General features: G+C 42.0%; 4 protein-coding genes across 7 annotated transcripts in view; all 4 read left to right on the top strand.

Moving 5' to 3' along the window:
- Positions 1-2314, top strand: part of PKD1L1 (polycystin 1 like 1, transient receptor potential channel interacting) — a 315437-nt gene extending 313123 nt beyond the window's left edge. Inside the window, exon 64 of the mRNA XM_072153131.1 lies at positions 1405-2314. Coding sequence (XP_072009232.1) covers positions 1405-2074 — 670 coding nt within the window. The 3' untranslated portion in view covers positions 2075-2314. The remainder of the gene's footprint in view (positions 1-1404) is intronic.
- A 68636-nt stretch (positions 2315-70950) lies between these two features.
- Positions 70951-271220, top strand: TNS3 (tensin 3). 3 transcript variants are annotated; one of them, XM_072153124.1, is made up of 32 exons: positions 70951-71188; positions 150090-150201; positions 156294-156331; positions 160086-160124; positions 171403-171444; positions 173502-173551; positions 175938-176109; positions 176376-176426; positions 177042-177164; positions 179470-179534; positions 183061-183144; positions 183665-183777; positions 185072-185132; positions 192358-192433; positions 195369-195498; positions 201865-201930; positions 204830-204934; positions 224900-226084; positions 227492-227652; positions 229545-229668; positions 229759-229821; positions 238847-238988; positions 239768-240369; positions 250708-250794; positions 252133-252264; positions 252516-252611; positions 256365-256442; positions 259006-259083; positions 264049-264217; positions 266549-266617; positions 266714-266740; positions 268565-271220. In XM_072153124.1, the coding sequence occupies exons 1-32, from the start codon at positions 71096-71098 to the stop codon at positions 268704-268706; spliced, it is 4575 nt and encodes a 1524-aa protein (XP_072009225.1). In that variant the 5' UTR covers positions 70951-71095; the 3' UTR covers positions 268707-271220. The 3 variants fall into 3 exon arrangements, with proteins under 3 accessions (XP_072009225.1, XP_072009226.1, XP_072009227.1); XM_072153125.1 differs by lacking the exon at positions 70951-71188 and adding an exon at positions 109991-110295; XM_072153126.1 differs by lacking the exon at positions 70951-71188 and adding an exon at positions 122634-122839.
- Positions 196940-198455, top strand: LOC140133234 (uncharacterized). Its single transcript, XM_072153130.1, has 2 exons — positions 196940-197059; positions 197145-198455. Exons 1-2 carry the CDS (start codon positions 197012-197014, stop codon positions 198453-198455), a joined length of 1359 nt encoding a protein of 452 aa, XP_072009231.1. The 5' UTR covers positions 196940-197011.
- LOC140133233 (uncharacterized) lies at positions 198495-201713 on the top strand. Of its 2 annotated transcripts, XM_072153129.1 has the most exons (3): positions 198495-200608; positions 200895-200990; positions 201069-201263. In XM_072153129.1, the coding sequence occupies exons 1-3, from the start codon at positions 198495-198497 to the stop codon at positions 201118-201120; spliced, it is 2262 nt and encodes a 753-aa protein (XP_072009230.1). In that variant the 3' UTR covers positions 201121-201263. The 2 variants fall into 2 exon arrangements, with proteins under 2 accessions (XP_072009230.1, XP_072009229.1); XM_072153128.1 differs by having other exon boundaries at positions 198495-200990; positions 201069-201713.
- Positions 271221-288358: the final 17138 nt, after the last annotated feature.

The following is a 288358-nucleotide window of genomic DNA, read 5'->3' as shown; positions in this document are numbered from 1 at the left end:
AATTCTTCACACTGTACTTTAAAAGCGTATGAATATACGGATGGAGTAAACCGTAGAACTGCTACTTTGCTAAAACTGTATTCAACTGTATAATTTTTTTTCAAAGACTGGTACTGCTATTTTGAAATAAATGGATACAGTAAATACAGACTCAGTAATCTAGGAATATACTGATTTAACAAACATAGACACCTATACAAACATTGGGGTGGGATGAAAACAGAATACATCGCCCCCCACAAAGTGTTCAAAACCATATGAAAAATGTCAAAAGACCCAATAATAATAAATATCAAAGAATAGGGGTAAAAATGAGCATAGCAAAACCAAAAAACATTAAAATTTTAAAATATATTTATAAGACAAGACATTTAAAAAGGGGGGTGTACATAACCTTTTTTCAGATGCAGTTTTCAAAGCCATTGCTATTTTTTTTTTAAAAAAAGGCAGTAAATAAGGAGTCTCCAGTTGAGGGATATACTGTTGCAGCTACAATGTTGCTATTTCTCTAATTGAAGATGATGATGACGATGAGGTAAGTTTATGTCACTCACAGACTCCTTCACACTGCCTTGAAAAGTGGAAATCTGAAATGATTCCAGCTCTATTCTTTACCTTACTGTCCAGGTGCAGCATATCCCTAGCTCTCTCCTCACTGTAATGGTGTCTGGACATGTGTGCCTGTTCTTATACAGCATGGTCACATGTCCCACTTGGCCAATTGTAGCCATTTAATTACAGGGAATAGCTCTGGCTGTTATAGGGCTGAAAGCTGGATGATTGGTAATGGGGAAAACATGCAAAGCTGGTTGATTGACTGCTTAGCAGCCAAAGTCAAACGTCTGGCAGATGTTCAACTTCAGGATCATTGGTGCCAAACTAAAATTTGGTTTTGCTAAACACTATTTCGCACCAAAATATTGCATCCAGCCGTGGAATACATTTAAACAATTGTTCACTTTATTTTTGGAGTGCTGACTCTTTTGTAGACTTAGATACTAACAGTTTGGACCAGGAACTAACGATATGGCTTGCCACCCTCCCTTAATTGGGTTTATGCTGTTCTGCTCTGGATTTTTTATGTATAGTTAGAAAAGACTCGGTAGAAACTATGAGTTACTGTACAGGCAGTCCCTGGGTTATGTACAAGATTCTGTAGATTTGTTCTTAAGTTGAATTTGTATCTAAGTCGGAACTATATATTTTATAATTGTAACCCCAGCCAGAATTTTTTTTTGGTCTCTGTGACACTTGGATTTTAAAAATGTTGGGTTGTCATAAGTCTATGCTACATTTTTATGTTGATAGGTTAACTTTAAGAGGCCTTGCATCTTCTGGCAAGACATCAAATCTGCAACATTGGAGTATGATAAATTTGCTAATATCATTATATTTGTTTCTTAGTTCTTGTTTTGATGGAAGAAACCTAGACTGTCTGGCACGGCACAAAGATTTGGAGACTGCTTTTTCAAATGTCCACTATATTCTAGAGGATGTTCTCTCTGTGCCAGACTATTCTGAAGATACCATGGATCACAATAAACAATACATTAAGACTAAAAATGAGCATGTTGGAAATTGCAAAGACTACTTAGATGTTTCTCAATTTGAGTTTGCTTCCAAGTATCTTCCAAATGATGAGAGTGCTATTTTGCAACCTGTTTGTTGCATGAATGTTGTTGACCTTGAATGCAATAAAACAGGCAGTAAGAGGACCCGCTGTATTTCAGCCAATGCACAGAATAAAACCCCCAGACCTCTAAGGCGTTTATATACCACAGAGATTGAACATATGCAAAGCAGCACGACCACTTTGTGGAAGACAAGTAGTGCACATGGAACCAAAGAGAACCTCCAGAGAGATGGCCACCCTCAGCAGCCAGAGTGCGATATTTTCCAAACAAGTGTTTGTGAGGGCATTAACGTAAAGGGACATGCACAGAATCATGTAGAAACTGTTTCACCTACAACTCAGCAACAACTGATTAAAAATGCAGTTATACAAATGAATAATACTGCTCCACACAAAACAAATTCCAGTATAATTCATTGTTCTGTTAAACAGTGTTGGTAACATGAGATATCAACATGAATTTTGTCTTGTGTATTTTGCTTGAGCGCTATTTTAAATGAATCCTACTTTATATAGCTGTCAAAATAAGATAACATTTTAACTTTTTAATCCATCTTTAATGTTATTAATTTCATCTAGTGTTATCCTGTATCCTTTTTTGTTTGTTTGTTTTAAATAAAATAATTGGACGTGTATACTTTGTATACTAAACAGCATAGAACATTCTAAGGGTCAAAGTATCACGGCTGGGCTGCATGGCTCCCTTTCTCCACCATGTGGCTGTATGCTTGTATGTACAACGGCCCGTGGGAGCATACATTTATGGGAAAGAGGCCTAAGACTAATATAAGTACAAACCTCTCCATTCTTTTTAGGTGAGAAAACTTGCTTAATTGGCCTGGGATTAAATAATTATTTCTCTCAATGTATAGTAAAGTTGACTCATACCTTATTCGTTTTATCAACCCCAATCATCATCTGTTTCCAGCAACAGCCTAATGCCAGCAGCGTGAGGCGGGTCTATACTGTTAACTTGTTCACTTTGCTGTCATTACTGCAGACACTGATCATGCAGTTTCTCAGGTAAATAGAAAAGTAACATAGAGAGGGTGGTGATGCATGGAGATCCTGTATATCCTATATACTACTTATCAGGTAATCACTAGCAATGTATTGCCAGCAATCTCAAAGTGTACACATGTTCATTACAACATCATTCACGTAAAGTGCAAATAAATTTGTGAACCACACTGATAACAGTAGAAAGGAAAGTTGGTTACAACAAACAATGTAGAGGTTACAAGGACTGATAAAACAAGAGAGGGCCCTGCTCACAAGAGCTTACAGTCTATGAGGATGAAGGGGGCGACACAAGAGGTAAAATATTGTATAATGGTCCAGCCTTTCTTTATAAGGGAACAGTAAAAAATAATTTAATAAATAAAAATTCTGCTGCAATAACCAGCCATCAGCCGCCATCTTATTTACAAGATGAATTTACATATAGAAGTAAATTCTAAACCTGAAGTTTCCCTGGGAATAAGACAAGAAGGTCTCCTGGTTGACCGAAGACCCCATATATACTTTTGGGTAACATGGTATTCCTAGTACAAATGAATAATGGAAAGCTTAGCATCATTCTCCATTGATGAAAGGGAACCATGGCTGTGTGGAAGGCTGTGTCCACTAAGTTTTATAACAACTAAAAAGAATATCCTGTATATCAGATGTTTCAACCCCAAGCAGTCCACTGGGGAGTCGTAGTCAATACAAAGAAAGGTTCTGATATTTGAGAACATTTGAAGACTCTTGATAATCAGAATTGTTTTGATCAATTGGAGCAAAAATCATGGAACCAAACCTGAAAGCTTTGGTTCCAATGAGGGATCAAAATAATTTAATTATCAGTCCATTATTATTATTATTATTGTGCACACTAGGAAACGGCCTAGTAAATTCCTCTGCCCCTGGAGTAGCCTGGCTGTAAGTCCAAGATCTCAACATCTTCTCAGTGCATACCTGTTCTGTCTCTAAAGGTGAACTCAGAAAAGTTTCTGAGCTTCTGTCCATTGAATAGTTCCAAACCTGAGAAAGAATTCAAAGTGTAACTATTTATATTCCGAGACTATAAAATGGTGTTCTCTTGGAGTTCCAGCAGAAGTTAGTCAAAATTGTCCACCTAATTGACCTTGATGATATTTAGTTCCCTTGTATAACCACCAATTTACAGAATTCCTGTTCAGTTGTTAGGAGATTACATTCTCTTTAAAGTATTTTATCCACTTAGACAACAGCATAAACTGAAATGGAGACCTATGCTCTTTGGCCAAACAATACCTTTCCAGCTGACACATCAAATTTACGATACACCTGATCCTGTAATCTCTATATGGCTGACAGCAGAATACTGGTCTATGTGGTACAAAGTCTCTCCTCTAAGATCAGTTATCCCCATATTTGAGTGTAGATTATATACAGCACACTGCTGATCTGTGTGGTTATATCTCTTTACTCTAATTTGAAAAAAAAGATGGGGGGGGGCGGGACCTGCCTCCTGTCACCTCATCACAAGCAAGTGCTGCTGACCAATGAAACCATATCTATCTATGTATATCCTATCTATCTCCTAATCCAGTGGTGGCGAACCTATGGCACGGGTGCCAGAAGTGGCACTCAGAGCCATTTCTGTGGGCACTCAGGCCATCACCCCAGGGCAGAGTTCACCAAATAGGATCAAATCCACCATATCTTCTTGTAGTCCCAGGCAACTTAAGAAATGCTGTTCTCAGCGCTATTTTACAGCGACACTTGTCTGGCTGATGGGAACTGCAGGAAAAGAGAGAACTGTGAAAAAGTGAGAAAGTGAGAACGTTTTCCTGCTGGACCAACCATTCTTCCTCTATAGAGAGGAAAGGCTAATACAATTGAAATATGCTGAAGAACAGGTAGCAATAAGTTTCTAATTAAAATGCCATGTTGGCACTTCACGGTAAATCATGGAATATGGCTGTATCTTGGGCACTCTGTCTCAAAAAGGTTCACTATCACTGTCCTAATCTATACACCAAACACTAATCTATCTATACCTTCAGCACAGCACATGAGGGGATAGCTTGAAGACTTGGAGAGTCTCTCCTATCCTTCCATTTCCTGCTGTGGAGTGGGGATTTTGAACTCTCTGCATCGTGTGGCTGTGTGAATTATTTGTTTATATACAAGTGTAGGGAAAGCTGAGGGAGAGATAAGTGTAGTTGTTTTGTCGCTACATTAGTTTGAGCTCCTGGCAGCACTTGACTAAGTGCTGGAACACTGAGCTGTGAGGTAAACAACTGTGAGCAGGGAGATGGGGGGGTGTCTCTATCTCCATAGTCAACCCCTCAGTGAAGACGGAATGTGCCTAGCAATAGCTATCTGAGGAGTCACTAACAGGGGAAAGTATGCAGAATACAAGAGGAAAGAGCAAGATTTGGGTATTTAATCCAATTGCAAAAGGGCTTAAAATTACCTGTCCTACAACATATCAAAAGTTTTTTTGAAATGATGGTCACAATTATAGCACATTTCTACACTTGGCATAGAATTGTATGATGGTGCAGCCTCCGGTCGGACATATAAGGCGGCCGGATAAATAACGCTCACGGAGTCTGACTGAACAGCAGCTTCGTGCATCATGATTAGTGTGTCTGTGATGCTGTAGGGCTGGCAGACAGTCTGCTTGTATCATATTCTCTATGATTCACGGACATAATGGGGCACATTTACTAAGGGTCCACGGACCGCGATTCTGTCGGGTTTTCCCGAATATTTCAGTTTTTGCGCCGAATTGCACCGGGTTTTTGGCGCACGGAATAGAATTGCACACGACAAAAAACTAAATGTGTCGCAAGATCACGCACTCACGTGCACCAGGAAGAAGAAGGTGAACTCCGGTGGAGCTCGGAGCGGAAGCGACACCTGCAAGAAAATTGGGCGCACGACCTTGGTGAATTGCGCCGGACCCGAATCCTCGTCGGACAACGCACAGTGGGATCGCGACAGGACCAGGTAAGTAAATGTGCCCCAATGTTCCTGTCACTGTACTCAGTCCGTGGAATCTGAACTTGGTCCATTTACATGAGCCGAGCACAGTGATTTGCAGACAGCTTGAAGACTTATAAACCTGTGAAAATACTCCTGAACTTATTTTCACATCCTCACAGGCACATCTAGTACATATAACAAACTCAAATGGTGGCCTTACTCCTACTGCCAACCCACTGCTTCTGTACAAAAGTGGCCCCTTTAGCCATGTTAGTGAGGCTGCCTTTAATCCATATAGTGACTGTGTTCCCAAGGTAAGTATTAAAGAAGGCACTTACTGGCCCCAAGTTCACTTAATTCCACTGGTGGAATGAATGTCCTGTCTCCCTCTGACAGCTACTCTACTTATTGAGCATAGCTTAAAGGAAACCTACCACTATGGAGTTACCTATTGAGGTAGATCAAGTGCCTCTATTGGACATGAGGATAGTCCTTTTAAGGGCTAATCCTCACGTTCCCACAATCTTTTTATAACTTTTATTTGCATAATATGCTAATTTTCTAAAAGGATACTGGGGCGCGGAGTAGCTGGAGCTGAGGCTACACGGCACGGCTACTCCATGCCCCAGTAGCCGTTTTTTTTTTTTTTTTTCCTCCTTCCAGATATCTTTTGCGCGGTCACTGCTCCAAAGCTGGAGCTACTGTGCATGCCGTGCATACGTCTGTAACAACCCGTACAATAATATAAAATTGTCACTGAACCCTTACGTTGAACCCCGTAAAAAAACGCAAAAGAACTTCACAAAGATTGACATTTTTACATCTGACCTCATAAAAACAGCATAAAAAGTGATCAAAAACAACATTTGTCTTCACTCTTCTTTTGTTTAACACTCTCAGCAGCACTTCTACCTTTAGCCCCCTAGTATATAATGTGATCTGGCTCTCCTGACTTCTCAAGCCTCACTCTCTCCTTAGCTGTCATCTGCTATTTACTGTGGCAGGGAGTAGCATATGGGAGTGAAGGAGAGAGTGAGGAGAGCCAGGTGACGTCATATACTAAGCGTGCAGTGCCGTAGGAGGCAGAAAGGGCAGTAGTACTGTTAGTGGCATAACACCAGTTTTTAAATAAAAGGGCCTACTAATCAATGTACTACCAATGTAACGGTATGGTTACAAAGCAATGGTGAAACTTTGTAGAAGTCAAAGCAAGTGGTAGATTTTCTTTAAGTCAACACTGCTGACCATACAAAGTTTCAAAAGGTGTTCGATAGCAGCCCTAGACATACCTGTACAAACTTTTGTGTGTTGTTAGAAACTATACGAGTTTTGATACAGGTACATAACTTTTACATCAGTCTTAAAGGGGTATTCCCACAATGACAAGTTTCTTATATGTACACAGGATAACAAAATAACACATTCTCTAATTCACAGTCCAACCTGCCAGGAGATCAGGGAAAGGGGGCGGCAGGCACATATCTGTGGGATGTAGCAGAGCTCACGGTGTAAATGTGTAAATGTCTGTCAGCCTCTGTGCAATAGGCATCATGCATCTCATCTCTGATCTCTCTGATCTCTTTTTCTATTTGTAAGTGTGTTAGTACAATGTCAGAAGCCAGATGAAAGTCTATATACACCTGTACCCTTCCTGATAATCTAAACACATTGTCACCCCACAGAACTAGATGGGTCATAATGTATCTGCTTAGAGCCCTGTCCACACCCTGGGATTTTGCACTGAGCAGCTTAGAGAGTGATAGGAGCTAAAACAGCAATAAAACTGACCAAAATTGTAAAGTAAGGGGTTAAAATTTTTTTGTTAACATCACTAGAGGATTGAGATGTGAGAATTTTTCTTTCTTGGGAAAACCCCCTTTAAATTCAAATACATACTTGACATTGGACAGATCTTGCTAAATCACTTTTTCTGCACAAGGGGAGGGATCAAAATGGTTCATATAGAGGAATGTTAAAGAATCCTCAGTCATCTATATGCCCTATTGTAGCCCCATCCCTTAAAAGGGCAGTACACAAAACTGATATGTACAAAGTTGAATGCATTTGTATTCGGTGCCTGGCAGGCTCTGACATCAGCACACAACAGGTGTTCTGATTGAATAAGAAGGAGGAGAGAACTTCAACACCCCATCTTGGCAAAGGGGGTGGTCCCTGAGGAGAGTGCATGAAGTTGATGATGCCATGGAGTTCGGAGCACAGTATTGTAAGTTTCTGCCCTATATCTTAATATCACTTAATTGTCAAGGGGTGGCCGAGTGAAGATGATCGCTGCGGGCGCTACTCTCACCTCCCATCCTGGGGTACCCTCCCAACCCCCGTCGTGACCAGTGATATGTGTATCTTTTAAGATGCACATCGCTGGTTGCTGTGCACAGCCAGCATCCTCTAGGAACCAGGTGTGCAACTGCAGCTGACGTCAGGCACCACCTGGGTCATAGTGGGAGACTACGCCAACGCTGCAAGATAGACCATGCGATTCCAGGGAGTGCAGATAGGCGAGTGTTATTTTATTATTTTTTGGGGCATGGCTATTTATAACAAGGGGGTAGGCTGACTGTACAGGGGGGCAGGCAGGCAGGCTATATACTATATGGGGCTGGCTAGCTATACACTCCAGGGGGCATTATGGCTGTAAACTACAGGGGGCAGGGGATGGACCAGGCCAACACAGACATAGGAGACAGCAGTGGCCTAATAGTAAGTGAGGTCTGTGCCACCACGTTCCTGGACTAGGACACCTGGGATACTCAGTGCAAAATAAAAGGTTTGGTCCAGTGTGCCTAGGACCGGGACAGATAAGATTTGCCAGCTTAAGTCTTTGGAATGCTTCAATTGCCTCCTATGGGCAAATGGGGGAGAGGCAATGCAGTCAGAAAGGGGCAGCATCAGGCTGGAGGCAGCAGACCTTATCCCAGGCCTGCAGTAGCTGGCCAGTCCTAGAAACATATGAAGAGGCTTAGGGCCTCGGGGCAGGGGCATATTCTGGACTTTCTTTCCTCTGTCAGGTGTTTGCCTGTGACTGAGAAGCAGTGGCCTAGGAAGACCACCTTCTCCTGGCAGCACTGGGGTTTGTCTCCGGAAACTTTGCAACCCTTCTGGAACAGAAAACACATAAGATCAATAGTCGCATCCTGGCAAACCTGTAAAATGGAGGCACAAAAACAGTAGGTCATCCATATACTGTAAAAGGAGAATATCCAGTAAGGGGCTAGTCTGCCAGTCTACTCCCTGTAGGGCCGTGGAGTATGGAGTACTGGCTGGGGAAGTTTTAACACCCCCCCCCTCCCTTGTGGGAATCTGCACCAGGTGTCCTGGAATACTAAACTGGTAATGGAAAATAGATACTGGCAATCTTCATGTAGGGGCACAGAGAGTAAGACATTTTCCAAATCATATATAATTAAGAATGTGTCACTCTCGGGTATGGCTGCCAGGGAGTTGTGTGGGTTAGGAACCACTGGGCTTCAGTACATTCATTGACAGCTCGGAGGTCATGGACCATCCTACATGTATCCGGTTGTTCTTTCTGGGTCTTTTTCTTGACTGGGAACAGGTTAAATCATCACTGGGCTAGCAGGGGAGGAGTCTCACATCAGTTCTACAACAAAGGGAACTAACTGTCTTGGGGAGGTTGTGCTTGCTGACGTCCTCGTCTGTTACCACCCCTCCAGTCCTGTTTCCTAGAATGTGGCCACTCACTTCAGTCATGTCTACCCTCCCTGCAGTTGAAACACGCCCCCTTGAGCTGGGCTCTCACAGGACCGGAACTTTTCTCAGTCTCACTTTGGCAGTGGTCTGTGAAAATGGTCTCTGTTCCCTCTGGCTTTCTGTCTTGTTGGTCCCACTGTACAGTAGTCTGGCAGATATGTCTCTAGTACGTTAACAAAACATCTGGTAAGTGCACTAGATGCACACTACACTGTCAGGTCATACTCCATGTGTCCAAAAGTTGTAAACTGTTCCTGTGGAACTCTTCCATTAACTGTTTACTGCTTTATCTCTTCTAGACATATGGGATTCTCCCTTAACTATCTTTAGCCCAGCCTTCTGTGCTATCTAAAAAGAAGTCAGGTACACTTAAATGAAGTGTTGGTGTTTAGTCAAAAAGGAAACAAAAGTCATAGGCTCTGTCATAGAGTTGGGGGCCTGTTCTTGCTTATGCTGTTCGAGGAGTTTACAGGGGAACCTTACGTAGCATACAAGGCACACTGCATTCTTGCATCACAAGCAGAATCCTTTAAGTCTGTCAGCTAAAATATGAAACGCAGCATTACGCCTCCACCTTTTGTAAACATTTACAAAGTTACCAGCCTGTGAGCTACAAGATAACAAAACACAGATTTAACCCCCCCACTCAATATTCTTTATTTACCCTTTAAACTCCAAAAAGCAGGTACCAGAGACATTGCAACACTTTTGTATAGTAAAATTTCTATAATCGTCAGGATCAAATAAGTTTTAACTGGACCGTAATAAAACAAACAACCTCCCACTCCAGGAATTCTCTTAGCAGAAATCTGGAATCAGTGAACATATTCACCTTTGCTGGATTTTATTCTAGACATCTATCAAGATTCTCCAAGGGTGCTCAGCTGCTAAACTACAACAAAAGCCAGTTGTTTTCTACGACTATTATCGTCAACCAGCCTTTATGGCAGCCAACGGAGAATTCATTTCAGAGAAAATAAACTGTTCTGAGATGGCCGCCGCTGAAGATTGGTAGGGTATGTCATCTTCTCTAACCACCAGGTACAGGGGTGGAACTTTGCACTTTTCCATCTGTCCTACATAACTCAACAACCAAACTTCTGTCTGTGCATCTTTCCCTTCATGTGAGAAACAATCCGAGTCCCTTGTCCGCAATGCACTTGCCGGAGTAAAATGCACACCTGGCCAGGGCAGGTCTCTGCAAATCTCTGAGACTCACTTCTGTGGGCAACCCTTAATGACAAAACTGTATCACTGACACTATGACGATCACAACAGAATACCTCCCACTCTAGCATTGCAGACATCTAAGGGTTACTCCTTCCCGTCTCACAGCTTCAGCTAACATCACAGACTCATTGTCCATCACCTTACAAGTGATTTTTTGCCACAATTATAGTGAGACTACTGTTATATATGGACATTTAAAGGAAAAGTACATAATATCACAGAAGGAAATAAACTTACCCAGTACTTCCAGCCAGTGAAACAGAAGTGACAGTCAAGGCAGACAAAAAAGTAGACTTACTTCGAGTGCTCTTTGTCAATTCAGGTCACTGGCCATCTGGACTGCTGTGCAGGTCACCTCGATGGTCAAATGTCCATTTTAATATGCCCACCCTGGGACGCCAATGTAAGAGATTTTTATCTAGGACTTAAAACAGTCCTTATCATTTGTAAGGTGACTTTCAAATTCAAATGAACCCTTTATAGCCAAAAATGGCTCCCCAGTACCGGGTCGAGAGGACACACTAAGACACACCAGTCTCTTAGAAAATGCAGAATCTCCCCATTTATTAGTTCGCAGCCGCATATATAAAACATAAAATCATCAGCATAGGGCCGTGTATAGGAGATAAGGTGCTTAAATGCTATAGGTTTAGTTTAAATGCACTACAACCTCCCCTCTAAGACATTCTACCAAAAGGTTGATGAATTGTGCACTGTTTTCTCCGAGGCCTTGTTCTCAGATAAACAGAATGTTTATATTACCCCAGCTACAAAATGTAGAGAGAATGGCTCCAAAAGCTTCATGCTAACCAAAACAAGATAAGGGGAAGAAAACAGGCTGAAGGACAACCATCTCTCACAATTGTCAAGGAGAAGCTGGCAAACAAGCAAACAAGTTACATAAAATGGCTGAATCATGACATGAAAGGACATTTTACAATATAGCTGACAGTGGTCAACAGCACCACCGGCTAAAACTAAAATGGTGTCCATTTGGTTCACTAGGTGCAAAATGGCGTCTTGTAGAGGAATATATCTTTAACACTAGAATATGGGACATCAATTAACCGGTTCCCGACCGCCCGCCGTGTATTCACGGCGGCGGTCGCGTTCCGATGCATGGAGAGGGCTCGCGGGCCGAGCCCTCTCCATAGCCGGTAAGTCTCTGCTGCATATTGCAGCAAAGGCTTACCGGTAACACCCGCGATCGGTTCTGGCACCGATCGCGGGTGTTTTCTTGCTGATCACCACCGGCAAAGTTGCCATCTTTTCGTCGCCATGGTAGCTTCGGGTCTCATGAAGACCCGAAGCTACTTCCGGTTAACCCATTCATTACAATGTGCTATCAGCACATTGTAATGTATGAGGAGTAAAATACCCATATACTGCCATACTGTAGTATGGCAGTATATGGTAGGATCGATCAGACAACCTAGGGTTAAAGTACCCTAGGGAGTCTGAAAAATAGTAAAAATAAAAAAAAAATTATAATAAAAAAAACTAAAAATTCAAATCACCCCCCTTTCCCTAGAACTGATATAAATATAAATAAACAGTAAAAATCATAAACACATTAGGTATCGCCGCGTCCGAAAATGCCTGATCTATCAAAATATAATAACGGTTTTTCACATCGTTTAACCCCGTCACGGAAAATCGCGTCCAAAGTCAAAACTGGCACTATTTTGCCATTTAAAAATTAAAAATTCTAGAAAAAGTGATCAAAAGGTCGTACAGTCCTAAATATAATATCATTGAAAACCTCATCAAAAGTCTCAAAAGATGACACCACCCTCAACTCCATACAACGAAGTATGAAAAAGTTATAAGTACAAGAAGACGGCAAAATAAAAAAAAAATTTTGTACATGAGGTTTTAATTTTTGTAAATGTATGAAAACATTATAAAACCTATACAAATTTGGTATCCCTGTAATCATATTGACCCAAATAAAAAATTAGATGCATCATTTGTGGCGTGAAGTGAAAGCCGTAATATCCAAGCCCACAAGAATACGGCACAAATGTGTTTTTTCACCATTTTCACTGCATTTGGAATTTTTTTCCCACTTCCCAGTACATGGCATGGAATATTCAATGTGATCACTAAGAAGTGCAATTTGTTACGCAAAAAACAAGCCATAACATAGCTTTTTACGTGTAAAAATAAAAAAGTTATAGATTTTTGAAGGTAGGGAGTGAAAAATAGAAATGAAAAAACCGGAAAGGGCCCGGTCCTTAACCGGTTTATCTAGGAGTGGAGATCTCAGCATGACACTTTTCTAACTCTGTGACCAGGGCCGATTCTAGCCTTTTTGTTGCCTGAGGCAAAAAAAATGGAAAATGTCCTTCAAACACAGAAATTAGTGACATCTAGTATCTAGTACCTTACAGGTGATGATCTGCTTCATAAGGAAGAGGACTTTGATTTCTCCCGGCCATGGTTTATCTTTGCTGAATTCACAGTCAAATGTCTTCAGCTCCATGCAGCACAACTCCACATGGCGCCCCTAAACAAAACCCACAGTCTCTTACAGTATAATTGATCATGTTCCTAAATATACACTCACCGGCCACTTTATTAGGTACACCTGTCCAACTGCTTGTTAACACTTAATTTCTAATCAGCCAATCACATGGCGGCAACTCAGTGCATTTAGGCATGTAGACATGGTCAAGACAATCTCCTGCAGTTCAAACCGAGCATCAGTATGGGGAAGAAAGGTGATTTGAGTGCCTTTGAACGTGGCATGGTTGTTGGTGCCAGAAGGGCTGGTCTGAGTATTTCAGAAACTGCTGATCTACTGGGATTTTCACGCACAACCATCTCTAGGGTTTACAGAGAATGGTCCGAAAAAGAAAAAACATCCAGTGAGTGGCAGTTCTGTGGGCGGAAATGCCTTGTTGATGCCAGAGGTCAGAGGAGAATGGGCAGACTGGTTCGAGCTGATGACTCAAATCGCCACCCGTTACAACCAAGGTAGGCAGAAAAGCATCTCTGAACGCACAGTACATCGAACTTTGAGGCAGATGGGCTACAGCAGCAGAAGACCACACCGGGTGCCACTCCTTTCAGCTAAGAACAGGAAACTGAGGCTACAATTTGCACAAGCTCATCGAAATTGGACAGTAGAAGATTGGAAAAACGTTGCCTGGTCTGATAAGTCTCGATTTCTGCTGCGAAATTCGGATGGTATGGTCAGAATTTGGCGTCAACAACAAGAAAGCATGGATCCATCCTGCCTTGTATCAACGGTTCAGGCTGGTGGTGGTGGTGGTGTCATGGTGTGGGGAATATTTTCTTGGCACTCTTTAGGCCCCTTGGTACCAATTGAGCATTGTTGCAATGCCACAGCCTACCTGAGTATTGTTGCTGACCATGTTCATCCCTTTATGACCACAATGTACCCAACATCTGATGGCTACTTTCAGCAGGATAATGCGCCATGTCATAAAGCTGGAATCATCTCAGACTGGTTTCTTGAACATGACAATGAGGGCACTGTACTCAAATGGCCTCCACAGTCACCAGATCCCAATCCAATAGAGCATCTTTGGGATGTGGTTGAATAGGAGATTCGCATCATTGATATGCAGCCGACAAATCTGCGGCAACTGTGTGATGCCATCATGTCAATAGGGACCAAAATCTCTGAGGAATGCTTCCAGCACCTTGTTGAATCTATGCCATGAAGAATTGAGGCAGTTCTGAAGGCAAAAGGGGGTCCAACCCGTTACTAGCATGGTGTACCTAATAAAGTGGCCGGTGAGTGTATATTATCTTCAAAACAACATGACTAAACAGATTATTCCCCATACAAAACATTCTTTATATAGTTCCCAGAATAATTGATAGTATATACAGGATCCTTAATTTATCATATGTACCATACCCCCTGAACTACAGCACCCTGCTAATTTATATACATACCTGGTTTTTATTTATATACAGTTCCCCTAATTCATTTATAACAGCCCCCATATATACTCCCAAATTTGATTATATACAGATCTCAAAATAAGGCTACCAAGTTTATTAAAAATCCAGCCCATATAAACAGATCCCCCAAAGACAGTATATAGAGCCACACCGTTTAACATATATGCAGCTTCCCCAGTATTACACAGCTTCCCCAGTAGTATCATATACAGCCATAACTCCCAAAAAAATATAATAAACCTGGTACTTACCTCCAGCCCCAGTGCTACCCCACAGCTCCCCATTCTCTTCTCCCGCCGGTGTCGGCAGCTGAATTTTATGTAGTGACACAGCCCGATGTGTGTCCTGTAGAGCGTTGCACACAAGTATACTGCGCTGCAACACTCTGCCTGTCAATTGATTTTTCAGGTAGTACGGATTTGCCACAGTGGTGGTACAAGATCATAAACCAAGCCCTTGTGAAGTAAATGTGCATCTCCCTGGAGAGTTACATAATAGGCCTATGTCACTATGATCTCTATTTAGTATCACCTGTATTCAAGATTCAAACTTAACACTTGCAACATATGATTTCCATTGGTTCACTATGCTTAAAGGAAACCTACCATAAGGAATCAACTATGAGAAGTACATCTGATGGTAGATTTCTTTTGCTTGCCTTTGCCCTAATTTTTAATTCAATAATCCTGGAACCTAACCTAACTTGTTAAAAACTTTATTTTAGTAATTTGTAAATTAACTGCAACAATATGTAAATTAACTGCAACAGTTAAAGGAAACCTACCATCTACCTATTAAGGTAGAGCCGGTGACAAGTTAATCTAATGTAGAGTAGTATAGCCCATTTTAGGGCTAATTCTTTTGTGGCCCATAACTTTTATAAATTTTAATTCCCCCAATATTCAAATATTCTAAATAGGCTACTGGGGTGTGGAGTAGCCGGAGCTGAGGCTACACGGCTACAAGCTTCTTGCCTTCCACCTACCCTGACATCTTCAGCGCGCATCTCCTGGTAGCTGCGCGCACACGTCTGCAAAGCTTGCGGAACACAAGAGGCTACTGGGGTGTGGAATAGCCGCGCCATCTAGCATCAGCTCCGGCTACTCCATGCTCCAGTAGCCTCTTTGAATATTGGGAGAATTAATTTTATAAAAGTTATGGGCCACAAAAGAATTATCCCTAAAAAGGGCTATACTACTCTACATTAGAGGAACCTGCCGCCGGATCTAGCCTAATAGGTAGGTCTGTGGTGGTAGGTTTCCTTTAAGGCTGTTAACACACAAGCAAGTTTGATGTGTCACAACAAACTAGCTGGCTGGAACATCTAGAATGAACGCTGAGGAACCAGAACCGAACCGTGATGAATTTATTTCGGGACAGACATTCTAGCCAGCATACGCTGCTAGTTTGATGTTAAATGGATGTGTCAATCTTTTTCAATCATAGAATAACATCTTAAATCCATTAAGGACCAGGCCATTTTCATTTTTTGCGTTCCCATTTTTCAATCCCTGTCTTTGTAAATGGAAAATTTAAAAAGTTATGGATTTTTAAAGCAGAACTTCTTTTATTTGTAATAAATAGTTCTTCCTAAAAACAGCAATTCATATTCCTTACCAGTTACTGGAAAGGTGGAAAAAATTCCTAATGCAATGAAATTGTAGAAAAAACAGATTTGCACCATATTCTTGTGGACACAGTTCAAAAACTGAAAGTGTTCTGCAATACTGGAGGGTGTGAGGGTACACATCCTTAACACATTATGGCATTGTACGTTCTAATGCGTTAAGGGGTTGAACATCAGTAAGTAAATACTTTTTTTGTGTTGATTTTAATAAATAATGATATTTGTATTCAGACTGTTAAAAAAATGCCCAAATTGTTTTTTTTTTAATGATTTTGGTTTCAAAATGCAGCACATGCTCAGTGTGGTGTATTTTTGGCATTTGAGCTTAAAATTTATACATTTTCAATGTTACAAAATATAATTGTCACAAAAAGAACACTTGTAAAAATACATTAAAAACATTTTAATTTCAGAACATATATATTTGCCTGATTCATTTTCCTTGTCTTCTTAAGTTCCTCTCTGTACTTATTGTGATGATCAGAGAAATGAACGCCAGACTGTATTGCAATTCCCTATGCAGGATTTTCTTCTTAAAAGGGTCATTGCAAGTGACACATTACCTAACACTGCCTTTATTTGGTCTGAAGTTTATTTTGCTACTGACTTATAGTTTTGGAAGCAAGACAATGCAAACCTCAAGTTGTCTTTGGAATGTTAAAAAAGTTTAGCTCCAAGAAATGTTGAGCTGTAAAGTAAATAAAAGCTTCTAAGAGTTTGGCAAATCAATCAGCTCTCAGCTGTCATTATATGTTCTGTATAGATTACCCGTTGTTTATACTGTTTCGGGTACAAAGGTTTCTCAGAGCCAACATGAAATGTTTTATAAATGCAACTTTAGCAGGTTCCCTCACATCCGCACATGGATATCTGTCCAAGGCCACCATGAGGGCTTCATTGCCGTGAGGGCTCCATTTTACTTAGCGCTATCCTACAGAGAATCAATCATCTCTGTGCTATTAAGACACAGTGACAATTGAATAATAGAACAACACAGCAAAACTTTATTGATGTCATTGCTCTGCCTACATCTTTACACAGAGGTGGGGCAGAGGACCTCTCCAAAGAGGCAAGTGATCAGTGTGATATGGGATCTATGTAGAAAAGTAATTTTAATTTTATTACTGGACCTATTTTTTATATACATAGTTAAAGAGCAGGAGGGTTCTAGCAGGTGGCCAAAGTCATAGCAAAAATTGTTATAAAAACACACTTTACTTAGAAGATTTCTAAAAACGTTATGGTGAGATGGAAAACCAGAAACTGACGCGTTTCAAATCTACACAATTCTTAATTGTAGCCCAACTTGGTCTTATGGCTAAAAAATTTACATATATCACTCATACCCGTTGCTTCATGTGATAACTAAATTTAATTATGTCTTTTACATACCATTAATGTGAAAAAGAGCAAACATGTTACATAACAAGATAGATGCAACAGCCAAGTATCAATATATGTACATAAAAAGGACATCTACCATCAGTTTAGGTACGGTAGCAACGGTATTATAACTCTATATCCGGCAATCACATAAATATAGAGTTATAAAAGTTATGCAGATTATGTGCCTGGGCGCTCAGGGTACATCAACCGCGTGCCTCAGGGAGCCTAGTATTTTAATTTATGCACTTATAGCGCTAGCGGCCCAGCAAGGTTCCGCCCCCCCTCTTCCCCGGGCACATTTGTAGGTAACGGGTGCGACCACTAGCGCTACTGGGTGTGCATACATTCAAATACTAGGCGTACTGAGGCACGCGGGTGACTTTTATAATGAATTCCACGATCGTGGGATAAAGAGTTATAATGAAAGAAGTCCTGAGGAACAATGTCCAGGCCCTGTTCCTCATTGGGCACCTGATCCATTCAATAGGGATGACCTGACATTAATCTAGTGTTCAGGTAATGGATTACTCTCTGCCATTTGACTTACAAACAAATAATGTTGGAAAACTCAACCTGAGAGAAACGGGTCTATCACAGTCTGTATCCAACATTTTCTCACTTCAGAGGAAGAAAGTGGTGAACATATTTGAGGAGATTGGCAGGAAGATTTACTATGATCCTTAGATGCTGTTCATGATCTACTCTTCAGTCTTATCTTTACACTATCTCTTGGATGAAAAGCTCCATTACTCCTTTGGTCACCCATCCAACCTCCTGAGTCTTTTTTAGAGGCGGACATGGTCTGAAACAAACCTTCCAGAAATGGAAGACAATGATACCAGGGAAAACATAAAACCTTGCAATCAACAAACCAAGACTGAAAAAAAATCAGAAAAGAAAGATTTACTGGTAAATATCTCATCTAAAATATTAATTGTTAAACAAATGTCTTTATTAAATAGAGCCCTGCCTTTTGCCCAGTAGCATCAATGAATTTAAGTTAGAAATGGATCTGTTGAATTTCTTAAGATCTCTAAAATTAAATGTTTTGGTTTTCTAATCAGAATGTATATGAGGCGGAATCTATTATACAACAGTATACTCAATTGAAGGTGAGGAACTTTGGACTCATTAATAGAAGTGTCTTTATACTCTACTACCATTCAGCAATATAAACTTTCCATGTCATCCCCAAAGATGGCCATGTGGAAGATGACTTCTTTCCCCCTGTAGGGACAGGAAACTGAGAGGGGTAAAAACCCTCCCCTTACCCTCCTTCACCAGTGTATTTCCTGTCCATACAGGGAAGTCTGTGGGAGGCCTCCTCCTCTCCCTCAGGAGGGAGGAGGGGGGTGGGGGGAGGTGTAGTGTTGTGTTGTACCTTGCCATGGTAACTGGGGTCTTGGCCGTCGGACATCCTCCCTGTTGACCCCATCTGGTACATCTGCCCATGGGAGTTTGGAAATCTCTGTGCTCCTCTGATTTCTGTGGCAGTGCCATTGCTGCAAATGAGGGGGACGGGCTTCAGGTGCGGCATCCTATCTCAGGATGGTTGCCGCCATCGTGGAGGTAGAAGGGAGCTGTGGAACCAGATGTGATGTCAGAAGGAACCGGAAGGGAGGTCAGATGCTGGCAATTTAAAAAATTGGGGTCCGTTCGTAGCACTGCTCTGAGGTCTCCAGGACTATTGTTTACCATGGCTGTGATGGGTGACTGCTCTATGCTAACGGTCGTGAGTAACCAGGGGGTCGCTATGTAGGGGCCTTGGTGGTCTCTATCCATCTTATAAACAGTTTTGCCTATGTATATGATAGTTTGGGCTGATCATGATTTCTCTCGAAATGGATGCCCCTCATAAACCCAAAAAAGATAAAAGGAGAAAGAGACCCCTAAAATGTGCCATCCAAAAGATGTATAAAGTGTCAAAAGAAAATGGAAGAATGATATAAAAAATCACTATGTAAAGATTGTATTGCTAAAGTTATGAAGGAAGAATCTCATTATTGGAGGATCCAATCCTGATGGTTTCTCAAGGGCCGCCCATTAAAAGAAGAGAGAATTTAATGTCTCCCTCTTCTGGTTCCAAGTCGGATATAGGAGCGTATATGCGATATATGCTTTGCTATAGACTTTTATTGATATTAAACTGGCCTATGATCCACCCAGATATGAGGGTTTTTTCTCCTCAGGTGAACTTGATGATCTTATTGCTTCAGTTTGCTTACCTATGGGTATTGAATCATTCAGCCCAAGTCTGCATAGGAATCTCAAAAATGAAAAGGGGAAGCTTTTCCCAATTAACAAGACTTTACAGGAGATTATTCTCCCCTCTTTCTGTAGTAATCCATGTGCATCTAGAGAGGGAACCTGGCATTCCTTAGTCGTCAGAAGAGCAGTCCTCTAATACATAGATGCTACGGCCGCTTGGAGGATTGATGACAATTTATTTATAACCTTTAAGGGAAAAATACAGGGAAATCTGCTTCATACAGCTATAAAAGACTGTTATACTGTCACAAATCTCCCAGTGCCATTGAATATTAGGACATACTCTATTAGGGCAACAACTGTCTCCTAGGTGGAAAGAGGGGGTGCTCCAAGAGATCAGATCTGCAGTGCAGCCACCTCACCTTTGTAAAGCATTATTGTCTGGATCTACAGGGCCTCTTTATCCTTCAGTTGCAAAGTTTGGCAGGCGGCAGTACCCACCCTAAAGTAATATTTGGTATTTATCCTGTGGGACTTGAATTAGTACCTACCAGTAATTCCATTTCCTTAAGTCATGAGGGACAACATGAAAGACTTGAATGAGTCCACCGTGGCTGCCCTGTATATTCCCTCCCTTGTTTATTCTTTTTCTTCCACCATATTTTAACTATTTGGGAGTGCTGCATTTTTTAAAATTTTTAATACTGCACTTATTTTTATTTTTACAAAAAGTAAGGATTGTGCCCTCTTTTGACTCTTGTTGACTGTGCTGCTCTTCTTTCACTTTTAGGCCCCTTCCATAGGCGCGTGCTTTTGACGAGCAGTACTTGCATTGCACTCTGACCAATTGTAATCAATGGGCTTTTTCAGTGCGTTTAAATCTCAGCATGCTCTACTTTTGCAAGTCACACATGTGAAAAACGCACCATACAAGTCTATTGAGACGCATCAAAAACGCATCGCACTCTGAGACACCTGCAAGTGCAATGCATTTTTCACGCTTCAATTGCCATAGAAAAGATATAGATCACTCCCGAGACACTGAACAAACTCTGACTGAAAACTGATTGAACTCTGATGCAAAATGTCAGTTTTTCACTGACCAAACCCTGATTGCACCCTGATCAGACTCTGACGTGATCTGCAACGCAAGTGTGGTAGGGGCCTTAGTAACTAGATAAATGTGACCTGGAAAATATTCCTGATCTGGTTATACATTCTAATCAGCAACAAAAAGCATTAAGCAACTGCTATTAAGCAAATTGGCTGAAAATGGTGGCCATGTTTTGCTCTTGCTTACATAAATGTATGAAAAAGAAGTGTTTTGTGTTGAGTTTTTAATTGTTGCCCTACACTATCAAATAATCCCACTGTAACGTCCGTGCACTATCCGCAGTTGGCAGAATAGGTGGCGTTGATTTGTGTGTGAACTGTTGCTTGGATTTACTGAGCTAGACCCTGCTCCTTGCATTTCAGCCCTGCCCAGCAAGGGTTACTAGCCTGATTGACAGTTCCTCCATTGTGCTGCTGGAGGCGTGTCTGGGAAATGCATATATACCTGCCTACTCCCATCATACCTTGCTGGCCAAACTGCTATCTTGCTGTGTCATTCTCTTGCTCTGGATTCTGATTTCTTGCCTGTGTCTCAAATTCTCTATTTGGATTGTGATTTGGTTATTGTTATTCCCCGCTGTTGCCAACTCAGATTGTGTACCTCGCCTTATTGTGTTTGTTTGTCTGTATTGTTACAGACACGTGTTATTGTTATGTCCTTGTTTGTGTACTGCCATTACACCTACACTTGACTTTAAAGCTAAACTTGACAATATCATGCATAGTGTTCAGGCCATCCAATTGTTTTCAGGATCGGTGGACACCTGCATGTATGTGGACTATTAAACAATGTGTAGAAACCCTACCCTTGTATATTAAAGACACTATAAACATGCTTGATGTCTTAACAACCTATTGCTTTTTTTTTGGTAACTTACATTTTTATGAATTTTTTTGTAAGAATGCATTGAACAAAGCTGTAGTATCAAGAACATAGAAAGGTACAAGAAATGTTTGCTTGCCCCGCAAGGCAGATACATATTCATTTTTATGAGTACATAGGCTGGAGGTGATGTCACCTACTGAAACTTCTGCTGTAGCAGGTGTATGGCTGTGATCATCGCATATAAAGTATGTGGCAAGAAAGGCTATCATGAAGCATAACATGGAGTAGGAGAAGCAATACTGAATTAACCCCTTAAGGACGCAGGGTTTTTCGGCTCATTTCTCGCTCTCCAACTTCAAAAATCCATAACTTTTTCATTTTTACGTGTACAGACCTGTGTGAGGGCTTATTTTGTGCGTAATAAATTTTACTTTCCCGTAATGTTATTTATTTTAACATGCCGTGTACTGCGAAGCTGAAAAAAAATTCCAAATGTGGAAAAATTGAAAAAAAAACGCACATGCGTCACGTTCTTGTGGGCTCAGTTTTTACGACTTTCACTCTTCGCTCCAAATAACACGCCTACTTTATTCTTTGGTTCGGTGCGATCGCGGTGATACCAAATTTATATAGGTTTTATTGTGTTTTAATACATTTTCAAAAATTAAACGAATGTGTACAAAAAAGAAAAAAAAATTTTTGCCATCTTCTGACGCTAATAACTTTTTCATACTTTGGCGCACGGAGATGTGTGAGGGGTCATTTTTTGCGAAATGAGGCGAAATTTTCATTGCTACAATTTTGAGGTCTGTGCGACATTTTGATCATTTTTTATTTTATTTTTTATGTTATGTAAAAAGGTGTAAAAGTCGCATTTCGGACATTTGGGCGCCATTTCCGGCGACTTTGCCAGCGGCGTTGAAAGGGTTAATAGCTGCGATCGGTGCAAGCACCGACCACGGTTATTAGCGGTGGGGGTTTGCTGCAATATGCCCGTGAGCCCTCTTCATACATCCCTTATACCTCTGCGCCGTAGAGCTACGGCGTCGAGCGTTAAGGGGTTAAAATACAATACCTATGAATACAAACAAGGTCACTGATAGAAATGTATTTAAACACAGGTATTGCCCTGTGTCATTATCTTTATTTTAGTTTTAGGACATTTTACACACAATGGACAGAACAAAAAATACTGTATATACTCGTGTATAAGCCGAGTTTTTCAGCACAAAAAATTTGCTGAAAAACCTCACCTCGGCTTATACACGAGTCAATTTTAAAAAAAATAATACTCACCCTCCGGCACCCGGTCCTCAGTGGCGGCTTCCGCTTCTCTCTGCTTTCTTCACTAGCTGGCAGTCGTGTCCATAGTGCGCGCCCGCCAGCAGCTCGCACGGACGCGACTGCCGGCTAGTGAAGAAAGAAAAGAGAAGCCGCCGAGGACCGGGAGCCGCCGCCGAGGACCGAGAGCCATGCTGAGTATCAAAGGTGAGTATTAAGTTTTTTTTTTTTTTATTAGCTTGGCATACTAGGGGCACGCTGTATACCACTTGGGGTACGCTGTTTACCACTTGGGGCACACTGTTTACCACTTGGGGCAGGCTGTACACCACTTGGGGCAGGCTGTATATCACTTGGGATAGGGCACGCTGTATACCACTTGGGGCAGGGCACGCTGTATACCACTTGGGGCAGGCTGTATACTACTTGGGGCAGGGCAGGCTGTATACCACTAGGGGCATGCTGTATACCACTAGGGGCAGGCTGTATACTACTTGGGGCAGGCTGTATACTACTTGGGAAGCCGAAAGAGGCCCCATATGCAGTCTCAACCGCCCTCCAAAATCCAAAACTAACAAACACCAAAAACAAAAGGGCTTGGAAAAATACTAATTTATACTTTATTCAAATAACACATATAGTACATACATGCAACTTTCAAAAGGGATTCCTGAAAGTCAAATTATGAGGGGAACAAGAAATTTCCATATGGAAATGGGACAGACACAGAGTACCTATAACCCCCCCCCACCCTTACACATGCCTCAAAATCTAGAATTGTGCCAAAAAGACATATCAAATATACATTGTGTCCAAATGTAGGACTTTTTAAGGGAAAGTAGACCTATGTGCAGATAAACAGTACAGTCAACCAGAGGTACCATCCGGTACTAATAAAGGTCAAAAATGCAGGCCACACTTACCCAAAGGCATTATACAAGAGGCACAGAGGCAGTCAGAGGGAAGGCCAGCAGGAATGCCCCGACGCGCGTTTCACACTAAGGCTTCGTCAGGAGTCATATTTTGACTTTCAGGAATCCCTTATGAAAGTTGCATATACACTCACCGGCCACATTATTAGGTACACCATGCTAGTAATGGGTTGGACCCCCTTTTGCCTTCAGAACTGCCTCAATTCTTCGTGGCATAGATTCAACAAGGTGCTGGAAGCATTCCTCAGAGATTTTGGTCCATATTGACATGATGGCATCACACAGTTGCCGCAGATTTGTCGGCTGCACATCCATGATGCGAATCTCCCGTTCCACCACAACCCAAAGATGCTCTATTGGATTGAGATCTGGTGACTGTGGAGGCCATTTGAGTACAGTGAACTCATTGTCATGTTCAAGAAACCAGTCTGAGATGATTCCAGCTTTATGACATGGCGCATTATCCTGCTGAAAGTAGCCATCAGATGTTGGGTACATTGTGGTCATAAAGGGATGGACATGGTCAGCAACAATACTCAGGTAGGCTGTGGCGTTGCAACGATGCTCAATTGGTACCAAGGGGCCCAAAGAGTGCCAAGAAAATATTCCCCACACCATGACACCACCACCACCAGCCTGAACCGTTGATACAAGGCAGGATGGATCCATGCTTTCATGTTGTTGACGCCAAATTCTGACCCTACCATCCGAATGTCGCAGCAGAAATCGAGACTTATCAGACCAGGCAACGTTTTTCCAATCTTCTACTGTCCAATTTCGATGAGCTTGTGCAAATTGTAGCCTCAGTTTCCTGTTCTTAGCAGAAAGGAGTGGCACCTGGTGTGGTCTTCTGCTGCTGTAGCCCATCTGCCTCAAAGTTCGACGTACTGTGCATTCAGAGATGCTCTTCTGCCTACCTTGGTTGTAACGGGTGGCGATTTGAGTCACTGTTGCCTTTCTATCAGCTCGAACCAGTCTGCCCATTCTCCTCTGACCTCTGGCATCAACACTGCATTTCTGCCCACAGAACTGCCACTCACTGGATGTTTTTTCTTTTTCGGACCATTCTCTGTAAACCCTAGAGATGGTTGTGCGTGAAAATCCCAGCAGATCAGACCAGCCCTTCTGGCACCAACAACCATGCCACGTTCAAAGGCACTCAAATCACCTTTCTTCCCCACACTGATGCTCGGTTTGAACTGCAGGAGATTGTCTTGACCATGTCTACATGCCTAAATGCACTGAGTTGCCGCCATGTGATTGGCTGATTAGAAAATAAGTGTTAACGAGCAGTTGGACAGGTGTACCTAATAAAGTGGCCGGTGAGTGTGTGTACTATATATGTTATTTGAATAAAGTATAAATTAGTATTTTTCCAAGCCCTTTTGTTTTTGGTGTTTGTATACTACTTGGGGCAGGCTGTATACCACTTGGGGCAGGGCAGGCTGTATACTACTTGGGGCTGGCTGGCTGTATACTACAGGGGGCTGGCTGGCTGTATACTACAGGGGGCTGGCTGTATACTACAGGGGGCTGGCTGGCTGTATACTACACCCTCTTATACTCGAGTCAATAGGTTTTCCCAGTTTTTGGTGGTAAAATTAGGGGTCTTGGCTTATACTCGGGTCGGCTTATATTCGAGTATATACGGTAACAAATAACCCAAAAAAAAGAGTCAAAAAAGAGAAAACAATTCCCCTGCCCAAAAAAAGAAGACCCCCAAACTTTTTTTTCAGTACATATTAAACTGTCTCAGGTCTCAGATCTGTGTGCCTCTGTGTGCCCCTCCATGCCAGCTACAGCCGCACCTACCTCGCCGGGCTCCAGCGGTGTCTCTCGCGGCTTGCAGTGCACTTCCCTGCCTCCTAGGATGGGCACACCGGCTCTGTAAAATTTAAAGGGCCAGTGCGTTGTCAGATTGTAGAATGAAGAAGTACCCTTAATGACTGCTGTAAAAAGCCGATAGGGACGTTCTTCAAGGGGTTAAGCAACTTTTTATGTTACAATAAAGTAGTTTTATCAAATTGGTTCAAAACCGGCAGAAACCTATAAATATTGAATATTTGTCTGCAAATATCTCCCAGGGCAACTTAGCAATACACCATGGCTATGTTCCCACTTCCATTGGGATTACCATTTTTCTATTCCAAAAAGAATCCTAGATATTTATAGTCAAGTTGTTCCAGTTCTTTAGATTGTCTGGTTCGTTGATTCACAAATGCCCTTCCACTAAATCATAATAAAAATAAATTATTTACCAGACTTTCAAGACTATGCCTGAATTACTAGATTAAAGTCATATCAGCAGAGAATGGGGCGATTTATTTCCAGCACTCTTCTTCTTGTACACTTCCTTAACCCCTTAAGGACGCAGCCATTTTACAGCTTAAGGCTCAGCCCGATTTTTTGGATTCTGACTTGCTTCGCTTTATATGGTTATAACTTTTGAACACTGTTACTTATCAAAACGATTCTGAGATTGTTTTTTCCCCACATGTTGTACTTCATTTTAGTGGTAAATGTTGGCTGATAAGTTTTGCGTTTATTTACAAAAAAAAGAAAATATGATAAATTTTTTGAAAAATTTGCCATTTTCGAAATTCTAAATCATTGCGTTTTCAGGCAGATAGATTTACCACCTAAATAAGTTGCTGAATAACATTTCCCATTTGTCTACTTTACATTTTCATAATTTCTGAAATGTCTGGATAATTTATTTTGATGTCACGCGGCTTACAAATAGAATATCGCTTTTCCGGATTTTCAGAATTGACTATTTTGGGGATAAATACAGTTTTGAATGAAATTTTACATATTTAGCATCAAACCCCCCTATATAATCTACCCATTTTCAAATCTGCACCCCTCAATCTATCAGAAACAGCTTTTACGAAGATTGTTAACCCCTTGAGATCTTCATAGTAATTGAATCAAAATGGAGGTGAAATTTAGAATGGTCATATTGTTCCCTTATACGTTCATTTAGCACTAAAATTTACACATTTCCAAAATATAAAAAGAGAAAACCCACCATACAATTTGTTCTGCAATTTCTCCTGAGTACAAAGACCCCCCACATGTGGCTGTGACTTGTTTTATGGGCGCACAGCGAGACGCAGAAGGGAAGGAGAGCCCTGCAGCTGCCAGGATTTTAGTTTCCTCATTGGCCCCTTTTGAAGGCTATAAAATTTTCGCTTTTTCGTTATTGGGGCCATGTGACGGCATTTTTTTTGCGGGATGAGATGCTTTTTCCATTGTTACCATTTTGGGGTTGGTATCACCTATTGTTGAAAATTTAGGAACTTTTTTTGAGGGCAGGAGTAGAAAAGCATCAATTCTGTACTGGATTTTTGACTTTTTTTTTTTTGGTGTTCACCGTATAGACTAATAATCATGTTAGCTTTATTCTATGGGTTGATACGATTACGGGGATACCAGACATGAATATATTTTCTTACGTTTTACTAAATTTGTCAAACAAAACCCTAATGTGGGGAAAAATCTATAATTTTTGTATTGCTGTCTTCCAAGTGGCATAATTTTGTTACGTTTTTGGCTACGGAGCTGGTTGATAGCTTGTTTTTTGCGGGACATGTTGTACTTTGCACCAGTATCATGTCTAAGTACATATGGTTTTTTGGTCGCATTTTATAGCATTTTTTGTGGGATTGAAAAGGTAAAAATCATAATTTTTGGAGGGTTTATAACAGTTTTTTTTTACGGCGTTTATCGTGGGGGTTCAATAATGATTTACTTTTATTCTACGGGTTGTTACGGACGCGGTGATACTATATATGTGGGGTTTGTGTTATGATTTAGACTTTTTTTTTGAGTTATATGTCTCTTTATATGTTTTGGGGGTTTGGGGCATTTTTAGTGATTTATGGCTTTATTTTTTTATTGAATAACTTTTTTTTTTACTTTTTTACTTTTATACCATGGTACATGAACAAGAAATCCTCTGATTGCTTGTTCATGATAATATTCTGCAATACTCATGTATTGCAGAGTATTATCAGTGTCAGCCTATGCACTTGCATAGGCTGGCACTTTGCCAGTAAGATGACGTCACAGACGCCATCTTACTGGCAATTCTTGCTAGTAACTCTGGGGTCCAGATCGGACCCCAGAGTTACTATAGCAACGATCGGCGCCCCCCGAAAACGGTTCGGGGGGGCCGATCGTGGGGGAAAGACACCCCAGATGCTTGTTAGATGCCGCGGTCGCGCTGACCGCGGCATCTAAAGGGTTAAGCACCCGCGATCGGAGACAACTCCGATCGCGGGTGTTACACTGGGGTGCCGGCTATTAGTTACAGCCGGCACCCCGTGTTTCCCGATGCCGGTTCGGCTCTGATCCAGAGCCGAGCCGGCATAGGCGCCGTGGCGGATATATCCGCCACTGAGCGCTAAGTCACTGCGCTCCGTGGCGGATATATCCGCCGCGGAGCGTGAAGGGGTTAAATGGCTCAGTCTACACATAAACTCAATAAATATAGGTCAGCATTGTACATGTTCCATTCTCAGTGTGAGTTGCTTCTGTCACACAAATGTGTTTATTAGTAGAGATGAGCGAGTATACTCGTCCGAGCTTGATGCTCGTTCGAGTATTAAGGTACTCGAAACGGCTCGTTGCTCGGACGAGTATTTCCCCTGCTCGAGATCGAGCATTTAATTAAACAAACACAGTGAAGAACAATGAAGAATAGAATAAAAACAGTGAACACAGTGAACACAGAATCATTTAAGTGAAAAACACAGTGAAGCACAGAGACACCGGGGCAGCAGCATGGAGACGCCGGGGCAGCAGCATGGAGAGACACCGACGCAGCAGCATGGAGAGACATCTGGGCAGCAGAAGACATTCTTTTTCAATTAAATAACACATTTTATTCCCGAACCATGGTCCCTTTGAAAAGTTCGTCACGCTCATCTCTATTTATTAGTTATTACTTCATATTGTTTATGCTGATCAAAAAACAAATGTATTCTAATTTATGTTCAGTACAAAAATCTAGCGATGCAAAAGTGTTTTTCAATCATGGAATGTGTTTGGCTGCTTCCAATCCAAAGCCTCCGCAATAAGATAATATCTGCTTTTATGAATGAACATTTCATTAATACCAAGGCCTCTTACAATTGTTTACTTTGTCTCTTTATATAGGCTTTACAAAATGCACTGTCAAGTGGAAGTGATAAAAGGGGATGTTTTCTTTGGGAGAAGGTATACAAAGTAAACACAACAGCAACATCATTCAAATTCCACAAATGGGGTGACAGGACAGGAGTGGAGTCAAATAATTTAATGAAAAGTTAAACGCTAAAGCCAGTTCATGTATCGCGATTAACTATTTGACCCCTTGTGTCAGCAGTTGCATGTATTATCAAAATTCTGTTTAGTGTTTATATTCTCTTAATGAATGAATGATAACCTGTTTATTCATTATACATGAGCTCATGACTACATCTATATTTTGTAATTTTTTTTCCTTAATCACACAAATGAGGCAAAAACTGTGATGAGATGCAAATGGAAATGATTTTATCCACTTATAATTACTTCCGCTACTTTTCATATGTTTGGGGTGAATTTACAAATAGTGTCTAGAACTCAGATAGACTAGACAATATTTAATTGCGCAAATCTATGTCTATAGGTCATCAGTATTCACATTTATTGATATTATTTATATCAGGAAAAAAGTTCTTTTTGCAGCCATGGAAATGAACCATTTTGGGATAAGGGCAATGCTTTTTAATCATAGTTTTCATTTATTTTGGGTGGGTTACTTTACATGGCAGGTTCTCTTTAAGTCTTTAGATGCCGTGGTCAAAGCAACCTCAGCTAAAAGAGTTACCATGCAGATTTACCATGCAGTACCCTGCATCATGATTATGCATCTGCATAGGCAGACTATACCAATACACTGCATACATATTGTGGTGTAAAAAACTATAAATTTTGTTCATTTTGCTGCATTAAAGAAAAACAACATTCACAAAGATCATAGCAACTTCAAAACAGAACTACTAAAAAGTAAATCTTAACAGCTCCATAGATAATATAATCAGGGCCGGATTATAGGCGGGGCTCCCGGGGCTCGAGCCCCAGGGGGCCCCTCACCATCTCCCACCAGATCGCACCTCCCGCGCCACCTGTGTGAGATGCCCGCTGCTCCCAGACTCAGGTGACTGCGTCCCCGCTCATCTCCCTGCACCACAGAGATGCCCCCGTCACAGGTGACACCGCCTCCACCTCCGAGGCCGCCCCCTCGGCACAGGTGATACCGCCTCCCCGCCCTCCCTGGCACAGGTTACCGCCTCCCGGCCCGCCCAACCCCAGCCATGCATGGCCGAGCAACCAACCCCCGGCGGCCAGCCTGAAAAAACCAGCTCGATCCCGCCGCCCCCCAGGCACCCGCTCGAAAAATCATCCGCCGCAAACCCCCCCCCCCTCCCCAGCCGAACAAGCGAGCCCCGTCACAGGTGACCGCCATGCATGGCCCTTGACATCAACTCCCCTGCCCAAACAAGCAACCCCACTTGACCCCCTGCTCGAGCAAGCAAACGCCCCCCCCCCCTCCCCGGCCGAACAAGCGACCCCCCCCCTTCCGCTCCCCACTTGAAAAAGCAGCCGCTGCCCCCCCTCCCCGTCCGAACAAGCGACACCCTCCCCTTCCGTCGCCCGCTTGAACAAGCACCGCCGACCCCCTCCCGGCCGAACAACCAAAAGACCCTCCACCCGCCTGAACACCAGCCTGAAGCCACGGCCGGTCACCCTAAAAGGTAAGTATATATGTATGTATTTATCTGTGTGTATACATGTATATACAGTGTATATATGTATATACTGTGTATATGTGTATAAAGAGGGTATATGTGTATATATGTATGTACAGCGTATATATGCATCTACTGTATATATGTATATACTGTGTATATACTGTTTATTTATGTGTACATACTCTTTATGTGTATATACTGTGTATATATGTATATACTGTGCATATACTGTGTATATATGTATGTACAGCGTATAAATGCATCTACTGTGTATAAATGTATATACTGTGTATATATGTATATACTGTGTATATATGCATCTACTGTGTATATGTGTATATACTGTGTATTGATGTAAATACTGTGTATATGGGTATATATGCATCTACTGTGTATAGATGCATAAGATGCATATACTGTATTTATACACGCATATATTTACATATGCATATATGTGTGTACATTTAAATTATATATTATGCTGGGTATATGGTATGTATGTTTATGCTCTATATAATGAATGTGTGTGTGTGTATTTCCCGTATGTGTGTGTATATGCTGTATATACTGAATGTGTGTGTATTTGCTGTATGTGTGTATATACTTTATGAGTTTGTATATTGTTATATGCGTGTAGAACTTTATCTGTGTGTATATAAGTATATAAAGGTGTGTATATATCAATGTGGGGGATGTATATCTGGCCCCAGTATGTAGCGGTGTTACTGGGGGTGAGGCGGCTGTGTGTAGCGGTGTTACTGGGGTTGAGGCGGCTGTATGTAGCTGTGTTACTGGGGTGAGGTGGCTGTATGTAGCTGTGTTACTGGAAGTGAGGCGGCTGTATGTAGCTGTGTTACCGGGGATGAGGTGGCTGCATGTAGCTGTGTTACTGGAAGTGAGGCGGCTGTATGTAGCGGTGTTACTGGGGATGAGGTGGCTGTATGTAGCTGTGTTACTGGGGATGAGCCGGCTGTATGTAGCTGTGTTACTGGGGGCGAGGCGGCTGTATGTAGCTGTGTTACTGGGGGCGAGGCGGCTGTATGTAGCTGTGTTACTGGGGATGAGGCGGCTGTATGTAGCTGTGTTACTGGGGGTGAGGCGGCTGTATGTAGCGGTGTTACTGGGGGTGAGGCGGCTGTATGAAGCTGTATTACTGGGGATGAGGCGGCTGTATGTAGCTGTATTACTGGGGATGAGGCGGCTGTATGTAGCGGTGTTACTGGGGGCGAGGCGGCTGTGTGTAGCGGTGTTACTGGGGGCGAGGCGGCTGTATGTAGTGGTGTTACTGGGGGCGAGGCGGCTGTATGTAGCGGTGTTACTGGGGGCGAGGCGGCTGTTATGTAGCGGTGTTACTGGGGGCGAGGCGGCTGTATGTAGCTGTGTTACTGGGGATGAGGCGGCTGTATGTAGCTGTGTTACTGGGGGCGAGGCGGCTGCATGTAGCGGTGTTACTGAGGGCGAGGCGGCTGTATGTAGCTGTGTTACTGGGGATGAGGCGGCTGTACGAAGCGGTGTTACTGGGGGCGAGGCGGCTGTAAGTAGCTCTGTTACTAGGGGGTGAGGCGGCTGTATGTAGCTGTGTTACTGGGGGCAAGGCGGCTGTATGTAGCTGTGTTACTGGGTGTGAGGCAGCTGTATGTAGTTGTGTTACTGGGGGCGAGGCGGCTGTATGTAGCTGTGTTACTGGGGATGAAGCGGCTGTATGCAGCTGTGTTACTGGGGGAGAGGCGGCTGTATGTAGCTGTGATACTGGGGGCGAGGCGGCTGTATGTAGCTGTGTTACTGGGGATGAGGCGGCTGTATGTGGCTGTGTTACTGGGGATGAGGCAGCTGTATGTAGCTGTGTTACTGGGGTGAGGCGGCTGTGTATAGCTGTGCTACTGGGGATGAGGCGGCTGTATGTAGCTGTTTTACTGGGGATGATGCAGCTGTATGTAGCTGTGTTACTGGGTGTGAGGTGGCTGTATGTAGCGGTGTTACTGAGGGCGAGGCAGCTGTATGTAGCTGTGTTACTGTGGATGAGGCGGCTGTATGTAGCTGTTTTACTGGGGATGATGCGGCTGTATGTAGCTGTGTTACTGGGTGTGAGGTGGCTGTATGTAGCTGTGTTACTGGGGGCGAGGCAGCTGTATGAAGCTGTGTTATTGGGGGTGAGGCGGCTGTGTGTAGCTGTGTTACTGGGGGTGAGGCGGCTGTGTGTAGCTGTGTTACTGGGGATGAGGTGACTATATGTAGCTGTGTTACTGGGGGCGAGGCGGCTGTATGTAATGGTGATACAGGGGATGAGGCGGCTGTGTGTAGCTGTGTTACTGGGGGCGAGGCGGTTGTATATAGCGGTGTTACTGGGGGTGAGGCGGCTGTATGTAGCTGTGTTACTGGCGATGAGGCGGCTGTATGTAGCTGTGTTACTGGGGGGGAGGCGGTTCTATATAGCGGTGTTACTGGAGATGAGGCGGCTGTATGTAGCAGTGTTACTGCTGGGATAGTGGAAAGGAAGCAGGAGGACGTGTATGTACGCAACACTCAGTGGGGGCCTCAACCAGATTTTGCGCCCAGGGACCCCTACCAGCCTTAATCCGGCCCTGAATATAATGCAAACTTAAAATGTTTTTCAGAAAAATCTATGCTCTATCCTACCTTTTGTACCTTGCTGAGTACCCAACAACAGGCTATGCCCACTTGGTTCTCGTAATGTATCCCATGTAGTAAGCTTGTTTCTGGTGGTGGATTTATGTTGTAAGCTTGTTTCTGGTGCTGGATTTATGTAGTAATTGTCAGGATTCAGAGTCTGTGGACACTCTGGACCACCGCGGTAGATGGTACTAGCCGACACCCACCTGGGATCGGAGTCTAAGTGGCACCTAGTCTTCACCAGGGTATCACCAGGTCGTTCCACAGGTGCGACTAGCCCACCGTGGCAGCCAAGGTAGCAATGCAGGAGACGGTCCAAACCCGCGGCGACAGCAGGAGAACAGCGCTGGAAGGAACACTAGGACTCGCGGCAGGAACACAGGAGCTGGCACACAAAACAGGAACGCAGGAACGGACTGCCACAAAGAACAGGAGACACAGGAACGCTGGAGACACAGGAACGCTGGAGGCACAGGAACGCTGGAGGCACAGGAACGCTGGAGACACAGGAACGCTGGAGACACAGGAACGCTGGAGACACAGGAACGCTGGAGGCAGGGACGCAGGAGACACAGATATTAAATGCAGACCTGGAAGTGGCCAGCACCAATCACAGAGCCCGCGCCCTAGGGAGTGGGGAGGCACATGGGGCCTAGTCCGTAAGGGTGCAGGAGCGAGGACAGGTAAGTCCGGGACAAGAGCAGGGCCAGCGGGGGCAGCGCAACGGAGAGGGGAACAGGTGTGCCCGCGATCCATGTCGCGGATCGTGGGGGCACCCGTGACAGTAAGCTTGTTTCTGGTGCTGGATTTATGTAGAAAGCTTGTTCCTAGTGCTGTATTTATGTAATAAGTTTGGGTTCCGAGATTGTAGTGAACTTGTTTTTGGTACTTTCCCCATCTAATACATTTAGATATTTTATCATTTTTGTGTAACAAGAGTAACTGGAGTAATTTGCACCTGAAATGCCTTGTGCCACATTTATTGCAAGTTTTAGTAGTTTTTAGGTAGTTTTTCAACTTGTCCAAAATTCAGTAACTAGGGAGTGTGACCAGACTGAAAATAGCCAGTGCGCCAGAAAATTCAATACTGTGGTGCAATAAACTAGACCAACTAATAGGAGGTGCAAAGTCCAGTTTTATACAGCACGACATTAATAATCCAGCATCAAACACAGGGATTAATCTGGTGCAGCAGAACTGTCTAGTTCTACTCTCCATTGGTCTAAAAATTGACACATTAATATTTCCCCCACTGCCTTTATATTACTCAGTCAGGGGCAGATTTACTAGTGTCATGGTTATGTAAATGCAGCCCATTGCTAAAGTCTTTGAAATATTTATTGTATTAAAATGCTTCAAAGAACTCCTTACAAATTTCTTGAAGGGGATAGTTTTCAAAATGTGTACATTTGTACCGTGTTAGCCATGGAGAGCAGAAGAAAAGTGAAGAAATCAGCCGATACGGACACTGTTGATACATAATAAGGTAGACCACATTAGAAGACCTGCAGAAAAAGGTCCGCTTGTTGTTATGTACCTGCTGTGATTGAGGTACAGGTACATGGTCACCTCTCTGAATATGTTGGCACATTTTACACCTGTTTTACAGGCAGGATGAGGTGCCATTTTCTGATTGGGATCTCAGGGCACTCCGGACAACAAGTTGTTTCAGGTTTGTTGGTTGCCGGAAGGACAGGAGAGGAGGGACTAGGAATATTTCTTTTAGTCTTGTATCTTTACGCAGACAGTGATTTCATTTTAGGAAGCAGATAAGGCAGTGTTATCTCTAAATTAAACATGTACAGTATCTAATAAATGTAATAAATAGAGATGAGCGAACATACTCGTCCGAGCTTGATGCTCGATCGAGCATTAGCGTACTCGTAACTGCTCGTTGCTCGGACGAGTATTTCGCCCGCTCGAGAAAATGGCAGCTCCCGCCGTTTTGCTTTTTGGCGGCCAGAAACAGAGCCAATCACAAGCCAGGAGACTCTGCACTCCACCCAGCATGACGTGGTACCCTTACACGTCGATAGCAGTGGTTGGCTGGCCAGATCAGGTGACCCTGGGATAGACTAGCCGCTGCCCGCGCTGCTCGGATCATTCTCTGTCTGGATGCCGCTAGGGAGAGAGCTGCTGCTGGTCAGGGAAAGCGTTAGGGTGTTCTATTAGCTTACTGTTAGGCAGGAGTGATTCTACAACAGCCCTTCTTAGGGCTACAATAACGTTATCCTTTTTTTTTTTATTTGCTTGTGGCTGGGCTTGCTGGCACTAGTAGTGCAGCTAGTACCATATTGTGAGGAATTAGCAGGGGGACTTGCTACCGTTGTGTTTAGCTCTTAGTGACACACATATCCACCTCAAACACCAAAGTGGGAAAATTTATTAGGGGTTTGATTAGAATTAGGCAGAGTCTGCCAGTTTCTTTTTATTTTACGTTTATTTTTTTAATAACTCAGTGTCATCTCATCTTGCATAGTAGTGTGCTTTAATACTTGGCTAGAAAATAGCCATAGGAGAATCCAAACGGCTTACTTACGCCTACAGTAGCGTTATATATATTTGATTTCTGGTTGATCTGCTGGTGGCTGTAGTTGTTGCAGTGCATCTACTAGCAAATTGTGAGCAATTTGGAGTGAGACTTGCGACCACTGTGTTTTGCGCTTAGTGACGCACATATCCATCGCAAAGACCGAAGTGGGAAAATTTATTAGGGCCCGGGGTTGGATTTCAATTAGGCACAGTCTGCCATTTCCTTTTTTATTTTACGTTTATTTTTTTCATAATTCAGCGTCATCTCATCTGGCATAGTAGTGTGCTTTAATACTTGGCTAGAAAATAGCCATAGGAGAATCCAAACGGCTTACTTACGCCTACAGTAGCGTTATATATATTTGATTTCTGGTTGATCTGCTGGTGGCTGTAGTTGTTGCAGTGCATCTACTAGCAAATTGTGAGCAATTTGGAGTGAGACTTGCGACCACTGTGTTTTGCGCTTAGTGACGCACATATCCATCGCAAAGACCGAAGTGGGAAAATTTATTAGGGCCCGGGGTTGGATTTCAATTAGGCACAGTCTGCCATTTCCTTTTTTATTTAACGTTTATTTTTTTCATAACTCAGCGTCATCTCATCTGGCATAGTAGTGTGCTTTAATACTTGGCTAGAAAATAGCCATAGGAGAATCCAAACGGCTTACTTAAGCCTACAGTAGCGTTATATATATTTGATTTCTGGTTGATCTGCTGGTGGCTGTAGTTGTTGCAGTGCATCTACTAGCAAATTGTGAGCAATTTGGAGTGAGATTTGCGACCACTGTGTTTTGCGCTTAGTGACGCACATATCCATCGCAAAGACCGAAGTGGGAAAATTTATTAGGGCCCGGGGTTGGATTTCAATTAGGCACAGTCTGCCATTTCCTTTTTTATTTTACGTTTATTTTTTTCATAACTCAGCGTCATCTCATCTGGCATAGTAGTGTGCTTTAATACTTGGCTAGAAAATAGCCATAGGAGAATCCAAACGGCTTACTTACGCCTACAGTAGCGTTATATATATTTGATTTCTGGTTGATCTGCTGGTGGCTGTAGTTGTTGCAGTGCATCTACTAGCAAATTGTGAGCAATTTGGAGTGAGACTTGCGACCACTGTGTTTTGCGCTTAGTGACGCACATATCCATCGCAAAGACCGAAGTGGGAAAATTTATTAGGGCCCGGGGTTGGATTTCAATTAGGCACAGTCTGCCATTTCCTTTTTTATTTTACGTTTATTTTTTTCATAACTCAGCGTCATCTCATCTGGCATAGTAGTGTGCTTTAATACTTGGCTAGAAAATAGCCATAGGAGAATCCAAACGGCTTACTTACGCCTACAGTAGCGTTATATATATTTGATTTCTGGTTGATCTGCTGGTGGCTGTAGTTGTTGCAGTGCATCTACTAGCAAATTGTGAGCCATTTGGAGTGAGACTTGCGACCACTGTGTTTTGCGCTTAGTGACGCACATATCCATCGCAAAGACCGAAGTGGGAAAATTTATTAGGGCCCGGGGTTGGATTTCAATTAGGCACAGTCTGCCATTTCCTTTTTTATTTTACGTTTATTTTTTTCATAACTCAGCGTCATCTCATCTGGCATAGTAGTGTGCTTTAATACTTGGCTAGAAAATAGCCATAGGAGAATCCAAACGGCTTACTTACGCCTACAGTAGCGTTATATATATTTGATTTCTGGTTGATCTGCTGGTGGCTGTAGTTGTTGCAGTGCATCTACTAGCAAATTGTGAGCAATTTGGAGTGAGACTTGCGACCACTGTGTTTTGCGCTTAGTGACGCACATATCCATCGCAAAGACCGAAGTGGGAAAATTTATTAGGGCCCGGGGTTGGATTTCAATTAGGCACAGTCTGCCATTTCCTTTTTTATTTTACGTTTATTTTTTTCATAACTCAGCGTCATCTCATCTGGCATAGTAGTGTGCTTTAATACTTGGCTAGAAAATAGCCATAGGAGAATCCAAACGGCTTACTTACGCCTACAGTAGCGTTATATATATTTGATTTCTGGTTGATCTGCTGGTGGCTGTAGTTGTTGCAGTGCATCTACTAGCAAATTGTGAGCAATTTGGAGTGAGACTTGCGACCACTGTGTTTTGCGCTTAGTGACGCACATATCCATCGCAAAGACCGAAGTGGGAAAATTTATTAGGGCCCGGGGTTGGATTTCAATTAGGCACAGTCTGCCATTTCCTTTTTTATTTTACGTTTATTTTTTTCATAACTCAGCGTCATCTCATCTGGCATAGCAGTGTGCTTTCATACTTGGCTAGAAAATAGCCATAGCAATAGGATAGCATCGTTTGGTTTTAAAAACTAAAAAACACACAAAAAAAAAAAAAACACAAAAAAAGGTAAAAAAAAAATTAAAGTTATAACTCTCATTTTCAAAATGTTTAACCCGAGGGCTAGGGGTAGAGGACGAGGGCGGGGACGTGGGCGTCCAACTACTGCAGGGGTCAGAGGCCGTGGTCCTGGGCGGGGTGAGACACCACTTGCTGATGAGGGAGCAGGGGAACGCCGCAGAGCTACACTCCCTAGGTTCATGTCTGAAGTTACTGGGACTCGTGGTAGAGCACTGTTGAGGCCAGAACAGTGCGAACAGGTGATGTCGTGGATTGCCGACAATGCTTCGAGCAATTTGTCCACCAGTCAGTCTTCCACGCAGTCCACCCATGTCACCGAAATCGGCACTCCTCCAGCTCCTGCACCTCAGCCTCCTCCCCCCCAGTCTGCCCCCTCCCAGCAAAATTTGCCATTTGAACCGGCATACTCTGAGGAACTGTTTTCTGGACCCTTCCCACAGTCACAAACCACTTGTCCGGTTGCTGATGAGCAATTTTCCGATGCCCAGGTTTTCCACCAGTCGCAGTCTGTGGGTGATGATGACCTTGTTGACGTACTGGAAGAAGTGTGCAAAGAGGTGTCCGACGATAAGGAGAAACGGTTGTCAGACAGTGGGGAAGTTGCTGTCAGGGCAGGAAGTCCGAGGGGGGAGCAGACTGAGGGATCGGAGGATGATGAGGTGACAGACCCAAGCTGGGTTGAGAGGCCGGGTGAACACAGTGCTTCTGAGACGGAGGAGAGTCCTCGACCAGAACAGGTTGGAAGAGGCAGTGGTGGGGCCAGACGGAGAGGCAGGGCCAGAGCTGGTGCATCAGCGCCAAATGTGTCAACTAGTGAAGCTCCCGTGGCGAGGGCTCCTGCGGCGAGGGCTAGATTTTCAGAAGTCTGGAGGTTCTTTAAGGAAACACCGGATGACCGACGGACTGTGATGTGCCACATTTGCCAAACCAGGATCAGCAGGGGTTCCACCACTAATAGCTTAACTACCACCAGTATGCGCAGGCATATGAATGCTAAACACCCCACTCAGTGGCAACAAGCGCGTTCACCTCCGGCCGTGCACACCACTGCTCCTTCCCCTGTGTCAGCTGATGGTCAGCCCCCTGCCCAGGACCCTGCCACAAAAACCCCATCGTCGCCTCCACGATCCTCCACAGCATCCACCAGCGTTCAGCTCTCCATACCCCAGACGCTGGAGTGGAAACGCAAATATAGTGCAACCCACCCGCACGCCCAAGCCCTTAATGTGCACATCTCCAGATTGCTAAGCCTGGAGATGCTGCTCTATGGGCTAGTAGAGACCGAGGCCTTTCGCAGCCTCATGGCGGCGGCCGCCCCTCGGTATTCGGTCCCCAGCCGCCACTACTTTTCCCGATGTGCCGTCCCAGCCCTGCACCAGCACGTGTCAGACAACATAATCCGTGCCCTGACCAACGCCGTTTCTGACAAGGTCCACCTGACCACGGACACGTGGACGAGTGCTGCCGGGCAGGGCCACTATATATCGCTGACGGCACATTGGGTTAACTTGGCGGAGGCTGGGACCGAGTCTGACCCTGCGGCTGGTCATATACTGCCGACGCCGAGGATTGCGGGGCCTACCTCGGTCCAGGTGTTTCAGGCCTACTATGCCTCCTCCTCCTCCCACCCCTCCTCCACCTCCTCCTCCGAACGACCATCCGTGGGCATGGTGCAATCAGTTGGTAGCTCTAGGCACAGCAGCAGTGCCGTCGCTAAGCGACAGCAGGCGGTGCTGAAACTGCTGAGCCTAGGCGATAAAAGGCACACCGCCCAAGAACTATTACAGGGCATCACGGCGCAGACTGATCTGTGGCTGGCACCGCTGAACCTGAAGCCAGGCATGGTTGTGTGTGACAACGGCCGTAACCTGGTGGCGGCTCTGCAACTCGGCAGACTGACACATGTGCCATGCCTGGCCCATGTGTTAAATCTGATAGTTCAGCGTTTCCTCAAGACATACCCCAATCTGTCTGATTTGCTCACGAAGGTGCGCCGCATCTGTGCGCATTTCAGGAAGTCCAGCACAGATGCTGCCACTCTCAGGGCAGCGCCGCCTCCAACTGCCCGCTCACCGACTGTTGTGCGACATGCCCACGAGGTGGAATTCAACACTGACCATGTTATCCAGAGTTTACCAGCAGCGCCGAGCGATTGTAGACTGCCAGATGTCAACTTCCACCAGAACTGGTAGTCAGGTCAGTCAGCTTCCTCAAGTCTACAATGAGGAGTGGACGTGATGGTCCAGATGGTCAACACAGATGGTCAGTGGCGATGCCGCCATCATCAGCTTCACCATCCCGCTGCTTGGCCTGTTGAAAAACTCTCTGGTCAGCATGAAGTCGGAAGCTTTGCGCTCCTCACAAGAGACGGGGGAAGAAGATTACCTTGTTGATAGCCAAAGCACGCTTAGGTCTGTTTCTCAGCGCATATCGGAGGAGGTGGAGGAGGATGAGGAGGAAGAGGAGGAGAATGTTGGCGAGACACAAGAGGGGACCATTGTTGAGTCCTTCACTGTTGAGCGTGTATGGGCAGAAGAAGAGGAGTTGGAGGAGTTGGAGGAGGAGGAAATGGACAGTCAGGCCAGTGAGGGGAGTGAATTCTTACGCGTTGGTACTCTGGCGCATATGGCAGATTTCATGCTAGGCTGCCTATCCCGTGACCCTCGCGTTCAAAGAATTGATTCCAGCACCGATTACTGGGTGTTCACTCTCCTGGACCCACGGTACAAGCAAAATCTTTCCACTCTCATCCCTGGAGAGGAAAGGAGTGTGAGAATGCATGAATACCAGCAGGCCCTGGTGCACAAGCTGAAACAGTATTTCCCTTCTGACAGCGCTAGCGGCAGAGTGCGTAGTTCTGCGGGACAAGTAGCGAGGGAGAGTAGGCGAGCAGGCAGCTTATCCAGCACTGGCAAGGGTACGCTTTACAAGGCTTTTGCCAGCTTTATGTCACCCCAGCAAGACACTGTCACCTGTCCCCAGTCTCGGCAGAGTAGGGCTGATCTTTACAGAAAGATGGTGAGGGAGTACGTAGCTGACCATACCATCGTCCTAAATGATCACACAGCTCCCTACAACTACTGGGTTTCAAAGCTGGACATGTGGCACGAACTGGCGCTGTACGCCTTGGAGGTTCTTGCCTGCCCTGCCGCTAGCGTCTTGTCCGAGCGGGTTTTCAGTGCAGCTGGTGGCATCATCACCGATAAGCGTACACGCCTGTCGACTGACAGCGCTGACAGGCTGACGCTTATCAAGATGAATAAAGCCTGGATTTCTCCTAATTTCCAATCTCCACCAGGTGAAGGAAGCTCAACCTGAATAATTTATCCACTCCTCCTCCTCATTTTCCTCCTTCTCCTCCTCTTTGTACAGTAAAGCAGAGGAAACTGGCTATTTTTTTACAGGGCCCACTGGCTCTAGCTATAGTACTTTATGCATTTAATTTTTATGGAGGGCCACCGACCCGGTCATCTGTTTTAAACAATTTTTGGGAGTGCCACATACAGGCACTCAATCTATTCAATTTTTCTGGAGGGCCACCTACCTGCTCCTCTGGTTTGAAAACTTTTTTGGACTGCCACATACAGGCACTCAATCTATTCCATTTTTATGGAGGGCCACCTACCTGCTCCTCTGGTTTGAAATCTTTTTTGGACTGCCACATACAGGCACTCAATCTATTCCATTTTTATGGAGGGCCACCTACCTGCTCCTCTGGTTTGAAAACTTTTTTGGACTGCCACATACAGGCACTCAATCTATTCCATTTTTCTGGAGGGCCACCTACCTGCTCCTCTGGTTTGAAAATTTTTTTGGACTGCCACATACAGGCACTATCCAAATTGAATTGTCTCCATAGCAGCCTCCACACGTTGTCTCCATTGCTACCTCCAAAAGTCGTCCATATAGCTGCCTCCATACATCGTCCCTTTATCAAACGAGGTGTGTCAGGCCGAAATTTGGGTTGTTTTCATGGATTCCACATCAAAGTTGTTAACTTTGTCGCCACCCTGCTGTGTTATCCACAAAATACACTGGCAAACTTTTACCATTTACGGATATTATTTCAGCGCTTCTTGCGCATCTGTTTACATTCCCCTCACCCGCCATATCCTAAACTTATAAGAACGCTACTACACTTGATCTTATACAAAAGGTTCTTAGAAGTGCTGTTTGGGGAGTAGCCTAGAGACAGGGGCTTGGATTGGCGAAAGCTCGCCTGGCAGCGGAGCGCCAGCTCCATGCCAAGAACCAACTAACATAGTTTTAACTGCAGCACCTTTAATCTACTACTAGTTCACTGCCTCCATACATGGCCGCCTTATCAAACGTGCTGTGTCAGGCAGAATTTTGGGTTGTTTTCATGGCTTCCACAACAAACTTGTTAACTTTGTCGCCACCCTGCTGTGTAATCCTCAAAATATACTGGCAAACTTTTACCATTTACGGATATTATTTCAGCGCTTCTTGCGCATCTGTTTACATTCCCCTCACCCGCCATATTCCAAACTTATAAGAACGCTACTACACTTAACTTGGTGCAGGCTGGGACCGAGTCTGACCCTGGGGCTGGTCATATACTGCCGACGCAGAGGATTGCGGGGCCTACCTCGGTCCAGGTGTTTCAGGCCTGCTATGCCTCCTCCTCCTCCCACCCCTCCTCCACCTCCTCCTCCGAATTACCATCCGTGGGCATGGCGCCATCAGTCGGTAGCTCTAGGCACAGCAGCAGTGCCGTCGCTAAGCGACAGCAGGCGGTGCTCAAACTGCTGAGCCTAGGTGATAAAAGGCACACCGCCCAAGAGCTATTACAGGGCATTCCGCATCAAACTTGTTAACTTTGTCGCCACCGTGCTGTGTAAGCCACAAAATATACTGGAAAACTTTTTTCATTTACCGATATTATTTCAGCGCTTCTTGCGCAGATGTTTACATTCCCCTCACCCGCCATATCCCAAACTTATAAGAACGCTACTACACTTGATCTTATACAAAAGGTTCTTAGAAGTGCTGTTTGGGGAGTAGCCTAAAGACAGGGGCTTGGATTGGCAAAAGCTCGCCTGGCAGCGGAGCGCCAGCTCCATGCCAAGATCCAACTAACATAGTTTTAACTGCAGCACCTTTAATCTACTACTAGTTCACTGCCTCCATACATGGTCCCCTTATCAAACGAGCTGTGTCAGGCAGAATTTTGGATTGTTTTCATGGCTTCCATGTTAACTTTGTCGCCACCCTGCTGTGTAATCCACAAAATATACTGGCAAACTTTTATCATGTACCGATATTATTTGAGCGCTTCTTGCTCACCTCCTTTGGTTCCTCTCTGCCACCCATTGGTTTGAAGCCTGAGTCCATTTAGGGTATGTCGCCATGCCACTCTCTAGCCTGCCGCTGCTGCCGCTGCCTCTGCATGCCGTCCCCTATAGTGTCAGGGTCAATTATTGGATGTTTTAGATGCTATCTAGCTTCATTCTGTCACTCTGTCATGTCCATGCTGTTGCCCATAATTTTGGCATAATGGTGCGATTAAGCAGCCTCAGAGGCATCCATGCATGCTGCCCCTGCTGTTTCCTGTCCATTTCCGTGGTGTTTCCATCCTTTTCTGAGGTTCCCAGGTGTTTGGCCAAGCTTCCCTGTGCAGAGCCTTGGTCCCCTTGAAAAATGCTCGAGTCTCCCATTGACTTCAATGGGGCTCGTTACTCGAAACGAGCACTCGAGCATCGGGAAAAGTTCGTCTCGAATAACGAGTACCCGAGCATTTTAGTGCTCGCTCATCTCTAGTAATAAATAAAAATATATGTGATACTATTAATAGTGTTAAAATTAGTGTCCAAATATGGGAATTTGTAATTAGACTTTGACAATTGCATATAAATCTTGATTAACCTTTTTGTGACATTGGTCTACCCCTTACCTGATTATCTGTGGGGTTAAAATATTAGCTAAATCTCAAGAGTTAGCAATCAGGGAATTTTTAGGCACTGAGGGAGGTGGGGGTGGGGGTGGGGGGCAGTGAAATGAAGAATACAGAAATCTCTTTCTCCTCCTCTCCCAGCGCTTGGTTCTTGATTTGTAAACTGAGGCTACAATTATGTTATGCTGGGTATGGTATAATAATTAGGGGGGAAGTGGTTTTGTGTCGGTGTATGTGATTTTGGTATAAAAACACCAGTGATGACGCCAAACACCATGCCCCGGAAGAAGCCTGAATAGGCGAAACCTGGGTCGGGCGAGGTGTTTTAGGCGTCTTATGCTTTTACTACATGCGCGCTTTTAAATTGGAATATGTGAGTATATACAATAAATACTATTTCCTTTTTGAACCTGGCAATCTGCACTATCCTTTCGCATACCTCCTGATGTAGGATTGGGAACACACCGTGGACACGGTAACGAGACGAGGATAGTGTTTCAACCCACTAAAGGAGGACGATTGGCGATGCAAGGAGTCGGGGATATCTTTTATTTCCAGTCCATGAAGAGGTGGTGAGAGGCTCTAGCCATTTGACAAACAGTATAAGGAGTAGAGCACTAATTTTATATCTTTGACTCTATGGTATAATAATTACCTCTGTTTTCCTGCTGGTGAATAACTAATGAAAAAATTTACAATCACTGAGGACAATTACCCTACACCCCTGGACTTGAATCACTGACAGACTTGAATCACTGACATTATAGATAAAACACTACACGTGCTGAGTGCAGTATCACAATCTCGGTGGTTAGTCAGTGACTATAGTAGTGATCAGACACAGGCAGAAGTGGGATCAAATTCAGCTCCAAGCAGAACATCCACAATGTTCAACTAAAATTACCTATTTCACTTACAGTGTTGTGTTAACTGGATAACGAAGTCCCAAACTGGGCTCCTAAATGTCTCCATTCTAATGAATTATGCTATAAAAATGATCTCCTTAATTATTCTTATTTATATTCAGTGTCCTTCAAACTATTTAATTATTTCATATAAAATGTCCCTGTACTTATATATAGTTCCCTTTTGTAATCTCCAGACCCCTCTGTCCTTCTCAAGTCACCATTGTCCTCCTTCAAAGTGCTCTGAGCTCTCCCACACCCAGGGCCAGATTAAAGGAGGGGCCCCCACCAGTTTCCGCAACGCACATAGGGGTCTAGGCTGCGTTAGTAAGACACAGATGGCGGCTACATTCTACAGGAGGCTGGTGGATGTATACTACAGGGGGCTGGTGGCTGTATACTACAGGGGTCTGGCAGGCTATATACTGCAGGGGTCTGGCAGGCTATATACTACAGGGGTCTGGCAGGCTACATACTACAGGGGGCTGGCAGGCTATATACTACAGGGGGCTGGCAGGCTATATACCTCCAAAAACATTGTTGAAGGGGCTCCCCTAGTTTGCGCCCAGGGGCCCCCACCACCCTTAATCCGGCCCTGCCCACACCCCCTGCCCACCACCAGACTCCTCCAGTCTAGTTTGCAAAAAATTTCTAAAATGAATAGGGTAAGGCCATGCTCAGGTCCCTCTGTCCTCCTCTTCCAGACATCTCTATTCTCCTCCTCCAGACCCCTGTGCCCTACTCCAGGCTCCTCTGTTCTCCTTCAAACCCTTTTGTCATCCTTTTGGCCCAAAGCCTCTCTGTCCTCCTCCAGACCCCTCTGTCCATTGTTCACATCTCCAGATCCCTTTGTCCTACTCCAAGTTCCTCCAGTCTCAAAGATTACCATTACTAACACTATGCATGGATTAAAATCGCATAGGGCTTTCTAGGTCCCCCTGCTCATGCCAGCACATGTACAGGTCCGTTTGGATGATCCAGAGGAGGCGTGGGAGAAAGTCATGCAATCAGATTAGACCAAAATAGAATTTTTTAGTATCAACTCCACTTTCTGGATATAGAGGGGGAAGAAGGATTACTACAACCCTAAGAACAAATGTGAAGCATGGGGCTGGAAACCATACTTTGGGGGTGATTTTCTGCAAAGAGGACAGGACGACTGCACACTATTGAAAGGAGAATGTAAGGGATCATGTATTGCAAGATTTTGGACAAAAACCTCCATCCTAGTAAGAGCATTGAATATGGGCCATGGTTGGGTCTTTCAGTATGACAATGACTCAAACCACACAGCCAGGGCAACTTAGGACCAGCTCCATATGAAGCATTTGTGAAGTATACCTAGCCAGTCTCCAGAAATTTTCTCAAACACTTCTGGAAAACAAGATTTAACACATGGTGGCAAAACTCTTGTTGGCAAACATAGCAGTCGGATGTTTTTGTAGTTGATGATGAGGTTTGTGCACATGTTAGGAGGATTTTTCGTTCACTCCTCTGCAGATAACCTCCAGATCATAAAGATTTTGATGCTGTTGCTTGACAACTCCCTCCATTAGTTTTCTGTGGAATTAAGGCCTAGAGACTGGCTAAGCCACTCCACAACCTCCTTTTTGAGCCACTAATTTGTTGCCTTGGCTGTTTGTTTTGGGTCATAGTCATGCTGGAAGTCCCAGCCACAATATATTTTTAATGTCCTGGCGGAGGGAAGGAGTTATCACTCTGGATTGTAACCCATTATGGCAAAATGTATTGCCAATGGTTTTTGTGGTGACTGTGGTCCCTGCTGCCTTGAAATCATTAACAAGTTGCCCCTGTGTAGGTTTGGGATATCTCCCCTTCCTGATGATCAAGGATACCCCACGAGGTGAAAGTTTGCATGGTGACACAGATCGTGGTGCTTGACAGTCATTGTGCATTTCTTCCATTTTCTTACTATTGCATGTACAGTTATCTATTTTGTGGCCCATTCCAGCCTTGTGCAGGTCTATGGTCTTTTCCATGACATCCTTAGAAAGCTCTTTTGTCTTGCCCATGTTATATGGTGAACCCATATCCGATGCGCGCATATTATTATGGGTGGCAACATACTTGCGAGTGGAGCTGGCATGATACAGAGCTGACATCAGCTTCATGTCTCAGTGTGTGATCTCGGTATGAACTTGACCAGCCAACCTGTAAAAAAAAAAAAAAGAAAAAAAGGTTTAAACCGATAAATAAAGGTTTTAATCCCCTAAACACCACCAATTCCCAAACACATGCAATAAAGGACAAAAAAACATCCCCACGTATTTGGTATTTCCGCCTCCATAACAATCTGTAAATTAATCAATGTAAATCAATCTGTAAATAAATCACAAACATTGTTGGATCCACTACATTTGGGGTATTGGCATAATTGGGAGATTTGGGGTATCAAACTTTGTAGAGAGTTTTGGTATTTTATACAATGTGAATGTGCAAATGTAAAAATGTAAGTTCCATTTTGATTTAACCCCTGTAAAACAAGGGTTAACAAGCTTCATAAAAGTTTTTTACATACGTTGAGGTGTGTAATTTCTACACTCACCGGCCACTTTATTAGGTACACCATGCTAGTAACGGGTTGGACCCCCTTTTGCCTTCAGAACTGCCTCAATTCTTCGTGGCATAGATTCAACAAGGTGCTGGAAGCATTCCTCAGAGATTTTGGTCCATATTGACATGATGGCATCACACAGTTGCCGCAGATTTGTCGGCTGCACATCCATGATGCGAATCTCCCGTTCCACCACATCCCAAAGATGCTCTATTGGATTGAGATCTGGTGACTGTGGAGCCCATTTGAGTACAGTGAACTCATTGTCATGTTCAAGAAACCAGTCTGAGATGATTCCAGCTTTATGACATGGCGCATTATCCTGCTGAAAGTAGCCATCAGATGTTGGGTACATTGTGGTCATAAAGGGATGGACATGGTCAGCAACAATACTCAGGTAGGCTGTGGCGTTGCAACGATGCTCAATTAGTACCAAGGGGCCCAAAGAGTGCCAAGAAAATATTCCCCACACCATGACACCACCACCACCAGCCTGAACCGTCGATACAAGGCAGGATGGATCCATGCTTTCATGTTGTTGACGCCAAATTCTGACCCTACCATCCGAATGTCGCAGCAGAAATCGAGACTCATCAGACCAGGCAACGTTTTTCCAATCTTCTACTGTCCAATTTCGATGAGCTTGTGCAAATTGTAGCCTCAGTTTCCTGTTCTTAGCTGAAAGGAGTGGCACCCGGTGTGGTCTTCTGCTGCTGTAGCCCATCTGCCTCAAAGTTGGACGTACTGTGCGTTCAGAGATGCTCTTCTGCCTACCTTGGTTGTAACGGGTGGCGATTTGAGTCACTGTTGCCGAACCAGTCTGCCCATTCTCCTCTGGCATCAACAAGGCATTTCTGCCCACAGAACTGCCGCTCACTGGATGTTTTTTCTTTTTCGGACCATTCTCTGTAAACCCTAGAGATGGTTGTGCGTGAAAATCCCAGTAGATCAGCAGTTTCTGAAATACTCAGACCAGCCCTTCTGGCACCAACAACCATGCCACGTTCAAAGGCACTCAAATCCCCTTTCTTCCCCATACTGATGCTCGGTTTCAACTGCAGGAGATTGTCTTGACCATGTCTACATGCCTAAATGCACTGAGTTGCCGCCATGTGATTGGCTGATTAGTAATTAAGTGTTAACGAGCAGTTGGACAGGTGTACCTAATAAAGTGGCCGGTGAGTGTATAATGGATTAATTTATGGGGTTGGACTATTATTTAGACCTCTAAAAGTTACTTAACCCCTTTGCGCACCAGGATTTACTATAACATCCTGGTGCTGCGGGGGATGTATGGAGAGAGCTTTCCCTATACACAGCGGTGTTAGCTGTGTAATACAACTGAAACCCGACTGTTACAGCCGTGGACGGTGCTGGCACCAATCGAGGCAGTTGACCTCCTCAGGTGCTTTGGGTCCCATTCAGGTCCTTAGGCTCCTCTCCAAGTCCTTAGGCTTCTCTCCGGCTCTTTTTTGGGTTGTTCCGCTGCACTTACAATGACATTGGCAATTGGCTGACATCATTGTGTGTGCCCGCCGAGTGCGAAAACCCAAAGAGAAGCCAAAAAAGACCGAAGGATCTGAAGCAAGAAGAGGACCTATGGGGGTGTTGGAAAGGTGAGTACTAGAGGGATTAGCAGGCTATATACTGGTAAGTGCTCCGGGGAGGTCCGGGGCGGTCCAGGAACCGCCGATCGCAGGTGTTACACACGGGTGTTGGCTGCGATATGCAACTGACACCCGTTGTGGACTATGTCTGCTCCAAACGTGAGTCGGCACCTACCTTGCGCCATTAAAGTACGGCACCCGCCCATAAGTCACTTCCCCCCGTGCTGTACTATATCGGCGAACGTCAGGAAGGGGTTAAGGAAAGAATTATAAATGATATTTTAAGCATTCTTATTTCAGGCTACGTCACAGAGGCACCTCAAGGAGCCTAGTATTTTAATGTATTTTAATATAAATTTTGTTAACTTTTTAAAGCGAACCTATTACCAGGAATGTAATTTTAGCTATGCTGTGCTATACTGATTTTGAAATTGCCTTTGTCACCATTCTGAATCATTTCAGTAGTTTATATACGTTTAATTTACATTACCTGGCTCCCTGACTGCAGCGCGTGGCGAGTTCTGTGGGAGGGGAAGCAGCAGCCTGTGGGCCTGTGTCTCCTTATGCAGTCTTCCTCTAATGCACACCACCCCTTTCCTCTGCCTGTTCAATTCATATGACAGGAAGTGGGGAGGGGTCAGGTAGTTTTATGCGTGTGGAGGAGAGGAAACTGACACAGGCACACACAGACTGCAGCCCCCTCCCCCAGGACTCACCACACACTGCTGGCATGGAGCCAGCTAGTGTAAAATAAACTATTATAAACTACTGAAATGATTCAGAATGCTAACAAAGCTTTTTTTTTTTTTTTTTTTTTTTTAATCAGCATAGCATAGGCTATTGGAACCTGTCACCAGCTAAAAATTACATTCCTGGTGACACTTTAACTTTTTAAGTGTTTAACAGGGGTTAAAACAAAATGGATGCGCAACTTAGAAATTGCAATTTATGTGCCTAAAAGTATGTATTTCCCAACAAAATTACAAATTCACAATGGATTAAATGACAAAACGCACTGAAAAATTTGTTACCCAATTAGTCCTGAATATGCCAATACCCAATACATGGTGGTAAACTGCTGTATTGCAGAGCAAATTTGCATTGTCATAGTGTACAGGCTTTAAAATTCTTATATTACTATTACTTTTTGGGGGTGAAGAGATGCACGTTTGAGATACATCATATTGGGGCGTCTATAGCCTATTAAAGAAATGTTATTAACTGTTATTAACTGTTTGAAGAAAAGAAAAACATCAATTTTTCTTTTGGATTTTTAGTATTTTATTATTCCCAGTATCAGTATAAAAATAATATACCATATATACTCGAGTATAAGCTGAGGGGGGAAATGCATTGGTCACAGCCTCCCAGTATAAAGCCAGACATCCCCCTGTAGTATTTAGCCAGCAGGTCCCCTGTAGTATATAGCCAGCAGGCTCCCTGTAGTATATAGCCAGCTGGCCCTCTGTAGTATATAACCAGCAGGCTTCCTGTAGTATAAAGCCAACCACCCCCTTGTAGTATATAGCCAGCTGTTCCCTTTTCTTATATAGCCAGCCATTCCTCTTTCATATATAGCCAGCCAGCCCCCTTTCGTATATAGCCATCCAGCTCCCTTATAAGATTAATTCCTTTATTCATATAGTGCACACAGATTATGCAGCACTGCACAGAGCTTGCCAAATCTGTCCTCAAAGGGGCTCACAATCTAATCAACCTACCAGTATGTTTTGGAGTGTGGGAGGAAACCGGAGGACCCAGAGGAAACCCATGCAAACGCAGAGAGAACATACAAACAGCCTCCCAGTATATAGGCAGACATCCCCCTGTAGTATATAGCCAGCAAGTCCCCTGTAGTAAATAGCCAGCAGGCTCCCTGTAGTATGTAGTTTGCTGTTTTGCCAATTTATTGTGAGACTTGTTCTTACATTAAAAGGTACAAGGAATCTCAGCACTCACATGAAGCCACCAGGTTTGGTTTAAATAAACTTCTTTCTCTTTATTCACATCTGTGGAACAACATGCAGTTACAGCGTAAAAGATCAACGCGTTTCAACACTTGTGTGTCTTAGTCATGATCAGTTTCCAAATTACTGTTCACTAAGCATTAAATCACCTGGAGTTATGGCGTCATCCAAGGACCGCCCATTATGGGGTGGATACTCCCCAATAGATCTCCAGCGTCATGACAACAGGTGAGTCAAATGACCTTAACCCTTAGTGAGCTAAACTTTGCGTAAACTTTACATTAAACTTTACATAAACAAAATACTTAAGTTAAAAATAGGAATTCTAAAAACATTTGTACAATGAAATAATCAACTTATGCATGTAGTATTCATGTAAGATTCCATAGACATTGCTATATGAAATTCAACATGTAATACATGGAACACGAAAATACTGTAAACCTAGACATCAGAATGTTAACACTTGAGTAAATATACATCAGAGAATTTATTACAAATTGTTGAACATGAGAAGCAGTATGAATCATTCAATATGTCCAATATCTGATTACATGATATTCTTTTTATGTTCACCAGGATTTTAATAATAATATCATTAGAGATGAGCGAGCACTAAAATGCTCGGGTACTCGTTATTCGAGATGAACTTTTCCCGATGCTCGAGTGCTCGTCTCGAATAACGAGCCCCATTGAAGTCAATTGGAGACTCGAGCATTTTTCAAGGGGACCAAGGCTCTGCACAGGGAAGCTTGGCCAAACACCTGGGAACCTCAGAAAAGGATGGAAACACCACGGAAATGGACAGGAAACAGCAGGGGCAGCATGCATGGATGCCTCTGAGGGTGCTTAATCGCACCATTATGCCAAAATTATGGGCAACAGCATGGCATGACAGAGTGACAGAATGAAGCTAGATAGCATCTAAAACATCCAATAATTGACCCTGACACTATAGGGGACGGCATGCAGAGGCAGCGGCAGCAGCGGCAGGCTAGAGAGTGGCATGGCGACATACCCTAAATGGACTCAGGCTTCAAACCAATGGGTGGCAGAGAGGAACCAAAGGAGGTGAGCAAGAAGCGCTCAAATAATATCGGTACATGATAAAAGTTTGCCAGTATATTTTGTGGATTACACAGCAGGGTGGCGACAAAGTTAACATGGAAGCCATGAAAACAACCCAAAATTCTGCCTGACACAGCTCGTTTGATAAGGGGACCATGTATGGAGGCAGTGAACTAGTAGTAGATTAAAGGTGCTGCAGTTAAAACTATGTTAGTTGGATCTTGGCATGGAGCTGGCGCTCCGCTGCCAGGCGAGCTTTCGCCAATCCAAGCCCCTGTCTCCAGGCTACTCCCCAAACAGCACTTCTAAGAACCTTTTGTATAAGATCAAGTGTAGTAGCGTTCTTATAAGTTTGGGATATGGCGGGTGAGGGGAATGTAAACAGATGCGCAAGAAGCGCTGAAATAATATTGGTAAATGATAAAAGTTTGCCAGTATATTTTGTGGATTACACAGCAGGGTGGCGACAAAGTTAACAAGTTTGATGTAGAATGCCCTGTAATAGCTCTTGGGCGGTGTGCCTTTTATCGCCTAGGCTCAGCAGTTTGAGCACCGCCTGCTGTCGCTTAGCGACGGCACTGCTGCCGTGCCTAGAGCTACCGACTGATGGCGCCATGGCCACGGATGGTAATTCGGAGGAGGAGGAGGTGGAGGAGGGGTGGGAGGAGGAGGAGGTATACTAGGCCTTTGAGACCTGGAACGAGGTAGGCCCCGCAATCCTCTGCGTCGGCAGTATATGACCAGCCCCAGGGTCAGACTCGGTCCCAGCCTGCACCAAGTTAAGTGTAGTAGCGTTCTTATAAGTTTGGGATATGGCGGGTGAGTGGAATGTAAACAGATGCGCAAGAAGCACATGATGCGCATGGAGCTGGCGCTCCGCTGCCAGGCGAGCTTTCGCCAATCCAAGCCCCTGTCTCTAGGCTACTCCCCAAACAGCACTTCTAAGAACCTTTTGTATAAGATCAAGTGTAGTAGCGTTCTTATAAGTTTAGGATATGGCGGGTGAGGGGAATGTAAACAGATGCGCAAGAAGCGCTGAAATAATATTGGTAAATGATAAAAGTTTGCCAGTATATTTTGTGGATAACACAGCAGGGTGGCGACAAAGTTAACAACTTTAATGTGGAATCCATGAAAACAACCCACATTTCTGCCTGACACACCTCGTTTGATAAAGGGACGATGTATGGAGGCAGCTATATGGACGACTTTTGGAGGTAGCAATGGAGACAACGTGTGGAGGCTGCTATGGAGACAATTTAATTTGGATAGTGCCTGTATGTGGCAGTCCAAAAAAGTTTTCAAACCAGAGGAGCAGGTAGGTGGCCCTCCAGAAAAATGAAATAGATTGAGTACCTGTATGTGGCAGTCCAAAAAAGTTTTCAAACCAGAGGAGCAGGTAGGTGGCCCTCCAGAAAAATGAAATAGATTGAGTGCCTGTATGTGGCAGTCCAAAAAAGTTTTCAAACCAGAGGAGAAGGTAGGTGGCCCTCCAGAAAAATGAAATAGATTGAGTGCCTGTATGTGGCAGTCCAAAAAAGTTTTCAAACCAGAGGAGCAGGTAGGTGGCCCTCCAGAAAAATGAAATAGATTGAGTGCCTGTATGTGGCAGTCCAAAAAAGTTTTCAAACCAGAGGAGCAGGTAGGTGGCCCTCCAGAAAAATGAAATAGATTGAGTGCCTGTATGTGGCAGTCCAAAAAAGTTTTCAAACCAGAGGAGCAGGTAGGTGGCCCTCCAGAAAAATGAAATAGATTGAGTGCCTGTGTGTGGCAGTCCAAAAAAGATTTCAAACCAGAGGAGCAGGTAGGTGGCCCTCCAGAAAAATGAAATAGATTGAGTGCCTGTATGTGGCAGTCCAAAAAAGTTTTCAAACCAGAGGAGCAGGTAGGTGGCCCTCCAGAAAAATGAAATAGATTGAGTGCCTGTATGTGGCAGTCCAAAAAAGTTTTCAAACCAGAGGAGCAGGTAGGTGGCCCTCCAGAAAAATTGAATAGATTGAGTGCCTGTATGTGGCACTCCCAAAAATTGTTTAAAACAGAGGAAAGGGTAGGTGGCCCTCCAGAAAAATTAAATGCATAAAGTACTATAGCTAGAGCCAGTGGGCCCTGTCAAAAAATAGCCAGTTTCCTCTGCTTTAGTGTACAAAGAGGAGGAGAAGGAGGAAAATGAGGAGGAGGAGGAGTGCATAAATTATTCAGGTTGAGCTTCCTTCACCTGGTGGAGATTGGAAATTAGGAGAAATCCAGGCTTTATTCATCTTAATAAGCGTCAGCCTGTCAGCGCTGTCAGTCGACAGGCGTGTACGCTTATCGGTGATGATGCCACCAGCTGCACTGAAAACCCGCTCGGACAACACGCTAGCGGCAGGGCAGGCAAGAACCTCCAAGGCGTACAGCGCCAGTTCGTGCCACATGTCCAGCTTTTAAACCCAGTAGTTGTAGGGAGCTGTGTGATCATTTAGGACGATGGTATGGTCAGCTACGTACTCCCTCACCATCTTTCTGTAAAGATCAGCCCTACTCTGCCGAGCCTGGGGACAGGTGACAGTGTCTTGCTGGGGTGACATAAAGCTGGCAAAAGCCTTGTAAAGCGTACCCTTGCCAGTGCTGGACAAGCTGCCTGCTCGCCTACTCTCCCTCGCTACTTGTCCCGCAGAACTACGCACTCTGCCGCTAGCGCTGTCAGAAGGGAAATAGTGTTTCAGCTTGTGCACCAGGGCCTGCTGGTATTCATGCATTCTCACACTCCTTTCCTCTCCAGGGATGAGAGTGGAAAGATTTTGCTTGTACCGTGGGTCCAGGAGAGTGAATACCCAGTAATCGGTGCTGGAATAAATACTTTGAACGCGAGGGTCACGGGATAGGCAGCCTAGCATGAAATCTGCCATATGCGCCAGAGTACCAACGCGTAAGAATTCACTCCCCTCACTGGCCTGACTGTCCATTTCCTCCTCCTCCAACTCCTCCAACTCCTCTTCTTCTGCCCATACACGCTGAACAGTGAAGGACTCAACAATGGTCCCCTCTTGTGTCTTGCCAACATTCTCCTCCTCATCCTCCTCCACCTCCACCTCCTCCGATATGCGCTGAGAAACAGACCTAAGGGTGCTTTGGCTATCAACAAGGGAATCTTCTTCCCCCGTCTCTTGTGACGAGCGCAAAGCTTCCGACTTCATGCTGATCAGAGAGTTTTTCAACAGGCCAAGCAGCGGGATGGTGAGGCTGATGATGGCGGCATCGCCACTGACCATCTGTGTTGACTCCTCGAAGTTACTCAGCACCTGACAGATATCAGACATCCACGTCCACTCCTCATTGTAGACTTGAGGAAGCTGACTGACCTGACTACCAGTTCTGGTGGAAGTTGACATCTGGCAGTCTACAATCGCTCTGCACTGCTGGTAAACTCTGGATAACATGGTTAATGTTGAATTCCACCTCGTGGGCACGTCGCACAACAGTCGGTGAGCGGGCAGTTGGAGGCGGCGCTGCGCTGCCCAGAGAGTGGCAGCATCTGTGCTGGACTTCCTGAAATGCGCACAGATGCGGCGCACCTTCGTGAGCAAATCAGACAGATTGGGGTATGTCTTGAGGAAACGCTGAACTATCAGATTTAACACATGGGCCAGGCATGGCACATGTGTCAGTCTGCCGAGTTGCAGAACCGCCACCAGGTTACGGCCGTTGTCACACACAACCATGCCTGGCTTCAGGTTCAGCGGTGCCAGCCACAGATCAGTCTGCGCCGTGATGCCCTGTAATAGCTCTTGGGCGGTGTGCCTTTTATCGCCTAGGCTCAGCAGTTTGAGCACCGCCTGCTGTCGCTTAGCGACGGCACTGCTGCTGTGCCTAGAGCTACCGACTGATGGCGGCATGCCCACGGATGGTAGTTCGGAGGAGGAGGTGGAGGAGGGGTGGGAGGAGGTGGAGGCATAGTAGGCCTGAAAGACCTGGACTGAGGTAGGCCCCGCAATCCTCGGCAGTATATGACCAGCCGCAGGGTCAGACTCGGTCCCAGCCTCCACCAAGTTAACCCAATGTGCCGTCAGCGATATATAGTGGCCCTGCCCGGCAGCACTCGTCCACGTGTCCGTGGTCAGGTGGACCTTGTCAGAAACGTCGTTGGTCAGGGCACGGATGATGTTGTCTGACACGTGATTGTGCAGGGCTGGGACGGCACATCGGGAAAAGTAGTGGCGGCTGGGGACAGAATACCGAGGGGCGGCCGCCGCCATGAGGTTGCGAAAGGCCTCGGTCTCTACTAGCCTATAGTGCAGCATCTCCAGGCTAAGCAATCTGGAGATGTGGACATTAAGGGCTTGGGCGTGCGGGTGGGTTGCACTATATTTCCGTTTCCGCTCCAGCGTCTGGGGTATGGAGAGCTGAACGCTGGTGGATGCTGTGGAGGATCGTGGAGGCGACGATGGGGTTTTTGTGCCAGGGTCCTGGGCAGGGGGCTGACTATCAGCTGAAACAGGGGAAGGAGCAGTGGTGTGCACGGCCGGAGGTGAACGGGCTTGGTGCCACTGAGTGGGGTGTTTAGCATTCATATGCCTGCGCATACTGGTGGTAGTTAAGCTAGTAGTGGTGGAACCCCTGCTGATCCTGGTTTGGCAAAGGTTGCACACCACAGTCCGTCGGTCATCCGGTGTTTCCTTAAAGAACCTCCAGACTTCTGAAAATCTAGCCCTCGCCGCGGGAGCCCTCGCCACGGGAGCTTCACTACGTGACACATTTGGCGCTGATGCACCTGCTCTGGCCCTGCCTCTCTGTCTGGCCCCACCACTGCCTCTTCCAACCTGTTCTGGTCGAGGACTCTCCTCCGTCTCAGAAGCACTGTGTTCACCCGGCCTCTCAACCCAGCTTGGGTCTGTCACCTCATCATCCTCCGATCCCTCAGTCTGCTCCCCCCTCGGACTTCCTGCCCTGACAACAACTTCACCACTGTCTGACAACCGTGTCTCCTCATCGTCGGACACCTCTTTACACACTTCTTCCACTACGTCAAGAAGGTCATCATCACCCACAGACACTGGTGGAAAACCTGGGCATCGGAAAATTGCTCAGCAGCAACCGGACAAGTGGTTTATGACTGTGGGAAGGGTCCAGAAAACAGTTCCTCAGAGTATTCCAGTTCAAATGCCAAATTTTCCTGGGAGGGGGCAGACTGGGGGGGAGGAGGCTGAGGTGCAGGAGCTGGAGGAGTGCCGATTTCGGTGACATGGGTGGACTGCGTGGAAGACTGACTGGTGGACAAATTGCTCGAAGCATTGTCGGCAATCCACAACATCACCTGTTCACACTGTTCTGGCCTCAACAGTGCTCTACCACGAGTCCCAGTAACTTCAGACATGAACCTAGGGAGTGTAGCTCTGCGGCGTTCCCCTGCTCCCTCATCAGCAGGTGGTGTCTCACCCCGCCCAGGACCACGGCCTCTGACCCCTGCAGTAGTTGGACGCCCATGTCCCCGCCCTCGTCCTCTACCCCTAGCCCTCGGGTTAAACATTTTGAAAATGAAAGTTTATAACTTTAATTTTTTTTTAACTTTTTTTTGTGTTTTTTTGTGTTTTTTAGGTTTTTTTTGTGTTTTTTAGTTTTTAAAACCAAACAATGCAAGTCTCACTCCAAATTCCTGACAATTGGCTAGTATATGCACTGCAGCAAGGACAGCCACCAGCAGATCAACCAGAAATAAAATATATATAACGCTATTGTAGGCGTAAGTAAGCCGTTTGGATTCTCCTTTGGCTATTTTCTAGCCAAGTATGAAAGCACACTGATGAGATGACGCTGAGTTATGAAAAAATAAACGTAAAATAAAAAGAAACTGCCAGACTGTGCCTAATTGAAATCCAACCCCTAATAAATTTTCCCACTTCGGTCTTTGCGATGGATATGTGCGTCACTAGGCGCTAAACACAGCGGTCGCAAGTCTCACTACAAATTCCTGACAATTGGCTAGTAGATGCACTGCAGCAAGGACAGCCACCAGCAGATCAACCAGAAATAAAATATATATAACGCTATTGTAGGCGTAAGTAAGCCGTTTGGATTCTCCTTTGGCTATTTTCTAGCCAAGTATTAAAGCACACTGATGAGATGACGCTGAGTTATGAAAAAATAAACGTAAAATAAAAAGAAACTGCCAGACTGTGCCTAATTGAAATCCAACCCCTAATAAATTTTCCCACTTCGGTCTTTGCGATGGATATGTGCGTCACTAAGCGCTAAACACAGCGGTCGCAAGTCTCACTCCAAATTCCTGACAATTGGCTAGTATATGCACTGCAGCAAGGACAGCCACCAGCAGATCAACCAGAAATAAAATATATATAACGCTATTGTAGGCGTAAGTAAGCCGTTTGGATTCTCCTTTGGCTATTTTCTAGCCAAGTATGAAAGCACACTGATGAGATGACACTGAGTTATGAAAAAATAAACGTAAAATAAAAAGAAACTGCCAGACTGTGCCTAATTGAAATCAAACCCCTAATAAATTTTCCCACTTTGGTGTTTGAGGTGGATATGTGTGTCACTAAGAGCTAAACACAACGGTAGCAAGTCCCCCTGCAAATTCCTCACAATATGGTACTAGCTGCACTACTAGTGCCAGCAAGCCCAGCCACAAGCAAACAAAAAAAAAAAAGTATAACGTTATTGTAGCCCTAAGAAGGGCTGTTGGGTTCTTGTTGAATCACTCCTGCCTAACACTATTCTAATAGAACACCCTAACGCTTTCCCTGACCAGCAGCAGCTCTCTCCCTAGCGGCATCCAGACACAGAATGATCCGAGCAGTGCGGGCAGCGGCTAGTCTATCCCAGGGTCACCTGATCTGGCCAGCCAACCACTGCTATCGACGTGTAAGGGTACCACGTCATGCTGGGTGGAGTGCAGAGTCTCCTGGCTTGTGATTGGCTCTGTTTCTGGCCGCCAAAAAGCAAAACGGCGCGAGCTGCCATTTTCTCGAGCGGGCGAAGTACGCTAAAGTACGAGCGTTTCGAGTACGCTAATGCTTGAACGAGCATCAAGCTCGGACGAGTATGTTCGCTCATCTCTAAATATCATATATCCTTCAAGAGTGTGTAATATTCTCTACTCATTAATCTCACATATATATTCTCCACTCATTTCCCGGATGTTATTCTCCCCATCAATTACAGGGTATCAATATGTGTGAATCATATCCGTTATTTTGTTGAGTCCATACGGGATCCTGCTACCCAAAGCAAAGATCCAATATGATTCATGATTCCATAATTTTCTTTTAATACTGCCACCTCTCACTGGAGAGAAAACCTTTTCAATCGCCATCCACCTAAAGCCCTCAGTTTTTTTGTTGTGGTGTTCACGGAAGTGTCTGGACGCTGCAGATTCATTGGGGCATATTTATCAGGACCTCTGCGCCACGCTTATTGCTAGCTTTTGCAATTATTTGGCCCGATCCGCCACCTTCATGCCAGTGGGGCGTGAAGAGGGGGGGGCAACCGGCCGGCCTGTGCACTTGCTGCTGCCAGGGACTTTTCATATGTCCTGCCTGGCATAGGATAAACGTTTCGCGGCCGGCTGTCCTGATACATGTATCGGGCTGCGAACATGCAGCAGCGGGGCTGCCGGCATAGGGAGCTTAGGAGAGAAACTAGGGGAGTGGGTCGATCACCACCGACAACCTCTTACACGAGTCATGCCCACTTTCCTCCAGGATACCAAGCATGTACTCCAAATCATGGATGACTTCCAGTTGGGTGACGAATATAAGTGTATTCATCCATCCCACATAAATTGGGCCTACACTTCCTAAAGTTACACATGAACAAATACAGTACCTAAGGGGATGACTGAAAAAATTTATTTTGTTGGCCACTGAATTTTTGCTTGTACATAATTTTTTCATTTTCAACAGTAGATGTTACCTACAGGTGGAGGGGGCCCCTATGGGGGCCAAGTTCTCTCCATCTCTGGCTAACATCTACATGTCGCAATAGGAAGAACAGTATGTCTTCTGCCCCTCCAATCCGCACCGGGAGTCTATAGTATAGCTAGGCTAGTACATAGATGACCTGGTGTGGATTTGGAGGGGAACAGAGGACACCTTCATCAATATGGTTGAATATCTGAATCAGAATACCATGACCCTTAGATTCACATATCAATTTGGGGGCGATAACATCAATTTCCTCGAAGTGAACCTGGCGGGTAGAGGAAGCAAAATAGTCATCTCTCCCTTTAGGAAAAGCACTGACAGCAACTCAATTTTGTTGGCATCTTCGTGCCATCCTGCACATGTCGTTAGTAATATTCCATATGGAGAGATGACTCGCCTTTAGTGAGGATGACCGGTTTCACACAGAAAAAGAAGCAGTGAAAAAACGATTGCATGAACGTAAATATAACAAGAGTGATGTCGTCAAAGTGGAAAAGAAAATTTCGGTTGTGTCACAACTAGATTTATTGCGTAACAAAAAAGTAGCTGTATGCCACATAAGTAACAAGAAGAAACCATTAGTATTTTCAACCATGTATAGTGATCAGTTCTCAGAAATTAGGAACATAGTCAAAAAGTATTTTCCGGTATTATTGCATGATATTTCTCTCACATTGATAGTCGATCAGGGTATCAAATGTGTAGCCAAAAGAGCCCGGTCTATAGGCTCTAGTGTATCACCTAGCCTTTTTAAAATGAAATTAGTGGATTAACTACATAAACATGCAAAAACATGTTTTCATGAATTCCAATCTTAATACAGCTGAAATGTATAGGAAGTACAAAAGAAAGTAGAACCTGCCGATATATGAAGCATCCATTAGCAAATTTGTCACATGACAATGTGATTAGTTTCACTGAGCAAATATTTTTTCTTCATTGTTATCTTCTTCAATAGTTTTAGTACATCCTACTTTTCACATGTTGGGGTTTCATGGGAGCCATTCAGATACCACATTTGCATTGATGTGTGGGGGAAAATCATTCAAACAGATTAAAGGTATCTCTTTCTCTTTAAGAAAAAGACACTACCTTAAAGTTTTATGGGAGATATTTAAGTCAAACTGTATTATCTGATCTTATGAGATGAAAGAGCAAAAAGCTTAGAGGTGCTTTGTATTCATTATAGAGCATGGGTCATGATACAAAAACATTGTAAGCTAGACAGGTGTACAGCAAGACTTTTGCTGCATCAATATGCATCAATATGAGAATATACAAGAACTGCAATAAATTTTGCAACCATATAAATATTGACATTTTCAATATATAGTAAATGCTAATCTGACTGCTTTTGTGACTGAATGAGTAATGCTGGTCCATATGGAATATGTTGTACAAAGAAGAAATGAAACTGTTGCACACAGCAAAAACATAGATATAACTTACACCAAGAAAAATAGGTGTTCAGCTCAGCATTCTACATACAAAATAGATAGATAAATCTTTATTTATAAAAAATTATTTGTCATTTCAGCAACATATAAAACAAATATACCGCACATTATATTCTATAATAGAGCACACCTAAAAGCAACCCCACTAAAAAATTCCACATGTTAACAAGGCCCAGCAAGCTTCTTAGTACATATACAAAGCAGTTGAAAATGGTATGAAATATTTCCTATAGCGTTCTGTATGTATTCGCATCTGAAGAAATTGTTCACTAAAATGAATATTCCCAGCCATCAGCAGTAGAAATAAGCAGCGGGTTATTTGGGTTGTTAATAATCGCCTTAATCACAATACTCTGGAAGCATTCACTTTTAACACCAATTATTCCACTTGCCCTTCTGATCACCTTATTTAGCCTATTTACATCTTTGGCACACATACCTGATCCGAAACAGACTACACCATAACAAATAGGTCCACTTTAATAATTAAATAATTAATTAAAATGACCATATAGGTATATTCTATACGACAAGAAGAGGGAAAGAATTTTGTATGACCCTCAGCACTTACATTTGGTTGTTCCACCACTATTCCACCGATGACAATAACATCTATAGGGATAGGAATAGGGAGACATAGAATGTCAATCGACCTTCCTGGTAGTTCAATAAATCTTTATTACAGATTCTTAAACTAACATGGCTTAGGGTTAAGGAGTGATGCAGAGGTGCTGTACAGACAAGAGACAGCCGTTTCACGCATACCAGGCTTTTTCCTGCCTGTTGCTCGAGAAAGGTCCTTAACCCTCAATATCCACTAAATCAGCAGTTGCTGTCTATATTTCTTGTGAGTTATTTATAGGGATGTACTAATAACAAATAAGGCCCTCTGTAATGAAATACCTCGAGACATGGAAACATGGAACAAATGTATCTAGTAAAGGGGTATATACAAAGCAGTGATGTCAAATTAAATCAAACAATAGGTCTCACCCATTATTGGGGGACAGTCCCAACTCAAGTTTCATGGGTGGCTTCCACAGGTGGTTGAGCATAGATTACACTTATGTGAAATAGAGGTGATGTCAAAATGCAACAATGTATTTCCCAGATTAACATTAGCCTATCTCCATATGTTTTTTTTTCTAATGAAGTACAGGTTAGTTTGTTTTTGCATAATAGAACAATTTATTTAAAGGGGTATTCTGGAAATATGAAATCTGACACAAAAACCCATGATGATATAAATAAATGAATACAACAATACTCAGTGTCATTAGTCACAAAACTGAGCTTAAATAGTTTGATTTTATGATTTACAAAATGTATGGCCTCTCTAAAGTAGGTGGAGTTATCACTAAGATGGCCGCCACTGGAAACTACAGGTTCCATGATCCTTTAGTTCTTAGTAACTCCTCCTACCTCTTATGGTCTGCTCCCAGTGATGATGTAACAGGTTTTCTTGCTCTGTTACCATAGTAATGATGTGTAACTGCCATCACCACAACACTGGCCATACTGGATGCACTTCAACCAACCAACAACAGCCAAACATAGTGGTGATCACATGACCTGCCCAGGCAGGTGCAGGACATGTGATGTGGACATGTGACCAGCGGCCATCTTCTGTGTCTGATTCACAACGGACCGGAGGAAATTAACAGACTGATTAAAGGGCCAGTAGCATTTTAATTCTTCTGCTAATTCTAATTTTCTGCTAAGGGGTGCACAATTTTTAATAACAACTAATTACACACTAGCTTATATTTTGAGTATATGAATTATGCTTATTCCTGGAATACCCCTTTAAACAAAAAGTGTTATGTCTTTTGTTAATACATTTTTAAGTATACATACATTGTATACTTTGTGGGAACTAGCTTGGTAGAAGCGGTAAAATTAGTCCAGAATCGCAGTCAGAGACAGTGACACAAGTGCTTTGGCTATAAACAGGGCTTTGCCTTGCTTTAATAGCAGAAAAAATACAAAATAAAACATAAAGCCTTAACTTCAGGCTAAAATAAACACCTGCTCGGCTGAACTCTAACTAACACAGAGTCTTCCCTGACTACTCGGGTGGCGTACTACCAGCCACCTGAAACAAAACAAAACGTGGGTTTTACCTCACGTGACACACACAGTCCGTATTAGGCTCGCAGGCCTCAGTGCAGGAGAATAGAGACAGGTTCTGCCTCTCCACATGTTCCCCCCCTGTGAAGCACAGAGTGCAATCCTTTTAAAGCTCTAGTTGGAGCTGAGCTCCAACACCTGGGTTTCCTGAAGCAACCAGGAAAACCAGTGCTGGACAGGAAGGGAATGACCAGCCCCACTACCAGCCTGCCAGTCATTCCAAAAATCCAGGCCCGAAAATAGGATTTACCAGATCCTTTAGCAAGCTATGTCTTGCTAAGGACATCAAGTCTTCCTGGATCTTCTACATCTCACTCAGCTTTCCCTGGGTGAGATGTACACCTCCTGTCCCCTAGAAGACATATGAGAGAAATCTAGGGGAAATATAGCGATTTCCCTCCACCTTACCAGTCACTATCTCACAACTTATACATACATTGTATAAGTATGTAACATAGGGTGTCATAAAGGAAAAACAATTAAAGGCATTATAGCTGTATAAACACATGAACACTTATGTATTTAAAAAGAAAAAACATTAAAATACCTAAAAGTTGTCTGGGAAATGAGAGGAACACTAATAATACTGCAACATGTAAAGACTTGTGCGAATGTGCATAACATAAGTGATATGTCTATATGATTCAAGTTAATGGGTAGTGATCCATCTTTTTTAAAATATAGCCACAAGGCTCTTCTTACCAGACTACATTTATAAGGAAGTTATGACATCTAAATGGAGCATGACAAGGTTTAACAACCAATCCCCACTAGCCAAGTTTATTCATGTGTGTGATGTGATGCACATGGATGTGAATAGGAAAGTTGATAACTCAAATTTTTAAATATACATTAAATAAGCAGATACATTTTTATCAAATAACTATTATTTGATCAGTTTAATTTACTAAAAAAATGAAATTTGCATTTGAACCAATCTACTGATCTGTTGTGTTTCGGTCTAAAAAAATTTGCCGTTTGAGGGTGCAGTCACACATTGCAGTTAAAACTGCATTGCAATCAGCTTTAAGGTGGTTTAGGTGCAGTTTTTTAATTTAAAGACATGAACTGAATGGATAAATATGATTTTGATGGGGAAAACTGTACCAAATATGTCTTTCAATTAACAAAACTGCACCGAAAACCACCTCAAAACTGATTACGATGCAGTTGTAAATGCAATGTGTGACCATACCCTCAATGTATTAGTTGATACTATCATATCTTTTTCTTCCCTCATGACCTAATTGTATTGTACAGTGGATAGTCCTCTGTTGGCTCCAGTTATTGTGGCATTACAAGAACATACACAGTAGATAAAAATATATAAGGAGATTTAGTTTCTGAGAGTCAGAGCTCAACTTTCAGTTTCCCACCCCTGATCATAAAATTAAAGCTGAACTCTTATAAATCACTGTAATGTGTAAGTCTACACATCAATTAGCTATCTATATGTCCATATCAACCCTTCTATAGTAAAAAAGAGATATCAGAATTGTTGTTTTGGGGTTGCAATAGTACTGAAAGTGAATAAAAATAAAATAAAAATGATAAAAATGTTCTAACAGTCCAATATATTACTAAAGATAAATAAAAATTAAATATTAGAACTGAATGAACTGAATGGCCTTTAAGTCTATATTCACATGAACAAGCATATTGTTAGATATGAAAAACAGAAGGGTTTTGGCCTTCTTTTTTTCACACATACTCATAAACTACAGTCAATGACTGACTGATCCCTGAAAACATTTCAGACTAGGACATGATCTGCTTCTACACAAAAAATAGAAGTGTAATAGAAAGAACATGGCATGCAGTGATTGAAGCCTATTTACTGTGTACTTTCACAAAGTAAATAAATTACCGTACTTGTCCACATGGAGATGTGTGGTAATGGCATACAACAGGGCATGCGTGCTGGAAACAACCTGTGCAGGTACCCTATCAAGCAAATCGGTGTCATGCGTGTCATGTGACATTTCAGAGCGTGGCCCTTTCTTCAGACATGCTCAGTGACATACCCACCATCATTATATATTAACCATTTATCTGCCAATTTCTAAAAACATGTAGAATAAAAACTATTAGCCATGCAATATTTTTGACCTTAAGGCCATGGATCCCTATCGCTCTGTTATTTCCAGTATAGAATATTAAACTACTTTCATATTCTTAAATTCCTTACGGGAATCTAGACCTATACTTAGTGGCTGGCTGCTTGGCTAGGAACTCGTACCTACACCATTCTCTACAACTAAACATTAATGTTGTTTTTCATTCATTCCCTTAGGGGACAATGTATCAAGACAAAATATCCTGTACGTTTCACGTTGTAAAATTTCCGCTTAACACTTTCCTGACCAACACCTTTCTATCGCACCAACCACTGTAACTGGGCGAAATTCAAAAAAGTGTCACGCTACTGTAGTTTTGCTAATTTTTTTTCCTTTTCAGAAGATTTCCCTATATTGACATTTTTACTGTATTTTCTAATAGCTGAATCATGTTCATAAATCCGAATCTTAACCTGTTGGGTTGTTTGTGTAATATAAGCTTTTCCACATGGATGCATAATGTACACAACGTTTCGCATGTAAACGAAACCCTGATTGGGATTGGTATTCCTTTCATTGGATGCATAATCTTCTTCCCTTCAATAAAGCCTATCTACTGTGTAGTTTTACAGAAATGTGGGTAGAGACTAGTTCTGAAGTCCATTCAATGTATGCTACTGTTGTTTAAACCTAAATTACTGGATAAAATGTGCTGCTGCTAGAAAGATACCGTTTCCTGTTCAACATGAGATGGCATTTGGTTCTGCTAGTTTTCCTGAGCTGGTGTTCCATACAAGTGGTTTTTACAAATGTCTGTTTTTCTGAAAACTTTCCTTATATTATCTTGCTTTTACTAAAGTGCACTTCATTTCTTGCATTGTGGGACATATATTTTATTCACAGTAAACATGTGAATCACATGTACCAAATAATTTCACATTATACATGCTATTATAAAAGTTAGAATAGAAATACCTAGTAGTATTTTACAAAGGGCTATTATGTCCCAAATTGACCATCTGGCCTTAATTATGAACTTATTTACTTAGTAGTCAATGCAGCCTGAAAAGGTTATAAAAACACTCAAGACTGTTATATGACACCACTTGTAGAACTGTATGGAAAGCACTTTCTGTAGACACATGAAAAACTCACCAATGCCAGCAAGAAAAATGAACTATAAGGGTTAGCTGGCAGCACTGAGATTCTGTAACAGAAATGTCATGTGTTTTTGCTTTGGTTTCTGATAAACACTAAAAAAATGTTTAGGAAGGCAAAATTGATATGAGAGGCTTTGTTTTTTAAAATAGTTTTTTCTAACAAAAATCTTTAGTGTCCTGGTAAGACGTGTTTATTATGCTGTTAGATGTTTATTCTGTTTAGCTCCTTATTAAATAGTCAAATATATTGATGTGCTTGCAAAATTTATTACATCCATTGGAGAACCACATCCATTGGACTAATTGTGTACATTTAGCGGATACAATGAAATGCCACTTTTATTTATTTCTTCAAAAAAGTTACAGCAATGGAAACAGCTTTAAGGGTTCTATGGTGTAGAAAATGTAAAGTCTAGGTAAAAGGTGGGGAGAGTACTGGAAAAGTATGGAGCAGCAAACTCTATAAAGAAGATTCATGACTAGTTTCTTTGATGTTAACTTTAAAAGAAGCAAAAAGAAACCCATCAGCACAGAACTGTTTTGTGAATATAGAAATATATTCTAGAAATTCAGCCATTTAATAAAATATATTTTTGCATTTATATCACTCTAAATCACCCTAAGGGTAAGTTGTTTGCAGAGTCTGTAAAATATTCTCCTCACATTAAAGATGTATATCTTCATAGACCGCTTTGAAAAGCAGGACAAATATCAAATATTCTATTTTAGATCAACTATAAATATATTTTAAGGGGAATTCCCATTAGGGCATTCATATTTAATTACATGTATTTGCCATATGTAAACATTTCTTCAATTCGATGTTCATAAAAAAAATGTTCCTGTGTAAAGATAATGTGAAGATAATTTCTCATAAATGTAGCCATGTTGTCCTTTAGAAACAAGATGGCTTTCTCGGATACGACTGCCTCACATTTTGGCAGCAGTGGCCAGACATGCGCTATTGAGCCCTGTCTTACCACCTGGCTTCAGCGTTCATTACCACAGGACGGCTGAGGTGGCCGTATCTAAGGACATAGTCTTGTTTCTAAGGGACCATATGAGAAATTATCTTTACACAGGTACATTTTTTTTTAATAACATCTAATTTAAGAAATGTTTACACATGGCAGATTAATGAAACTGAATGTGAATGCCCAGACGAGAATATAGTATGTTAATATACAATAAAATTGTACCTAACTTTTCAATACACTGTTTGAATACACAAACAGTGCAGAGTTAGTACAGAGGAGTGACAGAATTTGTAAGTCTTGTTTAGCAAATAGAAATATTTGTATATAGACTTGCCCTTGCTCAATCTCTAAATCATAAGAGAGAGACAAGCTGCTATGATGCATATATTGCAAAGTAGAATCTGTATAATAACTCTGTCACTCTCAGAAGCAGAAACACATATCAGCTGTTATAAAGAGGTCCTGTCTTATGTTTGATGTAAATACCATTTAGCTTGAGCAGCGTCTTATAAGAAGATTTGTAAGGAGTTTTCATCGTAAAGGTGGAAGAAGGTGAAAGAAATAAAGAGGCAAATTTTCAGTCTTGCTGTATCTTGCAGAATTTACTGATTTGATAATTTGCTGACCAATTGCTTCCAGGCCCATAGAAGACGATGATACCTGTGCCTGGCGGTGTAGTCAGGTACCCTTGCAGGTCATCAAGCACACAGACTACACTGATATAAATGGTTCCAAATGGTCTGACGTGACCCCTGGGTGCCATACGACTACATTAAATATGCTAGTTGTGAAATTAATAAACCGTTTCTGTAGGACATTGTTCACAATAAAGTGGTCATCATTGTGGGTTGTGGTTGAAGTAAGACCACTTCTATGTCTTTCTGTGACTTACAGTCTCCTTCTATATCTATTTCAACCTGCTGATGATACTCGGATACTCGGATACTCTACGCTCAGTGAACACCTCTATCTGAGAACAACCTGCTTGACTCAACACATTGGTGCACATTTACTAAGGGACCTGCGTCCGCGATTCTGCCGGGTTTTCCCGAATAATTTAGATTTGCGCATTGGCGCCGCAACAGAGATGGGGGGGCGTGGCTGTCGAACCACACAACGGATTCAGACAAACCACGGAATTTAAAAAAATAATTGTGTCGCAAGATCAGCACTCACATGTACCAGGAAGAAGAAAGTGAACTCCAGCGGACCTCGGCACAGCAGCAACACCTGCTGGATATCGGACACACGACCTTAGTGAATCCCAGCAGACCGGAATCCTCGTCGGACCACGCGCCGCGGGATCGAGACTGGTAAGTAAATGTGCCCCATTGAGTCTCTCAATGGCAAAGTACTGTTGACCAATTGTGTCATCTTGCTCTTATGATGTCAATATGGAAATGTGATGAGGAGCATTGTTTAAATATTCATTCTATTTTGAACCATGAATTGCCTAATATATGTCCTGGTTAAACAACTGTTGTGAATTTTGCTCCTTGGCAGACGACAGAAAGTTGTCTAAAATCTCATTTAATAGTAAAAATTGAACAATTGAAAATGTGTATTAAGAAGGACATGTTAAAGGGACAGAAATAGGCAGGAATGGATATTTTGCTACAGTTCACATTTCCATCTATAACTGCCTTTATCTCCACTACTGTAGCTCATCCACAATAGAACTGAAGATTAGGGCATCTGATTTGACACTCCCCCTGCAGCATCTAAACATGGCTCATCTCAGGCAAAATATGACTAATATCTGCTTATTTTCATATGACTTTGGAGGAGAGTGTCATGGGTAAATGAGCAATATTATATATAAACATGGGAATTCTAGAAAGAACATTTCATACCTTATCTGATGGTGCTAGAAGTTTAATATCTGGTGATAGGTTCCCTTTAAGTTCACCTGCAAAGATCAGTGTGCATTTCAGGTTCATCCTGAAACTTCACCAAAGTCACCAAAACTTTTTGTGAAAATCATCTTGGCAAACTCATATATAAATTTAACTTGCAACTATTTAGCCTTTTTTTAGTTATTCATATTCTTGCTCCTGGTGGTGGAACTATGTTATCTTCTTGTATACTACAAATTACAACTTTTACATTCCCTTTTAGTGTTATTAGGTTGATTTCCAAGTGGAAGGTCACTGGTTCAAATCGAGGAGCAGCCATGAAGATTTCTCAAGAAAAGAGAAACAGCATTTCCAGCTCATCAATAGTGGGCTCTTGGGCCAAGCAAATGGCCAAACTGCATAATGTGAGCACCATGCCAGTTAAAAGAATACAAAATTAAGGCTGTCCATTCATTCCAAAGAAAGGAGGCCAAACCAAAAAATTTAAGTAAAAGCCCTTAAACCACTACATCTGCACACTCGATAAAATTGTCCAGTTCTTGAATCTTTTCCAGGAATCGTCATTAAGGGGTGAAAAAAAAGGAAATATACAATATAAAACACTGATATCAATAGTACAAAACTAAAATAAAAGCACAGCAACATCATTACTACATGTGGGAAGAGCGAGGAATGTGAACATTCATCATGATTTGTACATATGAAAAAACAGTGTAGGTTTTGGAGTATCTATCCGAAACACATTCAGGATCATTTATCTTTATTCTGGTACTTTGCACCTTTCATATGTCCACATCTGTATTTTAAAGATACATTAGACTAAAACACTGAAAGAAAAAAGTTGCGGCGGACTTTGCTTGGTGTGTGAAATAGTCACAATTTTTTTTGGAAATATTCAAATGCAAATATTTGCTTTTCATGTGCATGACAGTAACATGAAAAGACCTACATATGCAAGGTGAAATAATGGAGAACTTCTTGCAGCAGGGATGAGGTGCTTTGTAATGCACACACTCTCTGGATGGATATTCAGCTATTAGTTGGGAACACATGTTGACATCTGAAATGCCAAGTTGAGTCTCCTGTGTGAGGGAGAAAACCAATCCCAGTGCTGGAAGGATTAGGAGGCTGGAGGGTGTGGAGGAGGAGGCGGTGTGAGTTGACATCACTTTGTTAGCTTGCATTAGGTGAATACATCTCTAGTCCTGGTTTGAAGAATGGAGAGGAGTATTTCTCTGGGAGTTGGTTTGTGAAGCTTTTTGTAAACTCTATAAATTATTATACGGGTGTGTTTCGGAAAAACATGAGAGGAGTCTATTTTTCCTGCTGCCGTAAGAAAAATAAGAAGAAACAAGCAGAGTGTGATCTGCCTCTGCTGGAAAAGACTCTCCAAAAGGTAATGCAATCCCTCTGCTGTATTGTAGGAAAGTGGTGCATGCCTATAGAGGCTGCTGCATTGTTTATAGTGTCAGGTACTGATTTACTGCTAGATTTAGTCTTCACTTCCCTATAACCTAACATCTCAAGCTATATGAACTTGGTGCTAGTGAGGCAGTTTTTTTGGTTAGCTACATTAAAAACAGTTTTACCCTAGGGTTCTTTGCACTCTGATCAGGGGTTCCCCAGAAAACAGCAACACAAGCTCACTTGTACAGAAAGGAAGGAAAACTGATTTCAGCTTAAGGACCCTCTTCAAAGCAGTAAACACATGTAAGCCCAAATGCAGCACTGGATAAGAGTTATGTAACACTTCAGCCAACTCATATACCAAGTTACTTTGGGGCATTGGACCTCAGTAACTTAGAATTTTGCCCTAGTGGAAATATAATATAATCACTATAATGGCAATTATACAATGCTGACAAGAGCAAGACTAGAGAGAAAGATAGTTCTCTTTTGTATATGTTTCTGCCTAAAAACCTATGTTAGTTTGATTTGTTTTTACTGTTTTTACAAAATCATAAGGACAATAAAGTAAAGAATGTTGTAACCGGTTGTGTTAATATACATATTATTTTGTATGAAATATTGTTTTCTTATTTCAAAGAATGTTTGGTGACAGGTATAACAAGGACAATGAAAATAGATGTGCTTAGTCTTTGGGGCTACTTTCTAGAATACAATCAAGAATTGCTTGAATTGAATTCTCTGTTTACAATTTGTTGAGTTATTCCAGAGTATACTCTGTGTGAGAAAATGTGAAGAGGCTTATAGATTAACATCAAAGTTTAGTTGCTTTTCCTAAAACTAGAACTTTATAAAATAATCTACAGTTTGCCTACAGACAAGTGGAGATATAATTGTAGCCTGTTAAAAGACTGAAAAGAATCTAGAAATGTATATGTATCTTTAAAATGTCAATAGTGGGAACATTTAACTTATCTAAATGTATTTTATTCTGTATATTTAGTACAGTATATTCCAAATAAAATTGTGAAGAAGAATTAATATTTATTACTTCTACCATTGTTTTGCTCTTTATGTATATTTATTACAGACTCCTATTTTCAACCTTCCCGTTCTCCCAAGTGGATCTTTAGTAAAATGTTATAACAACTAAGCTATTGTATTAATATAGACAGGAAAACAAAATGGTTTTCTAACATTTCTAAAATAAAGTGAACACGGCTTCTAGGTATGAAAATGCAGCCCAATCATTCACCGTTATGATCACTGTTTAAGTGTCTTTGTGATGTATTGTTAATGAGTCATGCTTAAAGTGGTATTCCAGGAATATGAAGTCTGATACAAAAACCCATAACACTATAAATAAATGATTATAAGAAAACTCAATGTCATTTGTCACAAAATGGAGCTTAAATAGTTGGATTTTATGATTGACAAAATTTTATGGGCAGAATAGGCAGAGTTATTACCAAGATGGCTGCCACTGGAAACTACAAGTCCCATGATCCTTTACTTATCAGAAACTCCTCCTCCTTCTCATGCTCTGCTCCCAGTGATGATCTAACAGACTTTCTTGCTCTGTTACCATAGTAACGATGTGTAACTGCCCTCACCTTACTAGCCAACTATAGAGCATGGGCAGGACATGCGATGTGGACATGTGACCAGCAGCCATCTTCTGTCCTATGTCTGCTCCGCAGGGAGAAAAATCAACAGACTGATTTAAGGGCCGGTAGCTTTTGTAATTCTCCTTCATAATGTATGTCAACAGCATTATTTGCAAAGGGAGCAAAATATTGGTTAGTTACATACGCGTTGTAAGGCTACATTTATACCTTATAATGCAGCAGACTACGCTTTTTCCTCTTGTAGCAGTATACTCTCAGGATAGGCCATTAGTGGCTAAGAGAAGGATGCAACTCTACGCCATCCATTCCCAGCCTCCACTGAGCTTATGCTATGGGTGTACCCCTAGTGATGTAACTATCCAAATATGGTCATTTAAATCACTAAATGTTCAAGGTATCTACCTTGAACATTGGCAGCAGCGAATCACTGACTTGTGCTGATGTCTGCACCAAAACCAAAATGGAGTACATATCCCATTGTATGAGCATGCAGCGGGATACGCTGCTGCCCTACATTGTTAGGATATGTGTGGAGGATTGCTGAAAGGTCCCTACAAAGGAGGTAAAACAAAAAATGATTAGAATATAGCCTAAGACTATCTTCACACTATGGTTGTGCCCATTAGCAGAAGTATATGTATATTTTACATTGAATATTTGTGTATATTCTTTGTATATCAACAAATATATGGTCCACTGTTTGACCAAATAGGTTTTAAATCAAGTTTAAGGACATTTTTAAAATAATGTAATTGAACTTTGTGATGATCACAGTTCATTATCACTACAAGGGGTTCTGCACTCTTGTTGAAATAAATACAAAAATACATGGCCATATCATTGGCAAGACAATAGTCTTTTGTAGTCTTCAGGACTTCAGTGCAGATTGCTTGATGTGTTCTTTTTTTCTGTGACTGTTTAATAGTTTTTTTTTTAGATTTTTATTGAGTTTTATTCCACCTATATAATTAAGCCCAAAAAATGTAAAATGTGTATCACCTCCCACATCATGGCTTTCTTGGACAAGAATTCGCTCATTTGTGTAGCGTAAATAATGTATATCAGACATCAGCTTTTGGATGACTGACAAAGCTATGACCGCAAAATCACTTAACAAAATTAACACTGATTAAAAACATACAGGGTTTTTCACGAGATTCCAAGCCAGTTTTGGGTGAGTTCTGGGTACTTCTTTGTGCATGCTATTTTGTCTTACTGTTTATTTTTTCTAAAGAGAAATCTATTAAAAAGTGCATTTTATAATTTTCATTTTCCAAGTAACAAGTTTTTTTTGTAATAAATGCATCAAAAATCAATGTGAAAAAAAAAAAACACTCTAAGGCTTCATTCACACGGCCGTTGGGGTACGGCCTATGTCGTCCCCATAGGATGTACCATTCCGTACCTGGGGAAAAGATAGGACATGCCCTATCTGTCCCCGTAATAAGTGTGAATGTAGCCTAAGGACCTATTTACACTGATGCATCTTTTGCATTTTGCTTTGGCTTTTGTCTGTGTACGTTTCTTTGTCCACTATGCTTCAGTCGTTCCATTTATTTTCAAACCTGCAAAAATATAACACCTGATTCGCCCGCATCTTCAGTGGGGAAAAAAAAAGATCTGTCATAATTTTTTATTTTGCGGTGGACCCATAGGGGAACATTTACTAAGAATGAAGGAAACTGCATTAAAAGTGCTCTGCCTGTGTATAATGCAGGGTGGGAGAAATTCATTAAGAATGTGCGCCAGAAATCATGAATCTATCACTTCCTTGCAATGGCCTGACAGAGTTCAAAAACTTTTTTGTGGTGCACCTTTGACATAGGGTGTATGACTGACTTTGCATGTTAAATCTGATGCACGGTCCGACTAAGCGCCGGAACGTCCCCGAATTTGTGTCACATGTTGCCTAGTGCAGCTGCGCCATAAAACAGTCATGTCCAGCACTTCTTAAATACCTGTGCAAGCAGTTTACACCTAAAAGAACGTGCAAAGCCCTTAATAAATGTGCCCCATAGACATCTATTTCCTACCATGATCCTAATGCATGAAAAAAAATATAAAAGGTTCTAAAAAAAAAACCTGAAATGTGAAAACATCCATAGAAAAGAATGGTTCAGTAAGGCTTCAGTGAAAATGACTGATGAGAAAAACACCAGTTTGAAAAATGCATAAGGCTAACAGGCACATAGAGCTGAATTGCCACAGATTAAGTGCCACAAATTTGGCAGTGACTAATGCAGAGGAATTGACAATTGCAGCATTTGGATGATATTCAAACCAATTCCATCAACTACAATTCCAACGGTTTTTTACAACAAAAAACAACTGCATGTAGTTTTTAGTGTATTGCTTTCTGCTGCATGGATACCAAGGAGTAACCCCCAGTTTCGCAAGTTTAGGCCACCTACACACTTTATGTATGCTCGCCGTAAACGTGGGTAAAAATAGAACATGAACTATTTTTTCCGTGTGCACAGTACAGTACGGTGACACTGTACTGTGCGCCATAAGCATCTATAAAGACTTATATCCGGCAGCAAATTTGCGCCCGTGTGAAAGCGGCCTTCCTCTGATTATTGTTGTTACTGGACTTTTGAGGCCAACATCTATCACACATATACAATGTAATATATGTATCATCGTGTTGCATAAAGACAGGCATCAAGGCCAAGATGCCCATGGATGTCACCAATGGCGGTCTAATAATATATTTACCACTCACCTTTAAAGCGCTTTACTCCACAAGCAGTACCTACCACATTCTCTTTACCAAGCGCCACATTGCCATACGCAAACCCTCTTTTCCTATACCTCCTTACCTGTCTGACCGAAATGTCACAACTTTGGATGTTTATATGAAATTAAAAAAACTTCATTTGCAACACAACAGTGTAACTGGAGTTTACAAAGTTCTTTATACCTTAAGGGATTGGGCAACTCCTTATAGTGTGCAGCAGAAATCCTTTCTTTAATATATTAAAAAGGGGCACCTGGGGTAGACATTTCTTTAAGGAAGGGCATCTCCTGTCGGCATTTCATTCAAGGGGGCATCGGCTGTGGACATTTCATTAAAGGGGGCCATCTGGGGTGGACATTTTAGTAAAAGGGGGCATCTGGGGGGGATATTTCAGTAAAGGGGACATCTCCTGTGGAGATTTCATTAAAGTGGGGCATCTCAGGTGGGCATTTCATTAAAAGGTAGCATCTGGTGGACATTTCATTAAAGGGGCATCAGCAGTGGATATTTCATTAAAGGGGGGCTCTCCTGTTGACTTTTCAGTAAAGGGGGGCATCTGCTGTGGATATTTCAGTAGAGGGGGCATCTGTGGTAGACATTTCATTAAAGGGGGGCTCTCCTGTGGACTTTTCAGTAATGAGGACATGCTGGACATTTTAGTGGAGTAGCGGACGCATTTGCTATCATGGGGGATCTTTTGCCAGTTTTTTTTTTTTTGTTTTTATCACTTTTTTGCTGTTTTTATGAGGTCAGGTGTAAAAATTGTGGTGATACCCAATATGTTGTATTTTTTGGTGATTTTAACTTTATGTTGTATTTGATGTTTATGTGGGATGTGACTTCAGGGGACTTTTATTCCTTTTTAATATTTTTTTTAAAAATGTTATATTTTTTTTTGTCCCAGAGTGGGACATGAACAAGTGATCATTTGATAACTTGTTCATTGTAATATACAGGCAGTCCCCAGGTTACATAGAAGAAAGGGTCCAGAAGTTTGTTCTTAAGTTGAATTTGTATGTAAGTAAAAACTGTATATTTAATAATTGTAGATCCAGACAAAAAATTTTTGGCCCCAGTGACAATTGGAGTTTAAAATTTTTTTGCTGTAATGGGACCAAGGATTATCAATAAAGCTTCATTACAGACACCTTACAGCTGATTATTGCCTTCACCAGAGGTCAGAGGGGTCTGTCTGTAGTTATGGGTTGTCTGTAAGTCGGGTGTCCTTAAGTAGGGGACCGCCTGTACTGCAATACTAATGTATTGCAGAATATTACATAGTCAGCCTATGCATTCTACATACACTGACATTAGCCTGACTAACAGGCTGCTACTAAAGGCAGCCCTGGGGTCCTTATCGGACCTCAGGGTTGCCATGACAATGATCAGCACCTCCGTGCACTGCACAGAGGGTGCGGGTCGTCGCGGCGAAGCACAATAGACACCATGGTCACCATGACGTAACTCTACGTCAAGGAGCGAGAACTACCCGCATCCTATGACATAGAGTTACGTCAGGGTGTGGGAAGGGTTAAAGCTAATATGTATTTTGATTAGATTGTGAGCCCCATGGGGACAGGGACTGATTTGGCAAGCTCTGTGTAGCACTGCGCAATCTGTGTGCGCTATATAAATAAATTATTATTCAAAAAATAGACTGAGTTGGTGTTTACTCCAAGGTATCATGTGTAGGTTATATATCATGTAAAGTTGATTCCTTGATAATCTTGTGGTAATCATTACTTTCTGCAGTTAGAGGTGAATATATTCTGTAAATTCTTTTTCTGGAAACTTTGGACTAGAGAATATTGGACCAAAAATCATTCATTTGGAAAATTCACAAAAAATATTCAAAATAAATGCTAAAAAGGATAACAGAGCATAATGTTTTATGTAGCACAATTCATGAATTTCATGGATGTAATATAATAAAGGTTGCACTGAAGATTGTCAGTAGGTTGAAAATGACCTTTTTTCAATTATCATCTGAAAGACTTCTTTACATTTATTGCATTCCTCTTTTGGAAAAATTAGTCAAATAAATAAAATATAACTAGAGGTAGACAATAATTGCCAAGAACTGACCTAAATTATTTGGACTAAACATCCCTTCCAGATAGTAAATGAAATTCACAGCTGGCGTCTGAGAGGTTCAGTCAGAACTTGGTGTGCCTCTGAAATAGAACAAAGCTTTATTCTTGCATATTACATTCATGTCAGCTCTCCAGCCACATTCGAGTGCACAGAGCTGCATTTTGTCTGTTTATGTCTGCTAAGGTTTCAGCAAGGATCATTTAGGACTTTAATTCAAAACAAGTCTCTGGCAACTACTCTCCAGGGGATTCTTACTGAGTTTCAAATGTGATGCCAATTAAAGCCATAAAAGGAGGACACAATGGCTGGATTCCTTTCAAGGAGGCTCAGTGCTAATCACAAATGTGTTACTTACTTTTAAGGTATAGACTTTCAAGATAAACAATGAAGGTGCTTATAGGCAAATAATATAAGTCAATATTTTTTTTCTTTCTGGGTATTTATTGACATGCAGAGTATTATCTGAATATTTCCTTTGATTAATGTATTTTTGTAATGGAGAAAATTACAGAAGTGGACATTTGTGAAGAGGTTAAGGAGTTAACTATGTGCCTTAGATTGATGTGGGACAAACTCGCAAATTTTTGGAGGATTGGCTAGGTTTTTATGAAGGGGGTCGGGGAGTCTTGACTTTCCCCCTGATGGCATATTTTAATGAGAAAGAAGGACCAGGTTGTTGGATTTCAACATACACAATCCTTTTTTGTAAGAAAATAGCTTTTGTTTCTACTCCCTATTGAAAACACATATCAACTTTCTCTTCTGCATTATGATATCTGGGAAATTTATGAAACTGTCTAAAAGACCATAACAACCAATTAAAGCACAGAGATCCAAATCAGATTTCCAAATAGCTCTGTATGGAATAAATGCTACACTGTGATTTCAGGCTTATTCATGTTAGGATTCTGCACATTATTCCATAAGAAATAAGAAAAGAAAAACACACAACAGAGAAGCGTTATTCACCTTCTTATGATCGCTATTCTTCTTATGAACTGTAAAGAGTTCTATTACACAACTTAGAACTATGAGCCAAATGAGATGGAATGAAATGGAGGAACAAAGAACTATGTGGTGCATTCAGCCACCTTAAGTGATCTCTTATGTAACAGGTGGTTGAGCTTTTAGGGAAGATCATTAGTTTGTTTGCTATTATCTATCTTGTTTCATTTTTTCCAGGGGCTCAGATGATTTCCTTTTAACCGTCTTCACAAAGTGTGATGCTTCATTATCCTTTACAAGAAAATGTGTTTGTCTGCCTCATTGGCAAAAATCACAAATTCAAATTGAAATGTTTGTGAATGCCATTTTTATAACCTTAAGGGCTCTTTGACCAAAAAGGTTTTTTAAAGATTATTTCATTTTCGAATTTACTCCATGTATGATACAAAACCTTTAAAGAAACTGAAGAATTACTTGTATTTTAGATTCTGTCGCCAGCACTGTTGCCTTACTATGCATTGTTAATGAGTGTTATTTGATGTTAAAATTAAAAACACATATCCAGGGGATTGAGAGATTGTTTTCTTGTGACACATTGTACTTCTTGTTAGTTATAAACTTTAAGTGATAAGTTTTGCGGTTCGTTCTGAAAAAAAAATGAGAATTTGGCAAAAGTTCATAAAAAAATTCTTCACTTTCAAATTTTTAAATGTCCTGCTTTCCAAGCAGATAGTTAAAATACCCAAAAAGCTTGACAACTAACATTTCTGTAATGTAAAACCCTATACTATAGAAATGACACCCCTCAACATATGTAAAACAACTTCTATTAAGTCTATTAACCCTTTAAATGATTCACATGGGCTAAATCAAAATAGAAGTGCGATTTAGAAACTTTTGAATTTTTGGGGAAAATACACTCATTTAGGCCAGAAATTACACTTTCAGAATGAATCAAATAATTAAAAACCATGCAAAAGTTTGCAATTTCTCCCAATCATACCGATACCCCATACACCCACATCCAGGCATAGAATGAAAGCAGCGCTATTCAGAGCAGATTTGTATTGCCCATTGCACAGGCTATAAAATTAAAACATTTTTGGTAATGCAAACAAATGAGGGCTTATTATTTCCTGGGTGAGATACAATGTAAAGATAATTAATTTTGGGGGTCTATAGCTTATTCGTGAAATTTTACTATCGTGAAACTATTTGAAGGGGGACGCAAACAAAATCATAAATTTTTATTTTGGATTTTTAGTGCTTTTTTCCCGCTTGCCATCACTTTTTAAAACTTTTTTCTGAGGGCATTTGATGAAAAATTGTATATTATGGGAAGATTTTTGCGTTATCGTTCATCAAGCGTATTCAATATTGATTTAGATTTATTGTACAGATTGATATAGATGAGATGATACCAAATGTACTTTTCTTGTGATTTATATACATTTGTATTTTATTTCTTACTGGGGTGATTAAGGGACTTTTATATTATTTATTTAATATTATTATAAAATAATTTTAACTGTTTTTTTTACATTTGTAAATTTTTCAACTCTTGGGCTTTTTCAAGCCCTTACACTGCAATACACTTGTATTGTATTGCATTGTACAATGTAAGGCCCCTTCCACACTAGCGTTGCATTTCACGTCAGGGTGCAATGCATGAAAAACTGACGTTTTTGTCATTAGCGTTTTTGCGTTTTTCACGCGTGTGTTGTCCGCGTTTTATTTTTGCGTTTTTGGTGCGTTTTTCACGCATTTTGGTTGCATTGCATTTTTGGTTGGTATATATCTCAGAAATATGGTGAGCGAAGTGATCTATGGCGTTGCTCCCCCCCCCCCCCCCCCGCCGTAAGCGTAGGCGATGGGTTCATCCAATTGTATCTCAGCGATTCAGCAAAGGTGTTTTTCATACTTTGTTTTTTGACCTCCGCAAAGACCCAGACAAGTTTATTCGCTTTTGTCGCTTATCCATCACCTTGTTTGATCAATTGGTGGCGGAGCTTTGCCCTGCACTCACATTTCAGGATACCAGGCTACGGAAATGTATTTCTGTGGAGGAGCGTCTTCTGGTTACCCTCCAGTATGTTGTTTTTTTTTGGTTAAAGGAGTATTTGTAAAATGTGTATAAATTTTTTTTTTTTTCCTTTTAGTTTTCTTGCTACTGGAAATTCGTTTTCATCCCTCCATTTTACTTTTCTGATGGGGACTTCAACCATTGCAAGCATTGTGATTCACACCTGTGTTGTTATTTGGTCCCATTTGAGACGCACCATGATGCCTCCGCCAAATGCTCAGCAATGGCTGGATATTGCGCATGGCTTTCAGGAAAATGCTAATTTTCCGAATTGTATTGGCGCCTTGGATGGTAAACATATACGCGTACAGAAGCCACCAAACTCGGGTTCCAGATACTTTAATTATAAACGGTATTTCTCTGTGGTTTTGTTAGCACTAGCTGACAGTAACTACCGTTTTATAATTGTAGATATTGGGGCCCATGGTTCTGCTGCGGATGCTGGTATATTCCGTGCTTCTCGAATGTCAAAGCGTTTATCAGACCGTCAGCTTGACATTCCTGAACCCCGTGTTTTGGCAGGTTCTTCTGGGCCCTCTTTACCATTTGTTATAGTGGCAGATGAGGGATTTGCACTCTCATATCATGTTATGCGCCCTTTCCCACGCTGTGGGTTCGATTTAAAACGCAGAAATTTTAATGTTCGTCTGGGCCGGGCTCATCGTTTTGTGGAGTGCGCATTTGGTATCTTGGCTAGCAGATGGAGGGTTTTTCAATCATCAATGCAGCTATCTCCACAAAATGTCATTTGTGTCATCAATTATTGTCGTATGTATGACCAGCCGGAGAACCCACAGCCAGAAATAGATGCTGATGTTGCTACTACTGAATCCACTCATCATGCAAGACCTGCTTTAGCTGGAATGCGTATTCGAAATCAATTTGCAGATTATTTTATGTCTACTGGTGGGGATTTCATTGTGTAAAAGAATAATTATCTGTAATTTTTATTCCATCTGTTTTATGTTACTTTTCAGTTAAATGCTTAAGACCGAAATACTATATACAACTTTTTTTTTAATTTTCAACAAAAATGAAAAAAGGCACACTTTTGGCCAAAATATAATTAAGCCAAGAAAAATAGGCCGAATAGCCAGAAAAAACACAAATTAGAAATATTAAACAACTTTACAAATGCATAAAATGATGTGCGAGTGAATCGGGCCTCTCAGCTCTTGGCGCTGGAAAACAAGGTGCTGGGGAAGGTGGGGGAACTAACCCAGAGGATGCCCGGCCCTGAAAACTCTGGCTGCCACTCGCATAGTGCTGGTGTGGTTGAGACATAGTAGGAGCACTAGAACCAAAATAAATGTGGCTTTGTGAATGGCCAAAATCTTGCCCAGGGTATGTCCCAGAATAATAACTCTGGTGGGCCTGAGGTGGAGGAGGTGGTGGTGGTGGCAGCGGCTGGGGTCGGGGGGCAATATGTCCATACAACCGCCACTGCTCCAGGGCCTCAAATACCGGAGTGGGGTTGTTGGGTGGACAGCAGGCCTCAAGAATTATCGAAAATGCCCCCTGACACCGGAGGAGGTGTTCCTGCGGCACACGGCGCATGTGGTCCGCAAGACTGCGCAGGTAGGTCACAATTGCGTCCTCCTGTGCCCTGTGGCCCAAATAATTCAGTACAGTTTCATCAACCACTCTGCCAGGGACAGCCCTTCTTGCACGATGTCCTCGGGGGACAGGAGATGCACTCCGTCCTTCCCCTGGTTCAGCCACCTGCAGGTGTTTGGGTACTGCCGAGGATGGGCCTGCAGTGTCGTCCTCTGCAGCAGATGGCGGTTCCCTGTCCACAGTCGCCACATCAGCTGACGGCGCAACAGGTCGCTGAATGGCTGCATCCTCTGCCTCCGTGTCTAAATTATCTTCAGTCCTAATTTTTGGATTAAGCAAATGTAAAAGTATGGGCACTTTCGTGAGCGACCAGAGCCACTGTGGCCTTCTTGGGCACGCAGATCCTTTTTACATTGGTCGTGGCAGCTCCGCCACCTCTGCTGCACGTCCTTGCCTAGTAAAAACAGAGGCAAAGTCATTATCACAAAATAGTAACACACTGCTAAAATACACACTTTGAAATAGAACATTTTGAATAACAAAGTATGATAAAACTTACATGCAAGTTCGCGCTCATCTGGGGACATTTTAGACCACTTTTGGCCCAAGAGGTCCTTGCTGATTTCCAGCCATAATGTCTCCTTTTTGAAGCGGTCATGGTAATCGTTCCTACAATTATCCCACAGAGTAGGATGGGCATGAACCAAGGAGATCAGTTTCTCCACATCAAGAGTTCTTGGCATCTTGATAAGTAGACGCAAAGCAGCACACTACTCTGAGAAATGTCCAAGGCCTACTTATGCACACTACTTCCTGTCTACTTCCTGATTTTTTTTTTAACATTACCTAGCAACCCATCCATTTAAAACGCATTGCACTCGCATTGCACTTGCAATGTTCGCGAGTGCAATGCGTTTTTGATGCGTCCCCATAGACTTGAATGAGGCGGAAAAACCACGCGTGAAACGCAAAAGTAGAGCATGCTGCGATTTTGACGCGCGTGAAATAGAACACAAATTAGGGCAAGCCCACTGGAAACAATAGGACAGAGTGCAATGCAAGTTCTGCGCATCAAAAGCAGAACTCGCGCGTGTGGAAGGGGCCTAAGTAACACATGCATGCTTAGTTAATTAGAGATGGTTCCTGCCAGGAGGCGAAACCAGGCATGAAGAGGAGCCGGCAGTCTCAGGGCACATGCCGGACCCTGGGGCTGCTGCAAAAAGGGTGGAATTTCCCAGTAAACTCACAGGGGGGAGTCCAATCCACGGGGGACAGACTTACAAGCCATGGTCATGCTTGACCGCAGTCTAAGGGGTTAAACAACCGGGATCTGAGTTTTTCCGATTCCTGGTGTAGTGTTCAGTTTTGCTGTGATGTAACAGCCCGAAAACAGGCACTTGCAGTCATACAATCTTCTTCTGACAGGAAGGTGGCTCGTCAGAAGAAGTACCCTTAATTGCCGCCATAAAAACCTGATACATGAAGGAGTTAAAAACGCATGTGTTCTTGTCAAATGCATGTGCATTTTTTGACTTGTATTTCCAGTATATCAAAATGCTGTGCAAACACAATGGTGAATGCAGCCTTACAATAAATCTGCCCCAGTGACATACCCAAACATGGTACTAGCCATCATGTTTTTCAGTTCAGATCATGCAGTATCTGCATAAATATGCCACATGTTTTGTATTATAGATAATACAGATATGATTTCTTGTGCTAACATTATAAATTGTCCCTGGACTTGTTCTTATGCACCATCAAATTCAAGTGTAATAAGCCAGGAACATTTACTCATGGATCTAAGCACGGTGATTGTGGTAATGTTCTTATATATGTTACTCATGACCTCCTTCCTTCTAAAATAAAATGTTAATTTAAAATTCAATTTCAAAATTATGCTACCTGAAGGGCTCTGGGGGGGGGGTTGTTACCATTTGCATACTTTTCAGTACAGGCAGTCCCTGGGTTACATACAAGATAGGGTCTGTAGGTTTGTTCTTAAGTTGAGTTTGTATGTAAGTCGGAACTGTATATTTTATCATTGTAATCCCAGCAAGAACTTTTTTGGTCTCTGTGACAATTGCATTTTAAAAATGTTGGGCTGTCATAAGAATCAATATTAACACTGAAGCTTCATTACAGACACCAGTGATTACTGTTACAGCTGATCATTGTAGTTTAGGGCTAAAGTACAGTAAATTATCAAAATCAAAAGGTCCGTTTGTAACTGTGTTCTTAAGTAGGGGACCGCCTGTATGTTGTTTTTAGAAGGAACGTGAAAATAAATCGTCAATCTTTATGAAAGCTAGAAGACCATACACTATGACATCTGGGATAAATAACAAAAGATACAGGCTGTACAATATTAATGGCACATGTGTCCTTGTATCTGATTTCAAACATCCATATTTTTTAAAGAAAATCTATGGATTTGGTAGCTACTAGCTACTATGGATTTGGTAGCTAAAGCCAATACTGTAACAACTGTTACATTCTAGCGCATGATCTGACCAGCAGAGGGGTTCACTTCCATAGACCTAGTATGTTCATGTACAGCGGGGTCCATTTCCACAGACCTAGTATGTTCATGTACAGCCTGGCCTAAGGGTTTATGTTTTCAGTAAAAAGTGTGAAAGTGTCCTGCTGTTAAACAGGCACCCTAAGGATTCAAATAGGAGAATGGTAAAGGACGTAATTTGTGTACACATTTAATTTTAAATTCTAGAATCTACATCTAATGTTTACCATTATCAGTTTGTAAGAAAGGTTACAACTTCATGGAAGGTAAATAAAGCACTAAAAATCAGACTATATACAAGTGAAAAGCAAGATTAAAATGACGTGGGTTAGTGAAGTTATATTGAAAGAAAAATAGAAAATATTTAACTATCTCCAACTCTGTTTTCATTGCTTCATGTGCCAACAAGATTCTGTGCTTTTTTTATTCATAAATGTGAAAATTTTGATCAATGAAAAGTACAAGAGGTGAGAACAGATAATGTATTTTTCAGGATTGTTTTATAACCATTAAGCAACTTGGCTAGTGAATCTTTGAATGAGTTTTATGAAAGACTTCCAAAAACAGACGCTGTGGCTCTTCTGGAATCTCCTTATTTGGAGATCATGAAACTACAGCACAAGAAATAAGATATGTGAGTGATATAGTTCACCGCAACAAAGTTAGGAGAATATAGAGATGCAAGGAGACAGTGCAGCCAGGAATGTGAAGTCACTGTCATGGATTAGATGTACTGGAGAATATTAAAGCAAGACTAAAATATAGTATACATATATAGATAGATTTTTCACATAAACATTTTCACATAGAAAATGCAAATAGAAACTTTGACCCCTTTAGGGACATTCAAGGTGTAGATTTTTTTTACCCCTGAACAACCGCAATAGGGTAGGGGGGGTTGCAGAGTCTGTACTTCTGCTGTGATGTCTTCCATGCTAGGCTGGAATTCTCACAATTGAAACCCAGGATTGGAAAAGTATGGACTGCATTGTAGGTAGGATTTCCCTCTGTTGCCACCCCACTGGAGCACTTGCGTTTGCATCATAAAGCAGCCAACCTGAATAAGGGGAGCCCCAGGTCTGGATGTGCCAAAGACATATAGTACATATGCTGTGTCCTCAACCATGGGACTGCTTGCAGTCAGAACACACAATTGTATACTTCAAAGTAAATTATTCTCTTCTCCATAGACAGGGTTCATAGGGACTTGATCATTTACGTGTACAGTATGGGCTATTCCATTATCATGACAACTATATAGTAAAGCAGACTGTAGAACAACATTAACAATGAGCCTTTGAAATGTAACAATTTGGGTGGGCCAGTCAAAGTTTAGAAGTGATGAAAAACCCTATTTAGCTGTGAGCATATTTACTCCTAAAATATCCTAATTAAGTTCTTAGATGTCTCTCAGCACGCCAGATGCAGAGGCCTGTTGTGCCTGTGAAAGTGAAATGCCTCCCTGCATGCTACTGTTTCACCAAGCTCAAGTGACTGTGCAAATGACGAGAATCCACATGAAAAAGGAATGTTTTCCAGCAATCCCAAACAATTGAATCGCCCAAGAGCCCATTCATCAACGTTTTATAAGGGAAATATTATCATTATTAGCTTTATTTTGGGAACATATATTTCCTGTTTATTATAATAAAGAGTACAGTTTCCTGATAGGAATAACAAAAAGTAAATGCATACATAAATCTAGTTTTCTGCTGCTTTAAAACCAAGTACATTTGTACCAGTATCTTCATTATATAACCCACAAGAAAACAATAAGCATTACTATTAAATGAATACAAGCAGAGATCTTATTCAGAATTTATACAAATATTGGGAAAATGTAAATGTTTACAATGCATAAAGAACAACCTTTGTTCACTGAAGCTGGATCTCACTTTTATACTACAAACATCTCTCACTTTTATACTACAAACACACTTGTTCTAGTATTTCCAGGATCTTCTCTGCATGCAGATAAAGGGTCAAATCAATTTACCAATGGCACAAACCCAGTGGATTTTATTAGCTGGGAGATTTTGAAGTTCAGTGAATTGGGCATAATGATCGGTCATCTGTACTTGATGTGTCTAAGGCAAATGCATTGCAGGAATGTCAGTGTCAATATTAAACAAACAAGGGTTACATTCTTCAAATGTATAATAAAATCTCACCATGCAGGTAATCTAGTGTGAAGTATAGATTGTTTTCTTACTTCACTTATTAAAATGATCGGAAAGTCAAAAGTGCATAATTAATGTCCCCACCAAAAAAATGAAACCCATGAGTCATAGAGGGAGTGTATGAGCCCAGGAGTTGAATAAATTCTTTCTTCTGTTTCACAAAGCTGTAATATGGATAATTTTATCTTATATATTGTGTCCATATCTAAGACTTCTCCCTATGAAATTGAATTTACAGTAGCAATCCAATGCAAACTGATAGATTCAGTAGAGTAATGCGACTTTTGTACTGAACTAATAATAAGTGACGAGTTTAAAAATCTGCTTTCATTTTGTGACAAATGGTATTTCTGTCCCTTGGTGTATAGTGGCTTAATTCAATGAAAGATTTAATAAATTCATTAAATAAGATTACAAGAATGTCAGAATACATACCAACAACTGCTTTGCACACATGTTGCTTTTTCAGAATGTCAACATAATGGCAGAGTGATGGATAACATAAAGCCTGAGGGCAAACTGTTTCTCTCCGTTTTCTTTGGCACAAGTATACAAACAGAATTAAGATACAAATAGAATTAGACCAAGTTGAAAAAAATGCGGTAAGCTTCACACTGTGACGCCATGATATGTGAATTGCAATGTGCTTCTAGTTTCAGACATTTTTCATGTGGATGTTTCCCTCCCATAAATACATGGTAGTTGGTTACCATGTGACCAGAAGGTGCTTTTTCTCATATACTGGCATTAGCATATTCAAGCTCTCCAGCTTATTCATGAGTGGGAGGCACAGCCACACCACCCAGTGCTTGACTGACAGTCTGTATAATGATGTGAGGCTGTATAATGATGTGCTTCCTGGTGCTGGCAGCCACACCCCCTACAGCCTGTGTGTATCAGATGCTCCCAGGGCCGGATTAAAGGAGGGGCTCATGGGGCTCGAGCCCTGGGGCCCCCACCACTTTCACTTTTTAAGGGGCCCCCACCAGTTTCGGACAGTCAGCGACTTAGCTCAGCTCTGTGTCTCTGTGCACAATGCGCAGCGGCCGGTGGCCGCTCGCAATGCACATAGGGGTCTAGGATGGCAGCTATGTCAGTGAGACACCGCTGCCTTCGCTGGGGGAGATAGCCAAGATCGCCATTTTCTACAGGGGACTGGCAGGCTATATACTACAGGGGGCTGCCACTCTATGTACTACAGGGGGCTTGCAGGCTATATACTACAGAGGGCTGGCAGGCTATATACTACAGGGGGGCTGGCAGGCTACTAACCTCCAAAATCATTGTTGGAAGGGCCCCCACCAGTTTGCGCCCAGGGGCCCCCACCACCCTTAATCCGGCCCTGGATGCTCCTATACACATGACTGACAGCCTGTATAATGGTGTGAGGTATAATGGTGTAATGTCTTCTCCATGTGCTTCCTGGTGCTGACGCCCCCTGCAGCCTGTGTGTATAGGAGAGATACAACAGCTCCAGGCATCCATGTTATAGCAGAACATGTCAGGTACTTGTGTAGCTGATGTCTGTGTCTCACACATGTGTATTAGGAGGGAGAGTATCTCAGCAGATAAAGCACAGACACTAGCAATGCTTTACTATATATTACACACAGACATGAGCAGGGGGAGGAGAGGGGAGGGGTAACAGGAGTGACATCACTGCCTCTGACCATGTGACCAGCCTCATTTAAATAATAAAGGAAAGATGATTTTATAATGATTAATGTATGAATTGACTAGATAAAGGCTGTGATGGATCCACGTGAGCTGCTCCAACAGGTAGTGACAGAAATGAAAAAGTGTTTTTGTGATGCACACTATCCCCTATAGGATGCGCATGATTTTATTCTATTTTGTGAGTATGTTTTAATAAAATAAATTCCATATATTTGAACATACTACCCTATCTGCTGCTTAATCTCTTCTATAGTAGCTGTATACTATTTGGCTACAGGATGCAAGAAAACGCAGCTTAAAACTGTTTGAATAGCGATCTATTCCCATCCAAATACCGTTTGTGTGGAAGTGTACTGAAGAATTTGGAACATAGTTGGGAAAGGAGTGAAATCGTCGATTTATCAAAGGATATATAAAAGGACACACAAGGAGCTCCGGTCAGACTGTTTTATTTTTAGTGACAGAAATGGTGACAGAGACCTTATGACAAGTGTCCTTTAAATTATACACTTATTTGGGGTTTTAAAAGGTCTTATCCTCCTGTGTTTGTCTCCTGAGCACCATATAAATAACTGTCCATTGAACATCCAGTTCTTTTTGTTTAATAATTTTATTGTGCGAGAAACATTTTTATCTGTGCCTACAAATTCCCTGTTATAAACTCACTTACTGGGTCAAGCTGCTCAATGCATAAGCTCCATAGTAGACATTACTTTACATAAACAGGAACTTTTTTTTAAATAGGGAGCTGGGGACTAGTGGTGGCTGCAAAATTATGTGTTTTATATCCTTCAAATGTAGATGGAGTTGTCTGTCACAGTTGTGATGATCCTGGATCCATTGGTTATGTGTATTATTCCCATTATAACATGGCATATATAGATGTCAATCTCAGAAACAACAAAAAGTAAGTATAACAGAAGCTACCCTTCTGTAGATAGTGGCCTAAAAGGAAGGGAAGGCGACAAGAAGACATACTGTTTACCTTATTATTTAGTTTCCGTTTTGGTCTTCTAAAATGGAAGTAGATAAACGGAAACTCAGCAAAGGTGTAGATGAGGCCTATAACAATAGCTCAATTAAAAGGGCTATCTGGAATTAATTAAAAGATGATCTCTGGCATTGTAAAACAATAAACCTCTTGTACTTGCATCTCTCCTTGCTCCTGTTCACACAAGGTGCTGCCAGTTGCTTTGTATACAAACAGAATCCGACAGTGCCATCTAGACAACTGCTGCATGCCTGCTACAGTAGAGACCGGTTTATTGTTTTAATATCACACCCTGGCACATATTTTTAATCCCAGACAACCATTTTAATGCTTATATAGTGGGTTGTGAAAAAGATATCTCTCTCAAACTCCATGTTTTGAAACTGGCAAACCCTGTAAAAAGTTGTTGTTTTTGTCAAAAACTGGTAAACTAGCCACTGCAGGTAATAGATAGATCCCTGAAGCTACATGTTACAATACCAGTAAGGCGACCAGTATACTAGCATTGTTTTGGTCAGTGTGCTACCTTATGCCATTGCATGTCACATGGGCAAATGCATGGACTGTGTGAGCCGTCTGCCGACTGTGTGAGATCCTATTCTTGCACTTATTTGGAGCTCAAGCATTGTACTGTCATCGTTGTGTAAATGTTGATGACACACGGGATGCAAATAACTGGCCACAAATCCGTTGTCTGTGGCTTGAGAAAGCAGTTGTGTGCCAGGTGGTAAGTTCCATATACTTCAGAAGGTAATGCAAATGATAATTGAAAACTTAAATTATACTTACTTTAAAGGTAATCTGTTATGCTTGATTTTCTCTCTTGTGTCATAGAAGTAATAATTTACTTTATTTCATGCAAATGAACAATTTTATGGCACGTAAAACTAGAATGCATGGCATACTCCAGATTCAATCGCAACAAAGCTTTATAATGGGGTTAACTAACACCCTCCTTTATTCACTATGTGTCCTCACAACGTATGGCGCAGACGTATCCCATGGTATGCGGGGGGAGGAGTGCACAATGCCAGCACCCGGCAATTGGCTGCTGCCAATGTATGGGGCGTTTCACCAGTGGTGTCACTTTCCTTATATGGACAGTAACATCACCGGGTTCCCCCTCCTGCTGAGAGACATATCTGCTCAGCTAGCCTAGAGGAGGGATGCAGTACACTGCATCCCCTCCCCTTAAGTTACAATTGCCACCGCTGAGCGTATAGGTCGCTCAGCAGGTGGGAACAGAATGGAAATATGTAGCTTGCTGCGTCTTTGCATCCTGCTTTTTGCAAATGTGCCTCCATCTTTTAGTATATATCAATGTATGCGCTCAGCGGATACGTCGGGAACTTTCTTGATGTATACACTGAGAATATACAAAAAAAACAAGATGTGAACCTAGCCTGAGTTTCCAACTAGCTGTCAGCTTCCACACTTTAACAGAATAAAGTGCTGCACAGATATAATGATTTTGGCACACAGCAATAGTATATATGTGCTTAAAAAATATTCATTTTGGGACACAGAGATAACCAATGAGGTGCAAGGTCTGGGGTGTCAGTGTTTACGTCAGAATTGGGTCAGTAAGCAACATGAAATTCCCCTCATTATCTTGTTGGCTTTTGATGCAGTATGCTGGCATTGCATCTGTCATTCAGTTTATTATCTGTAATTACACCCAAATTCTTCTTAATTGCCATTTCAATTAACAAGGATCCATTCAGAGTACAATTAACATGTTTATTTTTTCAACACAAAATGTTAAACATTATATTTATCAACATTGAACCTCTTCTGTTATTTTACAGCCCATTTGATAATTTATCTTAAAAACCCAGTGATACAGTAACATATTCTGTACAAAACTCTGTATAATCTGAGAATATATAGAAGCTGCTATGAAATCCAACCTTGCCAACATTTATAATTTATGGTAAATAAACTTTAATATCATCTAGATAAGAACAGCAAAAATGTGTAAAAGACAAAAACATGCCACAGCAGGAGTTTTCTAGCATGGACAGATTGTGACAAAAATTAGGGAAATGTCCTCAAGGTGTGGTTAATGTTTCCTGTTTTAATGAGCTCTGTTTTCCTGACAGATGACCAGAATAGGGGAAACAATTAGGCATTAACCCCTTAAGGACGGAGGGTTTTCCGGCTCATTTCTCGCTCTCCAACTTCAAAAATCCATAACTTTTCCATTTTTCCGTGTGCAGACCTGTGTGAGGGCTTATTTTGTGCGTAACAAATTTTACTTTCCCATAATGTTATTTATTTTAACATGCCGTGTACTGCGAAGCTGAAAAAAAATTCCAAATGTGGAAAAATTGAAAAAAAACCGCACGTGCGTCACGTTCTTGTGGGCTCAGTTTTTACGACTTTCACTCTTCGCTCCAAATAATACGCCTACTTTATTCTTTGGTTCGGTGCGATCGCGGTGATACCAAATTTATATAGGTTTTATTGTGTTTTAATACATTTTCAAAAATTAAACGAATGTGTACAAAAAAGAAAAAAAATTTTTTGCCATCTTCTGACGCTAATAACTTTTTCATACTTTGGCGCACAGAGATGTGTGAGGGGTCATTTTTTGCGAAATGAGGCGACGTTTTCATTGCTACCATTTTGAGGTCTGTGCGACATTTTGATCATTTTTTATTTCATTTTTTATGTTATGTAAAAAGGTGTAAAAGTCGCATTTCGGACATTTGGGCGCCATTTCCCGCCTCGGAGGTCACCGCCGCCTGTAACCGTTTTTATATTTTGATAGATCGGGCATTTTGGGACGCGGTGATACCTAATATGTTTGTGATTTTTACTGTTTATTATGTTTTATATCCGTTCTAGGGAAAGGGGGGTGATTTGAACTTTTAATATTTTATTAATTTTTTTTTTTAAACTTTTTTTTTTATTTTTTTTTTAACTATCTTTTAGACCATCTAGGGTACATTAACCCTAGATGGTCAGATCGCTGCTACCATATACTGCAATACTTCTGTATTGCAATATATGGCATTTTTGCAGCACATTCATTACAATGAGCCACTGGCTCATTGTAACGAATCTGCAGCTGCCAGATAGCCTCGTGTCAAAAGAAGACACGAGGCTACCATGGCAACCGATCGCCGCCCCCCGATGACGTTCGGGGGCGTGGCGATCGAAAAAAAGATGGCGGCGCCCACGCGCCGCCGTCTTTTAAACGCCGCCGGCGACTTTGCCGGCGGCGTTGAAGGGGTTAATAGCCGCGATCGGTGCAAGCACCGACCGCGGTTATTAGCGGTGGGGGTTTTGTGCAATATGCAAAAACCCCCACCTCTGTATGAAGAGGACTCAGCCCGTGAGCCCTCTTCATACATCCCTTATACCTCTGCGCCGTAGAGCTACGGCGCAGAGCGTTAAGGGGTTAATTAACAGATGCTTAGAGCAACACAACCTGTGCATATGGTCTTGGTGATTTGTAATATAACATGACAACAGATGCAGAAATGTACACATATTTAGAGGATTGGGTTGCCAGAATGACTAGGATATAAATAACACAAATAGTACAGAGATAGCAGCACGTGAACTAAATCTCTGACTATAATTAGTGCAAACTGGAGAGCAATAAGGTCAGGTAAATGAAATATAAGAAACAATGGGGCACATTTACTTACCTAGTCATCCCCTGAGGCAGCCCGCTTGGCGGGCGATACGCGTGGGGCACATGTGATCTCCCGGTTTTTCCAGCCCGGTACATTTTTTCTGGTAATGTAATTTTCTATATCTTTGCCTTCATTCCCACTAGAGGACTTATTTATTGTAGCACCTTTTATTAATATTTACATTACTACATTTGAATATACAATGTTGCATTGTATATTTGGTGAATACTTTACTTAGGCTTGATTCTGGGGAATCCTTGTCTTGTTTTCTCTGTTAAGGGATTTTTTAATTGCCTTTAATTTGCATTGCATTTAATTTTTTAAAATTTCATATTTATTCCATCACATCTGTCTTTCTGTCTTTTCAATTTTGATCTAGAAACTTTAGAATTTTTTGGGAAAATTCGATTGCGATCGACAAGTTTTCAGGGCCATAGCTTCTGTATTTTTCTGTTGAGAGGTCAGGTTGAGGGCTTAAATTTTGCGGAAAGAGTCGTTCTTTTCAGTCAAATCATATTAAAGCGCATAACTTTTTTTTATCACTTTTTTGGACATTTTTTGTGATGGTGTCTGATCCAAGGGGGACAAACTTACACACCATGGTCATGCTTGACCGCGGCGTGTAAGGGGTTAAACACCCTGTATCTGAGTTTTTCCGATCCCCGGTGTTGGTGCTGGGTGCTATGTTATGTCACAGCCTGACACCAGCACCAGCCAGACCAGGTGTCCCGAAATCATCTTCTGACACGGCGCCTTAATGGCCGGCCTAAAAAGCTTTTTTCACTCCCCACATTCAAAAATCTACAACTTTTTTATTTTTCCATGTACAGAGCTGTGTGATGGCTTATTTTCTGCGTAACAAATTACACTTCAAAATGGTCGTATTTAATATTCCATGCCGTGTACTGGGAAGCGGGAAAAAAATTCCAAATGCAGTGAAATTGGTAAAAAAACGCATTTGTGCCGTATTCTTGTGGGCTTGGATTTTACAGATTTGTAGTGTCCCAAATGACATGTCTACTTTATTCTTTGGGTCGGTACAATTACGGGGATACCAAATTTGTATAGGTTTTATAATGTTTTCATACATTTAAAAAAATTAAAACCTCCTGTACAAAATTTTGGGGTTTTTTGCGGATTTTGATGACTTTTACAATGTAATCATTTTTAGGACTGCACAACCTTTTGATCACTTTTTATAGAATTTTTTATTTTTTTTTAAATGGCAAAAAAGTGCCATTTTCGACTTTGGGCACGATTTTCCGGTATTGGGTTTAAACGCAGTGAAAAACAGTTATCATTTTTTGATAGATCGGGCATTTTCGGACACAGCGATACCTAATGTGTTTATGATTTTTACTGTTTATTTATGTTTATATCAGTTCTAGGGAAAGGGGGGTGATTTGAATTTTTAGATTTTTTTATTATTTTTTTTTTTACTATTTTTCAGACTCCCTAGGGTACTTTAACCCTAGGTTGTCTGTATACGGGGATTTTACTACTCATACATTACAATGTGCTGATAGCACATTGTAATGAATGGGTTAACCCGAAGCTACCATGGCAACGGATCGCCACTCCCTGATGACGTCACAGGGAGCGACGATCCTCAGAAAGATGGCGGCGCCCACGCACCGCCATCTTTTTGATCTGCAGCAAAGGCTTACCGGCTATGGAGAGGGCTCGGCCCGCGAGCCCTCTCCATGCACCAGGACCCGACATGTGACGTAGAAATGACAGTAATGAGACATATAGCACTTTACTTAACAATAGAGACATCAAATATCCTTAAGAAATCCCACTAAATTGAAACCCAAGTTTTATTTCCACATGTCAGAAACTAGGATGATGATGTGAGCCCACAGTTGGGAGCAGAGTCTAAGTGGTACCCGGTTTTCACCAGAGCCCACCACAAAGCAGTTGGACTTGCTGCGGCGTGGTACCATAGACGCAACTTTGTCTGCGGTGATGGTAAAGGTGTAGTACAAGGTCGTGAGGCAGGAGCATGGTCGGGCACAGGCAAAAGGTCAAGACAGGCCGCACAGGATCTAGTTGGGGATGTAGCAGTACCTCGGGCCCTTTAGATCTCCAGAAGCCGGCGCGCGTGCACCCTGAGGGGCGAGGTGTGTGAGACAGCGAAGGTCGTGAGGAGCAGAGAGGGGCCCGGTGCCTCTGTGACCCAGGACACCACAACGCATTTGACATTTCATATGTAAAGGAAAGATCTACATGCATTGTGCCATACAATAGATGCTTAAAGGGAACCTGTCACCAGAAGGCACAATTTCACTGGTGACAGGCTGCAATAGGCACTGCATAGTATATTGCATCTCTGCTCTCCTCCATTCCTGAAATATCCCCTGATGAAGCTTACCTGGCCAACAAGTTCATGGGTTCGTGGCTCTTTTCAAATCTAACGTTTGCTGGTTCACAACGCTAGGCACTGCCCTCGCTCATTAATATTTTATTGCTAACCCTCCCACATCCTATCAGCTCCTAACCCTCCCTCTCTGAAGTCGGCTCACCGTGCAGCAAACCTTGCCTGTGCGCAGTGAGCCCTACACCTGCGCGCCTGCCCAGTTAACTGCTCGTCTGCACAATGTGATTCATCATGCCAAATATATAAATGTATTACTTTTACATGTTAAAGAAATGTACCTGTGTAAAAATAATTTCCCATAAATGTAGCCATGTTGTCCCTTTGTATCGAAGGACAACTATCTTGTTACTATCACCTCTGCAAACTGGCAGTGTTGGCCACACATGCTTTTTTTGTGCCAGTTTTAACTAGTAAGCCACCATATGCTAACTGAATGGTGAAACCTGGTTGGATGCTGTTAGCCAAAATAACAACTTATTGGCTTGTGGTATGAAAACCTAAGTGTACACCTCCTGCAAACCATATCAATTCTTGAGCAATGACAATGAGCGCTATTAGTTTCAGTACCGGGTATGCTATTTTGGCACTCATCTCGCAAATGGGCAGTTATAGGCTAGAGATGTCTGGGACTATCCACATGACAGTGTAGATCCCCAATAGGTGAATATTATATCAACAATCTTTGCTCAGGAATGGTGGGGCAAGAGAAAATATTATAAGAAATATTTATAATCAAAAATTTGAGAATTACAAATATCTTTGAAAGCTTTACCTAAATTAGGCATATAGCTATTTAAACTACACGTTTAGACCATGCAAAGCTGCAGACAGCATTAGGCATGATCTCTGATGTTATGTGTAACTATAACTTTGTGTGTGTTGTTAGTAGCGGCAGGACTGTGAATATGCATCCATTTTCCAGCATTGTAGTTGGTAGGCATGTTCAGACATAGCTTCAATTAGGTGGATCTAGGTTTATTTTCTACCCTGAAAAACTCATATCACAGCCTTACTGCAAAACTCTTGCTGTAAACAAGTGGGTTACACTGCAAAAAAAATTGTTTCTTAAGAGTATTTTGCTTATATAAACATGCTTGGAAATATATTCATTCCGCAAATTACAAAATAATTGACATTACTTTTAGATTATGATCACTTTGCCAGCAGTTTATTCCTGTATAAATGTCCGTAATAGAATGAATTGTAACAAATTGCTGTTCTGCTATTTGCCATTAGATGGCAGTAAAACAATCTGTACTTAGGACTGGTAATCATTAGAGATGAGCGAGCACTAAAATGCTCGGGTACTCGTTATTCGAGACAAACTTTTCCTGATGCTCGAGTGCTCGTCTCGAATAACGAGCCCCATTGAAGTCAATGGGAGACTCGAGCATTTTTCAAGGGGACCAAGGCTCTGCACAGGGAAGCTTGGCCAAACACCTGGGAACCTCAGAAAAGGATGGAAACACCACGGAAATGGACAGGAAACAGCAGGGGCAGCATGCATGGATGCCTCTGAGGCTGCTTAATTGCACCATTATGCCAAAATTATGGGCAACAGCATGGCAAATGACAGAGTGACCGAATGAGGCTAGATAGCATCTAAAACATGCAATTATTGACCCTGACACTATAGGGGACGGAATGCAGAGGCAGCGGCAGCAGTGCTAGAGAGTGTCATGGCGACATACCCTAAATGGACTCAGGCTTCACCAAAGGAGGTGAGCAAAAGGTTGACGGTATATTTAGTCGATAACACAGCATGGTGGTGACATAGTGACCAAGTTCCATAACGTATCTGGTGAAACACCCGAAAAATGAGCCTGACACAGCTCTTTTGATAAGGGGACGACATGTGAAGGCAGACATGGAGACAACTTGCATGATTAAGAGCGACAGTATGGGGCATTCATATTGTGCTGCTATGAGTGCAACTTCAGGTCTCCAGCATGGCGGCGACAGATGGGCCGAGTTCCACTATGTATCTGGTGAAACACCTGAAAATTCTGCCTGACACAGCTCGTTTGATAAGGGGATGATGTGCTGCATATCCTCTCGTGCTCCAGCGTCTGGGGTATAGAGAGTTGAAAGTTGCGGATGGAGACATTGGTGGACGCTGTGGAGCATTGTGGAGGCAAAATGGACAGGAAACAGCAGGGGCAGCATGCATGGATGCCTCTGAGGCTGCCTAATCTTGGGATGGAGCTGGCGGTCTGCTGCCAGGCGAGCTTTCGCCTGTCCAAGCCCCTGTCTCTCGGCTCCTCCCCACCCAAAATGGGCCTGGGGGCCAGAACGTTTACTTTGAAAAAATTATAATTTTCAAAGCAGGCCGGGTCGTTTGAATATTTCACCTAGGAATAATGGAATAGCATAGTGGTTCTATTTTTAATTGTTTTTTTGGAAATGGTTCCATGATTAAGAGCGACAGTATGGGGCATCCATATTGCGCTGCTATGATTGTAACTTCAGGTCTTCAGTATGGCGGCGACAGATGGGCCGAGTTCCATTATGTATCTGGTGAAACACCCGAAAATTCTGCCTGACATAGCTTGTTTGATAAGGGGACGATGTATGGAGGCAGTGAAGTAGTAGTAGATTAAAGGTGCTGCAGTTAAAACTATGTTAGTTGGATCTTGGGATGGAGCTGGCGCTCCGCTGCCAGGCGAGCTTTCGCCTATCCAAGCCCCTGTCTCTCAGCTACTCCCCAAACAGCACTTCTAAGAACCTTTTGTATAAGATCAAGTGTAGTAGTGTTCTTATAAGTTTGGGTTATGGCGGGTGAGGGGAATGTAAACAGATGGGCAAGAAGCGCTGAAATAATATCGGTAAATTATAAAAGTTTACCAGTACATTTTGTGGATTACACAGCAGAGTGGCGACAAAGTTAACAAGTTTGGTGTGGAAGCCATGAAAACAACCCAAAATTCTGCCTGACACAGCTCGTTTGATAAGGGGACCATGTATGGAGGCAGCTATATGGACGACTTTTGGAGGCAGCTATGATGATGACGTGTGGAGGTAGCAATGGAGACAATGGGGCACATTTACTTACCCGGCCCATTCGCGATCCAGCGGCGCGTTCTCTGCACAGGATTCGGGTCCGGCTGGGATTTAAGATGGTAGTTCCTCCGCCGTCCACCAGGTGGCGCTGCAGCGCCGAAAATAATCTTAACGCCCCGGAATGCACCATCCCATAGAAGGTGAAGGTGAGCGCTCCCCAAGCGACACATTTTCGGTTTTTAAATGCGGCGGTTTTTCCGAATACGTCGGGTTTTCGTTCGGCCACGCCCCCCCCGATTTCTGTCGCGCGCATGCCGGCCCCGATGCGCCACAATCCGATCGCGTGCGCCAAAAACCCGGGGCAATTCATGTACAAGCGGCGCAAATCGGAAATATTCGGGTAACACGTCGGGAAAACGCGAATCGGGCCCTTAGTAAATGACCCCCAATGTGTGGAGGCAGCTAAAAAGATGACCTATGGAGGCTGCTATGAAGACAATTTAATTTGGATAGTGCCTGTATGTGGCAGTCCAAAAAAGTTTTCAAACCAGAGGAGCAGGTAGGTGGTCCTCCAGAAAAATTAAATACATAGAGTACCATAGCTAGAGCCAGTTGGCCCTGGCAAAAAATAGCCAGTTTCCTCTGCTTTAGTGTACAAAGAGGAGGAGAAGGAGGACAATGAGGAGGAGGAGTGCATACATTATTCAGGTTCAGCTTCTTTCACTTTGTGGAGAATGGAAATCCTGTGAAATCCAGGCTTTATTCATCTTGATAAGCATCAGCCTGTCAGCGCTGTCAGTCGACAGGCGTGTACGCTTATCGGTGATGATGCCACCAGCTGCACTGAAAACCCGCTCGGACAACACGCTAGCGGCAGGGCAGGCAAGAACCTCCAAGGCGTACAGCGCCAGTTTGTGCCACATGTCCAGTTTTGAAACCAAGTAGTTGTAGGGAGCTGTGTGATCATTTAGGAAGATGGTATGGTCAGCTACGTACTCCCTCACCATTTTTCTGTAAAGATCAGCACTACTCTGCCGAGACTGGGGACAGGTGACAGTGTCTTGCTGGGGTGACATAAAACTGGCAAAGGCCTTGTAAAGCGTACCCCTGCCAGTGCTGGACAAGCTGCCTGCTCGCCTACTCTCCCTCGCTACTTGTCCCGCAGAAGTACGCCCTCTGCCGCTAGCGCTGTCAGAAGGGAAATACTGTTTCAGCTTGTGCACCAGGGCCTGCTGGTATTCATACATTCTCACACTCCTTTCCTCTCCAGGGATGAGAATGGAAAGATTTTGCTTGTACCGTGGGTCCAGGAGAGGGAATACCCAGTAATCGGTGCTGGAATAAATTCTTTGAACGCAAGGGTCACGGGATAGGCAGCCTAGGGTCCCAACGCGCAAGAATTCACTCCCCTCACTGGCCTGACTGTCCATTTCCTCCTCCTCCAACTCCTCTTCTTCTGCCCATACACGCTGAACAGTGAAGGACTGAACAATGGTCCCCTCTTCTGTCTCGCCAACATTCTCCTCCTCTTCCTCCTCCACCTCCTCCGATATGCGCTGAAAAACAGACCTGAGACCTGCTTTGGCTATCAACAAGGGAATCTTCTTCCCCCGTCTCTTGTGACGAGCGCAAAGCTTCCGACTTCATGCTGACCAGAGAGTTTTTCAACAGGCCAAGCAGCGGGATGGTGAGGCTGATGATGGCGGCATCGACACTGACCATCTGTGTTGACTCCTCAAAGTTACTCAGCACCTGACAGATATCAGACATCCATGTCCACTCCTCATTGTAGACTTGAGGAAGCTGACTGACCTGACTACCAGTTCTGGTGGAAGTTGACATCTGGCAGTCTACAATCATTCTGCGCTGCTGGTCAACTCTGGATAACATGGTTAATGTTGAATTCCACCTCGTGGGCACGTCGCACAACAGTCGGTGAGCGGGCAATTGGAGGCGGCGCTGCCCTGAGAGTGGCAGCATCTGTGCTGGACTTCCTGAAATGCGCACAGATGCGGCGCACCTTCGTGAGCAAATCAGACAGATTGGGGTATGTCTTGAGGAAACGCTGAACTATGAGATTTAACACATGGGCCAGGCATGTCTGCCGAGTTGCAGAGCCACCACCAGGTTACGGCCGTTGTCACACACAACCATGCCTGGCTTCAGGTTCAGCGGTGCCAGCCACAGATCAGTCTGCGCTGTGATGCCCTGTAATAGCTCTTGGGCGGTGTGCCTTTTATCGCCTAGGCTCAGCAGTTTGAGCACCGCCTGCTGTCGCTTAGCGATGGCACTGCTGCTGTGCCTAGAGCTACGGACTGATGGCGCCATGCCCACGGATGGTAATTCGGAGGAGGAGGTGGAGGAGGGGTGGGAGGAGGAGGAGGCATAGTAGGCCTTTGAGACCTCGACCGAGGTAGGCCCCGCAATCCTCGGCATCGGCAGTATATGACCAGCCACAGGGTCAGACTCGGTCCCAGCCACCACCAAGTTAACCCAATGTGCCGTCAGCGACATATAGTGGCCCTGCCCGGCAGCACTCGTCCACGTGTCCGTGGTCAGGTGGACCTTGTCAGAAACGGCGTTGGTCAGGGCACGGATGATGTTGTCTGACACGTGCTTGTGCAGGGCTGGGACGGCACATCGGGAAAAGTAGTGGCGGCTGGGGACCGAATACTGAGGGGCGGCCGCCGCCATCATGAGGTTTCGAAAGGCCTCGGTCTCTAACAGCCTATAGGGCAGCATCTCCAGGCTAAGCAGTTTGGAGATGTGGATGTTGAGGCCTTGGGCGTGTGGGTGGGTTGCACTATACTTCCTTTTGCGCTTCAGCGTCTGGGGTATGGAGAGCTGAATGCTGGTGGATGCTGTGGAGAATCGTGGAGGCGAAGATGGGGTTTTCGCACGGGAGGTGTTTGGGCCGGGGTCCTGGGCAGGGGGCTGACTAGCAGATAATACAGGGGAAGGAGCAGCGGTGTGCCCGGCCGGAGGTGAACGGGCTTGGTGCCATTGAGTGGGGTGTTTAGCATTCATATGCCTGCGCATACTGGTGATGGCACAGGTTGCACACCACAGTCCGTCGGTCATCCGGTGTTTCTTTAAAGAACCACCAGACTTCTGAAAATCTAGCCCTCGCCACGGGAGCTTGACTACGTGAAACATTTGGTGCTGATGCACCAGCTCTGGCCCTGCCTCTCCGTCTGGCCCCACCACTGCCTCTTCCAACTGGTTCTGGTATAGGACTCGCCTCCGTCTCAGAAGCACTGTGTTCACCCAGCTTGGGTCTGTCACCTCATCATCCTCCGATCCCTTGGGTCTGCTCCCCCCTCGGACTTCCTGCCCTGACAACAACTTCACCACTGTCTGACTACCGTGTCTCCTCATCGTCCGGCACCTCTTTACACACTTCTTCCACTACGTCAATAATATCATCATCACCCACAGACTGCGACCGGTGGAAAACCTGGGCATCGGAAAATAGCTCAGCAGCAACCGGACAAGTGGTTTGTGACTGTGGGAAGGGTCCAGAAAATAGTTCCTCAGAGTATGCCGGTTCAAATGCAAAATTTTGGTGGGAGGGGGCAGACTGGGGGGAATGAGGCTGAGGTGGAGGAGCTGGAGGAGTGCTGATTTCGGTGACATGGGTGGACTGCGTAGAAGACTGACTGGTGGACAAATGGCTAGAAGCATTGTCCGCAATCCACGACATCACCTCTTCGCACTGTTCTGGCCTCAACAGTGCTCTACCACGAGTCCCAGTAACTTGAGACATGATAAACCTAGGGAGTGTAGCTCTGCGGCATTCCCTGCTCCCTCATCAGCAGGTGGTGTCTCACCCCGCCCAGGATCACGGCCTCTGACCCCTGCAGTAGTTGGACGCCCACATCCACTACCCCTAGCCCTCGGGTTAAACATTTTCAAAATTAAAGTATAAACTTTAATTTTATTTTTTTGTATTTATTTATTTATTTTTTTAAACAAAACGATGCTATCCTATTGCTATGGCTAGTTTCTAACCTACACTGACAGCACACAACTGGATTTTGTGCTGTGCCTGATGACTCTGAGTTATAAAAAGAAATAAACGTAAAAAAAAACAATAAATTGGAAGACTGTGCCTAATTCAAATCAAACCCCTAATAAATTGTCCCACTTCGGTGTTTGAGGTGGTTATGTGTGTCGCTAAAAGCTAAACACAATGGTCGCAAGTCTCCCTGCAAATTCCTCACAATATGGTACTTGCTGCACTACTAGTGGCAGCAAGCCCAGCCACAAGCAAACCAAAAAAAAGTAAAATATTACGTTATTGTAGGCCTAAGTAAGCCGTTGGGGTTCTCCTATGGATATTTTCTAGCCTACACTGAAAGCACACTGCTTTGCCAGATTACTTTGAGTTATAAAAAGAAATAAACGTAAAAAAAAAAAATCAGCAGACTGTGCCTAATTCAAATCAAACCTCTAATAAATTGTCCCACTTCGGTGTTTGAGGTGGATATGTGTGTCACTAAGAGCTAAACACAACGGTCGCAAGTCTCCCAGCAAATTCCTCACAATATGGTACTAGCTGCACTACTAGTGGCAGCAAGCCCAGCCACAAGCAAACCAAAAAACAGTAAATATATAACGTTATTGTAGCCCTAAGAAGGGCTGTTGGGTTCTTGTAGAATCACTCCTGCCTAACACTATTCTAATAGAACACCCTAACGCTATCCCTGCAGCAGCAGCAGCTCTCTCCCTAGCGGCATCCAGACAGAGAATGATCCGAGCAGCGCGGGCAGGGGCTAGTCTATTCGAGGGTCACCTGATCAGGCCAGCCAACCACTGCTATGGACGTGTAAGGGTACCACGTCATGCTGGGTGGAGTGCAGAGTCTCCTGGCTTGTGATTGGCTCTGTTTCTGGCCGCCAAAAATTACAACGGCGGTAGATGCCATTTTCTCGAGCTGGCGAAATACTTGTCCGAGCAATGAGCAGTTTTGAGTACGCTAATGCTCGAACAAGCAACAAGCTCGGACGAGTATGTTCGCTTATCTCTAGTAATCATGCCTCTAAAGCAGGGGTGCACAACCTTTTTTGGTCTGAGGGCTGCATTGCTCAACTTCAAGGAGCCTCACTTGTACTCTACTGTGGTTGTAAGTGCATCTAGGGTTCTGTTTACAAGTGCCACCTCAGAAACCAAATACTGCATTGGTACAATTACTAATACAGACTACAGAGAAGACAACAAATACTGTGCACATATCAGACGATAATACTGCAGACCCTCATCTGACATCAAAACTAACACAATGTCCAAACCAGACAATAATACTACATAATACTGGAGACCCCCAGCGCAGACATATAATAGTGGGGAGCCGCAGAACAGATGTATAATATTGGGGAACCTCAAAGCAGAAGTATTATAGTGGAGACCACCAGGGCAAACATATAATACTGTTGATCCTCAGAGAAGACTATGTACAGTACTGGCAATTTATAATTATACAATATTTCCAGTGACTGTGCCATCATCTCCATTAAGTGTTCCAACATATTTACTAAGTTGTACCCTGCACTATTGAATACCTATTTTTGACAAAATGTTTACACTTATGGATGTTGTGGCAATAATATTTGTATCTGGTATTGAAAGCTATGTGTTATGTATCGACTTATCAATGTCTGATACAAGGGTCTAGGTGACATGTATGGTTGTACTTTTTAGGTGTTTTTAGAAAAACATGTTGTTTGGTATTGATTTGATATAAATAAAGACTTGTATATATTGTTTGCCTATACACACTTTTCTTTGTCTTTTTCTTTATTGAATAGTAGAGACAAATAAAAAAACAAACTTACCAGTCCAGACTCTGTTTCTCCTCCTTCCTGTACTGCTCGGGGTCCTGACGCTTGTTGTATGTGCCAGCGTGAGGACCCACCACTGCCCGGCCTAATGCAGCCTAGCAGCAGTGTGCGGGCTGCAGCCCAAATGAGACTGTATGTATGTATGTATGTATGTATGTATTAAAGAAGCAAATCCAGACTGACAGTGACAATATGATGCCAGCGCTGAGAAGACAATGGGGCGTTATGTGCTAATACGTGCTTCTTCAAATCTAAAAAATCTAAACCCAGGGCATGAGCGAATATATACAAACATTGGCAAACATTGTGATGTTAATAATAAACAGAACACCCCACCCCCACCCCGACACATATGAAGGTTCCCAGGAAGGGCACATAAAGGGTGGTATTTATTTAAGCTTGTACGACAGATATATGAGCCTACTATTGAAGTATACTGTTAGGGTACTAAGATGAAGTGGACAATAGGATGAATTACATAAGATAACATAAGGGATGACGCATTGCTGGAAGAGGAGACACAGTGATGTTGGGCCTAATGGAGAACATAGAAAACAACTACAATCCGAGGAAACATCACCAGCAGTCATTGGATGGAATAAGTTGAGATTTCTATAGCTGGATGGTGATAGGTATATTTGTTTTTGCTGCAAGAACATGTGTACAGTAGTGTACACTTCTGAAAATGCGGTGCATATACACCTGGCTGGCTGCTGGATATATCAGGAGGCCAGAAACTCTACATATATTTGGCGTGGCAGGAGGGGTGTGGTTTACAAAATGCCACTGTAAACACAATGTTAACAGATGTGTTACTATAACACAAAAGCGAACGCATGTCTTAACATTGCATTATGTAAACGAAAGCGCATAAGTTCACGAGTGTTTTAACATTGCATTTTGTAAACGCAAATATAAACTGTAATGCAATTAGGCAAATCTTCTCTTCTCAGGTGTTGTTTTGTGTTTCAAAGCAAAAAGTTAATGCTACGTGTGAATGCAGCCTTTACATATGGACGCACCCTAAGTATCATATTACCTGTAAGAGTCTATAAAAGTGGGAAAGGGGGACAGGAGAACTGATATGGGAACATACATAAGCTGCCGATTATAATGAAGAATTTTTACTTTTCACCCAAACTGTTTGGTACTTCTCAATAACGTGGTGCTCATAGCTAGAGCTAGAGATAGGTAGCATCTTATTAACAAATTACAATAACTATATGTTTTTTGCACATTTTGGGTGGGTGGGGTTTATATGAAAACCCCTTTTTATTTAAGTGTATTTGATTGCATTATCATCTAGATAACTTTCTTTTTCTGAATCATAACATTCTTATTTTCGAGTTTTTTCATTTTTCACTCCTCAACTTCAAAAATCCATAACTTTTTTATTTTTCCATGTAAAGAGCTCAGTGCAGGCTTGTTTTCAGTGTAACAAATTGCACTTCATAGTGAATCTATTTAATATTCCATGCCGTGTACTAGGAAATTCCAAATGCAGTAAAATTGGTGAAAAAATGCATTTGCGCCGTTTTATTATGGGCTTGGATTTTACGGCTTTTACTGTGCACCAAATGACATGTCTACTTTATTCTTTGGGTCGATACGATCACAGGGATACCAAAAAGATTCTTCATTTCGCCATCTTCTGGCACTAACAACTTTTTAATTCTTCGGGGTACGGAGCTGTGGATGTCATAGTAGCCAATTGACTCCCCCTGATGACTTTACAGGGGGCCAGGCGCTGCTGGGATTTAAATGCCTCCGGCAGCTTTGCAGCAACACACACCTTGTATCGAGCCAATGAGCCCTCTCCATACACCCGCAGTCGACGTGTGATGCCCCAAAATACCCAAGGCATATTAATTTTCATTTCATGGTGTGCAGACCTGTATTTTACAGTTTATCTGTATAATTCTTGATCAATTTCTTTATTGCATATATCCAATTTTTTAAAAAGCCATTACATCAATTGCACTTCACACAATGTGGTCTATCTAATTATGTGTTGCAGATGTCCCACTAGAGGGTCTAGGAAAGTGATGGGGAACCTTTTGGAGACAGAGTGCCCAAACCACAACCAAAATCCACTTATTTTCCTGTGAAGTGCCAACATGGCATTTTAAGCATTAACTTATTGCTACCCGTTCTTCCACATCTTTCAATTGAATTGCCCCCCTGAGGCAACCAATACAGTTGAAAGAAGGAGAGCAAATTCAGACTCTCATTTAGCTTCTCTCCAGGGTCTCTCTGTAGAGGAAAAATGGTTGGTCCAGCAGGAGGACCCCCAAAGATAATGCACTGCTGTCAACACCTTCTCCCTTTTCCTGCAGTTCCTAACAGCCAATGAAATGTTGCTTTAAAATAGCGCTGAGAGCAGCATCTCTTAAGAAGGATGAAGGTGTGCCTAAAAAAAAGCTCTACATAGACTTTGAAAATTTAGTCCACCTTGCAGGCATGTGGAAACTTGTAGCCACTGATTCTTCACTAAGGGATTCTCTGGGACATATACAAATACGTTTTCCAGGATGAGATAAGGAAAACAATGCCTCTTTAGCTAACTAGTAAGGTGGCAGCCTTAATATCCAGCATGACTTTTCAAAGGCATAATGACATGATACAGTATTAAAGCCAAACCAGATATCTATCTATTGTGCTCCTGAGAAGTGGTGGGGTCATCACAACCATGGACCAGACATCAATCAGGGGATAAATCAGGCAATAAAACCATCACACTCCTGAAGTGCTACAATATTTAGTGCTATTAGTGTTTACTTTTCTCTTTACATTGATTGTTCTGTTTCTTATCACTTGTCTTATCAACCACAGCATGTGTATAAAATGTGTTCTATTCTGTCTTTAGATAAAGTCTCTAAAGCTTGTAATTGTCATCAACCTTTCTCGCCAATCAAGGTATCAACAACTGAGGACTCTCAATTTTCATCTATTTAACTACTGGCTAACCTGATTCAAATCTTTTATATTAGCACAGAATGAGGTCCGACAGAGTTCACCATCTTTTTCATGGTGCATGTAAGAACTGACATAGACTATAAGGCTCGGCACCCTCTACTACCCAGAATCCACTAGGCATACGTAACCACTGATAATTTTAAAAACACTTCTGGATGAATGTATATCCATCTTTTATGTGAATTAATAAAGGTTATTTTTTAGGCACCAATGGGTTTAGATGTCCCAATTGGACAACTTTTTCTCTCACACATAATTCAGTATCTACTAAATCCAGCACAGCTGCACCAAAAATCAATCGCATGCACCAAACTCCTGGTGCAGACAATTGCTAAATACCGGTGCAAGCCGTGTAATCCCTGAAAAAGGCGCACAGTCCGACTAAAATAAGCAACGCAATCCATATTAAATGAGCCCCACTGGATCTGCATTACATGTGCTAACATGTTTTTCTAGGCTAAAATCCTCTGGTTCCATTATCCATCTGTCCCTTCATGTAGGGAGATATTAGGCTAGTAGTAAATGAGAGCTAATATTTACAGAGGTAGCATTCACTAAAGTGAGTCAACAAAATTTAAAAATCTCTTTGTAGCTTGTGGTGTTATTCTTTGTTAATTGTTACACAATGCTTAACCCCATAAGGCCCATGCCACTTTTCATTTGCATTTCCACTCGCTGTCTTTAAAAATCTATAACTTTTGTATTCTGTTTACGGAGCAGTTGAAGGGCTTGTTTTTTTATGTAACAAACTGTACTTCCTAGTGACAGCATTTCATATTGCATGCAGTACAAAGCATTTGCACCATTTTCTCATGGACACAATTTGTACAGCTTTTATTGTGCACTCCAAATGAAAACTCTACTTTATTCCTTTGGTTGGTATGATTACCAGGATACCACATTTTTATAGGTTTTATTAAGTTTAATTGATTTTAAAAAATCTTATGTGCATAAAGAATTTTCTTCATTTTCCCTATTCTGATGCTAATAACTTTTTCATACTTCGGCATATGAACCTTTATAATGTGTAATTATTTACACACATGATGACATTTGTATTGCTATCATTTTGGAGACTATATGACCTTTTGATCACTTTTTATTAAAGTTTTTGCTTTTGCAAAATGGCGAAAAAGTGGTGTTTCGGGACATTTGGGCACTATTTTCGGTACGGGATTCACCAAAACGAATAACCGTTTTTATATGTTGATAGATCAGGACTTTCGGGACACTCCAATACCCAACATGTTTATGATTCTGTTTATTTCTAAGGAAAGGGGGTGATTTTTAAATTATTTTTTAATTTTAGCTATTTTGAATAAATACTGGAATACTACAGTATTGTAGTATATGGAGAATTTGGGAGGCATCTATAAGGCAACAATATGGCAGGAATCTATTTGTCAGCAGGGATCGATGGCAGGAACTATTTGCCAGCATAATACAGCCAACCCCCACCATTTATGAAGAGGGCTCAGCCTGTGAGCTGACATTATCATTACGGAATTATGACCATATTTTTTCGGACTATAAGGTGCACAAAAAATCCTCCTGATTTTCTCAGAAATCAAAACTGCGCCTTATAGTCTGGTACGCTTTATATATGAACAGTACTTACAGACACGTTTAAAAGTGTTTAAGATCTCCACGCCAGCAATATCTTGCACCAGCCCACACTGTACCCCAGGCAGGGTCGGCAGTACCACCAGCACTATAGTGCCGACCACGCAGCAATCCTCATAGGCCGCTTGAGTAAGCAATTTTACCCTTACACCTGCCAGCCCTGTAACAGGGGAAAGAGAGGAAGCCACAGGGAACCCCACAGGACTAACACCCTGCCTGGGGAGGGGAAGAGAAGGGGCAGAGGGAGACCGCTTAACCCCCTGCAGCATCACCCTTGCAACGTTAAGGCCTAACAGCCCATACCTCTGAGATCTGAGCTCTGTGCACTGGAGACACGTTTGCCTGGAACTACAGCTGCCTTGAACTGTGCACAGGTCTGCCATCTGCTGGTCATTCATCCTTATAATCCGATGCGCCTTATATGTGAACCTAGACATTTTGCTGGGCATTTATTGATGGTGCGGTTTATAATTTGGTGCTCCTTATAGTCTGAAAAATATGGTACATGTCTGTTAAAGAGACACTGTATTGTGTTGTAATGCTTAGAAACATGATAGTAGTAATCAAAAAAATTGTGTACAGATTCTCGACCCTTATAAAATATGTCAATAATTGGACAGATATCACAAATATATTTCAGTTTAACTGTAAGTGCAAAAAAGCAGTACAGTCCTTTCTATGCTAGTATTTTCCTTCTACATGTTCAGATTATTATTTCTATTGAATAATGGTAGAAGATCCGTCTGTTTTTAAAATGAGACTTTCTAAAAAGAGAGTGATCAATTTTATCAGTTCTCTTGTTATTGTTGCCATACCATTCATTGATCCAAATCCCTCCCACTGGAAGAGGAAAGGATACGTTTCCTCAGCTGCAGACACAGATTTCGAATAACGTCCTTCTTGTTATCCAAGCTCAGAGGGGAACAATGTGGTTTGCCTAGGAGTAGATAGGGAAAATTTGCAGAAATTATCTTAGTACAGCCAGAAGCAACAGTTTTCTTCATTTCAAGGGTCAAACTTTTTCTTAATTTCAAATATTTTTTTCAATCTTGTGGAAAGGGTAAATTGTGCTGTGTTCGGTTGTTTGCAGAAAAAGTCAAATAGCAGGAAATGGATTGTGCTTCTTAGAGGTGATGTTTTTGATACTGGCTTGCTGAGCAACCATGGATTACAATTATTTTTCCTTCCACAATGAAGATGAAATCAGGATTAAGGTACGTAATGAGTAAAAATGAAATTGCAGTATTGTATGTTAGTAAACCTATGAAATTACGTAATTAAAAAATCTCCTTTCATCTCATATAAAAGCTCTATGGTGAAAGCTTTTATAAAGAGAGAACAGATGATAGGTCTTACATCTATGGGGTCCCTGATGCATAGTGAGTGCTTTTGCCTGTTTTCTTGAATCCCGTAGTGTGGTATGAGGCAGCAGAAGCAAGTGTAACTGCCAGCCCATACAGATTTCTTAGTAGAAGATAGGAGATCCTTCCTCACAATATTGTTTTGGGGCCAGCTGATGTAATTTCTGTAATTTATTCTCTGCATATGGTGTATTCATTTAAATCAAGTACTGTCAAGGCCATTGTCTCTCTTTAGAAACAAAAATACACACACAGGGTGATCATACAAACTCTGTTAACTAATATAGGTGCAGGCCATTAAGAAAGCAATAAAGCACCTCCAAAGTGTCAGATGAGACTGGATTCCCAACTAATTCTCATTCACAAACCATGTGCAAAAGTAACCGTTATTTGCCACCAAGCCCCGGGGTAAGTCATGGAACCCAAGGGTGCTAGAGTGGCCCAGTGGTACAACTTATCCAGAGGATGAAATGATCACCTTCTGGCTCCTGTTGTCATCTGCCCCTCTGCCCCTCTGCTCCTGTGTTTGTCAGGAGCGCAGCATAGAGGCAGAATCCAAAATCACCTTTCCTCACTCCCACAAAGCTGCGCTCCGCACTGTATTCACCGGCTCTGAAGCCGGCACACATGATGTCATTGCACGTGCCAGCTTCAGAGACGGTGCATACAGTGGACACACCCGGGGCAGCAAGGAAAGGTGAGTAAAGGTTTTTTCCCATAGTGGGGGGACAGTATGGCTACCGGGGGGAATTTGGTTGAATGAGGACCGTGCTGCTACCTGGGGGAAGAAATGAAGACACTGTGGCTTATGGGGAGGAATGAAGACACTATCGGGAAGGGTGGGGGGGGGTGAGGCTTATGAGGACAGTGTGGCTACCAGAGGGGAGGGTCATGAGGGCAGTGTAGCTACCGGGATAGGGGGAATGAGGACACTATGGCTACTGGGGGGGAGGAATGAGGACACTGTGGCTACTGGGGGGCTTATGAGGACAGTGTATCTACCAGGATAGGGGGAATGAGGACACTATGGCTACTGGGGCAGGGGGTTAGGGCAGGGTGGCTACTGTGGGTGTATGAGGACACTGTGGCTATAGGGATGGGGGTAGGACAGTGTGGCTACTGGGGGAGGGACAGTGTGGCTTCTGGCAGTGTGGACTAGGACGTGAGTTTAGTGAAAAGAGGCCCACTAAGGCTCTGTCGCCCAAGGCCTACTTAAACCTGGAGCTGGCCCTGTTTGTCACAACATTGAGATAAGAAGAATACAGTTGTTACTATTTTGTTTGGTCCTGACAGTAACTGCGGGCTACAAAAATTCTCACATCCCAGTCAAATATGCATGTTTTTGAGTGTGTAAAAACATAAAAATAAAAATTGTACTCATTTATAAACTTTTATAGTGCAATTAGTTCCACTAGATTCTATAATTGTTCTGTAGGAAAACAGTTGCCTGAAATTAGTAAGAGGTGCTGACATGTTTTAATTGGATCTGGTGGAAAACAAACTTTCAGTTTACTGGAACCAACCCATGACAAAGCAAAGCTTGCAGCATGGTTTACTATTTTGCTGAAAGTGCCTTTCTGCTATAGGGCAAGCAGCTGCCACGAAAGGATGAACTTTGTTGGCCATAATGCACAGTTAAACCCTACTATCAAAACATCCATCCACAGACATCAGAAGATCCAAGGTTACCAACAAAACATTCTGCATTGTTACTCCACCTCTACCAGACTGAACTGGAAGGGTTAATTGATTCATGATGCATAGACTAGATTTTCATACAATGATTTACACTGCTCAGTTTGATTTTTGTTGTTCTTTTGCCAATTAAATATTAGACCAATTCGTTGTGCATTAATTAAACACCGGCATGGTTTTTGGCGGCAGTTTGCTTGACTGTGACTCTAGAAAGATTTCAGATATCAGACCAAAACAAAGCAGAAAGATGCTTAGATCTTGCGCACCTTTATCTTTCCTGAATTATATCTTTTTCTGTTCTAAAGCTAATTGTTCTTCTTATATTGCTCTACAACTTGAACTGAGTGTGCTGCCCTCATTTCACATGAGACCTTGAGTTCTCTGATGAAGTTTGATGAAAACTTTAAATGTACATACACTGAGCTCTGCATATTCTGGACATACAATCTCTTTACAGACCACCAGCTGTCATCGTGTGAACAAACAGCTTCCGGAAAATTGCAAAACTATGAATACCTGCAGCAAAATCAATATATGAAGTGCATAATCTGTGCACTATGGTTAAGAGCGTTCCTATTTGGAGATAAAGGGGCTCCTTGGACTGTGCACCTTTTTCGGGGATTACACGGCTTACACAGGCATTTAACAGGTGTCTGCGCCGGGATTGTGTCACACGTGATCGGATTGTGGCGGAGCTGTGCTGGCTTTCATACGTCATAATTTGGAGGGGCGTGGCGGTCGAACGATCCGACTGATTCGGACTGAGCGCAAGATTCAACCTTCAAATTGTGTTGCAAGCCCAAACATGCAGGAAATTGGGTGCACAATCTTGGTGAATTGCCGCACAGTGCATAATACACGGACATTGCACTTTCTGTGACTTCCAGCGGACAGGTAAGTAAATGTGCCGAAAAGTGTCCAAACAACAGGGAGATCAGCTGCAGAGTGTGAAGGTGTCTGTGATACAGCTTGAGCTGCAGAGAGACACATAAAGTTGGGCAGGACCACCTGGGATGGAGGGACTATTAGGGATTAGAGGAGCCACTATGCCTCCACTATTCTTGCAAGAGACTTCTGCATCCACAGAGCTGTACAGGCAAAAAGCTTAGTCATGTTCTGAACATTTTTGCAGTCTCGACTCCATTTGAATCCCAGTGATCCAAATCAAGGAGCAGACGTTATCACCACCTGGATCGGGTCACAGGACCCTGAGATATCTGTAAAATAACATTTACTTACCCGATCCTGTCGCGATCCACCGATCCGTACGGTCCGACGAGGATGAAGTCCGGGGCCATTCACCAACATCATGCGACCAAGATCCTGCATGTGTTGCTTTCCCGCTGAGGTCCGCCGGAGTTCACCTTCTTCCCGAGTGCATGTCTTGCGACACAATTTGCGGTGTTGAATCCTGCGCGTTGTCCGAATCCGTTGGATCGGCCGATGCCCGCCCCCCCGATTAGTGTCGCGTGAAAGCTGGCACCAATGCGCCAAAATATGTTTGTGTGCGCCAAAAACCCCTGTTTAATGCGAGGCAACAAAGAAATAGTCTGGAAACCCGACGAAAATGCAGTCCGTGGACCCTTAGTAAATGAGCCCCAATGTGTGCATTTTTAGGTGAAAAAAATAACCTTTCACTATACAGCTTTATAATATAAATGCAAATTATGTATGTACTGTAATTTAGTATTCATGTGACAACTCAACATCATGTGGTAGACTTCTTATTTTACAGTGCCTACACGTAGTATTCAACCCCCTGCAGATTTAGCAGGTTTGATAAGAAGCAAATAAGTTAGAGCCCTCAAACTTCAAACAAGAGCAGGATTTATTAACAGATGCATAAATCTTACAAACCAAAAAGTTATGTTGCTTAGTTATATTTTAATAAATTTGAAACATAAATGTGTGGGTCAATTATTATTCAACCCCTAGGTTTAATATTTTGTGGAATAACCCTTGTTTGCAATTACAGCTAATAATCGTCTTTTACCTGATCAGGCCGGCACAGGTCTCTGGAGTTATCTTGGCCCACTCCTCCATGCAGATCTTCTCCAAGTTATCTACGTTCTTTAGGTGTCTCATGTGGACTTTAATCTTGAGCTCCTTCCACAAGTTTTCAATTGGGTTAAGGTCAGGAGACTGACTAGGCCACTGCAACACCTTGATTTTTTCCCTCTTGAACCAGGCCTTGGTTTTCTTGGCTGTGTGCTTTGGGTCGTTGTCTTGTTGGAAGATGAATTGACGACGTATCTTAAGATCCTTGATGGAGGAGCGGAGGTTCTTGGCCAAAATCTCCAAGTACGCCGTGCTATCCATCTTCCCATGGATGCGGACCAGATGGCAAGGCCCCTTGGCTGAGAAGGGCAGTGATGGCGAACCTTTTAGCGGCTGAGTGCCCAAACTGCAACCCAAAACCCCCCATATTTATCGCGAGGTGCCAACCAAAAATTAAAGCAGTAACTTATTGCTCCCTGTTCTTAAACAACGTTCAATCTTACTGGCCTCCTGAGGACAAGATGGAAAATTTGCATCACTTTAGCTTCTTTCCAGTGTCCCTCTGTACACAGAGAATGGTGGGGCCAGCAGGAGGCCCTCCAAAGATAATTCGGCCTTGTCTACTCATTCTCCCTCTTCCTGCATACCCAGATAGCGAAGTACATATCACTTAAGTTTTTTTAAGTTTTTAAGTTGCTTGGAACTGCAGGAAGATTCTTTGAGTCTTGTCTGGTGTGCTGGGGCGATGGCCCGAGTGCCCACAGAAAGGGCTCTGAGTGCCGCCTCTGGCACCCGTGCCATAGGTTCACCACCACTGCTTTAGGGGAACCAAACAGAATTCTGGTGGTTTGAGGGGTTGGATAATAATTGACCCATACTTTTATGTTTAAAATTTAGTAAAATTTAACTGAGCAACATAACTTTTTGGTTTGTAAGATTTATGAATCTGTTAATAAATCCTGCTCTTGTTTGAAGTTTGAAGGCTCTAACTTATTTGCTTCTTATCAAACCTGCTAAATCTGCAGGGGGTTGAATACTACTTGTAGGCACTGTACATATCTGAGTTTAGATGGTGTTTGTAACTGTGACCAGGATAAGAGATGATTCATTCTTCTGCTTTAAGGAAGTGATCACTAAATTAGCGAGCATGGAAAATACTGCATGCTTGTTTAGCCATCCACCAACGTCAATAACATTTAATGCTACACTTGCTACAGCCCAATTATATGGTAACATAACTTAAATGTAAACCTCCCACAAAGATGTTATGTGCTACAGCAGATAATCACAAAGTGAAACACGATATTGGAGTCTGCACATGGGACAGTACTGGAAACTCCCATATTTTCATTGTTAACAAACTGTCGATAAAGAGGAAAGAGCTGAAAGTCAGTAAGCGGACTCAGGAAGTAAAAAGTACAAAAGGCATTTCCTGCAATTCACAGATACCTACTGAACTGTAAATCCCAAGTATAAGGGAACATTATACAGTATTAACCCCTTGCCTGACATGAGTCATAACCGGTTATAACTTTGGAACGCTTTAACATATGCAGGTGATTGAGAAATTGTTTTCTTGTGTCACGTTGTACTGCATGTTAGTTGAAAAATTGTGGTGTTATGTTTTGCGTTTATTTCCGAAAGAAACAGATATTTAGCGAAAATGTGGGAAAATTTGTGATTTTCGAAATTCAAAGTTTTCGACACAAACACTAAAATAACTTCATAACTAACATTTACCGAATGTCTGCTTTATGTGGACATGGTTTTTTTATGAGTCCTCTCATTTTTGTAGGATGTTGTGAGGCCTAGAACTTTAAGTGCGATTTTTCACTTTTTCATAAAAAATGCAAAATCAAACTTTTGAGAGCTTTCAAGTCACTTTGAGAGGCCTAAATAATAGTAATACCCATAAATTACACCATTTTAGAAACTACACCCCTCAATGTATGTAAAACAACTTTTATGAAGTTTGTTAACCATTTAATTGTTTTACAGAGGTTAAAACAAAATCTGATGCAATTTTAAAATTTTTTTGGGCTAAAAGATTGTATTTTAAAAAAAAATGTACACTATTTTCTGTGGATAAAATAGCAAAATGCTCCACAAACTTTGATAGCCAATTTCTCCAGAGTATGCCAATACCCCACATGTGGTAGTAATCTGCTCTATGGGCACACACCATGGCACTGAAGGGAAGGCACGCCATTCAGAGCAGATTTGCATTGTTACTTTTTAAAGGCTATACAATCTTTATTTTTTTGGCAATTTGGACATATAAGGGCTTATTTTCTGCGAGATTAGATGCACTTTACAAATACTACATTTAAGTGTGTCTTTAGCCTCGGGTTTTCCGAAGACCCGAGGATGTCTCGTTTTAACCCATTCATTACAATGTGCGATTTGCACATTGTAATGAATGAGAAGGAAAATCCCCATATACTGCCATGCTGTAGTATTGCAATATATGTAGGAACAATCAGACAACCTAGTGTTTATTAATTATATTAAAAAAACCTAAAAATTCAAATCACCCCCCTTTCCCTAGAAGTCATATTAATAGAAAGGAAAGTAAAAACCATCTATCAAAATATAATAACAAGTTTTCACTGTATTTAACCCCGTTACGGAAAAAAATGTTACGGAAGTCAAAAATGGCACTTTTTTTGCCATTTTGAAAAATATAATAAACTCAGTAAAAAGTGATCAAAAGTTCGTACAGTCCTAAAAATGGTAGCATTAAAAACGTCATCAAAAGTCGCAAAAAAATGACACCATTCACAGCTCCGCACACCAAATATGAAAACGTTATTAGCGCCAGAAGTTGTCAAAATCCCTCCCAAAAATTTGCACAGGTGGTTTTAATTTTTGTAAATGTATGAAAACATTATAAAACCTATGCAAATTTGTTATTGCCCTGATCGCACCAACCCAAAGAATAAAGTAGACAGGTCATTTGGGGTGCACAGTGAAAGCCGTAAAATCGAAGCCCACAAAAAAACAGCGCTAATGCGTTTTTTCACCATTTTCACTGCATTTGGAATTTTTTCCCGCTTCCCAGTACACGGCATGAAATATTAAATACTATCATTCTGAAGTGCAAGAAAACAAGCCCTCACAGAGCTCTTTACAGGTAAAATTAAAAATCTATAGATTTTTGATGGTGGGGAGTGAAAAATGTAAATGAAAAAAACCAAAAAGGCCCAGGTCGTTAAGGGGATAATTTTTTGTAAATTTAGGAAAAAATTATAAAATATATATAATTTTAGTATCCCCGTGATCAGGGCTGGCGCCAACACTCGGCATGCCTAGGCAAGTGCCAGGGCACAGAGCTGCTGGGGTGTGGGGGGCACATAAGGCTGTACATAATGAATCCATGGAAGTAAGAGGGGGGCTTATATAAAATAGCCATGAGGAGGCTTTTTGGTATGATAAGCTAAGGAATTTTGTAGGACAGGGACTGTTTTAGTTACTGAATTTTGAATGCGGCCACATGAGTTAACTGCAAAGCAGCCCACTGAGGCTCTGTCGCCCAGAGACCTACTGAAACCTGAAGCTGACCCTGCCCATAATCGTACTGACCCAAAGAATAAAGGAGACATGTCAATTGAACACATTGAAGGCTGTAAAAACCAAGCCCACAAGAAAATGGCACAAATGTGTTTTTTTCACCAGTTTCACAGCATATGGAATCTTTTTTCCCACTTCCCAGTACAGGGCATAGAATATTACATTTTAGGCAGGAATCAAACCTTCACACAGCTCTTTACATGAAAAAATTATATTGTTATAAAAAAGTTGTAGATTTATGAAGGTGGGGCGTGAAAAGTGGAAATGCAAAAACAAAAAAGGGCCTGGGGGTGCGTTTACACGTTGCTGTTAAAACTGCATCGCAATTAGTTTTGGGTTGGTTTTAGGTGGAATTACTTATTTTAACAAGTGAAAGACATCAAATCAACAGGTGAATGAAATTTGTGGAACAGCTTTCTCCTTCAAAATCAAATTCACCCATTCAGTTCATGTCTTTCACCTGTGAAATTGACAAAACTGCACCTAAAACCACCTCAAAACTAATTGCGATGCAGTTTTAACTGCAACGTGTGAATTTAACTCTTGGATCATCTTTTTTATATTCTGTCATAGTTAAAGTGTGCCTCTTCATTCTCTGTAGGTGGGAACACTTTACTTGTGTATCACATACTTATTTTTCCCACTGGAAGTGAGACTCCCACCAATTATGAGAGTTTTATAAGATTACTGGTGGATGCAAGAGATGCATATTCTCTTGACCAGTGGGGACCTTAGCTATCTGACCACCATTAGTCAATTTAGACAATTTATTAGACATGCTCGGTACCTGTAGAAAAAAAGACTTTAAAAATATGCTAATTAGCCTGGGGCATTCGGCGTACTCCAGGCTAATAATTATATAAGTCTTTTTTCTACAGGTACACAGCATGTCAAGATATTAAAGAGAGTCTATTACTGCCTTTCACATCATTACCAGCTGCCAGCAAATTGTAGGGAAATGCACTATGATTTTAAAAATGACTTTTATTATGTCTCTACATTATGTTGTTTATGAGAAATTCCAATTTAAATACACATGCTTATGATGTCAAGGTTATGCCCTTAGCACCTAGGACACTGTTATTCTTGCCTGGACCACTACCATCACTGTTAGATAAGCAGAAAATGTATTTGTCTTATGAAACACATTGGTTGAAACTGGAAGTGATTTTGTGTGTATTAGCATGGCTCCAGATGCTGAGACTGAATAAACTAAGACACTCTTTGCACACACTTGTGGATGTTGACTAACGGGATGCTATGAATATCAGAATACATAACAGCCTGTTAGTTACTGTCCTGAGGTGCAGGGGGAGCTCTCTCATCAAGAACACACCAGACGCATAGGAGGACAGTTATCATTAAAGGAAACCTAGCACTACGGATCTACCTATTAAGGTAGATGTGGTGGTAGGTGCATCTATGTATGTAAGGATATCCCTTTTTAGGGCTAATCCTTTACTCCCCACTATCTTTTCTAATCTTTAAGCAGGGTAATGTGAAAATATTCTAAAGAGCATACTGGGGTGTGGATTAGCTGGAGCTGAGGCTACCCAGTAGCCTCTTTGATCTTCCTACCCAGACATCTCTTTAGCGCTACAAGGAGCTGCAAGCACTTGTCTGCAAGGCCCCACGCCCCAGTAGCCTCTTTAGAAAATTTGCATATTACCCTGATTAAAGATTAGAAAAGATAGAGGGGAGTAAAGGATTATCCCTAAAAAGGGCCATCATTACATATGTTAGATACACCTACCACCACATCTACCTTAATAGATAGATCTGTAGCTGTAGGTTTCCTTTAAGCATGTTTTTCGTGAAAGCCTTTCAACTCTGCTGAGTGGCTTGCAGTGTGATTGCAACTTTGTTTTTGAGAAGTTGGATAAAATTTCTATTGTTGAGTGCATTAGGTTTTTTTAATATTATTTCCATACACCAGGGAAAGCCGAGTTGTTTTTCTAAAAAAAAATGTATTGCATTGTGCAACTACGTGTAATGTCAAACCACAATGGGTATGATTACAAAAATAGTTAAGTTTTCCCACGAACAAAAGTAAGGCCCTATCCACGGGATATGGCCCAACTTGCTGATCAGTGGGGGTCTTAGTGAAGAGATCACAAAAACGAGGGGTCCAAAAGGTCCACTGTACTTACGTCGACCCCTCATTGCTCCGTCAGACTAATTGAGCAGACAGCCGCAACGACCAACGACCGTTCTACGCCATGAATCTCTATGGAGCCGATGGAAATTGCCGAGCAGTGTCCTGATTAATCTATGCTAGCAACAGCAAACCAGGTGGATTGCAGGTCTCAACGGTATTGCCAGGAACATAACTACAGGGGTAGTAGCAGCTGGTACAGGGCCTGCAGTGTCAGGGGGACCGGCCGCCCCACTGAGGAATGGTGGAGGTGCACAGTTACATATTAGGCTCCACAATGTACAGTATATGTTATAACAGTGCACATCTTCCACAGAACACACCTGAGCCTGCAGCTCAGATGAGAAATGTCGGGGGAGGGGTTTTAGAAGACGGCAGGAATAGGGATCTCTCATCTCTTCTTGCCGTTTACTTCCCCTCATGTGGTCAGCACCTACTGGGCTGCATAAATCTGTGGCCTCTGACCCCCCCCCCCGGCTCACTCCATGGCCCGGCGGTGACTGCCGCATGTCATGCGTCAGTCACCAGCCCTGATTCCGCCGCCTCATGAATACAGTGTCCAGTGCAGCAGTATTAGTTAGCGTTATTGGAGGTTTCCCATAACGCTATCATTGTAACACTGCTGCGCTTGTTTTAGCACTAGGAGCTTCTTACTTTAGTAAGCAGCTCCTAGTGCCGTTTTTCAGGGTGACAGGTCCTTTTTATGAATTGCTTTCTATGTAATGTTATTATAAAAATGTTCAAAGGTCGTGGTTTGTTTCTTTGTGGATTGTAGTACTTGTAAACCTATGAAAAGCCCAGCAAGGTGCTCCTCCCAGCAACAAAGTTTCCCTAGATACCATATTTACCCTGTGTGTGATGACTGTCTCGTACACCTACTTTTTGACATACTGTAGTTGTGCAATAATAACATTATACACATTTAACTGTAGTTATGAAAGTTGTTCACCTCTACATGAGTCATGAGACAAGATTTATTAAGCCTTGGGTCACATTTTTTACACATACAGTATTTTTCTTTGAAAGGGAAATAAGAAATGTGTAAGATGGGTTTAATAAAGTACAGTATTTGCAGCCCCAAACCACAACATCATGTTTAACTGTAAGGAAGATACACCTGTCAAATGTCTCCTCATCCATGTGCTGTAATGGTCATGTCACTGGAATGGCCGTGTGTCTATGGACCTCCACTGCCATACACTAAAATGCCATGAATCATGGATGGACTTTGTACACTGGCAAAGGTTCTAGTAACTGCTAAAAGTTTCTTTAAACCTCCTTGCTCAGCTGGCGGGAGAGAAATCTGGCTGCGTAAGGAAGGTAATTCCCCAGAGTAGTATGACTTCACCGGCTGTCAGCAGTGCTTTCTGCCGGCGCCAAAGATGTATTTAGATGAGGGGGCGTGCATAAGTTATGTTCCGATGTTCTGCCTCATTTGCATACACTTTATGACCCCTAAGGTAACAAGCTCATGTTTGGGGACAGTCTACCACCCCTAAATGTGGTCTCAGATGTTATTTAAGACTTGACCCTACAGATTTTCCTTAGCAGTTGTTTTTTAATTTTGATTGGCCATAAAAAAAATAAAAAAAGCAAGGCTGCACTGCTTGGAGGTATGAAGTGCTGCAGTGTTAAGATTACACAAAAAAATCCCTCATCACCTCACAGGAATTTCCCTCTGGCAGATTCCAACTCCATCGGAACTCCCCTTATAGTAATGTCTCATGTGTCCTCTCATCCAGGCTCCATTGGGAAGCAGACTACGCTGTGTTTTACACTAATACAATGAGATTCACTCCTAAAATTTTATACAGGACACCACTTCATGCACCACAAACATACAGAATGGTGCTCTGTGCATTGACACGTACGGCCGCCCGGGGCACGGCACGCGGATACGGGACGCCGCCCGGGGCACGGCACACGCATACGGGACACTACTCGGTGCACATCACAAATACACTGCACACACAGGTCTACATTTATCAAAAACCGTGCAAAGTGCACTAGCTGCAGTTTGCCTGTGAAGTGTGCAGGGTGCGCCAGATTCAGGAAACGTAGCACCCCCTGCACTGCTCTGACAGATTGCACCAACTGTCGGACGCTGCTTGATAAATGTGGAGCATGGCCCAACTGTACATAATGCACATAGTTCGGTACATAACGCACGCACACTGCGCATAGTTCGGTACATAACGCACGCCCACTGCGCGTAGTTCGGTACATGACGCACGCCCACTGCGCGTAGTTCGGTGCATGACGCACGCCCACTGCTCGTAGTTCGGTACATGACGCACGCCCACTGCTCGTAGTTCGGTACATGACGCACGCCCACTGCGCGTAGTTCGGTGCATGACGCTCGCCCACTGCGCGTAGTTCGGTGCATGACGCTCGCCCACTGCGCGTAGTTCGGTGCATGACGCACGCACACTGCGCGTAGTTTGGTGCATGACGCACGCCCACTGCGCGTAGTTCGGTCACACTGCGCATAGTTCGGTCACACTGCGCATAGTTCGGTACATAACGCTCGCACACTGCACACATAGCCCCGTACATAACAAACAGACAGGGCAGTGTCCAGTGCACAACACACACAGCTCTCCTGAATGGACATGATACACAGCTCTGCGAGGCTCAATAACTCCTCCAGACACGGCAGTACATGTTCTATGTTGACTTTGCTCGGCAGCTCACACTTCACCTACTCGGGCGCCTCCCCCGTCCATGTGACTGGTCACGTGGTCCTGACCGCCTCCTCGCTAGGTTGCAGCATGCAGTGGAGGTGATAGGGGATCGCTGCGGATTGTACATTACACTGGGTACCGGCTGCTTGTTGCTTATCCCCTAGTGGCCGGCGCCGATCCCCCTGTGCCGCTGAGGACTTTACTCCACTACTGGGACTGGGGGCAACTTGTGACTTGTCCTGGGGCTCCTCCTCCCCCCGATGCTGGACTTTACCTTGGCAGCTGCTGGGACAAGGTATGAGCTTTCCTGGTGTACGGGCTGGAGGGAGTCCAGTAATCATGTGACACCACTGCACAATGACAGCTCCCGGCTGGCACCATGTCCCTGTCTATTATATGAGCTGGCAGGCTGTTTGTCTAGCAGGATATATGACGGGTCTGGGCTGTATTTCGAGTTAACCATTGTACTACTAAATGATTCCTGCTGCCAATATTGTTACTATTGTTTCTGTAAAGATTTAGTGAGGACCTCCAAAAGCCTTGTCCATTCAGTCAGTAGTGCCCAGATGTTACCACGCAGTTGGCTAACGTGTTTTTTTTCTTCTAGAAACAGCGCCACCCTTGACCATGGTTTATGCTAGTATTGCATCTCAGCGATATAGAAATAAACTGAGCTTAGTTATGTGTCAGCATGCTATGAGATCTAGTTATATTGAAAAACTCCTGAGCAGCTGGAGCAGGGTCACGAAAGAAAGAACCTTACTCACCTAACCTTGGCTACCCATTGGTGTGCCATGTGCACAAGGAGTAAAAGAGGCACATGTATCATAGTTTTTCAGCTGCCGCTTATTCAAGTTTCCTGAAGTTGTCCTACTTAACCATTACAATGTATCTTGTTTTTTCCCCTTTGTGATACATGTGAGGAGTTGTTGTGTAGTCTCACTTTTGTGACTTTTTATGTTGTGCGACTTTTTAGTCCCAAATAGTAGCTCCCAAAAGTAAGTCTGGGTCTAGCATCCTCTATTTTGGGACTAACTAGGTGCAAGAATGGGACAATGTCAGAGGCTAAAAGTCTCCCAGTTCAACAACCATCTGGGCTACAAAGATAAACACAGCACACTGCATTATATCCTTGAGGCAGCTAACTTTGGTACACTGCTGGATTCTGCACCTAAAAAGTCTCAAACTGCGAAAAGTTGCATTAAAAAAAAGGAAAAAAAGAAAGCAATAGGAGTGATACATGTCCCCCAAAGAGTGGTAAGCACTCCCCCAGGATTGCTAGCAGTGGATTCTTAACCGGTTAAGGACCGAGCCCTTTCCTGTTTTTTCATGTCCATTTTTCACTCCCCACCTTCAAAAATCTATAACTTTTTTATTTTTACACGTAAAGAGCTGTGTGACGGATTGTTTTCTGCGTAACAAATTGCACTTCATAGTGATGGTATTAAATATTCCATGCCATGTACTCGGAAGCGGGAAAAAAATTCCAAATGCAGTGAAAATGGTGAAAAAACGCATTTGCGCTATTTTCTTGTGGGCTTGGATATTACATCTTTCACTGAGCGCCCCAAATGACATGTCTACTTTATTATTTGGGTCGGTACGATTAAGGTGATACCAGATTTGTATAGGTTTTGGCATGTTTTCATACATTTACAAAAATTAAAACCTCCTGTACAAAAATAATTTTTTTTTATTTTGCCAACTTCTGGCGCTATTAACTTTTTTTATACTTTGGTGTACGGATCTGGGAGTGGTGTCAGTTTTTGCGAAATTTGATAATATTTTCAATGATATCATTTTTAGGACTGTACGACCTTTTAATCACTTTTTATATATATTTTTATATTTTTCAAAATGGCAAAAAAGTGCCATTTTCGAATTTGGGCGCTATTTTCCGTTACGGGGTTAAACGCATTGAAAAACCGTTACCATATTTTGATAGTTCGGGCATTTTCGGACGTATCGATACCTAATGTGTTTATGATTTTTACTGTTTATTTATATTTATGTCAGTTCTAGGGAAAGGGGGGTGATTTGAAATTTTAGGTTTTTTTTATTATCATTTTTTTATTATCAGGTAAGATGGCGGCGCCCATGCGCCACTATCTTTTTGAGGCTGCCGGCAGCCATCGCTGTGATAACACTCGCGATCGGTGCTAGCACCTTGGTAGACAGCTGGGTGATGTCGCCAGCAGTCTGCAGCACTTGCGGCTGGCCTTCCTGAGGGTGATGTCAATGAGGGGTGTAAATAAATTATCTTCCGATGGAGCCAGCAGGCCTCCGGCTCATTTACACCATCCTGGTGGTAGATGTGCTTTAAAATTTATGAAATCTTTTTTTTCTTTTTTTACTTTTTGTACACCTTCTAAGTTATTTGAACACCAGATACACGATTGCTAGTCGTCCAACTTGCATCACACTTGCTGCAAATGCTGTGTGGAACCTCCAGCCCAAAAGGTGACAACCGGAACCGAACTGACATACTAAGTTCAGCTCTGGTTAAATATACTGAAAATTCCCCTCTGTCATGCTGCTTTTCCTAATTTTTGTTGTAGTGACTGAGGCATTAGTGGAAGGAAGCTTTCAGTACATCCGGGGCTATGGTAGCTTAGGGTAAATTGAAGTGTATTTTGTTCTGTTCCATGATGGAAGAAAGTGGAAGTGTATATGTGACCTGACACTCATAGTCTAATAACCCTATGTATTTTGACAGACCTACAGGTCAATGTCAGGCTTCAGTATATGTACATTATGGCAAATGTTGGAAAAGGTTTTCCACAAAATAGATCAAATTGTTAGGATAGCTAAAAATTAAAAGAGTTGTCCAGCTTAAAATGATCAATTTATGATCAGCTGCAAAAGCCCAAAAATAAGAAAATGCTGAAACAAGAATTGTTGGAAAAGACATTTTACTTTTTGGATAGAAGAAGTCATGTGACTATATAAGCCAGTAATGTGTAAGTGAAGTTCTGCAAATTCATAGGGAAGAGGAAATAATGGCTTTATTTCCCTTATTTGTTACTGACCATGGATCATACTTGTGCAGAACAAGGAGTATTGTTTCTATCTTTAGTTATTCTTTAGCTGTTTGTCTTATAAACATATGTAAATCACTATTCTGACTGATTCCTATGTGGGTTTTTTTCAACAAGCCGTAAGACATTATCCCAGGACATGTGAAATAATAATGATGATGTATATCATGTATAACCTGCAATTCTCAATTTTGTGTATACAGATGACGTGTGAATATTTATTTAGTCCTTAACTCATTGGCCTTCTGTCCATTGTGCTCCATCTAGGCTGGGTTTTCGTAACTACCCATTGTTTGCCACTGCTTGATTATTTCCTCAATTTCATATTTTGGGGTTACAGAAATTTAGATTGAGATAAGGCTAGCCCCTCTCAATGTATGTATCAAACCTGTTCTTAGATTTTTTTTCTAAATATATGCCAAAAAGTGGAATTATTGTGAATGTTTGATTTTATGTAATAATAATTCCTTTATTTGTATGTATGATTTTGTCTTAAGCAGTGAGTTATACTCTTAAAGGGGTTATCCGAGTTTAAGAAATAACTGCAGGCCGGGCTGCGGAGGGCTACTTAAAAAGAATTGTACGTACCTCCTCCGGTGCTGCTGATATTTCGCGTCATGATCCGTCTGTGCCCCTGATTATTTATAGGGGCACAGAAGCCGCGCACAGGCAGCTTCTGGCCGGCCATGCCCATCCGTCCCTATTTCTCAGCATTGTATGGCTCTGGGAAAAAGAAAATAATTTCAAAATCTAGCCAATGTTTGTATCTGATCATATAAAATCAGAGAATGCCTCCATGGAATTCTACTCCTCCCTGTGCCTCCATGGAGGCATGCTGTGATTTCATGTCATCAGATACATACATGGGCTAGATTGCACAAATATAAGTGGGTAAATGAACTTAGATGAGATCACCATGGTCACATTACATCACGTGTAAAAAGGTGAGAAGGGGGCATAAAGAGGGGTAGCAGTGAGGATGGGAGGGCACACCCCCTCTCACTTGGTCAGGATCTGGCTGTATGTCAGTTAAGATAATAAAAGTTGATTTTATCTGAGGGAAACTAGTTTTAGCTAAAAGATGGCTGTTAGAGCTCTACGGAAACCTGTCACTTGCTGTATTTGTAGAAAATGTGGTGACAGGTTCCCATTTTAAGTGCCCTAAATAATGGTGGTTTTTTGAAGGTTTCTTTGGGAGTTGGAAGACTCCATATAACATATGATTTGACTGTGGATAAATCAATGATGTCAGGTGGATGGGATACAGCAAAACTGTATTCTTCTTCAAATGTTTTATTTGATCATTGTGTATTGTCTGTCCTTGTCCGGACTGATACGTATTGTGCACAATTCCCATGCTGGCTGACCACCAGCTATTACTTATGTCCATGGTAACCAATATTAGCAGAAGTAATTCCATACTGGCTTCCTGCTGTGTGTTTTTTTTTTTTTTTTTTTTTAAGGAAACCTCACAATATGAGCAAATAAAGTTGTCTCCAATGATTCCACTATGTTACACTTGCCATGGTGTTCAGTGGTGTTACAGCTAGTTTCTGACATCTCAGACATGTCTACTTCGAGTCTTATTACTGAACTACATTCTCAGACTAGAGATGATCTTGGATATAAACACTCATCCATCTACCACCAGATGACTGGTGGTAGACTGTCCTAATAAGGCTGCTTGTAGAGGATGATGGGACTTCTTTTCACTAAATCCTGCTCTCCTGCTGTTGCGAAAAAAGTTGTTTATTGAAATATGTAAATTAGCCTAAGACGCTTAGACGCACGCCTGAACCCCTCATGACGCCGCCTCTCTAATTATAAACGCCCCTCGCCTATTCGTATTCACTTCTCCCTCCCTTGTCTTTGCAGACAGCCGGTGACATCAGCCAACTGTCTGCAAATCTTGCGCATTCACGAGAACTCATTGTTGGAATGAGTTCTGGAGCATGCGCAAGATTTTCAGTCAGCCTGCTGATGAGGGAGGGATGGAGAAGTGAATGAATGGGCAGAGGACATGCATAATTACCAAGTGGCAGAGCCATGAAGCATTCGGGTGACATGTTTCTGAGCGCCACAGACTAATTTACATATTTTAACAAACTTCTTTTTCGCCTCAACGGAGGAACAGAATTTTGTGAAAAGAAGTCCCATCATTCCCTAGAGGTAACAAGCAGCATTATTAGGACAGTCTACCACCAGTCATTTGGTGGTAGATGTCATTTTCAACTTCTACAACATTTTATATTGCTCTGTAAGTGGGGCTCTTCTCTGAAATATACCGACCCTTGTAGTTTTCAACAGTGACTTTAGTAGTACTCAAAGCAGGTTCAGAGACCTCACTCCTGTTGTACTCAATGTAACTGCTGGCTATCAGCCCTCCTTGCTTCTGGCGCCATAGGTCGCCTTACCCCTCAATCCACCACTTTGGGGTTGTTTTTACCAGTTACTATTCATAGTAATTACCCTTTGTGTCTATGGGTCTTCAAAGCAAGTACAGCATTGCCTTTCATAGAATTCAACTAAAGCGTGCTGTGTGTACCTCACATATATGCTGCCCAACTGTGCACTAAGACCCCGAGCCACAAAAATGGCAAACACAGTTCTAGCTCTAATCCTTATCAATTGTAGTTATGTATCTATAAATATATTTTCTGGGCTATAAATATTGATGAACTATTCTTGGGATAGGTCATCAATATCAGATTGGTATGGAACCAACACCTTGCACCCCCATTGATCAGATGTAAGGAGTTGGAAGCGCAGCACCATTGTGTTTGTGTGTAGTGACAATGCTGGATTATTCCATCTTATCCCTTAAAGCAGGGGTCAGGAACCTTTTTGGCTGAGAGAGCCATGAACACCACATATTTTAAAATGTAATTCTGTGAGAGCCGTAGCCACGGCACATGTTCCCCAGTAGACAGGTAGCCACATTACATGGCCCCTCAGTAGATGGGTAGCTAAAGCACTTCCCCTCTAGTAGATATGTAGCCCCAGTACATGGCCCCCAGTAAATGGGTAGCCAGCACATGCCCCTCAGTAGATATGTAGCCACATCACATGACCTCCAGTAAATAGGTAGCCACAGCACATCCCCCCCTAGTAAATAGGTAGCCACAGACATGCCCCCAAGTATATTGGTAATCACAGCACATACCCCCACTAGATAGGTAGCACCATCACATCATGTGCCTGCTAGTAAATAGGTAGCCACCGCCCCCCCCCCCAAGTAGATAGATATCCACAGCACATGCCCCCCATTAGATAGGTAGTCATGGGACATTCCCCCAGTAGATAGTTAGCCCCAGCACATGCCCCCAGTAGATAGGTAGCCAGAGTACATGACCCCCTAGTAGATAGGTAGTCATAGCACATTCCCCCAGTTGAAAGGTAGCCCAGGAACATGCCCTCAGTAGATAGGTAGCCACAGCAAATGACCCCCCCCCCCAGTAGATAGGTAGCAACAGCACATGCTCCCGAATAGATAGGTAGCCACAGCACATGCCCAAGGTAGATTGGTAGTCATAGCACATGCCCCCAGTAAATAGGTAGCCACAGCAAATATCTCCCAGGCCCCAGTACATAGGTAGTCACAGCACATGCCTCCCAGTAGATAGTTAGTGCCAGCACATACATGCCCAGAGCAGAAAGGAGCACCAGCACATGCCCCCAGTAGATAGGTAGTCACAGCAAAAAAAAGGAATACTCAACTACCTGCTCTCCCTACAGCGGCTTCTCATCACTCCCCCTCTCTTCTCTATGACCAGGCGCCGCTGCCATCGTTGCTTAGGCAATGGTGCCTGGGTCATAGAGAGGAGTCACCTAAGCAACAGAGCGGCGCTGGCACCTGGGTCACAAAAAGAACTCAGACGGTAACATCCCTGTCTGCATCCATTGATCATCGCTGTGTGTATCTTAGATGTATACACTGCCGATCGCTATTAATCAATGATTTGTCTGAGAGCCAGACCTGTATTGGCCTCCATATCAATAATACTGTGCTTCAGTGCTTGTAGTATGTTTTATTTTGAGGAGCAGGCTACTTGACAATCACCCCTAACCCTTTCTGTAACTCAAAGGGAAGTTATTATCATTTATTAAAACCAATATGTTTCAACAATATCTGTATCGTGCTGCTGGCATCTTCGTAGCCTGAGGTATGTCTTGTATATTTAACATTAGATTCAGATTTGGCTATACCTGATGTGGGTGGCACTTCCAGGTTGTGACATTAGCTCAGGGCAATGAAGACAAACCAGGATAGAAAGTTTGTAATTGGCCGATTTTGAAGCATGTGAGTTTAAAAAGAACCTGTCACCAGGAGACCCCCCCCCTGTCCCCACTGAGCATAGTACATGCACTGCCAAAGTGTTTTTGTATTAAAAATTGGTTTTACAGAAAAAAAGATATGTTATATTGTACCTTTCATTAGCATCTGCTGTGTGACTAGGCAGTTGCCTTTTGGGAGGGGCTGGAAAGAAGCAGTTCCCCCCCACCCTTGGGGAACAGCTTCTCCATGTGACCTTTTCAAATATATGAAAACACCCATCACTTGGCTTAGCGACGCCCCCTGCTCCTCTACCGCCAATCCCCAGTGTGGGGAGTTATTTATATATTTGAAATGGTCACATGTTTCCCAAGGGTGGGGGGGGGGAACTGCTCCTTTCCAGTCCCTCCTTTTTGGCAACTGCCTAGTCACACAGCAGATGCTAATGATAGGTACAATATAACATATCTTTTTTTCTGTAAAACCAATTTTTTATACAAAAACACTTTGGCAGTGTATGTACTATGCTCTGTGGGGACTGGGAGAGTGCTAAAAATGGGTCTCCTGGTGACAGGTTCCCTTTAATAGACTTTGCATAAATTGTCCATTGCATATTTTCTCTATATGCTGCTTCACATTTTAGTTAGCTTTTTCTCATTTTAGCTTGCTTTAGGGGGACATGTATCAAACTTTCGGCTTAACTTTTTCATTAATTTTTGAGACTTTTCATGGTTCTTGTGCTCATTTGCAACTTTTTTTTGTGCCTAAAACTGTCTCCTTTCAAAGTTTGCCATTGTCTAGTTTCCCACAGTGTTTCCTGAGTTATCACCTTAATCCAGATGTGAAAGTTGCAACTGTTGCAAATCTACCGCTGCCCCTGACTGGACGTAGAAAATAGCTGGGGAACTGTTTGCGACCTTTGGAGACTTTTTGCGACTTTTTTTGTTGTAAAAAGTTGCAATTTCACTACAAACCAAATGCAACATGTATCAATAAAGAAATCCCATTAAGATACATCTGACCTGCAGGAAAGCCAAGAAAAGTCTCAAAAAACAGACAGAAAAAGCTGGACTTCTGATACATGTGCCCCATAGATTATGAGGGGAAAACTGTTTTCTATGAAAGTTATACTGCTAAAGTTTCCAATAAATATTTTTATGTTCTACCTAAATGACTTGGTTATTTTATCATAATGATGATAAAAACCCTTATTACTGTAAATGTATTTTATAAAACTGCACCATGTATGTGAGAAGTTGGAGTCTGAGGTTTGGCTTTAATTGGAATATAAAGTTAACTAACATGAAAAATCATAGATTCTACAAATAAAGTTTTATCCTTCTGCAGTGCTTGGAACAGCGGTGTTACTAGGCCCTAAGGCGAGAGATGTGACAAGAAGATTCATCCTCAGGCCATTGAATTGCAGATTGTCTAATAGGCAGGTGTGCTGATGCAACCCCTGGAAAAAGAACAAACATATAACATGCTGATAAGATTTGTGAGACCACTATGTTGAATTCTCCTCTTTATGTAGGAAAGTGAAAATTGTGCTCTTACTTATGGACACATGTAATACAGAAAAAGTTTTTTGTGTATGTGGGCACGCTCAAAAACGGTTTCGGAAGTGAATCACAATATTTAATACCACATTCAAAGTATAAATAAAATAGATAAAAACATTCACAATGGTCTTGATATAATAACAGATGGTTTAAATTTCTACATGTACTGGAATTTGATTATTACTCGATAGCTCTGACAAATATGAAGTGTGTATACACTTATGTGTTTACTGTAAACTTATGTGTTTACTGTGGACTAATGTGTTCACTGTAAACTTTTGTGTTCACTGTAAACTTTTATGTCCACTGTAAACTTCTGTGTCCACTGTAAACTTCTGTGTCCACTGTAAACTTATGTGTTTTACTGTAAACTTATATGTTTACTGTAAACTTGTGTGTCTACTGCAAACTTATGTGTCTACTGTAAACTTATGTGTTTACTGCAAACTTATGTGCCCACTGTAAACTTATGTGTTTACTGTAAACTTATGTGTTTACTGTAAATATCAGATAAAACAACGTTATACAAAAATCAATTGAACTTGCATGCATGAAAAAATATATTAAAATGTCCAAAAAAATTTTTGTCAATCCTAAGAAAACAGAAGGCAAAAGACAAAAAACAATAATCAATAAACAATAAATGTCCAAAGTTGTGAGTCCTAAAAAGTAAAAAGTAAAAAGTAAAAAGTAAAAGTCCAGAATCAAAAACGGAATTCAGCTTTGTATAGTAGATTGATATCCAGGAGGTTTTGCTATTTAAACAGGTAATACAGAGTTTAAAAATTACCAAAATTGGAACTCTTCACCTGCTGCTCCAATTCTCATACTTACCTGGTCACTGCTTCATACTGGTCCCTTCCCAACAAAGGAATTTCTATTTAGTCAATCTCTGCCTTTGATGGGTCAGAGGTCAAGTGCAACTTGCAGGAATACCTTTCCTAGGTCTTCACCTCCTTATGCACTTATTCATCACTCAGTGAAAACAGTATTCATACTGATGCAGCAAAAACTACAAATGTTGCTCCATTACAGAACTAAAAGAAAATCATAGAAAAGGTAATTTTGTAATATGTGGCTATTCACATCCTTTTGGACCTCACCTGTGTTACATGACCAACAATAAGGCTTTGCATCTGAAACAGCATCTTATGTGTGGACAGAAAGTAAGTCTCTATTCAAAAGTGTCTGTGGAATAGAAATGACCCAAAGTAATTTTTACAAAAATGAATGAATTTTATACATAAGAAAACACAAAAGGCGGGTTAAAAACACTTAAAGTGCACACATTGGACATAAACTCTGGGTCTAGAACCTGTGTCCAGACCTAGAACCCCCAAATCCTCTCAGCATATAAGTGTAATGATATATTGATTACGGCAGGGTAACCTGCACAACCTGATGAAACACTGTGACAATGCCACAGGATTGACAATTACTCTGAAGACCACAGGTACGCAGAGACACAGAATGAATCCTGGCACCGAAGCCTCTTAGTATTTCTGGCAAGTCATCCGCCAGCTCTTAATAAATACCTAAGTCATGATGAACCTCCCCTCCCTATGGTATACCAACATTTAGGCAGCACTTGCTCCTTGGGGGAAAAGACAGGTAAGTATTCATTCCATTGAAAAAAAATCCAAATTGATTAAAACTGATTAAGAGGTTCCCAGAATGGAATGGAATAGATGAAAACGTAAGCAAAGAGTAAAGGGAATGTGTCATTTCATCTGTAGTTTTAAAACCTAAAAATAAAGCTTCTAGGAAAATTACATTTTTCCAGCTTCCCTGTACAGTTCATGGAATATTAATTGGTGTCACTAGGAAACACAATTTATTCTGCAAAAAAACCCTCATACTGACATTTAAAAAAAAATTGTTTAATTTTTTTTTAAGTGGTTAAACTTGCCCTAAATCCTTTGTCCACTTTCAAGCGTTGTTGATGTTTGTTGGACATCCCCTCTATATCAGCAGAGATGTGCACATACTGGTGTTCTGCTGGCCATTTTGTACTATATGAACAACAACCAGTGAGAAATCTCTGAACTTTACCTATTACAGAGATAGTGTTTACCTTAGTTTGTGCATTTTGGCATTAGGCAGGTTTTCCAGGTGTCGGCCTCAGAATTCCTTTCATCTGGTGATTCTTAATCTATATAAAAATAGAGTGTAAATATTGACTGCACTCAAGGTCCACACCCATAAGGCACGCAATGGCTGCTGACAGTTGTGCTCCTGTGTGTAAAGATAACTCTTCCTTCCTTGTACAATTGTGCTTTTGTACTTTCATAGAACTTTTATGAGCAGAACATATCTGTTTGGCTTTACAATAAATGTTTGTGTGACGCATAGATTTCTTCACACTTTTTTTTTTTTTTTTTTACATTTTTATCTTCATTTTACTACAGTTTCATTAAGCTGTAGATTATCAAGGGAGAGTTTGTGAACCCAAATGTGATACTTTTTCAATGTTTATCCAAACTTAAATAAAATATTATTTTTAGGGTGTTTTTCCAACATGTAAGGCTTCATGATATTTGCTGTATTAAAAATGTTACCTACCGATTTTGTGGCTGTTAGTAGTTTTGGCATGGAGAGAACTCTTTTAAAGACTCCATTAAGACTGGTAATTATAGGAAACTAGTGTATGCACTATAAGTCTACAATGTACATAAAAATATAATTTTTTTTTATTGATTTGGGCATATGCTCCTATCTACTGGTCTACTAAAAAACTGCTCGTGATACACTAATTCCTGTCTGTGGAAAAATGCCATTTGTGCTGATCTGGAGTACAGGTTGCTTTCAACTTTAAGGAGCTGTTGGCATTGCATCGTGCAATGATAGATTTGTCAGAACATCTATCTGCCCCATTGGCATTAGTGTTTAAATTTTATCTGAGGCCTCCATGTGCACGCACATAAGCTGTTTGGTTGTGCATGCATGTGTTCAGCATGGGGAGTGCTGGTGCCAGTTTAGATTCCACTATCTGATTGTGCTCTGCATTGGAAGACCCCATAGACATTTAATGGTTTCATTTTTTAAAAGGAAGAAATTGCTTATTTAATAAATGTGTATTTGCAGTTAGGTTTTTAACCTCTACAAAGCAGCGGTGGAGTGTTGTAGAGGTCAAATCAAGCAGTAGATTTCCTATAAGATTTGTTGTGTTTCACGTTTCATTATCACAGTATTTTGTCTAAAATATTATGTCTATGCATTACCACAATTACAAGGCATATGGAAGGTTGAGATGGCTAATACATGCTCTACTTTTTTTTATATCAACAATTTATAACATTTTAAGCATCTAAATCTAACTGTCTTATGCTCTTAAATATTGTGTTATCTGTGGTCATTTCAGATAAGCAGACTACGGTACATTTTTTCATTAGCCAGTACCCACCCTGTGTGTGTATACTAATGGATTGTCAGTAACCCAAAGGCTTGTTTGTGGTACGTGGTCTCAGGATTATAACATTTTATTATAGGTCCAAATTATCATTCCTAAAATAAATGCTACTACTGGATTATGCATATCATATTAAGTAGCCATTGCTGGTGCTCCATCTTATCTTCAGGACTTGATGTACTGTAATAGTGATAAAAATATACTCTGTATACGTGCTGTTACTGTGTTATTTCACTGTTTTTGTTCATTTTTTTTCTAGTTCTAGTCTGCAGGCACTGATGCAGGTTGTGCTTTGTTTATCACAGCTATCATATGCCACCAATTTGGTTGAAAAAAATCTAACATAATGATAAGTTAATTGGAATACTGATTAATATTTCCAATGACCATTATATGGTCTGCAATAAGAAAAGCAATTCAAGTAATACAAGTACTCTTTGTCTCTACAGTTAGGTAAACATTGTAGCACAGGATGTTGAATATCCTATAGAGAATAAATGCAGTTCTGACCTTTGGCTGAAATAGGTATAGCTCTGACATCCAATGAATACATCTTAATATTTTGGGATTACTTGTTAAAAAGGTTAAAAATTGCACAGATAATTCTGAAAATAATCTGTAGGTGGCATAGAGATGTAAGAATATGTGTTTCATTGTCACAAATGTTTTTGAAACCTAGCATGCAAACACTGAGAGCCTTTAGTGTGCATGGAGTGGAAAGTAAGTTTTAAGCTTGGGGCCATTGTTGAAAGGAATTCGGCCTGATTAAGCCATTGATATTGCTGCAACATACCAAAAAGTACATGCTTCTGTTCTGGGCCGAGAATTTTGGGTTGTTTTTTTATTAAAGGAAATCTACTATCAAAAATCAAACCTCATAAACCAGGGCACTTACTCATAGATCAACTTTTAAAATTATACTAATTAGCCTGAAGAGCTCTGGTTGCGTTATCGGAGACCCTCCATGCTGCAGATTTACAGTGTGAAAGTAGTACTTCCCCCCTTCCACTGTATTCTAAAACCTCTCTTGCTACAGTTAAATAACGGCAGGCAGAGGAATGGGGGCGTTCTGAGGGAGCAGAGGGGGGAGAGTGAGACAGGAAACAGCCTGTGAAGCTTCAGCACAGAGTGGTTCTAGTAACACTCCCCAGAGCCCTTCACCCTCAATAGTTTAATTTGAAAAAGTGTTTTTAGTCGTAAAGAGACCACAGATAACAAATATAAAAAGATAACCACAGTCACGGTGCCTGAATCTATGAGTAAGTGTCCCTGGTTTATAATATTTTATTTTTATGGTAGAGTTCCTTCAAAAATATAACAAACAAATGACATTAGTGATAAACCATTCTTCACCACAATAGGATACAAAATGAACAATTAACTGTAATAATAATTCCTTTATTTATATAGCGCACACACCGATTACGCAGCGCTGCACAGAGCTGGCCAAATCATTCTATGCTTATTTTCCTCTGGAAAAAGCAAGGTCATTAGGTAACCATACCCTTTTATAGGCAGCATATTCTGTGGGTTATCTTGGAAAGTGAGACAATCTAATTCAGTGCTGGGTCTCAGTGCTGCAACCTCCATCTGCACCTCCACTTCTTGTCTGGTACCAAAAAGAATGTAGTGGGTTGTGTGGTAAATGGGGTCCCCTTCCATATCTGTGCATTGGCAGTGACTATGAAGTAGGCATGTATAAATATTCTGTTATTAATATAAACTTAAATCATTCATGGCATCCAAGACTATGGTAGAGGGGGGGCCAGCTGTCATGTGATCAGACTCGTGAACGTATGAAAATAGCTGTATGCTACCCGTACCATACTGTTTTCATATGGGTAGCATATGACCACATTCATTTCAATGTGCAACACGGCCAACCATTTACATGCCCATATTGTCCACCATACCGTACCATGAACAAGTTGTAGAATAATATAAAGCATGTCCTTTTTTTCTCCAGTATTGCTGTTCTACACTCACTGGCCACTTTATTAGGTACACCATGCTAGTAACGTGTTGGACCCCCTTTTGCCTTCAGAACTGCCTCAATTCTTCGTGGCATAGATTCAACAAGGTGCTGGAAGCATTCCTCAGAGATTTTGGTCCATATTGACATGATGGCATCACACAGTTGCCGCAGATTTGTCGGCTGCACATCCATGATGCGAATCTCCCGTTCCACCACATCCCAAAGATGCTCTATTGGATTGAGATCTGGTGACTGTGGAGGCCATTTGAGTACAGTGAACTCATTGTCATGTTCAAGAAACCAGTCTGAGATGATTCCAGCTTTATGACATGGGGCATTATCCTGCTGAAAGTAGCCATCAGATGTTGGGTACATTGTGGTCATAAAGGGATGGACATGGTCAGCAACAATACTCAGGTAGGCTGTGGCGTTGCAACGATGCTCAATTGGTACCAAGGGGCCCAAAGAGTGCCAAGAAAATATTCCCCACACCATGACACCACCACCACCAGCCTGAACCGTTGATACAAGGCAGGATGGATCCATGCTTTCATGTTGTTGATGCCAAATTCTGACCCTACCATCCGAATGTCGCAGCAGAAATCGAGACTCATCAGACCAGGCAACGTTTTTCCAATCTTCTACTTTCCAATTTCGATGAGCTTGTGCAAATTGTAGCCTCAGTTTCCTGTTCTTAGCTGAAAGGAGTGGCACCAGGTGTGGTCTTCTGCTGCTGTAGCCCATCTGCCTCAAAGTTCGACGTACTGTGCGTTCAGAGATGCTCTTCTGCCTACCTTTGTTGTAACGGGTGGCGATTTGAGTCACTGTTGCCTTTCTATCAGCGCGAACCAGTCTGCCCATTCTCCTCTGGCATCAACAAGGCATTTCCGCCCACAGAACTGCCGCTCACTGTTTTTTTTCTTTTTCGGACCATTCTCTGTAAACCCTAGAGATGGTTGTGCGTGAAAATCCCAGTAGATCAGCAGTTTCTGAAATACTCAGACCAGCCCTTCTGGCACCAACAACCATGCCACGTTCAAAGGCACTCAAATCACCTTTCTTCCCCATACTGCTGCTCGGTTTGAACTGCAGGAGATTGTCTTGACCATGTCTATATGCCTAAATGCACTGAGTTGCCGCCATGTGATTGGCTGATTAGAAATTAAGTGTTAACGAGCAGTTGGACAGGTGTACCTAATAAAGTGGCCGGTGCGTGTATATGCCCCATAGAAGTCTATGGGAACATTTAAAATACCTGTTGAGTACTTGTTGCATATGGTTGTGCACTGTATGCTGCCCTATATACATGCAGTATCCAAGGAGACCAGAACCAGTGGGAGGTGCATTCTTTCAGCCAGCCAAGAGTCAACCATCTATCATTTGCCAGCCCACCATATTTTATACCGATACGGTATAGATACAGTGACATATACGGATAAAAACCGTCATGTATACAAAGATTTAGGCTACATTCACACTGCCGTTGTGGGGATGTATATACGGCAGCAAGTTTGTGTCCATTCACATGTACGTCCCCATAGACACCAATAGGTACTATGCAGTGATACTGCGGCACTGTACAAAGGGGAAAAGATAGAGCATGCTCTATCTTTCCCCATTCGTATGGTTGTGAGCCGTACATCACTTTGGAGAGGTGAGGGGTGAGCAGCTCTCCTCCCGCATGCTAGCCAGGTGAGCAAACGCCTGTGTAAATGAGGCCTTATAAAGCACAGAAATACAGGACTGGAGAAATCATACGTTTACAGTTCCTGGATGAAATTGGGGCCCTTTTATTTGCATTAGGGCTTATTCACATGGGCGTCTGCGGGGACGTACATGCGGCCGCAACTTTGCGGCCGCATGTACGTCCCCATAGACTGCAATAGCGGCGCGGCGCAGATGCGGTGCCACACATGTGTGGCACCGATCCGGCCCGCACACCGCAAAAAGATAGAGTATGCTCTATCTTTTGGCGTGTGTGCAGCCATGCGCCACTATTCTCTATGGAGGGAGGAGGGGCCGCCTCCTCTCCAGCACATGGCTGTGTGAATGTACCCTTAGACATCGTGACATTATGGTGACACATCTGCTACAATTCTGTGTGACTGGTTTATGTACACTATTCTATTATTCTGTCTGTCTCAATATAGAAAAAAGTTGACTATTTCTACGTATAGCGGGCCTGTTATTGTCTAAGGTGCTGTGAATTCTGTTGCATTGAAGATGAAGAATCAACCGTTCTTTGTCCCTCTCTCTTTTATTGAGGAGAACCATGTATAAAATGGAAGGGGGGAAGCATTCCTTCAGGGGATTAATTTTTGAAGTGACTCAGACACTTTGATCCTTTCCATCTGGAAGCTGGCTTGTTTTAGCTTGTTAGAATGAAGGCAGATTTCCATCTACCTCAGTTTGTTTTCCTTTAAAAAATGGAGACATGACCCATGGCCCTCACTTAACTTAGTGGTTGTTCATCCAGACTTGGAGCAATGGAATTCTTCTTCACTTAACTTTTTAATTATATTTCAGAAACAACTCACAACATATTCATTTTCTGGGGAAAGTAACTTTTATATATTTGTATGGTTTAATATTTACCGTAATCCCTTGTAATTTAGAATTCACTTCTTTAACATTCGTCAATATAATAAGTCTATTGCAGATGTTTTGCATATTTTTTTTTTCTTATGGCCTCATGCTGACGGCCGTGTGCTTCACCCGGGCCTGAATCTAGGTTAATGACACTGCCGGCTGGAGAAGGGGGGTAAATGAGCGGTGTTCACCCCGAGCCGGACCATAGGAAACCAGGTGGCCACACCGCAAAATAAGTCAAAAATAGCACCTGCTCTATATTTGATGTTTTAATACATCTTTATGGGGTTGTGATCTGGCCACACAATTTGGATTGTGTACATGGGGCCATACAGTGTTGGAACCTGAACCTTATTGTGTAATGGGAGATGCCATTAATGTTTCACAAATCTCCTCAATGGAGATCCCCTAAATGTCTAACATGCAGATTAGTTCCAGCTTCACTGGTTACTACAGAGAGGTATCTATTCTATATCTGTCTGTATCCCATTGACCATAAGAGGGCTTCACAAAATGGTCACATACTTAATGCAGCAGGTGGATAATTGACAGTAGCAGGCCAATTTCTCCAAGTTAATCAGTTCCTCATCACCATACGAATATGTATCTTTTGTAGCAAAAGTTGCTATTAAAGGGGAGATTTTTCTATGTAATGTAAAACCAGAAGTTTTTCTAGGTGCAATGGTTCAAGAGATATAACCTTTAGAAGAGGGGTACAGTCTTGATGATTATATACCTTGTATCTGCATGGGATATGTGTAAACACAGAATATATGGCCATTTGACTATATTTCATGCTTTAATACAACACTACCCTTTACTACGTACCCTTCACTGCATGCATTTGATTTTTGCATTTTTCTTTTAGGCGGTTCACCACCGAGAATAATAATTTTTGATTTATTTTTTTATTAGGTATTTTGAGATGGAGCAATAGATAATGTTTATTATTGTGTTTATTTTTATTTTTATTCTAGGGAAAGAGGGTTGTTTTGAACATATTGTAACATATTTTAATTTTAAGTACCATATATACTCAAGTATAAGCCGACCCAAGTATAAGCCGAGACCCCTAATTTCAACACAAAAAACGGGGAAAACCTATTGACTCAAGTATAAGCCGAGGGTGGAAAATTCATTGGTCACGACCTCCCAGTATATAGCCAGCAACACCCCTGTAGTGTGTAGCCTGCCAGCCCCCTGTAGTGTATAGCCTGCCAGCCCCCTCTAGTATACAGCCTTCCCAACCCCTGTAACATATAGCCTGCTCAGTCCGTCTCCGGTGCTGCCACGGATCCTTCGGTCCTCTTCGGATTCTTCTGCTCATCTTCGGGTCTTCGCCCTCGGCCGGCACACAGAATGACGTCAGCTGTTTGCCGACGTCATTGTTTGTGACCCACCGGCATCGTGAGGGGACCCGGAGCGGAAAAACCCGAAGAGGATCCGGAGGACCCGCGGCGGCACCGGAGCATCGAATCAAGCAAAGGACCTACGGGTGACGTCGAAAGGGTGAGTTTTGACTATTTTTTTTTTTCTTGACTCGAGTAAAAGCCGAGTTAGGGTTTTTGAGAACAAATTTTGTGCTGAAAAACTAGGCTTATACTCGAATATATATGGTACTTTATTTTTAGAATTTTTTTTTATTTTTAGGGTACTTGAACCCTAGTGGTTCTCACCTTTGATCTACTACGGATCCTGATATGACAACCATGGACTCTGTAAGAGTCCCAATTGTCATAGCAACTGATTGGTGTTCAAAGATAACAATATGGGGGGTACTGACCAATTCCTAACTGGTGGCGATCATTTGTAGCCATTATTTAAGTACTGCAATCGTGTTTGACCGCAGCACTTAAACATTTAACACCCACAATTGCCAGCAATCAAATAAAATTGCACAAACTTTATTTATTGCAGACAGGAATAGAGCAGATGATACTTGTAAATTTTGTAATATACTTCATTGAGTACAATACCTTCATTTTTCATAATTTTTGAAATGTCTGGATAATGTATTTTAGTGTCATACGTCGTTTTTTTCGTATTTTCAGAATCAACTATAAATTTTAAATATATTACATCAAAAACCCCCTATATTATCAACCCATTTTCAAATCTGCACCGCTCAAACGATCAGAAACAGCTTTTAGGAAGATTGTTACCCCTTGAGATCTTCATAGTAATAAAATCAAATTACAGGCGCACAGGGAAGGAGCACCCTGCAGCTGCCTGGATTTTGGTTTCCTCATTCGCCCCTTTTGCAGGGTATAATATTTTAGCTTTTTCATTATTGGGGCCATGTGGCGGCTTTTTTTTTTTTTTTGCAGGATGAGATGGTTTTTCCAGTTTTACCATTTAGGGGTTGCATCACCTATTGTTGAAAATTTAGGAACTTTCTTTTTAGTGCAGGAGTAGAAAAACATCAACTGGATTTTTTCCTTTTTTATTTTTTTGATGTTCACCGTATAGCCTAATAATCATGTCATCTTTATTCTATGGGTCAGTACGATTAAGGGATACCATAATTAGATATTTTTTGTTACATTTGACTAAATTTGCCAAATAAAACCATAATTTGGGGAAAAATATATCATTTTTGCATTGCCGTCTTCCAAGTGGCATTTCATTTTTTTACTTTTTTGGCTGCAGAGCTGGTTGATGGCTTGTTTTTTGTGTGACATGTTGTACTTTGCAACAGTATTATTCTGGAGTACGTATGTTTTTTTGATCATCTTTTATGCAGAGCGTGAAACTGTTAAAGAACATCTACCATTCAAATCCATCATGATAAGCCAGGGACACTTACTCACAGATCCAGGCACCATAACTGTGGTTATCTTCTTATATTTGTTACCCATGGCCTCCCTCCTTCTAAAATAAACTATTACAATTATGCAAATGAGTCTGGTGGATGTTTTTTGGGGGGGCCCCAGTGCTGAAGTTTCACAGGCTGTTTACAATGAGCTGGAGATGTCTCCTCCCTGATTTCTTCCTCCTCCCTTTGCCTCTGTAATCTAGCAGCAGCAGGAAATGCAGGAGGAAGGGAGACCTGCTCTGCCCATTGTAACAACCATTGTGAAAAGATGTCACTGAGGTGAATTGGAAAACCCCTCCAGAACCTCCCAGGCTCATTAGCATAATTGTAAAAGTTTATTTTAGAAGGAAGGAGGCCATGTATAACAAATATAGGAAGTTTACCACAATCACAATGCCTGGATCTATGAGTAAGTGTTCCTAGTTTATCATGCTTTATTTTGATGGTAGATTTTCTTTAAAGTTAAATTGGCATGCGGTGCAGGCAACTGATGGAGACTGAGTTTAAGATTATCCTATCCTTGAGAAATTTTTAAAATAACCGGTCATGTTATTTTTCCTTCCCTAAAATCAGCATATGGTAGGAATAAAGCTGAGTTCAGTGAGATTTACACTCACCGGCCACTTTATTAGGTACACCTGTCCAACTGCTTGTTAACACTTAATGTACTGAGTTGCCGCCATGTGATTGGCTGATTAGAAATTTAGGCATGTAGACGTGGTCAAGACAATCTCCTGCAGTTCAAACCGAGCATCAGTATGGGGAAGAATGGTGATTTGAGTGCCTTTTAACGTGGCATGGTTGATGGTGCCAGAAGGGCTGGTCTGAGTATTTCAGAAACTGCTGATCTACTGGGATTTTCACGCACAACCATCTCTAGGGTTTACAGAGAATGGTCCGAAAAAGAAAAAACATCCAGTGAGCGGCAGTTCTGTGGGCGCAAATGCCTTGTTGATGCCAGAGGTCAGAGGAGAATGGGCAGACTGGTTCGAGCTGATAGAAAGGCAACAGTGACTCAAATCGCCACCCGTTACAACCAAGGTAGGCAGAAGAGCATCTCTGAACGCACAGTACGTTGAACTTTGAGGCAGATGGGCTACAGCAGCAGAAGACCACACCTGGTGCCACTCCTTTCAGCTAAGAACAGGAAACTGAGGCTACAATTTGCACAAGCTCATCGAAATTGGACAGTAGAAGATTGGAAAAACGTTGCCTGGTCTGATGAGTCTCGATTTCTGCTGCGACATTCGGATGGTAGGGTCAGAATTTGGCGTCAACAACATGAAAGCATGGATCTATCCTGCCTTGTATCAACGGTTCAGGCTGGTGGTGGTGGTGTCATGGTGTGGGGAATATTTTCTTGGCACTCTTTGGGCCCCTTGGTACCAATTGAGCATCGTTGCAACGCCACAGCCTACCTGAGTATTGTTGCTGACCATGTCCATCCCTTTATGACCACAATGTACCCAACATCTGATGGCTACTTTCAGCAGGATAATGCCCCATGTCATAAAGCTGGAATCATCTCAGACTGGTTTCTTGAACATGACAATGAGTTCACTGTACTCAAATGGCCTCCACAGTCACCAGATCTCAATCCAATAGAGCATCTTTGGGATGTGGTGGAACAGGAGATTCGCATCATGGATGTGCAGCCGACAAATCTGCGGCAACTGTGTGATGCCATCATGTCAATATGGACCAAAATCTCTGAGGAATGTTTCCAGCACCTTGTTGAATCTATGCCATGAAGAATTGAGGCAGTTCTGAAGGCAAAAGGGGGTCCAACCCGTTACTAGCATGGTGTACCTAATAAAGTGGCCGGTGAGTGTAGTTTTGCATGATTTGGGGTAAAGTCTGGAGAATGGTAGTGTGTGTGCAGGGTCATCAGGACTTCTAATTTCACTTGGAGTAAAGCCTAAATTTACTGTGCTTTTGCTGCAGATGTGAGGTATACACATGCATTTACAGTCTGTTTAACTTAAGAACACAATGAAACTTTGTTTTACTTTTTTTTTCTACATCTTTGTGCCATGTTTGTATAAAATGCAGATAACTGTGCAGAGGTGACCTTATTCTTTAAAATTGCAACATACTAATTGTTAAAGGGAATTTGTCATCGGGAGCCCGTTTTCTGGCTCCCCCATGTCCTCACGTGCACATTGCCAAAGAGTTTTTATAGTAAAAGTGTCTTTTTCCAAGAAACAGATAAGTCAGATCAAAGTTTACCTTTCTGAATGCACAGCTTTGTCTCTAGTCCCATGGGAGTGGCCAGTGAGGAGTGGGGCAGACATGTATAATGTCTGGGGGGGTGGCTTAATTTGAAATCAATGCAAGAATGGAGAAGTTTCCCGAGGGTTGGGGGGGGGACTATTCCTCAAGCGGCACCCCCATGGGACTAGGGACAAAGATCTGCATATAGAAAAGTAAACTTTGAACTTGACTATCATTTTTTTTCGGAAAAAGCCATTTATTTTTAAATCAAATAATTTTTATTTGATTTTTATAAACGCAAATAAACCATTGGTCACGCATTACAGCTCTATTGACAAGGTTACATGTAGGAAATAGTCACCGTATTACACTTTTTTTTTACAAACAACCTTAATTTATTTTCAATAAAAACTGTATCAAGAAAATTCTGACAGTATTTGGATCAATGTTTTACAAGGAATCACAATGACCAAGAAACCCCCCCAGCCCCCCTCCCACCCCAGAGTCAGCTCCCGAGGACTAGGCTAGTATGCCCAGAGGCACTTCGTTCCAAGTTCCCACTTATGTGGCTAAAGACAGTTGGTATTGCAGACTCGCTCTGAGTTGGAGCAAGGATTGTGATGGCAGTCCTGGTACATCCATCCATTTCCCCCATATTTTTTCAAATTTGGCTATAGAATACTCGCCTATATAGAATACTCGCCTCTTCAACCCCACACCTGGGGCAGGATGAGTCCCCACGGACGCCTATTTTACATAACAATTGTGGCGACCTATAAGCTCTATGCAGCATGAGTAAATGTGACATTCTGTAAGGCTCACTTGAAGACAGAGTTGGTACAATCTCCAGGCAGTCAGACCACTGTTCATCTAGAATAGGTCCAATATCTCTCTCCCACTTAGCCCGGCATTTCACTGGAATATTTTCCAATTTTTTGTTTAATAATACTGTGTTATAGAAGGAAATTAACCCTTTAGTAGAAGTAGATAACAAAGCCCTATTCAGAGCCCTACTGTAATTGGCGTCAATCTGTGTTGGGTGTCATAGGCATGGCTTAGTTGCAGATATTGAAAGAACCAGGAGCGGGGGAGCTCATAGGTGTACTAAGGTCCTCAAATGTTTTGCACACCCCATCGGTACATAAATCCTCCAAAGTAAGGATCCCCTTTTCCTCCCAGGGAGAGAATCCTTCCAATCTAAAAATCTCTGGCAAAGCCGGGTTTCTCCATAAAGGATTATTAGGAGTGAATTTGGCTGTACCAAAAATGTCCTTCACCTTACACCATACCTTCCACATAAGTAACACCGTTGGTTTCCTACTAAGTGGTCTCACTCCAAATTCCGCTTCCAAGGCATGTACAGGGGTTGGGAACCCCGTCCATCCTTTAATTAGACTGCCCGCAGCGTTAACCTCCTCTTTCTTACCCCACCCTACAAAATGCTGGACCTGAGAAGCCAAAAAGTATAACCAGGGATTAGGGATCGCTAGGCCCCCTTCCATTTTGCCTCTTTGTAGCGTTTCCACACTGATACGTGCTTGTTGACTCTTCCATATTAGCTTGCGAAACATCCCTTGTATCCTATGAATGTAGGTCTGTGCTATCCATATTGGAGCGTTATGTAGGACATACAAGAGCTGCGGCATCAGAACCATCTTAATCAGGTTTCCTCTTCCTACTGGTGACAAAGGGAGTTTACACCATGTGTTAATTTTGGCCATTGAGCGGGAGAGTAAGAGTTCTAGGTTACCACCACTCCCAGATATTTAATTTTTGATGCCAACTGTATAGGACCTATGGTCACCCGGAATAGGATCCAGGGGTAGTAACACTGACTTGTCCCAGTTGATGTGGAACCCTGAGTATTTTCCAAAATTCCCAAGGATACTCATTACCTCAGTTAGAGAACTGTCTGTGTCGCCTAAATATACTAAAAGGTCAGCCATTTTTACTATAAGAACTCTTTGGCAATGTGTACACTATTCTCTATGGGGACATGGGGGAGCCTGATGACTGGTTCACTTTAATGACTTGTATGCACTAAATAAGACCTTTGTGGGAAAAGTTCTAACCTTTATGTATGACTAATTTCTTTGAAAAATATATACATTTTTTTGTGAAGAATGACCGTTCTCTCCCCATATAAACACTTAAAGGACATTTACCACCAGGATGAAGTATTTTAAACCAAGCACTGGTATGGTATGTACCCCCTATGGCAGGATCTGCTCTTATTTAAGCGTCCTGTCTTTGTTTAAAAAAAAATAATAATAATAATTTCAGAATTATTCAAATGAGCATGGAGCCCCTCAGACTCATCAGCATATTTTTAAAATCCTTTTTTGTTAAAACCAGGGTATAAGAGCGGAACCTGCCAAAGGGAACACACACCAATATGCCAGTGTGCTTATTTTACAATCCTTCATCCTAGTGGTACATGTCCTCTAAACACTGCAACCAATTACAGGAGACAGTTGTCAATGACATTAGCTGTTTGTTATGGTTTTTTTGCTGGCTATAGAATAAACTTAACCATTTTTTTAAAGCTATATTCTTGTTGCATCATTTTTTACATGCCTACCCATTACTTTAGCAGTGTACTGTATAAATGCTAGTATTATATCAATAAAAATGAGTTAAGAAAAAAAAAGAGTTCTGTTAGAGGCATGTTTCAATATTTATCTTTTATACTGGGAGAGTACCTTGTATTTGTAAATAAGAAAAATAGGGGGAAAAACTCATTGGAACAACAGAAAACCTACAGAAACGAAAGAGAAAATGGCAGAATAACAGTATAATCAAAATAAATCCAAACAAGTAATGGGGGAACACTGGCACCATATTAGAGGGCACAGTTTACCAATTGGAATGCAAAAAAACTTTCTGCTATCAGATGTACAATATCACAGAAAACTGCAACAACAACAACAATAGTGAATGTACCCTGTAATGCACAGGTATTTGACATGTTGTCCGTGGTGCTGAGCACAGACCTGTAAGCTGGATCTGGATAACAACATCATTGCTTTACAATATTGTGTACAGTGAAAACTATAAATCTGCCATATGGTCCCTAGTATGCAAAGGTTTAGATATTTTTATGTATATATTTATCATTTGCATCTTGGACAGTTTAAAAGTAACTAATCCTTTTGAAGCTATTTTTTTTTAATTTGAGAAATGTGAGAAATGTGTAGTGCAGGAGATAAAAGTACACGTTATTCTGCTCCTTCTTTCTCATGTATTGAGTAGTGCCTCTGAAAACCTTCTGACTTCACACCACAGAGAGATAAGGAAGAAAGGCAGGGAGCAGTAAGGACATATGAACATATTTCTTTGTAATATACTTTAATAAAGATTATTCTCATCATCTGCACTATTTATTATGTACTTATGTATGCTCTTTTCTTTAAGGCGTATTGTGCAGCTATTCCATACATAAGAAAGTTTCTGTTCTGGTAATTTATAGGATTAAGACATAATTTGATCTTTGATTATATAAATTGTTCTATTTTTAGAAGCCATAGTACTGATCTAGGGTGAAACTGAAGTGAGGGACTGCTCATGTTCATCTTCTGTAAAATTCATGAAATAAATAATATTTTATGGGAGGCCAGTATGTTATAGTGAATTTCATATAGATCTTAGAAAATATTCTCTTTTACATTAAATGAGAAAACATGATATTAAGCTTGGAAAATATGTAAGTTTGTCACCTATTCACTGAAGAAAAAATATTAGCCATAAAAAATGTAAATTATAAATTTTACTGCCCTAAGAAAAGTTTTTGTTTGCTTGAGGGCCACCTATTGAATATCTGTGAAACCAACTAGATTTGACTGTTGCTGGTCAAGAATAGTCTGTCATGTCATGTTATGTCATGCCCTATGTCACAACTACAGACAGTAAATCATAATTTGCATATTACATATAAATGATATGGTGGATCCAGAAGGTCCCCCTGTTATAAATAGCTCTATTGTTTCCTTAATATCACGTTGCCTTCATGTGGAGCATGTTTTGTTCTTTTTTTTTCTTCAAAAGGTCAGTTTTCAGTTTTTCCTCATAAAAATCAATACAACCAAATGCATTCATTTTTAATTTTCTGATTGTAGTTTTTTCCCATGATTGTTTGGGCTGACATCTTTTCTGTATGTCCTTGAACAGACTACTTTATAACCAGGCTTTGTTCTGAGTAGCAGGTTCTAAGAGGTGAAGGATTTATTGCTACATTTTAATGTCTGTATTACAACTGCCCATAGTCACAGTGATTTCATGGTACTAAATCCTATAGTTGTATAGTTAGTCATTAGTTCTCCATATCACTAACTTTTCAGATTTCCTGAAACTAAAGGAAAAATCTATTTTTTTCCCTTGAGGCAGGGGAATATCTCAGCCTATTGTACTGACATTTCTTGCCATGGCCTTTGCAGTATTGGAATTCATGTGTAGTCCAAACTCCTAAAGGGTTTCTAACCAGGGGGCCCAGCTCCTCATAAAGAACTCTTTCAGTTGTCACTTAATTGAACTTTTCTTTTGGGCTTCATATTCGTAAGGGTCAGAATAGGGCATTTCACTGTGTCTCAGAAAAAAAATAACTGAAAAGGGGGTCTGTGCTCCTGAAAGTCATAATGATGAAGTTTTAGCCTCTCCTACCTGAATAGATGTACAGCTGTTTGGACTGTGTGACTGTGAGAGAACAGGATGAGGTGTGAGCTGACTCCATTTGGGGGAGCTGTCAGGCAATCTGTTTTCTACATTGCAAGTCTAATTAGCTTAACTTTAAACGTTGATTTTAGAAGGAAGAACACTATAGATATCAAAAAGATTACCACAGTCACTGTGCCTGGATCCATGAGTGACTCCTCATGCACACTAACATATGCTCGCCATAGCCCGAGCAAGCTGACAGCCGGGTACTTTTCTTGATTGAAAGCAAAGAGCCCACCTTGGTCATGGTTCGGTGAGAAACTAGGGCTTATTTACTAAGGGTAGCAGATCGCACTTTCGACAGTCTGTATTTAATCTGTATTTAACAGATGTCTGTGCAGGGATTGTGTTGCACGCAATCAGATTTTGGTGCAGCTGCACTGGATTTCATGCAACAGAAATCGGTGGGGCTGGACGATTCGACTGATTCGGACTGAGCGCGGGTTTTAACTTTCAAATTGTGTCACATGACAATGCACTTAAATGAACCAGATAGAAAGTGAACTCCTGCGGACCTGAGCAGGGAAGCAACACATGCAGGATATTGGGCGCACAATCTTAATGAATTTCGGCAGAGTGCATTATTATCGGAAAATGCACTCGGAGAACTCTCTGGACCGGGTAAGTGAAGCAGGGGTCATAGACCTCTATGCAGGACGCGATGTGGCTGCAAATTGCGCAAAGTGTGGGCGTGTGCACAGGGCCTTAGTGTCCCTGGCTTATCAGCTTGACTTAGATGGTAGATGGTGGAGAACATGATGGAGTTTTGCTGCAAATTACGACAGAATTCTGGCACGGTTTTCAGTGTATCTCCCCAATGTTTGCTATACGTCTTTGACATATTACTCCACAACAAAATTTTTGTAACTTTTTGATTCGCTATTATGTATATGTTGTGCAACCCCAGTGGAAATCAGCAACATATTAACTATTGTTTTATGGTCTTTTCTTGTCTTCCAGCCAGAAGATATTGCTTCCAGCTCTCACACCTTTAAGCAGAAATATTTCAGGAAGTCAAAGCCTTGTTCAGTTTGCAAGCAGCTTGTGAGTGACCAGGGAATATCATGCCGAGGTATCGGGTTACTTATCAGTATATTATTAAATTTTTTGGATTGAACCATTGATCTTTTGTGTGCATAGACCTGTATGTTACAAATGATTGAACAGATCTGTTAATGAAACACAATGCAAAAGTAGTGAACAGACTTGTATGCATGTGAAATTGTGCAGAATATTCAATAAACAAGTGAAGAATCTAAGTATAACTCTCCTGGGACAACAACTTCACTATGGAGTTGGTGAATGTTCACCAGTATTAAATGTAATTATTTTATCTGATATTTGTTCTTATACAATAAATAGATACAATCAAAATGTAATAAAAGACATTGACCTCAAAGTTGTCAAAAGGTCTAAAATCTTTAAAATCTGCTAATGCTCTTTTTGTGCTCCGTTTCTTATAATTTTTATTATCCTTGCTTGCTGTTGGTCATTTAATTCATAATTAGAGATGAGCGAACATACTCGTCCGAGCTTGATACTCGTTCGAGCATTAGCGTACTCGAAACTGCTCGTTGCTCGGACGAATACTTCGCCCGCTCGAGAAAATGGCAGCTCCTGCCGTTTTGCTTTTTGGCGGCCAGAAACGGAGCCAATCACAAGCCAGGAGACTCTGCACTCCACCCAGCATGACGTGGTACCCTTACACGTCGATAGCAGTGGTTGGCTGGCCAGATCAGGTGACCCTGGAATAGACTAGCCCCTGCCTGCGCTGCTCGGATCATTCTGTGTCTGGATGCCGCTAGGGAGAGAGCTGCTGCTAGTCAGGGAAAGCGTTAGGCTTTTCAATTAGAATAGTGTTAGGCAGGAGTGATTCTACAAGAACCCAACAGCCCTTCTTAGGGCTACAATAACGTTATACTTTTTTTTTTTTTATTTGCAGCTAGTACCATATTGTGAGGAATTTGCAGGGGGACTTGCTACCGTTGTGTTTAGCTCTTAGTGACACACATATCCACCTCAAACACCAAAGTGGGAAAATTTATTAGGGGTTTGATTTCAATTAGGCACATTCTGCCATTTACTTTTTATTTTACGTTTATTTTTTCATAACTCAGCGTCATCTCATCTGGCATAGCAGTGTGCTTTCATACTTGGCTAGAAAATAGCCATAGGAGAATCCAAACGGCTTACTTACGCCTACAATAGCGTTATATATATTTTATTTCTGGTTGATCTGCTGGTGGCTGTCCTTGCTGCAGTGCATCTACTACCAAATTGTGAGGAATTTGTAGTGAGACTTGCGACCTTTGTGTTTAGCACTTAGTGACGCACATATCCATCGCAAAGACCGAAGTGGGAAAATTTATTAGGGGTTTGATTTCAATTAGGCACAGTCTGCCAGTTTCTTTTTATTTTACGTTTATTTTTTTAATAACTCAGCGTCATCTCATCTGGCATAGCAGTGTGCTTTCATACTTGGCTAGAAAATAGCCATAGGAGAATCCAAACGGCTTACTTACGCCTACAATAGCGTTATATATATTTTATTTCTGGTTGATCTGCTGGTGGCTGTCCTTGCTGCAGTGCATCTACTACCAAATTGTGAGGAATTTGTAGTGAGACTTGCGACCGTTGTGTTTAGCGCTTAGTGACGCACATATCCATCGCAAAGACCGAAGTGGGAAAATTTATTAGGGGTTTGATTTCAATTAGGCACAGTCTGCCAGTTTCTTTTTTATTTTACGTTTATTTTTTTAATAACTCAGCGTCATCTCATCTGGCATAGCAGTGTGCTTTCATACTTGGCTAGAAAATAGCCATAGGAGAATCCAAACGGCTTACTTACGCCTACAATAGCGTTATATATATTTTATTTCTGGTTGATCTGCTGGTGGCTGTCCTTGCTGCAGTGCATCTACTACCAAATTGTGAGGAATTTGTAGTGAGACTTGCGACCTTTGTGTTTAGCGCTTAGTGACGCACATATCCATCGCAAAGACCGAAGTGGGAAAATTTATTAGGGGTTGGATTTCAATTAGGCACAGTCTGCCATTTCCTTTTTATTTTACGTTCATTTTTTCATAACTCAGCGTCATCTCATCTGGCATAGCAGTGTGCTTTCATACTTGGCTAGAAAATAGCCATAGCAATAGGATAGCATCGTTTGGTTTTAAAAACTAAAAAACACAAAAAAAAGTAAAAAAAAATTAAAGTTATAACTTTCATTTTCAAAATGTTTAACCCGAGGGCTAGGGGTAGAGGACGAGGGCGGGGACGTGGGCGTCCAACTACTGCAGGGGTCAGAGGCCGTGGTCCTGGGCGGGGTGAGACACCACCTGCTGATGAGGGAGCAGGGGAACGCCGCAGAGTTACACTCCCTAGGTTCATGTCTGAAGTTACTGGGACTCGTGGTAGAGCACTGTTGAGGCCAGAACAGTGCGAACAGGTGATGTCGTGGATTGCCGACAATGCTTCGAGCAATTTGTCCACCAGTCAGTCTTCCACGCAGTCCACCCATGTCACCGAAATCGGCACTCCTCCAGCTCCTGCACCTCGGCCTCCTCCCCCCCAGTCTGCCCCCTCCCAGGAAAATTTGGCATTTGAACCGGCATACTCTAAGGAACTGTTTTCTGGACCCTTCCCACAGTCACAAACCACTTGTCCGGTTGCTGCTGAGCAATTTTCCGATGCTCAGGTTTTCCACCAGTCGCAGTCTGTGGGTGATGATGACCTTCTTGACGTAGTGGAAGAAGTGTGTAAAGAGGTGTCCGACGATGAGGAGACACGGTTGTCAGACAGTGGTGAAGTTGTTGTTGTTGAAGTATCGGAGGAGGATGAGGAGGAAGAGGAGGAGAATGTTGGAGAATGTTGGCGAGACACGAGAGGGGACCATTGTTCAGTCCTTCACTGTTCAGCGTGTATGGGCAGAAGAAGAGGAGTTGGAGGAGTTGGAGGAGGAGGAAATGGACAGTCAGGCCAGTGAGGGGAGTGAATTCTTCCGCGTTGGTACTCTGGCGCATATGGCAGATTTCATGCTAGGCTGCCTATCCCGTGACCCTCGCGTTCAAAGAATTTATTCCAGCACCGATTACTGGGTATTCACTCTCCTGGACCCACGGTACAAGCAAAATCTCATCCCTGGAGAGGAAAGGAGTGTGAGAATGCATGAATACCAGCAGGCCCTGGTGCACAAGCTGAAACACTATTTCCCTTCTGACAGCGCTAGCGGCAGAGTGCGTAGTTCTGCGGGACAAGTAGCGAGGGAGAGTAGGCGAGCAGGCAGCTTGTCCAGCACTGGCAAGGGTACGCTTTACAAGGCTTTTGTCAGCTTTATGTCACCCCAGCAAGACACTGTCACCTGTCCCCAGTCTCGGCAGAGTAGGGCTGATCTTTACAGAAAGATGGTGAGGGAGTACGTAGCTGACCATACCATCGTCCTAAATGATCACACAGCTCCCTACAACTACTGGGTTTCAAAGCTGGACATGTGGCACGAACTGGCGCTGTACGCCTTGGAGGTTCTTGCCTGCCCTGCCGCTAGCGTGTTGTCCGAGCGGGTTTTCAGTGCAGCTGGTGGCATCATCACCGATAAGCGTACACGCCTGTTGACTGACAGCGCTGACAGGCTGACGCTTATTAAGATGAATAAAGCCTGGATTTCTCATAATTTCCAATCTCCACCAGGTGAAGGAAGCTCAACCTGAATAATTTATGCACTCCTCCTCCTCCTCATTTTCCTCCTTCTCCTCCTCTTTGTACACTAAAGCAGAGGAAACTGGCTATTTTTTGACAGGGCCCACTGGCTCTAGCTATAGTACTTTATGCATTTAATTTTTCTGGAGGGCCACCTACCCGGTCCTCTGTTTTAAACAATTTTTGGGAGTGCCACATACAGGCACTCAATCTATTCAATTTTTCTGGAGGGCCACCTACCTGCTCCTCTGGTTTGAAAACTTTTTTGGACTGCCACATACAGGCACTCAATCTATTTCATTTTTCTGGAGGGCCACCTACCTGCTTCTCTGGTTTGAAAACTTTTTTGGACTGCCACATACAGGCACTATCCAAATTAAATTGTCTCCATAGCAACCTCCACACGTTGTCTCCATTGCTACCTCCAAAAGTCGTCCATATAGCTGCCTCCATACATCGTCCCCTTTTCAAACGAGGTGTGTCAGGCAGAAATTTGGGTTGTTTTCATGGATTCCACATCAAAGTTGTTAACTTTGTCGCCACCCTGCTGTGTTATCCACAAAATATACTGGCAAACTTTTACCATTTACGGATATTATTTCAGCGCTTCTTGCGCATCTGTTTACATTCCCCTCACCCGCCATATCCCAAACTTATAAGAACGCTACTACACTTAACTTGGTGCAGGCTGGGACCGAGTCTGACCCTGGGGCTGGTTATATACTGCCGACGCAGAGGATTGCGGGGCCTACCTCGGTCCAGGTCTCAAAGGCCTACTATACCTCCTCCTCCTCCCACCCCTCCTCCACCTCCTCCGAATTACCATCCGTGGCCATGGCGCCATCAGTCGGTAGCTCTAGGCACAGCAGCAGTGCCGTCGCTAAGCGACAGCAGGCGGTGCTCAAACTGCTGAGCCTAGGCGATAAAAGGCACACCGCCCAAGAGCTATTACAGGGCATTCCACATCAAACTTGTTAACTTTGTCGCCACCCTGCTGTGTAATCCACAAAATATACTGGCAAACTTTTATCATTTACCGATATTATTTCAGCGCTTCTTGCTCATCTGTTTACATTCCCTCACCCGCCATATCCTACACTTATAAGAACGCTACTACACTTGATCTTATACAAAAGGTTCTTAGAAGTGCTGTTTGGGGAGTAGCCTAGAGACAGGGGCTTGGATTGGCGAAAGCTCGCCTGGCAGCGGAGCGCCAGCTCCATGCCAAGATCCAACTAACATAGTTTTAACTGCAGCACCTTTAATCTACTACTAGTTCACTGCCTCCATACATGGTCCCCTTATCAAACGAGCTGTGTCAGGCAGATTTTTGGGTTGTTTTCATGGCTTCCATGTTAACTTTGTCGCCACCCTGCTGTGTAATCCACAAAATATACTGGCAAACTTTTATCATGTACCGATATTATTTGAGCGCTTCTTGCTCACCTCCTTTGGTTCCTCTCTGCCACCCATTGGTTTGAAGCCTGAGTCCATTTAGGGTATGTCGCCATGCCACTCTCTAGCCTGCCGCTGCTGCCGCTGCCTCTGCATGCCGTCCCCTATAGTGTCAGGGTCAATTATTGGATGTTTTAGATGCTATCTAGCTTCATTCTGTCACTCTGTCATGGCCATGCTGTTGCCCATAATTTTGGCATAATGGTGCATTTAAGCAGCCTCAGAGGCATCCATGCATGCTGCCCCTGCTGTTTCCTGTCCATTTCTGTGGTGTTTCCATCCTTTTCTGAGGTTCCCAGGTGTTTGGCCAAGCTTCCCTGTGCAGAGCCTTGGTCCCCTTGAAAAATGCTCGAGTCTCCCATTGACTTCAATGGGGCTCGTTATTCGAGACGAGCACTCGAGCATCGGGAAAAGTTTGTCTCGAATAACGAGTACCCGAGCATTTTAGTGCTCGCTCATCTCTATTCATAATATTCAGCTGTTTCTGATAGATCTCTAACACTTTCAGGTTGTGACATCGGGGCAATGAAGTCATAACAGGACAGGATATTTGTCATTGAATGACCTGAAGCATGTGATGAGTCACATGCCTGTGACATCACTACTGGTCCTACATCCACTCTCATCAAGCCTCCTGTACTCTCTAGATGTTGTATACAGTTTCCCATTGCAGCCAGAAAGCAAAACATGCTTAACAGCTGCAGATAGCTAATTCTAGTAAATTGCAGAATTGCTTATTTATGCTTAGTGCAGAGATTTTATACTTTACTGTTGTACTTTAAACATCTAAAGACTCCTCCGCTTAAGGGAGAGGGGCTGAACTGTCCTAGACTTCCTTTATGAGGACACGTCTGGAATCTGCCAAACGTATTCTTACAAAGGAGGGCTGCAACAAGATATGCCAAAGTAAACTTGTTTCTTCTATTGCACAGCTAATAACTGAACTTTGAGAGTTATTAACATTAAATATAATATATAAATATTTCTATGCATTCATATTGCTTTTCTTTTCAGTGTGCAAGATTGTCTGTCACAAAACATGTGAAGGAAAGGTAAGCTTATTTATTTGCATAGCTTGACTTTGAAATGTCTTATTATACAACTCCATCCACATTTGAATAAAGTTTAAAGGGGGATTGCCATTTCCGCAAATAAATGTTGTTAGTTGAATAATCAATAGAATTTTTCAATATACTTTCTGTATCAATTCTGTTTTCTATATCTCTGCTTGCTGTCATTCTATTGAAAGTTTCTCTGTTTACTTCTAGTGGACAGAAATCTGGCCATGGTCACACAGGTGCACGGCTTGTTATATCACACAGCTCTGATTAATCTCTATAACACTAACCAGCCGTGCACCTGTGTGACCATGGTCAGAAAATATATATTGGACCACACTATACCTGTTGGATTACCCCCTATACGGGAATTGTGCTATGGTTTTACCATTTGTCACTCGGTATATATAAAGGCACTAGAAAGATAAAATACCATGCACTACTGCTAAATGATGTCTATTCAACATGTGTTTATTGGTTGCAAATTATATCAATATTGCCACATAAGATCATACATGGCTCATACATGAATATACAACTGTAACAATGTGGAAACCTGAATAAAGCCTGTATATTTTAAAATTTGGGCATGCACAAGATAGACTTGATAACTGGACGAACCAGACCAGGATAAGGATACACTATATAGCACATGAATCTTCAGCATAAAATGTGCCATATAGTGTATCCTAATCCTGGTCTGGTTCGTCCAGTTATCAAGTCTATCTTGTGCATGCCCAAATTTTAAAATATACAGGCTTTATTCAGGTTTCCACATTGTTACAGATGCATGTTCAGGTAAGATCTTATGCGGCAATATTGATATAATTTGCAACTAATTTGGTTTTTATATACTGTATATACTCGTGTATAAGCCGAGTTTTTCAGCACATATATCAGCTTATACATGAGTCAATACTTAAGTCAATGGGCTTAAAAAATAATAAACTTATATACTCATCCTCCGGTGGCCCCAATGTGCAGCGCTGCTCCCCCGATGTCCGCGCGGCTCGTCTTCTGGCTTCCCGGCTCCTCTTCTGTAAGATCGTGCTGGGCGCCGCCATTGTTCTCACGATGTGACAGAAGAGGAGCCGGGAAGCCAGAAGACGACCCGCGCGGACATCGGGGGAGCAGGGCTGCGCATCGGGGCCATCGGAGGGTGACTATATAAGTTTTTTTTTTGTTTTTTTTTTAAATTTTGGGCAGGCCGTATACTACTGGGGGCAGGCCGCATACTACTGGGGGCAGGCCGCATACTACTGGGGGCAGGCCGCATACTACTGGGGGCAGGCCGCATACTACTGGGGGCAGGCCGCATACTACTGGGGGCAGGCCGCATACTACTGGGGGCAGGCCGCATACTACTGGGGGCAAGCTGGACTGGCTGTATACTACTGGGGGCAGCCTGTATACAACTGGGGGCAAGCTGGGCTGGCTGTATATTATAGGGGGCTGGCTATTGTTGAGATACAATGTATAGATAATTCATTTTGGGGGGTTTTAAGATTATTCATGAGATTTTATTAACTATTTCAAAGGGGGCACAAACAAAATCATCAATTTTCATTTTAGAATTTTAGCACTTTTTTCCCCCGCTCACCGTAACGTAAAAATAATATTTTATCTTTATTCTCTGGTTTACTATGATTAAGGTGATACCTCATTTATATAGTTTTTATTGTCTTTGCTCAATTTTACTGAGAAAAACTAATATTGGAGAAAATCGCATTGTTTTTACTATCGACAACTTTTCAGGGCCATAACTTCTGTATTTTTCTATTTTTTGCGAAAAGAGTTGTTCTGTTCAGTCATTTCATATTAGGGAACGTAGCTTTTTTATCACTTTTTAGAACATTTTTTGTGATGGTGTTTGATGAAAGATTGTATAGTATGGGAAGTGTTTTTTTTTTTTTTACGTCGTTCACCGAGCAGGTTCAATATTGATTTAGATTCATTGTACAGATTATTACGGACGCGGTGATACCAAATATGTACTTTTTTTGTTTTATATACTTTATTCGCATTTTATGTGTAACGGGAGATTATGGGACTTTTATTTTATTTAATTATTATTGTAACTTTTTTAACTTTTTTACATTTTCCATACTTTGGCTTGAACAAGCGATAATCTGTGCTGAGCATGCTCAGTTACTTACACCGGGTCCTGCCAGGACGGCAGAACCCGGCGAGAACATGAGCCGGGAGCCTCGGGGCACTCGTCGGACCCCAGGTCAGTGGCAGGAGGGATTGCATCCCCGTGGGACACGCTTACACGCCGCGGTCATGCTTGACTGCGGCGTGTAAGGGGGTTAAACACCCGGAATCAGAGTTTTTCCAATCCCGGGTGTTAGTGCTGGGTCTGGACTGTGATATCACAGCCCGACACCGGCACCAACCTAACCCAATGTCCCAAAATCTTCTTCTGACGCACAGCCGTAGAAAGGCGTCAGAAGAAGTACCCTTAATGACCGCTGTAGAATCCCGATTTGGCGGTCATTAAGGTCGTTAAAGAACAGTCTACTATCAGTTGTGTGTCCTTAGACTACTACTAAAAATGCTTATATTACTGCTATGAATGTGCATCAGGTTGTTGGCATATTCCTAGTGCAGATTTCTATTATCTGTGAGCAGCATTAAATTCTAGCTGAATGTGTGTAATTTGTGGTTTTTGGTGGTAAAATTAGGGGTCTCGGCTTATACTCGGGTCAGCTTATACTCGAGTATATACGGTAATGCATCACAATTTATTTTTAATATATCTCATACAATAAACACATGTTGAATAGACAGAATGTAGTAGTGCATGGTATTTTATCTTTCTATGGTCAGATTTTTGTCCACCGGAAGTAAACACAGGAGCTTTCTATAATATGACCACAAGCAGAGATGTAGAAAATGGTGAGGAATTGATACAGAAAGTATATTGGAAAATTGGATAACTTTGTATTATTCAAACAATGCACAATATTGGAATACCCCTTTAATTTCCTAACCCTGTGAGAATTATTTTTTTTTTATCTTCTAATGGTTATCAGCAGCCAAGTCCAAAACCTATATTAGGTAAAAAAAAAATCTGTTCCAGAGCATTTAAGATTTCTCTCAACACGTAAAAAGTATTGGGTCTAGAAGTTGGGTTGTACTTTTACTAGCCATGGCTTATCTAGTTCCAGGTAAACAAAAGATTATAGCCTGCATTGTAAGAGATAAGTATAATCCCCATTGCCCTGCTTCATTACTTCTTCTATTTAGGAGTAAGGGCCAATGTGGCTCCACTTTCATTCCTCACCACACACAATTGTGGTCCGTGCAGTGACATACACAGCCGCCTTTCTGTTTTTTTCTTACCCTGAAGCAGGCAGGCTAGACAGACATCTGTTTCTAGTCAGAGTGAGGTGCTGTGGATTGATTCCAGATCCTAGCTGTACCGGAGCCAGTGGTTTTGGTAAGCCGAGGATGATTGTTCACATAAGGCAAAATAATTTAGAATAAATAGCATTGAGTGTATCGTGTTACATGACATGGGTTCTTACGAGGAAAGGAAGTGGTAACCTGACCCTCTGGGCGCTGTTGCATTACATGAATGGAGGCAGGCAATCCAAAACCCTTATAAAATAGCCCGCTTTAATCATTCTCTTGTATGTTCCATGCAGATGTGAAGTCAAAAGAGCAGATTGTTCTAATACTTATTTAGGTCACTGATCTGTTGTGATTTTTTTTCACCTCGCCTAAAATTTTATTTTTTGCTCAGGTGGTGACTCCATGTTCTCTTGCTGTAAATTATGAGTTGGTAAGTTTATATTTTAATATTGTATACTAAAATGACAATATTGACCATATGTTTATAAATATTTTTAGAAAATATAACCCAATATAAATATCTCCCAAACCAATTCTGTGTAGCATAAAAAAACAATGCATGTGGAAATCAGCATAAAAGTACAAGTGTGCAGCCGGCTTAGCCTTTTTCTGGCTTTGTTGCCCCTTCATCCACTGTTTAGTCTTATTACGAATTTTTAAACATAATAATAATTCCTTTTTCTATATAGCGCACATAGATTACAGAGTGCTACACAGAGTTTGCCAAATCGGTCCCTGTCTCCAATGGGGCTCACAATCTAATCAACCTACTAGTATGTTTTGGAGTATGGGAGGACACCAGAGGACCCGGAGGAAACCCCCGCAAACACATATCTAATGTACTATTATATTAGCAGTATTGCAGCATTTCTCTTATGATCTTAAGGTTTGGCTGCATTCACACGAACGGGCACACATCGGCGCACAGTTTAGGAGGAGGGGGTGAGTTCTGCTCGCCCCTCTCCATAGAGATACATGGTGCCGTAATACGGTGAAACATAGGCCGTGTACTTCCTTTTCACCGGTACGGATTGGTACAGTGCGCATCGCTCTGTACCACTCCGTGTGCCCATTGCCTGCCTATGGGGGACGTATATACGTCCCACAACGGTTGTGTGAATGTAACCTTTCTCTGAGGGAAGTAATCTTGGCAAATCTCTGCAAAAGTTGCTGCGATACTGTGATTTTAGGGAAAATTGTGGGGAATCTAATGGCGCTATATAAATAAAGATGATTTTTATTTTTACATTGGACAGTATGTCAATAACATGAGAAACAATTGCTAGCTAGGCGTATAGTGTTTATACTCTATTCTCCGTGAGGCTGAGCTATGTATTTCTGGCAATGTGACAGGAGAATCATTGCACCTGTAGGAGCTGCTGTTCCCCTGTAGAGAGCTTTAGTGGTGCAGTCCATCATACAGAAAGATCAGATGACTATGATAGGTGACACATAGATCTCCATAGACCTGAGAATAGTGTTTTCGGAGGCGGCATTGGGCCCAGTGCCTCCCCACAATTTGTGGGGTTCAACAATTAATTCTGTTATCTTGTTAAGAGCAAAAATAAGGTGAGCTGCAGCAATATTTTTGCCATTCAAAATAATGGAAGCCTAAAGAAAATATTGTCTGTTAATTTTACTCCTTAACCCCTTATCACCGACACTAGTTTTCAGCTCAATGACCAGACTCGATTTTTCAAATCTGCCCTGTGTCACGATAATTGGTTATAACTTCGGAACGCTTTAACATATCCAGGTGATTTTGAGAATGTTTTCTCGTGACACATTGTACTTAATGTTAGTTGTTAAAATGTAAGTGATAAGTTTTGTGTTTTGTTCTGGAAAAAAAGTGAAAATTTGACAAAAGTTGGAAAATGAAGAATTTTTACAAAGTTTAAAATGTTCTGCTTTCCAGACAGGAAGTAAAACTACCCAAAAAGCTTGATAATTAACATTTACAGAATATCTGCTTTATGCTGAGATGATATTTTATGCGTCCTGTCATTTTTCTAGTATGTTATGAGGTGCAGAACTTTAGGTGCGATTTTTCTCATTTTCATGAAAATTGCCAAAACTTACATTTTGAGGGACAACTGAGCTTTCAAGTGACTTTGAAAGGCCAAAATAATAGTAAAACCCCATAAATTACCCCACTATAAAAAGTTCACGCCTCAACGTATGTAAAACAACTTCTATTGAGTCTGTTAACCTTTTAAGTGTTTCAAATTGGTTAAAACAATATGGACCTGCGATTTAGAAACTTTTGAATTTTTTTGGAAAATACATTAATTTAGGCCAAAACTGACAGTTTTATAATAAATTAAATGATGAAACACTCTGCAAGGTTTGATGCCCAATTTCTTCCGAGTGTACTGATACCCCATATTTGGTGGTAAACTGCTGTATGGGCGCACAGCCGAGCATAGGATCAAAGCAGCGCTATTCACAGCAGATTTGTATTGTCACATTGTACAAGCTATTAATTTTAATTTTTTAAATTAGGCGCACCGGAATATAAGGCGCATCAGTCTTATGTGCCTTATATATGGAATTATTCCATATATAAGGCACATCGGACTATAAGGCGCAGGGTGGCCGGGGGCGTGGCGAAGTTCCAGGGGCGTGGCAGAGCGGAGACGGAGCGACCAGAGAGGTGAGCGGGGAAGGGGGTCCTTTGAGGGGGGAGGATGGCAGCGGACCATACTTACATGGGTCCCCGCTACCGGAGACAGAAGATCTCCTGTGGGAACTGCAGACCGACGCGGCAGAAGTTGTTTGTGCCGCGTGGTCTGCAGTTCCCGCTGGAGATCTGCTGTCTCCGGTAGCGGGGACCTATGTAAGTAGGGTCCGCTGCCCTGCGCCATACATAGGGCGCACCGGACTATAAGGCGCACTTTGGATTTCTAAGGAAATCCTAGGCTTTTATGTGCGCCTTATAGTCCGGAAAATACGGTAATGTGAACATATGAGAGCTTATTATGTTGAGATACAATGTATAGATAATTCATTTCGGGGGGGGGATGGTCTTAAGATTATTCATGAGATTTTATTAACTATTTCAAAGTGGGCACAAACAAAATCATCAATTTTTATTTTAGAATTTTAGCACTTTTTTCCCCCGCTCACCGTAACGTAAAAATAATATTTTATATTTATTCTCTGGTTTACTATGATTACGGTGATGCCTCATTTATATAGTTTTTATTGTCTTTGCTCAATTTTACTGAGCAAAACCAATATTGGAGAAAATCGCATTGCTTTTACTATCGACAACTTTTCAGGGCCATAACTGTATTTTTCTGTTGTCAGATCTGGTTGAGGGCTTATTTTTTGCGAAAAGAGTTCTTCTGTTCAGTCATTTCATATTAGGGAACGTAGGTTTTTTGCTCACTTTTTAGAACATTTTTTGTGATGGTGTTTGATGAAAGATTGTATAGTATGGGAAGATTTTCGTGTGTTTTTTTTTTTTACGTCGTTCACCGAGCAGGTTCAATATTGATTTAGATTCATTGTGATACCAAATACTTTTTTTTGTTTTATATACTTTATTTGCATTATATGTGTAACAGGGGAGATTATGGGACTTTTACTTTATTTATTTAATTATTATTGTAAAATAATTAGATTTTTTTTTTTTAACGGTTTTACATTTTCCATCCTTTGTCTTGAACAAGCGATAATCCAATCGCTTGTTCAAGCCTTTACACTCCAATACACTTGTATTGCAGTGTATAGTATAAGTAGCTGAGCATGCTCAGTTACTTACACCGGGTCCTGCCAGGACGGCAGAACCCGGCGAGAACAGGAGCCGGGAGCCTCGGGGCACTCGTCGGACCCCGGGTCAGTGGCAGGTGGGATTGGATCCCCGGGGGGGATCTGACCGTGGCGTGTTAGGGGTTAAACACCTAGGAACAGAGTTTTTCCGATCCCGGGTGTTAGTGCCGGGTCTGGACTGTGACATCTCAGCCCGACACCGGCACCAACCTACCGTATATACCGGCGTATAAGACGACTTTTGAAGACAGAAAAATCTTCTGTCTTCTCTGGGGTCGTCTTATACGCCGGTAATCGTCTTATACGGCGGGTCCCGGTGCATGGAGAGGGCTCACGGGCTGAGCCCTCTCCATAGCCGGTAAGTCTTTGCTGCATATTGCAGCAAAGGCTTACCGGTAACACCCGCGATCGGTGCTAGCCTCAAAAAGCTGCCGGCAGCCTCAAAAAGGCATCGGGGCGCATACTCACCCTCCGTTGGCCCAGATGTCCGCGCTGTGCTGTCTTCAGTCTTCCACGCCGTCTTCTGCTGGGCGCCGCCATGTCTTTCCCCGGGTCGGCGCCTAGTATGACGTCAGCAGCGGCGCGTCATACTAGGCGTCTGCCGGGGAAGATCAATGGCGGCGCCCGGCAGAAGAAAGAAGACGTCGCGGACATCGGGGGAGCATCGGGGTGAGTATATAAGTTTTTTTTTTTTTTTTTTTTTTTTTTTTAATGCTGGGCTGGGCTGTATACTACTGGGGGCAGTGCTGTATACTACTGGGGGCAGTGCTGTATACTACTGGGGGCTGTGCTGTATACTACTGGGGGCTGTGCTGTATACTACTGGGGGCTGTGCTGTATACTACTGGGGGCTGTGCTGTATACTACTGTATGCGTAGGAAAAGGGGTAGTCTTATACGGCGAATATATCTTAAACTCTATATTTTAAACAGGAAAGTAGGGGGGTCGTCTTATACACCAGGTCGTCTTATACGCCGGAATATACGGTAACCCAATGTCCCAAAATCTTCTTCTGACACTCCACGGTAGAAAGGCGTCAGAAGAAGTACCCTTAATGACCGCCGTAGAATCCCGATTCGGCGGTCATTAAGGGGTTAAAGAACAGTCTACTATCAGTTGTGTGTCCTTAGACTTAGACTTCTACTAAAAAATGCTTATATTACTGCTATGAAAGTGCATCAGGTTGTTGGTGTATTCCTAGTGCAGATTTCTATTATCTGTGAGCACCATTAAATTCTAGTTGAATGTGTGTAATTTTTTATAGGGATAATAATGCAGTCAATTAGTATTTTCAGAATTTTTAGTTTATATCCATGTTATTCATCCATAATACAGGTCATGTTTATGTGCCTGCATCTTGGCCTTTCGGAAGGTACTGCCAGGTTTTAGAGTAAAGGCTGAGATGCGTATATTTTTTCAGCTGCATTGACACTGCTTATGTGACTATGATAATTGATTGCTACTATTATTGTGCATGCCACTAACCATTGCTGGGGAATCCAAACTTGTATGTCAAACACTGGACAGAGGGAGGGCAATCTAGACCCTGCTAGTAAGCCTCTTCCACATCTGGAAGTAGTAAGGTGCAAATCTTTGTAAACCTTTCTGAAGATTTATCATTTTGTGTATATCTTCTGTACTCACAGTACATGAATGAACATATGTACGGTCAGTACCCACTCTGTCGCGTCCTATCCTGTACGGTTACCGCTTACACCTCACCCTAGTCCATTTTCTGCAGGTAAATAGCAGATACGGAATTGGATCCGATTCCCCTTCCTCAGACTTCTGTAAGTCCGGTGAGGTCCGGGGGAGGTGCCCTGTATCCTATTTATCCCCTTCTTCTATATTATAGTTCTTCTCACTCCTAGGAAAGAAAGGAGAAGGAGAAGAAAGAGGAAAAAAAGGAGGATAAATGCAAGTCTAAGAGTCCTCAATCCCGTAGATGCAATATGTGTTTTAACAAACTTCCTGACTCATATAAGAAGCCTGTATGCAAGGACTGTGTGGAATTTGATTCCAAAAGTTTTTGTTCAAGTCACAAAGGTAGTCAAAAAGGCCGACCTCCCTTTTGAGGATGCAAATCAACTGAAGGACCCTATGGACTGAAAATCAGACAGTATCTTAAAAAAGATGTGGGAGTCAGCGATGTTTAACTTAAAAGCAAACGTCACAACCCCTTCAGTCGCCAGAACCATGTCCTGCTGGCTTAATGGGTTGGGAAACCAAAGCATCAGTGGAGCACCAAAAGAAAAACTGCTGGAGAGTCTTCCTCTTCTAAAGTCGTCCGTCACTTTCATCGCTGATGCTTCAGGGGAAAGTGTTAGGTTCTTGGCTAAGGAAGGAGCCTTTTCCAACGTAGCCGATAGAGCCTTTGGCTGAAGCAATGGTTGGGAGATTTCAGATCAAAGGCAAATCCTTTCACGGGCGCTATCTTAGAAAAAGCAGCAGAAAAAAAAAGAAGGGATTCCCAGAACTAAGAACTCAGAAGAAACCTTTCTTTCATGATTCCCAAGAAAAATTGCCATCTTACGGGGGTAAAGGCAAGCAAGGCCAGTGGAGTTACCCCAAAGGAGGTAGAGGGGATACAGCCCCTCCCAAAGTAGCCAACCCAATCCTGCCAGAAAACAATGATGCCATGGTGGGGGGGGGGAAGACTTGCTTTTTTCCCCTCCCAAAGGAACCAAAATATAAATAATACATGGATCCTAGGAGTAGTACAGGAAGGATACAGAATCAAACTGAACTCTCTACCTCCGCAAACATTTGTGACAAATGCAACACTTTGCACCATAGCTCTGAAAGACGTGTACTACCACGTCCCAATCCACCCCACCTCTCAAAAATACCTGAGGTTCACAATCCTGTCTCCAGAAAACCGCATATGGCATTTTCAGTTCAGAGACTCTACCATTTGGGATCTCCTTAGCGCCCAGGCTATTAAGCAAGGCAATGGCAGAAGTGGTAGCTACTCTAAGACTTTAGGATATTCTACTAATTCCTTCCCTGGATGATCTCCTTCTAATATCCAGCTCTGAAGAAAAAGTTATATATCTCAGAGTAACACAACTTTAAAATTTATAGAGCATCTTGGTTGGATAGTGAATTACAAAAAATCGAACCTTCAACCCAGCACCAGAATAAAATTCTTGGGTATTCTGCTACACTTAGTAAATCAGCGCTCACTTCTCCCTAAAGAGAAAGCCCTAAGCCTTGTGTCCCAGATAACGTGGTTCCAAAACACGCAATATTGTTCAGTCAGAGAGGCCATGAAATTGCCAGGACTTCTCACAGCTTGTATAACCTGTATTCTGTGGTCCCAAAACCACACAAGAGATCTACAAAACTGGATCCTTATGTCCTGGAACAAAGATCTCAACCAACTGGAGAGGAAAATAAAGATCCCCCTCTACGTGAAAAGTTCTCAAAACTGGTGGAACATGACGGAAAATCTGACCAAAGTGATAAAATGGATAAATTGGCCCAAAACAACTTGACAAATGCAAGCAAGACAGACTGGGGAGCAGAGCTTCCAAGAATACTAGTCCAGGGCCAGTGGTCTCAAGCAGAAAAGGAGACGACTTCAAACTTCAAAGAGTTAAGGGCAGCCTGGGAAACCCTAAAGATGTGCTCCGGTCAAATCTCAAAATACTGTCAGACAACACAACCACTGTGGCCTGTCTCAGGCGCCAAGGGGACACATGCTCCCCTACTCTTCTCAATCTCTTCAAAAAGATCTTCTTATGGGCAGAAGAAATTATGCTCTCCCTGATGGCAATACACCTCAAGGGGTCGGAAAACAGGGAGGCGAACTTCCTAAGCAGACACACGCTGGACCATCACGAGTGGTACTTGAACAAAGAGGTATTCTTACAATTAAACCAAAGATGGGGAACTCCTCTCATAAATCTGTTCCCACCGGAGAAAACAGAAAAGTGGACTATTAATTTTCGTTACGAAAGAACAGCCGTAATATCTTCTAGATGCCTTCAGTCACAGCTGGCAGGTAAAACTAGCTTATGCCTTCTCTCCATTTCTGCTGATCGCAAGAACAGTACAGAAGATCAGACGAGAAAATCTCAAGATCATTCTGATTGCCTCTATAGCCAAAGAAGAGCTGGTTCCCCGCATTGAAGAAATTGAAAAACATATGTTGAGAGGTAAGTAGGCAAGTAGGAAACCAGTCACCTCGGCTATCTATTTAAAAATCTGGAAAACGTTTGTTTCTTTTTGCCATCCTGAAATACCTAATCTATCGTCTCCTAATATACAACAGATCCTGGAATTTCTACAAGCAGGTCTATCCAAAGGCCTAAAGACGAGATCTCAGCCCTCAGTGTCTTCTTCGACATCTCTCTGGCTGAACATAGGTGGGTAAAAAGGTTTATAAAAGCTTCCGCTAGACTTGGACCTAACATTCCCATCAAAACACCCCCATGGGAACTTTCAATAGTCTTGAATGGGCTTATGTAGGAACCCTTCGAACCCTTACAGAACTCAAAAAATGTTAGGAGAAATGTTACACTAAAAACTGCCTAGGTGAGATCCAGGTATAAATGAGCCCTATCTCCAAATTTCTGACCATAGGATCTCTGTAAGACTCGATGCCAGTTTTCTTCCCAAGGTAGCAACTGACTTTCATCGTAGTCAGGAAATTATCTTCCCCTCCTTTGGTCAAAATCCGAAATCTCCAGGAGAACTTAAGTGACATGCTCTAGATGTGAGGAGGGTAGTACTACACTATCTAGAAATGACAAATGCTTGGTGGAAGCATTCAAACTTGTTTCTTCATTTTCAGGGCAAGAATAGAGGATGAAAAGCAGCAAAAATTACCATCACCCGCTGTATTAAGCAAGCTATTCGGGATTGTTATACCGCAAAAAGTCTAGAAGCACCTATGAACCTAGAAAAATCCTACAAGCAGTAGTCCCTCCCTAAAAAAATAATATCCTAATATCATCTGGTACATCTCCAAGTGGGCTGTCATGGGGGACTTACTAACTAACTAACTTACTAATAAACCTCTTGCATCATAAGGCGAGTACCTATTAAGATATGTCAAGCAACTTTTCCTATTCTCGCCATTGGTAGCTGTATTTTACAGACATTTGCATTTGAACATGGGGCAATGTGCTTCACTGATAAATCTTCATCCACTATAAACTATGCGATACTGCAACATATCCTTTCCAGTGTCTTGTGGCAGAACCATTACATTGGGCTAGGATGCATTGGCTAAAAATTTGAGGAAAATGGTTATTGCTCCTTCTCTACTAATAGTATGCATCCTTCACTTTGGTTGGAGGGGTAGCTAATGTTTTTTTAATGCAGATAAACTTGGACAGAGGAAACAAAGTAAATTTTTTTGAAACCTTGACTCTATCCTTTGCGCACCAGTGTGAAACTTTGGCACCCCGAAGTGCTGGACTTCTTTACTTTCACAATCAAGTGCATTGATGTTCTGAATAACAGAATTGAGAGGTATTGTAAAAAAAGTAACATGAATATTATAAACAGGAGCGCTGCAGAAAGGCAAATATAAGTTCTTTCTTGTTTTTACTGCTCATTAAAAAAAATTAAAAAAAAAATCTGCAATCCTGAACAACCACTGTTGCCTACTCCATGCCTTTATTTTTCTATGGCACTCTTATTCTAATTTAATCTATCTATTTAACAAATGGCAATTAACTCCTTAAAGGGGTATTCCTGCAAAGACAAAATTCTTAAAATATACTTGCCCCATTCCACACCACTTTTATCAAGTTAAAGGTGGCATGGTCAACCGCAGCTCTGAGGTAATCTGAGGGGTATAGCAAGTTTTTTTTACATCCTAAGAGCTATTGATTTGTGAAAAATAAAAAAAATGTTAGTTGCTCTTTAATCGTACTAACCTACAGAATAATTATATCATGTTTATTATACTGTACGGTGAACTGTGTAAAAGTTTTAATTAAACAGTGGCAAAACTGACGTTTTATTCTGTTTCACTTCAGGAAAGAGTTAATAAATTTGAATCATTATGATATTTTTACCATAAAAATTAACCAAATAGAAAATACAAATCTTTTGAAATTTGAGCAAGGAAAATCGTAAATAAGGTCTGTGTCCTGAATGTCCAGAAGGCCATTTTAAGCTTTGTCCTTAAGTTGTTAAGGATACCGCCTTTTTCATTTTTGATTTTTTTCTATTTTTCACTCCTCACTTTTAAACTTTTTTTTTTATATTTCCATGTAAAGAGCTGTATAAAGGGGCTTGTTTTCTGTGCCACATGTTGTACTTTCTAGTTATGGTATTTAATGATTTATGCCGTGCATTTTTGGCCCCGTTTTATTGCTTTCACTCTGCGCTCCAAATCCAACCTTTCGTTGGGTTGGAACGACCATGGATATACCTAATTTATAGAGTTATTATGAAGTTTCAGTAAATGTAAACATTTTTATATCTTATGTACATTGAAAAATAATTCTTCAATTTGTCCGTATTCTGAGGCTAATAACTGCCCACTGTGACCTCTGGTGAAGCTCTGTGGATGCTTTACTATAGTCCCAGACTTCAAAGATTAGCTGTGAGGTGCTTGTAATGAAGATTTATTAAGAATCCATGGTCCAATTACAGCAAAAAAAATTTAAACTGCATTTGTCACTGGGACAAAATTTTTTTTGTCTGAATCTTCAATTATAAAGTATACAGTTTCGACTTGGATACAAATTCAACTTCAGAACAAACCTATGGAACCTATCCTGTATGTAACCCGGGGACTGCCTGTACTACAATATTACTGGGATTTTCTTATTTTCTTGCTAATCTAATACAGTGTTACCCTAGCTCAGTGATGGCAAACCTTTTAGAGACTAAGTGCCCAAACTACAACAAAGACCTGCTTATTTATCGCAAAGTGCCAACACAGAAATGTAATTTGTGATTTATACTCCCTTCTCTGTCACAGTTTTCATTGATACCAGCACCCTGAGGACACCAATAAGCAGAAAATAGTCCCAGGTAGAGCTGTCACTTTAAAATAGGTCTGTGCACAGCAAGTCCTGGGCTGTCTGGGACTGCAGGAAGATACCTGGAGTCCTCTCTGGTGAAGGCCTGAGTGCCCACAGAAAGGGCTCCGAGTGCCACCTCTGGCACCAGTGCCATAGGTTAGCCATCACTGCCCTAGCTGTTAAAGCAACGATTAGTCACCTTCTAATGAAGTCATGGGGGGAGGGGAGGGGTGGCGGCGCGACGATCCGGATGGCGGCTTTGTTGGGGGCATTTAAATGGTTGGTGGTGAGCCCTCTTCATACACCCACTGCTGCACCATGATGTTATGGTGTTCCAAGGGGTTAATAATTAAAATTTGTTTTCAACTTTAAAGAGAATCTGTTTGATTTTGGACACACAACCACCCACAGATCTTTATTGACCTGGGGCTTAGTCTCCCAAAGTTCCCTGTTCTCGCCATGGCCGCTATTAAAACAAAAAACAAAAACCTCATAAACCTTTATACTCACCTAGAGTTGAATTCGATAAGGGACATCGGACTTCTGTCTGGTGCTCTAGGGGACTGCACATTGATTCAGTGAAGCAGAAGTAGTAGACCCAGCTTCATTGCACATGCGCTATACCAGGGCACATGCTCAGTAAATGGGGGGGGGGGGTGCATTCAAACCGCTTCACTGCATCATTATGCAAGCACCAAGTTAGGTATATAAGTTTTATTTATTTATTTATTTATTTTTTGCGGGGACAAAACTACAGGGTAATTTGAAACGCTAAACCACATAAGGACCTGTGGATAGTTTAGTGACACAAATCGCAGGTTCTATTTGAAGACTTTTTTGTTATGTATGTACATGGAGCATTGGAGCAAGTGTGAATCTTTTTGTCTATAAATATGTATATTTACAGGTATGTAAAATCATGTTTTTTATTATATTACTTTGCAGCCTAACAAGATAGACACATGTGCAAGCCATGTGACTGAATTGGTAGGTATTGATTGTATGTACATCGCTAAGATTGTTTTGATTCATTCTAGAACAAACAATAAGTATATTTATATACTGTATTTACTGTGGTTTTTGCCATGCAAAGGACTATTTTCAGATTGCATAATTTTATAGAAGTTGCATAGCATAAAGGGAACAGATACTTTATACATTTTTATTGGGGTACATAGGAATTAATGTGTTGGACAAATCATAACCGGAGTCACCATGCATGATGCACCAGCTCTTGAGAAAATCCCCCTTAAGAGTAATACTATTTAACATATTTCTTTAAAAAAACATGTTAAAAATATGTATTTTGAATGTCTGGAAGGTGGATTCCACTCCAACCCCCCCCCCCCCCCCCAACCTCAAGAGAATCGCTATTCCTTGCTTGTTTCAGAAAGCTAAAACTGCACCGTGCATTATCCTTCTTAACCTCAGCCCCTTCATGGTGGAGTGCATACCCCTCAGAGATGGCCCCAGGGTACTGTTTGTATTTACATTTACACTTCTCAAATACTCGTGATCTGCCTACAGACAAACACTAACATGGTAAATACCTGGTGATGTGCTGGAGGTTTCGCACTCCTGCTCCCAAGTCATATGTTCTAGCCTGCAAAACTTTTTCACATAATACAACCTTCAACATTTTTTGTACCAATGCTGGTTAACTAGCTCCCTCTCCTGGTAGAAAAGGAATTAACTGTTCGAACTGTTCTAGAGAAACCATGGTTTATTGGGTGCTGGCCATACTGTGTTTGTAATTCTCATCAGGTTAGACTCTGTACACACTGGCCTCAACTGAAGGTATAGGTGGCTAAACAGACTTTGGTGGTATTCTCACCATCAAAAATCTCTAAAGCTGAATTCTTGATAGAAATTTGAGACTGCCACCTAGACTGTGTACTTAAAGTTTTCCTCTTTAAGCATCTGCAAGTAAAGGAGAAGACCTTTCTCCCATCACCCTGCAATCCACTTTATTTAGTGCCCATTTAGTGATAAATGTGGATTTTTGATCCACTTCAAATAAACTACAGCATGCACTTCGTCATTTAGGACTTTAACTCCTTGAACTGCTTTGGATTGATGTATGGATAAATAAATGATTATGATTAGAGATGAGCGAGCACTAAAATGCTCGGGTGCTCGTTATTCGAGACAAACTTTTCCAGATGCTCGAGTGCTCGTCTCGAATAACGAGCCCCATTGAAGTCAATGGGAGACCCGAGCATTTTTCAAAGGGACCATGGTTCAGGAATAAAATGTGTTATTTAATTGAAAAAGAATGTCTTCTGATAAGTTAGCAGATGTATGCAAACATCTGCAATCTATTCTTCACTGTTCCGTGTGTATATTATCTCCCGACAAGTTAGCAGATGTGAAGAACAGTGAAGAATAGAATAAAAACAGTGAACACAGGATCATTTAAGTGAAAAACACAGTGAAAAACACAGTGAAGAATAGATTACAGATGTTCGGCACATCTGCTTACTTGTCGGGGTGATACGCTGTCCCGGGATCCACTCCTCTTCTTCCACTGAAGTCTCCCCGTGCGATGTCTCCCCCGTGCTGCCCGATGTCTCCCCCGTGCTGCCCGATGTCTCCCCCGTGCTGCCCGATGTCTCCCCCGTGCTGCCCGATGTCTCCCCCGTGCTGCCCGATGTCTCCCCCGTGATGCCGTTCCGCGCGTATCTTCCGACAAGTAAGCAGATGTGCCGAACATCTGTAATCTATTCTTCACTGTGTTCTTCACTGTCTTTTTCACTTAAATGATCCTGTGTTCACTGTGTTCGCTGTTTTTATTCTATTCTTCATTGTTCTTCACTGTGTTTTTTTAATTAAATGCTCGATCTCGAGCAGGGGAAATACTCGTCCGAGCAACGAGCCGTTTCGAGTACCTTAATACTCGAACGAGCATCAAGCTCGGACGAGTATACTCGCTCATCTCTAATTATGATGTATGACTTGTTTTGTCCAGTGCATATTATATCTCTTGCATCACAATTACATGACCTTTTTACATTACTATACTATTTGTGTTTTCCCTTTTTTAGGAGTCGAACAGCTTTTCAAAAAGTTCCTCTTCTTGTGACAAATTGTCTCAGTAAGTCCATCTTCCATTTTGATTTTTTCTGTGTTTCAAGGAAGTCTACCATTTAATAATAGCAAAAAACGCCTACACATACTTACCTTCGCTCTTCTTCATCTTGATCCCGGCGATGTCCTTCTCTAATCTTTACACTTTTGTGGATTTCATACGACTTGGCTCTTTATTGAATTTCGACTATTTAAAAAAAAAAAAGGTCTATATGAGCTCACTACTGGTGCCCATTTATATATAAAACATAACTTTTATTAATTGTTTCACAATATTTTTAGTAAGTTTTTCATGAATTTCTGGAAGGGGTACAGAAAGAAGGGGAGGGGGGGGATCATATGCAAACATCGTACATTTCAATAGTCACACCACGGCTAGTCTGAAAAGGCTACCATATAGAAACAAAAGGACCTGCCGGATACATTACTCTATGTAAACAGCTATTTTCATTATAAGACAGAAGGGAAGGGGAAAGAACACACGGGAGAGAAGGGAAATAGGAAGGTTGGGGGGGGGGTGTCCTATCGAGAACCAAGATGTCATCATTGGGGTCAAACTCTTGATTGGTATGCAAGCCACATCTGCCATGTTTCATTAAATAATGTCATTTTGTCCTGTACTGAACAATAAAGCTTATCATTCACCATTATCCACATTAGTTTGTGTTTAACTGTTTTTTGTAAATACTTCTCTAATCTTGACATACTGGGATCACCTAGAAAAGAAACCCTCTTTGTGACGTCACCTCTCTGTCCAACATGGGAGAGGGAGGCATCTATCATGCGTGAGGTTTGAATTCACACCTCTTACGTGAGGGTGTGCATAATTAGCAGCCCGGGGCGCCGGACATCTTGTTCCCTTGCCACGGCCTGCTAATATTGAATTTCTTTTCTACGTGATCCCTAGGTGATATAATCTAAATGATATAAGAATTTTATGTGAGACTGTTTCCTTGAACCTTGAGCTTATTTATTTCTCCCTGTGTCAGCTGTTCATCTTGCCACATTTACATAATAGAATAAGTTATTGTCTTTATGTTATCTTACTTTATACTTTTTTTAAATTCACCTCCATTACTGTCTTCCTAACTCTTATTCCATCTTATTTCTTTGAAACTTTTCTTTTTAAGCGCAAGAATTTAATGTAGAATTACAACATGGATAGCACATCTTTTGCTTGTCCATCATTCAAATTATAAGATTGAAACTGTCCAAAGGGCAGCAGAAGAAATTAAAGCAGGTTTGTCTGAGAAATTTCTTGCAAAGGTTATTTGGCTTTTATGAAGTATACACTATTTGTGTGTGCCCCTGGTGTACAAGCAAGATTGCAAGATTTATCAACAAGGTGCACCCACTACAAATACCCTGTTACCGGTGCCATTGTTTCTGAAAATGTTTCTACGTGGGAAGGTAGCAGTAAGTTATGAGTTGTGTCTGCTACAACTGAGAAACCTACACTTGAAGGGGTATTCTCGTCCGGGCATTCACATCCAGATTCATTAATCTGCCATATATAAACATTTCTTCAATTGGATGTTATTAAAAAAAATTAACTGTGTGAAGATAATTTCTCAGAAATGTAGTGATATGGTCCCTTAGAAACAAGACTGTGTCCCTGGATAGTGATTACACAATGAAATGTCCGGGAGTAACCGCATGACCCTCAGCCATCCTGTGGTAATGATTGCTGAAGCCATGTTGTTAGGCAGGACTCAATAGCGCATGTCTGGCCACTGCTGCCAGAGTGTGTGGGGTGGTCGTATCCGGGGAAGCGGACTACATTTATGAGAAATTATCTTCACACAGGAACATATTTTTTTTAATAACATCCAATTGAAGAAATGTTTACATATGGCAGATGAATTAAATTAAATGTAAATGCCCAGATGAGAAAACCCCTTTAAATAACTGCTGTTCTATTCAGTTCTTTAAATGGGGTTTTCCAACGAAGGCAAGTTAGGCCCTATCCACTGGGTAGGGCCTAACTTGCTGATCAGTGGGGGTCCCAGTGCTGTGACCCCCGCAGATCGCAAGAACGAGGGGTCCGACCAACCCTTCGCTGCTCCTCAGACTAATGGAGCAGACGGCTGCACATGACCGTCCTGCTCCATTAATCTCTATGGAGCTGACGGAGTTCTGTGAGTGCGGTGCTTTGCGATCTCCGTCAGCTCCATAGAGATTAATGGAGCAGATTGGTCGTGCACGGCCGTCTGCTCCATTAGTCTGAGGAGCGACGAGGGGTCGATCGGACTCCTTCTTCTCGTGATTTGCGGCGGTCTCTGCAATGAGACCCCCACTGATCAGCAAGTTAGGTCCTATCCATGGTTTTTTGAGAAAACCCCTTTAACAGTCCTTTTTTTCAGGAGTTGTTTTATTTATTTTTTTTCCACCAGAAACTTGGACTTTGACCGAATCATGGAAGAAGGTTATGAGCTGGACCTCACCTTCATAACAGAACGCATTATATCAGTATCATTCCCAAGTGGCTGCTCAGATGAAACTTACCTTCATAATCTCCAGGATGTGACACAGATGCTAAAATCAAAACATGGAGATAATTATTTGGTAAATAGCACAAAATATGCAGAAAACTTATTATCCATACATCTGTAATGCAAAATAAACAATGTATTGCAATGGCTAAGGACTAGATGGCCTCCTTTACTCTTGATTCTTGTATCTTCAATATGATGATCCTGTTCACCAGCTGTATAGGCCTTTGACATCACTTCTCAGTAAAGAATGGGTCTTCACATTCTTGGTGACTTGTAACTGTGGAAGATTAAAAAGAAATGTGTTAAGTGCTTTCAATTTTTTTCTTTTTCCAACAGGTATTGAACCTATCAGAAAAACGCTATGATCTTTCTAAACTTAACGCTAAGGTATTCAAGAGGATCTTTCTGTTCTGTCTCTTTTGATTTTCTTCATTCAAAGAACAGCTGATATTGATGCCTCCTTTTGTGGGCAGGTCATCAGTATCAAGAAGCTGAAATCCCACTTAAAGATATATTGGTTACACAATATTGCAACCCTCAAAACCAAATTAAATTTCTCTTTTTACAAATTGGATATACTAAAGCAGTTTTATTCTAGACATGTTACTAGTGTACCTATGTTATGCAGGGTTTTATTGATTTTTTTTTTTGTTAAATAAGTGATTGAAGTTTTTGATTTTGTTTATATATTATTTATATTTTGTTTACATTTGCAACTTTTGTAGCGTTTTTGCCCACAAAATAGAAAAATATGTCACATACACATTTCCCAAATATGTATGTTGTGTTAACTTGTGCATATCTGCTTGGATTACTTGGGGCTTATTTAGATAAGTGATGTTATTATTGATTTTCATGAATGGCGTAATCACTTGTTATTCTTTGGGCTTCTTAAGACATCAGATTTTTTTCCTTACAAACCAGTTGTAAACCCTTATTCATAATTCATAAATATCCTTTATTTACCCGATAGCGTGCATAAAATTTTCGTTTCAATTGTAGGTTATGGACGTGGGTTGGCCTGATCTTCATGCACCCCCACTAGATAAAATGTGCACTATTTGCAAGGCAATGGAATCATGGCTGAACAGTGACCCTTTACATGTGGTAGTTATTCATTGCAGGGTAAGTTGAATCATCACTCAGGGTGCGGTCACACGTCGTGTTTAACATGCGCAGTGTTAACAGATGCCTTAACAATGCGTTTTGAAAACGCAAGCGTTAACAGCTGTTTAATTGGGCAAATCCCTCTTCAGCTGTTGCAATGTGTTTTTAAACGGATGCCTTAAACAGAACGTTTGACTGCACCCTAACTTTTTCTCAACTAACTCGTTTAATTAACTAACTTAAAGGAGTATTCTCGTCTCGGCATTCACATTCAGTTTCATTAATCTTCCATATATAAACATTTCTTCAATTGGATGTTATTAAAAAAAATGTTTCTGTGTGAAGATAATTTCCTATAAACATAGCCATGCTGTCCCTTAGAAACGAGATAGCTTCCTCGGTTACAACCACGTCACATTTTGGCAGCAGTGGGCAGACATGCACTATTGAGCTCTGCCTGACCACATGCATTCAGCGATCATTACCACAGAACCACTGTGGGACATGTAGTAACCCCCGGATATTTCATATACAAAAAGTTTTTGTTTATTTGTGCAATTCATCCAGCAGAGGGGGCCGTGTCCGAGGAAGCTATCTCGTTTCTAAGGGACAACATGACTACATTTATTGAAAATTATCTTCACACAGGAACATTTTTTTTAATAACATCTAATTGAAGAAATGTATATATATGGCAGATTAATCAAACTGAATATGAGTGCCTGGACGAGAATACCCCTTTAACTTGTTCTCAATTAAAAGCTCATCCCATGCTGAACACAACTCTAATGCTTGTTATATTCCACCTCTAGCAACCAAAATAATGAGACCGGGGCTCGGGGCTCAGGGCTCATGTACTCATGTCCAGTGGATCACTTTTATGTATATAATAATAAAAATAATTATTTATATAGCACACACAGATTACACAGGGCTGCACAAACCCACGCAAACACGGAGAGAACATACAAACTCTTTGCAGATGTCGACCTGGGTGGGATTCGAACCCAGGACCCCAGCGCTGCAAGGCAGATGTGCTACCCTATGTATGAATCCTACATATCATATACCTCCTCCCCTCTTTTTCCCCAGCCTTGCAGAGAGCAGTAGATGAAATCACAACCCTCCTCTTCTGCTCGGTGTTGGTGGTCTTTTCACACAGCATTTCACTGCTTGTTACCTTCTTTGTGCAGGCAAGGGGACCTCTGTAAAGCAAGTCATCTTTTCCTGCACCTCATTTTTTTGATGTAACACTTGTGATTCTGCTGTTCAGGAGTTGCATTTTCACTCCTATTCCTTGTTCACTATCACTTACAGATGTTGCAGATTCAGATGAGATCACAGTGAGGATCTATAAGACACATGGCCAAAACATAATCAGCAGCATTCTGTTTTTTTATCTGTGATGCAAAGGGAGCTCATGGGAGGTCAGGTACTGGAAGTCTGAGATCTGCATCATACTTCCTGAGCTGCAGGCCCACAAGCTCAGAGTGAACTGCAGTCAGCAGTGCCAAGAGAATTTTACCTCAATAATATGTTACTGCATGTAATGAAGAAATGACCATCAAGTGAATCTGCCCTGGTACTCCCCATATTATTATTTTTAATGGAAACCCTGGCATCAATTCTTTAATATTTATATTAACTTTACCTCTTGTTTCTTAGTGTGTGTTGTTACTAAGATGTCTGTGAAAAATGCATTTATAGTTTAGGATTGTAGCTGGACTTGGAACACTCCAACCCCTTCCCCTGCTAATGTTGTAGCAGGCTTCTGTTTGAATTCTACAGAGGTTGCTCAGGTAGTGTTCGGTGAAGATTTTAATGCATTTTTCACACACTGACGGTTGGCTAGTAAACGCCATGGCTAGAAGAACATGGCTGAGAACTGCACTTGGAGTTCAGCTAAATGGTCATTACACTACAGAGGGGTCTGCTTAGGGCCCTGACCATAGTGTATAGCAGCCGACTGTTGCTGGTCCCGGGTGTTGCACTTTCCACCAATCAACAAGTAATAAACTATCCTGTTGATAGTTAATTTAAAGCATAAGGGACAAGAGAACCACTCTAAAGGCTCTTTCACACGTACGTAATGGGGACCTATATACGGCCGCAACTTTGCTCCATGGTGCCTGCACACATTGTCTCGACTCGCTGTGACCATGCACAGCGAAATATGGGCAGGACGAACAGACAGTGTGTGAATGTACCCTAAGGACAGAATTGTTAAAACCATTGTCTTCAAACTAAGTCTCTTTCTGCTAAATAAAGTATGCATTACAATGCATAACATAACTACAAAATAAGGACTTTTTCTCTTTTATAGGGTGGAAAAGGAAGGATTGGAGTAGTGATATCATCATATATGCACTTTACTAATGTATCTGCAAGGTAAGTGTCCATGTGGGACCTCCCGGACTTTAGGGAGAAAAAAGTATACAAGTTTTTAAAACCAAATATCCCCTTAAGACCAGAAACTGATATCTTCTCCTCCGAAAGGGATATTTTTGAGGCAGAAAGATTTTAGGGATCAACTCAAAGAGGGGAGGCAGAGGTAAGTTAAGAGGTTGAGGTCAAGTTTTTTTTTTTTTTTTTAACCAAACCAGCCCCCATACTAACTCGGAGTACACACAAATCAAGAGCAGGATGGGAAAAACTCTAAATAATTAACCTCTCTAAGCATAACTTGAAACCAGACAAGATAAATCTCCTAGCCAAGGCACTGACATTTGTTCCAACTGTAAATATAATTACTTTCAATAGGTAAAGGAAATTAACTTGTCTGTCCTCAAATTAAAATGGCGAAAAATACTTAACACACCAGCAAAATAGAAAATGATGTGAAGCTGGCCTTGACGAAGGGAAAGGAGAGGCCCTTTTACAAGTCCCTTTTTAAAGTCCATTTACCCAACTACAAAAAGATTACAAGCTGATGAGTCTTGATCTTTTAAATTAAAGACAGTGCTATACAAAACTAATGGCACATCCCACTAAAGTTTACAAAACAGAACTAAAAGTAGTACTTGAACACAAATTGATCATGGAAACATAATTAACCTTTATGTAGCATCATACATCACAAATAGCTTGTTTCAACAGCATTCCAAAAGTCCACAAAGGATATCTACCTCTAGAAGGAAGACCAATAATATCAGGCGTTAGCAACATCTTCCAAAATTTCAGTAATGATCAGGCACTGAGACGAATCGTGGTTTTCTTTTCTGTTATATATGAGGGACACTATGGATATCCTTAGAAGGTTGGAAGACTTTGAAGTAGACAGGGGTCATTATCTGGCACGTCTGGACGCAGATATTCAAGTATTTCTAACAGACAGTGCTTGGAAGCAAAAGATTTATTTCTGAGGCATTCAATAAAAAGCGAATAATGTCTTTTTAATTTATATCCTCAGCCACAACTTCTTTTGCCACGGGGGGGACACCTGTATTCACCAGGGCCGAGTGACCCCTGTGGGTAGTTCTTGTGTGCCAACCTCTATCTCGGCAAGTGGTAGAAAAGGGTGGTCTTCCAAGGTGAAATGGAGGAGTGGACCAAGTCCATTCCACTGTGGCTTAGGTACATAGATGATGTCCTTCTGATATGGACCTCCATGAAGTATTGATTCAATATATTTGGGGGTAAGTTAATAATAACCTGAATGTAAAGTTTACATCAGAAATTCAAGAAGAAAAAATGGCCTTATTGGACCTTTTGTTCACTAAAACCCCAAATCTCTCCAGTGAAACACTTATCTATAGGAAAAACATCAACAAATGGTTTGCTAGAAGGGGGAACCTGTCACCCACTACCCCTTAAATGTGGTCTATCCAAAGGCCAGTACTTGAGGCTAGGGCTGTATGTAGTGTTGATGATGCCCTAGGCGCTCCGTATGCACACCCTCCTTTTGCACCACCAAGCTAATGCCTCTGTAACCCCCAGCACATTACTAGAAAAGAGCAGCGCTGGACCCAGGAGGAGTCTCTCCAATGATCCACTGCTAGCATTAGATTAACCCCTTCCCGCCGCAGCCCTTTTTTGATTTTGCGTTTTCATTTTTCACTCCCCACATTCAAAAATCTGTAGCTTTTTTATTTGTACAGAGCTGTGTGATGGCTTATTTTCTGCATAACAAATTACACTTCAAAATGGTGGTATTCAATATTCCATGCCATGTACCGGGAAGCGGGAAAAAAAATTCCAAATGCAGTGAAATTGGTAAAAAAAACGCATTTGTGCCGTATTCTTGTGGGCTTGGATTTTACGGATTTCACTGTGCACCCCAAATGACATGTCTAATTTATTCTTTGGGTCGGTACAATTACGGGGATACCAAATTTGTATAGGTTTTATAATGTTTTCATACATTTAAAAAAATTAAAACCTCCTGTACAAAATTTTTTTGGGGGATTTTGCCATCTTCTGGCGCTAATAACTTTTTCATACTTTGGTGTACGGAGCTGTGGGTAGTGTTGTTTTTTGCGAATTTTGATGACGTTTACAACGCTATCATTTTTAGGACTGTACGACCTTTTGATCACTTTTTATAGAATTTTTAATTTTTTTTAAATGGCAAAAAAGTGCCATTTTCGACTTTGGACGCGATTTTCCGTTACGGGGTTAAACGCAGTGAAAAACTATTATCATGTTTTGATAGACCGGGCATTTTCGGATGCGGCGATACCTAATGTGTTTATGATTTTTACTGTTTATTTATATTTATATCAATTCTAGGGAAAGGGGGGTGATTTGAATTTTTAGGTTTTTTTATTATAATTTTTTTATTTTAACTTTTTTTTTATTTTTACTATTTTTCAGACTCCCTAGGGTACTTTAACCCTAGGGTGTCTGTACGATCCTATCATATACTGCCATACTACGATCCACGGAAAGATGGCGGCGCCAGCGCACCACCGTCTTTTTGAAGCCGCCGGCACCTTTGCCGGTGGCGATCAGCAATATGCAGCAAAGACTTACCGGCTATGGAGAGGGCTCGGCCCGCGAGCCCTCTCCATGTACCGGGACCCGACATGTGACGTACTATTACGTCACATGTCGGTAAGGGGTTAAAAAACTGCTCCAGTGCATGATGCACTTGAATTACATTTAGGAGCACAATTCAATCCCAGGGGGGAGGAGTTTCTCCCGATCACATCTGCGTTTCATCTTGTTGGCTTCTTCCAGCCAGAATTAGGTTCCGAAGACTTAGCAATACATAAAAGTTAGTGTAGTGTCCTGTTCCCTTAAAGATCCCAGTTATGTCCCACAGTAGTCACAGTGCCTGCCCCACATACCCATTAGTTACATTGCCTGCCTCAGTAATGAATAGTTACCAGTGCTGCGCCCAGTAGTGACCAGTGCTGCCCCCAGTAGTGACCACTGCTTCCCCCAGTAGTGACCACTGCTTCCCCCAGTAGTGACCAGTGCTGCCCCCAGTAGTGACCAGTGCTGCCCCCAGTAGGCAAAGTAGCCCCTCCAGCAGACAAGGCAGTCCCCAGTAGTCAGTCCCAAGGCAGTCCCCAGGCTGGCCTCAGTATTGCTGTACAATCATTGCTGTTCCGTTATTATGATGATCATGTTTTTTTGCAAAATAAATGTTTCATTTTGATTTACTTTGGTAACCCCTTAAAAAATCAATCTAATGTTAATCAATGGAGATTACATTGTTCATACTTTGTCCTCTAACTTTTGTATGTACCCCAAAATAATGTAATTCAAATGTACAAATTGTCTCTGAAAAACGCAAGCCCTCCTATGGCTACATGGGAGAAAAAATAAGTTTACTCTGTGAATGTAGCAATAAGCAAACAAAATAATGTCTTGACATTGGGATTTATTTCCAGTTTTTTTCAATACCGCAGTCAAATAAATAAATAATAAATAAAAGTTAATATCAGTGCATGTTATTGTCTCTTTTCAGTGCTGACCAAGCTCTGGATCGTTTTGCTATGAAGAAGTTTTTTGATGATAAAGTGTCTTTACTTATGCAGCCATCTCAATTAAGGTAGGCATTCTTGTCCTTAAAGGACATCTACCATCAGGTTGGGGATTTAGCCTTGCTATCCTAGTTTGCATTACTTTTAGATGTGGCATAGTAGGAGACGAGGTTTTTTTTATCGTTAACCCCTTACTATGAATCTGGGGAATAGCAGTGAGCTTCAAATAGGGCATAGATGCCTTCTTACAGCACCATAGCATTGATGGTGATGCAATTACATACGTGAACGTGGTTGACCGTAATGTGGACGTGGTTGACCGTAAGCTAAACTCTGTGCAGCTTCTGTGCTCCTTTAAACAAACAGGGGCGCAGCCCGGAGAGACGGCAATACAGGACACCGGAAGCGACGGAGGAGGAGAGTACAGCTTTGTGGGGTTTTTTTTAAAATCCCTCCCTAGTCTGCCTGCAGAACTTTGAAACATGAACATGTCTTCTATTTTGGCCCACATTTATCAAAAGTCCCTTTGATTATGGAACATCGCTATAAATAAAGACAAAGAGTAACTCTGGCATTTTACTTTCCTAGATATGTAAATTTTCTAAATGGCCTTCTATCTGGGACTGAAAAGATGAATGCGACCCCTCTCTTTTTGCATCATGTCATTCTCCACGGTATTCCTAATTTTGATACAGGTGGATGTAAGTATATAGTATAGTATCTGAGTAATTTATTCTGCACTATGTATATTGGAACATTTCATTGTTACAGAGGTTTTCCCAAGAACTTAAGATAGGGCCTAACTTGCTGGTCAGTGGGGGTCTCATAGCTGAGACCTACACAGATTGTGGAAATGAGGGGTCCATCGGACCATCTCTCCGCTCCGTCAGACTAATGGAGCAGACGACTGCGCATGATTATTATGCTCCACGCTTACCGATCTCCGTCAGCTCCATAGATCTAATGTTAACATACCTTAGGTCACTTTAACCAGCGCTACGTCTGTTTGTTACGTAAGTGCGCACTTTATGCTGCATGTTTAAGAAAAAAAGGCGATTGAGCAAATGCATCTCTTGTTCAAACAAAAATCTCCTACCCCACAAATAAAGTTCAGGACAGCTCAAATATGATAAAACAACAATGTCAAAAACTGAAGGAGAAATTTTATTCAACTCAAGGGAATACTTTGTGTATAATTCCTGAAATATATATTGGTGAGCTGCATTAATCTGTCTACGCCAGAATACTGCAGTAATTTGATTTTGAAATGCCATGCCCCACATTTATTAAATGGTTTCAGACCAATTTACGGTAGTTTTCTGACTACCTTGAAAACGTGGTGTGTCATTGGTAAAAAGAGGACAGTTAGTGGACCAGAAAATTCAACATTGTGATGCAGCAAATTAGACCAACTAATAGGATGTATAAATTACAACTCGCCAGTCTTATACGGCACTAGTTTAATCATCTAACATTGGACACAGGGATTAATCTGGCACAGCAGAGTACTGTCTATTTCTCCTCTGCACTGGTCTAAAAACCGACAAATCAATAAATCTCCCCATTGGGTGATTTGTGACCAGATCACGGCCCCCATAGATTTCTATGGCTCCAGGTCACACCACGTTGAGCACACAGTGAATCACTGCACTGTGACCGTGTAGGCCGCTCTTCTGCCTACGGAGGGAGCAGGGGTGACTGGGATCCAGTCTTCTAGATTACTCTTGTGAGCAGGTACTTTATTTCTCATGTTTTTCATTAATAACTGTTTTATTATTCTGTAAAGTCTTATTTTGTTTGCATATGTACCTCATGATCTGTACAGTGCTGAGGAATATGATGTTGCTACATAAATAATTACCACTTATTATTAGATGGTAGGCAGTCAAGATGCAAAAGCTATTTGTGTTGCCTAGTAGCTGAAAATTGATTTATTGTTGAGTAAACATCTTTAGCATGAATGCTTTCATTAAATGTGAAAAAATTATTTTGCAGTATTTCGACCTTTCATAAAAATTTACCAGGCGATGCAACCTGTGTATACATCAGGAATATAGTAAGTAATTTCAGTATCAAATAGTAGAGAATATCATGGTTAATGTCTGTATGTAGCATTTTGTTTGTTAGATAATGTACTATTCAGTGATACAGTAGAAATAGTTTACATAATGCCACTTTTCTCTTTTCTCTTTTTTTTTTTTTGCCATACACTGAACTACTTGTTAGCTTAGTTTATTGTAACACACTTCTTTGTGTGAAGATGACAAGTGTAGGTTTTCCCATTGACTCTTGCACTTTCATATCCCCAACATATTTTTCTAAATTTTATGTACAGATTTCAAAAATTAATATATAGTTTGCAGAGCTATACCAGTAATCTGCTATTATATTTCATGATATAGTTTGAGTGGGGTTTAGGGGTTGGGGTTTTTTTTTTCTTACCATTTCGCAGACTATGAAATAATAAAACCATTCTAACTTTAAAGGGCATCTACCACCAGGATGAAGGATTGTAAACCAAGTACCGTATTTTTCGCCCTGTAAGGCGCACCGGACTATAAGGCGCATTAGTCCGATGCGCCTTGTATATGTAATAATTCCATATATAAGGCGCATCTGACTATAAGGCGCGGGGTCCAGGGGCGTGGCGGAGGTCCGGGGGCGGAGCAGAGACCCGACGGGACGAGACGCGACGGGGAACGCGGGGAAGGTGAGGGGGAGGTGGAGGAGGGCAGCGGACCATACTTACATAGGTCCCCGCTACCGGAGACAGCAGATCTCCAGCGGGAACTGCAGACCACGCGGCAGAAGTTGTTCGCGCCGCGTGGTCTGCAGTTCCCACTGGAGATCTGCTGTCTCCGGTAGCGGGGACCTATGTAAGTATGGTCCGCTGCCCAGCGCCATACATAGGGTGCACCGGACTATAAGGCGCACTTTGGATTTCCACGGAAATCCAAGGCTTTTAAGTGCGCCTTATAGTCCGGAAAATACGGTACTCTTACCTCAGGTCTGTGCTGCCCCCTCTTGCAGCATCCGCTCTTATTTTAACCTTTTTGTGCTTTAGTCTTTACAAAAAAAGGCTTTTAAAATTATGCTCCAAATGAGGGGCTCCATAGGTGTTAATGGAGTCTGGAGCCCCTCAGGGCTCATTTTAAAAGCCTTTTTTTTTCTAAATAACAACTGCATAGATAGCTTAATAAAGAGCAGATCCTTCCAGGGGGCACACACCAGTATATTAGAGGCTTGGTTTTCAATCCTTCGTCCTAGTGGCATATGTCCATTAAGCCGGTGATTGTGAGGTGAGGTGTATCTGGGAGTAAAAGAATCACAGATTGTAACATTGATGCAAGGTCAAAGGACATCCAAAGAAAGGAGTGTAGAGGTAAGTTTACCTCATTCAACAGACAGCATGATTCGGGACAGATTGCTCCCTTCCTCCGGTCCCATTTTAGGAAGAAGTGGGGCACATTTACTTAAAACATTGCAAGCTGCACTATGAGTGTGAAGTGTGCAGGGTGCGCCAGATTCAAGAATTGTGGTGGCCATTTTGCATGAATCTGGCCCTCCCTGTTTTGACTTTTTTTTTTTTTTTTTTGCATCGAATATAGTGCAGCCGTGACACAAATGAGTCTCGTGTGACACATATGTGGCGCAGACAATTCTTAAATATTTGTGCAAGCAGTTTGCACATGAAAGTCTGACAGAAAACTGATGCAGGGGCTTAATAAATTTGGGCCAGTATCTTTTTAATATACAACTTGCTTGTGTTTTCTTCGTCTTATAATTGGACCTCAGGAAGAGAGCAAACCACTTCTGAAACGTGTTGTCCATTGAATTTAATACACTAAACATATCTACATCCTCCTCTTTTGGATTCCCTTTGGCAGTGCTACAAAATTACAACCTGTGAAACCTGTAATCCCAGGCGTACCTTCTTTCCCAGCCCAAATTCACTGGGCATCAGGGGACACAGCAACCTTTCTGATTATCCAGACACTCTTACTACTGTTGTGCCCACAGCAACACCACCTAAGGTGAGCATTCTGCCATTTTGCATTACTACCATATGGGGCTGAAACACATTGGAAAAACTGCCCATGTACATGTTTTTCTTTCTTTTTAGGAATGCAATCTATACAGGGAACTTATCATGAATACAGAAAGCTTATGTATAACTTTTTATTATACATATAATTACATTTGGTTTCTGGAAAGTGGACAATCCCTTTAGTAATGTAAATTACATACTTGACTGCACACTACAATAACTGTAGAATTAGGAATTTGTACAAGTCCTCCCTGATGCATACCATACTTTGATAGAAAAAATGTTAACTCTTTATTTTTGCTTTCCCTACATTTAAATTGTGCATTCAGTTTAAATTATAAAAAGTACATAAAAAAACCTTATCCATAGAAATTGTCCTTAATGTTGGAAAAGTAGAGTCCTAGCACCCAACAGATCAACCATTCCCAGTGCTGTATTTAGTGATGATGCTGCCCTAGCGCACTCAGTGCTTACACCTCCTATTGGAGCCGCTGAGCTTACAACTCCACCCATAACCCCCAGCATGTTACTAGAAGAGATCATCTCAGGGCCCAGGAGGTGTCTCTCCAATGATCCACTGTAAGCATTTGATTCAAAAACTGCTTCAGGCTGTGTTCACATGATGCGTTTGCCTTGTGTTTTGAAATGCATTGGGCAAAATACTTCATCACATGAAAATACATTGGGTTACATTTACTAAGGGAAGATTTTATGGCTGACTTTGCACGTTCTTATCAGTGCTTACTGCTTGCACAGGTATTTAAGAAGTGCCTGTGCCACATTTGCGACCATTTTAGACCAAAAAAAGGATTCCTTCTTAGTTCCTGGCTCTTTTTGACCAACCAACTGTGTCTATGTAGGTAACAATGGATTTTTGATTGTCCTTATAATTATTACTTGATGTACACTACTGGAATATGAATTCATTTTCACATTATTTATTTGATTTAATCTTTGGACAAATGCTTTATCCTTTGCCTAATTACTGTCTTACCTGATTGACTTACGTGTCGGGACTAATGCTTTGTCTTTTGTCTTATGCACCATGAGTGCTTTTTAATGGTTTTTAATCATGTTAATGAGTTGTTTAATAAAGATGTATGAATTTATATCATGGACACCCTCTTGTATTTACTTTTTGGTCTAAGATTCATAACGGGTGTTACTCAACTACTCTTCTGGCCCTTCTTTTCTTATTGTAAAATTTGCAACCATTTTGAGGCACGGCTGCACTAGTCATCGGTCGACACAAATCTCAGCACTGAAGGGGGCGTCTTACGCTAGATGTGCGCCAGATTCAACATGCAAAGGCTGACAGATCTGCGTTGCCTGCTCCATGTTAAAGTTGCACCAAAGAAATGTGGTGCACTTTGTCAGAGCACCAGAAATTCTCAATCTGGCGCACTCGGCACTATACACAGGCAAACTGCACATCGTGCAGTTTGCACTGTTCTTAGTAAATGTGCCCCATTTTCTTAGTAGCAGCATGTGTGTGACATTGATATTCACCACTATTAAAGGGGATATCCCATTTAGCAAGTCCATAGAGAAGAACGGGGAATCCTACGCATGTGCAATCTGCTGCTGCTCTGGTCATCGGGGAGCAACGGGGGTACATCGGACTGTGGGGGTCACATCAGGAATGTGCATTGTGAACATGCGATCGAGAGACTCCTCCCCATCGTGCATGAATTGTGTTCCTAAATGTAATTCAAGCGCAGCATGTGAATGTAGTCACCAGGGACCTAAGTGTACCCTAACCCTAAGCCAACTACACCCAGTCCTATTAACCCTAAGCTACTGACACACTAGGATATACAGTGCCTTCTTTAATTAAAAGGGTTATACGAGCTGAGGGAGAGGGGGACATCAAAACAAGAAAACAGATGTGCTTACCCCGTCTGCTGCTCCAGTCCTGCGTTCCGGACTGTGTGTATACAGAGGCAGGACAATGACATCAGAACCAGAGCAGCAGCCGGTGCAGGTCCTGGCTGTGGTCAGTGTAACACAGGCCGCAGGCAGAGGCTGCACAGTGAGTGCTGTGGTGGTGATGGGGAACAGCGCTGCACCAGAGGGGGTAAGTACAGCCGCTTTCTTGTTTTTACAGCCTCTTCACTCTACTAGAAAAAAAAAATGCAAGCCTGGACAACCCCTTTAATCATGAAGGCCATGTATGTATATATATTATACATATATATATACACACACACAGACTTGTATAAGTACATGAAAACAGAACCAAAACCAACCTTTGCACCCTTATATAACATCCATGTGATGCCTAACCCCCACTTTACATCCATGTGACGCCTAACCCCCACATTACATCCATGTGACGCCTAACCCCCACATTACATCCATGTGACGCCTAACCCCCACATTACATCCATGTGACGCCTAACCCCCACATTACATTCATGTGACGCCTAACCCCCACATTACATCCATGTGACGCCTAACCCCCACATTACATCCATGTGACGCCTAACCCCCACATTACATCCATGTGACGCCTAACCCCCACATTACATCCATGTGACGCCTAACCCCCACATTACATCCATGTGACGCCTAACCCCCACATTACATCCATGTGACGCCTAACCCCCACATTACATCCATGTGACGCCTAACCCCCACATTACATCCATGTGACGCCTAACCCCCACATTACATCCATGTGACGCCTAACCCCCACATTACATCCATGTGACGCCTAACCCCCACATTACATCCATGTGACGCCTAACCCCCACATTACATCCATGTGACGCCTAACCCCCACATTACATCCATGTGACGCCTAACCCCCACATTACATCCATGTGACGCCTAACCCCCACATTACATCCATGTGACGCCTAACCCCCACATTACATCCATGTGACGCCTAACCCCCACATTACATCCATGTGACGCCTAACCCCCACATTACATCCATGTGACGCCTAACCCCCACATTACATCCATGTGACGCCTAACCCCCACATTACATCCATGTGACGCCTAACCCCCACATTACATCCATGTGACGCCTAACCCCCACATTACATCCATGTGACGCCTAACCCCCACATTACATCCATGTGACGCCTAACCCCCACATTACATCCATGTGACGCCTAACCCCCACATTACATCCATGTGACGCCTAACCCCCACATTACATCCATGTGACGCCTAACCCCCACATTACATCCATGTGACGCCTAACCCCCACATTACATCCATGTGACGCCTAACCCCCACATTACATCCATGTGACGCCTAACCCCCACATTACATCCATGTGACGCCTAACCCCCACATTACATCCATGTGACGCCTAACCCCCACATTACATCCATGTGACGCCTAACCCCCACATTACATCCATGTGACGCCTAACCCCCACATTACATCCATGTGACGCCTAACCCCCACATTACATCCATGTGACGCCTAACCCCCACATTACATCCATGTGACGCCTAACCCCCACATTACATCCATGTGACGCCTAACCCCCACATTACATCCATGTGACGCCTAACCCCCACATTACATCCATGTGACGCCTAACCCCCACATTACATCCATGTGACGCCTAACCCCCACATTACATCCATGTGACGCCTAACCCCCACATTACATCCATGTGACGCCTAACCCCCACATTACATCCATGTGACGCCTAACCCCCACATTACATCCATGTGACGCCTAACCCCCACATTACATCCATGTGACGCCTAACCCCCACATTACATCCATGTGACGCCTAACCCCCACATTACATCCATGTGACGCCTAACCCCCACATTACATCCATGTGACGCCTAACCCCCACATTACATCCATGTGACGCCTAACCCCCACATTACATCCATGTGACGCCTAACCCCCACATTACATCCATGTGACGCCTAACCCCCACATTACATCCATGTGACGCCTAACCCCCACATTACATCCATGTGACGCCTAACCCCCACATTACATCCATGTGACGCCTAACCCCCACATTACATCCATGTGACGCCTAACCCCCACATTACATCCATGTGACGCCTAACCCCCACATTACATCCATGTGACGCCTAACCCCCACATTACATCCATGTGACGCCTAACCCCCACATTACATCCATGTGACGCCTAACCCCCACATTACATCCATGTGACGCCTAACCCCCACATTACATCCATGTGACGCCTAACCCCCACATTACATCCATGTGACGCCTAACCCCCACATTACATCCATGTGACGCCTAACCCCCACATTACATCCATGTGACGCCTAACCCCCACATTACATCCATGTGACGCCTAACCCCCACATTACATCCATGTGACGCCTAACCCCCACATTACATCCATGTGACGCCTAACCCCCACATTACATCCATGTGACGCCTAACCCCCACATTACATCCATGTGACGCCTAACCCCCACATTACATCCATGTGACGCCTAACCCCCACATTACATCCATGTGACGCCTAACCCCCACATTACATCCATGTGACGCCTAACCCCCACATTACATCCATGTGACGCCTAACCCCCACATTACATCCATGTGACGCCTAACCCCCACATTACATCCATGTGACGCCTAACCCCCACATTACATCCATGTGACGCCTAACCCCCACATCACATCCATGTGACGCCTAACCCCCACATCACATCCATGTGACGCCTAACCCCCACATCAGGCTGCTTTTGCATCACTTCCCTTACCTTGTCCCAGCAGCACATACATCAGACTGTACCTGGGATCTTCCTGTGCTGCTCCTCACACACAAAAGTCACATGGTCATGACCTCATCGAAGATCCTTTAGGCCATATCTGCTGTAGGTTATAAAGTTAATGCTGCTTCACCAGAACCCGCTGCCGCCGACCGACAACAAGCCCCCCTCCCAGACGGGTACCCTAGGCATAAATACAGTCCTGGTCATTCCTGAAAGAGTTCTGACAACTACAGAGCCAACTTTTTTATTTTCTATCCCCTGCCATACATCTGTTTTGTAGAGTCTTCGATTTTGGACACCTGTCTCCTATTTCCCAGTACACAATTTTCCGTCAAGATGGTAAAAGAGTAGGCTCGTTTTTTTTAAACAAAAAAGCTTTCATTTTGTTTAAAATAATTTACACAATCAGTCTTTATATATTTTACTTGTAATAGTAATGATCATTAAAATTATGTTTGTGCCTTTTTTTTTTTTTTTTTTTTTTTTTTTTAGTAACGTTGGACCAGAAAATCAAAACAGATTAAGCATTGCTATTGAGCCAGCCCAGCTCATTAAGGGTGACATTATGGTGAGTGTCTCTAGCAAGCTACAATTTTTCGTACAGGATTTACGGAAGGGGGTTTGTTCACTTTGTCACGACTGTGCCAAGGTACTGCACCTTAGCTCCCATTAAAGTGAATTGGAATTGGACTGCAGTGCTGCAATATGGGCACTAAAGGGTGGCCATCTGCTTCCTGCTGCTCCACTGTGTAGTTCATTCAAAAGTGACTGGTTTACTAGAAAACCCTTAAAATGTTTTGTATACTTTACATTTGGTATTCTTCTGCTCGTAAGGCCTCAGGACATAATTGTTTTGCTGAACAAGGATGATCAGAATATGATCTTTACCAGTAATGAAACGTGACAAAATCTTAAAATTAAAGGGGTTGTCCGGCTCTGGGAAGCTGGGGAGGTAAGTTTTAAAAAAGAAAGCTTTACTCGCCTCCTCCGTCGCTCCCAGTGACCCACACCGCTGTCTTGCTGGTCTGTGCCCCTGTCCCTAGTCCCCAGGCTGTATCATGAGATATATGGACTGAGATATATGGACAGGTGGGTGTTGCTGGCCAAAAGCTGGACTCAGCGGAGCTTCCTTGCCATTGTTTACATACAGGAGCACGGGCAGCGGGAGCAACAGAGGCGGTGACCTCCTCACCTTACCTCCTCAGCCGTCCTGCACGATTTTCAAAAGAGTCGGACAAGCCCTTTAACAGGACATCTTTAAAGTTTTAAACAGAAATACAACACAATACTTTTGCCCAATTTATTTGAAATGTCACTTATTGTTTTGCAGGTATCTTAGGTGCTTTATATTTCTATTAGGGTAGTTGCAGTCAATGTGGATCTTCATGAAGGAAAATGCATTAACATCTGTATCATAAAACTGTGAAAGAAATACAAAAAATGAGTTATTGGCCTAAAGGTGTTATCCAGGGGCTGGGGTAACAAAGAAAAAATTCTTAGTAGTTTTTAAAATGTTCCCCAGTTGAAATTGAGAAAAATATAGTATAATGTCCATATAAACCACATGTCCATTCAGTGTTTGTAAGATTAATAAATATATTGCATAAAAAAGTCCAGCTGTCCAGAATTTTTAGGGGGCAGTTGCTGTCGCATTATCTGCTGTAAATCCCTCTTCGGACCAGTGTAAGCAATACAGAAAATAGCAGATTGATGCAACACCAAAACAGTCCAGTTATTTATTTTCAGACTTTATTTGAAAAATTACAATCACTCCTTTTAACATATCCGGTACAGGGTATGGGTAACAAAACTTTTTAAATAACTAGAGTGTTTTGGTGCTAGATCAATCTGCTACTTTTTTTTTTTTTTTTTTTGCAAGATGTGTTGAAAAGTATTTGCATCCCAGATATTAAAGGGAACCTGTCAGCAGATATTAACCTAATAAACCACTATTACTACGTTGTCCTGAAACTAAACACCTTCCAGATACTGTTTCTTTCTTGGTACCATGTGGTGGCATCATCCAGAAAATCGGCTTTGAAGTGAGATGTCAATTAGTTGTATAATGTCAAGGAGGCAGAGAATTAAGCACTGAAGTCAAGCTCTCCCTACCTAGAATACCCCCGACACTGTAATTGATAGTCCTACATCCAGAAACATCACTAACCAGATCTCCTGAAGTCCGGTGCAAGATGCCATCATGGGAGGATGTGGAGAGAGCTTAACTTCAATGTTAACCTCTCTGCCTCCTTGAGTTTATACCAGTTTACATCTCACTTCAAAGTTGATTTTCTGCATGATGGAACCACACCATGAAAGAAACATGATCTGGAAGTTGTTAAGCTGCTTGACAACATACTAGTAGTGGTTTATTAAGCCCATTTCTGATGACAGGTTCCCTTTAAGTTATAGTCACAGGTTCCTGCCGCATATACAATCAGAGAATGAATCCATGCACGCACATTTTGAGTTATCAGGTGTCAAATTTTTCCATTCAGCCCATTCAGAAAAATGGATGTGCACCGACAGCCAAAAAACCGAAACTCTACATCTTCCTTCTTTCCAGATGCACACATGTTAGACAAAGGCTGATGTTAAAGCTGAAACTTAACAATTTTGTACACTGCTGGCTATTAAGTTCTACTTTTAAAACTTGTGTCGGGTTATCATTTTCACATACGCTTGGACCAGATTTATAAACATTAGTTCTAAATGATTAGGACAGTTGAACATGGGCATGTTAGTTCTGACAAATTCAGTCTGTGTGTTGGTCTGATTGATGCTTGTTTTATAACTCCCTCTTTCCTGGTTATCTTGACATTTGGTGTATATAATGTAATGAAAGCTTTTTTCAAAACATTTCTTTTTTAGATATGGAATGTGCTTCCAAAAGACTGCTTCAAATTACCTTGACGTCTAGAAAAATATTTGATAATGTTGGTCTAGAAACTAGAAGAGTGAAATATAATTTATTCATTCTAAAGTTTTCAGGATTGTATTCTGATTTTTTTTAGAGTTCAAATATACTTGCCTATGCCAACTTACTGTATTGGGAAGGGATGACAAAGCAAACTGAGAAACATCAGAAACATTCCAACATGTAGATCTTTTGTTGTCAGGCAGAGGACGTATCATTGCAACCTTTCTCACAACAGATCTTTAAGCTTTATCTAATGACTTCAAAGATGTTGTAAGAAAGAATGGTACTTGTGATAAAGTACTATACTAAAACACAAGATCCCTAGCATTAGGCATTTTTTTTACTATCGGATTTCACAAATTGCCAAAAATACATTTTCTACTTTGGGAACCAGAATTATATTATTTTCTTCTGATTCACATTGTTGTTTACTATAATTGATTATTTTTCATGTGGACATTCCAGATTTTTAATTGTAGGAGATTGTAATCGTATAAGAAAATGTGTAATAAAATAAAGCACGGAACAATCATAAGCTTATTTATCCACAGTAAATGCTTTTATATTTCTTTTTCTTCGGCAGATCAAATGTTACCACAAGAAATTTCGTTCTGTAACCCGTGATGTCGTTTTCAGGCTGCAGTTTCATACAGGGGCTGTTCATGGAAATCGGCTAATTTTTGGAAAAGACGAGTTGGATCATGCTAATAAAGGTGCAGTCGCTACCCTTATTTGTTCATTTTACATTTCCCAGATTTGTGATACCCAGACTGACATGATTCTTCTGGGTCTAAAATCTCATTGTATTCTGGACACTATATAGGGGAGATTTATCAGAGATGTATAGATATGTTCTAGTTTCTCATGGCAACCATTCAAAGCCATGCATTAAATTTATAAACGACTGGAAAAAGATGAGCACTGATTGGTGGCTAAAGACAACTAGAACAGTTCTGCTCTCAGACACTACTGATAATATCCCCCCATGTGTATGCTTCCTCTAAAAGTTGGGCAGATTTTTCATGGGAGCAATATTTTTTTTATCTAAATAGTATTGTTGGATAGCCAACATACATATTTGTTGTTGATTTCATGTAAATAACAGTGATATCTTACAAGACAAGATTTAGAGACTGATCTGTCTAAATGATCTAAGTTGCCTATTCTAAGACTATTTTGTCAGCTGACTAGCCATTGCTGAACTTTAAAGGTCTCCACACTCCAAAGAACCTTTTACATGGACTGCGTTATCAGCTGTACAAATATTTGAAGGAATTAGTCAACCAACAAACATAGTTCATTTGTCAACTAGTCATTTACACACCATAAACATATTATCATTGTTATAATATATCAGTTGGTGACATCACCTATTCGCATAAGTTCGACCTAAGAAGTTGTCAGTTACCATTGAGCAATAACTGTGCACGTGTTAAATAATCTTTAGTATCATAATATCATTTAGTCAGTTATATCTCTCTACTCTGCGATGCTCCGGTCCCTGCGGCTCCTCTTCTGTCATTTGTCTTCTGTAACAACACTATGATGTGGCCTCTGATGACGTCATAGCGTGCGCCAGTCGGCAGAACGCATGGCCATGCCAAACAAAAAAAAGCTGATGCAGACAAAATTATATTTCCGCTTCGTCCCCCATGACGGCCCAACCTGGAGGATGCCCCTTGACCTCTGCAGGGACAGGAAGAAGAGAGGTTAAATGCTCCCCCCCTTGCATCCTCCCGCCAGTGTTCTTCCTGTCCCTGCCGAGGCAGGACAAGAGAGGTGCCCTCTCTCCTCCAGGGGGGGGGGGGACGAAGCAAACTTACGGGTAGTCCTGGCTGGCTAAATCCCGGCGGGCTGGGGCGTTCGGTCGGCCTTGTGTCCTCCCTTTCGCCGCCCTTCCAGTCCGTTCGTCCTGGCCGCCGCTCCGCGATCCGCGTGTGAGCGCGCGGCGGCCGAAAAAACTACAATTCCCGGCGTCCTCGAGGTCCGATGACGACTTCCGGTCGCGACCGGAAGTGGCGGCTCACAGGACCGCAATGCATCCCTGGGAACGGGAGCGCGGCGCAGAGAACTCTACAGGGGGATGGGCTCCCCATTAAGGTATTTAAGATCACCTGGAGCAGATAGTCACGCTGATCTCAGGTCTAAGATCTGTGTGTGACGCTGCGGTGCTGGTTTCCTGTGCTGTGTATTTCTGAAATTTTCCTGTGCGCTTCCACGGCTTTTATGATGGCTGACGAGGCAGACCCTACCTTCCTGCATCCTCCGGTTTCTGTAAGTGGGATTTTTGTGCAGGTTTGGGTTTTTTTACTGTGTGTAATATAGTGGGTCATTTATTATCCTCCGCTTGCCCTTTCAGGAGAAAGACCAAGGGTCTAAAACGAAAGGCAAGGAGGATAAAGGGGATAAGACGAGCAGGTCTGAAAAACCCGAGAAAAGCCGGCTTAGAAAGTGCAACATGTGTGCCCACTCTATGTCCGACTCATACAAAAAGCCGATTTGCAAGTCTTGCATCGACAATTTTATGAGAGAGGAGAAGACATCCTTCTTAGACGAATTAAAGGGGTTTATCGAGGAGAAAATAAGCTCTTCAGTGGCCGCTGCTACGTCCAGGCCTCCACCGTGTAAGAAACCTAGAGTGGAGCCGGATTCTTCTATATCTGAGGGGGGGGATGACTCCGAAGCTCCCTCATGCTCATACGTAGGAGATGAGGATCCTACGGATTCACAAAAAACAGAAGATTCACGTCATCTGTTTCAGTTTGAGGAACTCGATGGTCTCTTAAAAGCAATTAGACAGACCTTGGAAATCGAGGAGATTCTTCCCCCTAGATCTAAGGAGGAGGAACTATTTGGGGGATTGAAGGCAAAACGCCAGAGGGTGTTTCCCCTGAATGACACGTTAAAGGAGCTGGTTTCTGAGGAGTGGCAAGAGCCAGAAAAAAGGGTTATCGTGTCCAAAAACTTTAAAAAGAGACTTGTTTTTGAGCCCGAGGAGTCTAAAGTATGGGACACTTGTCCAAAGATGGATGTGCAAGTTACCAAAATAGTAAAGAAAACTGACCTTCCTTTTGAGGACGCGGCCCAATTAAAGGACCCTATGGACAGGAAGTCTGACTCCCTGTTGAGAAAGGCCTGGGAGACCTCCATGCTCAGTCTGAAAACTAACTTGGCTTCCACCTCAGTCGCAAGGAACTTGCTGTACTGGCTGAATGAGTTGGAATCCCACATCAAGGAAGGGACTCCGAGATCAACAATCTTGGAGAACTTTCCTTTGCTGAAATCTGCAACAGCCTTCCTCGCAGATTCTGCTGCTGAGGGAATCCGTTTCGCTTCAAAGGAGGGAGCACTTACTAACTCTACCCGACGGGCGCTGTGGCTAAAACAGTGGAACGGGGACATCAGATCCAAGGCAAAACTGTGCAGTCTTCCCTTCTCAGGGGAATTTGTGTTTGGCCCAGAGTTGGATGCTATACTTGAGAGAGCATCAGATAAGAAAAAGGGCTTTCCTGAGAGATCGATACCTAAGAAACAGCCCTTTCGAGACTTCAAAAAGGATTCCTACAAGGATAAAGGGAAAAGGGGACGCTGGAGCTACCCGAAAGGAGGTAAAGGGAGAGGGTTTCTGTTCTCCACCCCAACAGACCCTAATAGAAACAAAAAACAATGATGCCATAGTAGGGGGAAGGTTGCTAAGATTCAGAGGAGAATGGACAAAGGTCACTTCAAATCCCTGGGTCTTAGATATATTACTGCATGGTTACAACATCGAATTCCTCAGACTTCCCCCTACGAAATATATGCCACCTTCACCTTCCATGTCACTTACATCCCACAGTTTAATATGGCAAGAAGTAACTTCTCTTTTGTCTTCTGGAGTGATTATACCTGTTCCACAGGATCAAGAGAAAACCGGTTTTTACTCTTCTCTTTTTTTGGTAAAGAAACCGAACGGCACAAACCGACTAATCATCAACCTGAGAGGTCTCAACGAGTTTATCGTCTACCGAAAATTCAGGATGGAGTCGGTAAGATCAGCCACACACATTATTCACCAAGATGCATTAATGTGCACTATAGACTTAAAGGATGCATATTATCACATCCCTATACACCATTTCTCACAAAGGTTTTTAAGGTTTTCTGTCTTGTCTCCAGAGGGTGCTACACTACACTTTCAATTCTGTGCACTCCCTTTTGGAATATCATCTGCACCAAGGACCTTTACAAAGGTGATGGCAGAGGTGGTGGCGTCTCTCAGACTACAGGACGTACTGATCGTCCCGTACCTAGACGACCTGCTTATTGTTGGCCAAGACAGGGGGAGCTTACTCTTCTCCAGAGATCTCACCCTAGAAACCTTAAAAAGACTGGGATGGATAGTAAACTACCAGAAGTCAGAACTTTCCCCAGCTACTGTGAGGAAATTCCTGGGTGTAAACCTGAACTCAGTTTACCAAATGTCGTTCCTTCCACAGGACAAGGGAGACCACATCAAGGATCTGATAACAAGATTCAGGAGAAAATCAGTGATCTCTATCAGAGAAGCTATGAAGATTCTGGGCTCTCTAACAGCCTGCATCTCCTCGGTAGCCTGGTGTCAGGCCCATTCCAGAATACTCCAGGGATGGATCTTAAGATCCTGGAACAGGAAACAGGAGGATCTGGACAGGAAAATCCCAATCCCACCTGCCGTCAAGGAGGACCTGCTATGGTGGTTGGAAGACGGGAATCTGAGGAAAGGGATCTTCTGGTCAAACAGCCCTTACATCCCAATCCAGACAGACGCGAGCCAGAGGGGCTGGGGGGCAGTGATGCCTCAGCAATTTTCCCAGGGTACCTGGACAGAGGAAATAACAAGAAGGTCCTCAAATTTCCGAGAGTTGCAAGCAGTATGGGAAGCACTCAGCGCGAACACGCCTCTTCTTGCCCACCAACACCTCCTAATTCTATCAGACAATACAACTACGGTCTCCTACATAAAAAGACAAGGAGGAACCAGGTCTCCTCTCCTGAGTACCCTAGCTCGGAAAATATTTTTGTGGGCAGAACAACACACTCTGTCAATATCTGCCACTCATCTAAAGGGCACGGAGAATTCAAGGGCGGACTTTCTAAGCAGAAGAAGGATCCTACCAAACGAGTGGAGCCTCAAGGAGGAGATCTTCCAGCGGCTAACATCTTTGTGGGGTTATCCTCTAGTGGACTTGTTCGCAACAAGGGAGAATACCAAGTGCCTGCATTATTTTTCTCTGGAAAAAGGGGAGAACAGGGAACGGCTGGACGCCTTCTCTCACTCCTGGGACATTCCACTAGTCTACGCCTTCCCCCCAATTCCCCTGATCGCCAGGGTCCTGAGGAAAATATCTCAGGAAAATACCAGAGCCATCTTCATCTGCCCGAACTGGCCGAAGAAAAGCTGGTACCCACTCTTGAAGAAGATGTCACCAGAGAATCCAGTCATTCTTCCGCCATCAGAGGACCTACTACATCAGGGTCCAATCCATCATCCAAACCCAGGGAAATTACAGCTGTCTGCCTGGATCCTGAATCCAGCTTCTTAAGCTCTCAGGGACTCTCATCTGAAGTCATCAAGACCCTGAAGGCAAGTAGAAAACCAGTAACCTTTGCCATCTATCATAAGATATGGAAGAGGTTCTGTTCCTTCTGTAAGGACAGCCCACCTTCCCAAGCTAACCTTAATATTTTGCAGGTGCTTGAATTTCTTCAAAAGGGTTTGGAGTTGGGTTTGTCTACCAGCACCCTGAAGGTCCAGGTGTCGGCGCTTAGTGCCTTCTTCGACCAGCCTCTCATCGAGCACAGGTGGGTCAAAAGATTTATTAAAGCTGCCTCTAGGTTAAAACCTCAGACTGTTAAAAAATCATCAGCATGGGACTTAACTCTAGTTTTGAATGCCTTAATGAAGGAACCATTTGAACCTATTGATTCCTCCAGTGTTAAAAACCTGACACTTAAGACAGTTTTCCTGATAGCCATCACTTCTGCTAGAAGGTTAGGTGAACTTCAGGCTATATCAATTAGGGAACCCTACATGAAAATTCTAGATGATAGAATTGTGTTGATGTCGGATCCAAATTTTGTTCCCAAGGTGGTTTCCGATTTTCATAGGAATCAGGAGATTATCCTACCCTCCTTCTGTGAGAACCCTTCTTCGGCAAGAGAACGCGAATGGAGTTCTTTGGATGTAAGACGTTCTGTCCTAAAATACCTACAAATTACAGAGGCCTGGCGTATTGACTCTAACCTTTTCATCCAATTTCAGGGGAAAAGTAAGGGGAGGAAGGCGTCGAAGGCGACCATTGCAAGATGGCTGAGACTGGCAATTGCCTCATGTTACGACCTACAGAAAAGCCCGATACCAGCAGGAATCCGAGCTCACTCGACCAGGGCTATGTCCACATCTTGGGCGGAAAGAAGAGGAGCGTCACTAGATCAGATTTGCAGAGCCGCAACGTGGTCTTCATCCACTACATTCTCCAAGCATTATAGGCTGGACTTGCACTTGTCAAAAGACCTATCTTTTGGACGCAAGGTGTTACAGGCTGTAATCCCTCCCTAGAAAAGCTTACTAATTTTGTAAGTCTCCAGGTTGGGCCGTCATGGGGGACGAAGCGGAAATTGTGAATTAGATTACTCACCGGTAATTCTATTTCCGTTAGTCCACCATGACGGCCTATATATTTTCCCTCCCAGCTGGATTTCTTCCTTTCTTTGTATTATTATTTCCAGATAATTTTCCTTTGTATGTGAAGCAAACATACTAAATAAATCTGGTTGTATCTTCCTCAGCATGGTTATTTTGTAATCACTGGCGGGAGGATGCAAGGGGGGGAGCATTTAACCTCTCTTCTTCCTGTCCCTGCAGAGGTCAAGGGGCATCCTCCAGGTTGGGCCGTCATGGTGGACTAACGGAAATAGAATTACCGGTGAGTAATCTAATTCACAATTTCTGGGCCATTGCGTGTCAAAATATAGATAAGCATTTTTGGTGACATATGCTCTTTAATGTGACTGTACCAACATGAATGAATCATCCCTTTCTTTTACATTTGTGTTAGATGACAGATTCCCAGAATATGGAAAAATTGAACTGGTGTTTTCAGGATCTCCAGAAAAAAATGTTGGTAGGTATTGTGTACCCACCCAAGAGAAGGAATATGCAGCGAGTCTTACTTACACGTGTACTTTATATATATCTAGCTCTCGGCGTTGCCCAGGATAGTAAATAACTGCTCTTGGCTACAACAAAATAGAATGGGTTAACAAAAAATATTTTATATGTATCTCTAGACTGTCTATGACCATCTGTGTAGCTGGCAGTCTCTCTCAGTGACTGTCCGTCTGTGGCCGTCAGTCTCTCTCAGTGATTGTCCGCGTGTGGCCAGCAGTCGGCCGGCAGTCTGTGGCCAGCAGTCTGCCCGCGTGTAACTGTGACTGCCCGCGCGTGGCCCTCAGTCTCTCTCGGTGACTGCCCGCGCGTGGCCCTCAGTCTCTCTCGGTGACTGCCCGCGCGTGGCCCTCAGTCTCTCTCGGTGACTGCCCGCGCGTGGCCCTCAGTCTCTCTCGGTGACTGCCCGCGCGTGGCCCTCAGTCTCTCTCGGTGACTGCCCGCGCGTGGCCCTCAGTCTCTCTCGGTGACTGCCCGCGCGTGGCCCTCAGTCTCTCTCGGTGACTGCCCGCGCGTGGCCCTCAGTCTCTCTCGGTGACTGCCCGCGCGTGGCCCTCAGTCTCTCTCGGTGACTGCCCGCGCGTGGCCCTCAGTCTCTCTCGGTGACTGCCCGCGCGTGGCCCTCAGTCTCTCTCGGTGACTGCCCGCGCGTGGCCCTCAGTCTCTCTCGGTGACTGCCCGCGCGTGGCCCTCAGTCTCTCTCGGTGACTGCCCGCGCGTGGCCCTCAGTCTCTCTCGGTGACTGCCCGCGCGTGGCCCTCAGTCTCTCTCGGTGACTGCCCGCGCGTGGCCCTCAGTCTCTCTCGGTGACTGCCCGCGCGTGGCCCTCAGTCTCTCTCGGTGACTGCCCGCGCGTGGCCCTCAGTCTCTCTCGGTGACTGCCCGCGCGTGGCCCTCAGTCTCTCTCGGTGACTGCCCGCGCGTGGCCCTCAGTCTCTCTCGGTGACTGCCCGCGCGTGGCCCTCAGTCTCTCTCGGTGACTGCCCGCGCGTGGCCCTCAGTCTCTCTCGGTGACTGCCCGCGCGTGGCCCTCAGTCTCTCTCGGTGACTGCCCGCGCGTGGCCCTCAGTCTCTCTCGGTGACTGCCCGCGCGTGGCCCTCAGTCTCTCTCGGTGACTGCCCGCGCGTGGCCCTCAGTCTCTCTCGGTGACTGCCCGCGCGTGGCCCTCAGTCTCTCTCGGTGACTGCCCGCGCGTGGCCCTCAGTCTCTGAGCTCAAGTTTGATTTTTCCACAGCTGTTTATAAAATTACAGCTGACCTCTGTTTGGTTTCCATGGGCAACTGGAACAGTTTTACCTCATTTCTAATAATCTCCACCTATCTCTGGATCCCTATCCATCTTACCTTGCACATAAGTGTTTTCTACTCATTGCCTATAGTAACCAATCACAGTTCATATTCATGACCTGTGGCAGAATAGCAGCCAATCATAGCTCAGCTTCCCACTGCCACAGCAGCAGCAAACAATGGCTTCTGTATATGGTGGTTAATAAGTGGGTTTTTGGAAAGCACGGGGTAAAAATTTCGGCTCAAAACCTGGTCCCTGAGTCACAGGTAACAACTGTGCAAAATTTGGAGATTATAAACGTGACGGTGTAGATTCCTTTAGCAGACACACATACACACAGAAACACGCACATACATCCAGCTTTATATTTAAGATCAGTACTGCTGTTGCATATTACACATTGTACTGTACTGTACTTTATTGGTTGGATAATCCACATAAATGCATACGGTCAAACGACATTCCAGAGAACTTTTTTTCTATCCAATGGTGACCAGTAATAAAAGGAAAATGATCGGGGTGCACTTTTTTATTTATATATAATATAATCCTAAATTGAAAAGGCCTTAGTAAAATTTTTTTTTTTACCTTATAAAACTTTGCTTTAAGACAACACAGAAATCTGAAACTGGGCATTTTAAGTGGCCTTTTATGTTGATAAATATGGCTTCTTGCACTTGATCAGTCAATATCTAATATATAAAGCTGAGTGTGTGTATGTTTGCTCAAGGAATCTGCACAGTCACGTTTATAATCACCAAATTCTACACAGCTGCTCTCTGTGAGTAAGGGAAGGTCATTGACTCGATTTTCAGTCAAAATTTTTACCCTGCGCTTTCTAAAATACAATTATTAACTACCTTCTACAGTAGTCATTGTCTGATGCTGCTGTGACAGTAAGCAAACAACCACAGCTCAGCTTCTAGTAACAAATCATAGCTCAGTTTCTGTTTTGTCACAGGTCATTAATATGAGCTCTGAGCTTTGATTGGTTACTTCAGGCAATGAGTATAAGATGCTTATGCGTGACATAATATGTGAGGTAATATGATAGATAGATAAAAATCCAAAAATAGGCAGCACTCCAAAGGGAGTTCAAAGGTGAAGTTTGTTCCAATGCTAAGGAATTGGAATAAACTTCACCTTTGAACTTTGAATTCCCTTTGGAGTGCTGCCTATTTTTAGATTTTTATAACTGTCCACGCCACGGAACCTACAGCTGTGGACCCACTGCTTACTTGCTGTGCTGCTCTGGATTTCTTTTCGTTGATGGATAGAGAAACATAGAGAAAGATAAACAGAGAGGAAAAAATATATGTATAATTACTGTTATTATTATTATTATCATCATTATTATATATATATTTTTATTTTTTTTGTGAGCCCATTTCATATTGTTACAGCTAAGTGCAGGTATTTATCCCAGGGAATGTCTGGGGTTACAGCTAGTATTAAAATAAATCACCCTTCCTTCTGACTTCCTGGAAAATTGCACCCCCTTCATTGTATTTTAATGACACATTTGAGAAAACGATATAGACAAAAACCTAAAGATCCTTTTTTTCAGGTACTGCAAATCTTCAAAACAATCCAGGAATAACCATTGATTACAATACTTCTGATCCTTTGATTCGCTGGGATTCCTATGAAAATACAAGCCTGAATGGAGAAGGTCAGTATGAAGTCCATCACTGTTTCGCAGTTTTGCTAATTGTAATATTCCGTAGTTCATTAAGGGCTTTGTATGGATTGTTTTGTTCTTTTTTAGTTATCTATTTTGTCTTTGAGTCAGTTAGCAGAATGGACTGTAGTATAAACTTTGTGATTCCTTACTCCTATTGAAAGCATGCCTGATTAATATCAGATATACATTTTTTTTTATATTTAGTTTGTCATGTGCATAAGGCAAAAGCTGTGTTTGAGAATTTGAAGCTGATCTAAGAGTCTCTTACGTTAACCTCTATTTTTATTTATAAAATACTTTTATTTAGTATTCATTAGTATACAATGCTAATTAGACATAATGGGACACATTTACTAAGGGTCCGAATCGCTCTTTTTCGTCGGGTTTTCCAAAAATTACCGGTTTGCACCGAATTGCCCTGGGTTTTTTGGTCACGCAGTCAGATTGTGGCGCATCGGCGGATTCGGAAAAACTGCAGTATTTAAAAAAAAATAAAAATGTGTCGCGCTTACATGCACCAGGAATAGGTTGGTGAACTCCAGCGGACCTCGGCGCAGCAGCGACACCTGGTGGACATCGGGTGCACGATCTTAGTGAATCACCGGAAGACCTGAATCCTCGACGGAGAACGCACCGCTGGGGCACATTTACTCACCCGTTCCTTGGGGTTCACAGAAAGCGTGTTGTCCAACGATAATGCACTGTGTTCACTAAGATCGTGCGCCCGATATCCTGCATGTGTGGCTTCCCCGCTCAGGTCATACGGTCACCTTCTTCTTCCTACTTGCAGGCAAGAGCATTGTCTTGTGACACAATTTGAAAGTTAAATCCCGCGCTCCAACTACACGCCCCCCCATTTCTGTCGCATGAAGACCAACGCAGCTTTGCCACAATCAAATTGTGTGCGACGCAATCCCAGCGCAAACTCCTGTTAAATACCTGTCACAGCTGTGCCGATAACGGCAAACAGTCCGAAGAAAGTGAGCAGCGCAGCCCTTAGTAAATAAGTCCCAATATTTTCACGGCTTGTATGACCAGTTTTAGCTTTCTACACAGCTAGTTATTGCATTTTTCCTTGGATATGAGCATGAAGAACTTAAGAGCTGTGTAGCAGCACTAGTAAAGAACAGAAGTGCTCCCTCCTCTGTTGCCATTCATAGATACACACTCCAATGCATAACCTGTCTCCTTCACATGGGTCACTCCACCCATTTGGGTAAGGGTCTGTCTCTCTCTCTCTATGGATCTCATGACAATTTTAGGAAACATACTAGTGTCGGGCCCTTTGTACACCCTTTGGGTATTGATGTTGAACAGAATACTGCAGTATGCCTTTCTTCCTCTGCTCATTGTGTGTAATTCCGCCAAGTGGTTTCTTGTTACCTATGCACTACCTCTATAATTTATCTCGTGTTTGTTTATATGCTTCATGTAAGAATGATCAGAATGTGATGGATGGTTGACTCTATCTTAATTGCATGTATAAACATGAGACCAAGGAGATTAAAGTTTGAAAAACAAGATTCCAATCCACGTTTTGCCTCTGTAGTTAAGAGCTGCCAAAGCTGTGACTGGGTACAGAAGAAAATAGGGATAAATCTTGTCTATGGTGGAAAAAAATGTATTTTGTATGAATATATGACAGTTTTGTGAAGAATAAACCTGCATAGAATAAAAATAAATATCACTCATCTATGTAGAGAGATTGGAAGGGAGGGTGGGTTTATTAAAACATTTTGCAACCATTTTCCTTAAATAAGGGGCTCTGACACCAGATGCTGTAACCTATCTTCAGGTGAGGAACTGCTCTTTGCAGTATTTCTTTTCTCTGGATAATAGGAGATCTTGAGTCAGATTAACCTCATATGATCATGAGGTTTAAATGTATATCTCTCAAACCTACTGTTTGTGGTAAAATTTAAAGACTGTATAGTGTATAACCACTTCAAGATTTCCAATCAACACACTACAAAAAAAACCTACTGCACCGATGCCTGCAATGTTCTATCACAAGCAGCACCACTGTTAACTTTTTATAGTTTATGAAGGCTGGTTTCATTCATTGCACTGAGAATTCTAAACATCAGATAGACAATGAATACATTAAATGTATAGTAACTGTTACTGTGACTGATCTTCATGTTATAAGGAATGTTTCCAAATTTACCATGTGCTCCACCTCATGATTGGAGGAAGTCACGATTCTGCTACTAATAAGGAAAGGCAATATTAAAGACGCCTTTTCCTTCCTTTGCATGACCAACTGTCAGACAAATCCTGTATAGATTTCTAAGGCAATATACAGTAGTTACAAACATTGGCACAGTCATATATACTTATGTTTTTTTTTACATTTTATTTTTTTAGTTTTTTCACAGAAAAGTAATTCACAGTTTATTTTTAAAAAATGATCTAAAGTAACAAAGCTGCCTTTTAAACCCTAAAGTGTATTGTGTACACGTGCAAGAAATTCACTATAAAGCATGTAATACAAATACCAGTTACACGAAATTTTAGGGCATACAAATAGTACGAGCTGTGCTGGTGCTGTAACTGCTTATACACTATTATATACCCAAATAGCTTTGCATTTCTACAGTAACCTCACAATAAATGACACTGTTGTAAGACCACAGAGTCCATCACGAGTTAACCATGTTGGCTAAGTCAGTACCTAAAGGGATGATTATGTGCTGATTTATATTTCCCCTCTTACCACTAACACAGAGAGGCGGTTTTCCTCATGGGACCGGAAACCCAGTCAATAAATTTGACTCTTTGGTTCCATGTCCCCAATGGGAGACCCAGTTGAAGCCTCAATGTGGTTTCCTGACTCCATGGTGCTTTATGCAGGGAGGGTTGCAGTGGTACTGTTTCTTCTCTGTTGGTTGTGGTTCCCCCATGTGTTGCCGGGGTAAAAGCTGTTATACAGTGGGTTTGCAGTTCCATCTTTATATAGGTGCAGATGTTCCTTTTGCGGATAGGGGAGCGACGAGGGGTCTGGCGGAGGTAGATTGGACCCCCCATTCTTGTGATCTGGGGGTCTCATCACTGAGACCCCCACCAATCAGCAAGTTATGCCCTATGCTTTGGAAAATTGAGAACATTGGAGACATTGGAATCTATAGATTAGTGTTACTGAAGACCAGAGACATAACTACTGTCGTAGAGACTGCTGCTGGGCCAGTGAACTGCAGGGGCCCTCAGTGCATGGGCGATTTCTAATGCCCAACTATGGCGCAACAGGGGCCCTCGGTGCAGATAGGAGGATGAGACACTGAACAGCAGGAATCTATGCAGGCCGCTGCTCCATGCTTTCATTGCTACTCCCCCTCCTTTCCCACCACCCCCGGAAGAGAAGGCCCGTCCACTGCTCTGCCTCCCTGCCCCGGTATTACCAGGCCACGGTCTGCTCACGTCTGATACAGCAACGCTGGTCACGTGACCCAATGCTACGTTGCAACAACTGCAACGAAGGGTGAAGCCTGAAGGAGCTGGAAGAGCCACCATTTTGAAAAGGAAAGACTGTAAAGAAACGAGTTTACAGTGTAGGAGACCAGTGCTGGAACCAGTTGGAGGTGAGTATAATTCATATGTGTATACCATATATACTCGGGTATAAGCCGGAACCCGTAATTTTTACACCAATAACTGGGAAAACCTATTTACTCAAGTATAGGGTGGGAAATGCGTTTGTCAAAGCCCCTCCCAGTATATAGCCTGCCAGACCCTGTAGTATATAAGCCGTGTTAGGGTTTTTCAGCACATTTTTTGTGCTGAAAAACTCGGCTTATACTCGAGTATATACCTGTATCTTTTATATGTGATTATCTGTGTGTATGTATATTTATATGCGGGGTGTAAATACAGGCAGTCCCCGGGTTATGTACAAGATAGGTTCCATAGGTTTGTACTTAAGTTGAATTTGTATGCAAGTCAGAACTGTATATTTTACAATTGTAGTTCCAGACAAAATTCTTTTTTTTTTGCCCCAGTGAAAACTTGAGTTTCAAAATTTTTTTCTATAATGGGACCAAGGATTATCCATAAAGCTTCATTACAGACACTTTACAGCTAAACATTGCAGACTGTGACTATAGTAAAGCATCCAGATAGCTTCAAAAAGTTCACAGTGGGCAGAGAGGTCCATCTTTAACTATGGGTGGTCTCTAAGTTGGGTGTCCTTTAGTAGGGGGCAACCTGTATATAAGTTTATTATTTTTAAGGGAGGCTGCTGGTGGACATGTTATTAGTGAAGGAAGGCCGCTACTGGACATGTTATTAGAGAAGGAAGGCCGCTACTGGACATGTTATCAGAGAAGGAAGGCCGCTGCTGGACATGTTATTAGTGAAGGAAGGCCAATATTGGGACATTGTATTAGTGAAGACCCTTTTAGGTGTTTGGTGCATCATTCCTAACTCTTAAAAAACTCTGTATACGTTTGAAATGGGCAAGGGACGGAAGGAGGTGCTTTCATTTTTTGTAAATGTTTGAAAACATTATAAAACCTATATAAATTTGGTATCCCTGTGATCGTACCAATCACAAACAGACATGTAATTTGGGGCGCACAGTGAAAGCCTTAAAATCCAAGCCCACAAAAAAACTGCGTAATTGTATTTTTCCACCAATTTTACTGCATTTGGAATTTTTTCCCAGTTCACAGCATTTGAACAAATATTGTCACTATAAAGTGCAACTTGTTACACAAAACACAAGCCCCCACATGGCTCTTTACATGGAAAAATAAAAAAGTTGTAGATTTTTGAAAGTGGGGAGTGAAAAATGAAAAAGGGCCTGGTTGATTAAATTTACTTAAAAATTTGTTTTTATAAAGCAGATGTTTTGTTAATGTTAGTTAGCAACCAATTTGGGCGGTTAGACAGATTGTCACACAGGCTTCGTATCACCCCATTGGTTTGAGGTACCTGCTCGCCTTCCTCCTCCTCCCCTGCACCGTTGCCGCAAGTCCTTAGATGTGATGACGCTACACCTGTTGTTATGGTAACGCGTCATGTGATCAGGAGGCGCGGCGGGCGGGGTGTGAGTCACGTGATGCACCCCAGGTAACAGAGCGCGCTGTGGGCGGAACGGCATCCCGGCTTCCGGACGGAGGCATGAGAAGCCCCGCCGATCACGCCGCTGCACCGGAGTGTCTGCACCACAGGATTGGCTGAGCGTCCGCTCACCAGGGTGAGTTTTAGCCTCTCCGTATACTCAATTGGTGGAACACATAATGCGTGAAATGTTTACGCCCATTTGGGCAACAGGTGTTTCTAATTTGTTGGTTGTTTGACATAGCATTTATACCCTTCACGATTGTATAGTCACTATGCACGGAGGCCGGAAGAAGCGCAACCAGCGCGAAACGGCCGTTGCCTTTCTGTAAGCATCACTCCTCACCCCCTCCCTTGCCTGTCCTACACTATGTGAGTACCATTGTCTACTAATAAAAGAAGAATCATCCTTGCAAACTGGACGTGGGTGAGTGCCATCCTTTCTACTTGGTCTTTGCCTATATTGATGTTGATACATACTTATAGGATTTTGAGCACCACTACTTCTTTGGAACTCACAATATCTGTTCAAGACCCCTGTTCCTGTGAAACGTGCCATACATATATATTACAAGCGTTCCGTAAATGTTTTGGTAGTGCCGTGACCACCCCTTTTTCTTTTCTCTATGGCGGTTAGACTAACTGTATGATGAGCATAACATTTAGAAATCACAAATGTTTTGAATTTTTCACCATTTTTATTGTAAATAAGTGCAAAAGATTTAAACTCAAATATAGCATTAATGTGAAGGTAAGCTTATGATAAAAAAAATTATCTGAAAATTGCCTCAATAAGGTAAAGAGTTCCAAAATTATAACTGCATACTGTGACACATGGCAGATTTTAAAAATCGGGCCGTGTCCTAAAGGTGAAAATGAGCTGGAGTTCTTAAGGGGTTAAAATAGGGTTACAGCTCTTTATGGTGTATCACTGGTCGAAAATGATCTTTTAACTACAGAGACCATCTTTTAGGTTTTAAACAATTGGTAGGTAACTGTATAGCTGCCCTCTGTGGGCTATGGCATATGTTTCAATCATAATATAAAATATCCTATTATTGTTGAAGAAATGCTTTGTTGCCTAACATTATTCTTTTCCCAATGTGGAGAGACAAATTAGTGTTTTTTGTTTACCCATCTACCGTCTATTTTACTTTAAAAGGAGAAACACATGTAATTGGGAAAAAGTTGTTATTATACAGTGGGATAGGTCTCCTCTTGGGATGTTAAGTAGAATATTTTTCAAATTTTGGCTTTAGTAATAAACTGCAGCTGCTGGGATGGCTCCACCCCACAGATGTCCAAGCTGTGCACATTTTTATTTTAACTTTCTAAGTGATGCCTGTGAAATGGGAAAAATGCTATAAAAATACTTAAAAATGGTGTCTTTTAATTTTACATTCTTGTTTGGTTATATTAAGCTAGAATGTACTGAGACATATTAAATACTATGACGTTTAACTGACATTTCTGGAGGAACTGCAAAGCTAATTGTGTAAGCAGTGTGTTAATCATTATAAATATATGGGTTGAATAAAAATACTTAGAGGGAACCTGTCTGCAGGTTTACCATACAAAGCTTCAAACCATGTAAGGTAGCAGCCCTAGAATGCTGTTAAATCATATCTGTGTATGTGGTGTTATTAGCAGCAGGACTTGGAGAACTCCCCTACTCCCCTAACGTCCTCTTCATCTTGATTACAGCAGTGGTTTTCTCTAATCTGGACATGTCGGTATTGCCTAAAAAGACGTCTTATAAATAGCAGTCCAGAGGGCTGGGACTCCATGTCTGGCGCTCAGGGCGTCTTATTATTCACACCTCATGCGTGATGGATACCTCCCTCTCCCATGTTGGAGAGGGAGGTAACGTCACACAGGAAGTGTAGTCCAGAGCGCTGGAGATCCCATCCTCGGGCTGCCAATTGCAACATCTCACACCGGGGCCTAGCCTTTTGTTGGGGCCTGGAGATAGCGGGGGCCCAGAATAGCGGAATGACTGGCAGTTGGGGCCTAGACACACTGATGTCACGGTGCTTGGTATGGGGGACCGGAGGGCTGTCCTACAGCCTGGCAGGTCTCCAGCAGGTGGTGTTTGCAAGAAAGATGGAGGGAGAGGCTAAAGTACTGGCTCTCCCTGGGGCAACCCCTTAGTGTCTGTAAGATATGTCCGAATAAAGAAAAGAAGACGGGTCACTCACCAGAACATGATAATTTATTGCAGCCGACAAGAGCAGGTAGAGAGGTGCCGGACACGCCACAAACGACGGACCGTTTCGCACAGGAAGCGCTTTCTCTGGTCTGTGACGTCATGTGGTGGGCAGGAACTATTCTTATAAGCGTGTTCCGGCCCAATAACCATAGATACTGTGAATACAACTAACACCACAAAACAAAGTAACGATATAGACACTACTACAATTACATCACTACGCAAGGAACATATAGAGATTTACGATGTTATTTATAAAAATACATTTAGTTCGTTACGGTCATTTAAGCCAATCGGTCCCATAGCTTTTGTGCGCATTATCCATTTGGCTTCATGTCTAAGGAGCTCTTTGTTCCTGTCCCCCCCTGCTGGATCGACATTGACCTTCTCAATGCCTGCAAACCTGAGCACATTGGGACAGCCGGAGTGAGCACTTCTCACATGCTTAATTAGCCGTGGGGAACCGTGTCCTGTTCTAATAGAACTAAGATGTTCACGGAAACGGATATGCAGATGTCGGATTGTTTTCCCTATATAGAATATGCGGCAGGGGCAGGTGACTATATATACAACATATTGTGATTACAGTTTATGAAATGTCTTACTGTGTGGTTAATTTCACCCATAGTAACTTTCTTTGTACCAAGATTAAAGTTACAATAATTGCATTGCCCGCATTTGAAGTTTCCGTGTGGGGTATGGCGATCAAGCCAGGTGTTCTCCCTCTCAAGAAACCTACTATGTACCAATTCACTCCTCAGTGTTTTGCTACGTCTAAATGAGACTAGTGGTCTCGTTTCCAATGTATTCTGTAACTGTGGGTCTGTGACTAGTAAATGCCAATTTTTTAGAATAGCAGATTTTATGACATTTTCCTGTGAGTTGTATGTGAAAGTGAACGTAAATCTGCGGTTCTGCATATCTTTTTTGTATTTCAACGATGAGGTTTTACGTTTAAATAACAGATCAGATCTCTTAACTTTCATGACTCTCAAGCGAGCTTTTTTCAACACATGTTGAGGATAACCTCGCGCTCTCAGACGGTCTTCAAGTTCATCCGCCTGGGAGTGATAGGCATCCTCCTCACTGTTGATCTTTCGTAAGCGGAGCAGCTGACTATAGGGAATGCCATCTCTTGTGTGGAGAGGGTGGAAGCTCTCATAATGTAGAATTGAGTTACTGGCTGTCTGTTTTCTGTAACCCTCAGTAGATAGCCCTTTGTCTCCGATTATTACTTTAACATCCAGAAATTCTAAAGATTCTCTGCTGAATTTTGAGGTGAATTTCATATTCATGTTATTCCTATTCAGGTATGCGACGAAATTATCGAATTCTGCCTCGGAATTCTCCCATATTAGGAAAACATTGTCCACATACCTGAAAAAGGATTTAATGGAGCTGACGAATGGATTATTAGTTGTGAATACATATCTCTCTTCGAAGACTGCTAGGAAAATATTCGCTAGGGTGCAGGCAACTGGAGTTCCCATGGCGGTTCCGACCAACTGCAGGAACCACTTACCATTGAACTCAAAAGTATTATGAGACAGGATGAATGACAGAGAGTCACAGATGAAGTCTACATACAACTCGCTTTTCTCAGTATTAGTTAATACATCTCTAACTGCTGATACAGCAAGATATACTGTAAGATATGTCCCTGGGTAATGGATGAGGAGCCCATGATGGTGAAACAACCGTATCGAGGGATCAGACGGAGGCAGCGTTGTGCAAAATAACTCACGGTTCTTTATTGGAACAACTACAGGCAACGGGCCAAACGGTCTTGTTACAGATGCCGGATTTTTGGAGATTCCGGATTACTGGAGTGGTTATGGAGAGTGATCCCCAGGAGTTGCCCGACTTGGTAGTAGATGCATGCTGGGATGTAGCTGTGTCCAATACTGGAAGCTGCAGCTTTGTCCTGGGTGTTAGCTCTATGTGTGGCACTGAAGGTGTACTACACACTAACTCTCTTTCTCTCAGTGTATCCTGTGGAAGATGTGCTCTATAGGAGAGCTGGGTTCCAAAAGGTGGTCCTGTGTCAGGAGCTAGATTCCAAGATCTGCTCTTGTGTCAGGAGCTGGGGCCTAAGAGGGCTTGCCCCTTCCTGTCCAGGGGTTTTGTTAAAGGAAAAAGGAATACAATTGCTATAACTTACAATAACTTTAGTAAACTTAACCCTTGCCTGCACAGGCAGTATCTACAGCTGCTAAATACCTTCATTGACTGCATTACCCTAAAGGTGAGTTGATCAGACTCCTCTAGAGGGGTCCTACAGGTAGAGGGCCTTATTCGCAAGCACTCCCTTGACTATACGTGTTGCATACCCCCTAGGTAATTGAGAGAGCCGCCCACGGCTCCGCTATGGACCAGATGGGTGAAGGGTTACCAATGCCGACCAGCGGCAGATGGCTTCCTGATGGTCCATGCACAGGACAGCTTGTAGAGGTATGGATGGCAAAGGTTGCACTTACTAGGAAGTGCTGGCTATGTGCAGTGTAGGGGACAAACTGCCCATGGTCCTGGATATGGGTACCTGGGTTGGTGTCGGACTGGGTACACAAAAATACAAAGAATATGTGACCGTTGGTAGCAAACACCCTTAAACCAACTGTTTATGAGGGATAGATATGGTGTCATGTCCTGGAATCCACCCCTTGTACCAAGGACTGACAATTTGTTTGCACACACTTTGTCCTTGGCGACAAATATAATATACCTAACAGTATATGTAGTGCATACAATACAATTTACCTGCCGTCTGACGGTCTTACCCTGAGTGTATGGCATCTAGGTGCTTCTATGTGAACACCCCCGGCCCCCTAAGTACCTGAGGTTTACAGATCCCATACGGTCGGAGCTCCAATTCTAGGAGTAAGCTTGCGGTCAGGATTTGCATATAAAAGAAGGTCCGACACATCTTTAGCTACAATCCTGCAAAGCCTATAAATATGTTCCTTGCAAACTACTGACACAATTCTTATGACAGCTGTGCAAATGCACATTGGCTTTAGCAGCCCAATGGGAAGATGACTTGAACGTTACAGAAATTACTACTCGTGGTAGCAAGAAAAACACCATGCACAATGTCCATTTCCTGTAAAGAAAAGCATAACAAGCAAAAATGTATGGCAACTTTTTCCTTTGGCATTTGGCTATGAGTCTCTCAGACGGCTTCTCAGAAAAAAGTCCATGGTCTGGGTGCAGCCATTGATGTGGGGGGAAAAAGTGCAGACAAGGGTCTCTTTGGCAGCAGAGGGACACCCGGCAGCACCTTCAGGAACTGCAGGCTCCTCGGCATCCTCCTGACATTCAGGGGAGGGGCTCTGTCCTCCGGGGTGCCAGCTGCTCCAGCTGGTCCCGTGGATAGGGCCTAACTCCATGAGAAAACCCCTTTAATAGCCTCATTAAAGCTTACAGAATAGAATTTCAATATTTTCAGATGATGGGGCTCTATAATGTAATTTAAGTAGAGGAGGAAATTATATTTTCACTCCGGAATTTGTGGAAACTGAAGTCTTGTATAATAAAATTGTATATAGTTATAGATAACAAACCTGGGTCAAGAAAACTCAGCTCCTCATAAAGTATTATAAAGTAAATCACTGGGCACAATAGTAGAGAAAAAAAGACTTGGGCTATTTTCAGCCAGTAAGCTTGCCTTTAGGAAGCAGTGCCAGGCAGTTCAAATAATGGGATTTATAAATAGAGGTGTAGATTTTCAGGAAAATGAAAAAGTTTTATACAGTAAAACCACACATGGAATATTATCTAATTGTTGGCAAAAATATATATAAATATAATTACATTGTTGACCCACTAACAAAGTGAGTGGGTGCAGAGGACAGTGCCTAAGGTAAAAAAAAGGGATGTTTTCCCGAAATTAATATTGATAGCCTATCCTCAGAAAATATTGGCCGCAAGCTGTAGTTACTGCTTGCGACCAATACAGCACCTGGACATTGAGTGTAGACCAGCGATGCCAAACCTTTTAGAGACTTGAGTGCCAAAACTACAACCAAAACCACCTATTCATAGCAAAGTGCCAACACAGTAATTTAATTAGTAAGTTATTGCTCTCTGCTCTGTCACAGAGCATTGGCCAGTTGAAAAAAGGGAACATTTGGACCATCATTTTAGCTTCTCTCCAGAGTTCTTTCTGTACAGGAAGAAAATGGGGACTGCAGTAGGAGCTCCAAAGATAATCTGGCCCTTTCTACACGGTCTCACTCTTCCTTCCCAGCAGCCAAGAATGTATTGCTTTAAAATAGCGCTGAGAGCAACTGATCTTGAGCCTTCGGCAGCAGAATGATTCTTTTGAGTCCTGTCTCTTAAACTCTTTGCTGGGTCGATGGCTTGGGTGTCCATAGAGAGGGCTCACCCTTGCCATAGGTTCCCCACCACTGGTATAAACCCTCTATAGGTTATCACTGGGTAATTTGATGAAAATTATTAGGTATGCTGAATGACAATGACAAGTTAACAAACGTAGTTGTTTGGTTTGGAAAAAAAAGACCTACAAGTAGTTCATATTACAACGTATAAATACTTGAATGGACCATAAAGAGATCTTTATAATAATATTTCTATACCGAAGCCTGTATCCTCTATCACTGTAGTAAAGATGGCTCCACCATCATTAAAGGTAGTGCAATGACATACCTACCAACTTTTGGAGTGGCGAAAGAGGGACAAAAGTTGTGCTTTGCATGCCGCAGAGAATTTTTCCCCCTAAGCCACGCCATTAACCCTGCCCATCTCCACCATTGTGGCCCTCTCATATTCAGGCCCCCCTCGCAGTGCATCTTCATACTGTGCCCTCCAGCAGCTCCTCTTCATACTGTGCCACCCCTCAGTGTGCCCTTCCAGCAGATGCCCTCATAGCTTCCCCCAGCAGCTCCCCCACACAGTGCCTCCAAGTAGCAGCTCATCATAATGTGCCCCCCAGCAGCAGCTCACTTCAGTGTCCCCACCTGCAGCAGCTCCTCCTTGCAGTGTCCCCACCAGCAGCAGCTCCCCTTCATAATGAACCCCCCCTAGCACCAGCTCCCCCTCACAGTGCCCCCCCCTAGTAGCAGCTCTCCTTCATAATGTGCCCCCCAGCAGCTTCTCCACCTTACAGTGCCTCATAATAATAATAATTCTTTATTTATATATCGCACACAGATTATGCAGTGCTGCACAAAGCATGTCAAATTGGTCCCTGTCCACAATGGGGCTCACAATCTAAAAAACCTAACAGTATGTTTTGGAGTGTGGGAGGAAACCCACGCAAACACGGAGAGAACAACTCTTTGCAGATGTTGACCTGGGTGGGATTCGAACACAGGACTCCAGTGCTGCAAGGCAGAAGTGCTACCCACTCAGCCACCGTGCCGCCCTAGCTCCCCTTCATAATGTACCCCCAGTAGCAGCTCCCCTTGATAATGTACCCCCGAGCAGCATCTCCCCCTCACAGTGCCCCCAAGCAGCAGCTCCCCCTCACAGTGCCCCCAAGCAGCAGCTCCCCCTCACAGCCCCCCCCACCCTGCTGCAGCTTTCCTTCATAATGTGCCCCCTCAGAAGTCTCCCCCTGACCGTTCCCCCCTTAGTGGCTCTTCATAATGTGCCCTCCAGCAGCAGCTCCTCCTCACAGTGCCCCCCCCCCCCAGGAAGCAGCTCCTCTTCATAATGTGTCCTCCCAGCAGCAGCTCCCCTTCGTAATGTGCCCCCCAGCATCAAATTTCCCAGTGATTACCTATAAAGGGTGGTACACCCAAGCCATTGATCCAGTAAAGATTTTACCAGACAGGAATTTTCCTGCTCATTAGTAGCTTCCCTTCATAATGTGCCCCCTGCAGCAGCGGCTCCCCTGACAGTGCCCCCTGCAGCAGCGGCTCCCCTGACAGTGCCCCCTGCAGCAGCGGCTCCCCTGACAGTGCCCCCTGCAGCAGCGGCTCCCCTGACAGTGCCCCCTGCAGCAGCGGCTCCCCTGACAGTGCCCCCTGCAGCAGCGGCTCCCCTGACAGTGCCCCCTGCAGCAGCGGCTCCCCTGACAGTGCCCCCTGCAGCAGCGGCTCCCCTGACAGTGCCCCCTGCAGCAGCGGCTCCCCTGACAGTGCCCCCTGCAGCAGCGGCTCCCCTGACAGTGCCCCCACTTACTTTCATTAGTGTCCTAAACCGCTGTATCGCGGTTTAAACACTTTTTATTCTTTACAGCCGAAGGAGCTTCGGCACACCAAGCGCTCGACCGTGCGCACGTGACGTCACCGGCTCTCCTTCACTTCCTATGTAGGCGCGCCGAAGCTCCTTCGGCTGTAAAGAATAAAAAGTGTTTAAACCGCAATACAGCGGTTTAGGACACTAATGAAAGTAGGCATCGGCACCAGCTCCCCTTGTGTATGCATCTTACACCTACCACGTCAATTGTTAGGTTTCCTTTAAGTAACAGCTGTTACCGTGTGACATTCTGTTTCTTCTGTCCTGTGCCATGTTTTCGAATATTTGATTTTTGGGAATGCAGCATTCTTCTTATGAAATAAATACATCATACTTGCAAAGGTATCTTAGGTGTTTTATTATACTTTAAGTAGGTATATATTCTATCAAAAAATGATATACAACTTAGGCTCTGAAGAGAGACAGACCAGGTCAAAGTTCGCATCTTGAGCGACCACATTAGCCTATTAGAGGAGGTTACTAATAAAGACTTATGAGGGTGCTAGAATGGAACAAGCACAACATTCTTGGATGCATTCTTCGGTAGAATGAAACCCGTGAAAAGGAAGTCTCTGAGAGTTCCTTAGATTACACACTTTTTTATTGTAATTATATGTCAGGCCTTGTCTGCTTAATATTACCCTAGTATTTAATATATTTTGTTGCATTTTAAATGGTTAAAGTGGACTGTTCAACCACACGGCTCCAGAAATAAGGGAAAATGAGGTCATTTCCTATTTGTTATATGATGCTGGTCAGAAATGTATACACAAAGGAGCAGAGATGGAATCTGCAGTAAGCAGTGAGGCGGCTGAAGTCTGGTACTAGACTAGAGAGGGGAACTCCAGCTCTGTACATCTACTTTTTACTCTGTACATCTTATTTATACTTTATTCCTGTATTTATAGTATTTTCAGCAGTTCTTACTATTAGTTTTTATTAGTAACTTTATCCTTACATTTATTGAACCTTTCCATATATTGTGACTGTGGATGATAATGGTAAGTTTAACATACTGTATATTTCTTTCAAGAAGCAGAAGACGCAGATTACCTTCATTCGCTTCTGTTTTAAGCGATTTGATAATGCATATGTGTTCAGGGAATAGCATGTTTATATACAGTTATATATTATGTTTGGTTAGTTCTGAAATGCTTTTATATTAATCCGTGTAATAGGAATAGGAAAGCCGTGTTAGAAAAATAGTGGTGAAGTTACAGAATGTGGGCAGCGTTCACTGTTGAAGAAACGTGAAGGACCATTATGATGGATGTCAGTACCTAACAACAGCCGTCTCTTCTTACCAAAGACAGCTCTACCCTTTTCCTGCTGCCCCCTATCAGGCCCCTTGTGGGGAACATACACTTTTTTTCCTGTATACTCAACAGAATGTATTAAACAGTTACCTGTCCATCTATACTGGATATGAAAGAAAGACTTTTTATTCTGCTCTTCTAACACATTTATTCTGTTATGGATAGGCACAGCAGTTCTGTACATCAGTCCTGTTATTTTTTTTTATCAAATAACATACAAGAAGCCTCAACTGGTACATCATGGAACACATATGGATGCTGGCTCTTGACAGTATTGTTAAACATGGTTTAACAGGGGACTTACATTTAGAGTATTGAAAATCTAAAAGATAATAGTGACTTGTTTGTGAGTTAGAAAGGCAAGCAAAAGACCTTACCTTGTTACATGTCTCTGATGTATGCCATAGTTTATTTCCAAGATTTATTTAGTTTAGATTGTTACACTTCTCCACCCTACAGTTATTAGTGGGTAAGCTGGACCATCATAGAAGAGGTATTTATATGGTTAAATGACATATCTGGTAGAGGTGGAGCCTGCCTGAATGAAATAGCTTACAGGCTCACTTTCACATTTCTCCTGGGCTCTCTTCACCTCCCCCTTCTACTTTTCTGTTCCAAGAGTTCCTATTTCACTGAATCTGATTAGGGTTTTCTTCTCTCCGCCTTCATGTTTACTTTTTTATTCAGTCTAAACCCTTACTGTGCATTGCTTATGTGCAGTTATTAGATGCAGAAGAGGGTGCTTTACTTCCCACATTCCTGCAGTCATCCTGGAAGGTAAGAAGCTTTCCTGTACTCCTTCAGTACATTTTTTCAGGATTCTTTGGGGAGTGGTATAGACAAGAGAGGGGGAAAAGGTTCATATACAGGAAAGTTTTTGCAGCAGTTTGAGGGGTCGGGAAAGCAACTGCTAAGGCTTGTTACACTGGAATACTTTGTGTACAATCCAGCCGTGGATGTGTTTGCCTAGCTGGCTTGTGTTTGACTGTTTTTACAAGTGGTGAATGACTGGAAAGAGGATAGCTGTGGGACGTCAAAGGAGTTCTGAGGGAAAGAAAGGAAGGTATTTTACTCAAAGCTTTGCTTCAGGTATTTGAGTTTCAAGACAGGAAACGTCAGGAACCAATTGAAGGGCTTAAGTGAAGTCATGTAAGTTGTTTTTATGTTCTTTTTGTTTTAGCATTGTTTGTGTGTTGCATGTTGTTGGGACAATGTTTTATACCTTTGTTGTTGTACATTGGTATGGCTGTATTAATATAACCCTGGTAAATAATGTTGTTACTGCAACTTAAAATTTGGAGGTTATGAGAATTTAGCTGCCTTAGTTATTTTGTATATTCTCTTGGTAATTGATCATTTATTACCTAATTTGGGAAGTAAGGTATATGTTGTGCATACTTTTTCAGGAACTTTTTCCTACGATCATTGCAATGAGTGTAAAAACAGTGATGGAAGTATTTGGACGTGTTGTGGATTTTTGTGTTTTGCTGTAGACTCTTCAATTGCAAAAGACTTGCTGCAAATAATGTGTAGATTTTTGCTGGACAAAAGTATTATTGTAAATCATTGACAGAGTTTTAAGTTTGATGTTTTAATGACTTACAACATTCCTGGAGGTCATAACTCCCTTCCTGCTTACATGTTGCCATTGGAATTTAAATACAGACAGGAACATGGCCTGGGTCTGAGAATGGGGGGGGCTTTTAAATAGCCTGGGGGCAACATATTGGTTTGCTATTTACATGTGTAGTATAGCATCACAGATAAATGAACACATTATGTATAGTTGGAGTTATATTTCTAGCTTCGATTTTTAGATAACGACAGTTGTGTCTTTGAAACAACATTGTTTATTAAGGAAATAAAAATCTATTGTATATCAGTCGAGTGCAATTCTATATGAATAATGGAGTCAACATTAACATTCTTGAGGTCTACACTATATGTCAAATCTTCTTTTTCATCTTTTCCAGAACTACAGATATACAGTAAATTATGTTTTTATGTCATTGAACATTTGGGATTTTTATAAATGTGATAAAAAGTTATAAACAGTTATTTTGAGGCAAAAATATTAAGGAGCCATTTTTTTATTCTTAAATTCTGTAATCATGTCCAGTTTAATTATCTATTATAGAAAGACTACAGGAATGTGATATAGTAAATGTGCAGTTCTGAAACCTCTCTACCATTTGTGAATTGGTCAATTCCTGTTTACTTGCTTGGGTTTTGGTTACATTTTTACCATGCTTTCGTGTATATGTGTAATGTATGACAACAGTCAGTCCCTGACTTAAAGGGAATCTGTCAAGCAGCGTAACACCTCCTAGTTAATGTTTCTTTCATGGACCATTGTGATGGCATCATCCAGAAAATCAACTCCAAAGAGTGCTGTAAATTGGTTGTGTAAAGTCAAGGAGGTGGAGAGTTTAACACTGAAGTCAAGGTGGGGAGTACTGACAGCTCCCTCTTCTGTGATTGGCATTGTGCATTGGACTTTAGGAGATCTAGTTAGTAATGTCACTTGATGCAGGACCATCAATTCCAGTGAAGGGGGCCTTCTGAGGAAGAGAGAGCTTGATTTCAGTGTTAAAATCTCCGCCTCCTTGACTTCATACAACCAATTTACATTTCACTTTAAGTAGATTTTCTTAATGATGCCACAACACTGGGTCATAAAAGAAACATGATCACGAATGTGTTCAGCTGCTTGACAACAACATACTGCTAGTGGTTTATTAGGACCGTTTCTGCTGACAGGTTCCCTTTAAGGACACCTTACTTACAGATGACCCCTAGTTACGGACAGACCTCTCTGCCCACTGTGACCTCTGTTGAAGCTCTCTGGATGCTTTACTATAGTCCCAAGCTGTAATGATCGGCTGTAAGGTGTCTGTATTGAAGCTTTATTGATAATCCTTGTTTCCATGACAGAACAAAATGTTGAAAGTCCAATTGTTATTGGACTTTCATACAAATTCAACTGAAGAACATACCTAAAGGGTGGGTAGTGTGAAATAAATGAATTCTTATGTCTGCTCATCTTGCCTAATCTCTGGTCCTCCCAAATAGTTTTTACGGCAGGTCTACTTGTAAAGTTTAACTTTTATGTATAAACATTAACCTGCCACAAATAATCAAGCCACCACGAGAAAAGGTAGATAGTAATATGACTGCAGGTGGAAATTGAGAGATACTTGTTTTCTCCATTATTACTCTAGGTTTAAAGACCACATAGTCCTTTTGGTTATATGCAACCATATATAAAGTCAAATGCATCTTATATTTGTATTAAGTGTTCCTTATTTGGCATTATCTCTACCACCATGCCACCTGCAGTACAATAATGCAAATGGTTAATGCATTGCTATTTCTGTCTTTGTGTACTGTACTTCTCAAAGCTGATAAATTCAATGCAGGTATTGTGTGTTTCAGATTGAATATCCTAAATGGGACCAGTCAGGGTGATTTGGGACACTAAACCAACCACAGGTCCTTATGGACTGGTCGTTTTTTTTCTTTGAATTGCCCTTTTATTTTTACTTCTGGGCCAGCAACAAAGCTGAGGTCTTCTACATCATCTGCATTGAATCACTGCACAGGCATGGGGTCTCAAATGATTTCTATATCCCCCACCATTCTCAAGCAATCAAAGCTGTTTATTTTGGCTTACATTGTATGAGGGGCAGTGCCAGCATAAATGCCCAAGACCGGGATTTCCTACCTTAAATTCTATCCTATCTGGCATATTGGGTTGGAAATTAGAAACACTGATTGCTTGGAAATGGGGGCTAGAGAGAAAAGCCTTTGCCAGAAGTTACACTTAATTTTTTTTTAATATAACTTTCAAGAGTTGGTGAAAGTAATAAAAGGTGGTCTTGATTCATGTAGACTGTACATAAAAATATTGAAAAATTACATTTAAATAAATTTCAATAATTATGACCTGATTTTTGTAATACTTTTAGATATTCAGGTTAACTGTTGGTATATAACATATGACCAACATATGACCAATATTGATGAGTACAGACAGGATAAGTCAGTAGGTTTTATTTAGTCTCGGTATGTGTCAATTGGGGCTTTGCTGTCAAAACAGGCCTTTTTATGCACATTGTTCATACTGTAAGTGCTAAATATATATATAGTCCAACTATAACTTTAACTTTTAAATGGTTTATAACAATGTGATGGCAATGCCATGTATGAGGCTGAAGCATTTTCATAGACACCCGCTTCCCCCTACTGCAGTCATCAGGATTGTATTACTCAACAGACCTGTCAACTTTTACAATTTTAAACACAACTAACTGGTTACTGAAAAGTCAGATAGCACATGTTTACCTAAATGATTCCATGCTTCAATAATAAATATACCACATGTACAGTATTATGAATCAATGTTGACACTTGCAGGTGGCATACACTTGGGGGAAGTACTTTGCTTTTCTTTCTTATTTACTACTGGGAGTCAGTCAATTATGCTATTAAAGTGCAAAAAGAATTATAGGTGTACAAGCCATGAAAGTTTAAAAGTAATATTTTTGGTTTTGTATGTTGCATACACCTCAGATGTTTTGTTAAAATCCAATTTATTGTAAAAACAATCTACATGATTAACGTGTTTTGGTTGTTTACTATTGTCCTCAGAAGACTATAGTCTTCACAAGTCTTGTTTGTAGACAGTGTTATGTAAGTGATTGTTCCCTCATGTTGTGAGAAGGCAGTGCAGTTATTTGCATTTCATTGGGATCAGTGACATATAGGCGGAGATGAGATCTAAAACTGAAAGTTAAATAGTTTTCAATGAAATCAGTCCAGTCCACATTCACCAGCTATGTATCTAGTTACTGTACCTTGTTCATAATATTGTTGCATTGTGTAAGGGAAGAGTATCCCCCTGAACAATGGATTTGTCAACAACAAAAAAAGAGGTTTGCAGGTGTATTTTGATTTTAAAAATATTAACAATTATCATTTAATCTTTTCAGCATACCTTTCATATGCTTTCAGTTATTCAGGCTTTATAGCAACTGTAAGTGAACACTGAGGTTACTTATCCTATTCCTGAAGCAGATAACCTGAGAATCAGAAAATCATATAAATTGAAACTCAAATTATATATGCAAAATTTAGGTAATATTTTTATTTTTGTATTTCATTCTACAGTGCCCCACACCCAGGGACCACTGGATGGAAGTTTGTATGCCAAAGTGCGAAAGAAAAGTCTTTCAGATGGATCAGTTACAGTTATTGACCCTGAAGTTCCCCTGACAAGTAGTCCTGATCATAGTGATCACACTTTATCAGTTAGTAGTGATTCTGGACACTCTACTGCTTCTGTTAGAACGGAAAGAACAGAAGAAAAGCTTGGATCCAGAAGCAAACAAGGTCTTAGTCCAAAAGAAAAAGCAGAACTGGATCAACTTCTAAGTGGGTTTGGGGTAACTAACCCAACAAGCTCACTGAAGGATATGACAGATGCTCAAAACAAGTATAGTGGTATACGCCATATAGTACCAGCTCAAATTCATGTAAATGGAAATGCGAAACTCAAAGAAAGGGAAACTGATATTTTAGATGACGAAATGCCAAATCATGATTTACACAGTGTCGACAGCATAGGTACATTGTCCTCTTCAGAAGGCCAACACTCAAATAACCTTGGCAATTTTAGCTGCCATAAGAGCAGCCAGAATTCATTGCTGTCTGACGGCTTTTTCAGTAACACTGGAGATGAACATAGCCATAATTTAGTGCCAGACCTGGGGATTGGCATTGACCATATGTATGAAAGATCATACACCATCCATGAACCCAAACAAGTTCAACAACCAACAGCACAGCCTCCCCCATATGTACAAAGCAGTTACTCAACTCATACGTGGGTACGCCAACAACAAATGGTCAGTTCACAGCAGTACAGCTATAGCGCTGACAGTGAACGTAGTTTCAATGTACATACTTCGCTGGACCGCTCTTCATCTAACACATCAGCAATATCTAATGCTCCTTCTGTATCTAACAGAGACTTTGATCACGCAGAGACAGTGCAAAGAAGCTCTGCTGAGGTTATAGCAACTGAGGTTAACGTGCAGTCATTATCGACACAGGTAATGCCAAATGGAGTTGAGGTAAAGAGTGATGACTTGCCTTCTTCTCCCACATTGGATATTGACCAGTCGATTGAGCAGCTCAATAAATTAATATTGGAGCTGGATCCAACTTTTGAACCAATTCCAACACGCATGAACTTAAGTACAGTCAATACAAGTTTATTGGCTTCGGAAGGAGACAGCAGTAGTCTGCATACCCCTCTAGATGCAGAGAAAAGAAGAAGGATGTTCCAAGAAGGTAAGAACCTGAAGGAAATGTATTGTATACAATTTTAGATTGTATGATAAAAAATGCAACTTTCAAATAGGAATTCCTCACCAGTGAAAAGATCTCACATATAGTATGCTATGTGGTTGCAATATGGGTTTGTGATATGCACACAACTACAGTGCCTGTATAAGGTTCAAAACTGCAGAAACATTTATACAGCTCTATCTCGTCATAAACTTGTGTGTCCGTGTCATAACGAGTACAGATTTTCAAAACTGACCATGATGGTAAGTTGACACTTTAAAAATGGTAAGGAACTGATGCATGATAAAATAATTATTTCTGTATGCAATGAACAATCGTTAAGTGCTGGATAGCAGATCTAACTGATCTAACAGAGGAAATCTGCCCCATTATTTGCATAAATTATTAATATTGTAGATGCAACACACGTGCTTTTATGTAGGACCGTAGACTCTAAAAAGGTTAACTGAGGGCTAAGGTTTTCATGTTGTTCACTTGATTTATCTACAGATGGTTGGCAGTGAAAGGGTGTTATTCACAAATATACAGTTGAATGTTATTGAGAAGTCACAAATACATGTGTTGTTTTTTGGTAAAAATCTAACAGAAACTGCACTTGTGAACAAAGAGAGTCCATTCTCTTGGTTTCTGTACCCAGATGATTCTACTTTTTCTACTTCTCCATAGATTATTTTTTTTTTGTATTGATCCTCAAAGACAGATGCAAAATACCTTGTTGTTAGATTTATTTGTCTATTGATTTTGATTATATAGATGTATATTTAAGAGCATTTCATGTAGGGAGCTTGAAGGAATGTTCTTGAGAAACTCCTTTGTCTGTTAAAAGCATTGGCTTTCTAATTGAAAAGCACTGTTCATTCTCCTAATGGAACATTTTTGTTGTCTCAAGAGTATCATTATAGATCTGGAGCCCAGGTTTCAAAGTGAGTAGGGGGCTGTGAAGTCTAGCTGTAAATCTATGTTCTAGAAGTAATGTGATTTATGTTTAGGAGTGCATCTTTACATCCTACATGGAGCTAATCTGTCAGGTGATTTAATTAATTGAACACGAAAGCTCTTCATCAGTAAGATAAAGTCACTTGTGTTTTAGCAAGGAGAGACTTTGTGGCCTAAAATCCCAATGACCAGCACGAGCACACAAAGCTTCCCAGTCCTGAAAGAAGTGTTAAAACAGTCTTTGGGAATTCCTCCTGTCAATCCAGTTTTGTGAGCATTTACGGCTAGAAAACATTTAAACTATTACTGTGTCCACAGCTCATGTGACATTACATAGTTCCATCACTTGTATTCTTTGGCACCTACAACTAAGGTGAGCTTTAGATTGTACAATGCCATATTCAAATATCCCTTACATGGCATCCTAGTTCTAACATGTGTTTGGTCTCACAGGGTCACAGAACAACAATTCATTATCGAGAGCCAGAAAGCTAAGTTTTGGTCAGTATGACAATGATGCCTCAGATACACTGTGTACAAGATATGAATGGAAAAGGTCTCCAGAGCAGGATTCTATGACTAGATCATTTGCTTCAATGGGACAGTCCAAAGAGGTATTGTTAATATCCTACATTTCACACATTTGATTGAATATAAACTGTAAAAAGGTTATGTGTTCATGATTTTGGAATTTTGTTATGTTTTCCCATGTGACCAAAGTCAAGTTGCACAAATGTCAGATCCCAAGCTGCTCATTTGGCAATCCGTGATTGGCTTTTGCTTTCAAATGTCTAGAAACTAAAGTTACTGTTCATTTTGGAGTACATTTTGATTACTGTCCATTTTGGACAAAGATTTAATCTGTGACTACAATTTGGCTGCAGTGCATTTACAGAGTTTGAGGTCTGAAAACCAAGCCTGTCTTATTATTGTATGAGGCTGCTGCTATATCCCTCCTTCTCTCCTATCACTGTAGATTGGTAGCTGTGTATAACCAAAAGTCTATCACACAGGAACAACACACTTAACTGGTTTCCACAGTAAGGCAAGAAAATAAGTATAGGTCAAAGTATAGACTACTAAACCTAGTTTTGGGTTATTGCAACACTTAAGCTGAGGCTGTTCTGTGGAGGACTGGTAAGTTCACCCACATACTTGCATACCTCCCAACTTTTGGGCTAGAGAAAGGGGGACAAAAAGCCCCTTCCATTTCCTAAACCACAACCATTGTCCCACCCCTTGCCCCACCACCAAACATAGTATAATATCGACCTTAAGGACACACAGAACACAAGGTGCATAGTGGGCACAGGGGCCCAAGGTGCCCAGAACACAGAGGCCACAAGACAAGGATGGCCCAGGACACACAGGGCACAAGGCCCCCAGGATACAGAGGGCACGGGGCACAGAATGCACAAGGGGCATATGGAGAACAGGGTGCACAGAGGGCATAAGGTATACAGGAATGTATGGTAAAGAAGATAGCAAGTCAGACTACAAATGGTGACAAGCCCAGGGGCAGTACATAATCTGGTCACAATAACTGTAGAGTGTGCAGGCACATGAAGAGACAGGTAGAGACTTACAGAGCTTGCTGTGTGTCTACTAGTAATGGTTCCTGCTCTGTGCCGCATGCTAGCAGGTTATGAAGAGGTACAGTCACATGACAGGAAGTAGTGTGTGAGGCAGTCACATGACAATCTGAGTTGTACTCCTGGAAATGGAGAGTATAAAGGTGTGCTGGGCAGAGTGCATGACTCCACTTACAGTGAGGTGGGTACAGAGGATTGGCTAAGTAAGGGACAGTGTGGACAGGGGATTGGCTAAGCGGAGGAGGAGAGTGTGGATGTTACTGAGTGCAAGGATGATGAGAACGGGGTAGTGTATTCAAAGTGAGACACAGGCCATGCATTTCGCTGGGCGGGACAGAGCCTGAAAAACGGGACTGTTCAGCTGGATCCGGGATGGGTGGGAGGTATGTACTCCTTGTTTACATTCGGTAAAGGAACGCTCATATACTTTACGCAGTCTATACAAGCATACATGTATGTACAACAGCATCAGTAGGAAAAAATAAGCTGTAAAGTTCTAGAATCTACTCCAAAAAATGCGTTGTGCACCAGAATATGATGTGAACCCCCACCTTCCTGCCAACTGGATATATCTGGTGTGGTGATGTGCTATAACTAACGCCAGAAAAGGCGCAGTTAATGGCTAGTGTACTACTTCACCACTTTGGACCTCTCCCTTTATGCCCCTCCTTGACCACCTGGCTTGGAGGTTGTGTATGGGGGAAATTAATAGCAAATTCTGTCAATGGGCAAAGACTTGCAAATATTGCAATGCTTTCATGCCAGAAAACAGACATGGTGTGTATTTGTCTGTCATACAGGGAAATATAACCACAAGGTACAGCCAGCCCAGTGGGCGTGTTGCTTTTATATATATTGCTCTCCAAAGGTCAATTTTGTCTTTAATGCTGAATTTCAAAATTTTTATGTCATAGGGAACATTTTCCAGCTATCAGGGGGATGTTGATGAAGTAGATAATATTTTCAGTTGCTCAAAAAATGCTAATGAAGTTGTTCCTCCGACACCAGCTTTCCCCATTTCACCGGAAACTCCTTATGGTGAGTACATTTTCTAAATACCGTTGTTTTAAAATTACTTCTACAGATAAAATAGCTCTAAAGTTATCATATCTTGAATTTATTTTTCAGTGAGGACACCTCCAAACTACAGTCAGATGATTGAGGCAGGGCATCAGTTCTACAGCCCTTTAGGTATGTTTACAGGTGGCAAAATGCTCAATGTGTACTTGGAAGGAAGTACATTATGTGTTGGCACACAAACACTTAAAATATAAAACTTTCCAATCTACAATGTGCTTTCTTGTATGTAAGCCCCGACATAATCACAATTATATGCAAAACGGCAGTATTGCGTTTGTTACCCCCTTTGCGCCAAGTAAGCATGGGAGGGCGTTAAAGGGGGCAAGGCCGGCAGAAGAGTGGGGCAACACAGGGCGTTCCTGGTTCGCACACTCCCTACAGCCAACAAACTTTCATAAGTGAAAGTTCATAGGCTACAGCATAATCTCCCCATTGTGTATGGGACTTGTGAGGTCATTATGTAAACTTTAATCAATCAGTAAGAAAACTAGTGGTATAACTGTCTGTTCATTTTATAGCATCGGGATTAGTATAGTTAGTAACCAGTGGTTTCCCTGTGCAGCTTCATTATCTAATGGCCTTTTCTTCTTTAAAGGAAATCTAACTTTGTTTTCATGCATTATGAACCAAACATATCTTGAGAATGCTGTAGCTAAAATGATGCACCAGCATATCTTGTTTAATCCTTGAGTTGAGTGGTTTTGCTAAAAAAACAATTACGACATTGAGGGCCTTGGGAAAGCTGGGTTGCTTACTTCTTGCAGTACATAAACACATTAGACAAGCTGTCTGCACTGTTCCAGACCGGACTAATCACTGAGCTGGATTACTCATGCACAGCCGCTGGGGGATGGTCCAGTGATTGTTTACTTCTGCCTGTCAGTGATTACATCATTCTCCTGAGCAGTGTAAGAAGAGAAGCGCCGAGTCCCAGGACAGAAGCGACAGAGACTTGGTATTTTATAATAGTTTTTTCAAAACCACTCAGCTCAAAGATTAAACAAGATATGTGCCTGCTTCAGTGCAGCTGCAGCATTCTCAAGGTATGTTTGGTTCATAATAAATAAAGACAAATGGTGGATTTTCTTTAATGTATTTAATTAGAGCAGAACTTTTACTCAATGTAGAGGGCTGCCATCGTTTTACTGCTGCATCTAGTGTAGAAGAGAATATTTTCTTGCTATTGTGACACATGCAATACAGATGTGCACATCATCTTGGTTGCTTTCCATGTTCTGTACATTTCACAGACCTTTTATTTGTGCCTTACAAACTGAAGTTGTTCCATTTCCTTTGCATATCCTTTTGTTGCTTTCCTACACTGTAGTTGACAAAAGAACAATCTGTAGAGGAAACGTATTGTCAGACACCACCAAGTGTTTTCCTGCACATTAACTACTTAAATAATAATTGCACCCTGAGCTGTATGGATTTTAGAACAGGATCCTGGTTTTATCTTGACTGCAACATCTGCAATGGTAGATTTTACACATGTGACCGTAACCTTTTGACCATATGTGTAGATTGTCACATTGAAGATATTTTATGATATTGTATCCTGCATATACAGGCAGTCCCCGGGTTACGTACAGGATAGGTTCTTTAGGTTTGTTCTTAAGTTGAATTTGTATGTAAGTCGGAACTGTATACTTTATAATTGTAACCCCAGCCAAAATTTTTTTGGCCTCTGTGACAATAGGATTTAAAAAATGTTGGATTGTCATAAGAATTAGGATAAACAATAAAGCTTTATTACAGACACCTATGATAACTGTTATAGCTGTTTATTTTAACCTGGGGTTAAAGTGCAGTAAATTACCAACATCCAGAGGTCCGTTTGTAACTAGGGGTCGTCTGTAAGTCTGGTGTTCTTAAGTAGGGGACCACCTGTATTACATTGTGATTTGTATTTATGGCTTTAGAGAATTGTGTATAATGCCCATGACGAGCAACTGGAAGCCTGAAGGTCATTTGTGGCCCTCTGCTGCTCTGCTTGTGGCTCTAGGTTTCCATAACATGGTCACTTGATCAATATTTGTTATACTTTATTTTGTTATACTGAATTTATCTTTTGTATACAGCAAATCTTCTTTTTGTTGGTTGTGTTTGGATTAGAAAAATTTTGCTTTCTTCCCAGAGCTGTGCCATACCTGTCCATAAGCTGATTCTAGTATTGAAGCTCATTCCAGTGACATTTATGGATCTTACCACACAGGAGCCGTGGATAGCTGTTGTGGACAACCCCTAACGATAGTCATAGAAATGTAATGTAGTTTCAGCACTGAAGAAATTGTGCACAAACACATGCATTCACATACCCTGTGTCCTAATAATTCAATACGTTTCTTTACTACATGCTGTAAGCGGTCTCGTTTCATTTATGACTATATGCAGTAGACAATGGGGGACTAAAAACTTCCTGTGATATTTTACGGATATAACGATATAACACTCGATCTTTAATAATACATTTTGAGGACATCTTAAATAGCTATGTCACGTTCAACATAATGAGTTTCCACTGTGCTCAGCAGAACACAACAGACCATACATGTGTATACTGTTGGGTCACATTGCTATAGTTTTATGAATTCAGATGAAGGATGTGGCCTTTGCCCTGCAGCACAGTCAGCCCATTGGTAAATGTGGGATAGGAGCATGAGAAACAATGTGCTGTGTGTATCTGAGCTGGTTAGGGAGCAAGACTCTGAGATGAGAAAAAAAGGGTTGAGGCGGAGTTCTGGTAGACGGAGTGTAGGGAAATCTCTGGCTGGCAGTGACAGCACACAGCAGCTCTAGACAATTGCTGAATTCTTTTCCGGCTGCCTGCAGTAAACTCCTCTGCTGGGTCTAACACTGACTTTGAGAGAGAAGCTTGTACTGCCCTTACCCTGCTAATAGCTGATTAGATGAATATCCTATGCTAGAATGTTTGTTTCCAAATGGCCTGTGGGAGGAGGAAATCCAAGAAACTTAAATTGGAAGAGATCATCAGCAGGAGCCGTCTCTGCCTGAGCAGCAGCTTATTGAGCTCTTTAATCCCTCTGACTTTGATTCTTAAGGGAATGTAACGGATTTGCAGAATTCTTTCCTGAAAGTCTGTCTTTGGGTCCCCCAATTTCTGAGCTGCGCATGACATGACTGCTTCATTTGGTAGGTCGGTGTACTTCCTTTAAGCTGTCTCTTAGATTGATTACATTCATACAGAATGTAAAATATGGATGTTTAAGTCTGTGGGTAAGGTGTTTTTCCTTGAACTGTGATATGATGGATTTGAAATGTGTGTCTGTTGGAAGTGAAATATTAAACATCCTCCTAATGGTGTACATGTAGAATCCACATATTTGACCCTCGTACATGTAAGAGGTTAGACAAACACATGAAGCCTTGTATTCTACATTGTCAGCTATAGCCTATTATAGATTGCGGTTAGATTATACTTTAATTTTAAATGTTACTGTATCTAATCTGCTATGGAATAAAGATACAGACTTTTGAATATATATTTTAGATTTTAATTTTACTATTGTACTTTATTGTGTATTTTATCCACAATTTTCATGTTCATCAAGATATTGTGCTAGAGAATCAACATAGCTAAAACACCCTGTCTATGCCAGCTGTTGAAAAAAAGCTTTATTTGTCATGGGGAGGGTTATAAGTCAAGTCCTTTTGTCACCCAGGCAACTGTAGGAGATGCCACAACAGCTGACAACATTCCACAAAGGAGTAGGCCCTGCTAGTAGTCGTAAATATGGGAGAATGTGTAGAGGTTTAATTATTAAAACAATATTTCATGAAATTCAAAGCAAATATCCTTAAACAAAAGCTTAGTATTTAATATCACATGTGTTTCAAATATTGTGTAATATCTAGCAAAGTTATTAATTCTCTTCTTAGGGTACATATATACGTCCCCATAGACGGCAATGGCGGCCCAGTGACGACACTACACACACTTTCCCCATGTGTGCGGCCGTGCGCCGCTTTTCTCTATGGAGGGGTCACCTCCTTCTACTCTACAGCGCACAGCGATATGCCCATGCCCAGCCTTATATAGGGTTTACAACAGATTAAATTAGTTTTTATGAGCATTCTTTTCCATATACTTTATTCAGAAATTCTGCTTGGTTTATAAAATACAGACAAATTTCACCTCCTTGGTAACATAGTAACAGCTGTGTCCTATAAGTTTATTAACATTTTTTTTGCTAACACAGCATATCCCTGGTAGGCACATCTTTCACTTTCAGCTAGAAAGGGAGGGAGTCACCAGCAGGGACTGATAGGCTACTGATAGTGTTGGCAGACAACACAAGAGCAGGAAGGGTTGAAAATCACAGGCAAAAACCGTGCAGGTGGTCCCTGATTCAAAGGGAACCTGTCAGCAGAAATTGACCTTATAAACCTTTACCAGGTTGCATGTTGCCAAGCAGCTGAACACCTTCCTTCATGACCCAGTGTGGTGGCATCATCCAGAAAATGTACTGTGAAGTGGATGTATAAAGTTAAGGAGGAGGAGATTTTAACACTAACGTCTTCCTCAGAATGGCCCTTTCTCTGTAATTAATGGTCCTGCATCCGGGAGATCTGGTTAATGATGTCTCTGAAGTCCGATGCATGAAGTCACAAAGGAGGAGGTATTCAGAGCTTGATCCGCCTCCTTGACCTTGTACAACCTATTTATATCTCACTTTAAAGTTTATTTCTAGATGGCATCACACTGGACCATGAAAGAAAATAAAACTAGAAGGTGTTACGTTGTTTGAAAATGTACTGGTAGTGATTTATTAGGCTAATTGCTGATGACAGGTTCCCTTTAAGGACGCTCGACCTCTAGTTATAGACTGACCTCTCTGCCCACTGTGACCTCTGGTGAAGTGAAAAATTGTGCTGAAAAAGCCTAACTCTGAGTCAATTACTACAGGGGGCTGGCAGGCTATATACTACAGGGGGCTGTTTACTGGGGGGACAGGGACTGGCAGCCTATTTACTGGGGGGACAGGGGCTGGCATTTAATTTGCCTCCATATGGCTTCACCTCTTTGCATTACATCTCCACACTTCTCCTTTAAAAATACCAGTCGCTTATAGTATTGTGTCCTTTGGAATACAACACTACATTCCTTATTAATGTACACAGTGTACACCTTAGTTTGTTACAAAACAATTTCTGAATATGGAAAGACCCATTATGTGGGTAAATTGTTGTAGGGGCACACGGTGAGCCCACAAAGGGCAAGAGTTCTACTTTGCTTTAGATAGGTACATTATGATAGAATAGTTTTCAGGTGCCTTATTGCCGTTTCAAAACCCATGAGATATCAACATAGTGGATACTCATAAGAAGGGAACCCTTTTGGAAACTACATCCCTTAGGGTATTTATCATGGGGTATTGTTTCTATCTTGATCCCATGGGGGTTGTCAAACAAATGCGCGAATAGCTAGTTCAAAGTGAAATTGGATTTTAGTGTGCAGTATGTTAAACACAGCTTGTTGCACCATACAGCATAAATTGTCTCTCTAGTTATTTTAAAGTTTTTCTGGATCTAAGTAACGTTTTGACCCCATTATTTTATTGGAGTGGTGCGCTATGCATAATGAACTGACAGGTGTCTTTTTATATTTGAATGCACAATTGCTAGTAATTCATAATTTGGCAGATGTGACATGCCCAGCACGTGCCACTGATCCTTGATTTTGAATTTAAAAAATGTAATCCCACCTCCCTCCGCTACACAGCTTTATGTCTCCTCCTCCCTGCATACTCTTGCGGGCCGAGCAATTGCACTGTCCGCATCAGATCGTGGACATGCGCAGATAGGAGTGGAGAAGTGCCGACGGTCTCCACTCTATATGCGCATGCTCCGGGTTCAGCACAGGGTTGGATGCAGGTACGCCAACCCTGTGCTGAACCCGGAGCATGTGCAGAACTTAAAAACAGTGTTTTAGTGACAGGTTCCTTTTAAGGCTACGTTCACATGTCGATTTTTTTTTTGCACATGTATGTCAGAAAAGCTTCCGGCTGAATGTGTCCATACGCATATACCTGTATGTGATGGTCTCCTTTTGGCATCCATCTACTGAGTTAACGTCACATCCAGCAGGAAAAACAGCATGGTAGAGTGTACCTTTCCACCCTGCTTCCTTCTGGAACAATTAATTAACATACAGAAAAGGAAACTTCACATCTTGTTGTTATAGCTAAACTGTAGTCATAGTTTACCATTTTGAAGTTGCGCTTAACCGAACCTGTAATTAACATGAATTCTCAATGTGCATTTATAATGAACCTTAGTTGTTCCACTAAGGTTGTAAAAAGTACTTGGCTCCCTGCCAGCAAACTGCATCAAGTCATCATCATCATCATCATCATCATCATCATTATCTGCACACTGCTCTTACTTCCTGCTCCCTCCTCTCAAGTAAACAGACATGATCTGAAAGAGATTTGCTTACAGCACAAAGTCAGAAGGGGATGTAAGAAGCAGGAAGTAGAATTGTGAGAACTAATGATGATGACTCCCTGTGAGTGGAAGAAGTAATTTTAATTTATATAAGAAGATTGGAAATGAGTATTAAAAAGCCTTATGGGAAATTGTCATTAGTTGAAAATGTGATTTCCTGACATCGGGTTCCCCCTTAAAGGGGTATTCCCATGAAGACAAGATTCTGAAATGTGATAACAAAATAACACATTCTCTAATTCACTGTTATTAACAAAAATACATCATTTCACAGATACAAGTCAAACTTGTCTCTATCAGTCCTTGTTTACATAATTATGATTGCCCCTGGATCTGACCCTGCATCTTCTGAGTTTAGGGTCAGCAGACATCTTGTTCTTCTGATGCTTCAGTAAGCTGCCATCTGCCTCTAGCCCCCACCCGTGCATTCCAGGACAAGCTCACACAGACACAGATTTCCTGCCGGCAAGTAACAAATTGGGGGGGATTTAACAATGTGTCCCGGGTTCCGCCAGTTTCTAGCTGGAAAATACTAGTCTTTTGCTGTGTTAGATTTATCACTGTGATGATAAATTCTGGTGCAGTATAAGACTGTAGGTTCCTACTTTAGACGTACTTTTAGTTGGTCTCAACTGTGCGCCAGAATTTTGGGCGCACGGATGATTTCTTGCAGGCCATGCCCCTTAATCGGACAAGTGCCAAAAAAAAGGTCTAAAGGTCTTGATAACTGTGGTGCAAGGCATTTTAGACAGTGTTTTTGGTGCAAAAACAGAATTTTGGCGCAAGAGTGTTTATAAATCCCCCCCCCCATTGTGAGGAGAGTAAAGCTACAAGCCACAGGCAGATAAGTGATAGGGGCAGATGTAGGGATACTAGGCTTCATGGCAGCCAATAAAATCTCTTAGGCCATGTACACAGATGTATGGGAGCCTGTGATCACAACACCCATATTTGTCTATGGCATCTGGGCCAGGTGCCACTTGGCTTTCTATGGAGAGGGGAGGTGTGAAGAGCACCCCTCCTCTCTCCTGCACCGGCTGTATACAGGCCTGGACTACGACCCGGGCGTCCATACGTTTGTGTGCATGAGGCCTTAGGAATTCCTTTTCATTCTTTTATGAACTATATGAGTATTAGATGTTATAATTCCTTGGTATAGAGGAATATACCAAATTCAAGGCTTGTTTGTTTTCTCAATTATGGTAAGCTTCTGCAATTCGCAGATCTTACCCATACAACACCAAAAGCTCTATGATCCCTAAGCCGCTCTAGAAATATTTTTAATATGAAGGAACCTAAAGATTAGGTCACAGACACTTGCTATTATGAAGACCCAGTTATCACTCCTTTATTGCATGCTTAACTAGATGTTTTTGTAAAAAAAATAAAAAATAAAACCTCCTACAGTTGAAGAATAAGGTTATTGAAATTATATACAGATCTTATGTACCACGAATTTGTTTATATTTCTTTAAAAATGCCTTAGATATATTTTACGGTCAGAAAGGACTGAGAGCTGCTATCCCATTAACAGTTAAGTACAGTGAAGGAGTGTTAAGTTACTTGGCTCCAGAGCATTTGGAATCTGTGGAATGTGACTGCTTAATTGAGAATGATCTAACTTCGAGTGGCCTCCGAGATTGTGTATGTACATACGTGAATGCCAACACAAGTGGTTGAAAGTAAACTCAATGCACACAATTCAATATTAAAAAGTTCTCATTTAACAAGGAGTTCAATATAATGCTGTTGGATTGATATAGCAGTATTTGGCAAATATGTTTATCCATTGTTCTAGTTTCCACCTTGTAATGTTGAGAAACAGCTTGTCTGTATTTGGCCCCATAAAGAGTTACAGTAATATGGAATACCTAGGCTTCAATTCATCTCTATAAGATCTATTGATATTCTGTACAGTTTCTACTGTGTGATAATCTGCTGCAATACTTTGTAGGTAACACTTTTATGTAGTGTTTTCCAAGCTTAAAGGAAATCTTCCATCAAAATCAAGCATGATAAATCAAGGACACTTTCTCATAGATCCAGGCACTGTGGCTGCGGTAATCTTCTTATACTTGTTATCCATGGTCTCCTTCCTTCTAAAAACAACAACATTTAAAATTATGCTAAGGAGCATGAAGGGTAGGAAATTGTCACAGGCTGTTACAGTGTGCAAGGAACACTCCCCCTCCACTGTCATACTGTCCTTTACCGCAGTGAGATTTCAGTAGGCAGAGGGGTGACAGTGTAACAGCCTGGGAAGAGGGGCTCTGGTAATACCCCTAGGCTTCGGGCTCATTAGCATAAAGTTGATTTTAGAAGGAAGGAGGCCTCGGATAACGATTAAAAGAAGATTACCACAGTCACAGTGCCAAGATCTAGGAGTAAGTGTCCCTCGGTTTATCCATGCTTTATTTCCATGTTAGATCAACTATAGTGTTTCTAGTATAGAGCATCTTATTTCATAATGGGTTTCATATTCATTTGAATATTCTGTATATTGGTGCTCTTCTTTTAAGAAGGCTAAATTTCTAGATTTTTTTTACTGTATTTTAGATAAATGATGTATATGCTATTTATTGATAATGCATTTTATTGTACACATTGAAAATCAGTTGCAGTGAAAAAATCTCCATCATAATTCCATCAATCTTTGTGCTTGTTTTAGATTCGACAAATTACAGTGAAAGTCTTAAGCAGAGAGTCCTTCCTCCTGAGAATTCCATCGGGACAAACTCTATTTTCTTTATGACTGAACTACAAAGATCTGCAATGCAAAAGACTGCATCTCCAGCAGCCAGAGAAGAGAGGTGTGTTTGAACTATGTGGCTTTAACATAGAATAATGATTAGGCCAGTCAATGTAGAAATCAAACTGTGGTTGTATGTGCTAGGTGCATCAATGATGTGATGGAGAAGACTAATCCAATCTAACACTTTCTGTGTATTGACAGAATAAAAGAAGAGTATGTTTCAGCAATTTCAGTAATGCCAATATTCCATTTTCTGAAATCTGGTCCAAACTGTGCTGGAGATGGGTCTGTGCGCCATAACATCAAATCTACACTGACCATGACATGCACTTTATTTTAGAGTGGTTTCACACTGCCATTGTCAGTCAGTGAATCACAGACTGTGCAGTGTCCTGTTTCACGGACCAACTCCAAAGTCTTTAATTACATGTTTACAGTTTGGCGCTGCTGATTCGCAGAGAAGAAGTGACTACTTGCATTGTAGTTATATTATATAGTTTTATATATATTCCTGTCCTGGACACTGGTTGATACATGAAACAGGACACTGTGTGATTTACACACCGACAACCGCAATATGACTGAGCCATTACTCTAGCTTCTGGTGTAAATTGTGGAAAATGTGTCAGGCTGCACTATGCTGATCCTCTCCGGGTTTTTTCATTTTTAAGAAAAAGGTTTGAGAGTTCTGGAAAGCAAGCAAAAAGTTGCTAATTTTTGTTTGATAAAGCTTTGCAACTTTGTTTACCAGTTTTCTGGCCTTGATAGATTTTCTCCCAATTATTTTAATATTGTAGTGTTTATATTTTCTAAGAATATTTTTCCTTTAATAACTAGCATTTCAGAAGCTGAAAATCTATGGATGGAAAATGCACCAAAGTCTACACCTTCCTTTCAGTCTTCATTGAAGAACAGAAATAAGTCACTTGTTAGTGACTTGCAATCATCAGAGTTCTTGAGCCCTGAGAGATCAGCACTGAACCAAGACTCATCCCTCGGACATCAGTTTCTTACTATAAGTGATTCTAATCCAGGACACACTGATCTCCAAGAACATAATGCAAGCAGAAATGCCCGGGCTTATTTGAACTTTGACAGTCATGTAATTGCCAGCAATAATCCTCAGTTGCATGAAAAACAAATGTCTCTGCACTCAAGCACAAATGGCTCCCCGAAAACCATAAGAACACAGTTTTCATTAGACAATAATGTCTCCCAAAACCAAGGCAGTCCGGGATTGCAACATATGGTCAAAAACATTCAATCACAACCACCTCTTCCTGAGAAGAAGAGAATTTCTGAAGGTGAACGATCATTTGGCTCAGTCTCTCCATCATCGAGTGGATTTTCAAGTCCGCATAGTGGTAGTACAATCAGCATTCCGTTTCCCAACGTGCTCCCGGATTTTTCAAAAGTTATAAGTGAATCTTCTATCCAGGGTAAGAAAATTTTGTCCTAGAAAAAAATATGTTTCATCAAGCATAAAGTTCACTATCCTGCTTTAAATAAAACACATGTATTGACCAGCCACCTAAGTGGTGGGTTCTGGCTTAGAAGTTCCATTGGAGGTGATGTTGTAAGGCAAAAAATAGGAAGTAGAGCCAGCTATAGGACCTAGAAATTAAATTTTTCATCCTTTGTTAGAAATAATAATTCTAGTGAAAGTAATCATATTACCATATATATACTCGTGTATAAGCCGAGTTTTTCAGCACAAAAAATGTGCTGAAAAACTTCCCCTCGGCTTATACACAAGTCTATTAAAAAAATTCCCACTTAAAAAAAAAACTTATATACTCACCCTCCGATGTCAGCGCGGCTCCCCGATGTCCCTAATGTCAGCGCGTCCCGTCTTCATTCTTTTCCGCGGCTCCTCTTCTTTCTTCTTGCTTCTGTCATGGACGCGGCCATGTTTTCTTCATGGCCGCGCATACTATGACGTCAGCAGCGGCCGCGTCCTAGTATGCGCCTGCTAGAAGAAAACATGGCCGCGTCCATGCCGGAAGAAAGAAGAGGAGCCGCGGAGAAGAAAGAAGACGGGGGCACGCTGACATCGGGGACATCGGGGAGCCGCGCTGACATCGGAGGGTGAGTATATAAGTTTATTTTTTTAAGGGCTGTGGGGGCAGGCTGTATACTACATGGGGGCAGGCAGTATACTACATGGGGGCAGGCAGTATACTACATGGGGGCAGGCAGTATACTACATGGGGGCAGGCAGTATACTACATGGGGGCAGGCAGTATACTACATGGGGGCAGGCAGTATACTACATGGGGGCAGGCAGTATACTACATGGGGGCAGGCGGTATACTACATGGGGGCAGGCGGTATACTACATGGGGGCAGGCGGTATACTACATGGGGGCAGGCGGTATACTACATGGGGGCAGCTGTATACTACATGGGGGAAGGCTGTATACTACTAGGGGCTGCTGTATACTACATGGGGGAAGGCTGTATACTAGATGGGGGAAGGCTGTATACTACTAGGGGCTGTCAGGCTGTATACTACTAGGGGCTGTCAGGCTGTATACTACTAGGGGCTGTCAGGCTGTATACTACTAGGGGCTGTCAGGCTGTATACTACTAGGGGCTGTCAGGCTGTATACTACTAGGGGCAGGCTGTATACTACTAGGGGCTGTCAGGCTGTATACTACTAGGGGCAGGCTGTATACTACTAGGGGCTGTCAGGCTGTATACCACTAGGGGCAGGCTGGCTGTATACTACATGGGAGCTGGCTGGCTGTATACTACTGGGAGCTGGCTGGCTGTATACTACTGGGAGCTGGCTGACTATATACTACTGGGGGCTTGCTGGCTATATACTGGGGGGGGGTTGACCAATGCATTTCCCACCCTCCGGATTATACTCGAGTCAGTAGTTTTTCCCAGTTTTTGGTGGTAAAATTAGGGGTCTCGGCTGATAACTTCTGCCCATCAGGTGTTTTGTGGTCAACAATAAGACACTTCTTTTTACCCATATTTTACTTCTAGGTAGTCTGTTTCACTCCTTTAAGAGCCTTGATGTGGGATGGTGTTATGCAAGACAAGAGGTTGTGGATAAGTCAAAAGTACACACCAGATAGATTTGCTTCACTAGATTCTCTAGTGAGTATTTACAGGCAGGTTATGTACAAGATAGGTTCCGTAATTTTGTTCTTAAGTTGAATTTGTATGTGAGTCGGAACTGTATATTTTGTAACCCTAACCAATTTTTTTGGTCTCTGTGACAATTAGATTTTAAAAATGTTGGGTTGTCACAAGAACCCGGATTAACAATAAATTTTGCAGACACAATTGATAACTGTTATAGCTGTGTATTGCTGTTTATTGTAGCCTGAGGCTTAAGTATAGTAAATAACCAACATCTATACTTGTGTACTCCACTTTATTACTGGCTGATACAGGCGGTCCCCTACTTAAAGGGAACCTGTCACCAGGAGACCCATTTTTAGCACTCCCCCAGTCCCCACAGAGCATAGTACATATACTGCCAAAGTGTTTTTGTATTAAAAATTGGTTTTACAGAAAAAAAGATATGTTATATTGTACCTTTCATTAGCATCTGCTGTGTGACTAGGCAGTTGCCAAATGGGAGTGACTGGAAAGGAGCAGTTCCCCCCCACCCTTGGGAAACAGCCCCCCCATGTGACCTTTTCAAATATATGAAAACACCCATCACTTGGCTTAGCGACGCCCCCTGCTCCTCAACAGCCAATCCCGAGTGTGGGGAGTTATTCATATATTTGAAAAGTTCACATGTTTCCCAAGGGTGGGTGGGGGGGGGGGGAACTGCTCCTTTCTAGTCTAGTCACACAGCAGATGCTAATGAAAGGTACAATATAACATATCTTTTTTTCTGTAAAACCAATTTCTTATACAAAAACACTTTGGCAGTGTATGTACTATGCTCTGTGGGGACTGGGGGAGTGCTAAAAATGGCTCTCCTGGTGACAGGTTCCCTTTAAGAACACCCGACTTACAGACGACCCCTAGTTACAAACGGACCGTTTGTAACTAGGGGTCATCTGTAAGTCAGATATTCTTAAGTAGGGGACCGCCTGTATCAGTCAGTAATAAAGTGGAGTACACAAGTATGCAGATATTAAAAGATTAGAAAAAACAGACATGCAATAGTATTGCTCAGTATTAGATTAGGAAATCCCCCATCGAAATCAAGCATGGATAAACCAGGGGGCACTTACTCATAGATCCATGCACTGTGATAATCTTCTTATATTTGGTATTCTTAGCCTCATTAGCATAATTTAAAGTAGATTTGAAGAAAGCAGGCCATGGATAACAAATACCCTGTTCCCCTGAAAATAAGACAACATCTTATATAAATTTTTGCTCCTAAACAGGCACTAGGTCTTCTTTTCAGTGGATGTTTTATATTTCCATGAAAAAGAATTCAAATTTATTGTTGAACAAAAAATCAACTTCTCTAACATCCTTATTACTCTCCAAACTTATTTCATAATGAATTTCACAACCTTTTGCAGAATCTAAAAGATCTACTAATACTAGTGTATGGTGTGGGGGGAAGCTATAGCAATGACTACCACTAGGTCTTATTTTCGGGGGAAGTCCTATTTTAGGGGAAACAGGGGTATATGAAAATTATCACAACTATGGTGTCCAGATCTACGAGTAAGTGTCCTTGGTTTCTCATGTTTCTTTTTAATGATAAATTTAGTTTCTGGGATCACACAATTTTCTAGGTCTTGCCCCAGGGGGTTTAAAGATAAGAAATAATTTATACTTTCTTCTTCTGCACTTGGAGCCAGCTTAGCGCTGTCTGGCAGCTTTAGCCTCTGTTGGTTCTTAGAGGCACAATTGTTACTTGAAGTACTAGTATTCGACATTCAAATTTCAAGAATTCCAAAAAATTAGCTGGTCGCACATGCAAAGCTGGATTTTTGTTTTCTAAACAGCTATAAAATTTAATATAAAACTGAGAAAGTCGCCATGTACTTGGTTTCATGTGTGTAACATTGGTTTTTGTTGCTACAAATTTACATTAGCATCAAGTATAACTAGTATTGTATTGTCAAGGAACTACTGTAAATTTGGCCATAGAAATGAGGTATACTGCAGAGCATTTGCAGAGACGAGGATCAGTAATTTCAGTGTCCTCACAGAAGGTAAGGTTCTGCCAGAAGTTCATGGCTTAGGCTTAAAATGTCCCTTTTAGTGATGTATGTTTCAGATGCATCAGAACAGACTTAAAAGGGCTGACCACATAACTCCATGTTTTTTGTTATGTGCATGTAAATGTGTGGTAATTTACCAATACACATGTATTAATGTTGTGTACCACTTTAATGACATGCAAAGTAAAGCACCCTGCTTAGAAATGCCTTTTACCTCAGCAGCTGCCATTTCTGTCCATAAAATGGTCTCATATGGATGTCATGTGATCATATAGCCATTGACGGATTCTGGGAATATGTTTCCGGGTTGTGATAAGAATATAATTGCCTCTTTTGGTTACCTTGTTAGGCAGCCCCCTTAACATCAAGCATTATCATAAGGTCCCGGAAGCAAGATTGGCAATGGACAGTTATGATCACATGGTACTCCATCTGCTGCCTTGTTATGGACAGTAATGGCAGCTGAAGAAGTAAGGATTTTGTCAAAATAGCTTAAGTTTTCAGATTGCATCAGGCTTGTGGTTCTGTGAGCTATGGAACCAGAGTTTCTGGCAGTTAGAGAAATAGGCAGGAACTGGATCTTTAGCTGCAGTTCACAATTCCAACTATGTCTAGTGGGAATCTGAAAGAGGAAATTATTATGTTTAATATGACACCAAAAGCATGTTTGTAGGTACTAAAGAACTGAAGATACACACCCCCTGCGTTTTCTAAATTTGGCTTCTCACAGACATAATATGACTCTTTTCTGTTAATTTTTGCCTAACTTTGGCCGAGATTTCACATAAAAGAGGGAATTCTGAAAAGGACGTTTCAATCCTCACCTAAAGGCGCTAATCGTTTAATGGGTTGAAATCTGGTGACGTGTGTCACCAGACCTGTAAGATAACTGTCCAGACTTTGACCTTGTGATTTGCCTTCCCTCCAGACCAAATATTGGCAAGGATGTGTGTGTGTATATATATATACATACAGTGCAGACCAAAAATTTTGACACACCTTTTCAAAGAGTTTTCTGTATTTCTGTGGAACTCTCAATTTTAACATTTTATTGTGGAGATAGAGCACTAACATTGTTTTTTTATGTGGAATTATATACTTAACAAAGAAGTATGAAACAACTGAAAATATGTCTTATATCCTAGGTTCTTCAAAGTAGCCAAATTTTGCTTTAATTACTACTTTGCACACTCTTGGCATTCTTTTGATGAGCCTTAAGAGGTAGTCACCTGAAATGGTATTTCAACAGTCTTGAAGGAGTTCCTTAGCATGCTGAGATGCTTAGCACTCCAAACCATTTTCATTGGGTTCAGGTCTGGTGACTGTGGAGGACAGGTCATCTGGCGTAGCAACCCATCACTATCCTTCTTGGTAAAATCACCCTTACACAGTCTGGAGGTGTATTTTGGGTCATTGTCCTGTTGAAAAATAAATTATGGTCCAACTAAACGCAAACCATATGGAATAGCATGCCGCTGCAAGATGCTGTGGTAATCATGCTGGTTCAGTATACCTTCAAATTTAAATAAATCCCCAACAGTGTCACCAGCAAAGCACCCCACACCATCACACCTCCTTCTCCATGCTTCACTGTGGGGACCAGGCATGTAGAGGCCATTCGTTCACCTTTTTTTTTTTTTCGGAATATCACAAAGTCACAGTGGTTGGAACCAAAGATCTCAAATTTGGACTCATTAGACCAAAGCACAGATTTCCACTGGTCTAATGTCCATTCCTTGTGTTCTCTTGTGCCAGTCCAGTGGTTTCCTAGCAGCTATTTTACCATATAGGCTGCTCCACACAGTCCCCTCTTACCACTTGTTGTAGAGATGTGTCTGCTGCTAGAACTCTGTGCGGCAGTGACCTGGTCTCTAATCTGAGCTGCTGTTAACCTGCGCTTTGTGAGGCTGATGAACTTATCCTCTGCAGCAGAGGTGAATCTTGGTCTTCCTTTCCTGGGGCGATCTTCATGTGAGGCAGTTTCTGCAACTGCACTTGGGGACATTTTTAAAGTTTTCCCAATTTTGTGACTGACTGACCTTCATTTCTTAAAGTAATGATGGACACTCGTTTTTCTTTACTTAGCTGCTTTTTTTTTCTAGCCATAATACAAATTCCAACAGTCTATTCAGTAGGACTATCAGCTGTGTATCCTCCTGACTTCTGTACAACACAACTGTGGTCCCAACCCCATTTATAAGGCAAGAAATCCAACTTAATAAACCTGACAGGGCACATCTGTGATGTGAAAACCATTTCAGGTGACTACCTCTTTAAGTTCATCAACAGATTGCCAAGAGTGTGCAAAGTATCAATAAAAGCAAAAGGTGACTACTTTGAAACCCTAAAATATAAGACTTATTTTCAGTTGTATCACACTTTTTTGTTAAGGATATAATTCCACATGTGTTAATTCATAGTTTTGATGCTTTCAGTGTGAGTAATTTTTATAGTTTGAATAAGAAGGTTGTGTCCAAACTTTTGGTCTGACTGCATGTGTGTGTATATATAACTGTGAAATTGTGCAAGTATGTATACATTTGCTAATGGTTCTGCTTGTATGTGATGGAATTAAATTGAGTGTACAATGGAGATAAATAATAATGATCCTTTATTTATATAGTGCACACAGATTACGCAGCCCTGCACAGAGCTTGCCAAATCAGTCCCTGTCCCCAATGGGGCTCACAATCTAATCAACCTACCAGTATGTTTCGGAGGATGGGAGGAAACCGGAGGAAACCCATGCAAACACAGATATAAAATAACTGAACAATTAAAAAAAAAAAAATACCCATCCATAGTTAAGAAATTGGTATGTAGCCTTATAAAGGTTCAGTGAAAGGAGTCACATTTCTAGTTTCACAAATGTGTCTGTTATGGTTGGGATAAGAGGTTGGATAGGGAGTCTCAACATCTGTGAGGGCAGTAGATGGTGCGTTTAGAGTCACACACCACACCATATACACTCACCGGCCACTTTACTAGTTACACCATGCTAGTAACGGGTTGGACCTGCTTTTGCCTTCAGAACTGCCTCAATTCTTCGTGGCATATATTCAACAAGGTGCTGGAAGCATTCCTCAGAGATTTTGGTCCATATTGACATGATGGCATCACACAGTTGCCGCAGATTTGTCGGCTGCACATCCATGATGCGAATCTCCCGTTCCACCACATCCCAAAGATGCTCTATTGGATTGAGATCTGGTGACTGTGGAGGCCATTTGAGTACAGTGAACTCATTGTCATGTTCAAGAAACCAGTCTGAGATGATTCCAGCTTTATGACATGGCGCATTATCCTGCTGAAAGTAGCCATCAGATGTTGGGTACATTGTGGTCATAAAGGGATGGACATGGTCAGCAACAATACTCAGGTAGGCTGTGGCGTTGCAACGATGCTCAATTGGTACCAAGGGGCCCAAAGAGTGCCAAGAAAATATTCCCCACACCATGACACCACCACCACCAGCCTGAACCGTTGATACAAGGCAGGATGGATCCATGCTTTCATGTTGTTGACGCCAAATTCTGACCCTACCATCCGAATGTCGCAGCAGAAATCGAGACTCATCAGACCAGGCAACGTTTTTCCAATCTTCTACGGTCCAACTTCGATGAGCTTGTGCAAATTGTAGCCTCAGTTTCCTGTTCTTAGCTGAAAGGAGTGGCACCCGGTGTGGTCTTCTGCTGCTGTAGCCCATCTGCCTCAAAGTTCAACGTACTGTGCGTTCAGAGATGCTCTTCTGCCTACCTTGGTTGTTACGGGTGGCGATTTGAGTCACTGTTGCCTTTCTATCAGCTCGAACCAGTCTGCCCATTCTTCTCTGACCTCTGGCATCAACAAGGCATTTCCGCCCACAGAACTGCCGCTCACTGGATGTTTTTTCTTTTTCGGACCACTCTCTGTAAACCCTAGAGATGATTGTGCGTGAAAATCTCAGTAGATCAGCAGTTTCTGAAATACTCAGACCAGCCCTTCGGGCACCAATAACCATGCCACGTTCAAAGGCACTCAAATCACCTTTCTTCCCCATACTGATGCTCGGTTTGAACTGCAGGAGATTGTCTTGACCATGTCTACATGCCTAAATGCACTGAGTTGCCGATATGTGATTGGTTGATTAGAAATTAAGTGTTAACGAGCAGTTGGACAGGTGTACCTAATAAAGTGGCCGGTGAGTGTATGTGGTTAATTTGTCTGGACAGTTCCCATGTTTATGCAGCAGGGATTCATAAGGGAGTATCTTGTTTATGTTTGGTTTCCACATTCTCAGGGTCGGGTTGTTAGGATCATACCATACCAAGGCAATGCATTTCCTAGCCATAAAGAGTGACATAAAGAGTAGGAATATTCTGAGAGAATGCGTCCATGCCTGATGTGATATACAGTTTTGTCATCCTGTTGTTTACTGAAGGGGAAACCATAAGATGGGAGGAAAGGATGTCTGAATCTGTCTCATCCTGAAGGTTAGGAATGAGTTCCTTTATTTTCCCCAGTGCTTGCAGGGGAGTGTGTTCAATCTTTTGTGTATATGACTGATACTAAATCTCTCGGGTCTTGTGTTTTGTATAGTAAGTGGTTATTTAGAAATAATTAGAAAAAGTAAATTTTTTTGTACAATTTTATGCAATATGCTTCAAAACAGCTCTCCAAATCTTGAGTTTTAGCTCCTAATCAGACAAAGGCATACACTTACAGAAAACCTTCCACCTGGATCAAGGATTGTAAACTAAGCACACTGACATACTGGTGTCCCCCCCCCCCCCCCTATGACAGGATCTACTCTTCTTTAGGCTTCTTATGGCCTTGGTTTTTAAGAATAAAAGGCTTTAAAACATGAAAACCCATGGAGCAGGCTTATTTAAACATTAAAAATGTTGTTAAAAAAACAGGGAATAAGAAGCTAAAAGAAAAGAGGATCCTGCCAGAGGGGGAACACACCGATATTTAAGTGTGCTTCGTTAACAAACTGTGATCATGTTGATAAATGTCCTCTAATGGCCATATAGATGTGTTTTTTTGTGTGTTTTTTTTTTAACCAAAGGCTGGAAAGATTTTTATACTCAAATCACTTACATTTAAAGAGAATCTTCTCGCAGTTTATCCTCCCAAGATATTGTGTTATCTTGAAGTATAAATGCTCATGCATGCACCCAATTTATTATTTTTTTTACTTATGTGGGGAATGTATCAGAAGTGTTTGACACCAAAATTGTTCTAGTTGCTCATGGCACCCAATCAGACCCCAGATTTTATTTTCCCACAGAAGTTTATAAAATGAAAGCTGAGTTCTGATTGTTTCCATGAGCAACTAGAACAGTTTTGCTCACATTCACATCACTGATGAATATGAGTACAATGAGATGTGAAAGAATGAATCAAGCATGATAAACCAGGGACACTTACTGATAGCTTAAACTGGTTTGTGTTATGCGTGGCCTACTTCCTTCTAAAATCAACTTTAAAAAATACGCTAATGAGCCAATGGAGCTACACTAGCCTCTGTGTGATCTAGCTTTATGGCTGTTATATTGTCTCCCCCTGCTTCCTCAGCCCCTGCTTCCTCAATACTTGTGCGGGAGCAGAGGGGAAGGTGAAATCTGTAAGTCTGTAAAGCCAGAGGGGCCAGGGTAGGCTCAGGCATAGTTTTAAAAGTTTATTTTAGAAAGAAGGATCTAATGTAAAACAAATATTAAAAGGTTACCAATGTCACAGTGCATGGAATTTATTATGTTTGATTTTGATGGTAGATTTCCTGAATATCATGGATTCTAGGTGTCACAGAACCAGAAATATCCACTGATAAAGTTGGTAATGAGAAGCTGTATATTAAAAATAAATCACATTTTATATTTCCTATAGATGAGATTTTTTCTATTTCCTTTTTAATATGACGCCAGAACGGAGTTTCTAGGTGCCACGGTTCTGAAGATATAGCTTGGCCACTATAGCCATTGGCTTGACCACAATAAATGTGCCATCTGCAGGGGGTTTGAGCAAAAAGGACACATGTAGCCGCATGACTGTCACAAAGGGTTTAAAGAAATGTGTTTTTCTTTTTCAAATGTTTTCCCCATCTTTCTTTTTTATTTTGGAAGCTTTGTGTCCATTGACATCTGAGAGATAAAGAAACCTTATAATGTTTCTAATGTTCCTCAGCACTAAATCATATAAGTATGAAAAGAGTTGGTCTTGGATACACTGCTCACTACAAGAGAATGAAGGAGTAGAAAAAAAGAGACAGAAGCTTTTTTATTTAATGAAATATATTAAAAAGTTTATTTTTATCACCTGGTCTATTCATTGTTTGTGGTTTCATAGCATTGATTGTTTTAGTAGAATATTGATGAGTCTTAATATTACTTCTTACTCAACATTGATACAGTTTATCTGTAATACTTGACAAATCCAAATGCAGATACCACAAAGTAGGCAAGGAGATAAGAAATTCTGTTCTCAATTTACGTTATGATTGTTATTTTTATTTGGTTTGCAATTATTTCGGTTATTTGAATTAGCCATGGCCTTTTAAGGTTATGTGCTTATGTTTTTTTTGCCTTCTTTACATTATGTATTACAGTTATCATAATATAGTACTTTTTATTTTTCAGAGCATTCCACAGATAAACACATGACTGTAAAATTTGTGCAAGACACTTCCAAGTTCTGGTACAAACCTGATATTTCAAGAGAACAAGGTACCGTATATCTAATTAATTAGGTTTAGGTTTCTTGGTCCGCAATGCAAGTTCTGCCAGGAGTGCCACAGAATGCTTAGGAATAATAAATAATGTGTAGATTCCCATGTTCACTGGGTCAAATGTTTTGCAAGAAATCTTCCAATATCTGATGAGAGGATTGCAGAGGTGGTTTTAAAATGTTTGCCCAGTCATTTGGTCCTTTTTCTTACATTATTTATCAGATTTATTGTCAGTGACAAATTTCTCTTTTATTCAAGAACATGCTTGGCCCGGTAGATAAAATAGCAAGGTGTATTCCTTTGTGGATGCCTACTGACATGTGACCCAGTAATAGGGGCTGCTGGTAATAAGAATGCAGTGAATGTAGTCAATAGATATTTTATAGATACAGAAAAGTCATATTTTCCTTTACCTAAGTTTGGAGCTAACATGTTTCTTTTGTTAAAACTGTTTTTATTTTCCTTTTACATAATGATTCTTGTTATTGGTTAATATTATTTTTTAGATTTTCCACAAATCCTGAGTAAATATAATTCCAGTATGCTGATGAGCTGCTTGTGCTGTACAATGTGCATCGATGGTCATGGAAACATTACCACACTTGTCCATACTGGCACAGCATTTTTAAAGAGCATACCATTCCCTCTTCAATGAGTTTGTTTGTAGAAACCGGAGCATGTTTGCACATGTACAAGTCAGGGACACTGAATTCTTGTGCCAGGAACATATCACAGCAGACGTTGGTGTTTCTCTTTCTTTTCTCCCCTCTATCATTATTGATTTATAGTGGAAGAAATAATTTGGCTTTTGAGAACATTTTTTTTAGGTTCTGTTTAAAGAGCACAAGTTGTTCTAAATGTATGATTTTTCTGAATAGATTTAAGCATTGTGTAGTTTTATTATATATGTACAGACGGTGTGTTTAGTGGAAAGCTGTGCTTTGCTATCAAAAAGTAATGGGTGGCACGGTGGCTGAGTGAGTAGCACTTCTGCCTTGCAGCACTGGGGTCCTGGGTTCGAATCCCACTCAGGTCAACATCTGCAAAGAGTTTGTATGTTCTCTCCGTGTTTGCGTGGGTTTCCTCCGGGTACTCCGGTTTCCTCCCACACTCCAAAACATACTGTTAGACTGTTTAGATTGTGAGCCTCATGGGGACAGGGACCAATTTGACATGCTTTGTGCAGCGCTGCGTAATCTGTGTGCGCTATATAAATAAAGAACTATTATTATTATTATTATTATTAATGTCAATGCAAAATGTTATAATTTATTGCAAGTTGTCCTCTGCATTTCGCTTTCCAATTCGTCTGTCATCTTTCTCATTTTAATTGCAGCTATCGCTGTTCTTAAGGACAAAGAACCAGGCTCATTTATCGTTAGAGACAGCCATTCCTTTAGAGGAGCATATGGCCTGGCTATGAAGGTTGCTACACCACCACCATCAGTTATGCAGATGAACAAGAAAGGTATAGAAAAAGATACGATTTGCGAGAACATAATCAACATTTGTTGAAAGTGATCATGTATGGGTCTTTCTGCCAGACATACATTTCTGCGCAGGTATAATGTGGTGTTACATACCAGCCATTCCAATCAATGGCTATCCATGCAATACAATACATTAAAAATATGCCAATTTAATTTATACACAGAAAAGAGTGTTGTAGGGCACTTATATGTAACATACTAGTGATATTACTATTGCTTTCTTTAATAGGTGGAGATCTGACAAATGAGCTTGTACGGCACTTTTTAATTGAATGTGTGCAAAAAGGTGTCCGATTGAAGGGATGTCCTAATGAACCATATTTTGGTAAATATTCTGCCTATATTTTTTTATCTCACTGTATTAACAAATTAGGTGTTAGGGCACACACACTATATAATGGTTACATATTATTGTTAGGGTACACACACTAAAAAATGGTTATACAATAATGAAAGTAGCATTTCATTATTTTTATTATTTTTATTAATAACTTATCCTTCACATAGATGACCAATATTAGATTAACAGGAAGGGGGTGACATCCAGCTCCTTTGATGATCGGCAATCTGGAGAAACCAAAGAAGTTCTGCTGCGTCATTAATGCAGATAGTATAGCACATATGCAGCTTGGAATAGCAGGTCAACCCTTTCACTTAAGTGGGACTTAACTGCAAACATTCGTTGTGATGAATTGAGTGATTTCATTGGCCTGTCAAGTAAAATTGAAGCGCTGTGACCGATTTTTTTTAACATAGATAATCATTAAGGTTGTGGAAATTTTGACCATAATGAGCTGCAGACAGTGTGCATCCCTGGAGATCTGTGTAACCATTCCTTTATGTGTGTTGTTAACGGAGACCGGACAAGTAAAGTTATAATCCATCTCTGCAGCTCTTGCTAGGGCTGTGGACAAGTCTTTCAGCCTGAAGAATATCAGATCTCTGCACTCTGCTTCTCCACAGCCTCACAGGTCTTTTCTGTGCCATGGTAGTGGCAGCAAGTTCTGTTCCTGTCTGTCCCAGTTTGTTCTATGTCCCATTCTTGTACCTGTATCCGTAACCGAGGTGTGGTGACCCTGGTCCATACTGCTTGGAGGTGTCTGCCCTGCGGAGGAGCTGACTTGGGGCCGTGGATCTGTGCATCGGTGGGTGGAGGAGGTTTGCCAGTGGACTGGTAGGCTGGCCTGGGAGGAGAAGGATGCATGATGGCTGTGTGAGCCTGCTATGGTCCTAACTTGCCTGCTTATGGGAGCTGATAAGAAGATAGAAACTGAAGCACAGCCAACCATTCAGACTCAGAGGAGTGCTTTATTCCTTCCAAAATCTTTCTGGGAGCTGTCACCTGATCTCTGGCTTTGGAGCTGTCAGCCAGTGGTCAGCTGTTTCAGGGCTGTGGAGTGGTGGGCTTGTGGATGATGTATGCAAGCAAAGTGATCAGCTGACTGGATGTGAAGAGGAGGCCAAGCACCATTGAGACTAGTGCCATGTTGAGAAAAGGACTGGGGTGAAATATGTAACTTGTACAAAAATGGATGAAAAAATGAAAACAAGCAAAATCCACACGAGCAACTGTTCTACAGAACATTATTGGTTACATATTAAAAAAGTGACATCACAAAACTAAAGGGGGGGATGCTGGTGACGCGTTTTGGAAAATTACTGTCCTTAGTCAGAGGTATGACTAAGGACAGTTATTGTCCGAAATGCGTCACCAGCATCCCCCCCCCTTTATTTTTGTGATGTCACTTAATAATGTTCAGTAGAAGATTTTCTCCTTTTAACAGTTGCTTGTGCAGATTTTTATTTTTTCATACATTTTTGTGTATTCTGACCTTCGACCCAGACTAAGCGGTTTTCTTATCCAGCACAGCCAAGATCTCTTGGACGTACCGGTGGAATGGTGAGCACACACAAAAACATTTTCTTTTCCCATTGACTTTGTCACTTGTTGGTGAGTTGATGTAGCTAGCTCAATTAGGCATAAATCTCTGGTCTATAGCCATGTATGACGCCTGTCAATAATCAGTGAGGACGGCGGTTGGCGTCTGATGTGGTGGTCCTTACAGGACTGATGTGGGGTTTTGTGCTCCTGCTAGAGACTGTGGTATCTGTGCTTTCCCCTGTGTTATTGGAACCACCATCACAAAGTGACTACCACCTGATTATATGCTAAAAATATAACATTTATAAGAAGGGACAACCATTTACTATGATGCAGGACTTGCATTAAAGTAACTGAAGGACTATTACGCGGTCGTTTGCTCCACAGGACTAGTACAACAGGGACATTGGGTAGGTTCCTTAATACATCTAGGTAAGCTAGTTCTTTAAAAAAAAAAACGGGAGACCAGGAAGGATGGAGTGATTAATCATCCTGGTTTGATACTGTTTATTATAACATCTGTGGGCGCAATCACTAGTGGTACTAAGTAACTTGCTGGGACTGGTTGATTGTGTTTCACAAAGGATTCAAATAATTCATGATGCATTGTTTAAGGGGCATGGACCCTGTAAATCCTCAGCTGGAGTAAAAAGGGTTTTGCTACTCAAGGAAATTATTGCTACAGTTACGCAAATACACTAGGGTGATCAAACTTAGGTGTCTGAGGGTTCTGGAAGAAATATAGGATGCTATATTGAGGTCATAGGGCTGGATAGTGTATCAGGTGAGTGGTTAAGAGGAGTGAGCTGACTGTACCTGCATTGTTGTGGGCAATGCACAAGCATTGATTAATAATAGCAATGAGCTTAGAGATTTTACAATGTATGGCTGGGTCTACAGAGAAGCCAGTATCATGTGTTTCAGAGAAATATGGTTGAAAGATGAGACTCCTGATGATGTTATATCAGTACAGGGTTTCCAACTTGTTAGGTTGGATCGTGACAGGTCAATGGGGAATGGGGAAATTGAATGGAGGGGAGGCCTTATAATTTATGTAAACCATCAGTGGTGTAATCCCAGCCACATTACTGTATGAGAATGTTATTGCGAGAATAATATTGAAATGTTAGTAGTGGGAATTCGTCGATACTACTTACCACAGGAATTTAGTTTTGTTGTTTTGACATTTGTTTTTCACCATTTGCCAATGCTATGGCCGCTACTGAGGTATTCAGTAACAAAATATTTGAACTACAAATTCGTAACCTAAACTCTATTGTAATTGCACATGTTGATGTGTTTTTTCCTGACTTTAAATAATATGTATGTGACATGCAGAACTTGGGGGATAGGAGACTTGATAAGGCCTATGTAAATGTATTCGATCCCTTGCACTGTCCCCAAGTAATCAGGAAGGGCAACTTTGAGTTCAACATGGTATTGAGCAGTGTAGGTGCCCTTTAGGGAGTTCACTCTATCTGGTCACTCTCTATTTTGGTGACAAACGTTGCAATAACATTACATGTCTTCTGCAAAGTGTTAACTCGGTTATAGTTGACAGGATAGATAAGACAGGAAATACAGATTATTGTAAATGTCACAAAGACAAAGAGAAGGTAATCAGACTGGAGACAAAGCAAATGAATGTTGCACTAATAATCATTGATGTTAACTGAGGTACAGCTGGTTGATATTTATAAGTGCTTTGGTACGATATGCTAGACTGGAAGTTGAACACAGGCCACTGATATAGAAAAAAGATTTAGCCAGATAAATTTTAGCTGCAATCATTAAAATAAAGTTTTACCTATCTATCTACTTTGTTTGGATATTTGCAGCAGTTACTTGCAGCTATCTATTTAACCATGACAGAAGTGGTGGATGGAACAGTTCCTTGCTAAGAGCAGAAAGAGCTTCAGGAGCTAAGAACCTCAAATAAAAGTTTTCTTTGAACAGTCCTGTTGGTACTTACACACTTTGGTATTACTACACCGTTCTCAAGGTCCTATACCTAGCACTGTCTGCAGCTTATTATATTCAAAACTGATCACCCATTCCCTTTAAAGGAAAAAAAACAGGAATGGCAAAGGAATGACAAAACAGGCATTAGCATAGGAGTTTTACCATATACTGAATGTTTTATTCTATTTGCTGTTCTTGATAAGTTGTATAACCTGCATTTGTGTTCATCTCTAGGGAGTTTGACAGCTTTGGTTTATCAGCATTCGATTACACCGCTAGCATTACCATGTAAATTACTCATCCCTGACAAAGGTATGTATTTTATTATACAGCCTCTTCCTCCATCAGCTTCTGAAAACCTTCTTCGTATATAACTTTCTATATATGTGTGTATATGTGTATGTGTGTGTATATATATGTGTGTATATATATATATATATATATATATATATATATATATATATATGTTGATAATTATAATTGGGCACATAACACTGTGGAAGAAAACAATCTATAGTAATTCATACCATGTGTGATCAAACACTGTGAAAAACAAGCCAAACCTCAAATGGCTATAAAGCCTCACATTCAGCTAATATAGCCCTGTCATTCTTCATTGCACTGCCTGGTTTGGGGGGCCTGCGGTGGCGCGTTCGCCACTGCCTGATCTGGGCATGTGCGATCTTGCACACAGTGCATTTGTCACTCTCTTGTTTGGGTGTCTGTGGCATCCGTCACTCTTGTTTGGGTGTCTGTGGCATCCGTCACTCTTGTTTGGGTGTCTGTGGCATCCGTCACTCTTGTTTGGGTGTCTGTGGCATCCCTCACTCTCTTGTTTGGGTGTCTGTGGCATCCCTCACTCTCTTGTTTGGGTGTCTGTGGCATCCCTCACTCTCTTGTTTGGGTGTCTGTGGCATCCCTCACTCTCTTGTTTGGGTGTCTGTGGCATCCCTCACTCTCTTGTTTGGATGTCTGTGGCATCCCTCACCCTCTTGTTTGGGTGTCTGTGGCATCCGTCACTCTCTTGTTTGGGTGTCTGTGGCATCCGTCACTCTCTTGTTTGGGTGTCTGTGGCATCCGTCCCTCTCTTGTTTGGGTGTCTGTGGCATCTGCCACTGTCTGGTCTTGGGGCCTGTATCATATTACTACCCTCCTGGAAAAAGATTTGTGCAACCTCGGTACCTAGTGAATCCTGAGTGGCCTTTAGTAGTGTACTCTTATTTACAGCAATGTGGAAGACTTTCTGTGGTATGTAAGTTTTTATTGTGGTTTAGCTATTAATGTATTCATAAAGGGTAGATATGTAGGAGCATTGCCAATGGTAGCCCAGTAAAGGCAGTGCTGGGCCAGCCCTTAATGACAGCTGTGGTAAGGACGCTTTTCAACAGGTGGCTGCCTAGTGTTATTGAAGGTGTTCTAGTAAAAACAAGGGAGTGAACACATTCCTGTGAGAGCAGGAGGAAAACCATGAGTAATAAATATTATTTATGTGTCCATTTTTGCTAAATTCCTTTCAAGCTTCTCTTTCCATTCCTGTAGAAGTGCCAGGGTCCCCCTGAGCTGCCTTGATCATATACATGCCCTTTGCTATTCTGCACAGCAGACTCAGCTTAACAAAAACCCATAGTAGCACTCTAAGATTGGAAAATGGTTGATTTGTCAATATATTTCATGTACAAGAATAGAAATTCTTGATTTGGCTACAACCTTTGCTTGTTTGTAGTAGCAAAATTAGGATCTTAAAGAACTGATGAAGTAATTGCAGATCTTAAAGGACATCTACCATCAGATATACTGATGGTAGACTCCTAAAACTTACCCATTTGTTTGGTCTTTTTTTAAGGCATATTCTTGAAGGGCTGTATTGAAGTATAAGACTTGTATAAAATATGCAAATGAAATCTCCATAAAATCAACTTTGTTATCTTGTTTCTTTTGTTACCTGGCATACAGTCAAGATTGAGCAGCGCGTTGGAGGGGGTGTGTCCAGCTCAACCAAGCCCAGCATCTTCTCCACGTGTCCCATAACTCCTTCTCATCGTTCAGCACTTCATGTCATGTAACCATGGTGATGTCAAAAAGTTTCTTTACCCACTAAAATTTGCCATATCTACCCTATGTATATATTTGATCACATGAAATCACAGCATGCCTCCATGGAGGTATGGGAAGGATTAAAAGTCCATGTAAACATGCTGTGATGTAATGTGATCAGATGGATACATGGGGTAGATTTTGCAAATGTTAGAGGGTAAAGGACCTTGGATGACATCACCCTGCTCACATGACATGAAGTGCTAAATGGTAAGGAGGCGACATGGAACATGAAGAGGAGTCACTGGACTTGGCCAAGCGAGACACACCTCCTCCAACTCACTGCTCCATCTGACTGTATGCCAGATAAGATAATAAAGTTGACTTTATGGGAATGTGAGGGAAACAATATTTAGGTAAGAGAAGGGTGTAATTTCGTTGTCACTAGCTATATTTGTAAAAAAATTGTGGTGACAGGTTCCATTTAATCTAGCACAAGTGACCATATTCCTTGAGGAAAGGAGGCTTAAATAGTGGGTTTTTGAAGAATTACCTTTATTTAAGAAGCCTTAGTCCTCCTGCACATGAGTGTGTTTATTCTGTTTGATCAGAACTGCATTCAGGTCACATCCCACGGACCAAGAACAGTTGTCAGGAGTTCTTGCACCATAGAGAAATATGATGCAAGGACTCCCTGTCTGCCATTATAACAGAAGTGCAAATCACACATATCAAGTTCAATAGTAGTTAGTACTAAGCAATACTTAATCAGAACAGCATTATATAGACATCATGATTAGTACAATGAAGATTCAATCATAATTTTATTTTGTTTTTCTAGATCCTTTGGAAGAAATTGCAGAGACCACTTCCCAGACTGCCGCAAACTCTGCTGCTGAGCTGCTGAAACAGGGGGCAGGTGAGTCACACACATGGTAGGCCACTATCGGTACTAGGGGGTGGAACAGAGTATTGTGTACTGGTCTCATAACAAAACAATAATCAATTCAATTTTAATGTCAATGTTGTGTAAATATTCTGACACAACTCCCTGAATCCTATGTTAGAATATCTTAAATAAAACAGATTTGTTAGACATAATCAATGTCATAAGTGTCTGTCAGCTGCTCATAGTTCCAACGACTACAACTCATGTTTTTAGTTGGCTTTAAAATCACAGCTGTCCCAGTGCCATCACAGTTTTACCCTGCTGCCCCTGGTTAAGTGACAGACCAAGGTGCACTCAAAGATTGGACAAAGATTGTCTGGTAGTTTATGGCTTCTGCTGTACGTTTATACATGTGGTGTCTTTTCCTGTTTGAGATAATATGTTGAATTGAGAAGTTATTTCATGACTTGTGTAGAAGTTATATGATTATTTACATTTCACATCCTGAAACTGTGCAGATGCCTTCCTTCTTATCTAAACAATTTAGTTATCACAGAGATTTCAGCTCCAGTGTCACGCTACATGCCTGGGCCAAATATTTTACTGAAAGGTGTAAGAAATACATTTTATCACATTCTAACCTTTGAATAAATATTAATTTATCCTATATTCTTACTCTCCTGTGAAGCTTGAACTAATAGTTCTGACTGTTAATGTGGAAAAGAACTGAAAGCTGATCTTATTTTTCTCATTCTACAACATAATAGGGTTTTGCAATATTTGGTATGATGGCAAGTTAGAGAACATGCTAGTGAGGGGCTTGGTGTGTGTGTGTGAGTGTGGTTTTTTTGGGGGGAGGAGGGGGGGACTTGTAGAAAAAGATGTATTTGAGAAAGAACATGCAAGACAATATGAATGTATAAACATGCCGTGCACCACTTTTCCAGAAGGTGTTGGACCAATTTTAAGTACACCAGTCTATATACTGCACCAGATTAATCTTCCAGCATCAGACACAGTGTTAGCTCTGCAGCCAACATTAGCTCTGGAGGGGGTTTGTTGTGTTGTCTGCCAGGGTTAGTTTTCAAGAAGGTGGCATAACAAAATGAACTAGTACTCCCAGCATGCCTGGAGGAGGTGTCTACTTTGAGCAAATAATTGATATTGTTTGTGTAATGAAAAGTTGTACAATTTTCCAATACACTTTCTGTATGAAGTCCTTGCATTTTTTAAAGGGAACCTATCACCAGGTGACCCATTTTTAGCACTCCCCTAGTCCCCAAAGAGCATAGTACATACACTGCCAAAGAGATTTTGTATAAAAAATAGGTTTTACAGAAAAAAGTTATGTTATATAGTACCTTTCAATACTATGTGCACTGTGACTAGGCACTTGTCCCCTGGGAGTGGCTATAGAGGAGCAGTCCCCCCCCACCCTTGGGAAACCGCTCCTCCATGTGTCCTTTTCAAATATATGAAGACGCCCCCTTCTACTCTACAGCCTCTCCTGAGTGATAGGAGTTATTCACATGGAGGAGCGGTTTCCCAAGGGTGGGTGGGGGTTTGGAACTGCTCCTCTATAACCACTCCCAGGTGACGAGTGCCTGGTTACAGAGCACATGACATTAAAAGGTATTATATAACATATCTTTTTTTCTGTAAACCTATTTTGTATACAAAAACTCTTTGGCAGTGTATGTACTATGCTCTGTGGGGACTGTGGGAGTGCTAAAATGGGTCTCCTGGTGACAGGTTCCCTTCCAGTGGATAGATTTATATTCACTGGGAGTAAACATAGTAGCTTTTTATAGCAGTACCACAAGAAAAATGTGAGGAAATTATACAGAAAGTATATTGGAAAATTGTATAACTTTTCCTTATACAACCCTTAAAGGGGTATTCTCATCTGGGCACTCACATTCCGTTTCATAAATCTGCCATATATATACCTTTCTTCAATTAGATGTTATTAAAAAAATGTTCCTGTGTGAAGATAATTTCTCATAAATGTAGCCATGTTGTCCCTTAGAAACGAGATAGCTTCCTCGGATACGGCCACCTCTGATGGAGGGACTGCACAAAGAAACAAAAGGTTTTTATATATGAAATATCTGGGATTTACTGTATGTCCCACAGCCGTCCTGTGGTAATGATCGCTGAATTCAGGAGGTCAGACAGGACTAAATAGCGCATGTCTGGCCACCGCTGCCAGAGTGTGACGTGGTCGTAACCGAGGAAGCTATCTCGTTTCTAAGGGACAGAATGACTACATTTATGAGAAATTATCTTCACACAGGAACATTTTTTTTAATAACATCCAATTGAACAAATGTTTATAAATGGAAGATTAGTGAAACTGAATGTGACTGCCCAGACGAGAATACCCCTTTAACAATTATTTGCTTAAATTGGACAACCCTATAATGTAATACATGGAGGGATGGAAAGAACTACCACTGCTGGCACTGAACACTAACAGACACGCTCTGCCAGGGGATTGGACTGCTCAGCCTCTCTAATAACTGGTCAGAGATAGTGGGGGTCATTTACTAAGGGCCCGATTCGCGTTTTCCCGACGTGTTACACAAATATTTCCTTTTTGCATCGATTTTCCCTGTATTGCCCCGGGATTTCGGCGCACGCAATCGGATTGTGGCGCATCGGCGCCGGCATGCACGCGACGGAAACCGGGGGGTGTGGCCGTAAAAAAAAAACCCGACGGATTCGGAAAAACCGCCGCATAAAAAAAAATGTCGCTAGACATGCATTTACCTTCACTCGGCCAGGCTTGGTGAACTTCAGTGTATTCCGATGGTCTTCAACGCAGCAGCGACACCTGGTGGACGTCGGAGGAACTGCCCTAGTGAATCCCGGCTGGACCCGAATCCACCGCAGAGAACGTGCCGCTGGATCGCGCATGGACCGGGTAAGTAAATCTGTCCCAGTAGCTTCAGCTTAGTGGAGTTACCCAGCGCTGCCCTGGATATGCCTATTTGTTAATAGTTCCCTGACTAGTTCTGTAATGAGTGTGGGTCCTGCTGCTAAATGCACAGTATCCAATCGTTTGAAATAGTAGTTCCTACTAGGAACTAAGACAATGTACAGTCATAGCCAAAAGTTTTGAGAATGATACAAATGTTAATTTTTACAAAGTCTACTGCATCAGGTTTTATAATGCCAATTTGTATGTACTCCAGAATGTTATAAAGAGTGATCAGCTTAACAGCAATTAATTGCAAAGTCAATATTTGCCTAGAAAATTAACTTTTTCCCCCAAAACACATTTCAACTTCATTGCAGGCCTGCCTTAAAAGGAGTATCTAACATCATTTCAGTGATTGCTCCAGTAACACAGGTGTGGGTGTTGATGAGGACAGGGCTGGAGATCAGTCTGTCATGATTAACTAAGAATCACACCACTGGAGACTTTAAAAGGAGGCTGGTGCTTGGCATCATTGTTTCTCTTCTGTTAACCATGGTTATCTCTAACGAAACGTGCAGTCATCATTGCACTGCACAAAACTGGCCTAACAGGGAAGAGTATGGCAGCTAGAAAGATTGCACCTCAGTCAACAATCTATCGCATCATCAAGGAATTCAAGGAGTGAGGTTCCATTGTTGCCAAAAAAGGCTCCAGGGTGCCCAAGAAGGACCAGCAAGCATCAGGACTGTCTCTTAAAAGTGTTTCAGCTTCGGGATAGGGCTACCAGCACTGCAGAGCTTGCTCAGGAATGGCAGCAGGCAGGTGTGAGTGCATCTGCACGCACTGTGAGGTGGAGACTCTTGGAGCAAGGCCTGGTGTCAAGGAGAGCAGCAAAGAAGCCACTTCTCTCCAGAAAAAACATCAGGGACAGACTGATATTCTGCAAAAGGTACAGGAAGTGGACTGCTGAGGACTGGGGTAAAGTCATTTTCTCTGATGAATCCCTTTTCCGATTGTTTGGAACATCTGGAAAACAGCTTGTTTGGCGAAGACAAGGTGAGTGATACTACCAGTCTTGTCTCATGCCAAATGTAAAGCATCCTGCAACCATTCATGTGTGGGGTTGCTTTTCAGCCAAGGGATTCGGCTATCTCACAGTCTTGCCTGAAAACACATCCATGAACAAAGAATGGTACCAGAATGTCCTCCAAGAGCAACTTCTCCCAACCGTCCAAGAGCAGTTTGGTGATCAACAATGCCTTTTCCAGCATGATGGAGCACCTTGCAATAAAGCAAAGGTGATAACTAAATGGCTCAGGGAACAAAACATAGAGATTTTGGGTCCATGTCCTGGAAATCTTAATCCCATTGAGAACTTGTGGTCAATCATCAAGAGACGGGTGGACAAACAAAAACCAACAAATTGTGACAAAATGCAAGTATTGATTGTGCAAGAATGGACTGCTATCAGTCAGGATTTGGTCCAGAAGTTGATTGAGATCTGCCAGGGAGAATTGCAGAGGTCTGAAGAAGAAGGGTCAACACGGCAAATATTAACTTGCTGCATTAACTCATTGTAACTGTCAATAACAGATTTTGTTACTCCTAATATGATTGCACTTGTATTTATGTATGTGATAAAAACATCTGACAAACACACATAAAAACCAGGGGGTCATTCTCAAAACTTTTGGCCATGACTGTAACTATCCCACTTAGAATTGCCTAGGTTACATAGTAATTCTACTGCTACGATCCTAATTGGTGGTCTCTACCATTACCAGTTGTTTCCATCTCCCTCCCATATAGATTAAGAGCCCTTATGGGCAGGGTCTCCATTTCAATTGTACAAATTCAGTTTAGTCTTGAGCCTTATGCACTTGTTTGTATTTGAGGACTAACAAAATCCTGGGCTCTTACTGTTTGGGGCTCAATCTGGTATTTGAGCAAAAGGGAAGGTCAATGCCAAATGTATGGTTATTTTTGTTATAATGTTTTATATGTATGGGTGTCATGCATTACCTTGTGTTATCAATAATGTAACTCTATTTCATTATATGTTCTGCTTTTAGCTTGCAATGTTTGGTATCTGAATTCAGTGGAAATGGAGTCACTTACAGGATATCAGGCTGTGCAGAAAGCCTTAAGCATAACTCAACTTCAAGAACCCCCTCCCATTTCTACTGTTGTGCACTTCAAGGTGTCTGCTCAAGGAATCACTCTAACAGACAATCAACGGAAGTAAGTTGTTACTCTCCCAACCCTCAGCTAATATTATTATTGTGACTTGTAGAACATTATCGTTATCTTATTATATAGCATTGCAATTTAGTTTTTATAGAGTTGGTATGGTTGGTATTAGGGAGAATTAACCCCTTGGCGCATTTTAACTTACATGTGCATCAGGAAATGTGGTCCGTTGCCGCATTCCAACATACTTGTACGTCTTGATGATTGACTAGGCTCAGTAGCAAAGCCTGTGCAATCGCTGCGGTTGCTCGGCTCTATGTGACACTGGGCTCCCGCATTAACAGCTGGGATTGCGATACTCGTGCGTTCATGGTGACCGCGGTGTCTATGGAGCAGTGCCGGGTACGCCTACTGCTTCCCTGGCAGGCCAGGAGTCCGATGTAGAACCCCAGGGCTGCTGGCAATAAATGCTTACAGCACAATCTAACAGTGCAGCTGTCGGCCTATGCAGAATACAATACACTAGTATTGCAGTATATTACAGTGAACATGTGATCAAATGATCACTTGTTCATGTCCCACCCTGGGAAAAGTAAAACAGTTTAAAAAAAAGCTTTTTAAAAATAAGTCCAAATACATTTCACAATAAAAAAAATATGAAAATCACTACAAAACAATACATATTGGGTACCTCCGCGTCCGTAACAACCCCTACAATAAATTAAAATGGGCACTGAACCTGTACTGTGAACGCCGTAAAAAACACACAGACAAAAATTACATTTCACATCCAACCTCATAAGAAAAATGATAAAAAGTGATTAAAAAGTAACATTTACCCCCAACATGATGCCAATAAAAAGTACAGCTTGTCCCGCAAAAAACAAGCCCTAACACAACTTCATATACAAAAAAATAAACATTTTATGCCTCATAGAACATGGTGATGCAAAAACAAACTATTTTCTCAACAAATGGGTTCTATATTATGGGATAATTGTGGTGACCCATAGAATAAAGATAATAAATCATTTTTATGGTATGGTGTACGGCTGTTGAGGGGTGAATAGTGAACTATTTCTCTGTGTGCTTTTACTTTTCTCTGCTTTTCTCCTTCTGCTGGCCAGCAAGCTTTTGTCTCTGTCCATTATTAATTCAACAGACAAACTAGTTCAGCTAAACTCTAAACCAGAATTAATGATTTTCTTTTTCTCACCAAGAAAGAATAGCTATTTAATCTCATCAATTAGCTATTTAAAACCCCTAAATGATGTACCAGAAAAGTGTCTGTCCTACTGGAAAAAATAAGTCCCCACATGTCCACATTACAAAAAATATAAACATTTTATAGCCTGTAAAATGTAACAGTGCAGAACTGCTCTGAATGGCCTCCTTCCCTTCTATGCCTGGTCGTGGGTTAATACAGCAGCTTACCACCACATATGGGTTATCGGCATACTCAAGAGGAATTGGGTATCAGACTTTGTGGTTCCTTTCGTCATTTAATCCATTGTGTATTTAACATTTTTTTTGCTAAAATGAATGTATTGTCCAAAAAAATTACAAATTGTAAATTCCACCTCCATTTTGTTTCAACCCCTGTAAAACACCTAAAGAGTTAACAAACTTATTAAAGTTGGTTTAGCATATATTGAACAGTGTAGTTTCTATGTTAGAAAAATGTATGGGATTCTCTCACTTAAGTCGCTTAAAAACTGGGCAGGTGCCTGTGAATATAGATTTTGGTGATTTTCTTAAAAATATGAAAAATTCCACCCACAATTCTAAGCCCAATATCTTCTAAGAAGAATGAGAGGATGCATAAAAAAACCATGCCAACATAAAGCAGACATTTGGGAAATGTAATAAACGAATATGTGTAAAATAGTTTATCTTTACGTGTTAGTCTGCTCCTAAGGGGAAGTGAAGTGGTGTATTAAACTACATAAATTTGTAGCTACATCTGGATTGCGTTATGCTGCACACAAGAATGGTTATAAATATATAGTAATACATTTACTAGCAAACAAATTAATTTTACCGTATATACTCAAGTACAAGCCAACCCGAGTATAAGCCAAGGCACACAATTTTAACACAAAAAACTTGGAAAACCTAGTTGTGCTGAGAAACTCGGCTTATACTTGATTATATACGGTAAACTGCTATCTTTGTTTTTTATAACAGCTACTTCTTTGTTTGCTGCCCCCTTGTGGCCATTCTATAAATTGAATCACATTTGGCTTAAATGACAAAATACATTTGCACTCTGTGAATACTGCATACAAAATATGTGTATTTTACATGGAATACATTTTATAGAATAATGGCAAGTATAAAATATTTGGTGTTTTGTAACTTTTTTTTTTGCCTCTCTGACAGACTGTTTTTCCGGAGACACTACCCAGTTAATACTGTAATATTTTGTGCCCTTGATCCTCAAGACAGAAAGTGAGAACCATTAAATTTTCTTCTATTCTCCAATTTCGTTTTATAAATTTGCCATAATACTTACTCACACAACATATGTTATTTTTCCCTTCCTAGGTGGACTAGAGATGGACTTGCAGCAAAGTAAGTAAAAGCTTTATCATATTGGAATTTGTTTTGTTAATGATAAGTGACAATACTATCTGACAAGCTCTCCCTAATACAGTGTAAAATTTAGAAACATTTTGTTATTTACATCCTACTCAATGTATATCTAACCTACACATCTTAATGGCTAACAAGTAAACCAAGTAAAATTTTTCTGCATTTCATTTTCATACTACCAGACTATGCTTGTTTATATGTGATGGATTTCCTAAAGTTTTTGAAAGCTGAGAAAAAAAAACGCATTCCCCCTATTGTTGTGTACCCAAGGGAAAAACTTGATGAGGTTATTACCCATGAGCTTCAGTAAATGAGGTGTCATTTTCCAAATTGAGAACAACAGTACTATAGACAGTATATTATTTAAAGGGAACCTGCCATGCAAATAAACCCAACCAAAATAAATACTTTATTAAAAACATAAATGGTTCCTTTCCATGGCTGCAATACTTGACTGTATACTTATATACAACTCACCTGATTTGAGTCCAGTGATAGTAATGGGGCCTGGTGTGTTCACTGCATTGTCCTCCATATTCCTGATGGACAGATCTAACCGTTAGACACAGAATACAAAAAATGGGACCAGCACTGCACCAAATGATGTCAGGTAAAGAGTCTACAGGTCAATGCACGTAAAAATAGCTCAAACCACAAGACAAAGAAAGGATACATGCCAAGTGACCAAGACAATACATTCTTTATTCATATATCAAAAAAGGAGGAAGCCACAGCAGGTGGCAATACGCGTGGGGCGGTCATCCCCAGATCCCTCTTGTGTGTATGTTTGCCGCACAGGTAATACTTGCTTATGTCTTGACTTAGGTTATCAGTGTGGTACCATCTATTTATTTACTTTTGCTTGTATACTCTCATGCTCTATACAAAAAATACCCCCCTTTTTTGTGACTTTTTTGCAATCTGCTTACATTCTATATTGGTACTGCATTTTCCCTAGCCCAATGTGTAATCCCTTATAGGATAATATTGTTGTATCTTTTTGTGTTACATAAGGCTTTAGTCTTCAGGGGGAGCTGGTGGTCCCAGGATCACTAACACTATCACGTTTGGTTTTCCTGTGGTAGATTATTCTGTGATTGTTCACATTTTTAATGGTTTTTATTCTCTTCTTGTGTTGTGGTGTTTTTTTGATATATATATATATATATATATATATATATATATATATATATATATATATATATATATATATATATATAAAGAATGTATTGTCTTGGTCACTTGGCATGTATCCTTTCTTTGTCTTGTGGTTAGATCTAACCGTTAGGACATTAGAACAGTGAGAGAGAGCTCTGTTACATCATTGGGCACTTCATGTCATGACCAAGGTGATGTCATTTAAGGTCTTGTTACATTTGCAAAGTCTACCCCATGTATGTATCTAATAACATGAAATCACAACATGTGTCCATGGATGATGGGGAGGAGTAGAAGTTCATGCATGCTGTAATCATGCTGTGTTATCAGATACATACATGGAGTAGACGTTGCAAATGTAACTGGGTAGAAGACCTTCGATGACATCATCCTGATCACATGATTTGCTGAGAAGAAGCATGGGGCGTGGGAGGAATTGATGGAAGGGGCTGGCCAAGCAGGAGACTCCCCCTCTGATGCCAGGTAATATAACATTGATTTAATGGAAACCATTTAAGCAGTTAATTAATAGGACTCCTGGTTTAAAAGCGGTGAAGGGTTTTGCGTGTGCATCATCTTGGCCGAAAAAAAAATGGTAGGTCAGGTAAATGCTATTTTGTAATGTATTTTTTGTTTTCGTTACAGGGTGTTTGGCTTTGTCGCAAGAAAGGGCAATGGCAATGACAACATCTGTCATCTTTTTGCAGAACATGATCCAGAGCAACCTGCTAGTGCCATTGTGAACTTTGTTTCAAAGGTCATGATTGGTTCTCAGAAGAAAGTGTAGAAATATTCTCTGGATGAATTGTTTAAGGGACAATGAACCTATCACATGTTACTTTGTATTCTTCTAAAAGCAAATACTTAAGCGGGTCGTCCAAGATTAGAAAAACTGCTCCACACTTCCCTATGGTTTGTGTTTGGGATTACAGCTTATCTTCAGTTAAGTGGATGGAGCTAAACTGCAAAATTATATACACAGCCTGTGCGTGGTGCTGTCTTTGGAAGAAACAGATGTTTTTCTACTCCTAGACAACCTCTTTCCAATAGTTCCAAGACTGAATATAATAAGTAGAAAAGGAAAAATCTTAAATCTGCATCCAATATTTCAACTTTTTACTCATATTCTGATATGCGTTAAATGAAAATAACAGTTCCAAAGGCTGTATGTTATCTTGTTTTGTTCTACAAGGAACCCATTGTCTATTTGGCATTTTAATATTGAATATTGTATCAGATCCTACTAAGTCAACCTATGGTAATTGCTGTCTTATATAAATTTTTTTTCAAACAAAAACAAATGGATTCCTGTAGGGATCATTCTTTTTCATGGAACACAATAACCTATTTTTGACTTATCAACATTATAAAAAATGGAATCTGGGCAAAAGATGCAGCTGTATAAAAAGTGGTCAGGTTGATGTTATAAGAATTAAGAAAGACAAAACCTCTTGAAAAAAAAAGTAACTGTTTAAGCATGTTTGTTTTTTAAAATGGTAAGTGCAAGTGGCTGAAAGACGAGCATTAGCTGGATATAGTGAAGATGGTTCGAGTAGGTGAAGGCACTAAAGAGTCATAGTAAGTGGAAATAAGTGAATAGCAAAGACTAATGAAATGAAGGTCAGTAGTTTGGGAAGGTTTCTGTCCACCTCATTATCTCCAAGACATAATTATTTTTAAATTGTTACAAAGTTCTAGTTGAAAACTGGGTCAGAAAGTAAAGAAAGCATAATTAAATATAATCACCAGTTTTTATTGATAGTTATGAACAGCTGTATAGTGAGGCACAGATAATATACAATTTACACAACAAGTTACAGAAGTACCGTATATACTGGAATATAAGCCAAGGCCCCTAATTTTACCACAAAAACCTGATAAAACCTATATTTTTTTTTACTCGAGTATAAGCCGAGTTTGGGTTTTCAGCACATGATTTTGTGCTGAAAAACTAGGCTTATACTCGAGTATATATGGTAATTTATCAGAGCAGATTGATATGTAGTTTATAATGAGGAAAGGTTCTGTATGATGCCAGTGGCACACGACCCTGGTCAGTCCATGAATAACCGCCATGTGCTGGCCTGATTAAAACAATACAAACATTCAAGGGCGAAATATTGCACCCTAATTAAGAACATACAAAAAACGAATCCCATGTAGGGATAATACAGCTAAGGTAAATACTGTGCGTCAAATTTCATAGCTCTCCCAGACTTCCTTGCTGTTTCTACAGAAATTAAATAGTAAGTGTACAATTAATAGCCATATATATTTTAACATTTATGTTCATATGCTTGTATACATATGGGTCTAAAGCAGTTCTGGCACTTGAGACTCTTTATTCTTACTGTAAAACATACTATTTTAAATTTCTAAATTAATCTGATCTGTACAGTATGATTTTCTGTGGGATGGTAAAGATTTATTATGAAAGTTTATATCACACGTATTTCTGTATAGTGGATGATGGAATTCGGATGGTATTCTTGAACACTAAAATGAAAGTGATGAAGTTGTATTCTGTAGCTGTGGATGATTTGGATTTAGGTAACATTTTGCTATTTTTATCCCTTTTGTACTGAGTTGCAGCCATGTACATGAATTGTTGAAAGATGCAGTATTTCCTTATTTCTACTTTGAATGGACTGTCTTGTAATCCTTTTTATTCAATGTTAACATAAAGATTTTTTTTTAATTAATTTGTGATCATCTGTTTCCTATTCTAAAGTTATTGGTCTTGCCAATCCTGGGTTCTCTGAAGGCCTGCAATCCACATATGGACCAACCTGAAGTCTGTGTACTTTTGTAAAATGTTGCACGCTTTTGTAGTGTATGCCTACTTTTAATGGTATATTACCATGTAATTTTTTTAACTAAAAAATATCTTAATGCTGCACAAATTTAACAGTAGATGAGAAATGTGAATATGTGTTCATTTACATTTTCTGGGTGAAAACGATTGACTATTTCAGCACTTCACTTTGTAGTTCTTATTAGATTTTACACAGGTACTTTGATATTTTTTACACAGAGTATAAATCAAATATTTTCCAGTAATCCTGATTTTTAAGTATATTGCTATTACAGTGTTAATACATACAAATGAAAATTTGCTAAAGCCATGTTTAAATAATATAATGCCAGTGTATTTATCCTCCTTTTGTCATTTCATTTATAAATATCTTACTCTTTAGAACTTTTTCTTTTTCTTCTGTACAAATGTATCCACTATGTAAAAATAATTGCTTTACACATTCTATGTATTGTCCTCTGCTCTACCATTAAAATATAACTTTATTTAGATTATAATAAAATGTGAATTTGAGTGGGATTTTTTCTCCTTTGAAGTTGATCACTGTTTTATTTGCCATTTTTCATCCATGCTATAAGGCAGTTAGGGCCAGTTCCCACAACTGCTTTTAATAAACTTGGCACATATATTGACCAATTTCATCAGTTTTTTTTGCATCAGCTAATTTTGAGCCAGGTGTGACAACACTACAGAGATGAAGTATAACAGAGAGGTGGCAAGCGGTGGGACTGAAATAGTGTGTTAGCTCATACTCTGTACTCTTGAGCTGAAGCAGGTAGTCTTCTATGTCAGAGTACAATAAGGTTGTTCTTCAGGTTACAGCTCCATGTCAGTTACCAGCAGTTGCTATGATGGCTAGTAAAATTAAGGACAGAACTGAGAATGTGGGCAATGCTGTGGAGGATGCAATACAGAGGAGGGACCAGGAGGGGGGGGAGTTTTTGTTGGTCAAGGCTTCATAAGGAACCATTCGACCTTAAGTCCCACAGTGGACCGCCCATCACATGCACACGCCTACAGTCTGGTAGATACCATCTTGCAATGGCCATTCTCCAGGCATAATACAAGGCCACATTGGAGCATTTGTAGCTGATGTTGACAACGTTCTGCGTAATGGTCTCATGCATCAAAAGCTTGCCCCAGGTAATTGTGAGTTCCCCAAGATCCAGGTCCCAAACCTACTGGCTAAGTACTTACCCCTGCTGGACAAAAGTACAGACTTGGATACTTTTTTGCAGACCATTTTAATAACTTGTCAATAGTACCACTTGCCTGAGGATTAGTGGGTCTAGTTCCGAACTCCTCCTTAGAGGGAAAGCCCTGGAAATATTTGAATTCCTGTCCATCTGGACCACCCTGAGCTATATGGACCACCCTGAGCTGGAGAGAGGGTAAGATGAATGCAGTAACCCACTATTCCCGCCCGTAAGCCCAATGGTCCCTGCACATGATTCCCTCTTTGCAAGCAGTTTGGACTCTTCAAAGCCATGTGTACACAGTGCCAGAAGGACAGGGCCCTGTCCCAACTGTCCCCTGTTTGCTTTGTGGGTGGGGTTGGGAGGTCCTGTGATATCTGTTAGCTAGTTACCATAGACCAGGCTGTCGCCATGGGACTGTGACACACGTGTTGAGTTGACACTAGTGCAGACTCAGCTGGTGTCCCAACAGGATTTGGTGCCTGGGAAAACCCTTGCTGATTCTGGGATCAGAGGAACTGAACCAACAATGGCCATTGCCAAAATGTACTTGGACTGGGGTACAGGGATGGGAGTGCAGGAGGTGGGGGTATTGTCAAAATATTTTTTGTTAGGGATGGACTTGGGGAGCCTAGTGCCCCAGTATATGGCCACTGAACCCTCAAAGTCTGATTCCCCAGAATCCAATGCCAGAACTACCGCTTTTATTGATTTTGTTGATGTGGTTAAACTAAATATATTTTCATAAACTGCCATTAGAAAGCATTGCCCCTATCCCTTCATTGTCCCTTTATATGCTTGTAAACTTAAACAATCAGGTCAGAAAGCTTTATGCAAACGAAATGAGATTGGTCCAATGAGCCTTTTCTTGTTTATCAGTCCAGCACAGGCACCACCCCCAAGTGATTGAATGACAGCCTACATGATGATGTGAAACTCCTGGTGCTGGTGGCCACGCTCCCTGCAGCCTGTGTGTGTGAAACTGCTACAGGCCATCGGGGAAACATAAAGCCTATGCATTTCTTGTGCGCAATGCACCCTTAGCCATGACTTTGCGTTTCCCCAATTGCACTTTCTGGGACTATGCTTGCTGTGAAGATTTTATTCTACACTGGTGCTGAGTTTTGTTTTTCCCCAGCACCACGACAGCACCAACCAGAGAGAGGGATCCGCCCCCAGGGACAGGAAACCTGAGCTTAAAAACCGTGCTCCTCCTATCCTGCCTCAGTGGTTTCCTGTCCCTGGAGGGGACCTGAACTCTTCCGGTTTGTTATTTTTAGATTCGCTGGTCTGGAGCATACTCGCCAACGGAGGCCTCCATTCAGGGAGTTGTCGGCCGGCTTCTCCCGCTACTAGGATCGGGTGCGCGCACGCATGCGCACTTTAAACATTGTCCGGAGTCCAGCAGGGAGCAGAGAACGCGACCGGAAGTAAAGTACTAAGTACTTCAGGTCCGCGCAGCCACGAACGTCTACACACCGCCAGATCCAGGAGGAGCCCAGGGATTATAGTACTCCTCCTTGGGTGAGTGTTTTTAGTTGAATTAGTTTTTCCCCTTTTTTGGGCACTTTTCTGGGGTTCTGTATGAACCCAGAAGAGTCGAGGCGGTACTGGAAGGGGGGCGGAGCCTATCTCTTAAAAAAAGTCCGGGCTACAGGAGGATAATGGTCATACTCTTTCAGTATGGCAGAAAGACGTGATGCTCTGGACCCTTTGAGGACCCCGACTCCGGTAATCAGTGTGGTGAGTGTGCTAAAGGGTATTTCTTCTAATTTCTTATAAACAAAATTTTTAGGGAGAAGATGTCTCCAAAAAAGCTACCAAAAAGACCCATCACAGGGATTGTAGAATCTGTAATCGGAAATTACCTACAAGCTACGAGAAAAGTACCCGCTTTGCATGTATTGCAAAAATTTTCGCAGAAGAGTCTTCTTCTTGGCTAGATTCTCTGCGATCTGTCATTAGGGAGGAAGTACAGGTGTCAATTAAAGACATTATTGACAAGAGACCTACCCTTATAGAGAAAGACCTCCCGGGACCCTCCTCAGCAAATCCTATGGAAGTGTTATCAGCATCAGAGGAAGAGGGAGAAAAGGGGGATGCCTCATCAATCTCAGAGGAGGAATTATTGGGGCGTTGTTTATTTCTAGCGGAAAATACAGAAGGATTGTTAAGAATGGTCAGATCCTCCATGGATATAGAGGAAAAGAAACTCCATAAATCAGTCCAGGATATAATGTTTGAGGGGTTAGCGGAAAGGAAAAGACGTACTTTTCCAATCCATAATACCATACAATCCCTGATCGCTAAGGAATGGCAAAATCCTGATAAAAAGTCATATATCCCTAGGGCTATTACAAGAAAGTACCCTTTTGAGGAGAGCGCAACATCTTCCTGGGGCCTTCCACCAAAGGCAGATGCATCCATTATTAAGATCTCCCGTGGCGCCTCCTTACCTTTTGAGGATATTAACTCTTTAAAAGACCCCATGGATTGGAATGCAGAATGATTCCTCAAAAAATCATGCGACCACTGCCTTTAGACCAGCAGTAGCGGCAACCTGTGTGGCCCGCTCAGTCTTGTTATGGTTAGACCAGCTTGGGGGGTATATCCAAAATAAAGTTCCTTGAGAATCCCTAAAAGCCTCAATAGCAGGTATTCAAAAAGGGACGGCTCTTCTGGCAGATGCCTTGGTGGACGTTTTGAGACTTTCTGTTAGATCAGCAGCAATGTCTAACTCGGCCAGAAGGGCGTTATGGTTAAATAGCTGGTCAGGGGAAGTAAATTATGTGGCATTCCTTGTGACGGAAATTTTTGTTTGGTCCCATTCTGGATGATTTATTGGAAAAATCAGGAGATAGGAAAAAAAAGGGTTTCCAACTACTTCCGCTCCCTATAGATCCACATCCTTTTGGGCCTTTCGTAAATCAAGGTACCAGAGGAGAGATAGAGAGAACAGACCAGGTCCGTCCAGACCCATGCAGTCAAATAAAGGTTATTTGTTCGGCCAACAGTATATGCAGTCCTGGCAAACCACTTCTCGGCCACAATGACGTGAGGCCCCAGGTAGGAGGAAGGCTATCCCACTTCTTCCCTGCCTGGAGACACATTTCAAACAGCCAGTGGATTCTCAGATCCATATCACAAGGGATTACATTGGACTTCAAACATCCACCCCTTCGAAGATTCAAGATAACAAAGGTTCCATCGGGAGAGAAAGGCAACCTGATGATGTCAGAAATAACCTGTGCCCAGTCCCAATAGAAGAGGAACATCTAGGGTTCTACTCAACTCTCTCTTGGGTAAAAAAAACCAAGTGGCGCCTTGAGAACTATAATAAATCTGAAAGAGTTAAACAGGCATTTACAGGCACCAAGCTTCAAAATGGAAACGCTAAAATCAACGGTAAATCTGTTATATCCGGGATGTTTTATGGCGTCAATTGATCTCACAGACGCCTATTACCACGTACCTATTCACCCAGATTATCAGAAATACCTAAGGTTTGCGGTTCAGCTAGGACAAAAGATAATTCATTTTCAATACAGAGCCCTCCCATTTGGTATAGCCATAGCGCCAAGGGTTTTTACAAAAATTATTGCGGAGATGGAAGCCTTCATAAAATTAGATCAGAGGCTTTTTATACCTTACCTGGACGATTTTCCTCTGGTGGGGCCCTTAGAAGAAGCATTAAGAAATCAAGTTATCAGAGTTCGGGAAATTCTAGAATTTCTGGGATGGTTAGTAAACATAGAAAAATCAGAAATAGCCCCGTCCCAACAGAAGCTCTTCCTGGGGGTCCTTCTAGATTCAAGACTTCCCAGAGAGAAACAAGGAAGGATAAGGGAAAGTATAACAAAAATAAAAAGGTCCTTAGTGGCCACCATTTATGCAGTCCCCTGGGCTCGATTTCACAAAAGAGTTTTACAGAATTTTCTTCTTCAGGTTTGGGACAACCTGGGTTTCAAGTCCAGCAAGAATCATCACAACGGATGCAAGCCTGTGGGGATGGGGTGCACACGTAGAAGGAAAAATATTTCAGGGTCAGTGGAGCGCTCAGGAAGCAAGTTTATCCTCAAACGGTAAAGAACTACTGGCCATTCTGAAGGGGTTAGAAGCGTCTCTTTCATTGATGAGAAACAAAAACATTGCAGTAAGATCAGACAATACTACAGCAGTGGCCTACATAAACAAGCAAGGGGTGACAAGGGGTCCACACCTCATGCAAATAGCCTCTCATATATTCCAGTTAGCAGAGTCACACCTGGTATCTCTAAATGCCATATATATAAAAGGGTCAGAGAACACCCAAGCAGACTTCTTAGAGGAAACCTACCACTTGAAGTGGCAGGTTTAAGAAGAAAACACCGAGCACCAGCTCAGGGTGAGCTGGTGCCGGAGCTTATTTTTGTTAGTGTTTTAAACCGCTGTATCGCGGTTTAAAACACTTTTTAAACTTTATAGCCGGCGCAGGGAGGTACGCGCTCGGCGCTTACCATGCGCACGACCGTGCACGCGGCTCTCCTTCACTTCCTATGTAGCCGCGCACGGTCAGCGACGAGCGTGTACCTCCCTGTGCCGGCTATAAAGTTTAAAAAGTGTTTTAAACCGCGATACAGCGGTTTAAAACACTAACAAAAATAAGCTCCGGCACCAGCTCACCCTGAGCTGGTGCTCGGTGTTTTCTTCTTAAACCTGCCATTTCAAGTGGTAGGTTTCCTTTAAGTCGCAGCATCATCCGCCAGGGGGAATGGGTTCTCAATGGGGAGATCTTCAGCATGATAACCAAAATGTGGGGTCTCCCGGAAATAGACCTTTTTGCCAACAGGGAAAATCGAAGGGTGAGGCAATTTTTCTCTCTAGATTGCAGGGATCATCCGTTGGCAGTAGATGCCTTCTCCCAAAATTGGGAGCACCATCGTCTATTATACGCTTTTCCCCCCATGATCCTAATTTCCAGAACTCTGGGGAAAATAAAACGGGAAAAAGCAAGGGTCATTCTCATCGCCCCTTTCTGGCCTCGCCGTGCTTGGTTTTCAAGTCTGAGGGACATGGCAATAACGGACCCATGGGTTCTGCCAGAGAGAAAAGACTTGTTATAACAGGGCCCTATTTATCATCCGGAGGTGAGGGGCCTTCATCTCAAGGCATGGCTATTCAGAGGTTGATTCTGGAGAAAAAGGGTCTTTCAGGTCAAGTCATTTTGACCCTTCAGAAGACTAGAAAAACCTGTTACTTACAGAATTTATTTAAGAACATAGAAGGCTTTTTTTAAATTTATGGGTTAAAAACCAATTGATATGTACAACGCTGACTTTAGTAGCATTTTAAGATTTCTACAGTTAGACCTAGAAAAGGGTCTGAAGCCATCCACACTAAAGGTTCAGGTGTCGGCCCTTGCAGCTTTTTTTGATCAGAACTTAGCCAACCACCCGTGGATTTCTAGGTTCATTAAAGCTTCCATAAGACTTTGCCCTTTCATTAGGTCAAGTTTCCCTCCTTGGTATTTTTTCCCTAGTGTTAAAAGCCTTATCAGGCCCTCCGTTCGAGCCCTTAGAAGACCTCTCCCTAAAACTACTCACTTTTAAAACTGTATTTTTAGTAGCCATTACCTCGGCTAGGAGGGTGAGTGAGATTGCTGCACTGTCTTGTAAACCACCAAACTTTACTTTATCTTCATTAAATCCTAAGTTCCTTCAGACGGTAGTCTCAGATTTCCATAGATCCCAGGATATAATCCTCCCTTCTTTCTGCTCAAACCCAAAGTCAGAGAGGGAAAAATCCTTTCATAACCTTGATGTCAGGCGTAGTGTGCTTCAGTACTTGGAAAATTCAGTATTATTCTGTAAGACAGATAGTCTGTTTGTTCTCTTTTCAGGGAAGAACAAGGGGACAAATGCATCATAAACGACTATCGCTAGATGGATTAGGGCTACTATCCAGTTGGCATATGAAGTAGCCGAAAGATCTATTCCAGAAAAGATTTATGCCCATTCGACCATAGCTCTAGCAGCATCCTGGGCCGAGTTCAGACATGCTTCCTTAGAACAAACATGTCGAGCTGCATGTTGGTCTTCCCCCCACACCTTCTTTAAACGCTACCGGTTGGATGTGGCGGGTTCTCTCGACCTTTCCTTTGGGAGGAAGGCTCTTTCCTCTATTATCCCTCCCTAAAAGTTTTCTTCTCTGAAAATCTCTCTGGTTGGTGCCGTCGTGGTGCTGGGGAAACCAGTTGTTACTCACCAGTAATGATGTTTCCTCGTACCACAACGGCACCTGGTATATTCCCACCTGGGTGTTTTTTCCTACTTTTTCTTGGTGTCAGTCAATTGGGTGTCGCAAAAAAAAAAAAATAAAATAAATATATATATATATATAAATATATATATATATCCAATCAATGAAAATGGCAGCACTCCAAATTAGTGAAAGAAACTCTGTGTTTATTCCACCTCCCGCAACGTTTCGGCTGTTGTTCAGCCTTTGTCAAGCGAGGTGTGTCTAGTTACATACAGATATTTATAGTCGCAGTGCAATGACATCATGAACAATTGTAAACATTACATGTGTATACAAGATCGTGTTTTCATTTCATATAATAATATAAAGACCAGTAGATCAATAAGTGCAACAGTGAAATGACAATCCTAAGATGGTACAATATCCAAACTTGCAAATTGTGATTTAGATCAGTGAATATAACTCACCCATGTGGAGCCTCCTTTACAGAAAAAATCAACAAGTCGCGTCAGTTGCGTCTCGGCAGCGCTACTGCGCATGCTCGTGACCCGTAGTAGGGAGCAGATCAGATGTGCGCATGTCACGCATGCGCAGAACTGTTAGAGTAGCCGCGGACGCCATCTTGGAAGAGGGTATCTCCGCTTAGTGTAAGATTGAAAGGTAACGTATTGCTATTCATTAGCGGCGCAGACGCGGCCTCGTCATAGAGTCCGTAAGCGCCATATTAAGGAAGGGAAAAGGTCTGCAGTAGGCGCCATATTAAGGAAGGGAAAAGGTCTGCAATAGATGGTGCGATTAAAGAAGACACTGTCTATAATGACGGTACCCTTTGATAAAAGTCAAAAGGGTACCATGATAAGTACCACACCGGCCCCAAACATATGGGCGATTTGGGAGTAATCCCGGATACTCTAAGGTACATTGTCACAAATAATGTGGGTAACAACGAGTGCATAAGACTGCACAACGTGTAAAAGGAGAACTGCAGCCTGTAGCAACGGAAATGTGTCCATCTCCATCACAAACATTCTGCAGTCATCCCCCACTAGTGACCAATAAGTGCATTGCCCTGGTGGTCGGTGTGAACTATTGGGAAACGCATAAAGCGTATAGATGCAAGACCTTAGAAAAATGGATGGTATTAAAAAATCAGATAGTCAAATGATCTGCTGCCCCAATACATTTGTCACGTATAAAAAGCAAAGAAAATATAAGAGAAAAATATACAATTCTTTATTATATAAATAACACAAGAGCAAAGTTCAAAAAAATATTAATAAAAAATTAAAGGAGGAATCCACAGATGGTGTCCAAGTGAAATGGTGCAAAACGTGATCTAAGGAAAAAAAAGAGAATCAAGGTTAGTATCATATGGTAAAGACACCATAACCAACAAGAAGGACGGCAAGGCATATGGAGGTGTGCGGTACAGTAAGGCAAACCAATCATTCAAACAATTCCACTAGTTTTGAAGTCAACATTAAGTCCGTTGGGCTTTAATGTATTCAGTTTAAAAATCCATTCCAATTCTCGTTTCTTGAGCAGCTTCATTCTATCCCCACCTCTCCTCAGAGGCGGAATCCTATCAATTAACGGGAATCTGAGTTGTCCCTCTCTATGCTTGCACTCGTGAAAGTGCTTGGGGACTGGGAGGTCCTTCCTACCCACCCTGATCGTATACCGATGCTGGTTGATCCTAGTTTTGAAATCCAGGGTGGTTTCGCCAATGTACCAAAGATTGCACGGGCATTGCAACAAGTACACAACATGGTCCGAGTCACATGTGAGGTAATGTTTAATCTCGTATGTAATGTTAGTCACAGGGTGAGTGAATCTATTCCCTTTGATCATCATGCTGCAGTTCACACACTGTCTACAGGGGAAGCTACCTTTTTTCTGAGGGGCAAGGAACGTCTGTGCTTCTTTTTTCTTGGAACCTATGTCGGCCCTCACCAATGTGTCCTTGAGACTGGGTGTACGCCTATAGGAAAAAAGTGGTGGAATACTGAATTCAGGGATCTGAATCTGGTTAGAGTCAAGGATAGCACCCATTACTACCTCTCACCAGGACTGTGCTGCTGCTTTTTCGATTTTGTATATATATATATGTATATATATGTGTGTATATATGTATATACAGGGGCGGACTGGGAATTTAAAGTGGCCCTGGAAAAAACTGTAAAAGTGGCCCCATTCTGTGGGCGGGGTCAAAACAAGTAGGCGTGACCATGTGGGTGGAGTTACTAAACTCCATACATACGGCCTGCCAGCCCCTGCCCCGGTGTATACGGCCTGCCAGCCCCTGCCCCAGTGTATACGGCCTGCCAGCCCCTGCCCCAGTATACAGCCAGACTGCCTCTGCCCCCAGTATACGGCCAGACTGCCTCTGCCCCAGTATACGGCCAGACTGCCCCTGTCCCAGTATACGGCCAGACTGCCCCTGTCCCAGTATACGGCCAGACTGCCCCTGCCCCCAGTATACGGCCAGACTGCCCCAGTATACAGCCAGACAGCCCCTGCCCCAGTATACGGCCAGACTGCCCCTGCCCCAGTATACGGCCAGACTTCCCCTGCCCCCAGTATACGGCCAGACTGCCCCTGTCCCAGTATACGGCCAGACTGCCCCTGTCCCAGTATACGGCCAGACTGCCCCTGCCCCCAGTATACAGCCAGACTGCCTTTGCCCCTAGTATACGGCCAGACTGCCCCAGTATACGCCAGACTGCCCCTGCCCCCAGTATACGGCCAGATTGCCACTGCCCCAGTATACGGCCAGACTGCCCCTGCCCCCAGTATACGGCCAGACTGCCCCTGCCCCAGTATACGGCCAGACTGCCCCTGCCCCCAGTATACGGACAGACTGCCTCTGCCCCAGTATACGGCCAGACTGCCCCTGTCCCAGTATACGGCCAGACTGCCCCTGCCCCCAGTATACGGACAGACTGCCTATGCCCCCAGTATACAGCCAGACTGCCACTGCCCCCAGTATACAGCCAGACTGCCTCTGCCCCAGTATACGGCCAGACTACCCCTGTCCCAGTATACGGCCAGACTGCCCCTGCCCCCAGTATACGGACAGACTGCCTCTGCCCCCAGTATACAGCCAGACTGCCTCTGCCCCCAGTATACAGCCAGACTGCCTCTGCCCCAGTATACGGCCAGACTGCCCCTGTCCCAGTATACGGCCAGACTGCCCCTGCCCCCAGTATACGGACAGACTGCCTCTGCCCCCAGTATACAGCCAGACTGCCCCTGCCCCCAGTATACAGCCAGACTGCCCCTGCCCCCAGTATACAGCCAGACTGCCCCTGCCCCCAGTATACAGCCAGACTGCCCCTGCCCCCAGTATACAGCCAGACTGCCTCTGCCCCAGTATACGGCCAGACTGCCCCTGTCCCAGTATACGGCCAGACTGCCCCTGCCCCAGTATACAGCCAGACTGCCCCTGCCCCCAGTATACAGCCAGACTGCCACTGCCCCCAGTATACAGCCAGACTGCCCCTGCCCCCAGTATACAGCCAGACTGCCCCAGTATACAAGCAGACTGCCACTGCCCCCAGTATACAGCCAGACTGCCACTACCCCCAGTATACAGCCAGACTGCCCCTGCCCCCAGTATACAGCCAGACTGCCCCAGTATACAAGCAGACTGCCACTGCCCCCAGTATACAGCCAGACTGCCTCTGCCCCAGTATACAGCCAGACTGCCCCAGTATATAAATGTATATAAATGTTTTTAATTATTGTATAATTTAATAAAGTATTTGTTTGTCCTATATACATATCTCTTAGTTCTCTTTATCATTATCAGGCAACATAACAATGGTGGCCTACATCTAAAGCCAAGGGGGAACCTTTTCCCCAAGTCTTCTGTATCTTTTAAGAAAGATCTTCAACTGGGCAGAGAACAATGTTCCATCCTTAACAGCTGTTCACCTCAAACGGGTAGACAATATTTTAGTGGATTTTCTAAGCAGAAATATTATAGATCCTCACAAATGGTTTCTGGACAACAAGGTATTTGCTCAGTTCAAATCAAGATTGGGTCACCCAGTAGTGACCAATACAAAAAGCTTACTTAACAATGCAAATAGGCAGCTCTTGCAAAAAACCTACATGTTTTCAGCCACTACTGGAGTATAGATCATGCATATGCTTTTACACCCTTTCCCCTGATTCCAAAGATTCTGAAAAGTGAGACAGGAAAAAAATAGACTAATCCTGGTGGAGCCATTCTGGCTAAAGAATGCTGGTTCTCAGCTCTGAAGAAGATGGCACTGGAAGATCCAATTCTCTTGCCCAAGAGGAAAAACCTTCTGGATCAGGGACCAATTTGTCACCCACATCCAGAGATGTTTCAGCTATCTGCTAGGATCCTGAGGGGTAAAAGATTCAAAGGCCTATCAGAAGAAGTCCTCACCACTCTAAAGGCAAGTCGTTTTCCATCTACTTTAGCAATTTACCTTAAGGTCCACATTTTGTTCCTCAGTTTCTTATTCAATACATCCTTAGCTGGTCATAGGTGGGTGAAGAGATTCTTTAAAGCTTTTTCTAGGTTCTTTCAAAGAATAAGAAGTAACCTATGTATCTATATTTCTTGATACCTTAATTTCCCGACTTTTTCCATTTTGCGCCGCATTTAACGGGGGTTTTTGGCGCACACAATCGGATTTTGGTGCAATCGCGCAGACTTTCATGCGACACAAATCTGAGGCGTGGCCGTCGGACAACCCGACTGATTCGGATTAAGCACAGGATTTAACATTCAAAATTGTGTCGCAAGCCATGCACTTACATGCACCGGGAAGAAGTTGGTGAACTCTGGAGGATGTGACACATTCAGGAAATTGGATGCACGATCTTAGTGAATCGCGGCAGCTCCGGATCCTCTTCAGACAACGCACCTCGGGGATCAGGACGGGTAAGTAAATGTGCCCCACTGTCCTTATTGAAGATTAGCTCAAGACAAAAACTGTGTTTATTTTGGGCACTGAGACACTTATATTGAAAATCATAAGGCACTTTGCATAGGCTGTGCAAGTACACAAGCGGGCAATACTATTGGGTGATTTGACCCCGGAAATGCAACACTACTGGATGCAAGCAGACAAAGGAATGTAGAACCATTGGCTGTCTTCACACAAACAAAATGCCCAGGTGCTCCCCTGAATACCTTCTCCTAAGTGGTGCTAGCGAGCGCTAAGTCTTTGGGTGGGGTTTCTATTCAAACAAAGTAAGGTAGAAAACACAAACTTTAGTTTTCATTAGACAAGTTATGTGAAATGAATGCTGAGTCTTTAAAATGGCTGTCAGTACGCGTCCGAGCGCAGTGCAATCTCCTTAACATTTCCCCCCTTTTGAGTCTTGCATGGCCTGTAACTCTGTCCTGAGTGACCTCCTCATACTCCAGGTACCTACAGGTAGGCTAGCCCCTTTGCCTGCTGGACTTATTAACAGGCTGGTTATCCTCCACTCTGGGCACTTCTCCTGTCATGGTTCTTAACACCCGGACAGCCAACTGGGACATGGTGGACTTGATGTGGGGGACCACACAACACGCAATAAATGAAGTGAAGGACAGAGTGTCCACTTTAAAGTTTCTCTTGAGTTCCCTGGACAGTCCCCCAATCTTTTCAAGGGCATGGGTAATGGATTCATATGGGGCATTGTCATCTGGGATGTACATTCAACAAGCCGCTCTCACCATCTTACAGAATCCTCCCTTCTCAGCAAGGGTCATGTCCATAGCCATGCAGTTCTGGAAAGCATCTTGGATATAATTCACAAATCTGTTGATTACAATAAAAACTTTTTACCCAATCAACATTTTTGCTCATAGCTATCTGGGGAATTATGTACTCTAGATCTAAGCATATCTGATTGTGAGCCTTGAGCTCCTCTGGGACCCCCCTTGGTACTCCCACTGTATCTATATAGACAGTGTCATCAAGGTGCTTCTCTCTTAGACTTTCAGAATCCTTCGGGATTCTCTACCTTTTCTTTGTGTGTCCGATCAAACATTCCTGGGGATCACAAGGAAGAAATGCACAAATTTTATCACGGCACACTCGCCTTCCGAGCCTCTAGGCAGACTTGACCTGACTCTTCTATCTTCACAAATCCTGTACATATCAGACACTGCTAATATAGGCTTACCTGCGCTGTCACTGTTAAAGAACGTCATTGTCTTGTTGTACCAACTGTAGGTAAAGTCTCCTACCCTGGGGGCATTCTGGTCAGCCCTATAGATACAGAGATGGTCATGGTTGGGGTGTCCCTGAGCATACAGTCAGACCAGTTAGCAAGAAGAATAAGTACGTTTCCAATAGAAAGCGTGGAAGCATGCTGGCTTCCCTCTAGCTTCACAGATGTGGCACTGGTCAGCAGGACTTGGAAAGGACCCCCCCTTGAGCTGGGCTCTCACGGGACCGGAACTTCTCTCAGTCTCACTTTGGTAGTGGTCTTTGAAACTGCCAATCCTGGTCTCTCTTCCCCGAGGCTTTCTGTCACAGTCTTATCAGTCCTTTTGTATGCAAGTCTGGCAGAGATTTCTCTAGTCTGTTAATACCTTTTGTAACAACCCAGCTGGCAAAGGACACAGTCAGGTCATACCCCATGTGTCCAAAAGCTGTAAACAGTTCCCGTGGACCACTTCCATTTACTGTTTACGTCTCTGCTTTATCTCATCTAGACACATGAGATACTCCCTTAGCACAGAACTCTGGGCTAGAGATATCTATCTATATATCTATAAAGTTCTGCAGGGTCTCAACAAAAGCAAGGTACACTTAAATGAAGTGTTGGTGTTTAGTCAAAAAGGAAACAAAAGTCATAAGCTCTGTCATAGAGTTGGGGGCTTGTCCTTGCTTAGTCTGTTTGTGAAGTACACAGGGCACACTGCATTCTTGCATCACCAACAGTTCAATATGGAGAAATTCTCCTTTCTCTACGCTTCAAGGTCACTGTCCTGTCAGCTGTGGGCATAACACAGATACAGCATTCCAATCCAAAGCAGCCCAGATTTGGAGCACCCACAATCTCCCTTTTCAATGTACAGGAGATGCTGTAAAAATCACTTCTAAGCCACAGGATTTTTTGTAATCCTCAGAATCAAAGAAGTTTTAACCAGACCATAAGCAAAACAACTTCCCACTCCAAGAATTATCTTAGCAGAAATCTGGAATCAGTGAAAATATTCACCTTTTGGCGGCTTTTATTCTAGATTAAGATTCTCCAAGGGTGCTCAACTGCTAAACTTCAACAAAAAACATTTTTTTTTTTTACAACTATTACCCTCAACCAGCCTTTATGGCTGCCAACAGAATTGAGTCATAGGCAATTAACTTCAGAGAAAATAAACTGTTCTAAGATGGCCACCACTGAAGGATGGTAGGGCGTGTCATCATCTCTAACCACCAGGTACAGGGGTGTGATTAGTGACATGGTCTTTGGAGAAACTCGGGGGCACCACAATAACAAGTCTCTCCTGACTCCCTGAATCCACCCCTCTGCTGATATGGGTTAAAGGGGTGGAGTCTAAGAGGGTGCTGGTTCGGATCCTAGACAGCATTTTTTTTTTTCATTTTTCCAGGGAGGAAAATACATAAAATCTCTTTTTCTCAAATTCTCTCCACATCAAAAACTTTGAAATGTCCCTTATCGCCCGTCTCTCTCTTCACTGGGCACTCCTTCTTCCGTCACTCTCTCCTGGTCAATCCGTAGTCACTGGTCTAAGTCTCCAGTAATCAACCCCATCCACTTTCCTTTCTATCATAGTATACTTTCTTTTCTAACTTCAACAACATCAAGCCAACCTTCTGCCTGGGTGTGCCAATTCTTTTCCTTGAGCCATCCACTATTTTCATCAAGTGCTGTCTCTCAGCTTTGCACACTCAGGGGATCATCTAACATACCCAAAACCTTCAATACCTCATGACTTCCTTTCACCCACTCGTTACCTTTCCTGTGTGACACTATGTCAGTTGCTTTTTTAGGTCTGAAATGGCCTGCTACAGTCTTACTTTGTTCACTACCCATATTGTGACCTGTGGAATACCTGTTTTGTTCAAGGAATATAGATATCCTCCGTAAATACAACTCCAGACTACCCCGCTACATATCAGTAAGGGCAAATTAGAGACCTTCACACAATGTTTCAGAAATAAAGGAGTCAACTCTCAACTGTAAAATCTCCATCAGTGTCCCTGGGACACTACTGTCCCTTACCGAATCACAGGGTTGATCCCAATCCTGGAGGAAAGGTACGTAAGCCTGGCCAGGTCAGGTCTAAAAAGTCAGTTATATCACCTTACAAGGGGTTCTTTTCCAACACAGTGAGCCCAGGTTATAGTGAATAGTAAGAATATATTAGACACAGAGGCAACCCTACTGTGTCCATCCAGTCAGTGAAACAGAAGTGACATATCAAGGCAGACAAAAAAAGTTGCTTACCCTTGGTGCACCTTTGTCAATTCCATTCACAGGACCGGCATAGACTTGTATAAAGCTTGCCTAAGTGGTCAGCTGTCCACACCCGCGTTATCGGAGGTTTCCAATAACGCTATCATTGTAACAATGCTGCGTTTGTTTTAGCACTAGGAGCTGCTTTCTTTTGTAAGCAGCTCCTAGTGCCGAATTTCTCGGTGGCAGGTCTTCTTTAAAGGGGTATTCTGGGAATATGAATGTCTGATACAAAAACACATGATGCTATAAATAAATGATTGTAACAAAACTCAATGTCATTATGGAGCTTAAAGTGTAACAGTAAGGTTACTGACAAAAAATAGTGTTAGCACATGTGGACAGAGCATTTGATAACAGTTCCAACAAAACCTGTATCATGCTGCAGGCTTCTTCCTAGCCTGAGCTTTATCTGGTATATATAAAAGTAGATTCAGATTCAGCTAATTCTGATGTGGTTGGGCACTTCCTGGTTGTAACTTTAACTCACCCTACTGAAGCCAGAAGAGGAGAGCATGTTTTTCCCATGCTTGTGACATCACTATAGGTCCTTTGGATCGAACTAAGTACTTTCAAATGATGCAGTAGAGCTTGTTTGTAATTGGCTGGCCTAAAGCATGTGATGAGTCACATGCTTGTGACATCACTACAGGTCCTACAGACCATCTCAACAAGCCTCCTGTCGCCTTTAGCTGTACTGTATGGTTTCTAATGGCAAGCAGAAAGCATGGCAAATGGAGATTAGTCGGGGTGGGGGGGGGGAGTTAAAACCTCTGCTAGCAGCTAAAAACTTGCAGATTATAGTGAATTAGAGAATTTCTTATTGTTGTTTAGTTCAGAGTTGGTCAACAGTTTTTATACTTTAAAATGTTATGCCCTCTCTAAAGTATGCAATGTTATCAATGAGATGGCCACCACTGGAAACTACAAGTCCCATGATCCTTTAATTCTCAGTAACTCCTCCTCCCTCTTATGCTCTGCTCCCAGTGATGATCTAACAGACTTTCCTGCTCTGTTACCATAGTAATGATGTGTGTAACTGCCATCACTGCACATTGCCTCACTGAGATGGCATTTCACCACAACACTGGCCATACTGGATGCCCTGCAACCAACTGACTACAGCCAAACATAGTGATGGTCATATGACCTACCCAGGCAGGTGCAGGACATGTTATGTGTACATGTGAACAGTGGTTGTCTTCGTTCCTATGTCTGCTCCGCGTGGAGGATTTCAATGGACTGATTAAAGGGACAGTAGCATTTTAATTCTTCATTACAGTGTATGTTAACAGCATTTTTCTGCTAAATTTTAAATAACTTATTACATATTAGCTTATATTTTATGGACCAAGTTGTATATGAATTATGCTGATTCCTGGAATACCCCTTTATCTTATCCTTTTGAGCCTCTAGTATTAGAAACCCTACTTATAAAACAGCCTTCTTACTACGGCAAGAGGTTCTGGGTGAAATTCAGGCCTTGTCTACCTCAGGGTTTGGATTTTTGGATTATTGAATCTCACTAATGCTCAACCCCAACTTCCTTCCTAAAGTTTTGTTACATTTCCATCAGAACCAAGAGGTCATCCTGCCACCCTCTTGCCAAAATCCTACATTGTTGTCTCTTCACTACATCTCTTTAGCCAAACCTTGGTGGAAAGACCTGAATCTTTTTTTGCAATTCCAGGGTAAAAATGAGGAACAAAAGGCATCAAAGTCTTCAAT

The sequence above is a fragment of the Engystomops pustulosus genome, chromosome 5 (genome assembly GCF_040894005.1).
Source record: "Engystomops pustulosus chromosome 5, aEngPut4.maternal, whole genome shotgun sequence".
Taxonomy (NCBI): Eukaryota; Metazoa; Chordata; class Amphibia; order Anura; family Leptodactylidae; genus Engystomops; species Engystomops pustulosus.
Note: the sequence above shows the minus strand (reverse complement) of the source record. Positions and strands in the feature narration are given on the sequence as shown.

Coding starts and splice junctions, on each gene's coding strand:
- LOC140133234 (XM_072153130.1), top strand. CDS start 197,012: ATGATGGCTGACGAGGCAGACCCTACCTTCCTGCATCCTCCGGTTTCT. Junction 197,060..197,144: donor TCCTGCATCCTCCGGTTTCT/GTAAGTGGGATT, acceptor TTGCCCTTTCAG/GAGAAAGACCAAGGGTCTAA.
- TNS3 (XM_072153124.1), top strand. CDS start 71,096: ATGAGAGGAGTCTATTTTTCCTGCTGCCGTAAGAAAAATAAGAAGAAA. Junction 177,165..179,469: donor TGGTAGTTATTCATTGCAGG/GTAAGTTGAATC, acceptor TCTCTTTTATAG/GGTGGAAAAGGAAGGATTGG. Junction 252,612..256,364: donor TCCTAATGAACCATATTTTG/GTAAATATTCTG, acceptor GTTCATCTCTAG/GGAGTTTGACAGCTTTGGTT.
- LOC140133233 (XM_072153128.1), top strand. CDS start 198,495: ATGGACAAAGGTCACTTCAAATCCCTGGGTCTTAGATATATTACTGCA. Junction 200,991..201,068: donor GCGAATGGAGTTCTTTGGAT/GTAAGACGTTCT, acceptor ATCCAATTTCAG/GGGAAAAGTAAGGGGAGGAA.